Source organism: Canis lupus, chromosome 24 (assembly GCF_003254725.2).
Source record: "Canis lupus dingo isolate Sandy chromosome 24, ASM325472v2, whole genome shotgun sequence".
Classification (NCBI taxonomy): domain Eukaryota; kingdom Metazoa; phylum Chordata; class Mammalia; order Carnivora; family Canidae; genus Canis; species Canis lupus.
This window is the reverse complement of record NC_064266.1, coordinates 24,429,038-24,710,055: the sequence shown is the minus strand read 5'-3', so window position 1 is coordinate 24,710,055 and position 281,018 is coordinate 24,429,038. Positions and strand designations below refer to the sequence as shown.

Below are 281,018 nucleotides of genomic sequence, written 5' to 3'. Positions count from 1 at the left end.
CCCTGCTCTTGCTCTCCCTCTCTCAAATAAATAAAGCATTTAAAAATAATGATAATAATAGGGACGCCTGGGTGGCTCACGGTTGGGCGTCTGCCTTTGGCTCAGGTAGTCATCCCGGAGCCCCAGGATCGAGTCCCACATTGGGCTCCCTGCATGGAACCTGCTTCTCCCTCTGCCTGTGTCTCTGCCTCTCTGTCTCTCACGAATAAATAAATAATATCTTTAAAAAATAATAATGATAATAAAATAAAATCTTAAAAACTAATCATGAACACAGAGAGAAATATAATAATAAGTTAACATCTTGAGAAATGTTTATCAAGATTTTATGTCTGTTGGTTATCATCAAATCCATAGTCAGCAAACTAGGTATTCTGTTGCTAGATCCAAGAATGCCACGGAACTTGACAGACCTGTTTGAATCAACAAAAACATTGGAAAACATAGCAAAAAACATTGGAAATGACAAACCAATGGTCAGATATAGAGAAAAGTACATATAATATATAAATAATAAAAACAATAAAATTAACAGTATTTGTCAGCTACTGATTTATGTGCCTTCCCTGTATTAACTCATTTAACTTTTGCCTCAATTTTATTATGTGGATTCTATTATCCCACAGATACTTCACAGATAAGAAAACTGAGACTTAAAACAGGTTGAATAGTTCACTCTCTGTTACAAACATACAGTAGAGTGCTGGAGCCAGTTTCTATTGGCTTGCAAGAGCTGATAAATATTCAGTTGGTAGCTTAAAATAGGCCATAGTGGAAATATTTACACCATGGCAAACAGTACACATCAAGCTTTTGGGGGTTTTTTTTTGGTTGTTGTTGTATGTGTATGTGAGAGAGAGAAAGTTTGTCAGCACACCAGTGGTAGTCTTAGGCATTATTCTAGACCCTGGGGATATAATAATGAATAAACAAAAACCCCTGCCTTCATGGAATCTATAGTCTAATGGTAGGAGATGGGCAATGAACAAATAAGTAAAATATGTGATACTTCAGATGATGACAAATGCTATGGAGAAAAATAAAGCAGGAAAGAGGACTTAGTAGTTAGGGAGAGCCACCATTTTAAATAGGATGGTAAGAGAAGGCCTCACAGAGAAGGTAATATCTGATTGGTGACCTTAAGGAGATAGGAAGGAGGCAGAGCTGTATCTCTCTTGAGGAACAATGCCCTAGGCAAAACTTTCCAGCAAATGCTAAGGCTCTTAGAGGTATAAATGTAGATTGGGTATTCAAAGAACATCAAGGAGGGCAGTGGATTGGAACAGAAAGAGTAATGGGGAATCTGCAAGTGAATTTAGGCTTTTTTTTTTTTTTTTAAGATTTTAATTATTTGACAGATAATGAGAGAGCAGAAGCAAGGGAGAGGCAGAGGGAGAGGGAGAAGCAGATTCCCTGCTTAGCAGGGAGCCCTATGTGGGGCTCGACCCCAGGACCCTGGGATCATGACCTGAGCTGAAGGCAGATGCTTAACCAACTGAGCCACCCAGGCGCTCCAGGCTTTTTTCTTTTTTTTAAGATTTTATTTATTTATTTATTTATTTATTTATTTATTTGAGAGAGAGAGAGAGACAGACAGAGAGAACACAAGTAGAGAGAGAGGAACAAGCAGACTCTTCAGGGAGCAGGGAGCCTGAAATAGGGCTCAACCCCAGGACCCTGATCTCATGATCTGAGCTGAAGGCAAATACTTAACAAACTGAGTCATCCAAGTGCCCCTGGCATTTTATTTTTTTTTAAGATTTTATTTTATTATTTATTCATGAGAGACACAGAAAAAGGCAGAGACACAGGCAGAGGGAGAAGCAGGTTCCATGCAGGGAGCTTGATGCGGAACTCGATCCCGGGACTCCAGGGTCACACCCTGGGCTGAAGGCAGGTGCTAAACTGCTAAGCCACCCAAGGATCCCCATTTTTTTTAACCTAAATAAAAATTAAATCTTGGTATTCATAGCTGGATAAATCATAAACTAATAGCAAAAATGATAGCTCATGGTTTTGAGTGGTGCTAAGGTCTTCACATATATTATCTTACTTAATTGTCTTCATATTATTTTACTTAATCCTCAGAGCAGTGTGTCAGGCTGGGAAAAGTGAAACTTAAAGAGATTAAGTAAATTGCACAGAATTACAATATGTAGGAGAATGGATGAGAACCCATGTTTGTTCCTGCCTGTTCTATACCTACCCATTTCTATTAGAATTGGTAGGTGAATTTGTTAGATCCACAGAGTTAATTTGAGTGACAGGGTTTCAATGTAATTGTAGGGTTTCAATGTAATTGTAGGGCAATAGAAGGATGTTATTAGGCATGTGGGTGTGATTTGGCAAATGATTAGCAAAACAAAAACCTATAGACCTTAAGAAAGACATTAAAAATTAACTGAAGAAGGGGCACCTGGGTGGGTCATTAAATGTCTAACTCTTGATTTCAGCTCAGGTCAAGCTCTCAGGGTCCTGTGATCAACCCTCACATCAGGCTCAATGCTCAGTAGGGAGTTGGCTTGAGGATTCTCTCTCTCCCTCTGCCCTTCCTCCTACTCACGAGCTCATTCTAGCTCTCTCTCTCTCTCTTTTAAGATTGTATTTATTTATTTATTTATTTATTTATTTATTTATTTATTTAAGACACAGAGAGAGAGGCAGAGACACAGGCAAAGACAGAAGCAGGCTCCATGCAGGGAGCCCAACGCGGGACTCAATCCTGGGACTCCAGGACCACACCCTGGGCTGAAGGCGGTGCTAAACCGCTGAGCCAACCAGGCATCTCTCACTCTCTCTCAAATAAATAAATGAATCTTTCCAAAAAAAGAGAATTAATGAATCACTGAGGGTAATGGGGATATATACGTAGAAGGTAGCATTTGAACTGGATCTATAAGAGTAAATATCGGATCCTTACATATTAGTCAGGTTCATGTTAAAAGCTAGAAAACATGTTACTAAAGAGAGAGGATTTGGGGGTGCCTGGGTGGCTCAGCGGTTGAGCGTCTGCCTTAGGCTCGGGGTGTGATCCCGGAGGTCCAGGATCAAGTCCCACATCGGGCTCCCTGCATGGAGCCCGCTTCTCCTTTTGCCTATGTCTCTGCCTCTCTCTCTCTCTCTCTGTGTGTGTCTCTCATGAATAAATAAATAAAATCTTAGAAAAAAAAAAAAGAAAGAGGATTTAATATAATGGATTGTTAACTACATAACTGAAGAAAAGGAAAAATCTAACATCATGGTGGTAGTAACTATAGGAACAGCTACCACCACTAGGGCTGAGGAAACAAAGGGAAGAAGTTGGAATTATTAAAACACAAAACTTAGAAAAAGGGGGGGGGGGTGGAGGCAAACAGCTGAAATTTAGATGTCTGAAGAAGAGGTGCTACTTGGCAGGTGCCAGTGTCTCTCAGTTCAGAGGAAGAGCCCCGTGGGGTTGAAACTCAGACCTGTGAATAGGAAACAATGGACGATCAGTGTTGGTGTCTCTGAAGAAGGAACAATGAGACTGGTTCTGTATGTTTTGGGAAAACTGCATTCTGATTCAGCTGCTTGTAGTAGGAAGGCACTGCCACTGCTGGAATGGAGAAGCTTTGCTGGATGCCACAGATAGGAACAGGAAGCAAATGGGAAGGAGGCTTCCATCCTTCCTCCTGAGTCTTGCAGTGTTCTTCTAGTAGTCTCTCTCTCTCTCTCTCTCTCTCTCTCTTTTTTTAAGATTTATTCATGAGAGACACACAGAGGGAGGCAGAGACACGGGCAGGAGGAGAAGTAGGCTCCCTGCAGGGAGCCCAACATGGGACTCCATCTCAGGTCTCCAGGATCACGCCCTGGGCTGAAGGCAGCGCTAAAATGCTGAGCCACCCGGGCTGCCCTTTCTAGCAGTCTCTATTTGGAGACCTTAATAGAGAGCCAGTACTCAAAGGAGAAATATAAGATCCCAACCCCAAAATTGTAAAGCAGAGGGTGGATTTGGAGGTGCGAAAATACCTAGTAACTGACCCACTTCACCTGTCAGAAGGCTCTGCATGGTCTAGCTTTTCATAAGCTTCTTTGCTGTAGCCACATGACATTCTGGCAGATCCTTAAAGACAGCATACTTCCTCCTGTTACAAGGCCTTTTACATACTCTGTTCTTTGACTGGAAGGTTCTTCACCTATTAAACGCTCTTCTCACGCTAAATCTAGCTTTAAGATGTTTTCATAACCCCATAAACCTCTCTTAGCATTTATCACAGTTGCACATCTTTTTACAGATATGTCTTTTTTTTATTTTTTTTTAATTTTTATTTATTTATGATAGTCACAGAGAGAGAGAGAGAGAGGCAGAGACACAGGCAGAGGGAGAAGCAGGCTCCATGCACCGGGAGCCTGATGTGGGATTCGATCCCGGGTCCCCAGGATCGCGCCCTGGGCCAAAGGCAGGCGCCAAACCGCTGCGCCACCCAGGGATCCCCCAGATATGGTCTTTTGATCAATGCCTGCCTCCTCCAAATAGATTCTAAGTTCCAGGAAGGCAAGGGCCATGACTGGTTTTGTACTCCATTGTTTGTTTTCCTAGTGCCTAGTTTAGTGACTAACACACTGTAAAATTTCAGTATATAGGGATCCCTGGGTGGCTCAATGGTTTGGCGCCTGCCTTCGGCCCAGGGCATGATCCTGGAGACCTGGGATCGAGTCCTATATCAGGCTCCCTGCATGGAGCCTGCTTCTGCCTCTGCCTGTGTCTGTGTCTCTGCCTCTCTCTCTCTCTCTCTGTGTGTCTCTCATGCATAGATAAAAGTTAAAAAAATTTTTTTTTCAGTATATATTTGTTTAAGGAATTATTTCAATATCCTGAAACTGGAGAATGAAGCCATAATGTGCTAAGAGATGTATACAAGAAAGCAGAGATTTGGGGTCTTTTTATTTCCATTATCTCCCTCTAGCATCTTGTTCTAGATTCTAGAGGTCCATAGAAGATCCCTTCTTTTTTTTTTTCCCTTTTTACTGAGGTAAAATTCACATAACATAATATTAACCACTAACCATGCAATTGTGTCTAATACTTGGCATTTACTATATTCACAATGTTGTGCAACCATCATCACTAGCTAGTTCCCAGAATATTTTCATCATACCCAAAGGAAATCTCATACCCATTAAATAGTCATTCCCCGGGGCAGCCCTGGTGGCTCAGTGGTTTAGCGCCGCCTTCAGCCCAGGGCATGGTCTTGGAGACCCAGGATCAAGTCCCACCTCAGGCTCCCTACATGGAGCCTCCTTCTCCCTCTGCCTGTGTCTCTGGCTGTCTCTCTCTCTGTGTCTCTCATGAATAAATAAATAAAATCTTAAAAAAAAAAACTCATTCCCCATACTTCCTTCACCACACTCCCTGGTAACCACTGTCTGTTTTCCATCTCTATGGAATTACCCATTCTGAATGTTTCATATTACATATGTGAGTGACCCTTTGTGTCTGGTTTTTTTTTTTTTTTTTTTTTTGGTATTTAGCACAGTGTTTTTGAGGTTCATTTACTTTGTAGCACCTATTAGTATTTCACTTCTTTTTATGGCTGAATAATATTCCATTGTATAGGTATACAACCTATACATACATTCATTAGTTGATAAACATTTGAATTCTGCTCATTTTTTGACTATTATGAATAGTACTGCTATGAAAATTTGAGTACAACTATTTGTTTGAAAACATATATAGAGAAAACATATTTGTTTGAAAACGCCTGGGTGGCTCAGCAGTTGAGTGTCTACCTTTGGCTCAGGGTGTGATCCTGGAGTCATGGGATTGAGTCCCGCATCGGGCTTCCTGCATGGAGTCTGCTTCTCCCTCTGCCTCTTTCTCTGCCCACCTCTCTCCCGTGTCTCTTGTGAATAAATAAAATCTTTAAAAAATATATTTTTTCTTTTTTTTAGTCAGATCATGAATCACATGCTCTACCGACTGAGCCAGCCAGGTGCCCCTGAAAAAAAATATTTTAAAATATTTTATTTATTTATTCATGACAGACACAGAGAGAAAGGCAGAGACATAGGCAGAGGGAGAAGCAGGCTCCCTGCAGGGAGCCCGATGTGGGATTTGATCCCAGGTTCCTGGGATCACCCCCCAAGCCCAGGGCTCAACCACTGAGCTACCCAGGTGTCCCTGAAAACATATTTTCAATTCTCATAACTACACCTAGGAGTGGAATTACTGGATCATATGGTAATTCCATATTTAACTTTTTTTAGAAACTGCCAAACTGGGACACCTGGGTGTCTCAGTGGTTGAGTGTCTGCCTTGGGCTCAGGACATGATCCCAGGGTCCTGGGATCTAGTCCCACATCCAGCTCCCTGTGGGAAGCCTGCTTCTCGCTCTGCCTATGTCTCTGCCTTTCTCTCTGTGTCTCTCATGAATAAATAAAATCTTAAAAAGAAAAAACAAAAACAAAAACCCTACCAAACTGTTTTCCACGGGCCTTGTACCATTTTACATTCACACCAGCAAGGTCTGAGGGTTCTACTTTTTCCATGTTCTTCCTGACATCTCTTATCTCTTTTACAACCACTGCATACAAGTCATGTTCATGCTGCATATATTCCAACTCAGATGCTTCACTTATATAAGGAGATAGGACCTAGTTATTTAGAGATATTTAGACAAATAATGTTTCTTTGGGCCTCCTCCAGAAAATAATTGTTAAGAACCTATTTTTTCCAGCTCCAGAAAAGAATGAGCCTACTAAATACATCCTTTTTTTCTGGGCTATTCATTGTATAAGCCCATTCACTCATATCATGTAATCACATGCTCTCATTCAAAATCATTGTGGATTGTTGCTTTTGTTTTTCATCCAACATTTTCAAGGTGTATATCCATCTTGTGATGCCTTGTCAGCAGGATCTTCCTATTGCTAGATTTGCTTAAATCCCAAATCTTTTGCAATGTTAAGGTTTGACTGCATTTCTTTTTGCTTCCATTAACAGATTTTTTTTCCACTCGACCACCATTTATTGGACTTCAATCATGAGCCAGTTTCAGCCCTACAGCATTCTGCCTCTGGGCCCTGCAAAAGAGACATGGAAGGAGAGTAGGCAGTGACTGTAACATGAGACCCTGTTCTGCTCCAGGACCAATGTTAAATGTCCATAAATGTCTGCCAGTCAAATGAAAGGGTTATCCTTTTTTTTTTTTTTTTTTAATTTATTTATGATAGTCACACAGAGAGAGAGAGAGAGGCTGAGACACAGGCAGAGGGAGAAGCAGGCTCCATGCACCGGGAGCCTGACATGGGACTCGATCCCAGGTCTCCAGGATCGCACCCTGGGCCAAAGGCAGGCGCCAAACCGCTGCGCCACCCAGGGATCCCTGAAAGGGTTATCCTAATATTGAAACCATTTCCCAGAAAATAGTGAGGCTCATAGGGAAGTGACCTGGGCCCAAGGGCTGCTCTGGGGGAGGTGCTGGCCTGATGTAAGACCTTTTTTTTCCTCCCCGCCGGGTGACCTGCTCGCAGATTTTTTTTTTTAAAGGATTTTTATTATTTTGAAGTAATCTCTACACAAGCATGGGACTTGAACTTACAACCTTGAGATCAAGAGTCAAATGCTCCACCAACTAAGCCAGCCAGATGCCTCTGTTAGCAGATACTTTTTTTTTAAGATTTTATTTATTCAAAAAAACATTTTATTTATTCATTTTAGAGAGAGAAAAAAGAATGTGAGCAAGGGAAGGAGCAGAGGGAGGTGAGGGACGTGATCTCCAATAGACTTCACGCTGAGTGCAGAGCCTGATGTGGAGCTAAATCTCAGGACCCTGAAATCCATGACCTGAGCTGAAATCAAGAGTCAGCCGCTTAACCCACTGAGCCACTCTGGCGCCCCTGTTTTGTTTTAAAGATTTTATTTATTTATTTATGAGAGACACAGAGAGAGAGAGAGAGGAAGAGACACAGGTAGAGGGAGAAGCAGGCTCCATGCAGGGAGCCTGACTTGAGACTCGACCCCAGATCCCCAGGATCACACCCTGGGCCAAAGGCGGCGCTAAACCACCGAGCCACCTGTACTGCCCTATGTATTACTTTATTTGTATGCATTTGTCAAACTCATTTATTGGTACAGTTAGGATTTGTGAATTTTGCTATAAAATTTATCTCATTAAAAAAAACTATTAACCTCTAGTTAGGAATATGAAATGCTGAAGTGTTTGATAAATGTATTGATATCTGTAATTTATTTTGAAAAGCATTAAAGGGGCGCCAGTCTGGTTCAGTTGGTGGAGCAAGCAACACTTTATCTTGGGGTTGTGAGTTCAAGCCCCACATTCATATAGAGATTACTTTAAAATAATAAAGAATCTTTAAAAAAAAATCTGCTAGGGCGTCTGAGTGGCTCACTTGGTTAAGCATCTGCCTTTGGCTCAATTCATAATCTCAGGGTCCTGGGATTTAGCTCTACATTGGACTCCCTGCTCGGCAGGGAGTCTGCTTCTCCCTCTGCCCCTCCCCCTGGTTGTGCTCTCTCTTCTTTCTCAAATAAATAAAATATTTTTTAAAAAAAGGGGATCCCTGGGTGGCGCGGTGGTTTGGCGCCTGCCTTTGGCCCAGGTCCCCATCCTGGAGACTCGGGATCGAATCCCACATCGGGCTCCGGTGCATGGAGCCTGTTTCTCCTTCTGCCTGTGTCTCTGCCTCTCTCTCTCTCTCTGTGACTATCATAAATAAATAAAGAAAAAAAATATTAGAAAAGGAAAAAGAAAAAAGATCTGCTAACAGATCACACTAAGATGAGGGGAAGAAAATTTTTACATCAGGCCAGTAGCTCCCCCACAGTAACCCTTGGGCCCAGGTCATTTTGAGTTTTGTTTTTTTTTTTCTAAGGTTAATTTTATTTTTTGTAAAGATTTTATTTATTCATGACAAACACACACAGAGAGGCAGAGACATAGAGGGAGAAGCAGGCCCCTTGCAGGGAAATGAGGGACTCAATTCCCAGACCCAGGATCACACCCTGAGCCCAAGGCAGATGCTCAACCACTGAGCCACCCAGGCATCCCAGATTCATTTTATTATAAAGAGAGAGAGAGAGAGAACGAGCACAGGGTGGGCGGTACAGAGGGAGAGGGAGGGTTTTAAGCAGACTCTGCGCTGTGCAGGCTCGATCTCATGACCCTGAGATCAGAACCTGCACTAAAACCAATAGTCGGATGCTTAACCGACAGCGCCACCCAGACTCCCCCAATGAACAGTATCTTGAACATGATTTTTGTTTCTTCAGGTGTTTTCTAACTAAACTGGAAACTTTTCTTTTTTTTAAAGATTTTATTTATTTATTCACGAGAGACACACACACACACACACACACACACACACACACACACACAGAGAGAGAGAGAGAGAGAGAGAAGCAAGAGACACAGGCAGAGGGAGAAGCAGGCTCCATGCAGGGAGCCTGACGTGGGACTCCATCCCAGGTCTCCAGGATCACGCCCTGAGCCAAAAGCTCAACTGCTGAGCCACTCCAGGCATCCCCCAAGCAAAATTATTATGAGACTTGCAGCTCATGGTATCAGCCTGAAATAAATGGCTAGTGATGTATCCCTGAAAAATCTCCTCTTCTTTTAAGAAATAATCATTCTCAGATTGATGAAAATTCCTTTGGGATATGTCACTACAATGCTCCTGACATTATGGCCAGTAGACAGACAAGTATTTGAAACAAATGCCAAATTCAATCAGTAAATTGATTAGACAATCAAGTATTAAGGAGGAAAATGATAATTTCATACACCCAAATGTGGGTGGCAAAATTAATTCCATCTGTATGGAGAGGCTTGCATTTCTTGCTGTAATAATGACTTAGGGGAAAAAAAGGTTCATTGTGCCTGTCAGTGGCTCGAGAATATTGCTGGAAACTATCAGGCATACTATGCAACTGCAGTCTTTGGTCCAGGTCAAAAACTCTGGCCAAAAAGGAACCTTAGTCTTCTGAGTTAGTGTCTGCATGACTGCATTCTTTTTATTTTTATTTATTTTTTATTTTTTATTTTTCATGACTGCATTCTTTTGGAATGTCAATCACGAATTTTTGAGATAATAAATTCTTTCTCTTATGGGTGGCTTTTTATACAGAGATGTTTAAATTTAAATATAGATATATTGTCTTAAAACTTTTATATTCATTTTTTAAAAGATTTTATTTATTTTTAGAAAGAGAGAGAGAGCACACATGCAAGTGGGGTGGGAGGGACAGAGGGAGAGGGAAAGAATTTCAAACTCCCTGCTGAGCATGGAGCTGGATGTGGGGCTGGATCTCATTACCCCAAGATCATGAGCAGAGCAGAAATTGGACACTCAACTGACTGAGCCACCCAGGCACCCCTTAAAAACTTTAATATTAAGTTTAAGAGTCCTTTGTATATATTTATAACTAAACTGTAATGTTTAAGAGATTTTTGCATACTAACAATTCTAGTTAAATATTACTGAGTAATTGAGATTTGTGATGTTAGTTGGATTACAATCAGAAAATTTTAAGAAATTTTGGGACACCTGGGTGGCTCAGAGGTTGAACATCTACCTTGGGCTCAGGGCATGATGCCAGGGTCCCGAGATCGAGTCCCACATCGGGCTCCCTGCATGGAGACTGCTTCTCCCTTTGCTTATGTCTCTGGCTCTTTATCTCTGTGTCTCTCATGAATGAATAAATAAAATCTAAAAAAGAAAAAAATTTAAGGCTGACAGTATTTTTTTTTTTTAAGATTTTAAAAGGAGAAGCATGCTCCCTGCAAGGAGCCCAATGTGGGACTCAATCCTGGATTCCAGGATCACGCCCTGAGCCGAAGGCAGACGCCCAACCACTTGAGCTACTTAGGCATCCCGGCAGACTATATTTGTAATTTTCTTTTTTTTTTTAATATTTCATTTTTAGGGCATCTAGGTGACTCAGTCAGTTGAGCATCTGACTCTTTTTATTTTTAAAGATTTTATTTAATAAAATAAATATTACATCTCTGCATCCAATGTGGGGCTAAACTTACAACTCTAAGAATCACATGCTGAGGGGCATCTGGGTGGCCCAGTTGGTTAAGCGTCTGTGTTCACCTCGGGTCATGATCCTAGAGTCCCGAGATCAAGTTCCATGACCAGCTCCCTGCTCAGCGGTGAGCCTGCTTTTCCCTCTCTTCCTGCTTGTGCACTCTGTCTCTGTCCCTCTCTCTCTCGAATAAATCAAATCTTTAAAAACAAAAGAATTGGGCAGCCCAGGTGGCTTACCGGTTTAGAGCCGCCTTCTGCCCAGGGCGTGATCCTGGAGACCCTGAATCGAGTCCCACATCAGGCTCCCTGCATGGAGCCTGCTTCTCCCTCTGCCTGTGTCTCTGCCTCTCTCTCTCTCTCTCTCTCTCTCTGTGTCTCTCATGAATAAATAAATAAATTCTTTATTAAAAAATAAAAACAAAAAGAATTGCATGCTCTACTAACTGAGCCAGCCAGATACTCCTATATTTATAATTTTAATTTCTTGGATTTAGATGAATTATTTACCTATTTGGGATAGTTTTAAAGTGCTCAAAAATAACAGAACATGTTAAAATGACAAAAGGGGGTGCCTGGCTTTCTCAGTCAGTAGAGTGTGCAACTCTTGATCTTGGGGTCCTGAGTTGAAGTCCCACATTGGGTATAGAACTTATACCAAAAAAAAAAAAGAAAAGAAAAAAGATCCAGGGGTGCCTGGGTGGCTCAGTTGCTTAAGCATCTGCCTTTGGCTTGGGGCGAGTCCCTCATTAGGCTCCCTGCTCTGGGGGGAGCCTGCTTCTCTCTCCCTCTGCCTACCTCTGCCCACCTCTGCCCCTACTTGCTTGCTCACTCTCTGTCAAATAAATAAAATATTTAAAAAAAAGATCCAAGCATACTAAATTTAAGGAAATTTGTCTAACATAAATAGGACTAATTTTTTTGAGAGTGTAGTCTGTTCAACTTGAATTTAACTCAATGGATAAAATGAAGGTGATTTTAGAATTTTAGCTTCATAAATGAAATTTTAAAATTGAGTCTTTTTTTTTTTTTTTTTTTTTTTTTATTCCTGAGAGACACGGAGAGACAGGGACATAGGCAGAGGGAGAAGCAGGCTCCATCCAGAGAGACGGATGTGGGACTCCAGGATAATGCTCTGGGCTGAAGGCAGACATTCTACCGCTGAGCCACCCAGGTGTCCTTCAATATTTGCTTTTAAACATAAAAATACTTTTTAAATAAAGATTTTATTTGAGGGCGGTCCCGGTGGCGCGGTGGTTTAACGCCACCTGCAGCCTGGGGTGTGATCCTGGAGACCCGGAATCGAGTCCCACATCGGGCTTCCTGCGTGGAGCCTGCTTCTCCTTCTGCCTGTGTCTCTGCCTCTCTCTGTGTGTCTCTATGAATAAATAAACAAAATCTTAAAAATAAGATTTTATTTGATATTCATAAAAGATTTTATATATTTATTCATGAGAGACACACAGAGAGAGGCAGAGACATAGACAGAGGGAGAAGCAGGCTCCCCCGGAGCCCGATGAGGGATTCAATCCTGGGGCTAGGATCAAGCCCTGAGCCAAAGGCAGATGCCCAACTGGTGAGACACCCAGGAATCCCAAAAATACTTTGTTTTAGAGTCAAAGTTTTCCAGCTGGTGTTTCTTGGTTGTGCTCTAAATTTCCAGGTTCGGGGAACCTGGGTGGCTCAGTTGGTTATGCATCTGACTTTGGCTCAGGTCATGATTCCTGGGTCCTAGGATTGAGCCCCCCCATCTGGCTCCCCACTCAGTGAGGAGCCTGCTTCTCCCTCTCTCTGTCTCTCCTCTCGTGCTCTCTCTTGTTCTGCTCTCTCAAATAAACAAATAAGATCTTTTTAAAAAAAAATAAACTTCCAAGTTCACTCTGATCATCCTTGAGCAGAAAATAATTTAGGAAATACTCAATAATTGGGACACCCTGGCTTGACTCAGGGCATGATCCTGGAGTTCTGGGATTGAGTCTTGCATTGGGCTCCCTGCATGGGGCCTGCTTCTCCCTCTGCCTGTGTCTCTGCCTCTCTGTGTCTCTCATGAATAAATAAAATCTTAAAAAAAGAGAGAAATATTCAATAATCAAGTGATTGAAAGCTTAAAACTTTCCTATTCCCAAATAAGTCTAGAAGTTAAAGTCAAATTTTGTGTTGTCATATTCCCAAACTAAAAAATTAGTAAGGGGCCATCTTTATGCTTTGACATTTGCACAATTAACAAGTCACAATAATAGAACTAAAGGGGCAAAAAGAAGGCAAAAGTTAGCTTTGTTTTTTTGTTAGCTTGAGCAGTTCTGTGATTTTCAACACAAAAAAAATTTTTTTTGGAAGATTAATTTATTCATGAGAGACACTGAGAGAGAGAGAGGCAGAGACACAGGCAGAGGGAGAAGCAGGCTCCTCGCACGGAGCCCAATGTGGGACTGGATCCCGGGACTCCAGGATCACAACCCAATCGCTGAGCCACCCAGGCGTCCCTTATTACTTAAAAAATTTGAAAGAGGATCTGAATTTTCAGAGGAAGCAGTAAGGTAATATCACTATGCAACATCTATTAATCCTTTCAGAGGAACACCTGTGTGGAAAATTAACCAGAAATGTAAAGGCCCTTGATACATTTCCACTAAATAATTATTCAGCAATAACAAGTTACCTTTTCTGAGAATTAAATATTTGCCAGGTACTTTATGGACATTATCTCATTTAATCGTCACTATGCTTCTAGGAGGTCTTCATTCACTTATTGAGTGTCCACCTGGCTGGGCACCAAGCTAACTAAACACTGAGAATTCAACAGTGAGCATTATCAGCTTAGGTCAGTTTCACGAAGCTTAGCCTAGTAATTATGCTACCGCCTCCCTTCTTCATAAAAGGAAATGGAGGATAGGCTTTGAGAGATTAATTTACTTGTCCAAGGTCACAAGGTGTTGGAGCAGCTACAAGAGCCAAATTATCTCTCATGTCTATCTTTACCCTCAATCATTAAGCTCTTAATAGACTTAACTGTAAGATTTTTCCCCCCTTAAGTCCTCTTAACTTTTTCAAAAAAATTTTTTTTCAAATATTTTTATCATGGAGGAGAAAGCCTATAGTCAACAACCTCTCGGCTGCCTCTTCTTTTTCAGTGTTGACCAGAGAAATGTGATGTTTTTATACTGTCAGGTATCTGGGAAACTTGAAGGGCTAGAAGTCAAGTACCCGGGGAATGGGGGACATTTTTGAAGAAAACAATAGGAACCCTGACACAAGGCCGGAGTATCAAATCCGAGGCACAAAGCGGATCCATTGCCAAGGGAAGCACTTTGTTTCTTCACCTTCTCTTTGCCTTTCTCCACTATTTCCAAGGGTGTTTAGTCAGCCGAGCGTAGCCCACTGGCTCCAAAAGGCCGGAGAATCTAATTTTTATTCTACACCCATAGCCCCCTACAGTCTCCTCTTGGCTTCTTTCTTACACGCTTTTCACTTTTTCACCCTTGGAGGTTAATCTATAGAGGGCAGTTTTCGTTATATTCTGTCGCCATATGGACAAATTGCTTTATGGCGACCTTGACAGACACCAGGGTGGGAGGCCCGGGGGAGGGGAGCGGCGGTCAGCTCTGGGAGAGAAACCTTCAGATAGCTGCGAGGAGGCGCCACAAGGAGGAGGAAACCACCGAGCTCCACTCAGCGTTCAGTTTTTAGAAAGATTGACGGGAAGTGTACCAACTGTCTTTGCTCTAGCTTCTTGCGCGGTCTCGCGAGATACGGACGTCTATGTGGAGAGGGTGTCAAAGGCGCCGCTCTAAGTGGGGGATGGGAATATCTGTGGCGCAATCATTGCGCGAGATTGGGCCATGGTCGCTGGGGCCGTGCTTACGTCTCGCGATATTTTGGCTGCTCCGGTCTGGAACTAGGGACAGCTTCTCGCGAGAGCCCGTGCTGGGAGCTCTGTGAGGCCCCGTGTGTTTGTGTGTGTGTATGTGTGTTGGTGGATGTGAGTACGAGGAAGCAGCGGCCGCCATTTCACAGAGCTTGCCGAAGCTGTCGCAGGGGTGGATCCTGAGCTGCCGAAGCCGCCGTCCTGAACTTCCGCGCGGGCTCCTCTAATCCCATTGTTTCTTTTAGATTCGCTCGGGCCTATCCGCCCTCGGAGCCCGAAATTCGGGCTGGGCGGTACCGTGGCCTGGGCCTAGCGGCTTAACAGTAGCAACAGCGGCGGCAGCAGCAGCAGCAGCCCCCCTCTTCCCGAATACAAGCACCCCAGGGGCCCGAAAGCCCGCACAGGTAAGGAGATGTCGCGGGCCTGTGTATTGCCAGAGGTTTTCGGAGGCTTGGTTTTCGGCTGTTTTGAGGGACACTCAGGCGATCTATAACGATGGCGGTGGGGGGGGGGATCGGTTCCATTTAGGCGACCGCGCCCTTATATTCTTTTCGTGTGTATTTCAGGGTTCTTGGGTGGCAGGGACCCCAGAGAGGCGTCGGGCGGATGGCGACCGGTCCCTTCGAGGCCTGGCCGGCCGCGACCTCCCAACATGGCGCCAGCCGAACGCTACCATGGCACACAACCCCTCCCAACCGAGGGAGTTTCCCTTTGCCCCTAAAATGGCAGCGCGGGTTTTGCGCGGAAAGAGGCGCTCTCACTCGAGGCGCGCGGGTTCTGTTTTTGGAGTTAATTGTGGGCGCTTTTTTTTCTTTATCGTATATTTAATGCCTTGTATTCGGTTTTGGAGATAATTCAGATTTAGTTACCGAGCCTGGTAAAGTGCATCGTGCCACCTCAGTCATTCCAGGTCTTTTTGTAGGCTTTTCTTAAGTTTTGGAGTTTGTCGGATAAGAAGGAAATTGAGCAGAATTGGAAAACGTTTACTCACTGAATTATCTTTCTTATTTTCTAGGCGTTTAGAGAAAATGGCAGACGATATTGATATTGAAGCAATGCTTGAGGCTCCTTACAAGAAGGTGAGAAAAAACATGTCGGTGAGGTTTATATATTTCTTAATTTAGCATTATCACGAAACTACTGCTGAAATGTAAACTAACCTCCCCGGAGCCCTCTTGATTTATCTTGTCAGAGATGCATTACGTGTAACTTACAAAAGTAAATATATGCTATTGATGTAATAATATTGTGCAGTAGTTTCACTTCAGCGTGATGAATAAATGCCCATCTATCTCTCTTTGTAGACTTGCCTAACGATATCTCACCTCTACTCCCATGAATTCACCTTTGATTCCAGTGTGAACTGTCAATCATAAGGTAGTAATTGAGTGACTTATCGCTGTACCGTGGTCCCCTAGGTAAAATGACTCAACTAAGAATTACCAGCTCCAGTTTGGTATAGCAAAAAGGTGAATGTAGTGGTTTGGGAAACTAGCAGGGGTCCAAGAATAACCAAGCATAACCAGTCTGTGGCAAGCAAATCTTTTAAATAAGTTTTACAAGAAGAAATGGGTGAGATTTAAATTTTTTCTATATATATATATGTATATATATATATTGACTGGTGATAGTAAATATTGAAACAGGCAGGTATTGAACTGCTGCTCTGTTAAAAATTACTAAAATTCTTGGATCCCTGAATAGAAATTTTTTTAAAGGCAAAGGAGACAGTATCACAATTTAGAGTCACTTGATGACGGTTTTACTGTCCTCCGTATTGTTTTTTTTTTTTTTTTAATTAGTCCCTGCCATAATATTTCACACTAAAAGCTACAAAGGAATTATTTTGGCTAATAGTATAGTCTGACCCATTTCAGTATCACAGTATAAAAAGTAAAGTGTCTTTTCATTCTTTCACCAGTTGGTGGTGAAAATAGCAGTATGCATGCATTATCACTGGTGTCGCAAACTGTAAGCTTTGTAAGTTAGCACTTATACTTCTATAACTGATGTAATCAAACTTTAAAAATAAACATTGCGCTAAACCTTTTAAAATAATACATTTGTTTTGTTGGAGTGTATAGCACGACCATGTGGTACCAATTTGGATGAATTCTTTTTAGCTTTAAATAGTGTATGTAGTTTTGTAATGCTTAGACTCTTGAAGAACTACTTTCTGTTTTAATGTTAAGATTCTTGTGTCTTAGTTTAACATGGATGTAATTCCATGTAAACAGGTATGGAAGTAGGAAATGTTTAGGTTGGACTGGTGGATTATTAATTGACTTTCTTGGGTTCTTGGGAGTCAACATTACTAAAGCAGTGTGAATCCCTGTTTGCTTCAGGGCGAGATGTGTGACAGAGGTGGCATCAAGCTCTTACAGTCCCAACCCTCCAACGGAAATGGGCGAAGATCTCAGGAATGGCATCGGTCACAGGAAATCGATAGTGGCTGGCTGCTAGCATGGCCACTTGGGGCTTAGGCAGAAATAGAGCCATGGTACTGACCAAAGGGACCATAGCACATGGAATAAAACTCAAAACAGGACTTAATTCATGTTTTATAGAAGTTCTATTTAACCACTTCAACACTGTAAATCTGGATAACTTAATATCTAACTATATAAAAAAGTAAAATTTAACATGTTAATATGCATTTTTATTTTTGTATCTTGATGTCTTAATTGTAAGCAACAAAGTGGTTAAACACATACCCATCTAAATTTTTTTATAGCCTTCCGTGTTAAACTATAAATAAGTAATTAGTTTTAAAATTGTTTTGTATTTTCTTATTCCTGTTCCCTTTACCCTTTGACAACTTGAAATGTTACCACTTCGTCCTCATGATGTTCTTCTATCAACCCTGCTTAGGATGAGAACAAGTTGAGCAGTGCAAACGGCCATGAAGAACGTAGCAAAAAGTAAGTTATAAGAAGGGACCTGGGGTGGGGGGACCTTTATGTGATTGAGATCTTAAATTGTGTTCCTGTGGCGATAGCATCAAACTGAAAGTTCTCTTCAGAAGCTTTTCCTTGTCTCTCCTAGAAAAGTCGTTCTTTACCTTCTGAAGGGATGAGAAACTATTTGAGGATATGAAACTGGATTCTTTCTTAGATTTCAGGATATAGTTTCAGGGATTTTTTTGGACACCTTACCCTCCAAGCCTACTCACAACAATCTGGATAAGAGTTCCTGTATTAGAGTTTGTCTTTTGTCTTAAGTTTTTAAAGTTTGGCTTAATATTTTGGTGGTGTGTTATCAATAAAACTATCATACCCACTAAAGATCAGTTAGGAAGGGAAAAAAAGGTAACAAATGACTAACTCGTGGAAAGTATTGTTTGCTCTAAATAACTGAAGGGGTCAGAATTGTGAATTATGCTCATTGCTGTTTAAAGGCCCTTTTTGTAGTAATAGAGCACACTTAAGTACTTTTTAGGTGCCTCTTAAATGGTTTTTGATGTCTTCAGTTTTTTAAACTCTAATAGACTTAAACAGTGAAAATGGAGTTTTAAATTCTGCATATTTATGCAGTTTACTAGGTTAAATGAGTAACTCGTAACAGGAACTCAGTGTTAAATTTTAGTATAGAATACAGTATATAAGTCTCAATGACTGTATAAACCAGAACCACATTATAAGGTTGAATCCTATTTTTGGAGTATTCTTTCTGCTCTAAAAATTAATGATTCTTAACATCGTATGGTCATGTTAAAAGCATTAAATTGTTTTAGTAGCCTATTTTTGTGATGTCATTAAAATAATTTGTCACATACATGACCCTGTAGTACCTAACAAAGAATGGTAACATAGGCCCCTTATTTGATTTTTTTTTTTTTTTTGGCTCTTTTCCTAATGAGAAGAGCTCAATAAGTGCTTCGTAATACACTACCTCAACATCCTCACAGCAACTTTGTTAGGTTGATTGAATTTCACAAAATAGATGAGAAATTCTTAGATTGAATTATCTAGGCATTGTTATGCTGATTTTTAAAATTCTTATATTTAAAATGATCCAATTTGTAGAAAATGTCATACTTTTGGGGGGTACAAACTGGGGTAGAGGATCTGTTACAGTCCTCACTAATCACAAAAGATTGCAGGAATTAATCACATTGGGTTTAGTCTTGAATTATTACGGTTTGAGGCAGTCAACCAATTGCATGGTTTAACATCACCCGGTTTTAGACCTTTTACCAAAGTAAGTTTTCTGATTAATGGTTCTAATTGCCATTTCATAATGAAAACCTAGGAAGGAGTATCCAAATAAATTAAAATTATCCAATCTAGGTATTAGGCCTTTTGTGTGGGTAAAGACCTCACCCTAAGTGCCAAAAGGATGAGGACATGCACTTTGGGCACAGTTTTCTTTGTTCCACCATTCTCAGATGTCACTCCTTGCTACTAACTCAATCTCCAGTTTATACTTGTTTTCATCCTGCATCTAAGCTCATTAAGGCTGCCAAGCTTTTATAGGAAATTTAGCACTAAGCTCCCATGACTGATGCTTTGTGGTCTTTATCTAATGTAAAGAGTCTTAGGATACTGAATAGAAGAATGGATTAATTTTCTTTAATTAGCTATAGAATAGCCAATTTAAGGGAACATCCCAAATACCATTTAGTATCTTTTCAAATGTACAAGTTATTTCTGTCCTGCTTCTCATTCTCTGTTAAAGTTGCTTAAATAAATGGCTTTTTTGTTCAATCAGGAAATTGTTACCCATTTTTCTAAAGGGAATTAATCTTTCAAATTAGTTTTACGGTTATCTAGAAAGTTTTCATATTTAAGGTTAGATAAAATGTAAAACAAATACAGTGTTCTGCATGAATTCTCTTAAAGGAAAGTGCCATGTTGCATTTTTCATCCTTAAACTTCATTGTCTGAAAAGCAATCGAGTGTTGGGATATAGTTTTAAGGTAGTAAGAAAATGGATATTCTGAGAAATTGAGAGTTGACTAATTAATAAATGTTTTCTTTAAAAAATAGTTCGTATTCTCAATACATACACTCAGTTGTATTTTGGTAGTAATAAAAAGAACTACGTTTAATAATAACACAAATTGTTTATCAATTAGCCTACTTTCTGAAGAGCTATACCCCTAAGTATGGCAAGATCTCAAAGTATACCTTTTAAGTATTTGAGCTTGCCTTCATGGGAATATTATTTGTTAGTATAACCATTTTTGGAAAGTCTAAACCAGTGTCCATTCATTCAGTTAAGCTCTTTAGGAATTTCTCAAAAAAGGATAACAATAAAATGACACAGTTGAAATATATTGGCTACTGTGTGTGGATTATCTATAAATTTTGGAATAAATGACTTTTCTATTTTTTTTCTTATTTTCCAGAGTACTTTGCATTTAAATTTTAGATCTTCTTACATGGAAGAGGTCAAATCCAGTTATAGCAAAACACCTTTACAGCAGAGGCCATATAACCAAAAAGTCCAAAGGCCCAGCCCAGTGGACCATTTACTTCAATGATGTTCAGTACAAAATTCCACTGCCACTAAAGACTTTGGAAAGTCCCTTTTAAGTTGTAACAGGATTTGACTATTAGTGTGGATTTTGATAACCCTTCTTTAGTTAACTTAATGTTCTTTCAAGCTGCAATTTGTTATAGAGAAGTATATTGCTTTCTTAAATTTTTGTCTGGGCTTTTATGAAGAGGATCGTGCTTCTGAATGTCTTAGTATGTTGCTGTCTTTTTACCTGTCTGGGGTTGCCTTCAGATGTGGGTGGGGACTCATTTGAAAAAAGTTCTAGGAAGACCTTTAGTTGAAGTTAGCTCTCCAATTTTCCAGTCCTTTCCTTTGGCAGAATAAGTTTTGGGCCTAAAAAGAGGTAGATTGGGAGGTTGGCTGCCTCTCTGCTGTGGGCCAAAAATAAAGCAATACTTTGTCCTTTTTGTGGGGGATGGAGTTACTTTTTACTTTGTCCTCTGATTGATTATATGTAGGACTTTTGATTATAGCTATCTCACAGAATTCTTTAGGCTAAGACATAGTGTAAGGTGTTCCAGGCAACAAAGTTGGAATGTAATCTGTTGCCCTTCTGGGCATTGCTTTGATGACTTCTATATAAATAATGAGTGTAGCCTAATTTTCTGTCATGTGCTACCTAGCATATACATTTCTGACAGTCAGGTGGATTATCTTGAAATTTTAGACAAAGTTTCTGCCTCCTTGGAAAGCTCTACATCTCCTTGTGATTGGAGTGTGGGTTTCAAGATTCCAGAAGGTGGGTGTCTTCATTTTCTATTTTCAATGCACTCTAAGATGACCTGCTTACAGGTTCTCTGAGGCAGACTTCAATTGCTCTTGTGCTAACTTTGCTTTTGATAAGGACTAAACAGTTTAATTAAATTTTCCAAATGATGTAGAGTTGTCAAAATGTTTAAGTATCTTTTTAGCCACTACAAATTGACATTTTAGTGGAATAAGTTTATTTTGAAATGTCTTTCAATTTATATTGAAATATCTGAAGGCACCTCTAAAATTTGGGTGATGACACAGAGGTACAGATGGTAAGATTTAATAACAAAATGGATGGGTGGTATACTGTGAAAAAAACAAATGAACAGAAAGATATGACTGACTGGCTTTTTTACCTTTCAGAGTTTGAGATTTTATAAAGATTAATAAAGGTGGTGATCCTTGTTTTTGATTGCACCCCACAGGCTTGTATAAACTGGCATGCTCCATTTTCTGGTGTACTCCTTGTAACTTTAAATAGAAAGTATGTGAAAAGGTCACAAAAATCTAGGTGTGTCGGAATGCATTTTATTGCATTAGTTTTATTGTGTGCCCATGAAAACCAAAATATTGATGCTGGTATGACCCTTTGAGGTATAAAATACTCATTCTTTATATGTATAAATTGGGTCAAAATGGCTCACGAAGGGAAATTAGTGTTTTTAATAAAAATATTTATATATGGCCCACTTACTTAAATGTTAACATAGTCTATTGTAACTTTTATTACTGTGGCCAGTTATATATTGGTCAAAGATTTAAAAGTTCAGGTTTTGATCATCTACCTCCCAACAAATGATTTCCTTGTTAAAGCTGTAACTGACTCTCAGGAGAGATCATTATAGTTCCCGCTTTCAACTGATTGTCAACTGACTGCTGGCTGATTTTCAGTAGTAGAAGGCAAAGGTGGGGTGCTATTTACCTTACCTAGGAATTATTTTTCCATAGGTATGATTATGTATCATTGTATAATAGTAAAAATAGCAAAATAAATTTACAAAAAGATTAAAAGATTTCTGACCATAAAAGGAAGTATATTTTGGCAGTTTTTTAAACTGGCAAGATAATGGTAATTTTTTTCTTCTCAGGAGGAAAAAAAGCAAGAGCAGAAGTCGTAGTCATGAACGAAAAAGAAGCAAAAGTAAGGAACGGAAACGAAGTAGAGATAGAGAAAGGAAAAAGAGCAAAAGTCGCGAAAGGAAGCGAAGTAGGAGCAAAGAAAGGAGACGGAGCCGCTCAAGAAGTCGAGATCGCAGATTCAGAGGCCGCTACAGAAGTCCTTAGTATGTAACTATAATTATGATGATTTTGGTTTAAGAATCATTCTGAGTATCCAGAAAACAATTTAACCTGAGTAATTTGCCTTGTAAAATTTTGTTTTTCAATATTCCTAATTAAAAAGCATTAAATGAAGATATTGGCATTGAAAACACTAGCAAATTAGGAATACAGTGTGTGGACCAATACATAACTTTTGTTTTACTAGGCATACAGATTATTTTCTGTTATTCCATCTAAAATATTTTAACTGTATGCTGGTCCAAATTAAACCAAAGCATTAGAGTGCTTAAAAGATTTGATATGGGTGGTAGTGACAAATATTTGAAAGCTTAAAAGTATATGAGCTATTTCAAATATTTTTTACTGAACATAAATTTAAAATTCTAAAGCTCAAATAGATATGTTATAAATATGTATATTTAGTCAAATATTTAATTAATCTTGTCTGGCTGTTTTCAGCTGAAATGACAGACCCTTTGTGAATTTGATGTATGCTCCTTTATGATGATGAATTTTGGAGCTCATCACATTTATATTTAAGATTTTTAAAAATCATAAAACACTAAAATGAAACTATGGAAGTTTGAATGTAATTAACAAGTTGGAAACATATTTTACTTTAGTCATTTAAAAAACCATGTTTGGAAGGAATCTACCTACATCTCTTACAAAACAAGGATTGAATGTAGCAGTCCTTAGAGCTTTATGATATTCCCTCTTAATATGTTACTGTAAATAAACTGGGGGAGAGGTATTAAAATTAGCCTTGATAACTTGAATGGTTGAAGGTAAAATTCAAAAAGACATCTGGGTTAAGAGTTTTGACTCTTTCACGGGGACAAGTTAACACTCTAAGTTTTGATTTGTCACCTTTTAAAAAAAAGGTAACAACTGACAAGTGAACTTAATGAGTATTGAATTAACAAGAGAATGAAAATAAAGGACCTACAATACTATTCATGAAATGTTTGGGTATTATTTGAAGCCATTAAAGTTAGTAACACTTTGGGATTCTGATCCTGGCTCTTTAACCTTTGGGGGTGGGGATTGAACTTGTTTACTGAGTTCCTCGTAGCTCCTTATTTCACAAAGCTTTTAAGAGCTGAAAGAGGACCACAATATTTTAATTCTTACTGATTAATTCTGTTTTTTGTCTAATATGTTAAGATTTACCATACTTGTTCTTATGGAATTTAAATAGGAAAAGGATCACCTTAATAAATTCTGTATATTATTTTGTCTCTTGAGTGATGAATACTTGAAGGCATCCTATAATCCTGGTCTGACTTAAAAATGATTTAGTTCTTATGTGTGGTTTCATGTGATCTTTAATTTATTAATTGTGACTGTTAGTCTGAATTATGAAGGACCCATTTACCGTAAAATTTTATTTGGAGCTGCTTGGGTGTTGCAGGTATGAGTCCATGAAAAACGAGTCCAAACATTGATCACATACCACTTACTTTGATTTTGCTATCCTTATTAAAAAGGAGAGTAGGATGAGCACTAAGGGACATATGACCCGTCCCTTTAAGTTAATTTGGTCTTTAAAAATAAAGTCCCAAAACTATTGGGCCTTTTTCTTTTCTTTCCTTTTTTTCTTTTTCTTTTTCTTTCTTTTTCTTTTCCTCTTTCTTTTCCTTCCTCCCTCTCTCTCTCTCTCTTTCTTTCTTTCTTTTTTTTTCTTTTAAGATGTTACTTCTATATTCATGAGAGACACAGAGAGAGAGGCAGAGACATAAAGCAGAGGGAGAGCAGGCTCCATGCAGGGAGCCCAACACGGGACTCAATCCCTTGTCTCCAGGATCACACCTTGGGCCAAAGGCGCCCCTAAACCGCTGAGCCACCCGGGCTGCCCTGGGCCTTTTTTCAACTAAGAATAAAACTGGATCTTAGAATAATTTTATCATTTCTTTTGAAAACATTGATTTATTACATCAAGTTCACAAAACCTTTTGAAATATTAACTTTACATCTTTACTATGGAACGTTTTGGCAGAAAGAAGTGAAGTATGACATGAAAACTGCTTTCATGCAGTCTCTGAGATTTACTGTTAAATTGAAAAGTTCGAGTTTTAAGATAATAATTATAGTCCCCTTTTAAAAACTCAAACAAAAAAAAACCTCAAACAAAACGTATGTATGAATGTTGTGTATGTACGTACATATAAATACATATATTCTTGGGAACAAATCTGCAAAGATACACACCAAATTGTTAATTGTAGTTACTTCTGGTGTGAGGGAAGTTGAGGGTGATTTATTTTCACTTTTTTAAATCTCAGGAATGTATTCAAAAACGTGTAATTAAGAAAATATAGACTAAACATGAAAGAATTTTCAGAATCTTAATATTGAGGCTGTAACCTTTGGTCTCGGCACCTCTCAGTGGTCCAGGATGGATAACTATAAGAGCAGTTTGCCTGGGATAGAGTTAAGAAAAAAAAGTCTTTTATTTCCTCTTCATAATTGAGGTGGAAAAAAATCAGCCTAAACAATGTTAAACTTGCTGGAGAGCGCATGAACGCGATCTTAGCAAGACCCTAACCCTGTAACTAGTGTAATTTTGTGTTTCCTTTTTAGCTCCGGACCAAAATTTAACAGTGCCATCCGAGGAAAGATTGGGTTGCCTCATAGCATCAAATTAAGGTTTTTAAACATACTTCTGAATTGTTTAAATTGTTTTTCAAGGAACTAATGTGATGTACTTGTTTGGGTAATTTCTGAAACTTTTTAACTTTGCAGCAGACGACGCTCCCGAAGCAAAAGTCCATTCAGAAAAGACAAGAGCCCCGTGAGGTAGCTGTTGTCCCTATTTTTTTTTCTTTAGCACTTTGAGCTTTTGTAAAGCTTTTGCAACTTATGCTAATGTCAAATTTATTAACATTTGGTAATTTGAACTATGTTAAATTAATGTGGATATGTAAGTTTTCATTTTAGTATCCCATAACTAAGAATGGAGCAGTAATTATATTAATGTGTAGATATATTTGCTCTTAAATCCCTTTAAAATTTAATGATTATAGAAAACTTTAAATAGACTTGACTCCACCTACTTTAGAATTAATAAATTGTGAGTTACTAAAATAGCCTCATGAGGAATTGATTGTAACAAATCATGGATTATCATCTGGTTCTCTCTGCTGAGATAAATTTCCAAAGTCTTAACCAAATTGACTTGTTTCTAAGTAGCAATCTTATATTTTTGAGTGTTTGGGTTATTTTCCTCTTAAATAACCTTAAGACTTAACCTATCAAACCTACCATATATTTTGGTTCAGGGAAAACTAATATGTGGTAGCCTTGTTCATTACTGGTGTTCCTTTTGGCTTCCCTTAAAGGGTACCTTTTAATTTTAATTTAGAGTTTGTTATTTGATGTATTCTAATTCTAGGATTTGATGAAAACTAATGATTTTAAAGGCTCCTTTTTGTAACATTGAGCTTTTTTACTCTTAATATTTAATTTAACACTTAAAAGAAAATGCTCCATTCTCATTTTCTGGTTGTGGTCTTTGCTTTGTAACTGTTTTATAGTTTAAAATTACCTGCTTAAAATAACCTGATTCATGAAGGAAATGTCATAATTTTGTAGGTGGAATATTCTAAAAGTAACTTCTGAAAATGTCCAGAATGTATTATGCTTTTATGTTAAGGATTTACTTACAAACTTAACCTTAATGATGCTCTATAATAAATAATGTTAATAGAAACTAATATTTTTTCCTTGAAATTCATGAAATTAAGTTATATCTCATGTGCTCTTTACTTGGGCACTTGAGTTACCTATATACAATCAGAAGTGCCCTCAATCTTCAAGATTCTTTGTAAAAATGAATAAATTGAATCCCACTACTGGTATTTGTGTAGATAATACTTTTAATTTTTGTTTTGCGTATGGGTATTTTTGTGTTTTATAACCATCAAGAAACATTGCTTTTTGGGGAAAAAAAAAAAAAAGAAACATTGCTTTTTGGATACTAAATTTGTAGTCTTATAGGACTGAGTAAATGACCAGGTCACTATTCCATATATCTAAAATTGTTAAATAAAAGTTCAGAGGGAAAAATCAAAATAGTTCTCTCATCTCAGGTTTGTCATTTGTGATTGTCAAATTAAAATCACATCATGATTTTAGATTTTGCTTCAGAAAATCATCCTTTCTACTAATTTTGGAACATTTTGACATTGTAGCTAGTCAGTGGTTCTTTTTAGTGATTATTTTTAAACTCTCAGGCTTCTGATTGGTCTTTTATTATTCTGCAGAAATTACCATTTACAAGATTGAAATGCCAATGGACTTTTGTCCTGACACCATGTAAGATATTAGTAGAAGAAACATTTGCAACTATGATCTTGTTGAGGGAATTGAGTCACCAAATAATTTTATGAACATTTTATATAAATCTTAAGTGAAAAAAAAAAATCTTAAGTGAAGTAGTGGGAATAGTGACAAACTACTTCTGGTAAAGTTTATTCTGTTTATTGAAAATGAATATTATGAAGTTATTTTAAGAAAACAATTTATAAAATATTTTAATATTTATTCCTGTTAGGGAACCTATTGATAATCTAACTCCTGAGGAAAGAGATGCAAGGACAGTTTTTTGCATGCAGCTGGCAGCAAGAATTCGGCCAAGGGATTTGGAAGAGTTTTTCTCTACAGTAGGCAAGGTAAGGTTTTAGTCTGTTCAGGGAGATAGAGCAAATGAGAATTGGTGAACATTTATGACACTCAACTGCTTAGCCAGCTTCCCAAATTAGAGAACATTTAAACACTAAGTCTTTTGATACAGTAAAATTCAGTTAGGGAAGCTTTTGGGTGACATTTCTATTTTGACTCAGAAGTTATAATAATGTTGGAATTAATAACTTATTATCACATATTCATCAAAAGTAGAAGGGGACTGACAGGTTACTTAAAACATGGGCACCTGGCTGCTTCAGTCCAAAGAACATGAGACTCTTAATCTCAGGGTTGTGAGTTCCCGGCCCATGTTGGGCATAGGCATAACTTAAATAAAACCACGGTGTCAGTTAAAAAAAATTTTTTTTAATTGGTTTTACAGTAGATGTTGCATAAGGAGAATCTTGTTAAGTGTGTGTTTTCTTTTTAGGTTCGAGATGTGAGAATGATTTCTGATCGAAATTCAAGACGTTCCAAAGGAATTGCATATGTGGAGTTTGTGGATGTTAGCTCAGTGCCTCTAGCAATAGGATTAACTGGCCAACGTGTTTTAGGTGTGCCAATCATAGTACAAGCATCACAGGTAATTTTTTTCCTTTTTTAGGAATTTGATTAGTGTGATAGTCTAAGAAGCCTGCTGTTGCTTAGTATTACACCGTAGTACTTTAGTATGTAATCATTACTACCTTCATTTAGATCTTCTTAGAACAGCTTTTTTTTATTATTAATTTTATCTTTATTTCGATACCATATATTCTTAACAGCATCTTATATATATATATATTTTTTTTTTTTTTTTAAGATTTTATTTATTCACTCATGAAAGACACACACACAGAGGCGCAGAGACACAGGCAGAGGGAGAAGCAGGCTCCATGCAGGGAGCCTGATGCGGGACTGGATCCCAGGACTCCAGGATCATGCCCTGGGCTGAAGGCAGGTGCTAAACTGCTGAGCCACCCAGGGATCCCCCTGTTCTAATACAAGTTGTAAATCTGTTTCATGAAAAATACCTAAAAACTTGGTCTAGAATTTTAATGATTTGTGATGATTTATTGGATGGGGATAGAAGCATTTAAGAATTTGTTTACCCTTTAAAATAGAGTTATTTTTGACGTTTTAATCAATGTTTAATTACAAATGTCTTCACTATTTTATAATACACAGTAGTATAAGATTTTATAAATTTTTTTTTAAGATTTTATTTATTTATTCTTGAGAGAGTGTGTCAGAGACACAGGCAGAGGGAGAAGCAGGCTCCATGCAGGGAGCCTGACATGGGACTCGATCCTGGGTCTCCAGGATCATGCCCTGGGCCTAAGGCGGCGCTAAACCGCTGAGCCACCCGGGCTGCCCTATAAAATGTTATAATTAGTTCGAATAGCTATCCTGTTTAGCATTTCTTGAAGGTAAGATGTTTTGAACTGATTTTGAGAATGTTTTGTTTAGTTCCTCTTTGCTGGTACTTCATAGTAATCCAGTATTGCCTTTGAAATGAAATTAGTGTTACTAATGTTTATTTAAATGTGGAAAGGGATCCCTGGGTGGCGCAGCGGTTTGGCGCCTGCCTTTGGCCCAGGGCGCGATCCTGGAGACCCGGGATCGAATCCCACGTCGGGCTCCCGGTGCATGGAGCCTGCTTCTCCCTCTGCCTGTGTCTCTGCCTCTCTCTCTCTCTCTGTGTGACTATCATAAATAAATAAAAATTAAAAAAAAAAAAAAAAAATAAATGTGGAAAAATTGGAATGTATCTTTCTATGATATGAAAGTATTTTTAGGATTCTTTGTCAATACCTATTTTTATTAAGACAGTTATTGATACCTGTCATGCTTGATAGCTCAGGGTCTTTTTTTTAATGGAGAATATAAGATTTATTTATGTATGTATTAAAAGATTTTATTTATTCATGAGAGAAACAGAGAGAGAGGCAGAGACCTAGGCAGAGGGAGAAGCAGGCTCCATGCAGGGAGCCTGATGTGGGTGGGACTCCACAATCACATTCTGGGCTGAAGGCGGCGCTAAACCGCTGAGCCACCCTGGCTGCCCAAGAATATAGGATTTAAATATTCTTGCAATCCAAGATGAAATAGTCTGTTGATTGATACTGTGTAACTTCTAAACTGGTTATTTATCAAACTTAAATGATTTTATAAAGTTAAGTTCTAAATATTGGGTGTTTTTCACTTGAATGTGTATACACAGTAGGAAAGTAATTGTTAGGAAATGGGAAAGATTAGTTCCTTGATTCACTTCCTGTAATGGAGGACAAACTTAATGGTGTGTAGATTAGCCTGAAAAAGGCTGAGGATCCTCAAATTAAATGAATTTATGATTAATTTAATTTTAACACTTTTTTAAAAAAAGATTTTATTTTTTCATGGGGGGCACAAACACAGGTGGAAGGGAGAAGCAGGCTCCATGCAGGGAGCCTGACATGGGATTCCATCCCAGGCCTCCAGGATCACACTGTGGGTGGAAGGCGGAGCTAAACCTCTGAGCCACCTGGGCTGCCCACCACCTTTGGATATATACTGCTCAAAATGTTTCAGTTTGTTAACAAGAAGAGGAGCTTGTAGTAAAATATGAATTGATAAATACTATCTTTGAGAAAGACTTCCAATGGAAAAGATGACAGCTAAACTGAAAGCTTTGATTTGATTTTATATTGACATAAAAAAAGCCTTATGGCAGCAGCAATTGGTGTATTGTACTTTGAGTAACAGTGATTTTGAGGTGTTAATTTTAATGAATATCGAATAATTTATGAATTCCAAAAAAAACAGTATTACTTTCCACATTTACCATGATCTGATATCAGGATGCATCTCATTTAGACGGCATAGTGTACTTTTAGTATTGATTTCATTTTAAGACGGCATAGTGTACTTTTAGTATTGATTTCATTTTATGTAAGAAATGAGGTAATATGATTGTTTAATATATGACTTGTATATGCTCCTAAAACTTAAAAGTTGCTGCAAAATATGTATCTTATATTAAGTAAAATATTGAGGTTTATGGTTAGAAAATGGCATTTGAACCATATTCTTAATTCGGTGCCATTAATCACGGTCACATATAAGTGGAACCATACAAAAGCTTTTTTGTGTATGACTTACTAAAGAGTGTGGTTTCATCACTTTTCGCATCGCTTGTCATTAAGCAAACGGGAATGAGATTTACTATGATTAAAATGTTTTGGATTAGTGTGTGATGTCCATTTTGTCATCCAACTTATAGGCAGAAAAAAACAGAGCTGCAGCAATGGCAAACAATCTACAAAAGGGAAGTGCTGGACCTATGAGGCTTTATGTGGGCTCATTACACTTTAACATAACTGAAGATATGCTTCGGGGGATCTTTGAGCCTTTTGGGAGAGTAAGTCCCAGTATCTCCAATTATCCTTAATCGGTTCTTGATCCAAGTATAATTGCATAGTAAATAATAGTCACAAAATTAATGTATTCCTGAAATTAATACAACATGAAGAACTGTAGTATATGACTACTGTATTTTTTCATGCTATGAATGAACAGCTTTATTGAGGTACTGTGATGTACCCAAGTCATATAGTTCACAGTTGATTGCCTTTTAATGTGTTGACAGTTGTGCAGCGATCAACTACATTCAGTGTTGATTTTATTAAGATTTTTTAAAGATTTATTCATATATTTGAAAGAGAAGGGTGGGCGGGGTAGTGGGGAAAGGCAGAGGAGAGACTGTCTCAAGACTGAGCGTGGAGCCTGAGGCAGGGCTTGATACATCAACCCTGAGATAATGAGCTAAGCTAAAACTAAGAGTTAGACATAACTGACTGCCACCCAGGCACCCCTATTTTTTAAGACTTTTAAAAGTCATCTGTACACCCACTATGGAGCTTGAATCCACAACCCTGAGACCAAAAGTCGCCATGCTTTCCTGACATAGCCACCCAGACACCCCTGCTTAATTAATCCAACATCTTGGATAATTTAATGTGTCTAGTATTAATTAGAATTAATGTTTCGTATTTTTAATATAATGGAAAGGAAACAATTTTATTTCTTACACCTGATTTTAGTTTACAAAGGACATCTGGAATTTTAGTGGTTTGTTTTTGAGGCAAAAGACTAAGATTGTACTTTTTTTTTCCATGCTCCACAGTGCATAGCTTCTTGTTTGGGTAGTGTCTAGGCTTTCAGAGGTTTTTTGGAAATGAGGGTTTTTGATGGTCTGTTTTTGTTTTTTGGGGGAAGATACTTTAAACCATGTTTCAAAGAATAAAATGCTTTTGTTTCCATCTTTGCACTTAAAATTGTTTTTATTTTTAGATTGAAAGTATCCAACTCATGATGGATAGTGAAACAGGTCGATCTAAGGGATATGGATTTATTACGGTAAGCAATTATCATTAATACTATGACGTAAATGATTGTCTTTAAGGTTTTGTTTATTTAATTTTAACTATTTATTTATTCATGAGAGACATAGGCAGAGGGAGAGGGAGAAGTGGGCTCCATGCAGGAAGTCCAATGCTGGGACTCAATCCTGGGACTCCGGGATCATGCCCTCAACCAAAGGCAGACAGACGCTCAACTGATAAGCCACCCAGGCGTCCCTAACTTTAAGGTTTTAAATTTTTTTTTTTAATTTTTATTTATTTATGATAGTCACACACAGAGAGAGAGAGAGGCAGAGACATAGGCAGAGGGAGAAGCAGGCTCCATGCACCGGGAGCCCGATGTGGGATTCGATCCCGGGTCTCTAGGATCGCGCCCTGGGCCAAAGGCAGGCGCCAAACCGCTGCGCCACCCAGGGATCCCAGCTTTAAGGTTTTAGATCAAAGTACCACAGTAAAACTTTATTCGTTGTTCATAATGGGGAAGGGTGCATGGTTAATATTTTTAAATGGTTTAGAATAATTGTAGCCGTGTTTACCAAATGTTGCCGTTTCGCCAGTTTTCTGTTATCTTGTTTATAGTCCATTTGCATAGCTAAGTCTTCATGTAATTGAAGTTTATGACCCCATTATGAGTTCTTTAGTTTGTAATATTTTTATATGTTATTAAAAGTGTGTGTTGGTGTGGTGCACCTGGATGGCTCAGTTGGGTAAACATCTGACTATTAATTTCACCTCAGATCATGATTTCTGGGTCCTGAGATCCAGCCCTGCCTTGGGCTCTACACTGGGCATGGAGTCCGCTTAAGATTCTCCCTCTCCTGTTGCCCCTCTCCGTACTCATCATGCATGTTTTCTCATTTAGATAAATAAAATCTAAAAAAAAAAGTTTGTGATTGGCCATTGCAGCCCATTGATTGAAGAGAGTATTAGGTGGCAGCGGGAATAATTGCAAATTTAAGTGCCCCTTTTAAAGTAAACTCTCTTATGTTTTATTTACAGATGGAATTCAATTACATAATAGCAATTTTTCAAATGTTCGGTGTTAGAACTTTGGAAGGTTCTGAAAATTGTTATTGATGCTGTAAATGCGGATTGTCATTTTAGCTGCTGTCATAGAAAAAAGTTATATAGGTCCCAGTTTTTTGTTTGTTTTTTTTTAGGTCCTAGTTCTAATCAAGGACTTATAATTGTGTTATATTTAAATTGTGTGTGTGTGTGTTCTATCTAAATTTTAATAAAATTTGGGGCGCCTGGGTGACTCAGTAGGTTAGGCATCTGACTCAATTTCAGCTCAGGTCATGATTTCAGGGTTGTTAAGATCGAGACTTGCATCTGGATCTACACAGTGTCGAGCCTACTTCAGATTCTCTCTCTCCCCCCCATTCAAAAAAAAAAATCTTCTTTAGTGATAGAGGAAGTTTTATTTGTTTTCATTTATTTATTCATGAGAGACACAGGCAGAGGGATAAGCGGGCTCCTTGCAGAGAGCCCTATGTGAGACTTGATCCCCAGACATGGGATCATGTCCTGAGCTCAAGGCAGATGCTCAACCGCTGAGCCACGCAGGCATCCCATTAAAAATGTTTTTAACATCAACTATGCAAACTATTTACTACTATTTAGTAATCTGTGTAATGCTAGATTATGCACATTTACATTGTGCTGTTTGTTGGTTAATTTTTTTGTAAGGATCTGTTATTTTTCCTTCCCAAATAAAATGTTTTTAAACACATTGATGAAAAATACTAAGCTATGGAATTGCTAGGGATATATTTTTGTTTTCGTTAAATGAAAATAAGAGTGTGCAACTAAATTTCTGTTTGCATCCTGAATATTAAGAATTTTCACGGTTTGGGCACCTGAGTTACTCAGGGATCACCTTCTGAGCTGAAGGTAGATGTTCAACCACTGACCCACCCTGGCATCGTAGGAAAAAACATTTTTATGATTTTATTGGTAGTAAGATGACCCGGAATGTTGTATGAAAAGTAGTACCTGAGTGAACTTTTAATTTTTCTAAATAGTTCGTTTGTTCTTTCTCCTTCCTTCTGTCAGCACAGGCAGGGGACTGCCAGGGAAAGGAAGAAGCAGGCTACTTGCTGAGCTGAGAGCCTGACTTGGGGCTCCCTCCAGGACTGAGGTCATGACCAGGAGAGTGCCAGGGAAAGGGAGAAGCAGGCTCCTTGCTGAACTGAGAGCCTGACTTGGGGTTCCCTCCCAGGACCCTGAGGTCCTGACGTGAGTGAAGGCAGATGCTTAACTGAGCCACCCACATGCTCCCAAATAGTTGTTTGTTTATGGAAGGAAAACACCATTTTAGTTTATCCCAGGACATTTAAGAAGATGCATTTTTATTTTTGGAAAATTACACATTCTGTTACTAAGATTATTTCTGAAGATAGGCATTACTTGGTCATATCTTGCTTTTTAAATCCTCACATAGCTAAGCTGATTTGAATCAGCTTTTGTGATCTGATAATATAGCTTATATTACTTAAAAGCTAGAATAATGTCTACTTTGCATCCAATTGTGTAATTATTGATGAATATACTAGACCAAATAAGTAAGAATTGCTTTACCTTACATATATATGTGATTTAATATATGGGACTTTTTACTTTTACCCCTCATTCAATTATACAGTTTTCCGATTCAGAATGTGCCAAGAAGGCTTTGGAACAACTTAATGGATTTGAGTTAGCAGGAAGACCAATGAAAGTTGGTCATGTTACTGAACGTACAGATGCTTCCAGTGCTAGCTCATTTTTGGACAGTGATGAACTGGAAAGGACTGGAATTGATTTGGGAACAACTGGTCGTCTCCAATTAATGGCAAGGCTTGCAGAAGGTAAGTTTTTCTTAGTGTTGTGAATGATTTATTGTGGATATGGTAATGAGAAAGGTAGCCCATTTACATAAACTAATAAATGAAAAGGGTGTTTTTCTATTTTTGGAGTTGACCGCCTTATGTGGTTTATGCACCTTTATATGGAATTACTTGCTTTAAAGTTCTAATGGAATCTAATTTATGCCTTTTGAGTGCCACAGCATACATTATAAGATTCCTTTTGCTTTATCATAATAATTCCATTCTTAAACTTGAGAAACTTAGTTGCCACTATTATACTATGTTCTGCTTGTAAATACTTTTAGTGAAGTGACTTTGGTGTGGTAGTAAGGACCCAGAAAACTTAGTTTTTCTGCCCTTGACATAATACAAGTTACAAGATCTGTTTTTTTTTACACAGGTACAGGTTTGCAGATTCCACCAGCAGCACAGCAGGCTCTACAAATGAGTGGCTCTTTGGCATTTGGTGCTGTGGCAGGTAGGAATTGAATCTTTTCTAATTTGAAATCATTGTTTTTTCACTAATTCGAAAATTTGCCAAATTTTTGCATTTAAAAGGACTTACTGAGAATTCAATTCATCAAGTACTTCTTAGCTCGTAAATAGAATTATTCACTCATAATAGGCTGTCAGGGCATTTTTTTTGAACCCTACATACCAATTTTTAGTTTGAATTGCCTAAATTAGACCTTTTTAAGTACATCACTTTTAAAACCCCAACAAGTTTATATTAATTTCAAAAAATGTTTTGTTGTGATGTTTGAGTTCAGAAAACTATCAGGGGCCTTTAAGTCCAGTTTTATGTAAAATACTTAACACTATCGAGAATGTAGAGAAAACTGCTTTCCTCTAAATAGTACATGCTATTTTGAGTTTTTTAGTTAGGGTAATGGGCCCTCCTAAAGAGGGCAGGAAAATAGAGTACAGTTGTGTAACAAGGGGGGCTCAGTTTATGAACCTTTTTTTTTTTTTTCATTATGACTTAAGTACCTCAGATTTGCTTTTATAAACCTTGACACTAACCCAAATCTATGAGCCTAGGATAGCATTAATTTTAAAATATTGAAGACCTTGCTTTTATAACATCTAAGAAGAACCATTTGCATTTGGACTTTGGAAGACAGGAAATATAAATCTGAAGAAGTATGGCACTTTGTATTTTTAATCAGTCCATTGATTTTATCAACAAAATGAGACTTAAACTAAAAATATGTAAGTTTTAAGACCATAGTGCTACACTGAAACATATATAAATGTTCATGTGGTTGAGTCGTGATTTCCTTTTAAATCAAAAACTCATTAATGAAAGGGAGAGGATCCTTTTTTACTTTCACGTCATATTTCATTAGAGATAAGGGACTTTTCAGTGTTTTCCTTTTAGTGGACATCCACAAGTTTGTGACTAACTTTAGAAAATCTGCCTTTTGTGTTTCTTCTGTCAGATTCTATTATTTATTTTGAAATCTGATAGGTATTTATAAAGTTTCTGAGAAAACTGGGGTACCTGGGTAGCTCAGTAGGTTAAGCCTCCATCTCTTGATTTCAGCTCAGGTTATGATCTCAGGGTCATGAGATCCAGCCCCAGGTGGTCTGGCTCCACACTGGGCATGGAGTCTCTTTGATAATCCCTCTGCCCACCCCCCCCCACTCATATGCATGTGCGTGTGCTCTTTCGCTCGCTCTCTCTAAATAAATATATCTTTAAATTTTTTTTCTGATAAAACCATGCCCGTTTATCTTTATGGGGAAAAAGTCCTAACCATTAATGGATTTCTGTGTCTTGAGTCACGGGATAACTCCCCCCAGTATCCCTAAATTTTGACTGTGTAAATAATATTATACACCTACTTTCTTGAGTGAGCAAATAGCCATAGAATGCTGCTTACTATCATCAAAGCCATTAAAGGAACCCATCCCTTCCAGAAATGTAACCCAGTCTGTGGTTTTAAAATTACAATTTAATCTGAAAACTAAATCTTCCTATTGCTTCCCATTGTTCAGATCATTTTTTCAGTAATTTAGAAAATACTTGTTTACCATATTCTAGGTATTTCACTTAGAGGCTCTGAGTTATTTGCTGTTTTTAGAGATTTGATGTAGTAACATAGGATTCATTTCTAAACAGTCTTAGTTATATCCTGGGTGTGGTATCCTATATGTTGATTTGATGTTCTTCATAAACAATATCCTCACCTAATTGAAGATTTTTGAAAGTTAGTATTCTCAACTAATATTTCTGGATTCATGATGTATGGCTCACCTTCTTGGGCACACTTATTGTGCGGTTTATATTTAAGGTGGGCTGACCGTGATCAAATAAAACTCAAATTGGTTATAAATAGCTAGTTACCGATATTGTTATATTCACCCTTATTTATGTTTCTTGAGATGATTATAAAGTTTGATTCTGTCTTCTAACCCTTCCCGTAGATTGCTTTTGCAACCAAATTAATAATGGCTCGATTTTTAGGTAAATATTTCTAAATAACTCAGTATTTTTTTCCAGATAGTTAACATTAAATCCTCACACAATTTTTTTTTGAAATGCTATAAAGAATGTTAATGTGTCCAAAACCCTTACTCCTAAGTTCTTTAAGGCTGTTTTTTTTAAAACCAAGGGTAAGTCATCACTCTATCCACTAATTTATTTTAGAAGGTTAACAAGTGGTTTCTAAGATAGAATCCTTATCTTTATGAAACCCATGCTTTCTTTCCTAACTTCTCACAAATGACCTGTAAAGTCACTTTTTAAGTCTTGATAGGGGATTTACATATACTTGAAATAGCATGGATTATGGGTTTTTTTTAGCTTTTATTTATTTAACTAATCTCTACATCCAACGTGGGGCTTGAACTCCAGACCCTGAGATCAAGAGTGTCATGTTCTTCCGATTGAGGCAGCCAGGCATCCCATAGGATGGATTTTTGGTATCTTATACCTTTTTCCTTATTGTAGGGAAAGAATAGACAAATTGTGTTATCATTTAGTTTATTGACAGTGTCTCTATGGATATATCTTCACATTCCTTTAGTATATACTAATTATGTCTCTTCAACTCCCAGATAGCAGTTTTGAGCCCCTAGGACACAGGTATTTTTGTACCCCAGCATAATTTGGGGTACTGATCCCTTTTCCTTTTTGCCACCCTCCCCCCATTTTTTAAGTAATCTCTACAATCCAACGAGGAGCTTGAACTCACAACCCACATTGACTGTCTCAGTCCACTCACTGAGCATGCCAGGTGCCATTTTTGCCTAATTAAGAAACCTTGACGATGATAAACTGTTGCACTGGAAACACGTGTTAATGAAAATTAGGTTACTGGATCTAAACAATTTTTTTTTTTCATTTATTTATGATAGTCACACAGAGAGAGAGAGAGGCAGAGACATAGGCAGAGGGAGAAGCAGGCTCCATGCACCGGGAGCCTGACGTGGGACTCGATCCCGGGTCTCCAGGATCGCGCCCTGGGCCAAAGGCAGGCGCTAAACCGCTGCGCCACCCAGGGATCCCGATCTAAACAATTTTTAATTGTATTTTTATAGCTTGTAAACTTAAAGATAGCACAGTGGTATTTATTTAGCCTTGCTGCTTTCACTGCCAAGCAGCTTTCTGTTAACTTACCTTCTAGTGGAGAATTTAATGATTATATGGGGAAATATACTGGGAAAAATCCCCATTTTATTTATTTTTAATAGTTGTGTTAAATTTTTCTAGTATTATATAGATAATAGTAAACTTGGTTAAAATTTACTCCTACTTCATTAAATTTCCAAACTATGCCAAGAAACCATACCTTATTAAACTATTATCTTCTCGGCCAGAGTTGAATAGCCCAAGTACTTGGAATTGAATTCTCAAGATCAGGGTTTTCATGGATTTTCTGACCGGTGTGCTTCCCTTTCCCCATTTCCCATTATTCCCATGTGAAGAGTAGTATAGAGGAATCCATTGGAGATGTGGAAGAGTAACTAGGAGTAGGAAGACAGGCATAAGTTAAGTTTCCTAGGATAGGAGGAAAGAAAAAGGCCCCAAAGCCTTGTCAATGAGGAATGGGGAAGGAGGTTTGGCTGCCAGGTTTTACTATAAGTTTATTTTGATGAACCCTGCTATGTAGTCCTCTTTTATTAATGCTTTCCTGACATTTACCCTGTTAGTTGAGGCTCTTCATTGTTCCTGCACTGAGCTGTAGAATTCTCTTTTGTTATAGATTTGCAAACAAGACTTTCTCAACAGACTGAAGGTGAGTTGAGCTTTTTATTTGTCTTTGAAGTAGATGTCAATTTAGCAACACATAGTTGTTTTTTAATTATATCACTTAGTACATTCTGTATTTTTGGTTTTTGGAGAATGGCATAATATGGTAAATACATAGTTAACCTAATGTGTAATTTCAGTCAGCCTAATCCAAATCATTACAATTCCATGGATTAAAGAAAATGAAAATGTGCATGTGCATCTTTTTAAATTTGGCTTTAGTATGCTTAGAATTATTTTTAGCCTTGTATTAAGTCAAAATGGAATTTGTTGTTTTAGTATACAAATCTTTCAGGAGTCTGAACTTACAAGGTTAAGGACTCTAAATTCATGATTTGTATCAATAGTACCAAGCATGTGGCAATTATACAGAACTAAATTGCATGCATATTTCAAAGAGACTGAAAATGTATCTAAAGTAGGCTATTTTCTCTTGTTTTTTTATTGCCAAATCTCTGCCATTTGTTCTGATCACTTTGCTATTAATTCAGTATCCATCTTTCATGCGTTGTCCTTAAAGGTTATTTAGGAGAATGATTCTATATGAAAAGGTCTACCATGTTCCTTCATAGGAATTAAATGTAGGGGCACTGGGTCGCTCAGTGGTTGACCATCTGCCTTTGGCTCAGGTTGTGATCCCAGAATCTTGGGATCAAGTCCCACATCAGGCTCTCTACGGTGAACCTGTTTTTCCCTCTACCAGTGTGTCTACTTCTGTGTCTTTCATGAATAAATAAAATCTCTTTTTTAAAAAAGGGATTAAATATATATTTTATTTTTTTCCAGCAAGTGAGACAAGTACTCATCCTGCTTTTCCTCAACAGATTTATAAAAGTTGAACTAATAGATTTTTTTCTATTAGTTGTTTTTATGCTGAATTCATTGTGCTTTGCATTCATTTAGTTTGAGCTGGAACCTTCCTATCACATACTTTCTAAAACTTTTATCTTTTTTTTAGTCCTAATATAGTTCATTTGTGAAAATAAAGTACTCTCCAATTGTTTTGTAATGACCTAGGATTTATTTCCAAAAAAATGTCCATCGTTTATGATAGTGTACACAGTGGGGCCTCATTTTTACATTTATTGTAAGATAAACATGGTTACATCTTTCGCTTTTCTGAATAAAATATGATGTTACCCTTTTTTGGCATTTTTATTTTAATATAAGCTTCATGAAAAAATGTTTATTTGAAGTAATAAAGGAGCAGCCAAAAGCACTAGTAATTCTAACAAATCATCATTTTTATGACATATTTCATGCATAGCCCTAATTTTTACTCAGTAAAATAATTTCTGATATTTCCTCAGGTGATTGTTCATTTTAATTACCATAATTTCTAATGCGCTGTTTTATCCTTAGCTTTGTTTGTTATATATTGGAATGAAATTTGGTCAAATATAGTGATTACGGTGAGTTCTGTAACAGCTACTGGTAATGTTTTGTGAATCACATAAAAAGCAATGGTGCAGCTGTCTTGGACAGTGCTCTCACTTCAAATTGAAAACCAGTATGGGTTTTAAATATTCCTTCTGGATATTAGTGTCCAGTAGTTTTTAATTTTCATAGTGAATATTATAGATTTATGCTATTTTTGTTTTGTGCCAAGACAGACTTAGTCATTTAAAAAATTCATTTGATTTTGTAAGAGGGTTTATATTCCTGGCATATTAAATTTTAAATGGTTTGATGATTATCTGCATCTTGTTTGTTAAACAACCCTTTTATAATGTTTATTTTAAAGAAAATGTTTAACTGTATTCATGGGAAGAAACCTAAAAGGATTATATTTTGATCATCCCCTGCTTCTTGTGTATAAACTTGAGCAGTTAAATCAATCTTTTATTTTATCCTTTGCCTTTCTGGATTGATTTGTATTGATATTTGTCTAATTGAATGAGTTTTGATTACACCTGAAGTTTAATTTCCCGTCTAAAACTACAGATTCCAACTCATTCAAGAAAAGCTGTTTCAAATGTTAGGTTGCTTCAGTTTACTGGAAACTCAAGTTGGTTACACACTTTGATAGCATTAGTAAATAAGGTAAATTAGGGAAGTGACCGATCATCCTAGTTTCACAGATAGGGTTTAGTGGGGGTTTTTTATTTTGTTTTACTCAACAGGGCTAGTCTGATGCATTTTCCATGAAACTAATTTCTCTCTCTCTCTTTTTTTTTTTTTTTTTTTTTAGCTTCAGCTTTAGCTGCAGCTGCCTCTGTTCAGCCTCTTGCAACACAGTGTTTCCAACTTTCTAACATGTTTAACCCTCAAACGTAAGTAATAGACTTTGGTCAAGTTGAAAATGGTATATACCATTGGCACTTAAACAATGTGGAGATTAGGGGGGCAGACCCATGCCTGCACAGTCAAAACTCCGTATTGTAAATTTTGACTCCCCTGAAATCTTAACTGTTAAGAGCCTATTGTTGATCAAAGGCTCATAAATAGCATAAACAGTCGATAAACACAATCTTGTAAGTTTTACATGTCTTACGTAGCATATTCATACAATAATGTAAAGTACAGGGCAGCCCGGGTGGCTCAGTGGTTTAGCACCCCCTTCAGCCCAGGGCGTGATCCTGGAGACCCAGGATCGAATCCCATGTTGGGCTCCCTGCATGGAGCCTGCTTCTCCCTCTGCTGTCTCTCTCTTTTCTCTCATGAATAAATAAATAAAATCTTTAAAAAAAAATAATGTAAAGTACATTTATAGTACTATAGTGTTTTTTTATTTGAGAAAAATATAAGTATAAATGGACTTGTCCATTGAAACCCATGTGATTTAATGGTTTCAACTACTATGAAAATATTAATATTCAGCTTTTCTAAGTTAACATTTAGTATACTTCAATATATTTCACACTTCAAATAAGTTTTGATCATTTTAGGGTATTTAATGATAACTTTATTATTGCTAATTCCTTTTGGTATGTTGTGAGATTTGAAGTAAAGGGTAGACAGATTTTGTTTTCCAACGATATCTAAGAAGTTTTGTATCAGTATTACTTGTAGTTTACACACATTGTGTTATATTAATTTCTGGCTCTTAACAGTTCTTCCAACTATACCTTATTCTATGCTCACTATAGTTGTAGTTCCTATCTATCACCATACAAGGCTATTATGAACCATTGACTATATTCCCTATCCTGTACTTTTCATCCTGTTGATTTACTATTTCTGTACTAGTAGCCTGTGTTACTTCCCACTCCCCTTCGCCCATTTATCCATCCCTACACCCTCCTCTCTGGCAGTCACCATATTGTTCTCTATGGGTCTATTTCTTTTTGTTTTGTTTGTTCATATGTGTATTTGTGTTTATTTCTATTGTCAGTTTTATCGTCTACCACTTGTTGGCTTTGAAATTTTAATGTTATTTTAATCTTCTGTAGGAATAGAGCATCTTCTAAAATTTACTTCTTAGATTAATGGAAGTCAGGAATCAGGAATTTCTTTCCTGATACCTAGGCACAATGATTAGAATGCCATTTATCTTTCCGAACTCTTCTGGTTGGTTTAATCAATTATATTTATAATACATTCCAAGGAAAATGTAGATAACCTGTTCAGTTGATTTGATGAATTATATATGATCTGAAACATTGTCTTATACAGTGATGTTTTCTACAGTGGTTTGTAACATGCTGTTTGCATTGTTTATATTAATACATGGTTTACCATAGGGAGCCTTGGATTCTTGTGCACTTTTTATTTTAGCTTCGGCTGTGAAATGATGAACTGTTGGTATACATATGATTTGATATATATGAATAAATACTTTAAATATTAAAGAAATTAATAAGCTGGGGTGCCTGGATGGCTCAATTGGTCAATTAAAAATTCATAAACTTTCTTGGAAATAGTGCCTTATATCTTGCTTTTGATTTCCTTCAGTGTCCTACCCTGCTAATGTCAATGATTTTTTAATTAAGTAAAATAATTCATATTTAAAATATTTATTTGTAGTGAGAATATATATAACATTTTATAAGTTTCAATGGTATCTAATAAAGCTTAATACTTTTTACAGAGAAGAAGAAGTTGGATGGGATACAGAGATTAAGGATGATGTGATTGAAGAATGTAATAAACATGGAGGAGTTATTCATATTTATGTTGACAAAAATTCTGCTCAGGTATTTTATTTTTTTTCCCTGGAGCAAAAGAAGTTTAATCTGCCCTTTACCCACCTCACCTCAGGTGTTGTGACAGTATGTTACTAATCTTTTATGACTTAGCCCTCGTGCATACTTGGGGCATATTACTACTATCCTAGGAAGTTTTTGTTTTTTAATTCTGAAAGAAATTTTAACATACTAAATATACATCCTCCAAAATAAGGACACTCCTTTAATAAGTGAAGATAAAATCATGCCATGCTGTAGCAGTGTTGCTGGTTAGTGTTAAAAGCTTTCCATGAAAACCTGGCATCTTGATTGATGTTTTAGTTGCTTTGAAACCATAGACAAAAAAGGAATAGAAAAAGTTTTGGAAGGAGAAAATGATTTGATTGAAATTGAGGTATACATAATAGTTAATGAAACAAGTATTTGGTATAGAGCTCTTGAGTTTTTGTAGACAGTTTGTAAAAATTGTATATTTCCCTTAACTTTTGTTGTTGTATTTCAGGGCAACGTGTATGTGAAGTGCCCATCAATTGCAGCAGCCATTGCTGCTGTCAATGCATTGCATGGCAGGTGGTTTGCTGGTGAGTTTCATCTGTTTTTCTAAGTCGTTTTATGGAGGATGTAATTTTAGTGAACATAACTAAACCTTCCTATCTGTTTCTTTCAACAGGTAAAATGATAACAGCAGCATATGTACCTCTTCCAACTTACCACAACCTCTTCCCTGATTCTATGACAGCAACACAACTACTGGTTCCAAGTAGACGATGAAGGAAGATATAGTCCCTTATGTACATAGCTTTTTTTCTTTCTTGAGAATTCATCTTGAGTTATCTTTTATTTAGATAAAAATAAAGAGGCAAGGGTCTACTGTCATTTGTATACAATTCCTGTTACCTTGAAAAAATAAAAATGTTAACAGGAATGCAGTGTGCTCATTATCCCTAACTAGCAAATCCCACTGTATACAAAGCTGTTCTCTTGTTCTGCCTTTTAAATGTACATGTAGAAAATTACATTAAGGATCTATAGGAATAGTTCTAGGGGGGAACAAATGTGCTTAATGTAAAAAGGCAGACAGGGATGTAATTATGTTTTTAATGTTTCAGAAGCCTAACTTTTTACACAGCAGTTAGACATTTCACGTTTCACTAATGTTGATACTTGGCTAATGGTTTAGCAGAGGTTTCTGGAGTACACATTTAGTGTATGGAAATTCAAGACAGCTAAAGGGCTGTTGATTAAAATCTCATCTTGCTTCGTGATCAATTGGCAAGAAAAAGATTTCAAGATTACATTTCTGGATGGTATCTTTTCAATTAATGTATCTGTAAAAGTTTCTTTGTAAATATTATGTGTTCTGGTGTGTCTAAGATTCCAAACAAAATGATCCCTGCATTTCCTCAAGATGTTTAGTGGCAGTCTGGTAAGCAAAGCAGTCTGAGCAAGAAATAGGAAATGCAGAAATAGGTTTTGTCTGGTTGCATATAATCTTTGCTCTTTTTAAGCTCTGTGAGCTCTGAAATATATTTTTGGGTTACTTCAGTGTGTTTGACAAGACAGCTTGATATTTCTATCAAACAAAAATGACTTTCATATTGCAACAACCTTTGTAAGAACCACTCAAATAAAATTCTCTTAAAAAGGCCACAAGAAATCTTCATTTTTGAAATGTTTTAAAGTCATAGAAACTTGAAAATAGAATATTAGTTTCTTTGACTTTTAGTAGTTATTCAAGACTTGCTTCTTGGGGAAAATTCTTACTGTGCAGAGTCTGGGGAACCTTGCCCTCAAATTGTCTCTGTACATTCCTCCATTTCACCATACCTTAGCCCTGTACTTATTAGGGTAAGCTATCAAAAGCAAAGCTGCCTAGGCCTTAAACCTGGGTATTCTTAAGTCTATTCAGGGATCTCTGTGAAGAAATGTTTCACCTTTTAAATACCAAACAAAGCCTTTTAAGTTTGAACATTTAACTGATTTCCGAAATTTACTTAGCTGCATTTGTTGCTCAAATTAAGGAATTTGAGTCTTAATTGTATTTGGGCAATGAGCTATCACCATTCATATCCTGAACTCTACTTCAAGATTTTGCATCTACCTTGAACCTTTTGAGTAGGCAGTGTTGCTCCTAATGGAATGATTACCTTCTAGTATTCATTTCTTTACATGCTTTTTTTTTTTTCCTTTTTAAAGATTTTATTCAAGAGAGACACAGAGGTGGGCAGAGGGAGAAGCAGGCTCCATGCAGGGAGCCCGATGTAGGACTCAATCTTGGGACTCCAGGATCATGCCCTGAGCCAAAGACAGATGTTCAACCGCTGAGCCACCCAGGCATCCTCTTACCTGTTCCTTTCTTTCTACTGTTGATTTTTTAAGGCTCAAGTTTTTAAAATTTGACAGTACAAGCCAGGGACAGTGAGAAGCAGGCTCCAGCCAGGACTCCAGAATCATGTCCTGACCTGATGGTAGACACCTAACGTACTGAGCCACCCAGGTGCCCCCAAGACACAAGTTTTCTAGTTTTATTCAGATATTTGGTCAATTTGAAATTGGAGGCGTCACAATTATATACCAACACTTTTGAATGGATACTTAAAACTTCCCTTAATTGCTTCACTTACCAAATGTAAAGAAAAATTTCAAGATTCAAGTTAATTATTTTTCAAAACCAGGCAGCAGTATTCTTTGGAGCTGACTACATCTGTGTTTTTCCAAAATACCTCCTAGTACCTTCATGATTTTTTAAAAATTTTATTTGTTCATGAAAGTCACAGGCAAAGGGAGAAGCAGGCTCCATGCAGGGAGCCTGATGCAGGACTTGATACCAGGTCACCAGGATCACACCCTAGGCTGAAGGCAGACACCAAACTGCTTAGCCATCCAGGCATCCCCTAAATTTTTTTATTCTTGATTCATGTCTTACCCATGTTTTATCATTACTTTCCAGGGAGATGAACTAACAAAGGTAGACTTCCTTAATCTCCAATGTTAAAAAGTGGTGGCAAGAGAAAAGTAATTTCCCCACTGCCACAGAATGAGTTGTAAATGATTTTAAAGCAAGGATAGAAGTAATTTGAATAGTGTGACAAAATAGTTCAAATGAATTCTTAATCTTACAGATAATGCATTCTTGAGGCCACATGTCACATTGGGAAGTATTGCTGTAGTTCTTCTGTAGTGTCTTTAACACCTCCCCACCCCCCAAATAGACTCGTGTAGTTTATGTGCATTATAACATTACCATTTTCCTTGAGGGGCAATGCAGTTTAAAGTGCAATCTGTCGCAGGATGTATGGCTATAGTAGGGGCGTGCCACTTGGCCTTATTATAAGGAAACTACCTTATGAAGCCAATTAACAGAATTGTGCGTGTGTGTGTGTGTGGGGGGGGGCGTGTTCATTATACAAATGACATCCTCATGGATGGTGGGTTAGAAAATTATGAGGTTTACGCAGTTAAGGCTACATTGTGTTGGATGGTTTGGATTTTTTGCCAGTGGATGATATTTCTGCACAAAATCTGAACAAGTTTTGGATGAACAGAGTTTTGGAATTGAGACTTAACGTGGGTTAACACTAACTTTTGCAGTGCAACCTTGAAATGTAGGCTTAGTTAAGTTTTTTTTTTTTGTTTTTTTTTTTTTAAGATTTTATTTATTCATTCATGACAGACACACACGGGGAGAGAGGCAGAGACAGGCGGAGGGAGAAGCAGGTTCCATGCAGGGAGCCCAATGTGGGACTTGATCCCATATATCGATCACGCCCTGGGCTGAAGGCAGCCCTAAACCGCTGAGCCACCGGAGCTGCCCCTTAGTTAACCTTTAAAATGGTGAGAACATCAACCTTAAGGGGTTGAATAACGATAGTTTACTAGAATCTATGAAAAGTTCCAGGTATGGAAAATTTTCCTAATTTTGGATTAACAGAGGATTTGGAAACTGATACCAAATCTCATTGGCTTATTCAATGCTGTAAGCTGGGTATATATAGGTGCAAAGTGAGAAGAAATTCCTTTAACACAGACTACTCAAAGAATTTTGTTTTATTATAGTACATGAGCTGGACTGATGGGAAAGGGTAGGTGTATGGGCAACCACTGCCCAGATTAGCATCGGATGCCCATCCCGATGGCCATGAATGTGCCAAATGTGCCGCCACTCTGCATCATGGTTTTCCCGATGCCGCCCATCAGCTCCCGACCCCGCATTCCGATCCTAAGAGAGGAGGAAAGCAAGATGGGCCAACTGGGAACAAAAATATAAGAAATGGCATAACTGCCCTTTCCCAATTTTTCATGGTAAATCAAACACTTGAAGTCTGGCAAGACATTATCTCTTCCCAGATAAGGGGGGTAATGACTAGGAAATCAATGCATCAAGATTTCTAGGGGTATCAGAATATCCTATGACCTGCCTTCAGTTTGTGGGAGGCAACATAGAGGAGCTAGTTTTTCCCCTTTTACCTCCAGGATATATGGAACACACATGCGCCAATAAAGACATTTATCTTTCTGATGGTTTCCTGGTGTTAAAGCAACGATTCGTGGAGTCAGACCTGTGTTCATGCACCAGCTCTGCAATTAATGGGCTAAGTATAAAATGGGGACCATCACATTCACAGGATTGTTGTGAGAACACATGCAGCACTTAGAATAGTGATTCACACTTGGTCAGTGCTCAGTAAATGATAATTTACAATGTGGAAAAACGGGAATTAACTCTACTACATGTGAAAATGACATTAGGGTGTTGAGTTTATCTGCTGCGTATCTACATCCTGTTTCCAGTAAGTAAAATTGCTCAACAACTGTTTCACTATGTGCAAGTGGAAATAAAAACAGCAGCGACAGTAGTAACCATTTATTGAGCACTTAATATGTGCCACATTCTGTGGTATGTGGGCTCTGATTTAATCCTCACAACTCTATGAGGCAGATGTTACCTTACTGACCTCATTCTCCACTTAAGGAAACCCAGACTCCAACGTGCTTTAAGGTTACAGAATGAGTGAAGAGTCAGATTTTCTGACTTTCAGTTTGAATCAGAACTCATATTCTCAAGCGCCGAGGCTTCCAACCTTCCTTCCAGACTGAAGGTGGGTAGGGAATCAGTCTCGTTAAAGGATAGCGAGGAAATTGAAACGAAGTAGGCTCTATCCAGGCTGCCCGCCAAGTGGCGCCGGGCAGGAAGGGCCGGTAGTCCCGCCCAGAGATCACCGCCCACCCCCCTCACCTGAGACAGGAAAAGGTGCCGAAGAGCGCCCCGGCCGCCATGCCCACTGCACAACCCATCACAAAGCCCATCTTCACGCGGTCAAAGCAGCTCGGTTGGGACTGTCCGTAGGGCCCCACGGCCACCGGCATCTGCGGGGTTCGAAGGTTAGGGGAGTATGGGCCTAGCCGCCAGCCCGGGCGGGGGCCGGAGGAGGCGGGGTGGGGGGCGAATCTAAGGGTTCGGGGAAGTCCAGGGAGGAAAATAAGCGCGTAGCCCAACTCCATCACCCTCTTAGCGTTCGGGTCCCCGCGCCGCGGTGCCCCCCACCTCACCTCGTTCGCGGCTTCGGTCGCTCAGTTCTACGTCTCACCCGGAACGCGAGGCGGAGCGCGCCCGCGGCCCGAGCAATTGCTTCCGGGACGCGGAGCACAACTTCCGGGAGCACGTAGCTGAGGACTGCGGCCGCTTCGGGCGGGGGGCTCTGCCTGCGGGACCATGCTGCTGCGAACCGCTTGGAGGCGGGCGGCCGCGGCTGTGCCGGTAGCTCCGGGGTCCAGGTCCGAGGCGCCCACTCGGGGGCTGCGCCTGCGCGGTACGCTCCGGGTCCTGCTCGCCGCCGCCTCCCGGCAGGCGCGGACCTTCTCCCTTCGCGTGGCGGTGCACCTCAATATTACAGAGCCTCCCTCTTCCGCGCGCGCAACCCAGACCCTCTGACCCTGCCTTCCTGCTGCACCCCTCAAACTTCCTCACGCCCACCCTCAGAACGGTTGACTTTGCCTTCAGATCCTGCCCCACAGGCCTTCGGAGCCTTGCAAGTTCCGTCGGCCTTCAGACCTCTCGGCCAACTTTAAGAGATGCTGGTCGTCCAGCCAGTAATCTTGGAGGGAGATCTTACCTACCCTGTTTCCACAGTCCTGAATGGCTGCCCTTTCCTATCCCTCCCTGCTCCCAACGAAGCAATTCGAATATTGTCCCTACATCCCCCTCCAAGAACATGGTCTCTCTCCCTAACCTCCTTTTACAGTTTGCTTAAGTTCTCTGATCTGATGTTTTGTTTGCTTTTCCGTTGAGATTCAACCCCTGCGTCCTTTCAGCTCATCTCACTCCCATCCAGCTTTCACCTCCTGCTGTCTTGGATACCCTGTGTCCATAGGTTCTCTCACGCTTGGCCCTTCCATACCTTTTTTTTTTTTTTGTCAGTTGTAGACCATGCTCCCCAGTCTGCTGTTCCCTCAGATACAGCCACTGCTCCACCGGCAGAGTCAGTGCTGCGACCTCTGTATATGGATGTGCAAGCGACAACTCCTCTGGTAAGGATGGAGGGGCAGATTTCCCCAAAGCTGTTTATAACAATTACAATGCAGAAGTGATAATGCACCAAAATGACTGGATCCTGCAGAAGTGAGAGTCATCGTGAAGTGTGTGTTGGGAAAAGCAATGGGCCAGGAGTCAGGAGGTTTAAATTATAATAAACTAGAAGCAGTTCTACTTACTAGCTATTGACCTTGATCAAATCACTTCGGTGTAGGCACTATAGTAGGAATAAAAGCATAGGCTCTGGAATTAGCTGGATTGCTATTTACTAACTATGTGAATTTGGGCAAGTATTAAAAGGGTTAAAAAGGTGTAAAGGAGCCCTTTATACAGAACCTGGCACATGATAAGCACTTCAATATTAATGGAAGATTTCATCAACATGTGGACTCTTGTCACTCCTGGCCCTTGTAGATCGCATCACCTGGCAGGATGTAGAAACGGCTGTCGGGACCAGGCAATGTTTGTAGATTACCTGAGGAGATGGTAGGATGATAATCTGGTAGAACGATGGGTCGAGAGTGGGAGTATATTGGGCTGCTATTTGTTTAGTACCTGAGGGAATGGAAGAATGTTTAAGGCACAATCTAGGCGGTGTCTGAAGGGTTGGGAGTGTGTGGAGGCAGTTTGGGCAGGTCTGAGGGGATGGAGTGGGGCCTGAGTGATCTGTGGACTCAAGGAGACTGATTTATTCTTTTGTGCTCAGGACCCTCGGGTACTTGATGCCATGCTCCCTTACCTAGTCAACTACTATGGAAACCCACACTCCCGGACACATGCTTATGGCTGGGAGAGTGAGGCAGCCATGGAACATGCTCGCCAGGTTAGTACAGAAGGATAGGAGGTTCTGATGACAGGTTCGGTGGACTATGGGAGGCATTTCATTCATAGCTCTGGGTGGAGGTGGACATGATTTGAGGCTCTTTCAGGAAGAGATTAGAGATCAGGCCTTGGAGTCCCTCTGAAGGCATTTTATTGGTTGTTACATTTCCTAACTAAATGACCTTTGGAATGTTACCTAGTTTTTATGAATATCAATTTCCACACATTGAAAATGGAGATTGTAATAGTTCCTACTCCTTAAGATCATTTTGTGGATTCAATGAGATATTGCTGATGATGTGTTTTATTAACACAATGCTTATACATACCAAGAGCTCAATTAGGGCTTTTTATTTTAAGTTGCTCCCCCCCCACACACAAGTAGATTCCACACCCAGCATGGAGCCCAATGCAGAGCTTGAACTTATGACCCTGAGATCAAGACCTGAGCTGAAATCAGGACTCAGATGCTTAACCCACTGAGCCACCAGGCACCCCTCAATAAGTGCTTTTTTTTTTTTTTAATTTATTTATTCATGATAGTCACACAGAGAGAGAGAGAGAGAGAGAGAGAGGCAGAGACACAGGCAGAGGGAGAAGCAGGCTCCATGCACCGGGAGCCCGATGTGGGATTCGATCCCAGGTCTCCAGGATCACGCCCTGGGCCAAAGGCAGGCGCTAAACCGCTGCGCCACCCAGGGATCCCCAATAAGTGCTTTTTAAAAAGCCAATATTGTGGGGTGCCTGGGTGGCTCAGTCAGTTGATCATCTGATTCTTTTTTTTTTTTAAGATTTTATTTATTTATTCATGAGAGACACAGAGAAAAAGAGAGAGGCAGAGACACAGGCAGAGGGAAAAGCATGCTCCATGCAGGGAGCTAATGTGGGACTCGATCCCAGGTCTCTAGGATCAGGCCCTGGGCTGAAGGCAGCACTAAACCGCTGAGCCACCCAGGCTGGCCCTGAGCATCTGATTCTTTTTTTTTTTTTTTTTTTTAAGATTTTATTTATTTATTTGAGAGAGAGAGAGCACAAGCATAGGGAGAGGTGGAGGGAGAGGGAGAAGCAGACTCTGCTGAGCAGGGAGCCAGACATGGGGCTCGATCCCAGAACCCCGGGATCACGACCTGAGCCAAAGGCAGCCGCTTAACCAACTGAGCTACTCAGACGCCCCCTGAGCATCTGATTCTTGATTTTGGCTTGTCATGATCTCAGGGTCATAAGATGGAGCTCCATGTTGGGCTCCACACTTAGCCGCACTCACCAAGATGTCTGCTTAAGAGTCTCTCTCCTTCTTCCTCCTCCCCCCTGCTCGTGTCCATGCATTCACACATGATCACTCTCTCTCAAATAAATAAATAGATCATAAATAATAAATAAATAAATAGCCAGTATTGGGGCACCTGACTGGCTCAGTCAGTGGAGCATTTGACTCTTGTTCTCAGGAGTGTTTGAGCCCTGTGCTGCGTATGGATATTAAAAATAAAATCTTAAAATAAAAATAAAGATAATAAAATAAAAATAAAATCTTTGAGGAGCCTTCGTGGTTCAGTCAGTTAAGCTCCTGCCTTCTGCTCAGGTCATGATCCCAGGGTCCTGCTCAGTGGGGAGTCTGCTTCTCCCTTTCCCTCTGCCCCTCCCCACCTTTTTAAAAAAAGATTTTATTTATTTATTCATGAGAGACACAGAGAGAGAGGCAGAGACACAGGCAAAGGGAGAGGCAGTCTCTATGCAAGGAGCCCGATGTGGGACTTGATCCTGGGACTCCAGTATCACGCCCTGAGCCAAAGGCAGAGGCTCAACTGCTGAGCTACCCAGGCATCCCTTTTTTTTTTTTTTTAAGATCTTCCCCTCTCCTTGCTTGTGCTCTCACTTTCTCTCAAATAAATAAATAAAATCTTTAAGAAAGAAAAAAAAATCTTTAAATAAATAACCATTATTATTATTATTATTATTATTATTATTATTATTATTATTTTGTATCAGGCAGGAAAAGAGCCTCGGATCTGGAATGGAACTGAATCTAAATATTGTCTGACCCTAGTGGGCACAGAACTTTTTGGGCTGTTGATAGGATGCAGTGGAGCTTTTATTTTATTTTATTTTATTTTATTTTATTATTTATTTTATTTTTTATTTTACTTTACCTTATTATTTTATTTATTTTATTTTGAGAGACACAGAGAGAGAGAGAGAGAGAGAGAGGCAGAGACACAGGCAGAGGGAGAAGCAGGCTCCATGCAGGGAGCCGGGATCACGCCCTGAGCCAGAGGTGGCGCTAAACCGCTGAGCCACCCAGGGATCACCTGGAGCTTTTCTTGAACCAGAGCTCTGTCCTAGCTATGTCTGCAGTTGCATTGCTGTCTGCAGAACTGATATTATTTATCTCTGTTTCTTGGTTTGCAGCAAGTAGCATCTCTGATTGGGGCTGATCCTCGTGAGATCATTTTCACTAGTGGCGCTACTGAATCTAACAACATAGCAATTAAGGTAAGAAAATGAGAAGGCATATCTGGGCTTTCCTTTTTTTTTTTTTTTTTATATCTGGGCTTTCCTGACTTGAGAGTTGGCCTTCCATCATTTGGGTTCCTGTATATATTTCCCCGCTACCCACTCTGACCCTATTGTGAAAAAAGACATAAGCAAACATAGGCTCTTTCTGATTTATTGCTTCCTTCAACCCTCTGAGATCTACTCCATCTTAAGTCTTTGTTCCTGTTGAACTAAGTTCAGTGAGGTAGTTGGACATGAAGAAGGTGGCTCTTTGACCATTAACTACTGGTATTTTGGACAGCAGCTACTTTAGGGAGTGGATAATGGTGACTCAGCCCTTTTCCCCATACTTTTTAAATAATTTCTACACCCAGTGTGGGGCTCCAGCTCACAACCCTGAGATCAAGAGTCACACATTACCAGCTGAGCGAGCCAGGTGTCCCTTCCGCATCCTTTTGATCTAGTCATAGTGAAGTCCAGAATCCACTTGCAATTAGACATGCTTCTCTTCTAGTTACCACCTTCACCCTTCTATATGTGATTTCAGGGCTGCCTTCCTCTCAGCCTTCTCTTTTCTTTCTGATGAGATCTATTTGCTACAAGTTTCTCCTGTTTCTTTCTTTTTTTAAGATTTATTTATTTTAAAAAATCAGTTATTTATTTTAGGGGTGGCTCCTATCTTTAGGTGCATAGAGCCCAGCATGGAGCTCGATCCCATGACTCTGAGATCATGATTGGAGCTGAAACCAAGAGTCTATAAAGTTAGCCAATTGTGCCGCCCAGGCATCCCTTTAAAAATTTTTTTTTAATTTGTTAAAGATTTTGTGTATATATATATATATATATATATATATATATATATATACACGCACATTTATTTATTTGAGAGAGAGAGAGAGAGAACATGCATGTGTGAGGGACAGTGAAGAGGGGCAGAAGGAGAGGGAGGAAAAAAAAAAAAAGAAGGAGAGGGAGAGTGACTGAAGCACGCTCCATGCCCAGCGTGAAACCCAATGTGGAGCTCAATCTCCCAACCCTAAAATCATGACCTGAGCCGAAATCAGGAGTTGGATGTTTGTTTGTTTTTATTTTTAAAGATTTTATTTATTTATTCATGATAGTCACAGAGAGAGAGAGAGAGAGAGAGGCAGAGACACAGGCAGAGGGAGAAGCAGGCTCCATGCAGGGAGCCCGATGTGGGATCTGATCCCAGGTCTCCAGGATCACACCCCGGGCCAAAGGCAGGCGCTAAACCGCTGCGCCACCCAGGGATCCCTGGATGCTTTTTTTTTTTTTAAAAAAGAGAGATTTTATTTATTCATTCATGAGAGACACACACACACACACAGAGAGGCAGAGACATAGGCAGAGGGAAAAGCAGACTCCACACAGGGAGCCCTATGCGGGACTCAATCCCGGGACCCCAGGATCATGCCCTGGGCCAAAGGCAGGCACTAAACTGTTGAGCCACCCAGGGATCCCTAGAGTTGGATGCTTAACTGAGGGGCACCCGGTCCTCAGTCACTTAAGTGACTGTTTCTTGATTTCCGTTCAGGACATGATCTCACAATCCTGGGATCAAACCCTGTATTGGCTCCCCACTCAGCAGGGAGTCAACTTGAGGATTCTCTCCTCTATCTGCCTCTGCCTCCCCCCCTACTCACTTAGGTACTCTCACTCTCTCTCAAATAAATTAATAAATCTTAAAAAAAAGAGTTGGATGCTTAATCAACTAAGCCACCCAGGAGCCCCAGGATTTTATATTTTCAAGTATGTCTACACCCAACATGATGCTTGAATTTATAATCCCAAGACCAAAAGTTGCGTGCTCTATGACTGAGCCAACCAGGTGCCCCTCCTGTTTGTTTAGATGTTCCTATTTTGAAGTACTGATTGCTGTGCTTCTGCATGCATTCACTGCATTGTGGTGTCTCTCCCTATCAGATGGAAGCCTCCAGGGCAGCCAAACTGCTGAGCCACCCAGGGATCCCAAGACATCTTTCTTTTTTTTTTTTTTTTTTTTAAATTTTTATTTATTTATGATAGTCACAGAGAGAGAAGGAGAGAGAGGCAGAGACAGGCAGAGGGAGAAGCAGGCTCCATGCACCGGGAGCCCGACGTGGGATTCGATCCCGGGTCTCCAGGATCACGCCCTGGGCCAAAGGCAGGCGCCAAACCGCTGCGCCACCCAGGGATCCCCCAAGACATCTTTCTAAATGATTTTCTTTCTTTCTTTTCTTTTTTCTAAATGATTTTCTGAAGAGATTGTAGCATAATTACTGCTATCAGCAGGGAATGAGTGTTTGAGTTTCACTTATATACTGACAGCTTTGGGTATTGTTGTCACCGTATTTGCATGTTTTATTCTTAAGTGGAAATAAAGAGAAAAGCTTTTTCCTGGGATGCAAGGATAGGCATGTTCCCTATTTTCTACCTGTAGCATCATAAAATATGTTTTTTTATATTAAAATCTCTTGGCACAGAGCCTCAAAAATCTTTGGGGTTTCCTGAATGATAGAAATGTCTTTTGTTACATAATAATCCTGTTTATACAACATAACAATTGTTTGTTTCATAACAATCCTTTCTGGACCATACCTGAGTTATGGTAGTGAAGTGACTCATGTGGGCTCTTAGTTGCAAGGGACTGGCTGGCCTTTCCAGAAGAACAAAGCATGTGATTAGGGGGTTGGAACTTTCAGCCATACTTCCCTCAGGGCAGGAGAGGGGAACTAGAGATTGAGTTCAGTCCTGTGGCCAGTGATTTAATCAGTCATGCCTTGATAATGAAACCCCCATAAAAACTCTGGACAATAAGGCTCAGAGGATCTTCCAAGTTGACGAACTCATGGATGTACTGGGCGGGTGGCATGCCTGGATTCACAAAGACAGGGCATGGAAACTTTGTGCCCATCCCCTCCTCAGGCCTTGCCGTATGCACCTCTTCCATTTGGCTATTCCTGAATTATATCCTTTATAATAAAACTGTAAGAGTGTGGTGCTTTCAGCAAGTTCTGAGAGTCATTCTGGTGAATTACTGAACCTTAGGGTGCTGTGGGAAGTCCTAAATTTGTAGCCAGTGGGGCAAAAGTACTGAAGTCTGGCTTGTCCCACCTGGGCCTTGTGGCTGACATCTGAAGTAGGTTTAGGCTTTTGGGACTGAGCCCCTTAATCTGCAGGATTTCTACTAATTCAGGGTAGTTAGTGTCAGAATTAAGTTGAATTGTAGGACACATACTTGGTGTCACAGAATTTTTTTTTTTTTAACATTTTTATTTTTTCATGAGAGACACAGAGAGAGAGAGAAGCAGAGACACAGGCAGAGGGAGAAACAGGCTCCATGCAGGGAGCCTGACATGGTACTCGATCCCAGGTCTCCAGGCTCACGCCCTGGGCTGAAGGCGGCGCTAAACCGCTGAGCCACCTGCGCTGCCCGGTGTTACAGAATTGATGTTGGAGCATACAACTCTTTCCCACTTTTTCTTTCAAGGATTGCAGTCCTTGCTGTCTCTCTGAGTATCCCTTCTTTCCTTCCACCACCACCAATTTCTAGGGAGTGGCCAGGTTCTATAGGTCACGGAAAAAGCACTTGATCACCACTCAGACAGAGCACAAATGTGTCTTGGACTCCTGCCGTTCGCTGGAAGCTGAGGGCTTTCAGGTCACATACCTCCCGGTGAAGAAAAGTGGCATCATCGACCTGAAGGTAGGAGTGGCTACTGACAGGAGGGGGCAAAATAGGAGGAGCTTGGCTTCAGCCAGTAAATCTGTTATCAGCCTCAGCCGGAGCTTGAAGGACTAGATCTAATGATGAGGGGAAGGTTGGGGAAATAGGCCTGGGAGAGAAACTGAGCATATGTTCCCCTTCAGTGTGTGGACTATTTTCTTTTTCTCTGGAGGAGTTGTTTCTCAGCTTTGTCAGTGCTTCCTGGTTTGTCTGAGGGCCATTGGCTGTGTGTGTGTAGGATGCCAGGGACTCAACACTCACCATGGCAAAGCTCTAGCCTCTTCTTCCCTTGTACTGATGTTTCTCCTCTCTCTAAAGAGGAGGCATAGTTTTTGTGAAGAATATTTCCCTTTATAGCCCATATCCTTATATGTACATTTTCGGTAGTGATTTCATGCATCTTGTCCATCAGATTTTGGATACCAACATCCCTAGTCAAATCCTAAGATGCAGTTTGTGGGAAGAGCCCTGTCATATACCAGTAGGGAGAGTTTTACTTCATTTCCAAGTTGGATGCCTTTTATTTTTTTCTTGCCCAATTGCCTGGCAAGGACTTCTAGTACAAAGTTGAATAGAAGTGATGAGAGCAGACATCCTCATTTTGTTCCTGATACTGGAAGAAAGCTTTCCTCCTTAAGTGTGATGTTAACTGTGGATTTTTCATAGTTGTTCTTGCATAAATGTCCTTTATTAGATTGAGAAAGTTCTCCAAGTCTGATTTCTTTTGGGGGGGGGGGTATTATGAAAGCATTTTGGTTTAGTAGTTGGTTTTTTGTGTTTATTGAGGTAGTCATGTGGTTTTGTCCTCTTTATATGGTGTATACATTCACTGATAGGTTACTGGATTTGGTTTGCTAGTATTTTGTTAAGGATTTTTGTATCTCTAGTCATTAGAGATCCTGATCTGCAGTTTCCTTGTGATATCTTTTTTTGGTTTTGATATCAGGGTAATACTGATCTCAGAACAGACATGGTGGTTGTCACCTAGTGTTTTAGTTCTGTTGACCACTGTGGCCCTTCGTAAAACTCTCCACTTCAGCCACAGAGCCTTGATATCTCCCTGATTGGGCCTGACCAATCCTGCTGTGGGTCTCTTCTCACATAGCCCCTCACCTCTGATTTCTTCTCCTCTTTGCACTTTCCTTAATTCTCTCCCTCTTTTACCCACTTAGCTCAAGTTCAGCTCTGTGCTGAAATCTTCTTAGCTGCCCCAACCCCTATTTTTTTTTAAGATTTTATTTATTTATTCATGAGATACAGAATGAGAGGCAGAAACATAGGCAGAGGGAGAAGCAGGCTCCATGCAGGGAGCCCAATATGGGACCTTATCCCAGCACTCCAGGATCACGCCTTGAGCTGAAGGCAGGTGCCCAACTGCTGAACCACCCAGGCATCCCTGCCCCAACCCCTATTAATATCTTTTTTTCTCTAAATTCCTTAAATTCCTTAATGGCTTTTTACTACTATCCTCTGTCGTATGTTTGTCTATCTCTCCACCAGGTTAAGTCTCCTGAATACTAGGAGCATGTATTTTTCTGGCTTTTATTTCTCATAATGCTTAACGTGTGCTATTCTTTCACCTCATAGTATGTATTATGCCATAGTGTGTGGCACCACGGATAGCAGGATGAACAAGACAAGTTTAGTTCCTGCCTCCTGAGAGGTTACATTCTAGTAAAGGGGACAGTTAACATATAGGCAAACATGTAAATGAAGTAGTTACAAATTAGGATAAATACTGTGAAAGAAGCAAACAAGAAGCAAGGGAAACATGGCAGTGAGCACCTTTATAAACCAGTGTCCAGGAAAGCAAGATGTTGGGAGGCTGATTAATAATTCCTTTAAGAGAAATATTTTAGTCAGACGAGATCCCTGCCTCAGTATTGTCACCAATAACCTTGATTTTTGCTACTTTGTTGTTTGCAGCTTACTCTGACAACCTTACATAGGAAAGATTCTCCTCTTTTTTTAATTAAACTTTTAAATAATTGTCAATTCACATGTGATTGTGAGAAATCATACAGAGAGATCTCACGTATCTTTTATCCAGGTTTTCCCATGATAACATCTTGCAGAAGTATATCACAGCCAGGGTATTGATGTTGACACAGTCTGCCGGTCTTGTTTTCGTTGCCCCAGTTTTACTTGAACTCACTTGTCACATAGAGGTTTGTGTAATTACCACCACCATCACATTACTTTCATCACCACAGTGATGCTTCCTGTTGTTCTTTTAAAACCACTAATTTGATCTCCATTTCTTTAATTTTTTATTTCAATAATGTTATATAAATGGAATGATAAAGTGTGTAACGTTTTGGGACTGGTTTTTCTCCTTAGCATAAGTCTTTGGCAACTCATTTAGGTTGTTACATGTCTCAGTAGTTTGTTCTTTCTGTTGCTGAGTCATAGTCCATGTGTGGGAAGTACCAGAGTTTAACCATTCACCTGATGAGCGACCTCTGGGTTGTTTCTAGGTTTTGGCTGTTGTGGTGAAAGCTGCTATGAAAATTTATGTGTATGTTTTTTGTGTGAATCTGTTTTCATTTCCCTGAGATAAATGCACAACAGTACAATTACTGGATCGCAAGGTAATTTTATGTTTAGTTTGGTAAGAAACAAAAAGTGGCAAACTGTTTTCCAGCATAGCTATGCCATTTTACGTTATGACCAATGGTAATAACCAAGTGAGTAAGTGATGCAATTTCTCCGAATCCTTGCCAGCATTTTATGTTGGCGCTATTTTTGTTTTAACCATTCTGATAAGTGGGTAGTGAAAGGCCCCTTTCCAAGACTAAGCTTGCCTATATTCTGAGTTAGGGAGGACTTTGTTGGTACTTTATGTCTCCTTGCTCCTGATACTCTTAGGAACTAGAGTCTGCCATCCAGCCAGATACCAGCCTGGTGTCAGTCATGACTGTGAACAACGAAATTGGAGTGAAGCAGCCCATTGCAGAAATAGGTGAGTATCATGGGTGGACCCTGATGTATGCCTACCACTGGGATCCATCTGAGGAACAAGAATGGTCTGGGAGGGAGGTCAAGGGAAAGGGAATTTCAGAGCATGAGTCCTTCCTTGTTCAAAGACCTATTGTGTATGGTATAGCAGTATTTGAATCCTGGTCTAGTATTCTTTCTGTTCCTTTCTATTTAACTGCAGTTGCTGCCAAAAACAAAACACCATTCTTTTTTCTCTTCCCCTTTAACTTTTGTCACTTTAGTATATCTCTTTATTATGCTCACTTAGAGCCAGAGACTCACCCTGTAACTCCTAAGGCACATTAGCAAATAGATCTGCTAATCTTTGCTTCCTTTACAAAGGATATAAAAGTTAATCTGATACATTGAAAGGCCTGTGTCAAGGAGGTAAGACGAGTCTTAGGCATCAGGATATCAGGGATGTTTTGATTTGGTGATTTGTACTTGCCCTTATTTTCTCTAGCTGAGAATGACAGAGAGAGTGGGAGAGAGAGATGGAAAGAGAGACTAAAAAAAAAAAAAAAAAAAAAAAAAAGGAAAGAGAGACTAAGAGAAAGAGAGTGAGAAGTTATTTACTATATGGCTAGAGGGTAATGACAGATGCAGTTTTGCCTTAGAACTCATGGTATGAAAAAAAAAAAAGAACTCATGGTATGTTGTGGGATCACTGCCAGGTGACTTCCCAACATTGTGATATGATTCTTCCCCTCTGTTGTTTCCTCAGGGCAGATTTGCAGTTCCAGAAAGGTATATTTCCATACCGATGCAGCCCAGGCTGTTGGAAAAATCCCACTTGACGTCAATGACATGAAAATTGATCTCATGAGCATCAGTGGTCATAAAATCTATGGTCCCAAAGGTACCAGCCCCTCCTAGAGTTCTTTCTCCCAGACCTCCCAGTAAACTCCTTGACATATGTTCCTTGTAGTTATTTGGGACTGCCGTTGCTCTCAGATGAAGTTGTACATTCATAGTGTCTTGCAGAATGCAGGTGTCCTTTAGCAATAACCAAGAATACACTTGCCTATTTGTAGACTCTTTCAGTTAACTGTATATATCAGTCCATTGTTCCATTGCCTCTTTAGAAAATCCTTAGAAAGCAAGTAGAGGTTTATTTGGTTGAGGACCAAAGGGTTTTGTCATATCAAATTTAGCGAGATAAGTCCATCTATCCTGTCTGCCCCACTATAATATTCAGAGCAATGTTCTTTGAGTCCTTCATTCCCTGTGTCTTTCTGTAACACAGGGGAAGATTGGACTTTTATATCTTTTGGCGTTTATTCCTAGATTTAATGTGTTCCTATTAGTCTCTCAAGGATATTTGTTTGTTCCCTATGGTCCTGTTGGCCCAAGAATGTTTCTAGCCAGAATTCTGTCTTTTCTCTCCAGTCTTTTATCTTTTATGGAAGTAGCTATAAAATTTCTCTGTCTCTGAGGTGAGGAGGGCCTGTGGGGGTTGGTAATGTTGGTACACTTTCTGTGTTTGTAGTGTATGTCATTGGGCTATACATTCTGAGAAAAAAACTGATAGCTCTTGGAAATATGTAAAATGTCTTCTTCTCAAGGTTCCCAGAGGTTATAGAGTGTTTCTATGAGTTATTATTATAAAAACCACAGTAGGCCTCCTATCTTTAATGTTGCCTTTATTGGCTTTTATTGTGGGTAAATGTATTTTGATAAAACCAATTGAGCAGAAGCTCTGATCAACACTTATTTTTTTTATTTTTATTTTTTTTTAAAGATTTTATTTATTTACTCATGAGAGACACACACAGAGAGAGAGAGACAGAGATGGGCAGAGGGAGAGGCAGGCTCCATGCAGGGAGCCTGACATGGGACTCGATCCCAGGTCTCCAGGATCAGGAGGCCCTGAGCTGAAGGCAGCGCTAAACCACTGAGCCACCTGGGCTGCCCTCTGATCAACATTTATTTATTTATTTATTTATTTTAACATTTAAATGTATATAGGTATCTCACTATCCAGACTCCTACTTTCTGAAATCAGGATCCCAGTGGATTTAGATAACATGGTGTCCTTCACTGTCCAGACATGGGGTCAGAGCATGTGCTCTCTAAACTTGGGAACTGCAGAGATTCACATAGTGAGGATACTTGAATTTGATAAGGAAATAAAATATTTCTTAATTAAGTGTAGTTTGTTACATAAATTATTTCAAAACTGAGATCCTTTGTAATAAATCTCTGTCTAAGCAGTTGTTCTATGTGAAAAAAGATGAACTTCACCAAGTGGCCACTCTATTTAAAATCTTTGACAGCTTTGTGAATATCTTTGCAGATTCATGCTCATATTTTGGCATGAAATTCCTGTAAGTGGGTTTGCCAAGCCTTAAGTTATATACATTTATTGAAAATATTTTATTTATTTATTTGAAAGAAAGAGAGAGAGCGTGCATATAAGCAGAGGAAGGAGCAGGGGGAGAGGGAGATAATCTCCAACAGACTCCTTGCTGAGTACAGAGCCTCACACAGGGCTTGATCCCACAACTGCTAGACCATGACCCAAGCTGAAACCAGACACTCATTTGACTTAGCCACCCAGGTAGGTGCCCCTTAAGTTATATATGTATTTTTTAAAATATTTTATTTATTTGAGAGAGAGAGAGCGAAAGACGAAGACAGCACAAGCAGGGAGAGGGGCAAACGGAGAGGGAGACACAGACTCTCCGCTGAGTAGGGAGCCTGATTCGGGACTTGATCTTAGGACCCTGGGATCATGACCTGAACCAAAGGCAGACATGTAACCATCTGAGCCACCCAGGCGCCCAGGTTATATACATTTTTAAGCTTTGATATACTGTGGGAGATTATGCTGATTTTTAATTACAATCTGATCTTTCTTTGCTTTTTCCCCAAAGGTTTTTTGTTTTTGTTTTTGTTTTTTTTTAAGATTTTATTTTTATGTAATCTCTACACTCAACATATGGCTCAAACTTACAACCCTGAGGTCAACGGCCTGTGTTCCACTGACTGAACACATCCACTTTTGTATTTAAAATTTTTTTTTCCCCCAAATTTAAAAGCTACAAAAAAGTACAAGGCCAGAAAGTCTCTCACCTCTATCTACCATTCATGTAGTTCTCTGGGAAGGCTATTTTTTGAATATTTTTCTAGAATTATTCTATGCATTTGCAAGTGCATATCCCCTCTTTCCCCCTCTGTTTTTACTCAAAAAATAGCATAGTATACTCGTTGTTCTGCATCTTCCTTTTTATATCTAATAATGTATTTTTTAAAGATTTTTTTATGTATTTATTCATAAGAGAAACAGAGAAGCAGAGACATAGGCAAAGGGAGAAACAGACTCCATGCAGGGAGCTTGATGTAGGAATCAATCCCAGGACTCTGGGATCATTCCCTGAGCCAAAGGCAGATGCTTAACCGCTGAGCCACCCAGGTGTCCTGTGTATTTTTTTTAAGTAAATACAAACTTTATTCAGATTTCATCAGTTTTCTAAAAATGTATCTTGGAGATTTTACAGTCGCAGTACAGAAGGAGCTTCCTCTCTTTTTTTTTTTTTTTAATTTTTATTTATTTATGATAGTCACACAGAGAGAGAGAGAGAGAGAGAGGCAGAGACACAGGCAGAGGGAAAAGCAGGCTCCAGGCATCGGGAGCCCGATGTGGGATTCGATCCCAGGTCTCCAGGATCGCGCCCTGGGCCAAAGGCAGGCGCCATACCGCTGCGCCACCCAGGGATCCCCTTCCTCTCTCTTTTATACACCACCTTTGTATTTCATTGTGTGGACTGTATCATAATTTATTTGCCCAGTCCCCTGATGATGAATATCTGACTTCTTTCTGGTATTTTGCTCTTATGAATAATGATACATTGCATGATGCCATTTCAGACATCCATAGGGAGCTACTTTAAACCATTTGGTCATTACTCCTTCTAGTACTTACCTTCCTAATGTTAAATAATTTTTATAAATATTATGATTTTACTGCTGTTTCTCCTTTTCCTCCATTTCTTTTTATTTTGAAATTTTCAAGCTTACCAAAAAGTTGAAAGATTATTTTGACCCCATCCAAAAGTGATAATTTGTTCCATCTGCATTTTTCATCTTTTCTCTATTGTAACAAATTTTGTTTCCCAGGGGTTGGTGCCATCTACATTCGCCGCCGGCCCCGTGTACGTGTGGAGGCCCTGCAGAGTGGAGGGGGGCAGGAGCGGGGTATGCGGTCTGGGACAGTGCCCACGCCCTTGGTGGTTGGGCTGGGGGCCGCATGTGAGGTGGCACAGCAAGAGATGGAGGTATGGGGAGAGCAGTTTCCTTCCTCAACTTCTTCCCCAGTGCTAGGTCTACTATTAGAGGTTTCTTTTTTTTTTTTTTTTTAATATTTTATTTATTTATTCATGAGAGACACAGAGAGAGAGAGAGGCAGAGACACAGGCAGAGGGAGAAGCAGTTCCCATGTGGGGAGCCTAATGTGGGACTCGATCCCAGGACTCCAGGATCACGACCTGAGCCAAAGGCAGATGCTCAACCACTGAGCCATCCGGGCATCCCCTATTAGAGGTTTCTTTTTTTTTTTTTTTAAGATTTTATTTATTTATTCATGAGAGACGCAGAGAGAGAGGGAGGGAGGGAGGGAGGGAGAGAGAGGCAGAGAAACAGGCAGAGGGAGAAGCAGTCTCCATGCAGGGAGCCTGACATGGGACTCGATCCTGGGTCTCCAGGATCAGGCCCTGTACCAAAGGCAACGCTAAACCACTGAGCCACCGGGGCTGCCCTATTAGAAGTTTCTTAGCACAAATGAATGAATCAGACCTTTGCTGGAAGAGGAGGTTTAGGAAACCCATCCTTGTCCCAGTGCTTCTGGCATCTTATTCTGAGGGAGATATAATGGGCTTCAAAATCTAGGTCCATTCAGTAGGTATTGGTTCATTTATTTCCAGCGTATTGGAACCATGTGTCCAGTTATTGAGCACCTTTGCATGCCAGGTGCTGTGCTTAGTGCTGGGGATACAGTGGTCTCCCCACTGTAATACAGGATGATAAGTGGGTCTGATGCACAGTCACTTCTGGACACAGGAATAGGGATCCTCATCTTGTATGTTTCTGAGCTGTTAATGGTCACTATGCTTAGTCCTCCCTTACCTGCTCCTCAGTACGACCATAAGCGGATCTCAAAGTTAGCAGATCGGCTGACACAAAAGATAATGAAGAGCCTTCCAGATGTGGTGATGAATGGGGACCCTGAGCACCATTACCCAGGTATGGACATGCCTTTTCTATCCCCATTCTGGAGGAGTCTGAGACTTTGAAACTTCTTTCATAGTGATTCTCTTTGCAGGCTGTATCAACCTCTCTTTTGCATATGTGGAAGGGGAGAGTCTGCTGATGGCTCTCAAGGATGTCGCCTTATCCTCAGGGAGGTGAGTTGAACTGCATAGACAGGAACTGTGGCAGGACTCATTAGCCTGGCCTCTTAAGTGGCATAACATTATTAAGCTTCCTAAGTGTGGAAGTGACAGAAGAGCTCTTGGCTAAGTATAAAGGTCATTTTGTAAGTATTGAGTTTTTAGCTGGCTTGGCTCTGGCTGAAGTTTGCCACCTTAAGAGGGCTTCCTGGGTAGAATTTTGTGCCTTTTATGGCCTTAAGAGATGCATGCATGCATCTGTTCTAGTGTTATACTAGCAGTTCTGTTGCAGACCCCCAGAATTAAAGGATGCTCCAAAGGCCACCAAGGGTTTAGCTGCCATCTAGGCTGGTACTGATGGTGTATTCAATCATAGGGGAGTGAGCACTTGGTTCTCCACTGCTTCTGGTTGTCAGACTCAGCTCATGTGGTATAGTGTTCCGTCATGCTTTGGTAGTGTCCTTGCTCAAGGACGATATCCTCCATAAGGACCAGAGGAGCTAGGTTCATATTCCAGAAAATGTAGACAGCTCTGGACTCTTTAGCTCTACCAAATTAGAATATCTCTTTTATTTCCATGTAATGACTTCAGGGACCTGAGGATGGGAGGAAGACCAGGGGTTTGTGGCTAAAAGCAGATGTTGATGATGAACTGAGCAAGGATCCTTGTGTTTCTCTTCAGTGCCTGCACCTCTGCATCCCTGGAGCCCTCTTATGTCCTTCGAGCAATTGGCACTGATGAGGATTTAGCTCATTCTTCTATCAGGTCAGTCAGTTGAACTACAACGTTTATGAAAAGCATCCTCTTTGGTATTATTCATCTCCTCTTCAGACTTGTTTTCCTTATCCCTTTTTGATTTTTCTTGGAAGTTTCTAGAGCAGCAGTTCTCAGACTTCATTGAATATCACTTGGGAAGTTTGTGAAGATTTCTGAGTCCCACACTCAGAAATTCTGATTGACTAGGACTGGAGGAGGAATAAGAAACTTCTCTGGTGATTCTAATGTGGCTGATCCACAGACCCGTGTCCTGAGAAACTCTAGCCATGTTCTTTCTGTGACTTTTGTAGAGTAGATCCTTGTTGAGTATTTGCTGAATGAATTTACCTTGGTGCTAGAGTTCAAATGCAGAGCTCTTCTCTTGTGCCTTTTTTCAGGTTTGGCATTGGCCGTTTCACTACAGAGGAGGAAGTGGACTACACAGTGGAGAAGTGCATTCACCATGTGAAGCGTCTTCGAGAAATGAGGTATGCACTATGCACCAGACACCCTTTGGAAGAAATTGTAGTGCTGGCTCCTCTCTTGTCCTCAGGCTTTATGTTTATACTGCCTAAAACCAGCTTTTGAGAATACTGGATTTTAGGATTTAGAAATTCCACAAAGTTGGGGCCCCTGGTTGTCTCAGTCAGTAGAGCATGTGATTCTTGATCTTGAGATTGTGAGTTCAAGCCCCACATAGGGCATAGAACTTACTTTAAAAAAAAAAAAAAAAAAGTTCCACAAAGCAAGATAGTGGATCTTCTTGGCTACTTGTTTTCAGAATATGACAAAGTATTATTTTATTCTTTTTTTTTAATTTTTATTTATTTATTATAGTCACACAGAGAGAGAGAGAGGCAGAGACACAGGCAGAGGGAGAAGCAGGCTCCATGTACCGGGAGCCCGACGTGGGACTTGATCCCGGGTCTCCAGGATCGTGCCCTGGGCCAAAGGCAGGCGCTAAACCACTGCGCCACCCAGGGATCCCTTATTTTATTTTTTAATTTTATTTATTTATTCATGAGAAACAGAGAGAGAGAGAGAGAGAGAGAGAGGCAGAGGGAGAAGCAGGCTCCATGCAGGGAGCCCGACGTGGGACTCGATCCCAGGACTCCAGGATCATGCCCTGGGCTGAAGGCAGGTGCTAAACTGTTGAGCCACCTGGGCTGCCCGACAAAGTGTTTTTAAAAACTAAATAACTATATAAAATCAGACGTTTTTCATTATGATAGTATTAATATCAATACAAAGTTAGTGATTTGTAGACTACATAGAAAAAAACTCCCTTTAAGATAGGAATTCTTTTTTTTTTCCAACTTATTATTTATTTATTTATTTATTTATTCATGAGAGAGAGAGAGAGAGAGGCAGAGACACAGGCAGAGGGAGAAGCAGGCTCCATGCAGGGAGCCCAATGTGGGACTCGATCCCGGGTCTCCAGGATCACGCCCGGGGCTAAAGGCGGCACTAAACCGCTGAGCCACCCAGGCTGCCCTTAGATAGGAATTCTTGAGATGCCTGGGTAGCTCAGTGGTTGAGCAGCTGCCTTTGGCTCAGGCCATGATCCTCGGGTCCTGGGATTGAGTCTCATAGCGGGCTCCCTATGAGGAGCATGCTCCTCCCTCTGCCTGTGTCTCTGCCTCTCTCTGTGTGTGTCTCTCATGAATAAATAAATAAAATCTTTAAAAAATTTTAAAAAATAGAAATTTCTTCTTAAAAAAAAGTTTCATAGTTTTCTTTAAATTCTCAAAAGTTTGGGGTGCCTCGGTGGCTAAGTCAGTTAAACATCTGCTTCAGCTCAGGACATGATCCCAGGGTTCTGGGATCAAGCCTCGAACTGGGTTCCCTGCTCAATGAAGAGTGTGCTTCTCCCTCTTGCTCTTTTGTTCCCCTTGCTTGTGCTCTCTCGTGCCCTCTCTGTCAGATAAATAAAATCTTAAAACCTAAAATAAAAACACAAATTCTCAAAATGTTAAGAACTACTACTCAGAGTATTCTTTGTAAAGATGCTTTATAAGCAAGGTCAAGAGATGCTTTGTCAGCCAGCTGCCACCAGGGCTTCCCTTAGTAGCCATAGAGCTCCACTTCTTCCTAGGGACATTGAAGCCTCTGAATTTTTTCAGAGTCTGGCTCCATTCTGGTTAAATTCAACTTTCAGGATTCTCTTGGTCTAGTTATTGAGAGTGAGGAAATTTAAGTATATACCCTTATTCCCTTTATGAACTTTCTTAGGTCTCTCTGGGCTCTGGACTTTCCCTCCCAGAGTCTAGTTGTATTGCTGAAATATCTACAGCTTGCTTAGTTTTCTAAGGCTCAAGATTCCTCTGGCTTCAGCATCTTCAACCTGTTTCTTCTGACCTTTACAAACTGAATTCAGCATGGTCTTACTAGCCCCTGGCTAAAGCTTTAGTTTGTGAGTCTATGACAGTAAGTGACTTCTAAAGAGAAAGGATAAGAAGGAGATCGCTAACTTTAAGGAGCCACGTTAAAGGTCATACATAGAAAGGCATGCTGGGAATGCATGGCATAAAGGAGAGGGATAAGCCAAGAAAAGAGTGAAATTGGGTAGAAGAAAATTAACTGGGAACTCCAAACCGGAATCCTACAGTCATAACACCTTGAAGTAATATCTGGTCTGGGAATATTATGCAAGGCATTCAAGCTGAAGGGAATTAGAGCTTAGCCGAGATTTATCAGCAGCAGTTCTGTGTAAGATGAAATGCTCAGATCTAAGATGCAAGAGATACTTTTGAATTGGAACCAGGGATGTTGGAAGCACAGTCCAACTCTGGGGTGATGAAGCTGGTAGGAATTGGTTAAGCATGCTACATATCTTGGTAATTTAGGGCTAAGCTCTAGCCCTGAGAAGTAGAGAAAAACCTAGAAAGAAGTGTTGAAAAGTTGTCTATTTGGGTGGGGATGAGTAGAGAGGCAGAAACTTGATGCTTATATAGGTTCCAGGGGTCTTGGTTCCACTAAGGAAACTGTTTCCATAGTATCTCATGAATGGGATGAGAGCTTCTTGAACATGACCGCAACCTGATGCCACTGACTTGGCCCCACTGGAGCTGAACCTGTGGTACTCAGTTATTGTTTTTTGGCAGCTATGGAGAGGCTGGAGCTGACAAGAATTTAAAGAGAGCTGGGAAGGACTTGTTAACCACTATGTTGGGGTTTGTCAGGGCAAGAAAGTGGAGAGACAAGAACGGATAGAGTTAAGTCAGGGCTCAGGGGTCAGAGACCAATGTCAGCTGTTTCCTATCTAAGCCCTTACTCACCCAATGTCTCTTTTCTTTGGCAGCCCTCTCTGGGAGATGGTGCAGGATGGCATTGACCTCAAAAGCATCAAGTGGACCCAACACTAGAGGAGTGGGCCTCTGACTTTGTGCTGTCCTGGCTTCTCCTACTTCACCAGCTCATGCACATCTGGGTATCTTATTATACCCAGTGGATGCTTCATATCAGACCAGAATTGGTGTAGTCCAGTTGACTTCAGCATCAACTACTATCAGCCCAAGACAGAAATATAAGAAAACTATCTTTCCTCTAGCCTCAGCTCCTTTGGTGGGGGAACACTCATGTTTCTCTCCAGGAGTACTTCTTTGGTCTTATGGTGAATGGATGTTCTTGGTGGGGAGAGCCAGAGGAACTGGAAGATGGTTCTTTGTTCAGAGACCTCAGTTCTCTATGTGGACATTTGAATTGTTGCTTACTACTGCACAGCAAGAATGACTCCTTCAGGAGCAAGCATAATCAACTGCTATTTAATTTCTTTTTTGGCTCCAAAGCCCACCTCTTCGTGTTCATTGTAGACTGACAGCAAGTTTCTTAGAAGCCTTGTCTCCTGTTCTTGTCCCTTTATATTTTTTTTTGACCTAATGGAGCTAGAAATATCTATATAACCCCACCCATTATTCTAATAATTTATGTTTCTTTTTAAAAAATATTAATTTGCAGATAAGAGAAATAAAATCACCTTCCTTTATTTAATTTGTGACTTTATGAAAGTCTCAGGGAGAATTCCAACCTGTACTTGGAAATCAGGAGCAAACTACCACCCCACTTGATTCCAGTAGATGACTCAGTCTGCTTGCATATCCCTTCATTTGACAACTATTTGAGTACCTTTCAGGAACCTAATATTATTCTGGGTATTATGAATATATTGACTAATGGGACCAAAAGGACTCTGTCCTCAATGAGCTTTCATTCTAGTAGAGAGATGGAAAATAAGAAGTAAACAAAGCTATTATAGATTGTGATGAGTGCTACAGAAGAAATACAATGATAAGAGGAAATATTAGAAACTACTATGCTAGATATACTAGGAAAGCTTTTTAAAGCAGGTGTTATGTAAGCAAGAACACGATTTCCAGTCAGGGAAAGAGCTAGAGATGAATGAGGAATGAAAAGGAGCTGGAAGAGTAAAAGGCCTGATATGTTTGAGAAACCAACAGGATAATGTAGCTAGAGTAGTTTCTCCATTTGTGAGTCTGACACTGTAAGTGGATAGTTACCAGAAATTTTAAAAAGCAAGAGAAAAAATAAATTGGAGTACATCACACATTTTTGAGTATTTTATTTTGTTTTTTTGTTTGTTTTTTTGTTTTGTTAAATTTTTTAAAAAGATTTTATCTGAGAGAGAGATCATGAGCACGGGGGAAGGGCAGAGGGAAAAGCAGACTCCTGGCTGAGCAGGGAGCCCGATGCTGGATTCAATCCTAGGACCCTGGGATCATGACCTGAGTTGAAGGCAGACACTTAACCGACTGAGTCACCCAGGTGCCTCTTATTTATTTATTTTTAAGTAATCTACACCCATGTGGGGCTCCAGCCTACAACCCTGAGATCAAGGGGCACATGTTCCACCAACTTAAGGGCCATGTACCCCTTAAGTATTTTATTTTGATTATATATTTGAATGTGTATACTTGGTTGCAAATGATGGTCAAAAAAGTATGAGAGCTACTAGCTCAAAGTATGGTAAATGTATATGGATAGGAGGTAAATGTATATATATGGGGAGGAGGTTTTTAAACAAATTTTTTATTTTGAATTACTATGTATTTTTAAAAACTTTATTTGAAAGAGACTGAGAACAAGAGACATCACAGAAGGAGAGAGAAAGGGAGAAACAGACTCGCTGCTGAGTGTAATGTCTCATGCAGGGCTCAATCCCAGGACCCTGAGATCATGACTTGAGCCGAAGGCAGATGCTTAACCTACTGAGCCACCCAGGTGCCCCTTGAGTAATATTAGATTTATTTATTTATTTTTAAAAGATTGTATTTATTTATTCATGAGAGACAGAGGGAGAGAGAGAGAGAGGCAGAGACACAGGCAGAGGGAAAAGCAGGCTCCATGCAGGGAGCCCGACGTGGGACTCGATCCCGGGTCTTCAGGATCAGGCCCTAGGCTGAAGGCGGCGCTAAACCACTGAGCCGCCCGGGCTGCCCTAATATTAGAGTTAGAGAAAGTTTCAAAGACAGTACAGAATTAGATGCCCATCACCCAGTTTCCTCTAATTCTAACATCTAATATAAAACTTTTGTGTCAAAACTAAGAGATTAACATCTATATGTTACTATTAACTCCAGATTTTATTCAAATTTCACCAGTTTTCTCATTAATGCCCTTTTTTTTTTTTAAGATTTTATTTATTTATTCATGAGACAGAGAGAGAGAGAGAAGGCACAGACACAGGCAGAGGGAGAAGCAGGCTCTGTGCAGGGAGCCTGACGTGGGACTCGATCCCGGGTCTCCAGGATCAGGCCCTGGACCCAAGGTGGTGCTAAACCGCTGAGCCACCCGGGCTGCCCTAATGACCATTTTCTATTCCAGGAGTGAATCCAGGAAACAACCTGGATTGTTGTTGTTTCCAGTTGCATTTAGTAGGTTTTGTTTCAAAACACTATAGTATACCGACAAAGAGTATATGTAACAAAGTGTAGGTTTGGTTTAAAAGTGTGGCCTGGTTTTCCAATTTTCTGTTTTTGGCATACTGCATTAGTACTAGGCAAGTCTGCCCCTCGAATCTTCCCAAAAACTTGTTGGAGTTGTGGGAGCTTAGTCCCTGATTTTCTTGCGCAATTGACCCCTCACTTCCTGATTTGAAAGATTAGTTCAGAGACGCCTGCGTAGCTCAGTGGTTGAGCGTCTGCCTTCCACTCAGGCAGTGATCTAGAGTCCCAAGATGAGTCCCACATTGGGCTCCCTGCAGGGAGCCTGCTTCTCCCTCTGCCTATATCTCTGTCTCTTTCTCTGTGTCTCCTCTGAATAAATAAACAAAATCTTTAAAACAAAATTAGCTCAATTTTCATGACAGTCATTATGTTGTTGAAAACCAGGCTCTGTGCTCCAGAGCTGAAATATAGCACAAGGATAGAGTTTGGGGGTAAAGAGGAAAGATAGTTTTATGATTTCCAGGCAAAGGAGGCTGCAGCAGGCTAATGCCTTCAAAACTGCCTACCCAAAAAAAAAAAAAAAAAAAAAAAAAAAAACTGCCTACCCATAATTGGTAAAAGGCTGAGGGGTTTTATAGAAAAAAATACAGGGTCTGGGCAGTTGGTTGGGAATCTGGAAGTACTGCCAGCCCTATTGGTTATGTCTTCAAGGGAGTCTCATGATTAGCACTGGCAATGGCTATCGGAGTCTCATTCTTTTTTTTTTTTTTTTTTTTTTAAGATTTATTTATTTATTTATGAGAGATACAGAGAGAGAGAAAAAGGCAGAGACACAGGCTGAGAGAAAAGCAGGCTCCATGCAGGGAGCCTGATGTGGGACTCCATCCTGGATCTCCCAAGATCACGCCCTGGGCCGAATGCAGGCACCAACCTGGTGAGCCACCCAGGTATCCCCAGAGTCTCATTCTTAGGTATACTTTGAGGTAAGCAAGATGTCAACATTGATGCAGAGCTCCTGAAACAAAGGTTTCTATAGAAAAACAAGGGAAGGAAAAGGAGAAGCTTTTTTTTTTTTAAATATTTTTTTAAATTTTATTTATTTATGATAGTCACACAGAGAGAGAGAGAGAGAGGCAGAGACATAAGCAGGCTCCTTGCACCGGGAGCCCGACGTGGGACTCGATCCCGGGTCTCCAGGATCGCGCCCTGGGCCAAAGGCAGGCGCCAAACCACTGCGCCACCCAGGGATCCAAGGAGAAGCTTTAAGAATAAGGAAGAGGGGTAATTTGTTAAGTCTTGCTGAAACATTAGTGTGTCTATCTTAATCTCTATCCATCTTCATGTGTGTGTTTTTTTTTTTTTTTTTTTTTTTTAAGGATTTTATTTATTTATTCCTAAGAGAGACAGAGGCACAGGGAGAAGCAGTCTCCATACTGGGACTCCAGGATCACACCCAGAGCCAAAGGCAGACACTCAACCAACTGAGCTACCCAGGCCTCCCTCTATGGCGGTTTCAATGACAATAATAGGGTTGAGGCAGCAGGAGTAGAGTCTGGGAGGCTGGGACCAGAGCAAGCACAAGAATTATTTTTTCTGTAATAAAATAAAACTAAGTGCAGCCGTGGAGGGGTTAATGAGAACTGGGTAAGGCTCCTTGGACTGAAATTTTTGTATTTATTTATTTTGTTTAAGATTTTATTTATTCATGAGACACAGAGAGAGAGAGGCAGAGACACAGGTAGAGAAGCAGGCTCCCTTTGGGGAGCCTGATGCGAGACTCCATCCCAGGACCCGGGGATCATGACCTGAGCCAAAGGCAGATGTTCAACTACTGAGCCACCCAGGTGCCCCTGGACTGAAATTTTTTTTTTTTTTTGGACTGAAATTTTTAAATTCTGTCAGGGCATCATCAACAGAACCAGGCACTACTTTGTGGTCCATTTCATCCTCGAAACAATTATGCGAAGGAGGCACTATTTCTTGCGTTTCGCTGAGGATCGAGAAAGAAGTAATTTGCACAAAGGCCCGCACTGAGGGGCAAAGCGAGACTCTTACCCAAACCACCGCTCATCAATCACTCCCCTTAGGCGGAGTTAGTGCGCAAACGCCACACGCAAAAGACTGAAAAGTTCCTCTCGCCACAAATACCTGCAACTTCCGGGAAATTGCCCAAGAACCTCAGCGCGCTTGCGCCGCTCCGCCCCGCACGTCACCGTTCCGTCCCTCCCCTTCTGGAACGCGGAGCTGCTGAGCGGGCTGTCGGCCATTTTGTGAAGCGGCGAAAGAGGTGGTGGCTGCTGTGGGCTCCGGGAAGCCGTTCGGGCTGGGGCTGTCGGCCGCGGGGCGGAGGCACTCGCGCGGGGGGTAACTCGGGTCTGGGTTCGGGTGCCGCGCAGCTCTCCCCGGTAAGACTCCCGCAGCCCGGAACGGGCGGGGCTGTGCGGGGCTCGAGCCGCCCCTTGGTGGCCCGGGGCGGGGCCTTCGGAGGCCTCCGAGCCCGCCGCTGCGAGCGCCCCACACAAAAGGGTCGCGGCATGGCTGCGGGGGGCCTGGGAAGCCGCTTGCGCCTTTGAATCCTGAGAGGATGCAGGAAGGACGCAAGAGAGGATGAGGATGAGCCTGCATACCGAAGTGGGGACGGGGCCCTAGGGAGGACGCCCCGTGGTCTGAGAGGGAGGAGGCCACACACAGCTGGGTGGCCCAGCGGCCTGCGAACTAACGGGGGTTGCAGTGAAAACACATGTTTATCCCGAATGAGCAAGATTCTCTGTGCCTCCCTAAAGGGACAGAGATTGTAACTACATCTCTGTGCCCCGTAGTGAGGAGATAAACGTAGTGAGGACACTCCCTCCATCCCAAGTGGAAAGGAGGCTCCTGTGGCCTAACAGGAAAAGGGGACTGGAGTCTGGATACACCTGTGGGGAGGAAGCTGCAGTCGGTACACTCCTGTGAGCCTAGGAAGGAAGGAAGTCAGAACCGGCCGCCCTCTCGGCCGAAGGTGGTGAGGGTTGTAGGGAAACGCTTCCAAGGCTCAGCGCGGGGCGGGGCTTACCCTCTAGAGTGTCGGCGACTTGAGAAGCCGGCCTCTGTAGCGAGAAAGTGGGGGGTGAGTACGCCTCCCAGGCTTCTGAGAATTTCGGAAGCCAGGCCCTTGATCCCCAAGCAGGGAAGAAGCTGCAAAGAGCACCACCTTTGCCTATCCCTTAGGAGAGAGCCTCCAGCACTGAGAGAGGAGCGGACCCAACGAGGTGGAGGGTGGGTGCTTTTTGATGTGTGAGTGAGTTTCTCTAGTGGAGGCTGGAGGTGTTAGTTGGCAGCCACGTGAAATAAGTGGGTGGGGCTTTGAGAATCTACAGGTTTGCGTAGGGGATGGACACCAGTGCAGGCTTAGCTGCCAGATTGTAAATGCATGCACGGACTTCTTGTGTGCCTGTAATGTGAACTTTACAGTGAAAAATCTGAGCGGCTCTGGTGAAGGTAACTGGGTTATTTATTTAGCGTAAGAGTGCTGGGAGCTCTGTATCCTGAGTTGCAGGCTCTAACGTGGGAGCGGTTTCTGGACCCTGAAACCTCCCTTGACTCCAGGATTTCCAGAGATGACCTAATATAATTTGTGGTAGTTGTCAGGAACCATTGAGGATTTCTCAAGAATAGTGTAATTCCAGTCAGTATAATCTGAGGAAAAATGTAATTGCAACTGAAGGATCGTTGAAGGAGGGACTTGTGACTGGAGTATTCTTAGGGCTGCTTGCTTGAATGGTTTAAAATCTTGTCGTTTTTGTGAAATGCAGTATTAGTGAGGTGAGATGAATTACATTGGAGTTTGTTCTTTAGTTTATATGGTTAATGTATTTCAGATCATTTGCAGTTGAAAAATGTCCTAAGAGTCTGGTCATAATGGGCTGATCTTGTTTGTTTTGTTTTATAGAAATGTAATACAAGACTGGTTGTACTCGTTTTTGAAATTTGGTGATTTTGACTGAATGGACTTTTGGATTTAGTGGGAAGTAATTATGTTCAGGCATTTTCCAGGAATATTAAAAAGTTGGGAAGAACTGTTACAGGTGGTTAAAATAATTTTATGGCAATTTTTTAAGAAAATGAAATGTTTGGCCTGTTGATATAAAGGTTGAGGATGTACTCAGTATTGCTGGAAAACTTTGTAATGAAACAGGGAATGCATTTTATATCATCTTTATATGCTTGATTAAATATTTATTTTGTTTAAGGATTGTAATGCATAACTTGTATTTTTCTTACGTTCGTATCTGTTAGGTGGAAAATGAAGCTTTAGAAACCACTTTGGTAGTTACTTGGAACTTACTGTTATGTGCTCATGTCAGCATACTTCTGGCTTCTTTCACTTTCTTGTGATATGCCAAATGTTTTGATGATTGCATATTGAGAGTTTGGGGGTTGTTGGTACAATTTTTAGATGTGAAACGATTTGTGGACCTGTGTATTCCAGGTGCTGGAATCCAGTGACAATGTACATACTGTTTTTATTCCATTTGGTAGAGAGCCACGCTTTTTTTTCAGTTTAGATGAATATTTTCTTCTGTAGAGGTTGTAGAAAGAACTTCTAAGTGTCAGTAATTGCACAAAATATGCTCTTAGATATCTCTCCCTAAAATCTAAGGACTGTCGACTATTTCTATATCTCCTGTCCCCGCCACAAGTACTTAATAAATGTTCGTGGTATAAATGAATGTTGTTGAATATTTTAGGTCAACTAAGCAGAAAAATAACTTCACCTACTTTATAGTTTATCAGATTTTACTACCACCACTCAGATACCTTTTGGTTTGCAATGAGTTTTATTTCATTAAGTTTCAAGCCACTTTTTAAGTCTTAAGACCAAAAGTGAGGGCGAATGTGGTTGGCTAGGTTAGAAGTAATATTGTTGCTTTTAAGTTTAAATCAAGATAATGAACATATTTGTTGGCATTTGGGGGGAGAGCTGAAAAATAATATTAGAGTCTTTTTGGCAGGGGGAGTCTATATCTTATTTGGAAATGTCTTGATTTGCCACTTTTGAGGACTGGAGGTTAATGGGAAAGTTAAGTAACGAGCTATCTAAAAGATTCATGTCCCTCAGTGTCAGAAGAATTGTTTCATTAAGAATGATCCCAGGGGGAAAAAAAAAAGAATGATCCCAGGGGGGGAAAATGATCCCAGAATCTGAAATGTGATCCATTTGGGGATGGGAACAAAATCAAGTGGATGAAGCTGTGTTTTTTTTCCATAATGCCTGCCATAATGTGATTATGCGGCTTTATAGCATTGTGCCCATTATGATTGGTTCTCTGTTGCTCATCTCTGAGGTGAACATTTGAGGGGTGCTGCTTTTCTTATTTTTTGAATCTAAAGAATTTAGCTCTGCTGTACTCTGGTTTTTGTTGATTAAAGACTGATAACTGAACAAAGTTAAAATTCACTTTTTGATGTTTATCACCAGATGAAGAGTGGAAACGGTTAAGTTCAACTGGTTTGTGCTTTGGCTTTCTGACTATACGAGGATTCTTGTCAGACATTTTACTCTGAAATTCCAAGTGATTGAAATGATTAGTAAATAAAATGTGTTGTGTCATAATAATATGCTAAATTTTCATCGCAGATATTTGTAATTTGTGCATGTATCTTGTATTTCTAAAGCTGACGCAAAGCCACTATGTTAGGACTAATTCCTAACAAAGTGGAAAAGTATACTAGAGCAATCTTCTTGTTTTAGATCTGGTATGTATCAGTGAATTTAATGGCAAATCAGGCCCATTTTCTCCTTCATACCTTTATGCTTTACATATAAGTAAAGCCTGTATTTTTTTTTAAGATTTTATTTATTTATTCATGAAAGACACACACACAAAGAGGCAGAGACACAGGCAGAGGGAGAAGCAGGCTCCACGCAGGGAGCCTGATGCGAGACTCTATCCCCCCTCTCCAGGATCACACCCTGGGCCGAAGGCAGGGGCCAAACCGCTGAGTCACCCAGGGATTCCCTAAAACCTGTATTTTAGATGTTTTGTTGCATAAAATTGTTTCAGTCTTATCCTTCTAAAATTCACCAAGTCTTAAGGTGGTTGTAGTGGATTTTTCATTTTGGGATCCTACGTTCCATTGCTCGCTGACATTTAGAACACAGGAATAAGTCGGTTCCTGGAAAACATTGGTGCTTCTATAAAATTATTGTGCTCTTTACAAAGTGAAGTGTTGAGAACAAAAGTACTTCAGTTCTTGGTTTCTATTTACTTTGTCTGTTTGAAGGAAGAAGTGTAACGCCAAGAGTTGTAAAGTTCTAGCTTCTAGCCTGAACTTTCTGGGTACTTTTCTTTGGTATGGGTTGATGTGGGCTTTCCCCTTTGCTTAAATAGAAAAGTTTCACAAATTTATTTCCAGATTGATTTCGTACTTTAGATTGAACAGCATAAAATTTGAATGAGGCATTTGCTGAAATCAGCTGGGCCTTTCAACTTGTGGAATGAGACTTTTCCTTCTTGTTATAGTAATTTCTGGCAACCCTTTAGAAATTTTTGATAGTAGGTCTAGTGTGTTCCCTTTGGGCATAACTGGCTGACTCTGAACTTGTTCCTATCCAAATGGACATATGGAACCTTCTTGGGTCTGGAAGGGAGGAGGCTGAGGAACTTGTTTCCCTTACCTTCAGGGCACATGTTTGGGCCCCATACCAGACGTTTTGAATTGGAATCTCCAGTGGAGGATCATCTATTAATCATAAATGCTTAATTAGAAAATTACTCTGGTTCTGTTAGAGTCAAACTTGCACATTTAGAAATTAATATTGCAAAAATTCATGGTCTTCCTCATTGAGCATAGCCTTTACCTAAAGCAGGCTTTATTGTGTTTTATGTTTCCCTTTGTGACCTGTTAGACAAACTTCTAAAATTACCTAGAAGTTTTTAAGAGTTTTAAAACTCTTTAGACCTAATTAGAACTGATTTGTACATTGTATAAAAGTTTTAATACAGTGCTCTGGGCTTTTTAAAGCATTGTTTGTGACATATGTGCATAGCTTTTGTGGCAAAACAATCTCTGCAGTAATTTGAGTAGTTGTCTAGAAGATGTTTAGCTTGTCCTTTAGAAAAAGTTGAGATTAACACAAATTTTTTTGATATGTTAGTGATGAATATTAAGCTCACAGGTGGTATCTCGAACTTGAAAGATAGTTAAAAATGAGCATTTTTAAAATAGTGTTCTGTTGGTAATCTTCATACTTACCAGTGACGATTTTCTTCTCTTTCTCTGAATTAAAAAAATTATCTTTTTAATGTAGTTGTCTAATCATTTGATCTTCTATATTGCTTGTGAATTGTTCACAACCTCACCGGTTTGGAAAAAATTTCAGTAAGAGATAGTGATTCGTTTTTACTTTGGGAACTATTCTTAATATGCCAGACATTTTTAGGTTTTTTTTTTTTTTTTTTTTTTTTTAACAAGTTTCTTGGAACAGTTTTGGTGTTAGAAGAAAAAGCACTTTTCCTTAAGATTTTGAACCCCAGTGGTTTTAAATAGGAATTAATTGCTGTAGCCTGAAATTTCGCTTCATTTATGTTTCTTGGTGCTTGATGCTATTTGGTACAAAGGGAGATATTTTGGAAGAGCAATTGCAAGAATTTCCATAAGTACTCTTGAATTGATGATTTTATCATGTCTTGGAACTGTTTATGTGTGAACTTGTGCTTTTTCATCAAACGTTTGGTGGGACCTGAGGAAATAGGTTGTAGTTGGACTTGTATAATGGAATTTTCTGGACTGGTTTAATCATCAAATGATAAAAGTAATTACCAGTGTGAATCTGAGCTTTATGACTGTTTTAGTGTTTAATTGATTCATTCTTGGACTAATTTATGGCACATTCTTGATGTATGTAAATATATAATGTTTTGAGAGATACTCACATTTGAAAGCAATACCAAGTAACATGAGTGGGATTTTGCTTGGTACATGTGTATCTTTCTTTCTTTCTTTCTTTCTTTTTTTTTTTTAATAAGCATTCTAATGAAGTATTCTGGTGGTTTCAGACTCGCCTTCATAATGTACAGTTCAGTGTGGCCTGTGCGTGTTGTTTTGTGTTTCCTGCATTGATTTTTGCCTCCGTTTATTCTCTATTGCAGTCTAAAAGTTGGTTTTAATTGGTTGCCCACAGGATTGCCTTGGCCTCTACTTCTTGTTAAGAAAATACATCTCTTGTTTTATCAGGTAAGAGATTTTGAATAGAGGGTTTGTTTTTATACAAAATAAAATGAGATAGCTTATTTAGTAACATGAAAATATGTGTAGTAACTGAATTGTGGGGTATTTTCTTTTTTCTTTTTTTTTTTTAAGTCTTATCTGAGGGATGGGGGTGGGGTGGACTGGGTACCTTGAACAGTTGTCGCTTTCTTCAGGGTTCAGTTTTATATAGATCCATTTCTCCTGCTGATTCCTTATTATTAGGCAATATGCTGTTTTTTTTTTTCCCCCTCAGTGTAGCATTCCAGACTAATTGCAAATATAGGTGCTTGTTATTGGTATGGTTTTTAAATATTCCTTAGAGGTATAGCTGTAGACAACGGGTCATATGTTTTAGAGTACCTATTTTGACTTGAGATGAAACTTTAGTGATTGGAATCTAACCTTCTTGTTAAGTAACAAAGGTAGGCTGAAGATAGTTGAAATGATTTACCTGTCAAACAGGCACTTAGTAGCAGAATAGCAGATCTTATTTCATATTTTTTCAGAACCTAAAACCATTTTCTCTTTAGATGGCTTTATGAATAACTCTTGTGCTCTTTGGTTTAATCCTCAACCCTTTTCTAGCTGGTAATCTGGGCAGATTTTTCAGTATCATGTTTTCGAACGTACCTTGTGCAGACTTTCACTAAATCTCTTCTCTTAGCAGCAGATTGTTTTTGAAGAGTTACTGTGTTTGTCACTTTAGCCCTGTGTTTAATTTTTGTGTTCTTGGGACTGTATCAAATTCCCATTTTGCTGTCCAAGTGCAAACTAACATCTCTCAAGTCATTTAGGGTGCTTGGATTAGTTACCCATGATGTTTCCCCCATGTAGTGATTAAATAAGCATTTTTTGAAGTTGAACAGGAATGCTATCTTAATTTTGCATGAAGCCAATATGCTACAGATAGTAAGGAATGAGAATTGATTTAATGACTTGAAATCTGGATAAGCTTCTGTATAGACTGCTAAATAGTAATAAAAATAAGGAGAAAAGAGTTTGTTGGTGTGATTTATTTGTTTAGTAATTAATTTTTCTTGTTGACTTGCAAACCAAAAATGAAAGGCTTCTCTCCTCCCCCAAATTTCTGGTGTTTTATAATGGTCTCACAAAAAGCATTTTCTGTTTGCCAGTCTATCTTTCTGGCTTAGATTTGAAAGTGGCTTTTATTTTTGTGTATGTGTGTGAGAGAATTGTCAAAGCCAAACAATATATCTCTGCTTTGTGTACAGCGGTCATAATAGTTGAGATAAATTACAGATTTTGTTGTATCAAATTAGTATTCACACAATATTTGACACTGAAAAACTGCTTTCATGGAGTTAATGGGATTCTTAGAGCTCGCAGCAGGAAGCTTTGCTCTTTTAATGTTCCTGTTTGAGAAGTGATAAAACCAAAATTCAACTCATTTATAATTTTCCTGAGGTCACAGAGCTAGTTTATATTTAAAAGTTGATTTTTAAGATGGCTTGGAAAACACTGTGTTGAACATATTAATTTCAAATTAATATTTTTTTCCAGTGCCAATAATTTGTTCTGTATAACTTTACAAAGCACTGCCCTTGCATTTACTCTTGGAAGCCATAAGAACTGAAATACTGGAATTTTATTTAAATCTTGGAGAAACTTTTCTCCAAAAGAAAAACTCAGAATAGATTGTTTTTTAAGGAGATCAGTGAGCTCCCAGAAATTCCACAGGAATTCTGTTGAGTAGAAACTATATAGCAGTCACTGAACAAAGTTCATACCCTAGTTCTTTTTAAAACAAAAGCAAAACCAAAAAATATTCTTTTTTTGTTAACAGCTTTCTGTGGGGGAAGAATGAGACATTTTTGGGGGGGGGGGTGTGTTTTAATGGTGAGTTTGGAAATGAGTCATTGGATCTGAGTTTTCATTAAAACAGCTATGATGAATGGCACTGTAACTGATTCTACTTTTTGGAGTGATGAATATAGATAACTAAGGTTTTGGCTATTCAGTATTTCTTTTGGATTCTTAGTATGTATTAACCTTGTTTGTAATAAGTAATTGCATATATAGTTTAAATTAATAGAGCTGTAATGCAGATTGAAGAGTTTTAGGTTGAAATAATGGAATCCATTCTCATTTGAGACTTGAATCTACTTTAGTGTTAAGTATTTGTAATTCATTAGTATTCCAGTTTTCTGTTTCTGTTTTGCATTTTGAGATTGAGTCATATAAAATGACACTGATAATTCTTCAAAGTTGTCAAATTTATAAGGAAAATGCTAAGCCACTTTTAAATATTAACTTTGATAGATTCTTTGCATGTTTTTCCCCTGCAGATTATTCAACTTTGTGGCCTGATTTGACTTGCACATTTCTTTTAAATCTTACTGAATAATTAGTGGTCTGAATGATGTAATTGGTGACTCTACTTTCTTACGGTGGTTTTTTTCCCTGAAACTTTTGAGTCATGGGACTGAACTTCTAATTGTTTACAGAATTAATGCCTTTTGGAAGTTGAAATTGTCTAGGTTTTACATTGTAAATGGCACATAATGTTCAGTTTTTAGAATATTCAAATTAAAAAAAAACCCTGCATTGCTTGGGATAGTTTGAGGGAATATTTGAGGGCCTAATTAGGTAGCTGGTCATTCTTGTAGTTAAAAACTTGGTATGATAAACAGGAGTCTGACCTGGCCGTTGCCTTTTCTCATCTGCAGGTGTGTGTGGTTTCAGCGCAGCATGGCTGTGGTCATCCGTTTGCAAGGTCTCCCAATTGTGGCGGGGACCATGGACATTCGCCACTTCTTCTCTGGATTGACCATTCCTGATGGGGGCGTGCATATTGTAGGGGGTGAACTGGGTGAGGCTTTCATCGTTTTTGCCACTGATGAAGATGCAAGGCTTGGTATGATGCGCACAGGTGGTACAATTAAAGGGTCAAAAGTAACACTTTTGCTGAGTAGTAAAACGGAAATGCAGAATATGATTGAACTGAGTCGTAGGCGCTTTGAAACTGCCAACTTAGATATACCACCAGCAAATGCTAGTAGATCAGGACCGCCACCTAGCTCAGGAATGAGTGGCAGAGTAAATTTGCCTACAACAGTACCTAACTTTAATAATCCTTCACCCAGTGTAGTTACTGCTGCCACATCTGTTCATGAAAGCAACAAAAACATTCAGACATTTTCCACAGCCAGCATAGGAACGGCTCCTCCAAATATGGGGGCTTCTTTTGGGAGCCCAACGTTTAGCTCAACCATTCCGAGCACAGCGTCTCCAATGAACACAGTCCCGCCACCACCAATTCCTCCGATCCCAGCGATGCCATCTTTGCCACCAATGCCGTCCATTCCCCCAATACCAGTTCCTCCTCCAGTACCTACATTGCCTCCTGTGCCTCCTGTGCCCCCAATTCCCCCAGTCCCTTCTGTGCCACCCATGACCCCACTGCCACCCATGTCTGGCATGCCACCCTTGAACCCGCCACCTGTGGCACCTCTGCCTGCTGGAATGAATGGTTCTGGAGCACCTATGAATCTGAACAATAACCTGAACCCTGTGTTTCTGGGTCCGTTGAATCCTGTTAACCCTATCCAGATGAATTCTCAAAGCAGTGTGAAACCACTTCCCATCAACCCTGATGATCTGTATGTCAGTGTGCATGGAATGCCCTTTTCTGCAATGGAAAATGATGTCAGAGATTTTTTCCATGGGCTCCGTGTTGATGCAGTGCATTTGTTGAAAGATCATGTAGGTCGAAATAATGGGAACGGATTGGTTAAGTTTCTCTCCCCTCAAGATACATTTGAAGCTTTGAAACGAAACAGAATGCTGATGATTCAACGCTATGTGGAAGTTAGTCCTGCCACAGAAAGACAGTGGGTAGCTGCTGGAGGCCATATCACTTTTAAGCAAAGTATAGGACCTTCTGGACAAACCCATCCCCCTCCTCAGACACTTCCCAGGTCAAAATCGCCCAGTGGGCAGAAAAGGTCAAGGTCAAGATCACCACACGAGGCTGGTTTTTGTGTTTACTTGAAAGGGCTACCATTTGAAGCAGAAAACAAACATGTCATTGATTTTTTTAAAAAGTTGGATATTGTGGAAGATAGTATTTATATTGCTTATGGACCCAATGGGAAAGCAACTGGTGAAGGCTTTGTAGAGTTCAGGAATGAGGCTGACTATAAGGCTGCTCTGTGTCGTCATAAACAATACATGGGCAATCGCTTTATTCAAGTGCATCCAATTACTAAGAAAGGTATGCTAGAAAAGATAGATATGATTCGTAAAAGACTGCAGAACTTCAGCTATGACCAGAGAGAAATGATGTTAAATCCGGAGGGGGATGTCAGCTCTGCCAAAGTCTGTGCTCACATAACAAATATTCCATTCAGCATTACCAAGATGGATGTTCTTCAGTTCCTAGAAGGAATCCCAGTGGATGAAAATGCTGTACATGTTCTTGTTGATAACAATGGGCAAGGTCTAGGACAGGCATTGGTTCAGTTTAAAAATGAAGATGATGCACGTAAGTCTGAACGCTTACACCGTAAAAAACTTAATGGGAGAGAAGCTTTTGTTCATGTAGTTACTCTAGAAGATATGAGAGAGATTGAGAAAAATCCCCCTGCCCAAGGAAAAAAAGGGTTAAAGATACCTGTGCCAGGTAATCCTGCAGTTCCAGGAATGCCCAGTGTGGGAATGCCCAGTGCGGGAATGCCCGGTGCGGGAATGCCCGGTGCCGGAATGCCCGGTCCCGGAATGCCTGGTGCCGGAATGCCCGGTGCCGGAATGCCTGGTGCAGGAGGTGAAGAGCATGCCTTCCTGACTGTAGGATCTAAGGAGGCCAACAATGGGCCTCCATTTAACTTTCCTGGTAATTTTGGTGGGTCAAATGCCTTTGGGCCACCACTCCCTCCTCCAGGATTAGGAGGCGCCTTTGGTGATGCTAGGCCTGGTATGCCTTCAGTTGGAAATAGTGGTTTGCCTGGTCTAGGACTGGATGTTCCAGGTTTTGGAAGTGGACCAAATAATTTAAGTGGGCCAGGATTTGGAGGAGGCCCTCAGAATTTTGGAAATGGCCCTGGTAGTTTAGGTGGCCCCCCGGGCTTTGGAAGTGGCCCTCCTGGTCTTGGAAGTGCCCCTGGGCATTTGAGTGGGCCACCAGCCTTTGGGCCTGGCCCTGGTCCTGGCCCTGGCCCAATTCACATTGGTGGACCCCCTGGCTTTGGATCTAGTTCTGGAAAACCAGGACCTACAGTAATTAAAGTGCAGAATATGCCCTTTACTGTGTCTATTGATGAGATTTTAGATTTCTTTTATGGCTATCAAGTGATCCCCGGCTCAGTGTGTTTAAAATACAATGAAAAAGGTATGCCCACAGGCGAAGCCATGGTGGCCTTCGAATCTCGGGATGAAGCCACAGCTGCTGTCATTGACTTAAATGACAGACCTATAGGCTCAAGGAAAGTAAAACTTGTCTTAGGGTAGCTGTTCACATCAATTCTTTAGAGGGTAGATCTTCATAGTGCTGTGATTAATGCATCCAGATTGTTTTCCTAGTATTTCCAGGTTAGAACCTGTGGATTGTTTCAATTGCATATAGATTGGTTTCTATAACATAGAGTATTGGTTGACTGTTTACAGAAGACTCACTACCAGGATAAATATTGCTGTATGTTACAGTAAAGCTGTCTGGAGAGAACACAAAAATGATTTTGGCATACCATTAGAGAAACCATTTGTAAAACACAAATGACCGCATAAAGCTTATCAAGGAGTCTAGATTGGTTTCGTTTTATACCATATGGGATGAAGAAAATAGAAATGTCAATAGAGCTCATTAAGGGTGCTCTTGCCAGCTGCTGAAAAATAGAAGTTGGCTACTCTTGGAATTTGGTTTAAAGCTGGACAGATTTGCTTTGTTATAGGGTCAAAGCTTTGTCTAAAAGTCCTCATTTTCTTTTAAAATTGAATAAAATCTCTGTATACAGATCACTGTATGTACCTTTATTGCTTCTTGAGGGTTCTTGCTGTATAGACAGTCCTGCTTCTGAAGTTGCTGCTTTTTTGTTTGCCTAATTGACTCATTTGTAAATGAGCAGAATTGTTTTGTTGTTGTTGTTTTAATATAAAACTCCACACTTGGTTTGTGCTATAACCTTGAACTTTGATTTCTAATGTCACACTTCAAACTGTGTGAAATAAGAACTTTTGCCACAAAAATAAAATACGGAGTCCTCTACCTACCAGAGCCTTTTTGGTTTAACCGCCATGTTTTAGTTTAGTCAGTTTAAAAATTGTTCATGTTGTTTGGATGGCATCAAAAACCAGAAACCACTTTTAATAATCATTGTTTAAGATGCTAGATTTGAAGTCCTGTACAATGATGGACTGATGTTCTGGCAATTTCCTTCTGTCCCAAATTTACGTGAAATTTTGGCCTGTAACTAAACAAAAGGTCCATTTATAAGAAAGAGCATTATTATATCTAGGTTTTTTTAAAAACTGAAGTTGAAATTGTTAGCTCTGTTAGCAGTAGTGTTAGAGAATAAAAGATTAATAAGCCGTTCCATAGATGTGCATTTAATCCTGTTACTTGGAGGCTTTTTGGTCTAGTTGTTCGATCAGGAGCCTGTTCATAAAAATTCTTCATATAGAGTACAAGTGCAGCTGCCAGAGGGGAGAGAATTGAGACTCCTTGCCCTTTCATACTCTTCTTTGGCATTCAGGACACTAAGGCAGGAGGACCACATGGGTTCTGGTTGGTAAGTGTCCTTGTCATGAAAACATTTGCCTTACAACATCCTGCTCACTGCTACAAAAGGCTCTACTTATGGTTACTTTCCTTCTTCGTTAAAATGCTCTAAAGATATGTCACATTATATTATAAACATATGGAATGGGAGATTGATGAGATATCATGAAAAACAATTTTTGTCTTTTACACGGGCCTCTGTCTTGGTTTGAAACATCCCCAACATTTCCTGCAAATCCATGTACTTACAAAGGGGTCAGCCTTTTAAAAGAAGTATTTCCTATTAAAAAAAAATAGTGCCTTTTTGGTGTTGCAAGTCAGTGGAACACTGAAATACAGCGTCTCGCGTATTAGAGTTAAGAGTGGCAGCAGTTTCATTTGCGTGATAAGATTTAGAAAGCCTTTTCATCACTACAATCTTAGAGGATTGACAGTACAGGATTTTTTGTTTAGGGAAAGGATTGTTTAGACTTTCAAAGAAGACATGGCTGTGTTGTGGGTCTTTTGACAATTCATGAATACAAATTTGCTTTGACAGATCACTAAGATACTGCCTCTTCAACTAAAAAAGCAATATGATGTTTATATATGCTATTCAATTTAAGTTTTCTGTTAAGTAATCATTTCTCATTCCAAAGATCAAGTGCAGAAAACTTCAGCGCTGCTTGGGAGTCTTATTTCAACTGCAGATTATTTTCCCCATTGGAGAGCTGACTATTTTCATTTTAGAAAAATGGGTTGTTTGAAGATGGAAAGCCTTTTATCTTTTTTCACAGTTTATTTTGGTTATATGTTCGTACAATCTTATTAAATATTTCATATACTTTATTGCAACTACTTTGTTATTTCTACATCTTAGATAAATGCTGAAAAGGAAAACTTGATTTCATTGTTCATCAAATTAAATAAAGTAAGAAAATAGTGGTTTGTGTAGAAATTGGAGAGAACTATGTTTATATTTGGTTGAGTCACAACAGTGCTTCTCGTTGTGAAATGTAATTAAATGCTTTGCCCTCTGGAACTTGATTTTTGTGTATCTGAGACTTATTAATATAGTGCTAACTTCTAAGCATACTGTTCATCTTGTTCTGGGCATTGGAGTTTGAGTTTTAAAAAAATTACTTGAAAATATATTCTGTGAAATCACTCATACCTCTCTTCCTGCGAATTTTCTCAGAAGAACTAGGTTTGGGGTGAAAATGAATTTATTTTCTCATTTGCTTTGTATGGTATGAAGGATTTGTAAAGCTTCGCTCAAAGTTGTGTGCATTTGTAAACACAATCATGATATTTTCAATTTTATGTGTAAATTTTGTCTTTTGGTGACTGACATGAATGGAGGAGAATCTTTTCCATTAGGTTTAATTCCTCCCACCCTCTTGCTGGGGTGTTTCTGGTATTTTTTTTTTTTTTTAAGTTTAAAGGATTAGAGAAATCTACGAAATGTATTTTATAAATAAGCAAATTTGTAAACTTTTTCTGAACTTCAGTGAAACATTTAGTTTACAAGCAAAATTTGGAGGTGTATTCTGTGTTTAATACTGTAGTTTGGATGTACAATTATTAGTGGCTTTTAAAAAAATGCAACATTGTTAAGTGAAATGTAGTTCTAGCTTTGTGCTCCGAGTTGTCAAAGCATCAACCGAGTTGTCAAAGCATCAACCGTGAAGATTTCTTTAGGGAACTTTTTATTCAGAATTTCAGAGAGTGTAATTAGGTCAGTTTTAACCCACCGGATGAAAATCTAGGGCTGTGTATGGACATAAGCAAACATACCTTGGATAAAATAAGGATCCATGAAAGCCTTAATCAAACTCAAAGTCCTTTTTATTGGATTCTGTCATTGTGTACAGGTGTGGGTCAAGTCTTTAAAAATAATTCCACTCATCAATTTCAAGAACACTTAAAAATAAGTAAAGAAACTGTAAAATTGCTGCTAGTTAAATCTGTAAGGAGTTTCTGGCAGTGATCACTTTTAAAACTTCCCACTCTTTGAAAATTACCACGTTTAAATAGTTTTACTGGCAATTCTACTGTAGTCCCAAGTTTTAAAACCAAACACAATAAGATAATTCATTGCCAGTATGGCCATACAACATTGCCAGCAAATACTGCCTTGGCATCATTCAGCAGAGGTTTTGTCTATAAAGATGAAGTCTTGAATACTGTTCAATAAACTTGTCACAAAATAAAAGGCTGATGCTTTTAATGCTTTACACAAGAGTACTCTATTCAGCTATACCATCAGGTTTTTTGTTGGTTTTGTTTTTTAAACTCCTTATAAATGTTTTGTGCCTTTGGAAAGGTGAATTTGGCGATCTTGGAGGTAACCATTGTTGCTTATGTCTGCTAATGCTGAAGTGTGGAAAGAAGATACCTGGAACGGCAGGGAGGAAACTTGATTCTAGGTCAAATCTGTGGTATCCACCTTTTCAGACTTTTATCTTGTGTGCTTCGCTAGCAATCCACTTCGTTATGTGGACTCAGAAAGAACCAGAAACCAGGTGCTCCTTTTTACAGAAGGTGTCTTGAAGGGGGCCGTGAGTTGTCTTTTTTTAAAAACTGACTAAGAAACGGGAAAAGAAATCTTCAGAATACATTGTCAATTGCACATACTTCTAAAGCTTTCCTTATTTGTTTACTGATTCTTGCATTAGTATGTGAGGTATTTTGAGGTGGGGAAGAGGGGACAGGAATCAAAAATATTGCTGCTTTCTGACACTGATGCTCTGGTTTTGTCCCTTCCACATTTGTTCAACTGCTAAAAAAAAAAAAAAAAAAACGAATGGAAAGTTTCCATGAACTCTGGAGTCCTTTAAAAAAAAAAATCTCGATTGGAGTTGCAGAGAAATTAGTGGGCTATTCTTTTTAACCAAAGCTCGTGAAAAACACAACTTTTACCTTTATTATGAAAGAGTTTTTAGCCTGTATTTGAGTTCAATACCCAGGTTGTTTTAGAGGGGGTTAGATTTAACATACTTAATTCCAGGTGGTTGCTGAACTCTTCTGAAATGAAGGTTTTAACTAAGTAAGCATTTGAAAAATCACAGAGTGAAATCAGCTGCCTACAGATATCCAGAATGGCCTTTACCATTTTAAAAGGATAGACTGTATGCTAATAATATGTTTCATTTTCTTGCTCAGGAGAAAACTCTTACTTTAATTGATTGTTGTCTGCTTTCCAGTGTTTTACAACAAGAAATGGTTTATCAGTTCTGTGCATTGCCACCATTCTCCTTGCCCCCCAAAAGTAGAGCTTTTATGCAGTATGGTAGAGGCCAAACTTATGATTATCCTTTTTTTTTTTTTTTTTTAATTTATTTATGATAGTCACAGAGAGAGAGAGAGAGAGAGGCAGAGACATAGGCAGAGGAAGAAGCAGGCTCCATGCACCGGGAGCCGGATGTGGGATTCGATCCTGGGTCTCCAGGATCACGCCCCGGGCAAAAGGCAGGCGCTAAACCGCTGCGCCATCCAGGGATCCCTGATTATCCTTTTTAATTAAAAATTTTGCTTGATTTCAGTTTCATCTTTTTAGTATAAAATCTGATAGATTACATTGACTTAATCTAAATGTTCTGGAAAGAGTGTGTTCTGGTGGTGGCACAGTTCTCTGATGCTGTAGTGACTTTTCTGGAAAAACCCTTCTGTTCAACAGTATGAGCAAGTTTATCTCTTAATGGTGCCTGTTCATGTCAATGTTACTCTTTATTGCGCTGTTCCTGGATTTTTTCTTGTTGCCTCATGCTACTTTGTGCCAGAGGATCTCACAAGCATCTTAGAATATGACTACTTTTCTGGATCAACATAACTAACAACAAGCAACTAAGGTGGCACTACTTTTCTACGTATTGCTCTACTACTGAAGAATCCAGAAGGGGCAAAAAAGCTACTTGATGAAAGCATTTTAGCCCAAGGGCAGAGGGGCAGCACTCTAAAAATCTGGGGGCAGGAAATAGTGCTGGGAAAATCTCATTAACCATTATCTTTTAATTCTGAGAGGCCCATTTACCTTCCTCTAGTGAAAATGTTGATAGTTAAGTCCTAGAGACTAAGGAAACACCAGTTGAGGGTTAAATGAATTGGCATCCCAACTATACCAGACATCTGGATTCTGATTTTGGTAGCTAATATTTCAAATCCTTTTTCCTGGTCAGTCAGTGGCTTGCTATTTCATATTGAGAAAAGGAGGAGGTGACGATTGGGGGAAAATAGAGCCATGACCAGCAAGAGAACATAATTCAATATGAACAGAATCAGATGTTGAAGAAGCATAACACACTCTAAGGAGTGAGCTGTGCTATATATATTCAAACAGGCTGCCCCTTACTTAGTGTTTCATTCCCTCTCCATTCTGATGCTGCCAGTTTACCTGTTTATAGTAGTAAGTCTGGTGGTAACCAGGGCTTGTGAGTTTCTCACTGCTATCTATGTGGCCTAGCCTCCAAACTTGGAGTGGGGAATGTGAATTCACTCACAGCTTTTGATTAGTGAATAAGATTTGTCACTTAAGCTTTTGTGTAACATGCTGGATATAACCACCACATTGTGCTACCATAAGTCACCTGTTAGTCCTTGCAGAGTGGGGAAGGCTTAAGGGTAAAGAAATTCAGCTACTTACAGAATCTTAAATCATATTAACTGGTGCTCTTGCTGATTTCATTTTTCTTTTGTTCCACTTGGATGTGAGTTAATACCGTCCTCCACTATACTCCCCCACATATTGTGTTGCTGTACAGAGATGGCCACATCCTTTATATATAACTTCCTTCTGTGGCGTGGGCCTATGGGACCAGCAGAGCTCTTCTGCTATTAATCTGGCTAAAGTGGAAAGACTAATGGAGCTCTTACTTTCTGAAGTAGATAACTGCCAATTATCTTTGCTTCTATGACCACTGAATTGACAGGTTGGAATTGGAAATGTCTGTTGCCTCCAAGCTTTTAAAACAGTTTCACGTAGATAATCAGCTTAGCCATAGCAGTAATGGCTAACTAAATTTTTTGAACAATATTCATAAACCCAGCACTTCCATGCTGTGGTAGAAAAGGAATCAAAATAAGATGCCTCTTCTTAAAGACCTAAGGTTTTAAATTGTACAAGTAAGTGCTTGGTTGTACTTGTGGATGTACAAGGTACACTCATGTCCTACAGGAACTGAATGGATAAGGGTTTCCCGGCCAGTTGCTAAATTGTCAGACTGAAACAAGTATAATGGAAGCCTTGTGTGTAAGCTGAGGGAAGGAATGATCTCTAACAGGTTTTTGGTAACACAATATGTTAACTTAGTAAAATGAAATGTTTAATAGTGTGAGGGAACAAAGTGGCACTACCTAAAATGGTGTTTGTCCTGGAAGCTCTTAAAGTTGTACCATAATAGTGTAGCCTGAGTGGCGTGACTGAGCTGATGAATGGTCAGTAAGATGGCAAGTGAGGGTTGTACTAGGGGTGTCCTGACCTACCAGAGGAATAGAACCTTTTTATTTTTTTAATGACCTTTTGACTAGCTACCGTATACTACTACTAATAAACGGCCTAATAAGACATTGATAAATACTCCAGAATTAAGTGAACTTCCCCATCAATTTCACCACTTACACAGTCCACTATCTGAAATTCATTATTTTCTAGTCTTGCTTTGATTTGATAGAGTTTTAGTTTTTCTGTATAAAACATCCACCTCTTTTCTCATTCTTCTAGGACAGCACTATTCCAGTAGAATTTTTTCCAGTGGAAGTATTCTCCTCTGTATTCACATTAATTAGCCACTGTAGCTGCTGTTTTTTAAAATATTTATTTTGAGAGAGAGCACATGAGCTGGGGCAGCAGCAGAGAGAATCTCAAGCAGACTCCACACTGAGTGAGACTAGGACTTGGAGCTAAATCTCATGACCCTGAGTTCATGACCTGAGCCAAAGGCAAGAGTCAGATCCTTAACTGATAGCCACCCAGGCACCCCGCCACTGTAGCTGCTATTAAATTTAAAAAGCCACATGTGGCTAGTGGCTCCTGTATTGAACTGCACAATTCTAGATTCACAGAGCAACGGAAAATTTCCTCTTCCCCATCGGATCTTTGGAGATCCCCATGTTAGGCAACACTGACCAGTAGAAATAAGAGTCACTTTATCTAGTAGCTATGAGAAAAGTAAAAAGAAATAAGTGAAATTAGCAATATATTTTAGCCCAGTATGTCTGAAATATTAACTATTTCAGTATACACTGTATAAAATTATTGAGAGATTTTTTGGTACTGTTTTAAATGTATATTTTACATCACATTGTGATTTGAAGTAAGCATATTTCAAGTGCTCAATATCCACTTGTACAGATTTAGAATATAAGGAAAGTTACCCTCTATCATTTGTTTTTTCACTGTACTGCCTCTTTCAGCTGTTTCTAATGAGTATTTGAATTTTGTTGCATTCCTCCTAACCTTTCCCCTTCTTGTTATGTTAGCAGCTTTTTTTTAAAGCAATTAACTTGCTATAGTTACCTCTTTCACTGGCTAACTGGGTGTTAGATATTGTAAAATTACTAATCCACCAGAATCCAGCAGAACTAGAATCTTCCCCACCCCCTGCCAACCCCTGCCCTTCACCCCATCTACAGTCACAAGTGGACAGGTCAGCGTGTGTCTGTAATGCAATTTCCTTATGTTCAAACCCTCTTTTATTTCTCAACTTCCCTAACAAACAAGTTCTGAAGAACGACCCATCTTAAGACCTTCCTTATATCCCAAGTGCATCTATTCCAGTAAGAGGGACTCCGACTATGAACAGTAGGTAGATTTCTTGTCCCAAGGCTCTGGTCTGCTGCTTTTCACTTGGCTCCTTTATGCCATAGATCACATTTCACACTGGAATGTGTGATATGCTCTTGTTGATATCCTTGCCCTGGAGATGCTCAGGAAGGTGATCAGTACTGTTGTCTTCTACACTCTGCAGGTAATAGGCAGGGGTCTTGTTAAAATAAGTTAGATTAAAGGAATATAGATTCCAGCAGGGCAGACTGTGGGCAGAATAGACTGTCTAGTAGTTATTCTCTGAAAATTTTGATGTAAATCACAATTTCCTGAGCTAAGTTCTACTTTGTTTGCAGTGTGTTTATTCTTTTGAATAAACTTAAATTCTAGTCCTATACATGTGAAGTCCATCAGTTCCTCTATTTCTGCCCTGACAGACAAATAGGGGCAACATGTGGTAGATGCAGAATTATTTCCATCTAGTATAAAGCTAGTTGGTGTAGGCCATGGAAAGAGGCCACATGAGCCTCACTGCTCATGTGGAGTGGCCAGGTGCATTTCAGATTGGACTGGATTACAAAATCTGAGCTGCTGCTAAAGTGGATGGAACAAATCATATTCTCAGAGTTGTAGTTCATTAGTTAGTATATGACCCAGGACTAGTCATTTCCTTTCTCTGGTCTCAGTGTTTTACACAATGAGATTAAAATAGATCTCATTATGCCCGATTTTAAGCTTCTGTGATTCTGTAAACCCAGACAATTGATTCTTTATGGAAGTTTATAGGTAATTGGAACCTTAAACTACAGAAAAGCCAGTGGAACTCAAAATTTTGGTCTAGTTACTGCTCTGATGCTTTTTCTGAGTGTGATGACAGTCTCACACTGAAGTTTGAGAATTTCATTAGGAGAGAAAAGTAGGGTCTTCATTTCTGCCAGTTGGGTCCTCTAGAGCAGATAGACCTGACATTTTTCTTGGTTGTCTCATAAACCAACAAGTAGAAAATGGTACCACAAAAAGATCCATTTATGATTACTGAGAAGAGCATTTAACACATTATTGAGCAATTACTCTGTTAGTGTCAGGCAGGGGGTACTTTGCATGGTTGGCCTTATTTCATCCTCATGATAACTCTGTAAAGTTGACACTATTATTTTCCCCATCTTAGAAGTGGGGAAGTCCAGGGGAAGAGAAGCAAAGACTTGCTTAAAGTCTCATTAATAGTAAGGGTAAGCAGAGATTATTCAATCATAGGCTGCCTGCATGATTCTAGAGGCAGAGCACCTTCAACCATTGCCTCTCTCGGACTTTTGGGAGAAAATGGGGGAGGCCACTGGCAGCACTCTTCTTTTGGGTCTGGGGCCTGCTGGGGAAGGGATTCTGGTATTGTTCCAATATGCCAGTGTTTATTTCGAAGTAGGCAGGTGGAGGCTTCGTGTAAACACATTCAGAGTCCTAGGGTAGAGAAAAACTCCCACTCCAGTATGGTCCTACCATGCTTGAAGGCCATGTGTTCTTCCTCAGTTTGCTGCTTTCCCCAAATCCAATTGGTTCCTAAGCTAGATTTCTCTTTGAAGACTTGGACACAGGTTGTATTTGTTCAACTTTGAGTAAGTCTTTTGAGGATGTTGTAGTTTGACTTCCAGACATTTTTTACCTTCATTGAATACAGCAGGATGGGAAACTGACCATTTATGTACCGTACTTTCCTACTTCACACTTTTTGTGTGACATTCACATTTTAAGCTTTAGAGTATTCCCAAATACAGTGGTAGCCAGACTCTTAGATGGATCTAAACCAAATTATTCTTTAAAATTATAGTTTTAAACAATTTTTGTAGCCTGTAGTCATGTGTATGAATAAATAAGTAAGTACAGCTTTATAGTAAGGATTTATATATTTGGTTCAGTTCGTGACCTATGAGGACTGTGTTGTTTGGGACTGCTAACTTAAATTTGGGGAGTCTCTGAGTTATAGAGGGAGAAACAGGGGTAAAGAAAGACTGACAACCTTATCCATGTCCTTGAGGAGGCAGAGAAGGAAAGAAATAGTGGTGATTGGCATAGTTCATCTTTTCAATCTGAAGGGAAAACGAGTATTTCGTGGGTGGTGTTCTGCCCATTGGAAGCCTGTGGAAAATTTCCTAATTGGTTTTCAAGACTTGATCGAGCATCTGAGCTGCTCCAGCGTGTCAAGGTAGGCAACAGGAGTGTGAGCATGGCTTTGGTTCGTTGAAGGAGTGATCCTGCCACCCAGACATTTTGGTGCTCTATTCTTCAAGGCCTGGAAATGGGATTGAAGGCTGGTTCCGGTTCCTTTCTTTGTTACGCTTTTGGGAAGGGAAGTGGGTAGTGTAATACCTAAGCATGAAAGACCACTGAGTTTCAGCTCCAGTGGCACTGAATTGGATCCAGGAGAAGAGATCTTTTCTTGGATTTATGAAGAGCAGAGTTCGACTCTAAGACAGGGGAGGGGATGCCATAGAAAATGGACAGGTTACTCTCTTGGCAAAGTGGGGTTCCCTGTCAACAAAGGTAAACCGGGTAGTTGTGGAAGGGGAACTATAATTTTTAGAATTTGCCCAATTTGTGGTTTAAAACTTTACCAAATTCATTTACAAAATTACTTAATATTTAACAGTTGTCTCTTGCAAACCATACAAGCCTGCTCCAGCACACTGTTGCAAGGCTCCCTCAAGGTGCTTTGCATTGCTATCATGTGGTTTAGGTCTATGCTGTGTGAAATATAAGAGATGCTGAAGCAGTGTTTGTTCGAAAGATGTTATTTTACAGACAGACGAGCTGGAAACTGACAATACAGTTTGGTTTGGATTGAGTACAGTAGTCCAGAGAGAGAAATTGTTGAGTGGTGGAGATACTGGGAAAAAGAGAGCATATGAGATTTAGGCTTGAAGGATAATAATAGGTAACACTTATTGGTAATAATAGTTCCAGACTGTGAAGCACCTTGCATACATTATATAAATCTTCCCAAAAAGGTAATATCCTCCACTTTACTCTGAGGCTTAGTAATCTGCCTGTTACATAGGTAGGACATCATTCTGGTGGGAGTGTATAGTAGTATCTCATTGTGGTTAGGGAGAGAAGTAAGGCCAGTATTTGGAGCCTGGTCACTTTACTGCAAAACCCATACTCTTGCTCACTACATCACGTTGCTGTTGGAGATAAGAAGGAGAGTTCTTCAGGGAAGAAGGTTATGACTATAGTACAAAGTTCTAGTCAAAGTAGGAGTCAGAATATTTGAGTTTTGGTCTTCATTTTGTTTAGCCATGTATGTGGCCTTAGCTAAATCACATTTTACCTCTCCACTTTGAATTGAAGGACTTGGATTTAGATGAACACCTAGTTCCTTTTTATTTCTGACAATGGAAAAAAAAAAAAGAGTTTACAAGGGAGAGCAGAAGGGAACAAGACTTCAGGTGGTAGAAATCAAAGGCAGAAAACATTGGTGCTATATACTTAGTTGTTTCTGTTTGCAATTCCTCACTAGCACCAGATGGAAAGGTTGGGGTGTTGGAGTACATAGAAATAACAAGCTAGTCTTGTGGTGAGTGTTCCTAAAAAGTTCATTTCTCCCTTGATGGCTTCAGCAGCAGGCTAGGACTAGATCTGGGTCATTTCTGAGGATCCTTGGATTATCAGTCCTTTCCTAGCATTAATTCAACAAACACTTAACAAAGCACCTGCTATGTGTGAGTCACTAGGATAGGAGCAAGACAGATCTGATCCCTTCTCTTGTTGGATTTATAGTTACTAGAAGTAATAGATAAGTAAGTAAACAGGTTACATATTTTGATAGGTTTATGAGAAGCTGGGTTTAATGTTAGGTTGGAGTTAGGGAAGGTCTCTGACTTTGTTGAACTGAGAATGGAAATGAGATCAGTTAGGAGACTGTTGTAGACATCAGGCAAGATATGCTGGTTCAGAAGAGAGTGCACAAAGACCTGGCAAATATTAGCTGGACCTCTCTTAAAAATATAAATGAGCAAATTTCTGAGACTTTTATTTACTCACTTAAATGTGTTATTTAATATGCTTTTGTAAAATTCAAATCCTATAGAGGAAACTGAAAGTTCCAGGAGATTAATTATACTGGCACTAGATGAAAAGTAAATGAGTCTGGCATAAGGTTGTAGCTGTTCAAAGGATATAGTATAGGAAAGTGGCACAAACTAGAAATTTTAATTATTATTATTTTTTTTAAGATTTTATTTATTCATTAGAGACACACAGAGGGAGAGGCAGAGACACAGGCAGAAGGAGAAGTAGGCTCCATACAGGAAGCCCGACGTGGGACTCGATCCTGCGTCTCTAGGATCACGCCCCGGGCTGAAGGCGGCGCTAAACCACTGAGCCACTGGGGCTGCCCTATGTTAAGATTTCTAAACAGAGGTAGGCTTAGAGAGAGTTTATTATTTTTTTTCTAAGATTTTATTTATTCATGAGAGACACAGAGAGGCAGAGACATAGGCAGAGGGAGAAGCAGGCTTCATGCATGGAGCCTGATGTGGGACTCGATCCTGGGACTTCAGGATCACGCCCTGAGCTAAAGGCAGACGCTCAACCACTGAGCCACCCAGGCGTCCCTAGAGATAGATTTTAAAGGAGATCCACGGGATTTGGGAGTGAGTAATAATCCCAGGGATTAGATAATTTAAAGGGTATATGACTCAAAGGATAGAAAAGTGTACATTTTAAAGCTTTGTACAGAATGCTCATTCCAATGAGAACCAAGAGATTGGGAAAAGACAACTGGTAGCACAAGAAGCTCTGGTCTCTTAGAAATGGAATCCAGTCCCATGTGCACATGTAGGCAGGCCCCCAACATTCTGGTTGAGGTTTTAGTCTGGTCAGAGAAGAACCTGAAAAAGGATAGAATGGGATCAGTCCTGGGGAAAGGGTGGACATGGTAATAGATTAGGAAGGAATATTCTAATCTACAGAAATCGAGGCCTAGCACTAGAAGAAGCACCTGGCCTACTGCCAATGTGTCTGCCCCAGATCAAAAACCTATCTGGGATCTTTGAGAAGTCATGGAGTGAGCAAAAAGGCAGCAGCTCCAGTTGTTGCCTGTAACCTCACCACCACAGATAATTACTGGTAATACTTTTGTAATTCTCAATGAAGTATCGGGGATAAACCTGGAGTTCTCCACTGTGAGTCCACATAGTTTTCCCCCAGCATTTTATTGTGAAAACTTTGAGCATACAGAAAAGTTGAATAATTATATAAGAAATATCCATATATCTACCATTTAGATTCTACAATTTAAATGTTCCTGTATTTGTTTTACCACATATCTGTTAAACATAACATTTTATTCTTTTGGTGCATTTCAAAGAAATTGCAAACATCACACTTCACCATAAATATTTCAATATGTCTTGCATTCATTATTTCTTATAAAGTTTTGAGGAGGGTGTGGTAATGTTTACATACAATAAGATTGTTTACACCTTAAGTGTACCATTAGATGAAAAATACATTTGTGACTTACATTCCTATCGAGATAAGGAACTTTTCTATTCCGCTTTGAGTCTGCTGCTTCTCAGTTGATACCTGCCTCTCCCCTGGGGGACATGGGAGTATTCTGAATTTTTTTCACTACAGATTAGTTTTGCCTGTCTTAAAACTTTATAAGTGGAATCTATGTATTTTATGTTTCAGATTCATCCATGTTGTAGATACTAATAGTTTGTTTCTTTTTGTTACCAAGTAGTTTTCTATTACATGTATAACTATGGTTTATTCATTCTCATAATGATGGACACTTGAGCTGTTACAAATTTTTGGCTATTATGAATAAAGCTGCTATGAACATTCTTATATAAATCTTTTTGTGGACATAATGTTTTCTTTTGGATGAAAATCTAGGAGTAGAATTGCTCTTGGACTAGATGTGTGTTTGGTTTTCTATTTGTGTGTGTGTGTGTGTGTGTGTGTATGTGTGTGTGTGTTTGGTTTTCTAATAAGCTGCTAGGCCATCTCCAAAGTGGTATATTTAATGCTTTCACTAACAATGTATGAGATTTCCATTTCCTTGCCAACATTTGACGTCCATTTTTCTACTTCTGACGATTGTGGTGGATCTGGAATAGTGTGGTTTTAATTTGCATTTCCATGATGTCTACTCTTCCTTTGCATATTTCCAATTCATATATTTTCTTTTATATCTGATCAAATTTTTTGCCCAATTTTAAATTGTCACTTAATATTGAGTCCAGGAGTCTTGCATTTCAATTTTTTTTAAAGATTTTATTTATTTATTCATAGAGACACACAGAGAGAGAGAGAGATGCAGAGACACAGGCAGAGGGAGAAGCAGGCTCCATGCAGGGAGCCCGATGTGGAACTCGATCCAGGGTCTCCAGGATCACCCCATGGGTTGCAGGCGGCGCTAAACCGCTGCGCCACCGGGGCTGCCCTTGCATTTCAATTTTAAAGCTCAGTTGTACAAAATCAGGATAGAGAAGATTTACTTCTGGACATATTTTAAATGGAAAGGCCTGGAAGTTTGAGTTGAGCAAAAAAGCACATGTTCCATTTATTCAGCAATAGTTGTAGGTACTGACTATATATTAAGCACTGGTATTAGGGATACAGAAATAATACCCAGCCCTAGTTCCGAAGAGCCCATAGATCATGAAGGTAGACAAAAGCCAAAATTTTGATATGGTAGTTTCAGTGTTAAATCACTAATATTTAATTTACTGAGTACCTACTATAGGGTACGTACCATTGTAGGTACTGGAGATAGATTAGGCAAACCAGACATGGTTCCTACTCTAATACAGCTATTTTCTTCGGTATCTATGGATGAAGATAGCACAAAAGCTCTGATACAGGGAATGAGATTGATGTGTGTATGTGGGTCAGAAATGAAACCTGGCTGCAACATACTTGTGTGGCTAGATTGATTAGTTAGATAACTATCAGGTCTTGCTGAGAAGTCTTGTAGACTGTGGTAAAGAACTTTGGACTTTGAGTCTTTTGGGATGCCATTCCAGAGTTTTAAGCAGAGAAATGGTATGGTCTAGTTTCTGTTTTGCTAATAAACACAGAAGTATCTTGTGTGTATTTGCAGGAAAATGATTGGGAAACCATGTAATCTTTCAGAGGAGAGAGAATAAATTTTACTTGAAGAATGTGGGTCAGGCTTCATAAAGGAATAATGTCATAGCAGAACTTTGGATGACAAGGCATTTGTTAGGAAAGTCTGAAGTATCAGCATGTGTGTGGGTGTAACCAGAAATAGCTTTGGATGACTAGTTGGTTGGGTGGTGGGATAGCAGGAGGAAGAGCAAACTGGGAAGGGCTTTGAAGGTTGAATTAGGGTTGCGGGGTTACCATATTACACAACTACCGAATTCTGTGTAGATGTGCTCTCTGGGGTTGTGCCATGAGGTAGTCTTGCTAGGGGAGTTTGGCTCTGAACCTAAGAGCCATGGGCAGCTTTGCAGGGCTTCTAGTTAAGGTAGAGACTCTGGAAGCTGACACAAGAAAGACTAGCTGAGGCAGTGCTAATGAGAAGCCAGAGAAGAAGCAAGAAACTGTGACCCTGAAGTTGGGTAGGGGTTGTTGAACTGGAGATAGGCTTTGGGCTTTGCATAGTCAAGAGGACTTGAGTTGTGGATTGGGGAAAAAAGCTAACAAAGTCCTTTAAAAAATACAAAATAAACTATAAAATATTTAAACAATGCAGAAGTATATTGAGATTATAAAATCCTCACCTTCATTCTGCTTCCATTAGGTGTACCTTTGCATTTTTTGGTGTACCTTCTGTTTTCCGTGTATTTATTTTGTGTATGTATTCAAATCCAGTGTATATATACATACAGTTGAAGTTTCAGGTGGAGTCATACTTTTCTTACCATTCTTTGCAACTTTATTTTTTCCATATAATACCAATGTAATATAGTTCTCCCTTGAATTTTACCTACTGCTCAGCATTCCATTGTTTTAATGTAACATAGTTTACATAGTACACAATAGATCTTCAAGCAGCCTCAGGGGTTTTACTATTCTCAGCAGTAGTGATATGAGCATTCTTTATTCTGTGGAAACACTGCCTCAGAGAACATATGAAGTGAGAAGCATGGAGTCAAAATGTGACTTGTAGAAGTTGTGGTCCCACTCCTTTGGGAGTATGTGTTCTTCTCTGATCTGTTCTTAGGGAACTTCCAAAGAGGGATGATCAGACTGGTCAGAGTCTACAAGACACATTCTAGGAGCAACATTAAAAAAAAAAAAAAAAAAAAAAAAAAAACACTGGAGCTGTTTTTCTGGATTTTGGCTGGGGATTTCACCGTTTCCAGCTGTCAGATGGGTTCTCAGAGGGAGCTGGAATAGGGCTTTCCTTGTAGAAGTTTAAACTGGGGAGAAATAGGACAAATATGTAGAAATGAGAATTCAACAGACGTGAGTTAGTTTCAGTGGGACTTTATGGAGCAAGATTGTCTAAATGGATTAGAGTGGTGGGTTTTCCATCATCGGATGCTTTCAAGCAGAGACTGAGGTACTATGAACAGGCAGTATGTATGTCAAAGTGTAAGAGTCATTCCAGCATTGGTTGATAATAGCACTCCAGGTGGAGACCATGAGGCACCAAGACCATGAGGAACAGCGCTAACTGTGGGCTAGGTTGGGGGAAGGATTGAGGGTCCGTTTAGGGGAAGCTAAGGCTGGGGTATAGTGCTGGGAAACCTGGAGTGGCTGAGTTAAGCTGGGTGAGAGATCTGATGTCATCTGTACATTTGCTACAGACGTTCTGCAGGTGTATGGGTCATCAGAGACACGGATAATAAGGAGTCAGGATAATTGTTATGGGGACTGTAGGAAGAGGGGTTACAAGAGAATCATGGTGATCCATGCAAGAAGATAGTATTTCAGCCAAGGAAATGGGTGCATTGAAATTGGTGTTCCTTGATTGCCAATCACTTTGGAGATGGTGGGCTGGGAGCTAAGGCTGGAGATGGCCTTTTGGATTTCATTCAGCAAATATTTATTATCTAGGTGCTTGGGATAGAGCGATGAACAGAGCAGACAAATATCCCTTCCCTCCCGTTTACATTCCCTATATAGTGGGGAACAGAGATTATATATTAGAGAATGATAAGTGCTAACGAGAAAAGGCAAGAAAGGAGTATGTGATGTTAGTAGAGTTGAAATATTAAGTACTTAGAAAAGGAGAGCCTTTTTCTTAATAATAGAGAAGATGATTTTTGAATAAAGACCTAGAAGGGAGTGAGGACACAGCAAGCCATGTGAATAATACGAGGGAAGAAACAAGTTTATTTGAGCAATGGCAGGCAAGCAGACCGGTGTGTTCAGAATGGAGTGAGCAAGAGAGGTGTTATTAGGAAATCAAGTTAGAGAGATCTAGATCTTTCAAGACTTTGGAGACCATGGTAGAGTTTGGATTTTTTCTAATTGGAAATCATTAGAGGGTTTGGCAGAGATGTAACATAACCTGACTTAACATTTTAACAGGATCGCCCTGTTTGTTGTATTGGAAATAGTCTGTTGGTGTGAGGATGGGATGGAGGTAGGGATGGTATAGGATAAGGGAGACCAGTTAAAGAGGCTAATGTGATAAACCCAGTGAGAAATGATGATGGCTTGGACTGGGTAGTAGCAGTGAGGCTAGTGAGGAGCTGGCAATGAGGAACTGATTACCTGCTAGGAGAATTATTAGGGGGTATCCTTTTTTTTTTTTTTTTTTTTTTTTTTTTTTTTTTTTTTTTTTTTTTTTTTTTTTTTTTTAAAGATTTTTATTTATTTATGATAGTCACACACAGAGAGAGTGAGAGAGGCAGAGACACAGGCAGAGGGAGAAGCAGGCTCCATACACCGGGAGCCTGACGTGGGATTCGATCCCGGGTCTCCAGGATCGCGCCCTGAGCCAAAGGCAGGCGCTAAACCGCTGCGCCACCCAGGGATCCCTAGGGGGTATCCTAATACCACCTCAGGATGCAATGCCTGAGAGTTAGTGAGAAATCATTGGAGGAAGAAACTTTTTGGGGAGTTGTATCTGGATCATGGTTGTGTTGGTATTGAAACTTTGATTAGGATCTGATTTGGAGCCAGTAAAGGGTTAGAGTGGGATTCATTGGAGATGAGGGTTGGATTCTGGATCTAGAGAACATAGGGAATTTAGGGTGAGGTCCAATTTGGGCTCAGAGTTGTTGATGAAGGCCAGTATACTTTTTCTGCATCTTCCCATCATACCAGGGTTGGTTGTACTCACCGTGTCCTGTCCCATTGAGCTCACCCTAAGGGAATTAGAGGAGTATGGAGACTCTAAGGGCCTTCTCTTCCTTAGGTGTCCTAGAGCTGGATACAGGTTCAGCCCTGCCTGGGTGAAGCCTGCTGGCCTTCCCAAGCTGGGACCTATAGTCAGGGAAGGGTGGAGAAGGTTCCTCAGTGCTTGACTCAGGTCCTTTTTTCCCAGATGGCCCACTGCGTGACCTTGGTTCAGCTATCCATTTCCTGTGACCACCTCATTGACAAGGACATCGCCTCCAAGTCTGACCCACTCTGCGTCCTTTTACAGGATGTGGGAGGGGGCAGCTGGGCTGAGGTGAGAATGGAGATAAAGTTGTGGAGGAAGGCTAGGACTCTTTTGGGGGTGGAGAGTGTGTGACTGTGATGCTGTTGGCCTCTGCCCACAGCTTGGCCGAACTGAGCGAGTACGGAACTGCTCAAGCCCTGAATTCTCTAAGACTCTGCAGCTTGAGTACCACTTTGAAACAGTCCAGAAGCTCCGATTTGGCATCTATGACATAGACAACAAGACACCTGAGCTGGGGGATGATGACTTCCTAGGAGGGGCTGAGTGTTCCCTAGGACAGGTATGTAGGGTTTGGGATAAAAATCCTTTAGACACATGTTCAGTAAGAGTCCTAACAGCCCAGACTGTCTGGAATGTGGAGGTGGGGGGTCAAGCAAGACAACCCTGCCTGAGATTTTGCTCCCCCACCCACCCCTGCTCTGCCCCAGATTGTGTCCAGCCACATAATAACTCTACCCTTGATGCTGAAGCCTGGAAAACCTGCTGGGCGGGGGACCATCACGGTAAGGAACAACCTGTGGGGGAGCGGGGTTTACATCAATGAGGAATTCATGAGGTGATACAGTCTCATGACTCCCCTTCTTAGGTATCTGCTCAAGAGATGAAGGATAGTCATGTAGTGACCATGGAGGTGGAGGCCAGAAATCTAGATAAGAAGGTGTGTCTGGAAGGAAGCCCTGGAGGTTTAAGAATTGGGACAAGGATGGTGTGTTGGGGGGTAAGGGTGGGGACTAGCAAAATGGTTGTCCCTCCTTGAGTCATACTGTGGTCTCTGTGGCATTGACAGGACTTCCTGGGGAAATCGGATCCATTCTTGGAGTTCTTCCGTCAGGGTGATGGGAAATGGCACCTGGCCTACAGATCTGAGGTGTGAGACCCTTGGGACTGGGTGGAGTGGGGTAGGAGAGACTTTCCTGGGGCTTGTGATTACCAAGGTTTGGAACAGGGAGAAAGACTGCATATGGATAAAGAAGGATGACAGCTCCCCATATGTCAGCCCAGAGCTCACTAGAAGCCTTGCGCTCCACCTTTAGGTAATCAAGAACAACTTGAACCCTACATGGAAGCGCTTCTCTGTTCCCCTTCAGCATTTCTGTGGGGGAGACCCCAGCACACCCATCCAGGTGAGGAGTTTGCTTTCTCAATGGACAGAGCAGGGGCAGAGAGCCTGGGGAGGGATTTATTCTCACCTGCCCCCCCACCTCACCTCTGGTCTCTGTATACACATACACACACCCTCCCCCTCCACCCACCCACAGGTGCGATGCTCCGATTATGACAGTGATGGTTCACACGATCTCATTGGTACCTTCTACACCAGCTTGGCCCAACTGCAAGCAGTTCCGGTGAGTGCCAGCCCTGCTCAGGGGTGTTGAGGTGGGCCTAAAGGACTGCAGCCCCAGGGAGAGAGGGAGGGAAGGCAGGCCAGTCCTGGCTGATAGCCTGGGAGTTTCCTACTCTAGTTTTTCTTTTCTCACCAGGTTGAGTTTGAATGCATCCACCCTGAGAAACAGCAGAAAAAGAAAAGCTACAAGAACTCTGGGACTGTTCGTGTCAAGATTTGCCAGGTGAGGCAATAATCCATGTGACCCAGGCTCTGACCCCTGTGTTCCATGGCCCCAACCCCTTCATCTCAGCCATGATCCTGGTTTCATCTGCAGGTAGAAACACAATATTCATTCCTGGACTATGTGATGGGAGGCTGTCAAATCAACTTCACTGTAAGTTGCTTTATCGGGGGCAAGAGAACAGATCTGGGTCACAAAGTGGCCTTCAGCTCCGCTCCTCCTCTCCTCCTAGGTAGGCATGGACTTCACGGGCTCCAATGGAGACCCTTCCTCCCCGGACTCCCTGCACTACCTGAGCCCATCAGGGGTCAATGAATACCTGACAGCACTGTGGAGTGTGGGCAGCGTGATCCAGGACTATGACTCGTGAGTAACTTGTTCTCTTGCCCATCACCCTCCCCACAGTTGCTTCAGCCTCTGGGCTCACAGTCCCCTGTCTCCCAACTCCCTGTCTTCCCATAGGGACAAGCTGTTCCCAGCATTTGGATTTGGGGCCCAGGTACCTCCTGATTGGCAGGTGAGCACTCTTTTTGCCTCTCTAACTCCTTTCACTGTCAGGGTCCTGATTTGGGGGCTTGTGGTTGACTTGCTGTCACCCAGCTTTATGTGGAGATGCAGGGATGTATCCCTACAGGCATGCATACAAAAAGTGTTCAGAACTACATAGCTCCTCTATAATGCTTGGTATATACTGTACTGTCCTTTTTCTTTGCACATAGATGGTCATGGGGAAGAACTTCATTTTCATTCTTGCCCTTAGGTCTCCCATGAATTTGCCTTGAACTTCAACCCCAGTAACCCCTACTGCACAGGTGAGTTCCTCCAGCCTCCACCACAAGGCAGATGTCTGTACCTGGAAGGCCAAATCTATGCAGACAAGGGAGTGTGGGGTGGGGGTAATGACTAATGGAGCAGATATCTGATTCTGTTGTCCAGAGGAGTGGATTTTAGAGCTGGATCTCTGGACTCAAATCTAGATCTCAAATCTTTATCTTGCATCTTTCTAAAACCACATGACTTGGGACCCATGTACTTTGGCTTCATAAAAACAATAAATATTGTAGGATATTGAATATATAAGGAGAGGATACATATAAACGTTGAAGCATGAGCCTGGCATATACTAAGCACCCTCTAAGAAATGGTAGCTGTTGCCTGGAAGCTCACTGGTACCTGTCTAGGCATTAGTGGAAGCCTTGGTGCAGCTCTTTTCAGCGTGATTTTTGCCCAAGCTCTTTTGTCTAGAGTAGGCCAAACCTCTTGACTTCCTAGTACCCCCATGTAGGCAACAAACCAAAGGGGAAAATTTGACCTGACCTGGGTTTTTGACACGAGTTCAGACTTAGAGAAAAGTTACAAGAGTAGTTATAGGGGGTTTAGATCAGTAGAGCTCAGCAATCAGGGCCTGGGTCACAACGGCTATTCACCTTCACCCAGATTCCCCAAACATTTTACCACATTTGCTTTGTTATTCTCTCTTTGTCACTCAGATTTTCTGTGTCTTCCTCTCCTTCCCTGCCCCCCCCATGCATATAGATATGGTTGTATATCTGTATCTGTGTACATGTATATGTGTGTGTGTATACAGATTTTTTTTCCTGAAATGTTTGAGAATTATGAGTAAGCCGTGCCCCAAGTTTGCCTCTGTGGCCTCATCAACTTTGCACCCTTCATCCCTTAAATACTTCAGTGTATGTTTCCTAAAATCAAAGACATTTTCTTATGTAACTACAGTACAATTTTCAAAATCAGGAAATTAACATCAATACTATTATCCAATCTAGAATTTATTCAAGTTTTGCCAGTTGTCTTTTACAGTAAAAAAAAATCTCAGATCACACAGTGCATTCATTTATTTTGTCTCCCAGAGTTCTTCATGTCTTTCATGATACTGTTTTTTTTTTGTTTGTTTGTTTGTTTTTAAGATTACAGGCTAGATAATTTGTAGAATGTCCTTCAGTTTGGATTTACCTGATTTTTCTTTATAATTAGATTCAGATAATGCACTTTTGGTGGGCATATTACAGAAGCGATGCTATGTGTTCCCTCAGTACACTATGTCAGGAGGCCCTGATGTTGATTTATCCTATTACCAGTGATGTTAACTTTGATCACTTGGCTAAAGTAGAGTCATAGAGTCTACCAGGTTTTTCCATTATTTGTAATTAACGAGTACCTTTTGGGAATATACTTTGAGGCTATGTAAATATCCAGTTACTCATCAACTAGTACTCTATAGTTTTAGCACCCGTTGATGATCTTTGTCTGAATCATTTATCTCTGATTGTCAAATGAATTTGTAATTCCTCCTCCTTACATTAAGGAAGAGCTTCCTCTTCTTTCCCATTAATTATTTAATATCTAGGGACTCTTATTAAATGGATTAAAATTCATTATTTTATTAAGTGGGTTATATAATCTGATGCTCAACTGTCTTAGATTTGTTTAGGGAGCCCCCTTAATCAGTTTTAACTCAAGTTGTGATTTAGGCCAAATGCTCTTCTTCTCTTTGGTCTTAATTCTCCCATTTATAGGATAAGGTTAAGTACCTTGGGTTATAGGAGTGATTGGATGAAATACACCCACATTTCCAAATTTCCTCAGCCATGATGGGATTATGTCAGGCCTGGCTCAACCCTGAGAGGCCCAGTATTTTACATTGTTTTTTGCCTGCCTTTTCTAGGCATCCAGGGCATTGTAGATGCTTACCGCCAAGCCCTGCCCCAAGTTCGCCTCTATGGCCCCACCAACTTCGCACCCATTATCAACCACGTGGCCAGGTTGGCAACCCAGGCTGCATATCAGAGGACGGCCTCGGTGAGGATCATGGGAGGTAGTGGTGGTAGTGGTCTTGGTCAAGGGCTCCCTTCAGGAATATATAACAAGAGGCTTCTTGTCAGTATGGGAACGTGTGGCTAGGGTGTTTAGAGGTCTGCCTTAGTTTATGATTGGACTTATCCTCAGCAATACTTCGTGCTGTTGCTGCTGACTGATGGTGCTGTGACAGATGTGGAGGCTACACGTGAGGCTGTGGTGCGTGCCTCCCACCTGCCCATGTCAGTGATCATCGTGGGTGTGGGTGGTGCTGACTTCGAGGCCATGGAGCAACTAGATGCTGACGGTGGACCCCTGCGGACACGCTCTGGGGAGGCAGCTGCCCGTGACATAGTGCAGTTTGTGCCCTACCGCCGCTTCCAAAATGTGAGTGGGGGTAAGCTTGGGAACAGATCAGATCTGGGAGTTTATCCCTCCACCTCTTTCTGAGTGAGGATACTCTCAACCATTCATCTAAGCCAGGGCAGCAGGGTTGGGTGTTGGTATTTGTATCCTTTCTTGGGTATGAAATGTAGACTTTGGGAAGCTGTTATGGGTCGCCACTGACCTTGCCCTTCTTCTCCTGGCAGGCCCCTCGGGAGACACTGGCACAAACTGTGCTTGCAGAAGTACCCACACAGCTGGTCTCCTACTTCAAGGCCCAAGGTTGGGCCCCATTCAAGCCACTTCCACCCCCAGCAAAGAGTCCTGCACAGGCCCCTCAGGTCTAGGTTCCATTAGAGGATAGGCTATGGCTAGTCCTCAGCCTTGTGTCCCCAAGGTTTCCGTAAGCGTGAGCCCCTTAAGCACACATTCCCCAGTGCTGCACTTTACATTTTATACTTTTATATTTGCTCCTGCTGTTGTTGCTCTTGATTCCCTCCTGCTTGCTCTGGAGTCATTCATTTAATAAAGATCAATGAAGACCATTGCTTTGCCACCACTCTCTGCTTTTGAGTAGGAATTTGCAATTTGCCATGTTTATTTTTTCTGAGCCTCGGTTTATCCCCCTTAGAGGTTGTAGAGTGAAGGATACCTCTGACATCATAGCCCCAGTCAAATAGGATATTCCTGGCCAGAAGTCTAGAGATACTTTTATTTTTTTAAATAAAAAGATTGAATGTGAGCCAAATACTCAGCCTGACCTGCCATAGGGCAGAGCTGAGCTGGAAATACAGACAAGGTGGAACATGCTGGGGAGGGATGAGTTTTAAGGGCTATGCTAGACTTCCTGGAGGAGGGAGCAGTGATGGTTCTAATCGTAAAGATAGGCTACAAGCCTGAATCCTTTTAGCAGCTAATTTTTTTCTTACTAGAAAATTAATATGTATATTCATTATAAAAGAAAAAATACAAAAGAAATATCATCATCCAAACTCCTATGTGCTAGGGACACCTGGGTGGCTCAGCGGTTGAGCATCTATTTGCCTTTGACTTAGGATGTGATCCCAGGGTTCCAGGATCGAGTCCCGCATCGGGCTTCCTGCATGGAACCTGCTTCTCCCTCTGCCTATGTCTCTGCCTCTCTCTCTGTGTCTCTCATGAATAAATAAGATCTTAAAAAAAAAAAAAAAAAAAACCATGTACCAAAAAAATATTTGGTGCATAGTTTTTAGTCCATCATGCAAATTTATAATCTTTACATATTTATTTTATAAAAATGGGATCATATTGTATAAAATAGATAACAGAGCAGGTGAGGGTTCTTGTCTTTCCTAGGTCTGACTTTTATTCTAAGTAGGATATTATATTATATATACTCATTATACCTTGTTTTTATTATATTTTGGGTGTCTTACCCATTAGAACTTATTGGTGACCTTATTCTTTTTAATGCATATATAGTTTGTGTATGAATGTCCTATAGCTTATTAGCCAGTCTCTTACTGAGATTTGAGTCCCTTTCAATTTTCAGTTTTGTTCTATCACAAAGTGCTGTAATGAATATCCTTGTACCTTTATCTGTGCATTTACCACGATATTTTTAAAGGATTTGTTTCTAGAAGTAGAAATGCTAGACCAAAGGATATAAATATTTAGCATTTTAATAGATACTGTAAATTGCCCTCCATAACAACAGGGTTTTTTTAATCCTTTTTCTATTAATTTGACAGGCAAAAACTTTTCACTTTTAGTTTGAATATATTTAATTTTGAAGGCTAGGTATCATAGTCTATGTGCTTATTTGTGAGAAATATTTCTTCTGAATAGCTCTTGATAGGTTTTTGTTGGTGTTTTAACCTTTGTTCTTATACATGTTAAAAATATTTCTCCAGAGTACCATGGTGCCTTTTCATTTATAGTATCTTACCAATCTAGCTTGCTTTTTTTTTTTTTTTTTTTTTTTTTTTAAGATTTATTTATTTATTCATTCAGAGAGAGTGAAGAGAGAGGCAGAGACACAGGCAGAGGGAGAAGCAGGCTCCATGCAGGAAGCCCGATGTGGGACTCGATCCTGGGTCTCCAGGATCACACCCTGGGCTGCAGGCGGCGCTAAACCGCTGCGCCACTGGGGCTGCCCTCTAGCTTGCTTTTTAAGAAATTATCCATATATCATTTATTACTTCCCATGACATTAAACATTCCCTTAAATAGTACCATTTCTTTTGGTCACATTATTTTTGTATCATAATTTATCTTTTTTTTCATAATTTATCTTTTTAGATACTATTTCTGCTTTTCTCTTTATAAGCAACAGTGTAATGAATATCCTTAAAAGTATTATCTTTGATTACATTGATGTATCCTTTGAGTTAATTCTTAGAAATGGAATTACTGTGATTAAAGAATATAAAAAGTCTTAAGTCTTTTGGTTCATATTGTGAAATTGCCCTCCAGAAAAGCTATATTAGTTCATATTTTTGACCTTAGGCTTTGAGAGCACTCAGTAATTTAAATCATAAAAGTAATATCCTGAAATTTTAAATAAATGGGTATGTATTTCACCCTCACACATACTCCTGCATTTCACTTCTAGAGGTGTAACCACTGTTCATAATCATTTATATATATATATTCTTCCAATGCAAGAACACACTGGGAAGGATTCCTAATAGCCAAAATGGCACATGTTCCTTTGCTCAGGCTGGTCCCCATTTTCTATTCTCTGCTTGGGTAGAACTTCTTAATCTTTTGATATACCTGTCTCCATCTTTTATTCTTTCAGTTCTACTTTGACTCTTACAAGTAAAGAATTATTATTAGATCAATAAAGGAACTCTTCCCTGGAGCATCCTCCCTCCCCTGTCAGGCTCCCTGAAGGCAGGGACTAATGAACACCAGACCACATATGCTGGGCCTAGAAGTAAAGACAGCCTGAGATGGGGTTACCAGACCTGGATCAACTTGGACTCTGATGCTCCCTAGAGGTTCTCAAGTCTCCTCAGTTTTTGAGTATTTCCCTAAAGAAAAAGGGTAGTTAACCTCTCCACTTTCACCTAGCAGAAGTTGTAGAGACTGTCCCAGAGGTTGTGGGTAGGAATTGAACTGCACAAATAACAGCTTCAGGCTGACTGGCAGCTCTGAGTTAAAGAGGGTGGCCTTGGGCAGCCTGAATGGCTCAGCGGTTTAGCACCACCTTCAGCCCAGGGCCTGATCCTGGAGACCCAGGATTGAGTCCCATGTCGGGCTCCCTGCGTGGGGCCTGCTTCTCCCTCTGCCTGTGTCTCTGCCTCTCTCTCTCTCGAATAAATAAATCTTTGAGAAAAAAAAAAAAAGAGGGTGGCCTCTACAGGAAGATAGGTTTGGGTTCCTCTGTGGCACTGTTTTTCATTAGCTCTGTGACCTTGAGCGTTTCCTGACCTGAGCGGTTTTCCCCTCTGTGATTATAAGGATCAGATAATGTGTAGAATGTCCAGAACACCATTTTTTGTACATGGTAAACACTCCATTAACGTGAGCTGCTATCATATTGATCTGAACTTCTCAAAATTAAGAGGGTGCACTGGAAAGTAGACCCCCACACACACCATACTTATATGCCAAAGGCAGACAGAGGCCTCCCCCCGCCCCCAGCACGGATCCAGCTTCTTTCAGCACAGACCTGCACTCTACTCCAACAATCAGCATGTTTAATGGGGTTCCCCTGTGGCATTGTCCCCTGCCCCCTCCGAAGTTCGCATGCCATGGGCTCGGACCCGATACAAGCATGTGAAACGGGGGTGGCCCCAGTTGCTTAGAATCTGGATCTTCACCTTGGGAAAGGCAGCTGGGGGATCATTCTAGGGAGACAAATGGATCATGCCAAGGCCTGCTGTCCCAAGGGCTGCCTTTCTCCCCAGTCTTCCTTTGCTGTCCCATTCTTTTGGCACCCTCACCCCCAGAGACACACACCTGTAGATGGAAAGTCTGAATCTCCGATTTCTCCACATTGAAGGTGAATTTCCCCAAGAAAACTTCAGTCTCGTCATCAACCTGGAGGCCCTGGTGGGTGAAGAGTGAGTGGAGGAACAGTGAGGCAGAGGTGGAAGAGGGAGAAAGCAACTTTAATGAGGACCTACTATGGTGTGGAGTCATTATATGCACACTCTCATTTATTTTTTGGTGTTAGGATAGTGTAGTGTGGAATGTAGGCTCCAAGAAACCAGGTTGCAAAGTTTCGTCTGGCCAGTTGTTAGCTGTGTGACCTTGACAAATAATGCTTTTCTGAGCATTACTTTCCTCATCAGTGAGGGGGGAAATGATAGCGCTTCATAGGTTGTTGACCCATTGCAAGGAGATGATCCGTTTAAAGTACTTAGCACAGAATAAGTGTTCAATAAAGCCATACCTACTGTTTGAATATGGTTGTAATTATAACTTGTAGGCCTGAGAAGCAATTGGTAGTATCTCCACTTCATAGATGAGCAAGCAAAGACTGACCCCAATTTTCATGACTGCCTGGTACTTAAATCCCCCACCTCCTTAGCCTCAGCCCCACTCACGTAGACTGCGAAGTCGCGGGGGGCGCTTTTGGCTCCTCCGGTGTGTGCCACACTGGGTGGTGGGTGCTGCAGGGTGATGTCGCTTAGTTGCACACGACCCGGTAGCCGGATCACCACCTGGCCCTGGTCGCCCTCAAAAGCCCAGCAATTCCCCGGGAATACATCTGGCTGCAGGTGAGCAGGTAGATCTTAGGAACCCACAGACAGCCACTATGGCCCTTCCCCAGTGTGGGCATTGGTTCAGGTAAGCCCTGACCTCAACTCAACCCCTTCATCGGCCCCACCCAGTCCAAACCCAGGTCTGTCCCACCAGATTCTGTTGACTGCCCCAGTCCCTAGCACCCCCAGGCCCCGCCTCCAGCCGGGCCCATCCCCTGCCAAGGAGGGCCCCACCTAGTGCCACGCCCTCAGTTCCTCCTTTAGGGATCTGTTGGGTCCTTTCCCCAGCATTCCGCCCCCGGTCTGGTTCTGGGATCCAGGTTCCAGGCCCACCTCCAGGATAACGGTTGGCGGCCGTGCGTAATTCCAGAAGCTGAAGCGATTCCAGAAATAGGCAGTGTTCGCATCCTCATAATCGTGTGATGTCTTCTCAAGGTCGATGGAGGCCCCTGGAGCAGGGAGAAGCAATCATTCAGGGGCTCTCAGGCCTGACCAACAGCTGGGGCTGGGTCTCTGAAGTCGGTCTTTTTTGGGCTGGTCATGTGCATAGGTCTGTGTCAACGTCTCCGTCTCTTCCCGTTTATCTGGGTCTTACCCACAGAACTCAGCGCATAGTCGGGTTTCCTCACAAAGTCTTCATTCAACCTTTGGAATACAAGCTTGGCCACTCTCTGAAAAGAGGGAGGGTGGGTCCTGGAAGGACGAGCTTGCAGGCAGGTTTATAGGGGGGCAGAATTCTGGGACTAGGTTCTCTAGGTTGGACTTAGTGGGCCCTGGGAGACATTCCGAAGTCGGGGCTCTGGGGCGAGGTTTACCGCTCTGGACCCAAGGAACCAGCCTCCACCAGGGGCTTCCAAGGCGGACCTTGGACTGAGCAGTGGGCGGGCCCACGGGGTGGCACTTTGAAAAGACAGGAGGCTGCAGGGCTCACCTCGCTGTTGGCTGCGCGAACGCTGGACACTTCCTTGTGCAGTTTATCCAACTCGGCCTGGAGCTGCTGCAGTTGCTGCCCCTGGGAGCGTACGCGCTCATGGTACTCGCTGCAGGCGGGAGGTTGGCACTGTGTGGCTAGCTCCCTGTCCCCCCTGGGCACTTCTCGTAAGCACCCCCCACAGAAGCGCCTTTGAGCTCCCTAATTCCCCACCCCAGGTGCCCTCTTTCACCTTAGAGTCAGCATCTCTTTAGGTTCCTGTTGGAAGAAGGGAGGGACCAAATACAACTGCTCAGCTCCCACTCACTTCCTTCTCCCCCATCAGCCTGGGAGCAGCCTGACTTTTGAGGGCCTTCTTTTTGAGGACTGCTGCCCCTTCCCTGACCTGCCAGGACCTCTCAGAGACCCCCAACCACCTCTGGGCACAATCCCTGAGATCTGTTTATATCCCTTCCTTAGGATTAGAGCCTCCAGTCTGTCCCCCTCCCACCCAGGGGACCCCCACAACCTCCAGTTCATACAGTCGCCCTGACTCACATTCTCCAAAGGAGGGATCAGGTACAGCAGCCCCCACCAGAGTGCTGGGGAAAGAGGGGTGGTGTCAGGGGAAGCCAAGGGAGAGGGTTTCCCTGGCATAAAAGGGCAGTGAGGAGAGAAAAGGCTGGAGGGGGCTGCTATGCCTGAGAGGGGCTAGTGGGCTCTGAAGGGGACTGAGCAGCTGAAGGCGCTGAGTGGGCTGAGGGATATAGGAGAAAATGTGCCAGGTTCGGCTCCAGAGCATCCAGGGCTGGGGCCCCAGGGGATTCGCCACCCTCTCACCTGCCAGAAAGAGGCTCAGCAGTGACACAGCCGTGAGCAGGAAGCGGATGGAACAAACCTCCCTGAAGAACGGAGGGAGACTGAGGCCGCGGACCTTAATGAACCCCACAGCCCCACGCCGGGGTCCTAGACCCAACTCCCGCGAACATGACTCAGCCAGGTGTGAGTCGGGCTCGAGCCTCTGCGGGTCCGGCCCTGCTCCCCGCCCCATACCCTCCCTCTGACCTGTACACGACGATCAGCACGTCTCCAACCAGGGACAGCAACACGCTCAGCACCTGCAACAGCAGGCCTGGGGAGAGGAGAGGACGTTTAGAGGTGGCAGAGACGAAGAAGAGAGCGTGGGGTTCGAGGTGCAGGAGGGGCTTGGGAAAAGAGGAGTGGGCTAAGAGAATGAGTTGGGGCTCAGGGAAGGGGCTGGAGACTGACATGGGCCCGGCTCAGAACGAAAACGGTCTCTCAGAAATGAGAACTGGAATTCAGAGAGGGGCGCCAGAGGGTCAGAGGGGTTCCGGCTGGCCTGGCCCATACTCAAGAAGCTCTTGGACACGCGCGGTGGAGGCATCTCCTGCCTCAGATCCAGGGTCGAGAGAAGGTCGAGCTGCTCCTCAGAGACTACGGGAGGGCCAGCCGGTTCTGCGGGAGCCCAAGGGCGCCATTGGGGCCTTGCGCAGTGCAGGTCCACTCTTTCCCCGGGACCCGGCCGCAGGTTCCCCAGCCCAGAAGCGGAGCAGCCGCCGCAGGCACTGGTCCCACCGCATCCCCACCCTAGCTCTCTCTCAGCACTCTGAGGCCCACCCCTCAGGGATGCTCGGTCAAGGCGTTAGTCCCCTCGCCAAACCGAGACCCCGCCTTCAGGCAAATGTTGGTGCGGCCATAGTTCTCTGGAAGCCACTTAGGCTAAGAGCAAGGCCGCGCCTCCTCAGGGGCGCCCAATCACAGGATTTCCCCGCCCCTTCCCAGGACCGTCCATCACACCGAGGTCCCGCCCCTTAGGGAATCGTATTTGGTGCCTCCCCTCTTTGCCCTGCAGGCCCCGCCCCCCGGGAGGAGCCCAGGTTCTGTCCCGATTCCGTGCCAAGCACCGCCCCCTTGGGCCCCGCCCCCTCCCTCAGCTCTCCCGGGTTGGACCCCGCCCGCACCCGAGGCCCCGCCCCTCACGGTTGCCGCGCCACAGGCGGTCGGCCCATTGTGGCTCCGAGGCGCAGGCTTCTGCCGAGAGCTTCCAGCCCATGTGGTTCCTCCGGACACTCCTGCGCTCAAGGCGGGCTCACCGCAGCTCGAGCCCCGGGCTCTTCTGCCCTCGGGCTCCCCGGGCCCCGGTCCAGCTGACCGGGGCCCGCTGCTGTCCCCCGAGGTGACGCTCACTGAGCTGTTGCTGTTGTCGCTGTAGAAGTTGGGCGTGTGCTTGTGAGGGGACGTGGCCGAGCCCGGGCGGGGGCTCCGCCGCATCCCGACCCCGGGGCGCCCTCTCTCGGACGCCAAAGTCGCCGCCGCAGCCGCCAAGGCCCTCGGCTCTCGCTCAGCGGGTGTGCGCCGCCGGGACCCCACGGACCCTGCGTGCAGCCGGCGGGGCCCCAGTCCGGATTCAACCCTCTCCCCTGTGGCTGAGCCCGGCTGCTGACGTCATAAAGGAGCCTTTGGTCTCTACGGAACGCCCTGAGGGTGCGTCACAGAGCTAGTGGTGACGTCCCTGGGAGCCATGGCAGTCTCTCATTCTTTCCCATGTTAAAGCAAGCGATGACATCGCACCGCTTCCCAGAAGGCCCCGTCTACGCGCTCGTCGTAAAAGAATATCTATCCCCCTTCCTGCTTAGCTTTTCTCCTCAGCTCATATCACCAACGTGCTGTATATTTGACTTACATATTTCTTCATTACCTGTCACACCCGCCAGAACTTTATGAAGGCAGAGATTTTTGTCTTGCTCACTAGGGTATCCTCCAGGACCTAGATAGGCCTAATGAATGAATGTTAAGAAGGGGCAGGGGGTCGGTCACCTGGGGCAGTTCTAAATAGTTTCTTTTCCTCGAAAACCCTTCAGGACCCTCCTCTTGTCCTAGTCCTCAGGCCAGAGAATTCAGACCTTGGGATCTGTGGTTCCCTCCCCAAGACCCATATTCACCAAGGGTCTGTGGGGTGAGAATTCAGTACCCATCAACAACCATACCCACACTCCCACCAACCATCTGAGGTACTGAAAATGGAATGAGGAATTGCAGAGGGTCACAGCCAAGTCTGGGAACCTCTGGTCTCCCAGACTCCTGCTGTGTAACAGAACAGAAATTCAGGTTCCCAGGCACATTTTGAGATTCTACTTCAGCATTTCCTGAGTGGGTGCAGGAATGTGCATTTTTAACAACCAGGTGTGTGATCCTGATTAAGGACCACACTTTGAAAGGCAGTGCAGTGGGCTTTTGGGTGGCTCAGTGGTTGAGCGTCTGCCTTTGGCTTAGGGTGTGATCCCAGGGTCCTGGGATCAAGTTCTGCATCTAGCTTCCTGCAGGGAGCTTGCTTCTCCCTCTGCCTATGTTTCTCATGAATACATAAATAAATCTTAAAAAACAAAAAAGAATATTAGGTAGAACTGACAGTTTTCAGAGGGGTTAAGGGGAAGTGAGAACTAAAAAAAAAAAAAAAAAAAAAAAGGGGGAAGTGAGAACTTGCCAGGCTGTGTTCCTGCCCAGAAAGGGGAAGTGCCCACATTAGTTTCTGGAGGGGTGGCATCAATACTCTTGCTTGACTAGATGCCACAGAATTCAGAGGTGAAGGGAAGGAAAGACTAAGACACTGCAAGCTAAGAATTCTGGTCCCCCACTCTGCCTTTTTTTTTTTTTTTTGAGATTTTATTTATTTATATGAGATAGACAGTATGAGTGGGATGGGGAGGAGTAGAGGGAGAAGCAGACTCCCCACTGAGCAGGGAGACTGATGTAGGGCCCAATCCCAGGCCCCCAGGATCATGACCTGAGCTGAAGGCAGAGACTCAACAGACTGAGAGATCCAGGCATTCCCTGCCCTTCTTTGGATCTCATTGCCCCTATCTGTCAACTGGAAGATGAAGCCCTCCCCCAACATCTGGGGCCTTGAGGTCTAACCTAGACCTTACTTAAAAATAGAACAACCCGGGATCCCTGGGTGGCGCAGCGGTTTGGCGCCTGCCTTTGGCCCGGGGCACGATCCTGGAGACCCGGGATCGAGTCCCACGTCGGGCTCCCGGTGCATGGAGCCTGCTTCTCCCTCTGCCTGTGTCTCTGCCTCTCTCTCTCTGTGACTATCAAAAAAAAAAAAAAAAAAAAAAATAGAACAACCCATGGGCAGGCCTGGTGGCCCAGCAGTTTAGCTCTGCCTTCAGCCCAGGGCGTGATCCTGGAGACCTGGGACCAAGTCCCACGTCGGGCTCCCTGCATGGAGCCTGCTTCTCCCTCTGCCTGTGTCTCTGCCTCTCTCTCTCTCTCTCTCTCTCTATCTCTCTCTCTCTCTCTCTCTGCCTCTCAGGAATAAATACATAAAATATTTTTAAAAAAATACAACAACCCGAGTCGCCTGGGTGGCTCAGCGGTTGAGCATCTGCCTTCAGCTCAGGGTGTGATCCTGGTCTGAGGATCGAGTCCCACATTGGGCTCCCTGCATGGAACCTGCTTCTCCCTCTGCCTATGTCTCGTCTCTACCTCTAAGTCTCTGTCTCTCATTAATAAATAAATAAAATCTTAAAAAAAAAAGAACAACCCATGCCTGATAATCTGATGTTTTGTAGACCTCAAAGCTTGTTTGAACAGCTAACAGGAAACAGGTAGAACAGGGCTTTCCAACCCCTCTGTTGAATCAGAGAAGCTGAAGCACAAGGAGAGACTATGTCTGGCTCGAGGCCACACAGCAAGACCCAGATCCTCTGAAGGTCTAATCTTATCTCTGCTGCTGCCTGATACATTCCTTGTACACAGCCCAAAATGACACATCATAGGTTCTGGAACACACCCTGCATTCCTTCTCACTGCCTTGATGTCTTCTCTGTTTAACTCCTGTCCTCAAAACCCATTTTATTTAATTAATTTATTTTTTAAGTAAACTCCATACCCAATGTGGGCCTTGAACTCATGACCCTGAGATCAAGAGTCACATGCTCTACTGATGGAGCCAGGCAGGCATCCCCTCAAATCCCATCTTAAACACTCCCTCCTCAGGGGAAGTACCTCTGGCCTCCCTCCTCTTGAGTTCCTGAGTCCTGACCCTTTCCTGCTCTGATGGGAATTGCAGTCTTTCTACACTTTGGTGTTGGAGTCCATGAAGCTACTGGAAGACAGAGAACATGTCTGATTTACCTCTGTGGCTGCATCTCATCCCCTACATGGTGGCATAGCACAAGTCTTACATATAAGAAGTGTCATTAAACAGAGTGATTAAAAAAAACAAAAAAAAACAGAGTGATTAAATGGATGGCCAGGATATGCACTCAACACATAGTTACAATCACACAGGGGTTTAAACTATGGTGTACATTCCTTCATTCAGTAAAAGTACTGCACATCTGTTTAAGGGTTACTAACCTAAGCGAGGAGCTCTATGTCCAGAAAAAATGCACAATTGCTCAATATTTTATAGATGATTTCAAGAATTTTCAGACTACCTGGATCTTATCTATGGTCCCACTAGTAGGACCCCATGTCCCCAGGTTAAGGCCCTCTGGCTCCTGGTTAAGTAAGAAGTGTTCTGAAGGGCAGCCGGGTGGCTCAGCGGTTTAGCGCCACCTTCAGCCCAGGGCCTAATCCTGGAGACGGGGGATTGAGTCCCACATCGGGTTTCCTGCATGGAGCCTGCTACTCCCTCTGCTTCTCTCTCTCTCTCTCTCTCTCATGAATAAATAAATAAAATCTTTTAAAAAAAGTGTTCTGAACACTTGCTACATTCCAGTTAGGGACATACATTCAACCACTCATTAATTCAAAGGTGTTGAGTATCTACAGCATTAATGCCAGGGACTAGGGTATTCATTTATTAATCCATCAATTTATTTAGTCATATTTTGGAGGGTCTACCATGTGCCAGACCCTCAGCTGGGCATCGAGGACAGAGAGATGAATAAGGAGCACCATGAGACTTGTACCTCAAGGCCTCACTGGCTAATGGGGACAGACTAGGGTTCTGACTCTCCCCTTGACTCCACTCCACCTTAACCCAGCTCCCACTTCACAAGGATGCATGCAAGATGGAGGCTAAAGCTGGTGCAGGCAGGGAGGATTGAGCTGACCACAGGGACCTTACCCCTCTTTCTCAGTCCTTTGGCTCCCTCTCCACCCATGACCCCCAGGCTGGTCTGTGTTTGACTAAAGGGCAGGAATTGCTCAACCTGTTGGGTGAGTCCAGTTGAGTCAGAGGTGATTCCCGTGAGCGGGCAGGTGGGCAGGCGGGCAGCCGGGCAGAGGGAGAGCCAGTGGCCCTGGGACAATGGCTCTGACCGTGTGTGTGAGGCGACTGACAGGGCTGCCAGGCACCCATGACCGACAAGTGATGCTCAACTTTCGTGGTGAGGCTTGAAAGGGTGCTCTAAACATTTTTGGAGTTGGGGGGTTGCTCTCATTTCTCCATTCTCTAGGCCCCCAGTCCAGAGCCTAGGCATCTCTCCAGCCCGTCTCCTTCCTCCCCCAGATGAATTCTCTGCCTCTTTCCCTATTCATCTTCTACCTCTCTTTAACAGTGAACCCAGGGGGACTGGACCCTGGGCCATGTATGCGTGTGTGTGTGTGTGTGTGTGTGTGTGTGTGTTTTGTGGGGAGGGCCTGATAAATGAGTAGTTTCAATTCCTTTTTTTTTTTTTCCTAAAGATTTTATTTATTTATTTATTTGACAAAGAGCGTCAGAAAGCACAAGTGGGGGAAGGATGGCAGAGGGAGAGGGAGAAGCATGCTTCCCTCTGAGAAGGGAGCACAATGTGGGGCTCGATCCCAGGACCTTGGGATTATGACCTGAGCTGAAGGCAGATGCTTAACCCACTGAGCCACCCAGACACCCCTTGACTAGTTTCCATTCTGAGCAGGCTTCACCCAGAAAACAAGGAGAATTCACTGTGGTCGAGAAGCAGATATTGATGAGGTGAGTGGGGTTGGGTCCTGGATGGGGAGAAGCTGATCTGTGCCGCATCTAAGTCCCTCTTTAGATGAGTTGGGGGACATATTTCTGGGTTGGGAAACTGTATTCTCAGGAAGGAAGGTCAATCTCAGGCTTGAGAAGCTGGACCCAGTCAGAATCAAGACTGGGGGGGATTAGTTCTTGACTGGTAGTTACCCTCAGATCAGAGTCAACTCTATGTTGGAGGAGAAGCTGGTTCCAGGTTTGGGACAATATTCATAGAGTTAGCTCCACGTTTGGAGGATTGGATCCTGTCTCAGGGCTAGGATGGACTCTGGACTGGGGGGTCAGGGTCAACCCAGCATTGTGTATCACAAGATTCTTCCTACCCCCAGCTGTTCCGTTGGCCACACTATGGGGCTCCACTAGTTGGGGAGTGTCTGTCTGTGCAGGTGGTTAACTGCAGCCGTGTTTTCAGCTCCAGGTAAGTAGCCTGGGGAGCCAAGGATGCAGATGGGACTGGGTGTGGCAGGGAGCCATTCCCCTGGGTCATTCTTCTGCTCCCTGCCACGCCTGCAGGTCTCTGGGGACCCTGGTGATCTCCCTGCAGCAGCTACAGAGTACTGGGCATTTGGTGCTACGGGAGGCCCTAGTGGATGAAAATCTGCGACTGTCCCCAGTGAGTCTCACCAGTTCTCAGCCTGCCACTCCCAAGCCTGAAAGTCCCTCTAGATAGAGAGTTCCATTTTTCAGAAGGAAAAACCCAGATCCAGACAGGAGTGATAACAAGGCCCCCCAACTAGGGCTCCTTTCATTGTAGCCCCTGCTGAAGTTTTACATGGGCCAAGAGCCAGGCTCAGCCCTGAGGACCAGGGGTGTGGCAGTGGGGGAAGATAAAGAGTTCTGTTCTGCTCCCTGGTCCGGTAGGAGACTCAGTTCTCATGAGAGGCAAAGATGAACCTGGCTGGATTTTCCTGGTATTTCATGAAGGGTCATATAACCTGGTGGGAATGGACCTGGGTTCAAATCTCAGATCTACCATTTCCCAGCTGAGAACTTGGACAAGTGATTTAGCTTCACTAAGCTACTTCCTCATTTACATTATGTGGAGTCATAGGAAATATTGAACTTTTCAGTCTGTTGTTTGTTAGCTCTAATTATAAACTGTGCCAGGTGACGAGTGGTGAGCACAACCAGATAAGGATTTGCCCACTTAGAGTTCCATATCTAAAGAAAGAGGCAAACATTAAACAAATTTTCTCATGAATAAATGCAAAATTGTCACTGATGGGTGTTACAAAAGGGGGCTGGAGGGGATCCCTGGATGGCTCAGCGGTTTGGTGCCTGCCTTCGGTCCAGGGCGTGGTCCTGGAGTCCCAGGATCAAGTCCCATGTTGGGCTCCCTGCATGAAACCTCTCCCTCTGCCTGTGTCTCTGTCTCTCTCTGTGTGTCTCTCATGCATAAATAAAATCTTTAAAAAGGGGGAGGGGGCTGGAAAAGTGTATAACAAAAGGATGCAACCTATTTGGTGGTCCTTGAGGAAGTAGTGGTTGAACTTGGAATGGAAGAATGATGGGAGTTAACTAAGTGGGAAGGGAGAATGTTCCAGGCAGAAGAACTGGCATATGCAAAATCCCAGCACTCTGAGAGAGCATAACTGAGATACAGAGCAGGAGTAGACCCCATATAAAACAGGACTAGAAAGGTCAGCAGGGGCCAGACCATGCATAGCTGTGAAGGCCACAGTAATGAATTTCCAAGAGCAATGAGAAAATCCTGGAGTCGTGTTTGGCCCCTTCAGGTGGTAACTTGCACATGCTAAGTTCTTAATGGGTTGTAATTAGTCAATATTATTAATGACCAGAGAGGTATCACCAAGTCCTCACAGATGCAGGCCAGGAGGGTCTCTGTGTATAGATGGAGTAAAAGGCTTTGTCTTTGGATTTCTCTTAGCCCCAGGCAGTTTGAGGGCACACTGTGTGTCTGGTTTCAGATCCAGGTGGAGCTTGACCTGAAGTATCAGCCCCCAGAGGGTGCAACTGGAGCCTGGGCAGAGGAGGATTTTGGAACATCCATCCAGGACAGGTAACCCCCACTCCCACCTCCTGCAATCTAAGCAAAGCCTGATTGTCCCAACCTCAGCAGAAGAGAGAAGTGGAACCTAATTCTTCTCTGGATATCTGCTGGATATGGGGACCCTTGGACCCATGCTGCCCAGTATGGGCAGCTCTGTAGTCATGCATGGCCCCTCATTCCTTTCATTTATCCTCCTTCCTGCTCAGAACTGATCATTCCCAATGTGGGCTTCCAGGAGCTGGAGTAAGTATGTGGGGATGATCTGGGGTTACCAAGTCAGTCTTAGATTAAGAGTCAGTGAAATAGGGTCTGTTCCAGGGCCCGGGGTCAGTATTCAATCAATTCTAGGGTGAGAAGTCAGTCTTAGAATCAGGAGTCAGTTCTGGAATTTTGGATTAGTCTTGGCAATAGTGGGATCAGCCTGAAGGTCAGAGGTCTGTCCTAGGACCAGGAAAGTCAAGGGTGTCCAGGATGGGTGATAGGTCCCTTGAAAGCCTTTCCTGGGATCCCTGGGTGGCGCAGTGGTTTAGCGCCTGCCTTTGGCCCAGGGCGTGATCCTGGAGACCCGGGATCGAATCCCACGTCAGGCTCCCGGTGCATGGAGCCTGCTTCTCCCTCTGCCTGTGTCTCTGCCTCTCTCTCTCTCTCTGTGTGACTATCATAAATAAATTTAAAAAAATTAAAAAAAAGAAAAGAAAAAAAGAAAAGAAAGCCTTTCCTATCAGGCCCGGGGAGGCCCGGCTGGAGCGGCGGGCAGTAGCATTGGGCCACAGGCTAGCTCGAGGCCTAGCTCAGCAGGATGACGAAGACGAGCTGGAGCTGGAGCTGGAGCTGGAGGACGAGCCTGATGTGGAGCTCTCCGGTGTCGTATTCAGCCACCTCAAGAGGTAATTTGTACCCACTGCACTCCTGCTCCCACACCCACCAGAGTGTCAGCCTCACACTCTTATACATGTAGGCCCATGCTCATCCACACTCAAAAGCACACAATCCTAAAGTATGGGTGAGGAGTGGCTATCCTGGGGTGAAGGGTCACTTACTCCTAGACATACACACTGCCACAGTCACACTGGTCCACCTAGAGCTTCTGGAGCCCCCTTAGGGGGTGAAAGCTTGATGAGGGTAAGGAATTTTGTCCCTTTCATTCCCTGCGGTGTCCCAGGACCTAAAATAGGTCTGGCACATAGTAGGAGTTCAACAGATCTCTGTTGAATAAATGAATGGTTTCACGACTCCAAGAATGAGTCAGATTCGGGTGGTATAGTTGAGATGGATGCAAGACAGACTGAAAGGACTCAGAATCCAGAAGTTCACAGAGAGAGGAGATCTAATCCCTAGCACCCAGAAAGAGTGTGTAGCTGGTCGGGGAGAGGAAGTGAGGTAGGAGCTGACCATGTCTTTCCCAGCAGCCGTGCTGGGGGCCTGACTCAAGGGGATACATTCCAGATGTCCAGAGCTCAGGACTTCCAGGTACCGCTCTCCCTCTAGGCCCTAACCCTTGATGAATACCACCTACTCTCCACACACGTGGGTTTCCCCCCCAACTTTGGCAGAGAAGGCTTCCTTTTTTCTTGCTTCTGTGCCCTTAGGTGGGGGTAACAGTGCTGGAGGCCCAGAAGCTGGTAGGAGTCAATATTAACCCGTACGTGGCAGTGCGCATTGGGGAACAGCGTCGAGTGACTGCCACACAGCGTGGGACTAATTGCCCTTTCTACAACGAGGTGTGTGCGACCCGGGAAGAGTGGGACCCGGGATTTACCTCGTCTGCAGAGGGGGCGTGGCCAACGTGCAAGTGAGCCAGTGGCTGAGGCCTGGAGGGGCTGGGGAGGGCAAGGGTGTAAAGAAGCTTCAGGAGGGGAAGGAGGGCGTTCCCTTTGCAAGAGGCAGGGGCCAGCTGGCGTGAACTCTTCACATATACTTTATTTCACCTCTGGTTATCCTACCTCAACCTAGTACTTCTTGTTCGAATTTCACGAGACCCGGCTTCACCTCCAAGACTTGCTCCTGGAGATTACGGTGAGGCGAGGCGGGTAGGGATGAGAGGTGTCTGCCGGAGAAAGGAGGATGCCGAAGCTCCAGAACTAACCCCACCTTCCCCCAGGCTTTCCATTCGCAGACCCTCCCCTTTATGGCCTCCCGGATAGGCACCTTCAGGATGGACTTGGGCATTATCTTCGACCAGCCAGGTACCGAACCCTCCTCTCCTTTAGACTCCTCTGCACTGACAGGGGAAACTGACCCTCTAGGCCCTGATCCCTAGATACTAACTCTGGAGACCAGCCTCTTCCGAAGCCTCCCTACCGAGTTGGGCCTGAGGCCTGGTCAGCGCAGTCCCCCCACCGCCCCGGACGGCTCGCGGGTCTCCCCTGACCTGTGGCTCGCCCCTCCCTCCCCAGATGGCCACTTCTACCAGAAATGGGCTCCGCTGCACGATCCCCGGGACACCCGCGCCGGGACCAAAGGCTTCGTCAAGGTCACTTTGTCTGTGCGGGCACGCGGGGACCTGCCCCCTCCGCTGCCAGCCCCGGGCCCGGGGCACAGTTTGGACATGGAGAGGTGAGCTGGGGTCGGGCGGGGCGCAGAGAGCAGGACCCGGGGAAGCCTCCCGGACGCGACAGGGGGAGCGGCCGAGACAGCCGCGTCCCCGGCCTCAGTGCGCGGCTCCCCTAGGAACCTGCTCCTGCCGCGCGGGGTGCCGGCTCACAGACCGTGGGCGCGGCTGCGCGTGCGCGTGTTCCGCGCGGAGGGGCTGCAGGCGCTGCGCCCCGGGCTGCTGGGGAGTCTGGCCCGCGCCCTGCAGAACCAGCGCGTCCTCATGGACCCCTACGTGCGCGTGTCTTTCCTGGGGCAGCAGGTAAGTCCCTCCCGTCCCCGCTTTGCCGAGGCTCAGGCCCTGGGCCCGCGCTGACCCCGACCCCTCTCCGCCGGCCTCGGCTGCGGCTCTCAGGGCGAGACGTCCGTGCGCGGCCAGACCGCGGCGCCCGAGTGGAACGAGCAGCTGAGTTTCGTGGAGCTCTTCCCGCCGCTGACGCGCGGCCTCCGTCTGCAGCTGAGGGACGACGCACCGCTCGTCGATGTGGCCGTCGCCACGCACGTGCTGGACCTGAGGCAGATCTCACACCCGGGCCGCGCGGGTGAGCCCACCTGGCCGGGGCTTGCTGCCTCCGCGCTCCCCGCCCGCCCTGGGCCCCGCCCTCGGCGACCGCGACTCCGTCCTGCCCTCCCCGCTCGGTTCAGACCGTTCAGGCCGCCCTACCCTGCGCTCCAGCCGGCCCCTCCCTTCGGAGCCTAGACTACGCACCCCGCTCTCGGGTTGCCTCTGTCCACGAAATCCCCAGGACAGCCGCAAGTCAGTAACCACGCCAGCTGTGCCCTCCCTGCGCAATCACGACCCGAAACAAGCCCAGTCACATCGACGGTTCACCCCGACCCTCCAGGGATCACTGTAGCTCCGCCCCAGGCGTGACTCCACCCCCAGGGCTCTGGCTCCGGCCCTCTATAGAGCCTAAGCGCCGTGGGTCCCCAGCGCCTTGGGGAGCAGGACCGGTTTAGAAGTGGCTCTCGCGTCTTGGTCCGTGACCGTGGTCCGCAGCTGTCCCTCTCAGAGCTGCCAAGGCCCAAGCCGATTCCCCGCCCCCTTGGATTTGCAGGAGATAAGGGTGTGCTGCCTAGACTGACCTGGTACCCATCTGCCCCCACGCTCCCCTCTAAAACGCTGTTCTTGACCCCCACAGCGGGGTTTAACCCCACCTTCGGCCCGGCATGGTTGCCTCTCTATGGATCTCCCCCCAGTGGGGGGCTTCGGGATGGTCTTCAAAGTCTCAATGAAGGCTTTGGCCAAGGCAATTGGTTCCGTGGCCGCCTCCTGGTGGCTGTGTCTATGGAAGTGTCGGACGGGAGAGCAGAACCGGAGCCTCCTCAGGCCCCACAGGGGCCGAGATTGTCCCGGCTCATGAGAAAGAAGAAGAAAGCCAGGCGGGACCAGACCCCAATGGGGATCCCACAGCACCTGGATGCCAGCTCCAGTGGTGATGGTCCTGAGATTCCTAGTGCCATGGAGGTGGAGGTGGAGGAGTTGCTGCCTCTGCCAGAGGTGGGGGCTGGGGTTTAGCAAAGCAATAGGGTCACTCTCAGCTCTGGGGTGTTAACTGGCTCATAGGCATTTAACACAGGAGGTGGAGTCTGAATTTTGGGGTGTGGATAAAGAATGCAGTGTGTGTGTATACATGTGCTTTTGTGAATATACATATGTGTAGGGAGGGGGCTGACCAATCAGAATTGGGATACTTGTAGTGACATATATAGGCCTTGGTTGCCGCCTCTTTCAGTGGGCCTTGTGGCCAAGCAAAGTAGGGTTGCAATCTGGGTCGGTGGGGGCTGACTGCAGCCTGACCCTCCTTCCTCAGAATGCCCTGGCACCCTTGCAAGATTTCCTGCTTTTCGGTGTGCTTTTTGAGGCCACCATGATTGACCCTGCCTTGGCCTCCCAGCCTATCAGCTTCGAGATCTCCATTGGTATGTGGCCCAGCTGAATCCCTGAGGGTCATGGGTTTGAGGGTGGTGACTCTTATTCCAGACTCAGGCCCCTGAAAGGGACAGTTGACCCTCAGTAAGGGGTGGGTTCTGAATTTTATTGAGGCTTGAAGGAAGGGTCAGACCCTCAGCCTGGTGGCCCCTGACCCTTGCTGCTCTTGTAGGTTGTGCTGGCCGCCGGGAGGAGCAATTGGGCAGAGGGGCCAGGGCCAGGGAGGGTGCGGAGGGCGTGGCAGGGGAAGAACAGCCTCTGCTGGAGACAGACACAGGAGATGGACCAGGGGATGAGGAGGAGCTAGGGACCCCTGCTCAGCGGCCTGAGCCCATGGATGGCAATGGGTGAGTGCTCCTGGTGGCTGGAAGGAGGGCATTGGGAGATCCCCAGCACCCCAAGACTGCCCCTCGCAACCTCTGTTTTTCTCTGACCGGCACAGGCCATATTTCTGCTTGCCCCTGCGTCACCGCAAGCCATGTGTGCATGTGTGGAGCCGCTGGGAGGATCACACCTGGCGCCTGCAGAGCACTAACTGTGTGCGAAAAGTGGCTGAGAGGCTGGTGAGAGCGAGGCGGGTGCCCACAGGGAGAGGCCAGGACGTAGGGGTGTTGGGAAGACTGTAGCCTTTGAAGAGAGCTCTGGAGCAAGGCTAATAAGTAGAGCTCCTGGGAGCCAGAGAGCACAGCTCTGGGTGAACTGAGGCCAGAAATTGTGGGAAGACAGGGCTTTAGAAGTGTTATACCCAGGAAGGGGTCAGATGAAAGACATGAATAGAGCTACTGGGGGTCCAGCGCCACAGGTGTGGAGCCAGTAGAGAGCTAGGAAAAAGGAACCACGAAATGGGTGAAACTAAAGATGCCCTGGGCCCAGAGGTGTGGCCCTGAATGGATGAGGCTCTGGGTGAGGGTGTCATCTAAAAGAGGTGGGAGTCTGGGACCCTTGTGACCTGACCCTCAGGCCCTGTTGCACAGGACCAGGGGCTGCAGGAGGTTGAGACTCTGCAGTGCAGGCCCGGGCCTGGCACCTGCACACGGCTCAAGCAGGCACTGGAAGAGCTGGTGGCAGGGAGCAGGTGAGCTGGGAGCCTTTGCCTCACTGCTACAGGTCATCACGGGAAACTCCAGGGTGAGGGAGGCTCACAGTGGCTGTTTGGAGCCAAGGGTGACTGAAGCTTGTTTGCTCAGCACTTTTACAGAAGAATGAGGAGGAGATGATTGTATCAAGGGAGCTTGATGGAAATTATTGGAGGTTAGGCCACTCCCCTCCAGTAAGCTGCCTTTCTTGCTCTCCTAGAGACTGAAACTCCCTTACCCACCCTCCCCTCAAATCTCCCTTGCTCCTTTCTGCCAGATTTGTTCCAGATACTGACTTTCCCTCCTACTTCATGGAGAAAATAGAAACCTTGCCTTCCTCCATCCAATCTATCACCCTACCAGGTTCTGTATCCATCTGCTCAACTTCCCTCCTGCTACAGTGGAGGGAGGGTTCTGGTCCCATAGCCATGGCTGTGATCTTGATTTCATCTCTCACCAACTGGAGGAATTAGCTCTGCAGTTGTCTACTTTCTGTCCTGCAGCATCAACTGGTCCCTAGTTACCAGGTCATTATTGTAACCATATATACTTGTTCTAGTGACTCCCATCTTCAACCTTCACTGCCTTGAATTCTATAACCTGCTCCAGGTACTTCAGTGTTTTCCTGATCCTATTCTCAAAAGATTTATCAATCCATTTATTCAATAAATATTTATGGCACATACCATGCCAGATACTGCTTTAAGTGCAGAAATAACAGTGAAAAAATCATTCTTGCCCACAAAAAAGTCCTGAAATTTATATTCTGGTGAGAGATAGAGTGGGAGTTGGATGGAAACAGATAGGAAACATGTAAACATCAAGGAAGAAATATAAGAATTATAAGGATAATATTAGGGAGAAAATAATCTAGGAAATATTAGAGAGAGGTGTTGTAATTTTAGAAAGGGTGGCAAGGAGAGGCCACTATGAAGTTGACATGAAGAAGCTCAAGGAGCAAGCTGCATCTGTAAGGGCATTCCAGGCAAAAGGGACAGCATGTGCAAAGGCACTGTGGTGAAACATGCCTGGTGTGTTTGAGGAGGGGAAGGGAACCAGTGTAACTGCAGCAGAATGAGCAAAGTAGATGAGTCTGCAGGGTATGGGGGAGGGGGGAAGATGATGGTGGGGAAAGGCATGTGGAAGCCTCATTGGCCATTGTAATGACCTTGGCTTCTTCTCTGATTTAGATGAAGAGCCTCTGAAGGTTTTGAAAAGAGAAGGAATATGCTCTAACTTATCCTTTTTTTTTTTTTTAACTTATCCTTAAAAAGGGATCGGTGGTGGAAGGATGATATAAGAGAAGAAACAAAGAGATTACTAAAGAGGGCTTGTAATAATCCAGGGGACCAATTATGATTAATTGAATCTAGGGTGGTCACAGTGGACATAGACATGAATGGATTCAAGAGCAATTTGGACTTTGGAGGTGACACCTTAGGACTTGTGAATGGAAAGAACAGGGGATGAGGAAAATGTTTGAAGAAGAGTCATGAATGACTCTCAAGATTTGGCTTGCACAACTGTGTAGATGATGTTATTTACTGAGCAATGGAAAACAAGAAAGGGAGAAGGTCTGATGGGAGCTAAGGGAATATAAGAAACTCATTTTGGGGTATGTTAACTTTGAGGTTTCTGTTAGACTTACAAGTGGACATGTCTGCAAGGTAGTTAGCTATAGGAGTTGAGTTCTGGGGAGACTTCTAGACTGGAAATGAAAAATTTTGAACTGTCAATACGTAGATGAAACTGGATAACATTATCTAGGAAGCAGAGAAAAGAGAAATCTGAGGACCTGGAGATGTCCAGCATGCAGAGGTAGGGTGAGAGGAGGACTCAGACAAGAGCCTGCTTGTAAGTGGTCACTTTTCTGCTCTCATCTTTCAACCTCTCAATGTCAGTAGATACAGTTGATCCCACTGTCCTCTTCAAAGGCTCTGCTCTTGGCTTCCATGCCCCTGGTTTTCCTTCAGCTTCCCTTGCCATTCCTCCTCTTTTGCTGGCTCCCTCTCTCTTCTTGACTTGTACATATTGCAGATGTTCTTATGATTATGTCCTAGGGCTTCACTGTAAAGCTCTTTTCTCTGCCTATGTTCTCTACGTCTCCGAAAGAGTAACCACCTTTTTTTTTTTTTAGAGTAACCACCTTTAATCCAATTTCATTCCTTACTTGATTTTCTATACAATGCAATTAAATTGTTTCTATTTTCACTTTACTAAAATTATTTTATTATTGAAATTATTCTTTGGCAGGGAAATTTTTTTTTAATTTTTATTTATTTATGATAGTCACAGAGAGAGAGAGAGAGAGAGAGGCAGAGACATAGGCAGAGGGAGAAGCAGGCTCCATGCACCGGGAGCCTGATGTGGGATTCGATCCTGGGTCTCCAGGATCGCGCCCTGGGCCAAAGGCAGGCGCCAAACCGCTGCGCCACCCAGGGATCCCTTGGCAGGGAAATTTCAATGAAAGATTTATCTGTGTCACATTTCACTATTTTTTAGCTTTGGCCAGTGTGTTTTTCTTTGTGTGGCTATTATTTCTATCAGATCCAATTTCCCCGAATCAAATCCTGTGGATCTAAACTTCATCAAGAAGATTTTTTTTAAAGGTTTTATTTAAAATAAAATAAAATAAAATAAAATAAAGGTTTTATTTATTTATCCATGAGAGACAGAGAGAGAGGCAGAGACATAGGCAGAGGGAGAATCAGGCTCCCTGTAGGGAGCCCAATGTGGGACTCGATCCCAGGACCCTGGGATCATGACCTGAGCCAAAGGCAGACACTCAACCACTGAGCCACCCAGATGCCCCTATCAAGGTTTGATTCAGTTTTAATTTATGTTAATAAATTAAATAAATAAATTTGCCTGCTGGGGCAAAAATAATATTTTGACCAATAGAAGTCTTGGAGCAAAGAGTATTAGTAAGCTAAAAGCGTAAGCCCTGGGAGCAGTGTTGGGTGAAAAATCATTGGAGTCATTTATTTTACATATTTTTGAAAATTTCCATAATAAAGACTTAAGAAATCATTGCAGGTCATAAAGGGCCCAAATATTATGTCTCAAAAATCATTTGGGGCACCTGGGTGGCTCAGTTTGTTAAGTGTCTACCTTTGGCTCAGGTCATGATCTCGGGGTCCTGGGATCGAGCTGCAAGTCAGTCTCCCTGCTCAGTGGGAAGTCTGCTTCTCCCTCTCCCTCTGACCCTCCCCTCTATTGTGTTTTCTCTTCCTTTTTTTTTTTTTTGTGTGTGTGTGTGTGTGTTTTCTCTTCCTCTCTCAAATAAATAAAGGAAATCTTTTTAAAAAATCATTTTACATTACCTAGCAAATATTTTTTCAGCATCCATTGGGTGCCAGGGCCTGAGAGTACAGTGGTAATCAGAATGATGTCCCTGCCCTAGGGACTTTCTATTACTTTTTATTTGGAGAGACTGATAAAGCAGAATATGAGGATAGAGAAAGTGGCAAGGGCTCATTAGAAGGGATGACTAGAGTAGGTCTGAGAGGAGGTAACACTTGAGGAGAGGCCTGAATGAAGAAGGTAAGTGAACCATGCAAAGATGGAGCAGCCAAACATTGTAGCAAAGGGAGCAGCTAATGCAAAGGCCTTTAGGTGGTGATGGGTTGAGTGTATTCATGGAGGAGCAGAATGGCCAGTGTAACTTATTGGGTTGTACATTAGGGGAGAGTAATATTTGATGAGGACATGGAGATTAAGGGAGCCTGATTATGCAGGGCCTTTAAAATTTTTTTATCTATCTATCTATCTATCTATCATCTATCTATCTATCATCATCATCATCTATTTATTCATTGAGAGAGAGAGCAAGAGGGGGAGCAACAGAGGGAAAGGGAGAAGCAGGCTCCCTGCTGAGCAGAGAGCCTGACAAAGTGGGATGACCCAAGCTGAAGGCAGATGCACAGCTGACTGAGCCACCCAGGTGCCCCTGTTTAGGGCCTTTTTAAGAATTCTGTTGTTTACTCTGAGATGAGAAACCTCTGGAAAGGAGTAAAATAGTCTGGAAAAGTGTTGAAAGCACCACTCTGGTTGCTGTATTAAGAATATTTGGAGCAGGAGGGGGAAAAGAGTAACATAGCGAGAGCAGCTGGGAGGTTGTTGCAGGAGTCCTAGGTGAGAAATGATGGTGACTTGGACTGGGCCGGTGCTGGGAGACAAGAAACGTGGCCTGATGCTGAACATATTTTGAAGGTAGAGCCTAAATTATATGCCAATGGATTGATGTGGAATGCGAGTGAAAGAGAAAGCAGTGAAGGGTTTCACTGAGGTTTTGAAGTAAAGCAGGTTTTTGGAGGGATGGGGTGAGGGTGAGGTTAATTGGAAATTGTACACTTTGAGCTACTGCTAGTCAATTTTGGGACTGTCAGACACAGCCCTTCTTTTTTTTTTTTTTTTTTTTTTTTTAATTTTTTTATTTATTTATGATAGTCACAGAGAGAGAAAGAGAGAGAGGCAGAGACATAGGCAGAGGGAGAAGCAGGCTCCATGCACCGGAAGCCCGATGTGGGATTCGATCCCGGGTCTCCAGGATCGCGCCCTGGGCCAAAGGCAGGCGCCAAACCGCTGCGCCACCCAGGGATCCCAGACACAGCCCTTCTGAGCCTTTAGTGTGCACTGGAATCCCCCAGGGTATAAGCACACAGGTTCTAGGGCAGGTCTAGGGTGGGGCTGATGCTGTATTTCTAACTTGGTGGTACTAATGCTATTAGTCCTGGGCCACCTTTGAGTAGCCAGGCAGTAGATAGTTACATGTTAGTGCATCCTGGGACTTCAAGGTGAGGCTGGCCTCTGAATTTGGGAGTGGTCCACATACAGAAGTCATAGTTGGCTTAGGAAAGGTGCCTCTTTGAGAACATGACAGAGAAGGGCTGTGAGGAAGTCTGAGTGTGGGAGGTCTGCTCTGAGGGAGGTGGCCCCTAAGGGTCAGTGTTCCTTCCTTTGACTCCCACCTGACATACCTGCCCTTGCTCTCCGTAGACAGTTTTGCCACATTGCCGAGCGCAGGACAATGACCCGGCCCAATGCCCTGGATCGATGTCGAGGGAAACTGCTGGTGCATAGCCTGGTATGGTCCAGGGAAGGGGGACCAGGGACACTTAGCTGGGGCCCTCCACTTATGTTTTCTTCCTGCCCTTCTAGAACCTGTTGGCAAAGCAAGGACTGCGGCTTCTACGGGGTATTAGACAGGGCAATGTGCAAAAGAAGGTGGCACTGGCCAAGAAGCTCTTGGCAAAACTGTGCTTTCTGGCCCAGGAGGTAACACCTGCCCACCCATTTCCCTACCCTGAATGTCCTGATAGTGATGGCTGCATAACAATGATTGATGTAGAATAATGTACAACTGAACTATACCCTTAAGAATGGTTGCAATGGTAAATTTTATGCTATCTATATTTTACCACAATTTTAAAAAACAGGAAAAAAAAGTCAGATTGGACTTTGAGGTTGCCTGTGAGGTATCCAGGGGAGAAATGTCTAGGAGGCAGGTGGCCACATGGATCTGGGGTTTACGGGTACGTGTCAGGGCTAAGATCGGGATTTTGTCCATCTGTCCAGGGGGAGTTGTGGAAGCAGGTGGTCTCAGCTCTATCCGTGACCCAGTTCTCTGTCCACAGCCCCAGCCACCCCTCCCGGATGTGCTAGTCTGGATGCTCAGTGGGCAGCGCCGTGTGGCCTGGGCCCGGATCCCTGCCCAGGATGTGCTGTTCTCTGTGGTTGAAGAGGAACGGGGCCGGGACTGTGGGAAGATCCAGAGTCTGCTGCTCACGGTGAGGGGGTGTGGGTTGCTGGAGACTGGAGTGGAATGAGGCTCTGAGGGCGGGGGTGAGGGGCACACGGTGGAGGCCTGTGGTTTCCAACAGGGGGCTCCCAAACTCTTTTTTTAATGAAAAAAACTTTAAATATTTTTATTTAAAATTTTTTTTCAACTAGAATTTTTTTAAGTTAAAAACAGGTTTTAATTTTTACATTTTAAAATTATTTTTAAAGTATCATTTAAAAAAGTACACCTGGACTCTTTTCAGCTATCTCAAAAGCCAAAAGACATCATGCCTTTACCTAGACCCACTTTGATGTGAGATAAACACCAAGTTTTGTCACCTCTGGGCCTTCACTGGCCCCTTTGCTGACTAGGCTCTGACAGACCAGCAGGTGGTAAAGATACGGAGTGACTAGTCAGTTCCTTATAAGTACAGCTGATTTGGGGGCAAAATGTTTCTGATTGAAGTGTCCCTGAAATAGACACCAAAGGGGTCCCTAGTGCTGAGAAGCTGTGACTGATGGGGTAAGGGACTGGGAATCTAAATGTGTTGGGGCTGAGGGGGCAGAGGAGGTAAGTGTGGGGTGTGGGACACAGCTTGGGGGTGTGGGAATTTGTATAGGAAATGACAGTGTTGGGGCAGAAGGGCTAAGGAATGGGAGTGTTCAGGGTAATGTGGTACTAGATGGAGGGCATGAAGTGAGTATAAGGGTAGGATACAGGGAGTGTTCTTTGGATTTGGCACCAGGGAATGGTCTATTAATACAGAGTTTGGGCATGCCTGGGGGAGCAGGGGCTGGTCTAGCTGGGGTAATAAGAGGCAGACCCTCACAGGCCACCTCCCTGCAACAGGCACCCGGGGCAGCTCCTGGTGAGGTCTGTGCCAAGCTGGAGCTCTTCCTGTGGCTAGGGCTGGGTAAACAAGCCAAGGCCTGCACCTCAGAGCTCCCGCTGGACCTGCTGCCCGAGCCCTCAGTGGGACTGCCCCACCACCTGTACCGGGATGGTGAGTATAGGGCCCAGCTCAATATTTGCCAAAGGTGTGGGGCTAGATGCTCAGCTGGGGCTGGGGGGAGGGGTCTGGAGTCAGGAAGTCCAGTGGTCCCCTGAGCAAACATCTTTTTCATCTCCCCACCCCAGACTTTAGCTACTTCCAGCTTCGAGCTCACCTGTACCAGGCCCGAGGGGTGTTGGCAGCTGATGACAGTGGGCTTTCGGACCCCTTTGCTCGAGTCCTTATTGCTACCCAGTGCCAGACCACACAGGTGAGGGCTGAACTGGAATGTGGGTCAAGGTGGGGGGCTCCAGGAGACAAGAACGGGGTGAAGGCTGAGCTTTTTTCTCTCAGGCCCTAAGTCTCTCTTCCTGCCCTGGGTTTTCAGGATAGGATACTGGTTTGGACTGCCCCAGTTTATTAGAGAGTGGTAACTGGAGGGCCCTTCAGGATAAGAAATTGTTTTCTGGGGTTGACTGTAGGGCTAGCCCCAAGGGTGGCCGATTACAGTTAAGGGAACCAGGCTAGGAGGGCAGGCTCCAACCCCACTCTGAAGGGCACTCTCATCTTTTGTGATAAACAGCTATTTAAATTATTACTTTAGGGCAAGAATGCTCACCAGGGATGTATGTTTGGAGATTCTTTTGATGCCTGCCTTTGACTCCATCTCTGCATGGCCCTCTAGGTCCTGGAGCAGACGCTGAGCCCTCTGTGGGATGAGCTCTTGGTGTTTGATCAGTTGATCATAGACGGGAGAAGGGAGCATCTGCAGGAGGAGCCTCCACTAGTGATTGTCAATGTCTTTGACCACAATAAGTTTGTGAGTGTGGCCTGGGAAACCTGTTTCCACCTCTCAGCGTCCCCGCTCCTCATCTTGATACACCCCTCCCCTGGCTCTTGGGCATCTTCCACTTTTGTCTTCACTGCCTTGTTCTCCACAGGGCCCCCCTGTGTTCTTGGGCAGGGCGCTGGCCACCCCAAGGGTAAAGCTGATGGAGGACCCTTACCAATGCCCTGAGCTACAGTTCTTCCCCCTGAGGAAGGGGCCCCGGGCAGCTGGAGAGCTCATTGCCACCTTTGAACTCATTGAACTGGACTACAGTGGTCGGCTCGAGGTCAGAGTACCCTAGTTTAGCTGGCACGGCTGTGGACTCCTTGTTCTGTCCTGTCCCCTCCCCTTCCTTCCTTCCTTCCTTCCTTCCTTCCTTCCTTCCTTCCTTCCTTCCTTCCTTCCTTCCTTCCTTCCTTCCTTTTAGAGAGATAGTGAGAAAGAGAGCACAAGCAGTGGAGAGAGGGAAAAGCAGGCTCTCCACTGAGCAGAGATCATGATCAAAGTCAGCAACTTAACTGACATTGCCACCCAGGTAAGAGAATATGGAATATAGGCATGTCCTGGGATTACCCCTCCAAGTACTTTGCCTTCAGAGAATGCAGGCTACAATTCTGTCCTGGGGTCCTCATTGGACTTCCTGATTCAGGGAACATTAGAAGTAGACACACTGTAGGTTTATCTTGCCAAGCTTCCAACCCAGAGACCCGAGGCTGCAGGGGATCTTCATGCCTCAGACACCCACCCTCCCTTCCTGTACTTAACTGTTTTCTGGGATGCTCCCTTTCTGCCCCTCCAGCCTTGCCAGTTCCTCTGGATTGATATTTCACTGGCAGCTGTCAATGTCCCCTCCCTGAGACCAAATTTCCTTCCTTTGGCCTGATTCCCCTTGACCTCTGATCTCTTGCCTCCTGCAGCCTTCTGTGCCCAGTGATGTAGAGCCCCAGGACCTGACACCACTGGATAAGCACCTTTCTGGACGCCTGTCCCTGCCACCTAATGTGCGTCCGGTGCTCAGGGAGTTCCGTGTTGAGGTAGGTAGGGCACACTCCCATCCTCCCATCCCTGCCACACACATGTCTGGGTGCCCTCTGTCGGGTGCAGGCCCCTGAATTTCTCACTTCCTGACTCCAGGTGCTGTTCTGGGGTCTGAGGGGCCTTGGCCGTGTGCATCTGTTCGAGGTAGAGCAGCCCCAGGTTGTGCTGGAGGTGGCTGGACAGCGTGTGGAGTCAGAAGTCCTGGCCAGTTACCGTGAGAACCCCAATTTCACTGAGCTCTTCAGGCATCTGACAGTGGTGAGGACACAGGCTGGGAGCAAGAAAGGCTAGACTAAGAAATGAAAGGGCAGTGGGATGGTGAATTCCCACCCAGTTATCTTAGATTAGTCAAGGGATCAGCAAACTTTCTATAAAAAGCCAGTTAGTAAATATTTTAGGTTTTGTGGGCCATGCAGTCTTAGTAAGCAATTACTCACCTCTGCCAAAGTAGCATGAAAACAGACATAGACAGCAAGTAAATGAATAAATATGACTCTGTTCCAGTAAAACTTTATTTACAAAAACAGGCAGTGGGCCAGATTTAGTTTGGCCAAATCAGTTTGCTGATTTCTGAATTAATCCATGAACTGGTGGTGTGCTCTTGGTTCTGTTGAATGAGTGGGTTAGGTAAGTGTCATGAAGTGTAGGTCAGAAGGAATCTGTCTAGTCTCTGAGACCCCAGGGGCTAAGAAGAAAATGCATTCTTTGTGTATTTTATAATTCCTGTAGTATGGACTTTGGACTCAAATTCTAGCAATGCCACTTAGGAGCTTATCAGTTCACTTGTTTTAGTTGAACTTTAGTGTTTTTTTTTTGTTTGTTTGTTTGTTTGTTTCTTTGTTTAAAAGGAGTAGCAGGTACAAAAGAAAAAAGATTGAAGGCAATACACTAAATGCCTCCTTGCAGGAATGCTATGAGAAACCAGTGAGGGAAAGGATCTTGTTGAAAGGGATTGTAAACTGAAGAGTGCTGTGCCTGTGTGAGGGGTACTGGGACAAAGTGTAATGGTTCCAGACTAAAAGGGGGTAAAACCCTGTAAGAACAAACAAACAAAAAACGAAAACAACCAAAACCTTCACACTTTCTTGACTGTTCCACATGCAGGAGTATTCAGTTTGAAAACTTCATTGTGCTGGGACACCTGGGTGGCTCAGCGGTTGGGCATCTGGGTTCACAACTTGGGCTGCTAAATAGAATCACCTGGGAGACATTGAAGGCAAAGTCTGGGCCTTACCCTTAATTAAATTTTGATTTTTTATTTATTTGGGGTGGGTCTCCAGCATTTATGTTTTTAATACGTCCCCAGGGGGATCCCTGGGTGGCTCAGCGGTTTGGTGCCTGCCTTTGGCCCAGGGCGCGATCCTGGAGTCCTGGGATCGAGTCCTGCATCAGGCTCCCAGCATGGAGCCTGCTTCTCCCTCCTCCTGTGTCTCTGTCTCTCTCTCTCTCTGTCTATGTCAATCATAAATAAATAAACAAATCTTAAAAAAAATACCTCCCCAGATAATTCTAAGGTATGGCTAGCATTGAGAAATACTGCCTAAAGACTCCAGTATATTTCTTGGAGGAAAATAGTTCCCCAACACCGCCATTCTAAGTAGCTGTGTCATAGAGGAGGTTAAGAATGTCAAATCTGGGCACCCGGGATGGCTCAGCAGTTTAGCACCACCTTCAGCACAGGGCGTGATCCTGGAGTTCCAGGATGGAGTCCCACTGAGGACTCCCTGCATGGAGACTGCTTCTCCCTCTGCCTATGTCTCTGCCTCTGTGTGTGTGTGTGTGTATCTCTTATGAATAAATAAAATCTTAAAAAAAGGAAAAGAAAAGACTTCATTGTGCTATAAGATGGTGAAGCTGAAAGCAGTTTGCTCACTGAACTTCTAGGGAGTGTTTCCTTTCACTTCCCATTTCATAGTGCAAAGTGAGGAAAACATGTCCCTCTCTCCATTGTGCATTGTTTTTGAGTAGAGTGCTCTATGGATGTAGAGATTAGATTAGATAAAGCTAGGTTAATAATGTTATGTTAACCTTCTTAAAAAAAGCCTTGTTGGTGATTTTCTGATGAGTTGTTCCACCATTGTTGTCCACCAATAGCATTGGTGTTGTCCACCAATAGTATTCATATGCTACTGAAATCTCCAACTATTATTAATTGTTTTTTCCCCTTTAATTGTGTCAGAGTTTACTTCTTATATTTTGAGGTTCTGTTATTAGGTGCATATATGTTCACAATTGTTATAGCTTCCTATGAATTGATCTGTTCATCATTATAAAATGTCCTTCTTTGCTTCTAGTAAAATTTTGTCTTAAAGTCTTTTAAGACTTTTTGCCTGATAGGATAGCCACTCCAGCTCTCTATAGTTACCGTTTGCATGACATATCTTTCCCCATTCTTTTCCTTTCAACCTATGTTATGAGTCTTCTAAAGAATGTTTCTTAGATATCACTTAGATATCATGTAGTTGCATCTTTTCATTTTTTATTAAGATTCATTTATATGAGAGATGGAGAGAAAGTGTGAGGGGTAAGAGGCAGAGGGAGAGGGGAGAGAGAGAGAATCTCAAGCAGACTCAGTGCTGAGCATGGAGCCTGACATGGGGCTTGATCCTGTGTTCCTGAGATCATGACCTGAGCCAAAATCAAGAGTCAGACCCTTAGCTGGCTGAGCCACCCAGGTGCCCCAGCAGATGTTTCTTTAAAAAAAAATAATAATAATCCAAGGTCCCTGGGTGGCTCAGTCAGTTAAATGTCTACCTTCAACTCAGATCATGATCCTGGGGTCCTGGGATTGAGCCCTGTGATGGGCGCCCTGCTCAGCAGGAAGTCTGCTTCTCTCCCTTTCCCTCTGCCCCTCCCCCCTAACTCGTGCTCTCTCTCAAATAAATAAAATCTTTTTAAAAACCCAGTTGACAATCTCTGCCTTTTTTTTTTAAAGATCTTATTTATTTATTTATTTATTTATTTATTTATTTATTTATTTATTTGAGATAGTGTGTGTGCAGGCACACCCAAGGGGAGGGTAGAAGGAGGGAATCTCAAGCAGACTCCATACTGAGCACAGAGCCCCTCGTGGGGCTCCACACAGGGCTGGATCTCAAAACCCTGAGATCATGATCTGAGCCAAAACCAAGAGTCAAACACTTAACTGACTGAGTCACCAGGCGCCCCAATAATCTCTTCTCTACCTTTTGATTGAAGTGTTTAATAAAGTTGATGTGAAATGCTGGGGTCTGGGAGCAGACCCCAGTCAAGAGAGAATTCTTGAGCTGTCTTTGGTACAAAAAGGGTAGTTTTATTATTATTGTTGTTATTATTTTTAAGGTTTTATTTATTTATTCACAAGAGACACAGAGAGAGAGGCAAGACATAGGCAGAGGGAAAAGAAGCTCCACGCAGGGAGCCCAATGTGGGACTCGATCCTGGGACTCCAGGATCACGCCCTGAGCTGAAGGCAGACACCCAACCGCTGAGCCACTCAGGCATCCCAAGGTTTTATTAAAGCACAGGTATAGGACCTGTGGACAGAAAGAGCTGCACTGGGGTCATGAGGAGTGGCCCATTATATACTTTCAAATTGGAAGGGGGTTAGGGATAGTGTAAGTCTCTAAAAAATTTAGAAGCAAAGTTTCCAGCATCTTGAGGGGCTACCTATTGTTAGGAAAGGGTCATTTATTACCATCTAACAAAGCCTTAGTCATCAGGCCCTTCAGGTGTACTACCAGTGGGCCATATGCTTGGGGGATGATGATTGCTAACATATATCTTGGGAGGTAGAGATAAAGGAAGTTTCCAAAGCGATTTTTATATGTTAAAGAAGACTTACAGGATCCTGGAGGTCAAGTTAATATTAAGGTAAGGTTGCTTTTTGCCTTTAGCAAAGTATTAACATTTAGGCAGTTGAGTTCCTGGAGGAAAGTCATCCTGCCTGTGTTAAGTACTTGTTAATGGGCTGCAAAGGAAATTTACTTTTTCCCTATATTTCTACATTCTTTAGCCTTTGTTTTCACATCAAAGTCACATTTATTATTTTATTGATGTGGTTGGATTTACATCTGCCATTTTGCTGTTTGTTTTCTATGTAGCTCATATATTTTTTGTTCCTCCTTTACCACCTTCTTTTGTATTACATAGCTATTTATTAGCATACTACTTTAATTCCTTTGTTGATTTTCACTTAGTAGTTGCCCTAGAGATTGCAGTATGCATACTGATTTTTCACAATCTACTTCAGATGAACACTACTCCATGACAGTGCCATTCTTTCCTTCCTCCTCTGTGCAATAATTGTCACATACATATAAAATAAACCCAACAATTCAATATTTTAGTTATTTCTCCTCCCCCTTAGGATCCACTGATAGATCTAGAATTTCTGTATTAAAAGACCTACACATTTTTATGGCTGAGTCTATATTAACAAACTGAACATCCATCCTTTATATAAGAACAACAATCACCACCACGTATTTCTGATAGTGCTTTGTAGGCTCCAAAGTTGTTTTGTATCTGTTATGTCATTTGATATTTACAGCAGTCTTTTGAGTCCAGGAGTGTGTCCCCTTTTGCCAGGAAAACAGGCTTGGTGACTTCCCAGACGTGACAAAATGAGACTCTGGCAGAGCTGAACTGAGAAAGCAGATTTAACTGCACTGTTTTCTCTCTGGCTCTGTGGCTGCCTCTCCTTCCTCCCCAGGCCTGCAGAGACTGAGTTCCTCTCTCCCCACCCCCAGGACCTGCCAGAGCAGCCTTACCTGCAGCCCCCACTCAGCATCCTGGTAATTGAGCGCCGGGCCTTTGGCCGTACAGTGTTTGTCGGGTCCCACATTGTCTCCCACATGCTGCGATTCATACTCCGGGGTCATGAGGATCCCCCCGAGAAAGAAGGGGAAGAGGAGGAAACAGGGAACCTAGTGCTTAAGGGACCACAAGGTAAGGGGCCTTCCCTTTAGGGACCACCTGACAGAAGCCCCTCTGGTTCCTGGTGGAGATGGCTACAGGGGACCCTTCTGTGGGGCATGGAATCTGACTCATACTCACCTGATCTCCTCCTGGTGTCATTTCCCCTCTTCCAGGACAGAAGACTCCGGATCCCTTCTTGGCTGAAGTGGGGATGCCCAGACGGCTCCTGAAGGTGATGGGATATCAAAGATGGATGGAGAAGGGCAGGCGAGGCTTAGGGTGGTGCTGGGTTAGGGGCACTGAGTTCTCTCTCCCTCAGGCTCCTCTGAAGAAGCTCCCCCTGGGAAGCCTCCTAAACCAAGGCCCTGAACTGGAGGAGGATATCCCAGATCCTGAAGAGCTTGACTGGTGGTCCAAGTACTATGCATCGCTGCAGGAGCTCCAGGGGCAGGTGGGGGCAGAGGCGGGTTCCAGGCTGCAGCTGGAACTAGAGGAGGATAAATGGGAAGAAAAAGGATCTCATGAAATGTGGAGCCCTAAAGTTTTTCAGAGCTCTTCATTAGACATTTTTTCTCATCTTCATAACAGTTTTGGAAGCTGAAAATTACTAACTCTACTATCTACAGCTGTGCTGTCAGAAATATGTGAGCCACCCACTTTTGAGGTAGCCCAAAGTCCAAGGAGAGAGGTGAAATTGATCTTAGTAATACATTTTGTTTAATCTAATATATCTAAAATATCATACCAACAAGGAACCATTATAAAAAATAATAATGAGATATTTGACATTCTTATTTTATACTGAGTCTTTATTTTATTTTTTTTAAGATTTTATTTATTTATTCATGAGAGACAGAGAGAGAGAGAGGCAGAGACACAGGCAGAGGGAGAGGCAGGCTCCCTGCAGGGAGCCTGATGTGGGACTCGATCATAGGTCTCCAGGATCACACCCTGGGCTGAAGGCAGCGATAAACCACTGAGCCACTGGGGCTGCCCTATACTGAGTCTTTAAAATCTGGTGTGTAGGGATCCCTGGGTGGCGCAGCGGTTTGGCGTCTGCCTTTGGCCCAGGGCGCGATCCTGGAGACCCAGGATTGAATCCCACGTCTGGCTCCCGGTGCATGGAGCCTGCTTCTCCCTCTGCCTGTGTCTCTGCCTCTCTCTCTCTCTCTCTGTGTGACTATCATGAATAAACAAAAATTAAAATCTGGTGTGTATTTTACACTTACAGCACATCTCAATTCAAGTGCTCACTAGACACATGTAGCTGGGGGTTACTGTCTTGGGCAGCAGAGGACTAGACAAACTGAAACTTTGAAAATGCAAGTGGTTCACACAGTTGGACCTTGAACTAAGGTTTCTCAACTCCCTATCCTGGAAAAGGGGCAGATTAAAGAGGTGAAGGGAGTGGATGAATCTCTCACTTGCCCTTTGATTTCAGACCAACTTGGAGGAGGATGAAATGGATGATTCTGGAGAGTCAGGTAGGAGATTTCGCTTTCGTGCTCCTGCTCTTTCTCCCTCCTTCCTCTGACACCAGTATTTCTAAGTGTGGCATTTCTGCTATTCCCAGATGGAGTCAACCTCATTTCTGGGGATGGGGAGGCCCAAGACCAGGGTCAGGGTGAGGCTGAAGTCAAAGGAGTCAAAGGCTCCGTGTCCCAGAAGAAAGCACTCGCCACTTTGAAGGTGAGTGGGTGGTTGTGAGAGGCCACTGTGCTAGGATTTGAACATTGGCCTGTCACCGAGGCCCTTGCCTTTCAGATCTACAACGGCACCCTGGAGGAAGAGTTTAACTACTTTGAAGACTGGTTGAATGTGTTTCCCCTGTACCGAGGGCAAGGCGGCCAGGATGGAGATGGAGAGAAAGAAGGGTCTGGGCACCTTGTAGGCAAGTTCAAGGTATGTTTGGAGAAAGAAGGGTGGCCAAGGAGTACAGGTAGGGATGCAGAAGGAAGACTGTCTTTCCAGGGACTTTTTTTTTTTTTTGTCTTCCCACCAATCCAGGGCTCCTTCCTTATTTACCCTGAATCAGAGGCAGTGTCATTCTCTGAGCCCAAGATCTCCCGGGGTGTCCCACAGAACCGGCCCATCAAGCTCCTGGTCAGAGTATATGTGGTAAAAGTAAGTACCCATCACCCCAGCATGCCCCCAGCTCCAGCAAAGGTAATGTAAATAAAAGATACTAACTGAAGGATTTGGAAGGAACCTCCGGGAACAGAGTTCACCTTCTTCATTTTTCAGTTGGGGAATCTTAGGCACAAGTTAAGAGACTCCCCAGGGTTGCAGAGCTTGTTTGTGGCACCACCTGGATGTAGAACTTATGTCTTCTGGCTCCTTTGCATGGTTCCACACCATTAGTTTGTAGAATGGGGAGCATAACTCCAAGGAGAGCGCAGCTCTGAATCTCAAGGTTCACAATGGCTTGTTATCAGATACCTTCATACAGATCCTTGTCTTGCAGTAGTTTTCAGACAGCACTCAGCAGGGCCCTGAAGTTTCCTGAAAGGCATCTCAGGGAATGAGAGGAGTGAGTGGGTAGCTCTGCCCCCTTCGATCCCAGCACCAGAATAGATCCCGTGCTTTTATCTGGTTTAAATATAAGGATTCTAAGACAGAATTTAAAGAAATGTTCCATGGCACATCCTAGTGCATAATTCGATAGTAGGAGTCATCTTGATCTTCTGCTTCTAGCAGTGTCGCAGACTAGATGGTCTGAAATAACCTCCTGAGGTAATATATTAGAACTGCTTGATAAACAATCTTAAATGGATGCTAAACTTATGAGAATGGGAATTCCCAATGGGCATAGGATGAAGACGCAGCAGGAATCCCAGTCTCTGAAGTGCAGGTTGTCTTGAGAGGTTTGTCCATACCTATCAATACATACCTCCATGTAAGAAAGAAGAAAATACAAGAAAATACATGTTTGCTCCTTTGTGTACAAGAAATACAGGAAAGAGGAACTGAACTAAGGATACTGGTTACCTAAAGAGCGTGAATGGCAAAAGGTTGGAAACAAAGGGAGAACAGGATTGGACTGGCATTCCCATAGTATAGTGTCTACCAGAAGCCAAGCCTGGACACTGAGCCCTGGGATCTAATAACCTATCTAAGATGGGAGCCACAACCAAGACCCCTGCATGAAGCAGCACCCAGGAAGGGCTTTGCTTTTAGTGACAGGTGGGCTGGAGAAGTTGACACACTAGGAGAAGAGCCTGTTAGGTAAACGATCTGTTTCAGCTTCTGCTCCAACTGGGGGAAATAGAAAACAATGTCTTCCCCAAGAATTTATAATTAGAGTTTTGCTCTCACATTGGTTTAAGACTTAAATTTATATTATCTGCGCAGTCCAGAAAACTCAAAGATGAGGAACTGGCTCAAAATGGTCCCAAGATTTCCCCAGCTTCATAGATTTAGATGACCAGGTTTGGGCTCACAACCCCAAATTAAAAAAATAATAATAAGAAGAAAACTATCAGGAAACATTGTCAGAAAAATAAAAAAAAGGAAACATTGTCAGAAAAACAACACAAAGGAGAATGAAACTTGTAAGGGCTTGCTTGGGATGTTAGAATTTTCAAGTATTAGCAATGGAAACCAACTACCTAACATATTTTACAAGCAGAAAACAAAAGGCTTTCAAAAGTGACTGGGAAGTTTTGAAATAGTAAAATTGAATTCTGAAGATGGAAGGCCATTAAACATAAAATTTGATTAAATGTCCATATGGGGCAGCCCCGGTGGCGCAGCGGTTTGGCGCCGCCTGCAGCCTGGGGTATGATCCTGGAGACCTGGGATGGAGTCCCACGTCGGGCTCCCTGCATGGAGCCTGCTTCTCCCTCTGCCTGTGTCTCTGCCTCTCTCTCTCTGTGTCTATGAATAAATAAATAAAATCTTTAAAAAAAATAAATGTCCATATGTAGCAGAACAGTTGAATAAACTGTGGCATGTCCACACAAGAGAGTACTATGCAGCTGGAACAAAGAATGAGGAAGACTACAAATGGAGTGATTTCCAGGACAGTATAAAGCGGAGAAAGCAAAGTACAAGAGTCCCTATAGTGTGCTACTCTCCATGTAAGAAAGAAGAAAATACATGTTTGCTCCTTTGTGTACCAGAAATACAGGAAAGAGGAACTGAACTAAGGATACTGGTTACCTAAAGAGTGTGAATGGCAAAGGGGTGGAAACAAAGGGAGAATGGGATCGGGCTAGCATTCCCATAGTGTAGTATCTACCAGAAGCCAAGCACGAGGCTAAGAGCTGCTACCCTGGAATTAACAAGCCAATTCTAAAATATCTATGGAATGGGATGCCTGGCTAGCTCATCCAGTAGAGCATATGACTCGATCTCGGGATCATGAGTTGGAGCCCCACTTTGAGCAGAGAGATTACTAAAAAATATTGTTAATAAAATAACTATAAAAGGACAAATGCCCAAAATTGCCAACACAATTTTGAAGAACAATGTAGGAAGACAATTATTATAAAGCTCTAGTAATTAAGACAGTGTGGTTTTGGCATAGGGATTGATAAATAGGCTAATGGGTCAGGGTAGAGATTTAACAAAACATACCCAGACATGGATGGAAGCTTATACCAGAGTTGGCAGTGCTGATCAGTGGGAGGAAAATGGGACTACTCTATGACTGCTCCCATGAAAGCTGATTATCCATGTGGAAAAAAAGAAAACTAGACTCCTAATATACAGCATCCACAAAAAATCCAGTTAAATATTTGATTATGGAAAGCAAAACTGTAAGGAAATGTCAAAATATTTTTGTGATCTTGGGTGGCAGGAGATTTTCTTAATACATAAATGAATACGAAATGTAAATTAGGAAGCACATGATATATGTGACTACATTCGGATTCACTTCTGAGCATCCATAAACACTTTCAAATAAGTGATGGGACCAGCTACAGGCTGGGGGCAAGGTGTCTACTTGCTGCATAATCAATAAAGGGTTAGTGTCTACAATACATAAATAACTTCCACAAACCCATAAGATGCAGAAAAACAATTTGGGAAAGAACATGAAAAGGCAATTGATTGAAGAAGAAACCCCAAGGCCAATATGCATTAAAAAAAAAAATCCTAGGGCAGCCCCGGTGGCGCAGCGGTTTAGTGCCGCCTGCAGCCTGGGGTGTGATCCTGGAGACTCGTCGGGCTTCCTGCATGGAGCCTGCTTCTCTCTCTGCCTGTGTCTCTGCCAGGGCCACACAGGGAAGTCTGAAGGAGAACGCAAGGGCCAAAGCCTCTATTGTGGTTTCTGCAGAAAAAGTAAGACAAGACAGGGTAAGCAGGCTTAGGATTGGTTTGTGTGAATAATTCCAGCATGCTTTTTGGTACAGGGACTGTCTCTCTGTCTCTAGTCTGGCACCTGGCTCTGAGATGATTAGGGCAGAGGAACGTTCCTAGAATGAAGGGCCAAATGAGGAGATGGTTCAGAGCATGGGCTCTGGATTGGTTGGTTTCCTTATGAAAGGTGTCCTGGGCAGTGAGTTGTCATACACAAGGTGAATAAACACATGCAATGATGCTCAATATGCCTAGTCATCAGGGAAATGCAAATTAAAACCACATTGAGCTACAACTTTGCACACACTAGAATGGCTAAAATTAAAAAGATTGACAGTACCAAGTGTTGACAAAGATGTGGAGCAACTGGAATGCTCATACACTGCAGATAGGAGTGTGAAAAACACTAAAAATATATTACTGTATATAAATAATACTTCAAACATTTATGTATGTTATACATTTACTAAATTGTGTAGTTATCAAAACAGAAAAGTTTAATACATAAAGTTAAAAAACATGCAAAATGGTGCTATGCATTGCTTAGGGATATGTGTACATGTAGTAAAAGTATATTTACTTTTTCTGTGTGTGTGAATCCTAAACCTCAAGTAAAGAGTTCTGGCTACTTCAGGGATGAAAAAAGAATTAAATCAGGTAAGGGGATTCCATTTGTTGGTAGTGTTTTATTTCTTAAGCTGGGCACATGCTCATTGTATTACTTTTTTATATTAAAATATCTTTATCATTGTAAAAAGTAAAAAATACAGAAAGTTATGATTTGAATATTAAAGAAAGGGAGAATGGGATCGGGGCAACCTGATGGGATCATCGGGATCCCAACCCCCAAGAAAGGGGGTTGAATGGGATCAACCCCCTTTCTTTAAAAAAAGAAAGATCTTATGGGGCACCAGGATGGGTCAGTCAGTTAAGCATCTGACTTAAGCTCAGGTCATGATCTCAGGGTCCTGGGATCGAGCCCCAAATCAGGCTCCCTGCTCAGTGGGGAGCCTGCTTATCCCTCTGCCTGCTGCTCTGCCTGCTTGTGCTCTCTCTCTCTAAAATAAATAATTAAATTTTTTTAAAAATTATTTATTTGACAGAGAGAGGGAGAGAGAGAACACAAGTGTAGGGAGGAATGGAGGGAGAGGGAGAAGCAGACTCTTCGTTGAGCAGGGAGCTTGACTCAGGACTCGATTCCAGGACCCAGGGATCATGACCTGAGCCGAAGGCAGATGCCTGACTGAGCCACCCAGATGCCTCCCTATGCATCTTTTTACATATTATCTGTTTCATTATATTTTTCATTATAGCATTTGTATGTCTTAAACATTTCATAATATACTTAAAAGAAAATAAAAGTCATCTTGTCCAACCCCTCAGTTAATTCCTCATGGTGGGAGATCTCTGTGGTAACTCACTGCTTTCACTTAATCCGTGATTTGGTCCCGCGAGGGTAACCCTGGGTTAGGACAGTGACACTTCTCTCAGCCCCACCCCATACTGTCCCCCTAGGCTACCAACCTGGCTCCTGCGGACCCCAACGGCAAGGCAGACCCTTACGTGGTGGTGAGTGCTGGCCGGGAGCGGCAGGACACCAAGGAGCGCTACATCCCCAAGCAACTGAACCCCATCTTTGGAGAGTGAGGCTGGGCCCTGGGCTTGGGAATGGGAGCACCTTTACCATCTGACTCTGTGGCCCCAGGGCTCCCACTCAGGCATCTGGTGTGGTGATGGTGAGGGAGTGGACAGAGGCTGCTCCAGGCTGCCCTGGAGCCCCTGTCCCCACAAGACCATCTCCTAGGGCATGGAGATGACCTCAGCCATTCTCTCTCCCGGCCAGGGTCCTGGAGCTCAGCATCTCTCTCCCTGCTGAGCCAGAGCTGACCGTGGCTGTGTTTGATCATGACCTTGTGGGTTCTGACGACCTCATCGGAGAGACCCACATTGACCTGGAAAACCGATTCTATAGCCACCACAGGGCGAACTGTGGGCTGGCTTCCCAGTATGACGTGTGAGTCCTACAGGCCCTCAGGAGCCATTCTGAGTCTGACCAAAGACATTCAAGTTTACCTTCCCATTGGTATGTGCAGATCCTTTGGTTTCATAGAAGGGGACCTCCCCATGACCAAGACCTTATAGCATAGTAGTCAAGACCTGGGCTTGGGATTTGGCATCTTATAAGTCACTTGATCTCTCTAAGCCTCAGTTTCCTCAGCTGCAAAATGGAGGTAATATCACTGCCTCCCCCATTGGAACATGTGGCACACATCTTTGATTTTCATGGTTGCCATAAGCGAGGATTAATCTGCCTTGCATCGGAGTTAAACCTGGATCACGTGTCCTCAAGGGTCCCATCCCTGCCCCACCTGAGGCATTTTTCCCTTTCTGTGCACAGGGATGGGTACAATGCCTGGCGTGATGCATTCCGGCCTTCACAGATTCTGGCAGGGCTGTGCCAACGCTGTGGCCTCCCCGGCCCTGAATACAGAGCCGGGGCTGTCAAGGTGGGCAGCAAAGTCTTTCTGACACCGCCTGAGACTCTACCCCCAGGTACCAGCCCCCCTCTGCAGGACAACCCACAGGGAGCAAACTGGCTAAGCAAGGTACAGGGGGCTCCTGGTGCCCGCTCTAGTGTGTCCCCAAAAGAGCCTGCCTCCTTCCACCAGCAGAGGAGGTGAGTTTGGCTAAGGATGAGGTCCTTGGATGGTGGGGAGAAAATGGTCTTTGTTGGTGAGCACGATCCTCAAAGAGTTGAAGTAGATCCCTCAGAGGCTAATCAAGCTTCTAGGACATAGGGTGGCCCATGAGGGTGGGTCCCATATGACAAAATGTGGCTGTAGAACTGAGCTCCTGCCTCACAAATGGCTGGTGGTATGTCTCTAAACAGAGTCTGTGCAAAGCCATGGCCCCTTCAATCCCACTGTCCCTCGACTGCTGGCTTTTCACTGGCAAAGGTTGTCAGAGAAACATCTCCCCACGTTCTGTGCCTTGTGGACTTGCCCTTCCAGCCCATGGGCTTTGTCCAAAACAGTAGCTGCCTCGGCTTTGCACTTCTGTTGTGGGGTGAGGGAGGAAGGCAGGAGAGTTGGGAAATGTGCAGAACCCAAGCTCGTACCCCTCTTGTTTCAGGTAGGGGGGCCCCCAAGGTGACAAGTGACGTCCCCGAGGAGGCACAGGCATTGCTGGTGCTGCGGCACTGGCAAGAGATGCCAGAGCTTGGGATCCAGCTGGTGCCTGAGCACGTGGAAACTCGGCCCCTCTACCATCCCCGCAGCCCAGGGCTGCTGCAGGTGAGGGAGGGCTCAGCACCCAACCCCAGAACCCCAGGACTCCCACCTGCTCCTGGACCCTGGGCCCTCAGGGTGCCCCTCCCCCAAGACCTCTACCTACCTGGTTACTACCCTGCCACTTCTGATTCTGGATTCCATACCTCCACCTGTGATTTTGTTCCTGCTGGATCCCCACCCCTGGGCCACCAAGGCTCAGACCTGGAGACCCAATCTGACCTCAACCCCAGGTCCCTAGGATCTGGACCTTGGGAACACCAGATCTTACTTTTGATCTCAACCTCCCACTCAGGGCCTTATCCTTAACCTAACCTCAGCACTGGAACCCCCGCTTCAGACTCTACCTTCACCCTCATCCCCCAGGACCTGCCTGACTATGCTATTCTGGCCCCAGCTCTGCCCCCTAGACCCCCCGCCACCGCCAAGTCACCGCCTCTGGCCACAGGGCTATCACAGGTGTGTCCCAGTAGGACCCTTCAGCCTGGTCCTATATTCCCAGGGATCCCTCCACATGTGGATTGACATCTTCCCCCGCCATGTGCCTACCCCACCCCCAGTTGACATCAAGCCTCGGCAGCCAATCAGGTGAGTTCTGACCCTCCTCCCCAGACGGGGGGGCGGGGTGGGGGGGTGGCTCCAGTGAAGCAGGCAGAGGCTGCTGCCTCAGGCTTTTCAGTTAGGTGAGCCATTAAATTCGCTTTCTTCTCATAAACCCTTGTGAGTAGAGTGTCTGGCACTTACAACCAAAAGAGTTTAAATACCAGCAAATGCCCTTCGGACTTGAGCTAGTCTGAGTGGAGTTCCGTGGAGGGTTATGCACCTCAGATGTCAGCAGTCTGTCACTTTCTATCTCTGGGCTCTGCTTTCCTTGGTGTTACTCTCAGGGACGTTTGCAGTCTGGGGACCAGGGGGCTGCTAACAGTGGCAGGCTTCCACCTTACCAACTCGACTACTTGAGCAGAAAAATAAACACTTCTTCACCAGTAAGAGCAAAAGTCTCGGGACCCTCATTGGATCAGCTTGCATCAAACGCTGAGCCTTAACCAATCCTTGTGGCCAGGGCGCTGTAATACGCTGATGGGTAGTCCTGGGTGATGTCCTAGGTGATATACCCGCCTCTACCTGGCTCCAGAGGAATCTCCCAGATTGACAGCGTGGGGGTGAGGGTGGAGGGCTCAGCAACAGAGAATCGTGGTGCTGTCAACAAATGGAGGGAAATGGATGCTGGGCAAGAGAAAACAACAGCTAGCCAGGAAAACCTGTGACAGCCAAGGACAGGGCTACTGGGGTAGGATCAGGAAAGCTGGAGCCCGTCCTGCCCCTCAGGGACTGCACACTCTTATTTCCACTTTGTCTCTCTCCCTCTCCCATTTGTTGCTGCAGACTGGCTTCCTCTGTTCTGTACCCTACAACTTCAGTCTGCATGGCATCCTGGCTTGTGGTGGCTCCAACCAACTTTGTATCTGATGTTACCCAACCTTTCAGGATCCTGATTCCAAATTTATGGGAGAAACTTGTTGGCCCACTTTTGGTCAGTAGACCATTCCTGGTGCCTTCTGGTTGGTGGGGGTGATCAGTGATGCCAGAGCTGTCCCTTTACATACCCAGCCGCCCTGATCACCCAGCTGGGCACATAGAGGCACTTGGTGAATTTCAAGGCCATGGCCTAGGTCCTTCCTGCAGCCCCTCTCAGGACCCTCTCAAGAGTCTGAATACTCTCTTCCAATACATTCCCCAGCTATGAGCTCAGAGTCATCATCTGGAACACAGAGGATGTCGTTTTGGATGATGTGAACCCACTCACTGGAGAGATGTCCAGCGACATCTATGTGAGGAGGTGAGCCTGTTGGCCGGGCCAGCAAACGGCTGTGTCTTAAGGTGCAATTGCAGTCAGGGGCTCGGGCTTTGGGCCAAGCCAGAGCCTTGTCCTCTAGGCCCACGCTGGTGCCAGGTGGGAAAGGGCCCAGCCCAGTGGTCGGGGGGCTAGATGGGTGAGAGCTGGGTTCTGGGTTTGGCTCCCGTGCCGAGGCCCACCCCTCCGCCTGCACCTCTCCCCTGGCTGCAGCTGGGTGAAGGGGCTGGAGCATGATAAGCAGGAGACAGACGTTCACTTCAACTCTCTGACTGGGGAGGGAAATTTCAACTGGCGCTTTGTGTTCCGCTTCGACTACTTGCCCACGGAGCGGGAGGTGAGCGTTCAGCGCCGGCCTGGACCCTTCGCCCTGGAGGAGGCCGAGTTCCGGCAGCCAGCTGTGCTGGTCCTGCAGGTCTGGGACTATGACCGCATCTCTGCCAACGACTTCCTTGGTACTGCCTCACCTCCCTCCTACCCCGCCCGGCCCGTTTCTGCCCTCATTGCCCCTCTCCCCCTGGCCTTTGGTTTCCTGCTCTGGCCCAGCCCTGAATCCTGGGTTTCAGACCCTGCATCACTAATCTTTGCTCTCTGGCCTCATTCCTGAACTTATCCCTGAGTACAATGACGCCCATTCCCATCCAGAGTCCCCAACTCAAGCTTCTGATGTGATCCAAGCTCAGGTCACTTTGGATGATGATACACGGTCCCATCCTTGGCCCTGCTCCGCCAGGGTGTGATAACCTGCCCACGTGCGGGCTGTGCCGTGTGTGGCCCGCAGCTATGGCCTGACCGCCATAGGCTGGCTTCTCATGCCCCAGCACAGTCCTGATGTGCTGCCATCCCGCGAACCCCCCACCCTCCCAGGGCCCAGACACACACTGATCTCTTGCCTAACCGGGAGAGCTCTGGACTTGCAGGATCCCTGGAGCTGCAGCTGCCAGACATGGTGCGGGGGGCCCGGGGCCCTGAGCTCTGCTCTGTGCGGCTGGCCCGTGATGGGGCCAGGCCCAGGTGCAACCTCTTTCGCTGCCGCCGCCTGCGGGGCTGGTGGCCTGTAGTGAAGCTGCGGGAGCCCGAGCAGCACGAGGAGCGGGAGCAGCGGGAGGCTCAGGCTGGCAAGAGGAGGCAGAGGAAGAGGAGGGGCCGGCCAGAAGACTTGGCGTTCACAGACCCTGGAGGCAACGTCCACATCCTCACGGTGGGGGCAGGGCAGGTGCAGGGCAAGCGGTGCTGGGGGCTGGGCCTGAGCCCACCTGAGAGCTGGGCCTCTGTTCCCCCTTTCTCTAGGGGAAGGTGGAGGCAGAGTTTGAGCTGCTGACCGTGGAGGAAGCTGAGAAGCGGCCAGTGGGGAAGGGGCGGAAGGAGCCCGAGCCCTTGGAGAAGCCCAAGTGAGGGGGCAGCGCGGAGGCCGGTAGAGCCTGAGAGGGAGGTGGGGCAGATGGGGGGCTTCCTCGTCATTCTGACACCACCTCTTCCCCCACAGCCGCCCTAAAACCTCCTTCAACTGGTTTGTGAACCCCCTGAAGACCTTCATCTTCTTCATCTGGCGCCGGTACTGGCGCATCCTGGTGCTGCTGCTGCTCCTGGCCCTGGTCGCGGTCTTCCTCCTCCTCGTCCTCTACACCATGCCTGGCCAGATCAGCCAGGTCATCTTCCGCCCTCTCCACCAGCCCTGACCCTAACTGATCCTGGACGCTCTTCCTGTGACTGCAGCCCCTCAAATCCCGCTTCCGGGGGCAGGGGGTCCTTCTCGCCAATACGAGCAGAGTTAAGTGCTTTCTTTGAATAAATTTGACCGTGCCTCCCCTCTGATGCCTGAACTCGGCTCTACGTGGTAATACAGGGGGCAGAAAACAGAGCTGTCCCTGGATGACCCGGGCTGAGGAGTCATCTAGAGATGGGAGGCTGCCACTTGGAAGAATGGGACCTGGCAGGGAGTTTAGGGCCGCGGAGTCCTGGCCACCAAGCTGTCATGCCCTCTGAGCAGCCCACCTGTTGCTCCCACTCCTGACAACGGCTGGGTCCCTTTCACTTAACTTGCTTATGGCTTCTACCATCCTGTGACAGCTAAGCACTTTCCATACTTCATTAGCTTGTTTATTCATCAACTCTGACAGCAGCCCTGTCAGCACACTTCTGGGTGCAAGTGATAGAAATCCCAACCCAAAATGGCTTAAGCAGAAAGGGATTTGGGGGGCTTGCAATTCCCAGGGTTTAACTGGCGACTTGTCATGGGATTCAAGCAATGTCCCTAGGACTGGTTCTCTGCCTCTGGGCTCAGCTCTGCTGTCCTCTGGGGGCCAGCTCATTTGTAGACAATCCGCCCCCTCAGGACTGTAGTATAGCGGCACCAACCTCATGTCTTCCCACATTCATATCCAGAAGCAAACTTTCCCAGTCCTGACACAGTCTGGCGTGCCCTGGCTCACTGTGGCCAGGGGGATGCGCTATGCTGACTGGGGGCCTCCCTGGAGCTTAGGGTGGGAAATCAAACCTCCTTCCCAATACAGAAGGTGAGAAGATAGGGAGGTGCCCAGGGGAAATTCGGGATACTGTTCACAAGTAGGAATGGTTTCCAGCTGACCAAAAAAACAAGACTCACTACAGCGGCAATACGATTTGCAATTTCTAGATGAGACCTGGCCAAGGCCACACAGCTCGTGAGTGATCACATCAGAGCCGGATCTCAGGCCGGTCTGCCTCTAGAGATGTTGCTCTCATCATCCCACTTTGCTTCCTGTCTTCTCTATTCCTGCTTCCAGTATCTTACCCAGACACTCCCTGAGAAAGGACTGAATGAACTGACCAGCTGGCAACATCCTTGCTTCCCTGGGCTGCAGCATGGTCGGGGTCTTGGGCCTGGTTCTGCACACGTATTCGGGGCTGTAAAGGGAAACCCTGAGGAGACCCAGAGCTGGGGGTCTGATGCCAGCCCGGCTCCACAGTGGCCATTGCTCCCATCTCTCCAAGTTTTTAGTTCTGCCTCCACCTAGGAGACTCAACCCAACCTGGCTGGACCCCTCTCAGTAGACTGAGCCCAGGGTAGCAGGGAGAAGCCCCGGCTTTAGCCCTCACTGAAGAGGTGACAAGCCCCAGCCTGCACCCAGGGCCCTAGTACCACTGGGGTCAGCCACTCATGATCCTGAGGGCCATAGTGGCTCCAGGAAGCTCATACGGGAAAGGTCCATCTCAGCCCTGGAGCTGGACCCAAAAGGCCCAAAGACCAGTGCAGAGGAGGGACTGAGGACAGGGCTGTGGGGTAGACATCCGTCAGGTTTGAATAAAGCCCTATTAGCCAGGGGATGTCTATGTGGGGCTCCCAGAGAGCATCTGGCCTGATCTGTCAGTCCTGACTGCTTTCAGTAAGTGGCTGAATGAGGGGTTGTTTCTAGGCTCTGGTCAGATACAAGAAGCACACGGAGACCAGTGAGTACTATCACAATTAATAGATTTATCAACCTGGGCTCAGAACGACGGAGTGGGGGTGCGTGGGGACGAGGCTGGGAAATGACCAAAGGGCCAAAGAGAAACAGGAGAAGGCAACAACAGAGGGGGAAGGAGACAACTACGTTGTCTTCCCGAGATCAATTTTCTTCTGGATGGCTCGAGCTGAGTGGTAGATGAGCGAATCGATGAGTCCAGCCACTGGGGAGAGAGATAGAGGCTGGCACTCACCCAACACGTGGCTGGACCCCAGAGCCTCCTCACCTAACCAGCTAGGCCAGCATCTCCCCTTGGCTGCTGAGGTGCCCCTCCTTCCCCTCTGCCACAACTCCAGCAGGAAGCCCAGGCTTTATCTTCTCTGCCACACCCCAGCCCCAGCCCCAGCCAGCCTAGAGCTTCTGACCTGTGAACATGCCCCCGACGATGGCGCACACGCCCGTCAGGAAGTGTGTGAAGGACCTGGTGGAGGGACAGGGTGGGTGCCAGGGGCGGGTGTTAACAGGTACCCCTCCTCCCTGAAGCCCCAGGCCCCTCTCCGTCACCCCTGCCCTCACCTGTGCTTCTCTGTCAGCTTCACCATCATGGGTGACAGCTCATAGAGCACAAAGACTCCAGGAAGCCCCTGGTCACCCATCAGCCCATTGGCGACCTTCTCATGTCTGGTCACAGAGAACTGATTTGTCCTCAGCACCTGGGACAGGAAGGGAGTCAGGGCCAGGGCTGAGTCTGTGACCTGGCTCCCAAGTCCCCCAGCCCTATGCCTGTTCCTGCCCCTCATGTGTGGTGCCTGCACTGTGTGGGAGGGAAAACAAGGCCCCGGTTGCTAGTGAACACCTCAAGGCTTAGGGACCCCCCAGACACTCTCTCAGCCAGCCTCACCATCTCAGCTTCTCCTTGGTCACCAGCTCTTTACAGTTTACCAATCCCAGCTACATGCAGAGGGTTCTCTCAGCAGGGGTTCAGGGATGGGAAGCAACTCTCCAAGACCGCACACCACGAACTCCTGGCAAGGCCAGGCTTGACTTCCCGTCTGCCAAGATGCTGCTCCACCGGCCACAGTAGAAAGGGAAGGAGGGGACCCAGGAAGGGTGAGCTCCCAGCCCAGGCAGACCATGTGGACAGTGAGCACCAGAGGCATGGATGGAGGCAATCTGGGCAAGTAGAAAGCACAAGTGCTCTCAAGCCTCCCGGGGCCTGCACTCTGGCTGTGGGGGTCCCATCACCTACTGCCCCTGCACGTCAGCTTGTCATCCATCAGCTGGGGAGAAGAGCAGCACCCCACTTCCCAGGTTGACAGGACTCAAGTGTTTGGCACCAGGAGGGATTTGGATACCCAAGCTCCTGCAGACTCACCTCTCCATCTACCTTCATGTACACCGTGGGCACCACCTTCACAAAGTACTGGAACATCATGGAGGCTGCAGGGAGAAGAGAGCACTGGGCATGAGTGCTGGACAGGGCTTTGGCAGCTGGGGGCCACCTTCCAGGCTGGTACCTTGGGGTGCGGTGACGTTGGTACGGTCCAGGGGGTTCACAATGCCTGGGTAGTCCTCCCCAAATGACAGGTGCCGGATATAGTGGGTCATGTTGATCTGCAAGCAACACCGACACGTGAGCCTCAAGCGCTCAAGGCCCCAACAGCCCTCACCCCATCGGAAGTTCTGTAGTGCAGCACCAGACAGGGGTACCTGGCTCTGGGGAGGGGGTGTGGGGAGATGGGGGAAGGAAGAAGAGGTCCTGCCTGGGAGATGTGACCAACACAGGCACCCCCACGCCCCACCGGGAACTCCTTTCTCCCAGAGTTCACAGCCTCTGGGCCTCCACAGTTTGAGGCTCCGGCTGCATCCAAACACAAGGCACATAAAGACTGGGCACGGACTCCGTATGGCAGGGGCCCACTTTGCCTGGGAGTCTCAGGCCAGGGAAGCCCCGCCTAGAAGCGCCCCAGATTTCCCAGCTCCGACTCCTGTCCTGCTCCAAACTTTATCAACCTCAGTCCTTAGAGGGATCTTTAAAAACCTGCAAATCTGATTATATCATGATCCTGGTTAAAGGGCCAACATCTGGAAGCCAACAGCTTCCATTGCTCTCAGGAGGAAGACCGACTACTGCTTGACCAGAGTCCCCGCCAACCTCTCCAGCCTCACCCCCCACACCAGCCTGGGTGGGGTCTGAGAGGTGCTCCACTCTCTCCTGACTTTGCCAGGGGGTCTCTGCCCAGGACGCTCCTGTCCCCCATCCCCCACCTCTGGCCTGTGCAGATCTCAGTTCCTGACCCTCAGACCGATCCTCTTATAGAATACGGGATCTTTTTATCTGTGCCCCCTTCCCCAGTCATCCCCGTGGACACATGAAGCAGCAACCACTCCCACCCCATCCGCCTGCACGGCTTCTGGCTGGTACGTACGTTGTCGAGGCCGAAGCTCTGCAAATCATGGACTAGGAGAGAAGGGAGAATGTGTCACCGGGTGGAGCAGGACTGGCTTCCTGCCTCCCTCAGTGTCCTCGCTCGGGCCTCCTCACCCCTCCCTGAGTATGACTGCCCAGCTCCTCTTCGGCCCTTCATCCCCCCAGCCTGGCCCTGCTGAAGGGCAGCCCGTCAGGCCTGTCTTGGGCCTGTGTGCGAGTCCATGCCCTCCTCGGGCCTTAAGAACACAGACCCCGGGATCCCTGGGTGGCGCAGCGGTTTGGCGCCTGCCTTTGGCCCAGGGCGCGATCCTGGAGACCCGGGATCGAATCCCACGTCAGGCTCCCGGTGCATGGAGCCTGCTTCTCCCTCTGCCTGTGTCTCTGCCTCTCTCTCTCTCTCTCTCTGTGACTATCATAAATAAAATTAAAAAAAAAAAAAAAAAAAAAAAAAAAAAAAAAAAAAAAAAGAACACAGACCCCATTTCCTTCCCAACATATACAGGGAGCCCTCTACGGGCATCTCCCAGGTTTCCACTCTCGCCCAGTCCCTGCTTGTACCTCAGGAGCCAAACCCTGCTGACTCTGGTCTCTCACTAAACACAGCTGATGGCCAATCACTGACAAGGCGAAGTGGGCCCTCAGAATGCTGTCCAAGCACTTTCCCTGGCCCCTTGGCCCCTACCCTCAGAGCCCTCAAAGGAAATGCCATGGGTACCCTGTACCGTCTATTCTAGAACAAGTGCTTCCTGTCCTCTGGTCCTGATCATTTCTGCTTCAAGGAACCCTACCTGAAAAGTAAGACCCCAATCCCAGGCCCGTCCAAACCTCCCCCCATCCTGGGAGGGTAGGGTGCCCCAGAAGCCGGGGCTTGGCCTCCCTGGCGGGGCAGGGCCACTTACTCTCCACAGCATGTACTGCAGCATGAGGTAGGGAAGGAGAGAGAGGGGAGGAAGAGAAAAAAGATTGAGAGCTTCACAATGAGAACTATGGAGTAAGAGACATGGTAGAAAGGAAGCCTGGAGTATTCCTGCCTCGGCAGCAGGGTGTGGAACCAGCCAACAAGCCTCCTCCTGGTCCCATCCCCAGGAGAACTCTTCCCTAGCCAGTGAATGCAGGGGCTCTTGAGGGCAGAAGTATGGTGGCCTGAGAAGAATAAAAGACTTAGAGCCAATAAGCCACTTTCCTAGCTGTGTTACCTTGGGCAAGCCACTTGCCCTCTCTGGGCTTCAGCGATCTCTACAAAGGGCTGTCCTGAGGACCAGGTAGGATCTAAGACGGAAAAGTACTTGGTGAACTTTATAATTCCTGCCTCCTCCTCCAAGCAACAAGGATGTCAGGATCTAGCTTCCAAACCTTCAATCTAGCCAGATTATCTGGCCTCAGGCAATCAGAGCTTTGTCTTTTAAACATCCTCCCAGGACACAGACCACCCCTTGCCCTGGGCTCCCTGACTCTGTCAGCAGCCCAGGTGGGGGAGCGGAGAGGCTGCTGGGGCCTGCCAGCCCACTGCCTCCTCCCGAGTGCCTCCAGGCCCCATGCCAACAGCTCCACAGTGACCATCTTCCCACAGTCCCTGTGAGACCACCCTTCTCGACCCCCTCCAGGCCCACCTCCCATCCCTGACCCACACTCTGCCTCACCCCACACACTGCCTTCCACACCAGCAGGGCTCTCCTATTACTCCTGCTCACTACAGCCCCTGGGCAGCTCAGGACTGCCGCTCATCTCTCACCCCTAGACTGCTGTCACACTGGCTCTGCAGGTCCCCTAACACCATCCCGACTCTCAGCCCTCCCATGGGCCCCACATCTCACATGAAAACCCCTATATTTTCAACCTCTACTCCTTACACTCACCTTGTCACCCCAACTGCAGCCTGGCCCTCTTCTCAGGGAAAGATCCTTTTCCCGGCAGCCTCCTCAGGGGTGACAAATTCTTCCCCACACTTACCCTCCTCCATGGCCTGAAGCGAGGCCTTGCTCCTTAATATCACTTCCAGATCACTGTCCCTCGAGCTGCCCCCCAAATCTCCAGCTTTGCAGCTCGTGGCAAACTATACCAACTCTCCTTTCTCATTTTCATCACTTAAAGAGATCCACACAGAAGCACTTCTCCTTGGTGGCTCTACCCTCTGGCCACAACTTTCTCCTCACAACCCCATCACCCTTCCCCACAATCTCCTCATCACCAGGCATCCTGCCTGTCCCAACTTCATTTGCCTTTCCTCCTGTCACCAGGTTTGGGCTTTCTACGCTTTTACAGCACTCCATTTTGTCTTCTTTTTCCTTCTCAAGGGTTTCACTCCAGCGACTGTCCCTCCCACTTGGAGCATGACTCTGGCTTTCTACGTAGTAGACTACTTCCATAGCATTTAATCTACGGTGACCTCACACATCTCCCTCAAGCCCAACATTTCCATCCAGCTCCAGCCCACTCTCCTCCTTTTGGAGCGAACTCCACAGAAGAAAGGTGCTTACTCACCCACTCCAACTCCACAACCTGTCCCTCCTGAGCCACATAGCAGGTGCTCCCTATCACTCCATGAAAACTGCTGCCAAGGTCACAATGACCACTGTCCTGTCACACACCGAGTGGGCAACTCTTACTTGTCGTCCAGAAGCATCTGATCTGGGTTTGGAAACACCTCCATCTGAGGGCTTTCAGGACACCACCTCTTGGCTGGCATTCTCATCTGACCAGCGCTCCTACGGGTCTCAGCGGCTGCTCCCTCCCCATGCCCGCCTGCATCCTCTGACCTGGAGGCACACTGCTCAGTCCTTGGAGCTCTTCCTCTCCACCTACCCTCACCTCCAGGGCAACCTCATCCAGACAAGAGAGCAGCCTACCTCTGCAGTCAGGTCCCCTCATGTAGCACATCCTCAGAGCCCTAGGATGGCTCCGCGTCTCATGGAGGCTAAAAGTTCTTGGCCCTGGGGTGCCCTTCAGAGCACAGGGATGTGGCCCTGTTAGCTGGCTCACCTCATCACTGAGCACCAGCACCAGCTTGCTGTGCACCACCGCCCCCCCTTCTTTCTGTGCCTCCAACTTGCCAAGCCAGTTCCCAGCTCAGAGATTTGGATACATGACAGCACACTCCTACCATCCCCTAGAGCCCCTCGCCTCCGTCCTCTTTACCCTGCCTTCCTTTGGTTCATAGTACTTAATAGCACCTGAGAGTCCATATATTTCACACACTTGTTTTCAGTCTGTTTCTTTACTAGAATGTTGAGGACCAGGACTGTTTTGTTCAGAGCTGTATTGTTAGCACCCAGGCTACAAGGGGGCACACAGTGACTGCTAAATATCTAGCGAATATACAAATGAATGAAAATAAATTCCATTAGCTCATCCCTGTGGACAACCGTGTGAGGGAGGTACTAGTATCTTCAGCCCCATTTTATAGGAGAAGAAACCGAGTAGGGCTCAATGGCCCCCAAATCTGATATAACTCTCAGGAAGTGGGTGAACCTGCACTCCAATCCAGCTCTGCTGACCCCAAGGCCTTCCACACAGCTCACCTGATATTGGGGGCTACCTTTGGAACAAACGCCCTCCACAGCTGGGCTTATGCTGCCCTTCAGCTCGTGCTGTCCTTCATTGACACCAGCACCCCAGGACAGAAGGACTTGCCTGTCCATTTTATAAAGTAGGAAACAAGCTCAAAAAGGTTAAGAAACTTGCTCAAAGTTTCACACAGCCGGTATGGTCTGAAACTGAACCCAGGCAGTCTGGTTCCTCAGCCTGTGCTCTTATAACTGCTGCCCCGAGCTGAGGGTCTCCTTCAGGCCAAAGACACACAACCTGGGCAGGTGAAGCAGCGCTCAAACTTGCCTGGGCTCCCAGGGTTTGAGGCTTACTCACCGTGCACGTGAGACTGCTGGAAGCTCTTCCCGGGAGCAAAGTGGAAGTTTCCAGCCACCTGTAGGGGACATTCCTGCTCATTCTCCAGCCGTCTCCTCCCTTCCCTCTCTCTCCTGAGGGCCTGAGTGGGCCCTGGGCTCACAGTGGAACAGGCCGATCCATAGTTCGGCTGGCCCTCTTCCGCCATAGTCCCTCCTGTACCTTGTTGACTTCTAAGAAGCCATATACTTGGCAGCCTTCATTCTTCTGCTCCTGCATCTTCTGGCTGAAGCCTTCTCGCCGGCACTGCTCAATAGTGTCAGGGTTCTTGAAGGCCCAGCCCCGACGGCGATAGGCCTCCCGCACATCCTCACAGGTGTTACAGCACCTGTGGAAGGGTGGGGGGCAGTGGGGGGTGGGGAGTGAGAGCGTCACAGAAGCACAGACACAGAGTTGGTACCTTGGGACATAGAGTGGTTCTGTCCGCTAGTGAAGAAGCCTCTACCAACTGCGTCCCTGACCACCAAATGTTCTCAAACTCTGTGCCCTTGGAGGGAGCAGGACTCTTAAAAATACACATTCCCGTTCCGTTTGTCATGATGAAAAGTTTTAGGACATAGCACGTGATGGTTCCACAACAGTTAAATGTAGTTAATGCCACTGAATTGTACAAGTGAAAATAGTCAAAATGGTAAGTCTTAGAAGTCACATATACTTTACCACAATGCAAAAAAATATTAAATACATATTCCCAGGCCCTACCCTAGACCTGCCTCTCAGGGACCAGGGCCCGAGGAACATAACAGCAGTGGCCATATATCAAGGGCTGAATTACCTGGGCTGGGCCTTCAAGCTCAGGGCTTTACATACACTACACGGCTCATCCTGATGTGACTGTCATGGGTGTTATCATCATCCCCCTTCACGAGAGAGGTTAATTATGTGGCTTTGCCCAAGGACACAAGGGTGGAACCCAGGCATCTGGACTCTAGAGACCACCTGTGAACCAGAGTGGGGACTTCAGCCTCATTCCCTGCTGTGGCCTCATGCAGGGCCTGGCCACAGAGCCCCAGCTATTTGCACGAGGATCAGTGACTGAGGTGCGCACCCCATCCCTGTTAAGCACTTGGTCCAACTTCTTCCCCAGCTGTAGTCTGACACAGGCTGAGGATGGTTGACACACAGCACCCCCAACCCGGCCCCCCAGGGTCTGGCTCACTTGATGTCTTCTGTCTCAGCACCGTAGCAGCTCTCACAGCGATCAGGGTTCAAGGAGTCAGGGTCAAACACCTTTACCTCGACTTTCCCGAGCTCTAAGGGGAGGGCAGAGGTAGGGGCATCAGCTCGGAGCAGAAAGAGTGAAATCCGCACCCCTGATCCCTGCACAGGCCCTTTGGCCTGTGGCTTGGGAATAATAAAAGCCATAGTAATAGCTAATATTGGGGCATCTAGGTGGCTCAGTTGGTTAAGCAACTGCTTTTGGCTCCTGGGATTAAGCCCTGTGTCAGGCTTCCTGCTCAGAGGGGAGTCTGTTTCTCCCTCTCCCTTGCTCCTCCCCCTCACTTCGCTTTCAAAAAAATAAAATCTTGGGATCCCTGGGTGGCGCAGTGGTTTGGCGCCTGCCTTTGGCCCAGGGCATGATCCTGGAGACCCGGGATCGAATCCCACATCGGGCTCCCGGTGCATGGAGCCTGCTTCTCCCTCTGCCTGTGTCTCTGCCTCTCTCTCTCTGTGACTATCATAAATAAATAAAAATTAAAAAAAAAAAAAATTAAAAAAAAAAAAAATAAAATAAAATCTTAAAAAAAAATAGCTAATATTTATATGGTGCACACTATGTGTCATTCACTAAGCACTTCCACACATATATTATTTCCTTAAATAAGTACTAGTCATGAAACAGTAACAGCAAATGCTAAATGTTAGCTGACTATAGGTTGCTGTGCACAGAATGTCTCCTTTCACCCAGACGCAGACCCTATGAAGCTGGGGATTATCATCTGCATTATACTTGCAAAGGTACAGAGGCTCAGAGACAAGAAGTGGCTTTGTGACACAATAAGTGGCAGATTTCAGACCCAGTTCCGAAGCGTATGCCTTTAGCTACCTCTTGGTGGTGCTCCTCAGACCTCTCCACACCAACCCCCTGCCAGTAACTACATCCTCACTGCAGATTTCAATATTCAATACCCTGACCTCCTGACTTCCAACCGTCATTGTATCTTGTCATCTCATTATCATCCCCCTTCATTTCCACACACACACAGCTAGACCTTGTTATTTCCAATGACTGCAAACCTTCTACAATTCAATTTCAAGGATCCCAATCTCCAACTACTTACCCTTATTTTCCCAGCTCACTATCTCCAGTACCCAGAAACCAATTCTTTGACAACAGTGACACTATCACACCCGCATGCCCTCAATTCCCTCCTTATTTAAATTCCATGGTCCAAATGGGGAATGGACTATCTCTCTTCAATAGATGCTGCTAGGAAAACTGGATATTCATATGCAAAAAATGAAAACGGACCCCTATCTTACACAACTCACAAAAATTAACTTGAAATGATTAAAGACTTAAATGTAAGACTTGATACTGTAAAACTCCTAAAAGAAAATAAGGAAAAGAGCTCCTTGACATTGGTCTTGGCAATAATTTTTTGGTTATGACACCAAAAGTACAGATAACAAAAGCAAAAATAAACAAATGGAACTACATCAAAATGAAAAGGTTCTGCACATCAAAAGAAACAGTTAACAAAATGACAAGGCAACCAATGGAATACAAGAAAATATTCACAAATGATATATCTGATAAGGGGTTAACATCCAAAATATATAAGGAACTCCTACAGCTCAATAGCAAAACAAACAAACATGCAAGCAACCTAATTTAAAACGGGCAAAGGACCTGAATAGTCATTTTTCAAAAGAACATATACAAATGGCCAACAGATGAATGGAAAGGAGCTCTACATCATTAATCATCAGAGAAATGCAAATCAAAACCATAAGATACCACCCCGTTAGAATGGCTATTATAATAAATAAATAGGGCAGCCCCGGTGGCGCAGCGGTTTAGCGCCGCCTGCAGCCCAGGGTGTGATCCTGGAGACCCTGGATCGAGTCCCACGTCAGGCTCTCTGCATGGAGCCTGCTTCTCCCTCTGCCTGTGTCTTTGCCTCTCTCTCTCTCTGTGTCTCTATGAATACATAAATAAAATATTTTTAAAAATATATTAAAAATAATAATAATAATTAATTAATTAATTAATTAATTAATTTATAAAAAAAAAACAAGAAGTAAGGGACGCCTGGGTGGCTCAGTATTGAACGTCTGCCTTCGGCTCAGGGCGTGATCCCAGGATCCAGGATCCAGTCCCACACTGGGCTCCCTGCAGGGAGCCTGCTTCTCCCTCTGCGTGTCTCTCATGAATAAATAAATAAATCTTCAAAAATAAATTTTTTTAACTTAAAAAAAAAAAAGAAATAATTAGTATTAGGGTGCCTGGCTGGCTCATTCAGTAGAAAATGTGATTCTTGATCTTGGGATTGTAAATTTGAGCCCCACATTAGGTATGGAGCCTACTTAAAAAAAAAACAAAAAACAAAAGATATAACTAGTATTGACAAAGATGTGGAGAAATGGGAACCCTTGTGCACTGTTGGTAGGAATGTAAATTGGTGCAGCCACTATGGAAAACAGTACAGAAGTTCCTTGAAAAATTAAAAAGAGAACTACCATATGTTCTAGCAATCTCACTTCTGGGTATGTATCTCCCACCCCCCCCCCCCCAAAAAAAATCCTATCTCACATAGGTATCTGCAGTCCCATGTTCTTTGCAGCATTATTTACAACACCCAAGACATGGAAACAATCTAAGTGTCCATCAGCAGATGAACAGATAAAGAAAATGTGTATACACACATAATGGAGTATCATTCAGCCATTAAAAAGAAGGAAATCCTGTTATTTGCAACAACATGGATAAACCTTGAGGACATACGCTAAGTGAAATAAAACAGAAAAAGACAACTTTATGCTGTCACTTATACGTGGATTCTAAAAAAGCCTAATTCATAGAAACCGAGAATAGAATGGTAGTTGCCAGGGGCTGGGAGGTAGGGGCTGGGATATGTTGGTCAAAGTGTACAAACTTCCAGTTATAAGATGAAATAAATTCTAGGATGCAATGTACAGGATGGTGACTATAGTTAACGATACTTTATTGTATACTTGAAAGTTGCTAAGAGAATAAATCTTAAATGTTCTCACCACACACAAAAAAAAGGTTAACTATGTGAAGTGATGGATGCGTCGGCTAACCATATTGTGGTAATCATTTCATAATATATATGTAATCGGATCATCACATGGTACACTTTAAATTTACAGTGTTACGTTTTTTTCTTTTTTTAAGTAGGCTCCAATGGGGCCTGAACCCATGACCCTGAGATCAAGACCTGAGCTGAGATCAAGAGTAGGACACTTAACCAACTGAGCCAGCCAGGTGCCCTCACAATGTTATATTTCAATTATATCTTGACAAAGCTGGATAATAAATTCCATGGTCCACTACTCTAATTCTTCTCTTGCACATAACCAGAACCCATCTGTTCCTCTCTCTGTGTTGTACAACCCTAGCAAAACCCAAGCCCTAGTTAAATTCAATTCTGTGCCTACTTGCCTGTGCCTCCCTTAAGACTGCCTGGCAATCTTACTTGATTTCGCTAATCAGCTCACTTGCCCATTCTCTGGGATGACTAATTTGTATCTTTTCCTCTCATCTTAGGCTTCCAAAATCCCTTTCCCTTTCTTCATTCTTAGCTAATGATCTTGCTCTCAATTTCCATGAAGAACAGAGAAGCAAGAGAACCCATTTCATCTCCCCACCAAATCCACTATGCCACCTGCATTCTCTGCCACCCCCCACACTTTCTCTGCTCTCTCTTATGGCAAAACTCCTGAAAGCGTTGTTTTTCCTCAATGTCTCTATTTCCTTTTCTGTTCTTTGATCAGATTTTCATCCTTAACAGTATCAAAACTATTCTTTTTAAAGTCTCCACTGGCCTCCATGTTGCCAATCACAATGGTCAACTCTTACTCCTTTTACTGGACTATCAGTGGTTTTTGACAGTTGCTTACCCTCTCTTCTCGAAACTCTTCCTCCACTTGGCTTTTGCAACATCTCTTGGTTCTCTTCTACCTTAATGGCTCTTAATCTTCCTTCCTGGATCCTCATTTCCTGACTTCTAAATATTGGAGGAGCTCAGGGTACAGTCTCTAGACCTCTCCTCTACTTACATTTACTCCCTATGTTTTCTCTTTTAGTCCAATGGCTTTAAATACCATCTGCATGCTGATAACTCCTATATTTATTTCTCCAGCCTTTCTCTAACGTCTAGACTGGTATATCTAACTGCCTCCTTAACATCATAAGGGTATAAAATGGGCATCCCTAACTTAATATGCCTCAAACATGAAATCTACCCCCAAATTCTCGTCCTTCCCTGTGGGACCAGTTCCCAAGAAGTCCCCAGTGACCACCACCTCCTGGTATTCACATCCTTATGTAGCCCTACCTCCCATAATGAATAGGGCTGATCTGTGTAACCATTTGTGTATTGCAGAAATGATGGTGTCCAAAGGTGTTCTAAGGTCACAAAAGAAGCTGTGATTTCTACTTTGTGCTCTCCCAGATCACATACAAAAGTAGAAGCCAGATGCCATGTTGTGAGGACATGCAAGTAGCTCTTCCTAGAGGTGCATGTGGTGAAGGCACTGAGGCATCTTGCCAATAGCCTTATGCATGAGCTCCCTTAGAAGCAGATCCTCCAGCCTTAGTCAAGCCTGCAAGATGACTGTAGCTCCAACAGCTTGATTGCAATCTCATGAGAGACCCTAAGCCAGAACCATCCAACCATATCACTTTTGAATTCCTAATCCACAGAAACTGAAAAAACAAATGTTTGTCCTATTAAGCCACTAATTTTGAGGGTAATTTGTTACACAGTAGCAGATATATAATACAACAAATTGTCTTTTTCTTCTCTGGTCATGCAAGTCAATCATTTGTTCAGGCCAAAAACCTTGGAATCAACCTTGACTCTGCTCTCTTATGCACAATATCCAATCCTACAGCAAATTTTCTGGTTTTACTGGTGTTCAAAATATATCTGTGAATAAACAACTGATAAAGCTCACAAAACAGCAATCCCTAAGGTATGAGAAATCATAGCTTTGAAGAGGGTTTTGCTATGGTGGGAAGCTGAGTTAATATAGGTGTTGTGCGGCCACCTAGAAGCAGGAAAGGAACCTAGGGTAAAGAGCCACTCTATACCAGGCATCATACATATATGACTTCATTTGATCTGGTAATTCAATGTGGTGGGTAGTATGGTTTATCACCACTTTACAGCTGAGGCCATAGACTGTAAGAGACAAAATTACATCTGAATTCAGGCAATCTAACTCAAGAATGTAAATTTAACCTGAAGGCATCCTGCATTCCAAAGGGGAAGAGCATTGAGGACTGAATTCAGCTAACGGATGGGGAAGCAAACACCCAGAGAAATGTGGGTCCATCTAGATGAGTTCTGCCAAGGCAAGAGCACATAAGACCCAACCTCAACCTTCTGTTACTCAACTGTGATGGGTAGGGACTGGAGACTGCTGAAGATGATAGCCAACTAGAGTACTCTACTCAATATACAGAGGCCAGAAGCTTGGATTTCAGGCCACTCTGATTCTTAATAACTGGGGTACCCTAAGCAAGCCACTTGACTTTCTGGGTCTTAGCCGCTTCATTTGTCAGTTGGTCGGCCACATCCCAGAAGGAAGGGCTTGGACATGACCAGCTCCGAGATCTAAGATCTGGCCTCCTCCCCACAGTTACCATGACGCTCGGCCTCTGAGCTCACGGGGATGCCATCCTTATCTAGCCGTTGCTTAAACAGGTTGTGTTCCACATCCAGCTGCTGTTCCCCAGCCACATCCATGGCATCGATGCTCAGATCTGGAAGCAGGAAGTCAGGGTAAGGTACTGGGAACCTTGGGGCAAGGGGGGAATCTGGGTTTTGGAGGGTAAGGGGATGCTGGGACTGTCTTGGGGCACCAATGGATTAGGGGAAGGAGGTTGTCCAGGGGTCGGGTCCAGAACCCAAGCTGGAGCTGTGCAGCTGGAAGCCCACCTGAGGACTTGCAACTCCCACCCCTGGTGGGTACTCACAGGCACAGGGCATGTGCGGAAAAAACACGTCGATGTTGATTTTCAGTTTATCTCCCCGTGACTTGTCCACGTAGAGTTCAGGATGCACCTGGAGCAGCACTACTTCAGTACAACTTGGCCCCATGCTTCTCCTTCCCTACTCTCCTCCCTAAAATGCCAAGCCCCGCCCACGCACTAGCCCCGCCCCTTACCTCAGTGGTGAGGTAATACTGCAGCTCGGACAGAAACAGTAGCAGCATGAGAAGGCCACTGACAATGGTCACTGCAGGGAAGGGAGCGAGGGTCAGAAGGGCCTCTGCTCACTCTCTCGAGCCCCCCATAGGCCGAACTGGGGCCGGGAGTCCCGGCCAGCCTCTCGGACACCTCTGTCCCCGCGACCCCGGCCCCGCCGCGGCCTACCCGTGGCGCCCCCGCAGGTCTTGACCCGGAAGTCCTCCAGAGTCTTGGGGTAGGCATCGAACTGCTTGAGCTTCCCCAGCGCCTCCATGGGGACCAGCCGGAAAGGGGACGCCAGCCGGCCCGCCCCTGCAGCCTCCTGCTTCCGGCCCGGAGCTGGAGCCACGCCCCCCGTCCGCACGCAGGCGCAGCAACGCGCACGCTTGGCCCCACCCCTCGCTCGCCGTCGGCCCGGAGCCGCCCCGCCCACCAGTGTTGGGGGCTGCGGCGTCTAAACCCCGCGGTGGGTTCTGGTCCTGTGGTCGCGGCAGCCCTGTCCAGTGGACCCGGTGCCCGGAGGCGAGTCTGCGGGGCAGAAATAGTAGTAGCAGCATTCGCTTGCCTTGACCTGGGAGCTGCGCCAAGAGTTTCACATCAGACTCTTGGAACAACTTGGAACCTCCCAGAACAGCGCCTTTCAAAGTGTCCCCAGCCAGAAACCTCATCATCACCTGGGCACCTGCTTATAATGCGTTATTATTGGGCCGCACCACAGACCTGCTGAATCACACTCTAGGAGTGGCTCCCAGGTGATTCCCTGCAGTTTGGGAATCAGTGCTGTAGAAAGTAGGTGTGACTTTTATCTCCATTTTCTGAAAGAGAAACTGCCCTGTAGAAGCAAGAAGTAAGTTTCCCTAGATCACAGCCAGTTAATGGCAGGCCCTGATTCCGGCCATTTCTTCTGGACCTCAAAATACCCCGGGTGCCAGGGCCTGTTGGGTTGATTGTACTCGAACAGCCTCTCAGTGGTTCTGGCTCATGAAGCTGCTTGGCTCAGATCATTTCAGTGATGTAAGACCAGAACTTTGATAAAAGGTGGCACAGGGGACTGTGATAGTCTGTAGGAGAAAGGGACTTGCTGGGTTAGGGAAGGCTTCCAGGAAGAGGAGGAGGGACCCCTGTGGGTGCCCTGTGGCTCTGACTCAGGAGAAGCTGAGCAATGTCTAGAGTCCTCCTTCTGCCCTCAGGCTGCAGTTTGCTAGGGAAGTGCAGAAAGAAAACAAGCTCCTGTTAGCTGGAAACTGACAATATGCCTAGGGCTGTAATCCTTTCTACCCTCAGAACAACCCTGGAGGGTAGGTGCTATTTCAAACCTCACTCTTAGATGAGGAAGCCATGGAGTGAACTGACTTTGCTTGCCTAAGATTAATAGGTTCCAAGCCTGGTTTTTCTAGCTCCAGAGCCTGGGTCTTTCTGCGCATTAGCTACCGCCACCAAGTGTGAGTGACGTGCATTCTCGGGTGAAGTCCCAGAGACGTGAGCAGAAATCGTCCCCTGCTCTCTGGCCTGTGCCTATTTTGTGCTCTTCCTAACCCTCTCTACTCAGTGGGGCTCCAGGTAAATGATGCTCATTCACTCCTTCAACACATATTTATTGAGCTCTTCCTGTTTCCCAGCTCTTCCCTGGGTTATGGGAATACAATGGTGAATAAGACAGACTGGGCTCATGCCTACTCTCAAGGAACTTTCAGTGTGGGTTAGAAAGAGGTATACAAGAAGTATATACATTCGACTTAAAAATGGTTAAGATGGTAAAATTTATGTTATGTGTATTTTACAACATAAACAATTGGAAAAAATAAAAAGCAAGGGCACCTGAGTGGCTCAGTTGGTTAAGCATCTAACTCTTGATCTCAGCTCAGGTCTTGATCTCAGGGTTGTGTGTTCAAGCCCTGTGTTGGGCTCCCCACAGGGCATGTAATTTACTAGAAAGAAAGAAAAAACTGAAAAGCAGAATGTGCCTTGTACTGTTAAGCAAATAATCAGGGAACTGTAACAATGACAACTGGGACAAGGGACTTTCTGTTTTAGGAATTCCAGAATTAAAAAAAAAAAAAAAAAGGAATTCCAGAATTAGATGGTCCTTCCCTTTCCAGACTTCTTTTAGGTGGCCATGACAGGAGACCAAGACGCTGAATAGTTAGAGATTGCACTCTTCATAATGTCAGGCTTTATACTCCCGCTTCAACCTTCTCCATCAAGGTGGGATCCATCAACCTTTGGAGCAGGTGGGGCCTGCACAAGACGGCTTCACTGTGCACGTGGGGCAGCCAGCAGAGGGGGTCACTGGCCCCGGTTGCTGCAGCCTACAAAGCCCAACGGGAGAAGAGGAAGATTTCAGTCTCTTTCGTTGGTTTCTTCTGCCCTGTCATAGTCTTCTTTCACCTTATTTTCACACTGATGAATGAACTTTTCCTAATTGTTAAAGAAATAAATGCATTTGGGGCACCTGGGTGGCTCAGTGGTTAAGTGTCTGCCTTCTGCTCACATTGTGATCCTGGGGTTCTGGGATGGAGTCCTGCATCCAGCTCCCCGTGGGGAGGCTGCATCTCCCTCTGCCTGTGTCTCTGCCTCTCTGTGTGTCTCTCATGAATAAATAAGTAAGTAAGTAAGTAAGTAAATAAATAAATAAATAAATAAATAAAATCTTAAAAAAAAAAAGGAAAGAAATGCATTTGCAGATGTTACATATTCTCCTTTCCCAGTGCAGATGGACCATTTTTCTCTTGGGAGAAATATGGAGACCTCAGTGTATCTGGATTAAACACAATAGTCACAGTGTAGAAATCCCACTGCTTCCCCTGAGAAGGAAGACTCAGAACACAGCTGTGTCAGTGGGGCTCAGAGTCCAATTAGGAGAGCTTACAGACTTTAATAATATTGAGGTCAGAGAGTGGACCTCAAGATGAGTGACATTTAAAATGAGACTTGAGGGCAGCCGGGGTGGCTCAGTGGGTTAGCGCCGACTTCAGTCCAGGTGTGATCCTGGAGACCCGGGATCGAGTCCCACGTCAGGCTCCCTGCGTGGAGCCTGCTTCTCCCTCTGCCTGTGTCTCTGCTCTCATGAATAAATAAATAAGATCTTTAAAAAAATAAATAAAATGAGACTTGAAGAAAAGGAAGGAACAGAGAGATGAAGTACTAAGCGGGAGGGAGTAATGTGTTCTAGGAAGAGGAATTACAAGTGCAAAGTTCCTGGGACAAGATAGAACTTAAAGTTCTAGAAACAAAGAAAAAGCAGAATGCCTGGAAGATGTGAGAAGTGAGGATTTTGGATTTTATTCTGCATGCAATGGGATGCCATTTTAAGCGTTTAAGCAGGAAATCAACTTAAGGTCATGCCAGTTGCTAGGTGAAGAATGGATGAGGGATGGATAGAACAGAAGTAGATATACCAGTTAGGATGCTACTGCAGGCTGTGGAAGGAAATATAAGTTTCCTCTTTAGAAAATATAAGCAGGGATCCCTGGGTGGCGCAGCGGTTTGGCGCCTGCCTTTGGCCCGGGGCGCGATCCTGGAGACCTGGGATCGAATCCCACATCGGGCTCCCTGCGGGGAGCCTGCTTCTCCCTCTCCCTCTGCCTGTGTCTCTGCCTCTCTGTCTCTCTCTGTGTGACTATCATGAATAAATTAAAAAAAATAAAAATAAAATAAATAAATAAAAAGAAAATATAAGCAAAAATATAATTAGAATATGAGCTTCCATTTTAATAAAGGAATCTTTTATTTCTGTAAAATACTTTTCTGGCTAGCTCTGTTGAGCTAAGACAGTGGTTCTTTGGGATGCTTGGGTGGCTCAGTGGTTGAGCATCTGCCTTTGGCTCAGGGCATGATCCCAGATTCCCAGGATGGAGTCTCACGTTGGGCTCCTTGCATGGAGCCTGCTTCTCCTCCCTCGTCCTGTGTCTCTGCTGCTCTTTCTGTGTCTCTCATAAATAAATTAAAAAATCTTAAAAAAGAAATTAAGGCAGTGGTTCTTAAAGTCTGGTCCTCTGAACCAAAAGCATTGCTACCACCTGAAAACTTGTTAGAAATGCAAATTCTCAGGCATACCCCAGAAAAACTAATTCAGAACCTCTGGGGATGAGGCTCAGCAGTTTGTGTTTTTATTAAGCTTTCCAGGTGATTCTGAGGCATGCTCTTGTTTAAAAAGCACTGGGCTAAGAAAATATGAAGCAAATACTTTTAATGTGTACTGTGGTGCAACCCGCATAAGGAAGGATCTTCTTTCAGTATTTGTAAAACATTATTTAATTACATGAATCATGAAATAATGACTAGTAAGCAAGCTAATTATAAAGGTTGTAGTTCTAATAAAATAATATGTAGACTTAATCCTGGAAACCTTCCGGCTGAGAAACATCTTGAAATGCTAAAAAACAATTATCTCTTGGAACAGATAGCTGACTCATGAAAAAGTAAGAGAAATCCCCAGGGGCTAGAAGTGAAAGAGTTGAAAAAAGCAGTAAGCTTGTGAGCTGACTTTGTGACTCTGGGATAGGATGAGGAGAGGTGGCTAATGGACCTGGGGTGTCAGTAATCTACAAGTTTGGGGTTTCTTTCTTCCTTCTCTCATTCTTAGCATATAATAATTCATAGTAACATAGATATTTACAGCTCACAAATCACTTTCATATAAAAGATCTTATAGCCTGGAAAGTAATGTGTTGGTAGCTATAATGTGGTAAGTGCTACATTAATTTAGCAAGGCTTTGGAAGGCAGTGACTTTTTTTATTGGAATCAAATAGATGGGAGGAGAATGGTTTCATAAAGTATTTTTTAGTCAGTGTGGCCTGAACTCCCCATGACCATATTGTATTGTCTTATAATCATTGTCAAAAAATAATGGGCGATGTCTTTTTTTGGGTATTGGCTATTAATGCCTATATAGGTAAAGGAGATGATACCTCCAGGCCTCAATAAAAAGGTGGCTTCTTGGAACGCCTGGGTGGCTCAGCGGTTGAGCATCTGCCTTCCACTCAGGGCATGATCTCGGGTCCGGGGATTGAGTCCCACATTGGGCTCCCTTCAAGGAGTCTGCTTCTCCCTCTATCTGTGTCTCTGCCTTGCTCTCTGTATCTCTCGTGAATAAATAAATAAAATCTTTTTAAAAAATGGCTTCTTAACAGAGCTAGGCCCATAGAAAAAGGGTAGGCCAGAAAAAAACAAAACGAAGTATACACTTGTGCAGGAAGAGAAAGAGAATGCTTGAGAGTATCTCAACTTGTGTCTTTGATAAAAACAAATCATTGCTGGGACATAGTAATCACAGGCCTGTCTTCATAAAAGTTTGGAGTTTGGATTTATATTCTTTGCTTAGTCTAGAAGCTCCAAAGTGGAGAAATTAAGTAACAATCGAGGGTGCCTGGCAGAAGCACACATGAAACTTCTCTGAGGAAACACAACTCAACCTAAGGCACATAGCATTCTCAAGGAGAAAACTCTGCTCCGGATGAGTACCTGATCTAATCTCCCAAAATGCATGAGGACAATTCCTCATGAACAAGAGTCAATAGACACCATCATCAGCATCATACTTCTGTGAACTTGAGATAATGGATTTTTCAGATAAAAACTATGTTTTTCTTTAAGATTTTATTTATTTGGGAGATAAAGAGAATGAGCATGTGAGCCTGAGCAGGAAAAGGGGCAGAGGGAAAGGGGGAAGCCAACCTTGCATTGAGCGTGGAGCCCAATGCAGGGCCCATCCCAGGACCCTGAAATCATGATCCCAGCCCAAGTTAGATGCTTAATGAACTGAGCCACTCGGGTGCCCTGATAAAAACTATGTTTGTAATGATTAACAACATTTAAGAAACAATGAAGATGTAAAAATGATACCACACCAAGAAGAGTTGAAAATAAATTGAAATTTGGGTGCTTCAGTAGCTCTGTTGTTTGAGTGTCTGACTCGTGATTTCAGCTCAGGTCATGATCTCAGGATTGTGAGATTGAGCCCCACATCAGGTTCCATGTTGGATGTGGATCCTACTTAAGATTCTCTTTCTCCCTCTGTTCCTCTCTCACTTCTCTAAAAAAAGAAGGAGGAAGGAAGGAAGAAAGGAAGGAAGGAAGGAAGGAAGGAAGGAAGGAAGGAAGGAAGGAAGGAAGAAAGAAAAAGGAAGAAAGAAAGAAAGAAAGAAAGAAAGAAAGAAAGAAAGAAAGAAAGAAAGAGAAAGATTAAAAATTTTAAAAATTTCTAGAAATGAAAAATATAGTAATTTAATTTAAAAAATCAGGGGGAGGGTTAAACAGCCAATTAGACACAGTCAAAGAGAGGAATATTGAACTTGAAAGAGCTAAATATAATATAGAGAAATAAAATCATAACTATAAAAGAGAGATTCAGAATGAAGAAATTAATATCTCACTAATAAGAGTTCCAGTAGGAGAAAGTAGCAAGAAGGAAGGAGAGGCAATATTTGAAAGGTATGGATAAGAATTAGCCAGAATTAATGATAGGCATGAGTTCTAATATTTGGCAAGCTTGAATCTATTCAAATAGAGTAAATAAGCATATGTCTACATCTAAACATCAGAATACCAAAAACAGAGGAAGTGTTAAGATCTGGGGAAAAAAATGGATACTGACTTCACGAAAGTATCATATTATTCACTCTAGTGTGGTTAATTTTATTATTCAATCTAGTATCCTTGACACATTTTTTTAAAGATTTTATTTATTTATTTGAGAAACAGAGAGAGGCAGAGACACAGGCAGAGGGAGAAGCAGGCTCCATGCCAGGAACCCGACCCTGGGTCCCCAGGATCACACCCCGGGCCGAAGGCAGCGCTAAACCGCTGAGCCATCTGGGGGGCCCTCCTTGACATATTTTATAATAATAGAAGAGAAAAATTAACAAGGACTCAAGAACATATTGGTTAAGGGATGGGGCCTCCAAAATAACTGAGGAGCTCAGTAAATCCTCTCCTTAAAAAGGAATGATAAGACTATGTAAAATTGTCATAGACAGTCACTTCAGGACTCTAGAAATTGACCAAAAGGCATACATCATATTGAGAAGCATTCATTCAAGAAAAACTACCAAACCTTCATGTCATTTTACCCAGGGGCTTGTCCAATCTTCCTCACTCAGTTCTGTGGTGAGTCCTAATGGGGCAGGGAACTTTGTGAGGAGTAGGAACTTTGTCCTTAGAAGGAGCCGATTGGATTTGGAGCAGAGCTTAGAAAACACTTGCCCATGGACATTGTTGAAAACAATAGCAATCTAGTGGCAAACAATCAAGGCAAGCCAACACTGCAGCTAGGCTGAAGTTATGATACTAGTGGGGACAAGCAATAAAATGGCACGCCTGCCAGACATTTAGCAGAGAGATCTGGGAACAAGATAGCCACAGTGAGCCTTGATAAGCTTTCACACAGCCCTGGTGGTCTGAAAGGCTGCACACTTGCACGAGACTTTACACATGCTCACGAGAGCTTAGAGAGCATCCTAGCTATCTAGTCATCCCTGACTGAATGTGAGGCCCAAGCAGGCAGAAAGTAAAAGGCGGGTAAATCTGTAAACTGCTTGAATTTTCAGCATGTTTCCAAAACCACAGAGAGCTCCATTGGTATAGACTAGAAGTGTTATTGGCTCAAGATGCTTAATTAAGTGTAACCTAGATAAATAAAATGTGGCATATCCACACAATGGAATATTAGTTGTCCAAACAAAACAAAACAAAAGAAACTAACTCCTGGTACCTGCTATAATATAAACCTCAAAAACATTATGCTAGAAAAAGAAGTCAGATACAAGAAACTACAAAATGTATGATCCCATTTATATGAGATGATCAAACAAGGCAAATCTTTTTCTCTTTTTAAAAAAACATTTAATTTATTCATGAGAGACACACACACACACAGAGAGAGAGAGAGAGAGAGAGAGAGAGAGAGAGAGGCAGAGACACAGGCAGAAGCAGGCTCCATGCAGGGAGCCCAAGGTGGGACTCAATCCTGGGTCTCCAGGATCACATCCTGGGCCAAAGGCAGCACTAAACCACTGAGCCACCGGGGCTGCCCAAACAAGGCAAATCTATAGAGGAAGTAGGTTTGAGTTGCTTGGAATGAGGAGAGAGATTGATGGTAAATGTGAATGAGGGGTCTCTGATGGGAACATTCGAAACTGGTTTGTGGTGATGCTTACATAACTACAAATTTACTAAAAAAAATCATTGAATTTAAAATGTGTGATTTTTTTTGACATGCAAATTGTGCCTCAACAAAGTTGTCAAAAAGAAAAGCAAGGCTAATATTTTAAGATGTTTTAATTTTTAAAAACTCCTACCTTACCAGAGGCTGGAGAAGATGAAAATAGGACTTGATTGCTTACCGGGAATGGAGCTGCCTCTTGTGGGGATGAATATGTTCCGGAACTAGATGGAGATGGTAGCTGCATAGTACTGCACAATGTACTGTCACTGAATTCTACACTTTAAAATGGTTGGAAAGGTAATTTCTGAGTGTTTTACAATAATAAAAAACAATAATACAATAATACAATAATAAATAAAATAATAAAATATATCACTTGATATGAAGGAAACTGCAATAAAGCTTACTATACATTTTTTTCTAGAGGATTTTTAAAACCTTTTTATTTTGAGGGGTGCCTGGGTGGCACAGTCTGTTGAGCATCCCACGCTTGGTTCTGACTCAGATCATGGCCTCAGGATTGTGAGGTTGAGCCCGAGTCAAGCTTTGGGCTCTGCACTCAGTGAAGAGTCTGCTTGAGATTCTTTTCTCTCTCTCCTTGTACTTCTCCCCGTTCTCTGTCTCTGTCTCTCCAAAATACGTAAATAAATCTTTAAAAAACAAAACACAACACAACTTTTTGTTTTTAAATAACTATAGGCACATAAGAAATTGCAAAAATAGTAAGGAGAGGTCCTATGTACCCGGTTTCCCCTAATGGTAGCATCTTATATAGTAGCAACAGGACATTGTCCAAACCAGGAAATTGGCATTGGCACAGCACAATTAATTAAAGTATAGACCTTACTCAGTTTTTTTTTGTGAATTGTTTTAAAAGCTATAAAATACCCAGCTGGGGTGCCTGGGTGGCTCAGTAGTTGAGTGTCTGCCTTTGGCTCAGGTCATGATCCTGGGGTCCAGGGATCAAGTCCTGCATCAGGTCCCTGCATGGAGCCTGCTTCTCCCTCTGCCCATGTCTCTGCCTCTCTCTGCGTGTCTCTCATGAATAAATAATAAAATCTTAACAAAAAAGGGGGGGTGGTGGTAGTGGAAATGAAGAAGGTGGTATGGAGACAGAAACAAATGGATGGAAAATGGTTTTGGAAATCACAAGAGAAGGAGAAATCCAGGAGAGCCCATAGGTTTCTGGCTCGAGCCACTTGGTGACAGGTGGGACATTTACCGAGATGGAGAAGTCTTGGGAAGGAATTGGCTTACAGGGAAAATCCTGAGTTAGGAGAGGTCTCTGAGACATCTAAGGGTAAGTCCATAAGGCTGTTGGGTATGAGGTCTGGAGAATAGAAGAGAGATCTGAGCCTAGTTACATGTTTGGAGAGAGGGGCATCACACAGACACTAATTAGTCTCTCAGTTCCCTCTCATCTCTGCTCATGTATCCCACAAATATTTATTAAATGATTCTCAGTCTTAGGGATGCAGAGCTAAAAAAGACAGTCAAGTTCCATCTCTGCCCTCATGCAGACTGCTGGTATATCGCAGACAGGACTGGGTAGCGGCTCTGCCCAGGCAGGCTACAGAAGGGAGGTCACAATGTATACTTTATGATGAGATCTGTGGTATGATTGGTGGCATGGGGGACCACACTGAGAGCTAATCCTTCCTCCTGATGGAGGATACGGGACCCACCATATGTTATCTCTCTGCACTTGCACTTTCCATCCCAGGGCCAGCTAGGTCCTCTCTGGAGGTGAGCAAATGGGCAGGGAGGCAGGAGGTATGATGTGGTGGGTTGGGGGGCCATAGGGGCCAAAGGGACAGAGAGAGCCTAGGGCCTCAGTTTCTCCTCCTTCTCAATCCCAGGTAGAGAAGTCAGTCTGCTGTCTGCCCCAGGACATGAAGCACTTGTGGCAGATTTTTGTCCTGTGGGTCTTCTGGGTACTCATCATGTGGCTGATGGCACCCTGCCTGGATCCCAAACCTGAATCGCCACCCCAGGGAAAACTGATGGCCTTGGTACCACGGCATTGCAACTGCCCTTGGCTCAAATTCAGGAGAAGTGGCTGCCCATCCGAGACACTAAACGCCTCCCTCTGCTACCACAGAGTTGGAGAACGGAACCGATTTGCTACCTGCTATGAGAAGGCCCTGGAGCACCTGATGGGGGCAACAGAATCCATGACCCCTGATACTGTACTCTGTTGGTTGGTCAGTGGCCAACCCTGGCCCCAGTCCCACCCCTGGTCCTTCCAAGGCCCAGCCCATGTCCCACTTTCTCACCCAGCCCCTGCCCTCGGCCCTGGTTTAGCGCACCTCTCCTCCTCATGGCCTCAAACCCTGACCACCAGTATAAGGGTCTCACCCTACAGGTCTGCTTTCTTTCCACTAGAGCCGATACCCAGCTCCCAGCCCCCAGTCTTCTTTCTGCTGTTTCCAGGGCATGAACTCAGCAAGTGGCCTTGGCAAAATGTGGGAAAAGCTGTTCAAGGTGATTCCCAGGCCCTCAGCGAGCCATTTCCATATCTACTGTGGGACTTGTGCTTTGATGGGGCACTCACAGACCCTGTGGGGCCCTGGCCTTACCAGCAACGTCCACCAACCCACTGCAGCCTTCGGGTGGGTGCCAGGAGAGGGCAGGGCCTGGGAAGGGCGTGGCTGCCCTCAGAGCTCTGCCAGTTTCTGCCCTCCTTCCCAGGATGAACGAGGGCTGTGTCCAGGGCTTCGAGACAGTGGGGAACCAAGCCACGGGACACTTCATCCATCCCGGGAACGCCAGCAACCAGGGCTCCTGGAGAAAGCTGCTGCTGCTGCTGCTGCAATTTCCTGGTCTGGTGTGGACTTCAGATGCTCCGCTTGAGGAGGTGATGGTCCGGGAACCCAGATATTCTTAGCACCGGAGTGAGGGGCAGTCACTGCAGGGAGGACAGAGAGGCTCCTGGCAGAACCTTCCCAGGTTCTCAGTCTGCCAAGACTCCCCCACCTCCCAATTCTCTTAGATTTTGGAGGGTGGTCCAGTGCCCTCGTGAAATGGAAGACCACAAAGACCAAGTAAGGGGACGGGAGGGAGGAAGATGCGGCTGTGGACTGCCGTGCGAAGGGGCCCAGGTCAGCCCCCTCCTGTCTTCCCCACCTCCTGGTGATCAGCCTTACCTTCCTCAGGTATAACCAGGGCAACTGGCTGAATGATCAGGGTCAGTATGCTTCTGTGGGGCTCGTGGCTCTCTTCTGTACACCTGTGACCAGGTTAGGAAAGGTTCTTGTCCATTTCTCACACAAGATTTCTCTCCTTCAGGCCTTCAACACAGAGTCTAAAAATTTCAAGACCCTGCATCATCTCCCAGGCTCACACACTGGGCTTCTTGGTGTCCCCCAAAACATACCAGCTACCTTCTGCTTTCTCACACACTGCTGCTTCTGCCTGGAATGCCTTTCCCTTGTTTCCCTGGGGAGTCCTCTTTTCCTCCAATATGATGAGGAGCAGCTAGTTGATGCTCTCCTTGCCGGGCTCTGGGATCACACTGTGTGTTCAGTGTGTGTCTTCCCTGGGGAAGGTGAGCTCTGTTCTCCTCCCAGCTCCAGGAGGCAGGCTGTCACACTTGATGCTGAGTGAGGGCAGTGGGGACAAAGGCACGAATCAGCCTGCTGACACATTATATTCCTCTCTCATTCACCAGGATGCCTGCTTCAGATTTGGATCAGAAAAGCAAGAAGAGGGATGCCAAGACTGGGAGGGTGTTAATTGGACTAAGAGCACCAAGGAGATTCTATGTGCAGCACGGAAGCAGGAATGGAAGTCAGCTACGGTGTGGCGGGTGAACTCACTGTCCACACCCGACACCGACCAGAGTCCCCACAAGTCCTAGTCCTTTGAGCGTCAAGGCAGGTTCTTGGGACAGTGGTGTTGGCGGCAGCAGCAGGACCATGAGGACTTTCAGGGGTCAAAAGCAAGAGGAAATTTTATGGAGACCAGTCAGTCTAGTGCTGAATAAAATTTTCGTCGGATCTGTTGCCTACAAGGACAGGGTAAGGAGACGAAGAGCCAAACTTGATTTCCAGATCTCAGGGGCAGTATTTATGTTACTTTCTCTGCTTGACCCTGGATCATGCAGGTGGTGTAGATTTAGACCCAATCTCACACAAAATGCAAGGCCAGACAGAGTTCTTGGGGGAAGCTCTTTTCCCATCTGAGGAAAGAGTTGTATAAGCCTTTGTATTTCATCCTGTACTGGGGGTGGATTTTTTTCTAGCTTAGCTTTTCACCAAAGGTTCAGCTCCTTGAGGTTCCTAGTGTTTTACAGTGACCTCTGTTCCTCCTCTGCCTCCCCTGGGCTCAAAGTCCTCAGCCCCCATAGGCATTAAACTCCTAAGTTCCTGGACAAGCACTCAGGCAGCTAGAGCACTCCTTGTGCTGTTTTTCAGGGGACTTCCTGTTTTATTTGGGCCTCTGCTCTGTGTTTAAAATAATTCTTGCTAAAAAAAAAAAAAAAAAAAAAATTCTTGCTAAAATAATATATGCACTTGTAAATTTTTCAATTAACTCAGGAAGGATACACAAGACATTAGGGATGGTAGTTGCTGCTGGTAGTTGCCAGATATAAACTGTCTCTGGAAAATAAGTGGGGGAAAAGATGGGGATGGATTTTCTTTTCTTTCTTTACTTTTCTAATGATTTTGGATTTTCTTTTAATTCACTTTTTGTACCTTTTGGACTATGTGTCATGGACCCATAATACACATTAAAAAATAAATACAACTAAAAAAATTTACTATTTTTAAAAATATTTATTTATTTATTCATGAAAGAGAGAGAGAGAGGCAGAGACACAGGCAGAGGGAGAAGCAGGCTCCATGCAGGGAGCCCGACATGGGACTTGGTCCCGGGTCTCCAGAATCATGCCCTGGGCTGAAGGCAGCGCTAAACCACTGGGCCACGGGGGCTGCCCAACTGAAACAAAAATTAACACTAAAAGGGCAACAGGGTAGCTCAGCTGGTTGAGCATCCAACTCTTGATTTCAGCTCAGGTCATGATCTCAGGGTCGTGAGATTGAGCCCCATGTTGTGTGTATGGGGGGGGGGGTCCCCACTCAGCAGGGAGTCTGCTTCTCTCCTTCTCACCCTGCCCCTACTCTCTAAAAATAAATAAGTAAGTAAGTAAATAAATAATAAAATCTTTTTGAAAATTTAGTTACTATATTTTGACCAGGGGTTCTGGATTTTTGTAGCAGGAGAGTTTTCAGGTTATCTTTTCATTTACTATTTTGCTAGAACTGGAGCCCAAACTAAGTCTTCATAGCTCTCCTGCAGTGAGTATGAGTGAGCTGGGTGAGTATGTGGTAAGTTTGATGATTCCTCAGAAAGTTAAACAAATAATTACCATAGGAGCCAGCAGTTCTACTTTTAGGAAAATACCCAAGAGAAATGAAAACATATGTCCACACAGAAACTGGTACACAAATATTTAGCAGCATTATTCACAATAGCAAAAAGGCGGAAACAACCCAAATGTCTAGTGGTGAATGAATGGGTAAACAAATTGTGGTACGTCCATACACTGTGATATTATTCAGCTATCAAAAGGAGCAAAGTATTAATACATGCTACAGGAGCACCTGGGTGTCTCAGTCAGTTAGGCATATGCCTCAGCTCAGGTCATGATCTCAGGGTCCTGGGATCAAGCCCCCAGTCGGGTTCCCTGTTCAGCAAGGAGTCTGCTTGTCCCTCTCCCTCTGCCTCCCCGACTGGTACTCTCTTTCAAATAAATAAATAAATAAATAAATAAATAAATAAATAAATAAATAAATATTTTTTTTTAGAGTGGTTATTTTTTTAATAAGATTTATTTATTCATTCAGAGAGAGCGAAGAGAGAGGCAGAGACACAGGCAGAGGGAGAAGCAGGCTCCCCGCAGGAAGCCCGACGTGGGACTCGATCCCGCGTCTCCAGGATCACACCCCGGGCTGCAGGCGGCGCTAAACCGCTGTGCCACCTGGGCTGCCCTTTAAAAAAAATAATACACGCTACATCTTAGAAGAACTACAAAAACATTATGCTAAGTGAAAGAAGCCAGACACAAAAGATCACATATTGTATGATTCCTTTTATATGATATATATGGGATAGGAAAAGCCACAGAAAAAGAAAGCAGATTAATGGTTACCAGGGGTTGGGGACAGGAGGCAACAGCGAGTGATGATTTAATGGGAACATGGTGTTTTTAAGGGAAGTTGAAAAAAATCTTTTTTTAAATTTAATTTATTAATGAGAGAGAGAGAGAGAGCACGCAGCAGAGACATAGGCAGAGGGAGAAGCAGGCTCCACGCTGGGAGCCTGACACGGGACTCGATCTCGGGTCTCCAGGATCCCGCCCTGGGCTGAAGGCAGCGCTGAACCTCTGAGCCACCCGGGCTGCCCTGAGCCACCTGGGCTGCCCAAAAAAAAGTCTTGAAAATAGAGCTGGTGGCTGGCTACAGAACATTGTGAGTACATTAAATGCCACTGAATTGCATACCTGAATAGTTCATTGTGTTATGTGTGTTCTGTGAATTTCACTTCGATAAAAAAAGCAGTTGCATAAAAATGCATATCACGTGATTACATCTAATGTTAAAAAATATACACAATTAAATAATATACTGCTTAGATACACAATGATGTAGTAAAAATAAAATGCCAAGGGAATGATAAATACAAATTTCTCCGTACTGTTAACATCTGGCAGGGAAGAAGGAGCATCAAGGTCTTCAGTGATTAAGATAGGTGCATGGGGGACACCTGGAGAACCTGGGTGGCTCAGTCAGTTAAGCAGAAAGCTCTTGATTTTGGCTCAAGTCATGATCTCAGTCATGAGATGGAGCTCCACGTCAGGGCTCTGCACTCGGTGGGGTGCAGAGATTCTCCTCTCCCTCTCTCCCTGCCCCTCCCCACCTCAAATAGATAAATCAGTCTTAAAAAAAACAACAACAACAACAACAACAACAAAAAAAACAACAGGTACATGGATATTTGTTTTCTTTTATATTCTTTTATATGTATTTAATATTTTAATACAATTTAAAGACATAATAAGGAAGGAAAACCTGTCACATGCTGTAACATGGACGAGCCTTGAGGACATTAGGCTAAGTGAAAGAAACCAGACACAAAAGACAATTAATACATGATTCCTCTCTCATAGGAACAGAAAGTATAATGGTAGTTTCCAGAGGCTGAGATGGAGGGGAAGGGGAAGTTATTGTTCAATAAGAGTTTCAATTTGGCAAGGTGAAAAGTTCTGGAGATCTCTTTCAAAATGTAAATATACTTAACTGCCCACTTAAAAATGGTTTATTTTTTTTTAATTTTTTAAAATTTATTTATGATAGTCACACAGAGAGAGAGAGAGAGAGAGGCAGAGACACAGGCAGAGGGAGAAGCAGGCTCCATGCACTGAGAGCCCGACTTGGGATTCCATCCCGGGTCTCCAGGATCATGCCCTGGGCCAAAGGCAGGCGCCAAACCGCTGCGCCACCCAGGGATCCCTTAAAAATGGTTTAGATGGTAAATTTTATGTTGTTTACTTTTTACCACAACCAAAAATTTATAGTAATTAGAATTTAATTTTAGACACGTGGAAGAACTGTTGACAAGTTCAGGTATGCATGAACTCACTAAAAAAGTTGCAAAAATTTTTTAAAAAGTTGCATGCTAGGGTAATAGTGTTCTAGCTATAATTGTAATCATTTGTCAAAGGCAACAAGTAAATATAAAACAAGTGGAACTATATCAAACTAAAAATCTTCTTCTGCCCGGCAAAGGAAACCATCAACAAAATGAAAAGGTATACTACAGGAGACAATATTTGCAAATCCTATATCTGATAAGGGATTAATTAACATTCAAAATATATAAAGAACTCCTACAACTCAATAGCAAAAAAAAAAAAAAAAAAAAAAAAAAAAGGAAAGAAAGAACAATCTAATTGAAAAATGGGCAGAGGGCAGCCCGGGTGGCTCAGCGGTTTAGCACTGCCTTCAGCCCAGGGCGTGATCCTGGAGACCCGGGATCGAGTCCCACATGGGGCTCCCTGCATGGAGTCTGCTTCTCCCTCTGCCTGTGTCTCTGCCCCTCTCTCTGTGTGTGTGTCTCTCATGAATAAATAAATAAAATTATAAAAAGAAAAGAAAAATGGGCAGAGAAACTGAATAGATGAGTTTTTAAAATTATTTAGGTATTTATTTATTAAATATTTTATTTATTTGAGAGAGAGAAAGAGCACAGGCAGAGAGCCCCACATGAGGCTTGATCCCAGGACCCTGGGATCATGACCTAAGGCGAAGGCAGATGCCTAACCAACTGAGCCACCCAGGTGCCCCAAGATTTTATTTATTTGAGAGTGAGAGAAAGCAGGTGTACAGGAGGAGGGGAAGAGAAGAGGGACAAGCAGACTCCCCACTGAGTGAGGAGCCTGATACGGGCCTTTATCCCAGGACCCAAGATCATGACCTGAGCCAAAGTCAGACACTTAATTGACTGAGCCACCCAGGCACCCTGAATAGACAGTTTTCCAAAGAAGATCTGCAAAAAAAAAATGGTCAACAGGGGCACCTTGGTGGCTCAGTCAGTTAAGCTTTTGCTTTTGGCTCCAGTTATAATCCCAGGGTCCCAGGATTGAGCCCTGCATCAGGATCCTTGCTCAACGAGGAGTCTGCTTCTTCCTCCCTCTCTCTGTCCCACACCCCCACCCCCACAGCTTGTGCTTTCTCTCTAGCTTTGCTCTCTGTCAAATAAATAAATAAAATCTGTAAACAAAACAAAAACAAAAAATGGTCAACACGTACATAAAAATGCTCAACATCACTCAACATCAGGAAAATGCAAATCAGAACCACAGTGAGATATCCCCTCACACCTGTCAGAATGGCCATCACCGACATGGTACTATAATACCAAATATTGTATAGTTGAAAAGTGCTAAGAGAATAGATTTTAAAAGTCTTCATCACAAGGGACGCCTGGGTGGCTCAAGCATCTGCTCCTGATTCCAGGGTCCTAGGGTCTAGTCCCCCCCCATCAGGCTCCTCACAGGGAGCCTGCTTCTCCCTCTGCCTATGTCTCTGCCTCTCTCTCTGTGTCTCTCATGAATAAATAAATATATTTTTAAAAATCTTCATCATGAGAAAAAAATTGTAACCATTTGAGATGATAGATGTTAATAAAATTTATTGTGGTAATTATTTCACAATATAGACATATATTACATCATTTTGCTGTGTACCTTAAGCCAACACAACATTATATGACAATTTTATCAATGAAACTGGGAAAAAGATGAAATAGAAAAAATTTCACCAAGACAAAAACAGAATATCTTCATATACAAAGTAATTTAAATCTTACAGACAAGCACAGCAATTTTAAAAAGCAGCCTAATATTTTTGAAGAAAAATCAGACTATTTTAGAATAATATTAGAATATAATATAATTATTCTAATTATATTAAAAGACTGAAAAAACAACCATTAGAATGGTTAATTTGGGGGCAGCCCCGGTGGCCCAGCAGTTTAGCTCCACCTTCAGCCCAGGGCATGATCCTGGAGACCCGGGGTCGAGACCCGCATCAGGCTCCCTGCATGGAGACTGCTTCTCCCTCTGCCTATGTCTCTGCCTCTCTCTCCCTCTCTCTCTCTCTCTCTGTCTATCATGAATAAATAAATAAAATCTTTTTTAATAAAGAAAATCTTTAAAAAATGGTTAATTTTGCAGAAAAATGTAACAATATCCTCTGTGTCAAAAGCTTAAAGTTGATGAAATTCAATTGGAAGTTAAACTTCCAATTTTAAATACTGAGAAATACTGAGAAATCACGAGCTAGCAAGTTTGATCTGGTATTTTGAACAAGAAATGATGCTGAGAATAGACTTACAACAAGGTGAGTGTGAAAGCAGAGATAGACAGCAGAAGTGGACTTGATGTTAAGCAAACCCATCTGTTATTCCTGAGAAACCACAAGACCACATTTTCCGGTTGTCTTGTACTTAGTTATGGCAATGTAATTTATTTCTGTTGGGTGTGTGTGTACATGTATCTCATGTGCTACTTCTATGCCTGGTCTAAATAATCTCCCATTTGCCACTTTCTTTTCCTTTTTAAATTTTTAAATATTTTATTTATTTATTCATGAGAGACACAGAGAGGCAAAGACATAGGCAGAGGGAGAAGCAGGCTCCCTATGGGGAGCCTGATGCTGGACTCAATCCTAGGACCCCAGGATCACAACCGGAGCCAAAGGCAGATGATCAACCACTGAGCCACCCAGACGTCCCTCTCTTTCTCTTTTCCTAACACCCAGCTGTGTGTGGCGACCCATGAAAATCTTGGAATCCTTTGTTGAAGATGATAGAGACTTGATGTGTATCTTACTGAGTGCCTGAGTACTTGTGGGGCAGAGGTATTACCCTATTCCTATCTATTTTGAATTTATATGAACAAGAAATAAATTTCCATTTAGTTAAAAAAATAGTAGCCATTTGTAACTAGCCCTATATGACAGAAAAGTACTCTTGTCATAATACTTACTATTAATAAAAAGAGGAGAGAAAAAATTAGAAGCAGAAGGAATGCCATTAAGGACACTTTATGATGAGAGGGGAAAAATGCCTCTTTCTACTGGGGACAAACCCAAGATAGGTGGAATCAGGGTTCTGCCTCCCATTTATGAACCCCAAATGGATCCACCAGTTCCCCTTCCTGCCCATGGAAGCTAGTACACGGGCATGTGCCCTTTGTGGGCTCAATCAGATGGTTCTCTCATGAATTTGAAACTTGATGTCATGATGCAAAAGTGCAGAATCAGAGATTACTTTCTCCGTAGTCTGAACTGGGCAGAGTGTCGGTATCCATTACACATTGTTTCATAGGAAACTTCCCTTAAAATGTACTGACTCAAACAGCAATTAGTATTTATTGCAATTCTACGGATCGGTAGGATAGTTTTTCTAATGATCTTACCTGAGGTCGCTTATGCAGCTGCTGATAGCTTGTGGCTTGAGGCTGCATTGTCTCTGATGACTTCACTTTGGTGTCTGCGTCTCACCTGGGGTGGCTGGGGTCACTAGGCAGCTGGGCGTCTCTCTCCACACAATCTTTGATCCTGGGCTTCTTGGTGGAAGTCTTACTGGAGAGTGGAAGCTGCAAGGTGTGTTAAGGTGGAAGCTATGAAGTCACACGGTGTCTGTGCAGCATTGTATTGGTCAGATGAAGTTGTAACATGACCTCAGATTCAAGAAGTAGGGAAATGGACTCCTCATCCTGCTGGAAGGAGCTAAAAATAATTTGTAGTCATATTGAAACTACCGTCGTCCCACAGGGTCAAGGATCTGGTTGCAGTGGCAACAGTGGTGACATTCCAGGCCGGCCATTCCTGGGGTAGTCTTTGGCTACATCTTACCTCCCTTGGTGATAGCCTCAGACTGGCTCTGCAGTTTTCACATCTATTCTGTAAACTGCTAAATATTTAACCAGTGAGTTATTTTTGTGCTTACATTTAGCAATTTGTTTCTGTTTCTGAGACCAAGGATTCCAATTACCTCAGTCCACAAGGATCAAGCATCATACTTTTGTCAACAGCACCAAAGGCTGGAAGATGATAGAAAAATGTCAAAAAAAATGTCATCAAGGTTTGGTTCTATTTTTGCAACCTAGATCCTCTACCCCCAGCCAAACTATCAATCAAGCCCAAGGACAGTGTGGTCGTTCTCTTCTCTGGGGCTGTCATAACAAATGACTAGGTAGTTTAAAACAATGGAAACTTACTCTCTCATAGCTCTGGAGGCTAAAGTCCAAAATTCATGTTGGTTCCTCTGGGGACCCTTTCTTTCTTTCTTTCTTTCTTTCTTTCTTTCTTTCTTTCTTTCTTTCTTTCTTTCTTTCTTTCTTCTTCTTCTTTCTTTCTTTCTTTCTTTCTTTCTTTCTTCTTTCTTTCTTTCTTTCTTCTTTCTTTCTTTCTTTCTTTCTTTCTTTCTTTCTTTCTTTCTTCTTTCTTCTCTTTCTTTCTTTCTTTCTTTCTTTCTTTCTTTCTTCTTCTTTCTTCTTTATTTATTTATTTGACAGAGAGAGGGAAAGAGAGAGAGAGAAGGAGTGCACAAGCAGGGGAAATGGCAGGCAGAGTGAGAGGGAGAAGCTGGGTCCCTGCTGATATGGGGCTTGATCCCAGAACCGTGGATCCCAGAACCCTCGGATCGTGACTGGAGCAGAAGGCAGATGCTTAACTGACTTAGCCACCCAGGTGCCCCACCTTCTGGAGGTTCTGAGGGAGAATCAGTTCCATGCCTCTCTCTGAGCTTCTGTTAGTTGCTAGTACATTCTGTCTCTTTATATTTTTTGGCTTGCAGACACACAATTCTAATCTCTGCCTTCATCTTCATATAGACTGCTCCCTGTGTCTTCTGTTCCTAAATTTCCTTCATTTTAGGATACCAGTCATTAGATTAAGGGCCATCTTAATCCAGTACAAACTTTTAAAAACTTGGTTACTTTTGCAAAAACCAAAATAAGGTCACTTTGATAGGTACCAGGGCCCAGGACTTGAACATATTTTTTCTGAGGTCACAATTCTATCCACCATAAGCAGAAAAATAGCTTTTCTAGACTTGCGAAGATTCAGAATGTTTATCTCCTGTATGTCCTTTCTTAGGAAATTACAATAAACAATAAAAGGAAAGTAGTCCTACTTCACTACCAGATTCTATAGGAAACAATATCTGTCTACTCACTGTAATGTGAACATGATCATAGATCTTTGACTTTTTGAATCAGTCTCTAGTTCTCCACCATCAAATGTGATCGATGAGCATGTGACATTAGCTAGTGCAAGTAAGGAATCAAAATTCATCAATCTAAATTTAAAAATGAACACAATTCAGTTATTGGAAAGTCTTTAAGTATACTTGTTATAACTTGGATATGTAAATCTACTTTATAGATAATAACATTTTATTAAATGTATAGATCATGTCTTTCTGATGAAAACTGAGTGTCCAAATTGAGATAGACTGTGAGTGTAAAATACAATTCGGATTTAGAAGACTTCATTCCAAGCACGAAGAATGCAAAATAAATCAATAATATTTTTATATTCACATATTTCTTGTGGTTAGTGCCGCTAGAGGCAAAGCACATGAAACTTAATGACATCACAGCTTACACAACAGAATGTAAATTTTTTTTTTATTTTAAGGGTATTTTTTTGTATATTTTTTTATTGGAGTTCGATTTGCCAACATATAGTATAACACCCAGTGCTCATACCGTCAAGTGCCCCCCTCAGTGCCCATCACCCAGTCACCCCAACCCCTTGCCCACCTCCCCTTTGACTACCCCTTGTTCGTTTCCCAGAGTTAGGTGTCTCTCATGGTCTGTCACCCTCTCGGATATTTCCCACTCATTTTCTCTCCTTTCCCCTTTAATCCTTCTCACTATTCTTTATATTCCCTGAATGAATGAAACCATATAATGTTTGTCCTTCTCCGATTGACTTCACTCAGCATAATACCCTCCAGTTCCATCCACGTTGAAGCAAGTGGTGGGTATTCGTCGTTTCTAATGGCTGAGTAATATTCCATTGTATATATAGACCACATCTTCTTTATCCACAGAATATAAATGTTATCCTTGATGGTATAAAAGTTCAAAATACCAAGGTCGGGAAGTGTAAAAGGAAAATGATTGACAAGTAGAAGTGTATGGCCCAATATTCTCATCTCAGAAGGGCTTCAAGAAATCTTGTCTTGCAGTGACAGAATGAAGAATAGATGTTAGGGCCCATTCTATAAAGTTACAATGTGACCCAAGAGGTTATTACTAAGCATGATGATATGATCATATGTAGCAAGTAGTCTACATGTAGTATCATGATCTAGTGGTATGAGCACATTATTTAGAGCTATGGAAGCAAGTGCTGAAGAACAGAAGGGGAGATATGAGGGCAGGGACAGTTGCTTTATGTTAAAAGCCTTCTTGGAGGCACCTGCATGGCTCAGTAGGTTAGGCGTTGGATTCTTATCAGCTCAGGTCTTGATCTCAGGGTCGTGAGTTTAAGCCCTATGCTGGGCTCCAGGCTGGTGGAGGTCACTTAAAAAAATTTTTTTTAAAAGATTTTATTTATTTATACATGAGCCACACAGTGAGAGGGGAGGGGTGCAGAGACACAAGCAGGCTCCCTGCAGGGAGCCTGATGTGGGACTCAAACCCAGGACTGCAGGATCAGGCCCTGGGCCGAAGGTGGCGCCAAACTGCTGAGCCACCCAGGCTGCCCCTAAAATTTTTTTTTAAATTAAAAAAAAAAAAAAAGTCTTTCTGTACAATGTGATTTTTTTTGAAAAAATAATTTGTGTGTATTTACCAATTCTCAAAAAGAAAATAAATTCAATGTTTGAGAGGTCTTAAGAGTTGAAGAGACCTGATATTCACTTTCATGAATTCGTCAAGATGAGAAATTTTCTCTGACCTAGGAGGTTGAGTGGCCCTTCCTCTTGCTTCTCTCTCTCCTGCTCATCTACATCAGACCTAGCACACACCTGCTCCCTCCTCACCTTCTTGTTTCCTTGGCACTTCAGCTTCCCCCCCATCAGCTGGGCTCTGGGCTAAATGCTAAAGTGAAGAAGGGGGACCTGCTGACATGCCTACACAGTGGAGGTCACAATGTGGTGGCTGTGATGAGGTCCTTGTTATAACTAGACTGGCATGAAAGACTTCACTGGGTATCAGTCTCCTTTGGGAGACCACAGGACACGTGTCACCTCTCCCATCCTCTCAGCCTCCAGCCCAGACCTTGGCAGAGTTCCTTTTAGGAGTTAGCAAGTGGCTGAGGAGGCAAGAGGTGAGGTGTTGGGGGCATCTGGCTCAGTCAGTGGAGCATGTGACTCTTCATCTTGGGGCTGAAAGTTTAAGCTCCATATTGGGTGAAGAGATTACTTATAATATAAAATCCTAAGGGGTCCTTGGGTGGCTCAGTTGGTTAACTGTCTGCCTCTGCCCCAGGTCATGATCTCAGGGTCCTGGGATGGAGTGGGGAGTCGGGAGTCTGCTTCTTCCTTTCCCTCTGCCAATCCCTTGGCTCATGCTCTCTCTCTTTTTTACTATTTTATTTATTCATTCATCACACACACACACACACACACACACACACACACACACGCAGAGAGAATGAGAGAGAGGCAGAGACATAGGCAGAGGGAGAAGCAGACTCCATGCAGGGAGCCCGACGTGGGACTCGATCCTGGGATCCAGGATCACACCCTAGGCCGAAGGCAGGCGCTAAACTGCTGAGTCAGCCAGGGATCCCCTCTCTCTTTCAATCTCTCTCTCTCTCTCAAATAAATAAACAAAAATCTTAAAGAAAATAATATCTCTTAAAAAAAAACCTTTAAAAATAAATTGATCAATCAAACTAAAAAAAAAAAAAAAAAAGAGGTGAGGTATTGGGAAGAGGTGTGGTGTGAAGGGTTAGGGAGGGATAAGAGCCTCCAGGACAGGGGATACTGAGGATGTCTGTTGGCCCCAGCCTCTTCTCCTTCCTATTACCAGGTGCCAGAGCCAATCTACTATCTGCTGGGGGATGATTGCCAGGGCCAGAGATGAGGGCTCAATACTTGAAGTGGGGTCTGGTAGCTGCCTGTATAGTTACGTTATGGCTGATGATGATGAACTTCCTGGACCAGGAGTTCAAACAGAATGACTTCCCTAAAAAGACAAGAATACAATTATGCCACTGCCCCAGGAACTCTTTCAGAAAGTGTAGGTGTTCGTTTGAGATCCGCAAGTGCTCTGCCTGCCTCCGCGTACGTGGAACGTCTGTCTGGTTTGATGAACGCTTCGAAACGGCTATTGAGCCTGTGCAGAGACCAGAAGATCCCATATCCTCTGATGCTCTGATATTGTGGTTGGTCGGTGCACAGTCTTGGTCTCTGTCCAGTCCCTACTCCCAACCCCATGCCCTGCCCATCTCTCCGTTCATGGCCCCACACTCTAACCTTCTTCCAAAGGTAGTGAGAGTAGGATGAGTCCCTAAGTTCCTCCCTCCCTCCTATGCTTTTTTTTTTTTTTTTTAAAGAGATTGAGAGAGAGAGAGAGAGAGAAAGCTTGAGGATGAGGGTGAGTGGGAGCAGGGAGGGTGAGTGGGGAGGGTGAGATCAGCAGACTTCATACCAATCCCAGAGCCCGACGTGGCACTCGATCTCATGACCCTGAACCATGACCCTAGCCAAAATCAAGAGTTGTTTGCCTAACCGACTGAGCACACAGGTACCCTACAACCTGTGCTTTTTGAAACTTCAGGGTGTCCAATCAAAGAGGGAGTTTGAGACTCAGAAGCCAATAGAAGAGCCTCCTGGGCAACCACTGGGCTACGTGGAGTCCAGTTGTCGGACCTGTGCAGTGGTTGGAAACTCAAGGTGCCTACGGGGCTCTGGCCATGGATTCAGGATTAACCAAAATGACATGGTCCTCAGGTGGGTGCAGAGTAGGAGGTGGAGACCAAGATGGTCAGGCCAGATCCTCCTCCCCCAAATGTCTACCCTGCTCTCCTTTCCAGGATGAACCAGGCCCCCGTCCAAGGATTTGAGATGGATGTGGGGAACACAACCACCATGCGCATAATGTACCCCGATATGGCTAGCACGCAGAATCCTGGCACCAAATTGCTGCTGCTTCCTCTGAATTCATCTGGTCTAAAGTGGTTTATGGAAGTACTACAGGAACAGAGCTTCAGAAAGCCCATAAACCCTGGGTATGACAGTGAGGGAAGCCATTGTTGGGGGTGATAGTGGGGACTCCAGAGAGATCCTTGCTGAATATTGGGGAATCCCCAAGGCTTACCTAAGCTGCTGTGTTAAATGACTCTGAAACTCCCCCATCCCAAACCCTTTTTAGATTTCAGATAGTCCAGTTTCCTGGTGGAAGTAACACGAGCAAAGACGAGGTAAGGGACCCAGGAGGGAAAAGGGGAAGGAGTCATGTGATGTGGCTGTGGGCAGCCCCAGGATGGACTACTTTCTTTCATATTTCCCAGGTCTTGGTGATCAGCCTCACCTTTCTTCAGTACATCCAGGATCATTGGCTGCGAAAACGTCATCGTTTTCCATCCTTGGGGTTTGTGGGTCTGTTATATGCCCTGCACACTTGTGACCAGGTAAGACATCTTCTGCAACTCAGATTTTCATCCCCCTGCCAACAATGTTCATTTTCTCAGGGACTTCAGATTGAGTCTAAAGTTTTTTGCCTGGCTTACAAGATCCTCCTTGATACCACTCCCTTCCTCTTCTCTCTCTAAACTCACACACTGGGCTTCTTAGGGTTCTCCAAACATACCAGCTACCTCCTGCTTTCTCATACACTGCTGCTTCTGACTGGAATGCCCTTCTCTTATCTCCCTGGGGAGTCCTCTCTCTACCCCTAATATGATGATGAGCAGCTAGTTGATGCTCTCCTTGCCAGGCTCTGGGATCACACTGTGTGTTCAGAGTGTGTCCTCCCTGGAGGTGAGCTCTGTTCTCCTCCCAGCTCTAAGAGGAAACCTGTCACACTAGATGTTAAATGAGTGCTGAAGGGGGCTTTGGCAGACATGGAGGCAGGACAGGATCCAACCTGCGACCCTGTGGCTCTCTCCTGTCTTATCCTATTTCCCAGGTATCCTTATTTGGTTTTGGGACAGATCAGCTCATGAGGTGGTCCCATTACTGGGATGATAAATATCGGTTCGAGAGTAACATGCACAGTTTCAAAGAAGAGCAGAAGCTCATCCTCCAGCTGCAATGTGAGGGGAAGATTGTTATCTACAGCTGACATGTTTCTGTCCTGTTCAGCCCACTGGAGGCCCCAGGAGGCTGACAGGTAGTCAAGGGGACCACAGAGTGTCAGAGAGGGACTGGGGCTTCAAGTGGACCCTGGATATAGATCAGTCTGCTGCTAAATAAAACTACAGCTTATTTCTCCCATGGGATTCCTGGTGGTATTAAAGGGTTGCATTCTATTCCACTTTCTTACCAGCACACATATCACCATATAACATATATATACATCACCAAAAAATAATCAAATGAAAAAGGGGAACAAACTGTAAAGTTGAGAATAAATCAAATGGATCTAACCATATATCAAATTAATAACATAAGCACCAGGGATCCCTGGGTGGCGCAGCGGTTTGGCGCCTGCCTTTGGCCAGGGGCGCGATCCTGGAGACCCGGGATCGAATCCCACATCAGGCTCCCTGCATGGAGCCTGCTTCTCCCTCTGCCTGTGTCTCTGCCTCTCTGTCTCTCTCTGTGACTATCATGAATAAATAAATAAAATCTTAAAAAAAAATAAAAATAACATAAGCACCAGAGAAAAGAATTATTTCAAGTTCCTTTGGAACTCAGTACACTCTGTATCCTTTGCAGGATATATTCTGTAGGCAAAAAGAACTACAAAGAAATTTTAAACTTCACTCAGTAGATTTATTATAATATCGGTATTATTTTTGAACCTAGACAATCATTATCATGGAATAAAGTAAAATAAGTAATTATATTAACATTATTAGGAACCAAATACAAAGTCAGACATGCATAGTCAAAACTCTGTGACATTTGGACGCCTGGTGGCTCAATGATTGAGCATCTGCCTTCGGCTCAGGGTGTGATCTTGGGATCCAGAATCGAGTCCCACATCGGGCTCCCTGCATGGAGCCTGCTTCTCCCTCTGCCTGTGTCTCTGCCTCTCTCTCACTCTCTCTGTCTCTCATTAATAAATAAATTAAAAATCTTAAAAAAAAAACTCTGTGACATTAAGTTCAAACTGGAAATATCATTATAAACTCCATTTTTATTTTTTTGTTGTCCCAAAATATACATCACATTTACCATTTTAACCACTTTAAGTGTGCAGTTCAGTGGCATTAAGTACACACACTGTTGTGCAAGCAACACCACCGTGAACTCACAATTTTCCAAATACATTTTCTGCTCTGTCATCTGAACAATCTAAAAAACCCCTAACATACTGGTAGCAATGATCAGTCCTGGAACTCAGATTTGGTTTTCAATACCTCTTTCCCATGAAAAGATTCCAGGTCTGACAGGAAAAGTACACAGGAAATCTAGGCCTCAAAGTTGGGAAGATTTGAACATCAAAAAAAGCAATTGTCATGATGGAATCACAGGGAATATATAAAAAGTCCTGAGTCCATCATGATATTCAGAAATAAAAACAATTCATTGGAGAAGACTATTACATCAACTGGGGAGGGGGAGGCTTTTTTTTTTTTTTATAAACAATTTCAAGGTATCCAAATAGCCTCAGTTAATGAGGGTGCTTGGTTGCTGGGTGCACAAAACAAATATCCACTACATTCTACCTCCCTGGCTGCCCAAAAAGTACACACAAACTAACAAAATGCAAATATCCCTCATATGGCCAAGAGCACATGTACCTGACTCCCCAAGAGCAATGGGGTCTACAGAGTGTCTAGCTTGGAGCCAGAGTCCAAAAACCCCAAAGGTGTGAACAGTACAGCTGCCTACCGTCATGTTTTCCAAATCCTGAACCCACTAGGACATCCTATCAACATATTATTTAGAGAAATAAAAGTTACCTGCTACAAAAATAGAGTCTTAAAAAATTGGTTGCTCCTGGAGAGAGGTTAGAAAAGAACTGGAGGGCAAACTGCTCCTTCTTTTTTACTTAATTTTGTAATCATGTGCAGGCACTACTTTCATTTTATATAAATGAAACAAAAATCTACAAAACAAAACAAAAAGTTTGGTTGGGTAGAAATTTACTTTTAACCACATCCCAAAGTTTTCCTGTAGACTCTTTTCTCAAGAGGGGCCAGAAGGCTCTTTCTTTCCCCTTTCTGCCTCATGCCTACCAACCCTGTGCTGGCAATAGATGGCTCCCATCTCAGAGAGATGCTCCACACCAGCCTTGGCACATATTCTTCCCATTTTATTCCTATCCCCATTATACTTGATTTCCAAGCCCTTCCTTGTCTGTTGGACCCTGGGCTGAATGCCAAGGCGAAGGCAGTTATCCACAAAGCCTCCATGCAGGAACTCACAATGTGACTTGTGGTGGGGTCCCTGATTCTGGGCTGGCATGAAGAAACCCACTGGGTATCAACCCCTTCTCCTCCAGGGAGGCCACAGGATACACCAAGTATTGCCTCTCCCCTCCCTCCTCTCAGCTTCCAGCGGTGCACCCTGTAGAGCTTAGCAGGCGACTATGGAGTCGTGAAGGAGGCTGCCAGGCTGGCGTGGTGCTGGTGAAGTCTGTGACCACAACTTCCTACTTTTCCCAGTGTTTGGTGTCTGAGTCAGCCTGCCATTTGCCCTCTGCATGGGACAGTGAAGCCTTATGGTGGATTTTAGGCTTGTGGGCCGCCTTGATGCTCACCTGTGGCTGATGCTTGTTCTCTTGTCAGGAAGGTCTAACTTGAACGGGCTAGCTCCAAGGACCTGCAATTGTTCTTGGGACCACAGGCACACCCCCTGGAGCCTAGAAATCTGTGCATACACCCAATCAGCTTGAAAACACTTTGAAAGGGCTCTCCAGCCCTCTCTTCTACCAAGATGTTCTGTGACACTTTCTCATCCAGTGGCCAGTGAGCCTCTTCTGGACATTGCAAGTGTTTGTCTATGTCCAGGCTCTATCTTCCCTGGAGAAGAGGTCTTCTTTTCAGTGTTCGTTGTAAAGCTTCATGACACACAGGTTTAGTATTTGCCAAGTGAATGAAAAGCTGGATTAGGGGCAGGGACAGCAATCAACTCATTTTCTCCACAAGGTTACTATATTTGGAGTTGGGCAGACAAGAGGTGGGCCCCATATAGGGAAAGGAGTTACATCCACCCCAGCACGATTTGTTGAGCCACAACGCTATGGCAGAAGGCAAGGTAATCATATAGCTAGAATGTGGGACTAATTTTGGACAGCAACAAGCCTTAGACTTTTGGATCTGCCAGGTGGGGCTGGAATACTCAGATCTAGGAGAGATTATGACAGGATACCAAGATATGAGGTACAAGAGTGATGTATGGATTATCAGGCACTGGATAAAAGCCTTCCCCGATTCCATCACCTCAACAACTGGCAATAATTAAGGAAGAATCAAAATCGAATATGAATTCTCATCCCCTCCCTGCCTCCACACAGAAGCCCCTGTGCTGAGAACAGAGCAGCCACTCTGTTGGGGACACAATGCACAGCCTCTAGTGGAGAACTGTAACTCTCCTCTGACCCCTGACCCATTCCTCTTTTTACCTGCAAGCCCTCCCACCAGTGTCATGCTTCAGGCCTCAAGAAGGCATATAAAGAGCCAGTGGGATTGGTTAACAAAGGACCAAGAAAGAGGTCACAATGTCCACACTGTGACAGGCTACTGATATAAACCAATTAGTTGGGACCCATGGCACCAGGGAGCACAGCCCTACCTTGTCTGGAAGAGTCTCCCTTCTCAGCCTCACCTCCACTGGGGTCTAGGCAAACCCTGGTCCCAGCAGGTGTAGGCGGAAGAAATTCCAGGGCCCCAAGTTGAGACCCCATGTTCTTCTTGCTCCCTTGGCTACTTCCTAAGTGTAGCAAGCAGAGCTGAGCTTGTACTCCTTCCCCATGGTGCTGGAGGATCACACAGGGGATGTTACTGCTTGTAGCATGCTGATAGACCCTCCTTCTTCATGCTCCCTGACTTTGCCTCCTGCCCCTGCTTCTTCCTGTCCCCCACCTCTGCACCCTGACTCCACTTTTCAGGATCTAGTGTTAGCACAGGGCTCAGCTGCTCCCTTCCCCTGCCCTGAGGAGCGAACAGGTGGTTAGCAGGTCAGGAGATAGGAGGTGAGGTATTGCGGGGTGGGGGTGGGGGTACATAACACAGGAATGTGTCATGTGTCCTAAGACCAAACAATTAAACAACCAGCTGGCTGAAAAGGGACCTGTTTTATGTGCTGAGAGGAGGCCTGCATGCAGTCTTTGGCTGGGGGTTGCCTTGTTGCTTTTGTGGGTGACGTATCCCCACTTCCACAGGAACATCTGGAAGTTCTGCTGCTGGCCCAGAGCCCCAGAGGCTCTGAGGTTGCTCACCATGGTGCCACATCTGCATAGCCTGCTTTCACCAGCAGGCTGTCTGCCTGATTTGACCAGTGCTTCCAGATGGGCCCCGAAGCTCCTTATGAAGTTGGAGACCATCTCCAGAGTTCCTGGGCTCTGAGCTACACCACCTCCCTGACTCCTTTCTCTGCTCCAATAGCCTCCTTTGTGTTAGAACATGGGGGTCAAGCAGTAAGTGGTCTGTGCTCTTCTCTGTAGGCCCTGATGCTAGGAGACCAAATCCAGTGCCAGCCAGCCAAGGAGGAACTATTTCAGCTGACCCCAGGCCACAGCAAAACCCTGAGACCATGCCGGTCCTGTGCTATATACAGTGAGGAACTTAGGTAATGTGAAATCGTGTTGTGGCATGGGACATCCACTGAGGAGCACCACACCGTGCTCTGGTGGGGGCAGGAGGGTGAGGGTGGTGAGCAGTGCCAGCCTATGAGCCCCAGTGCCTTCCTGACTTCCTTTCCTATCTCTGCAGAATAAATCAGGTCTCATTTTCAGGGAACAAGGGCAACAAACAGAACTTACTTGTACATAGTGCACCTGAGAATACCCATGACCTGGTAAGAATATCCACGTGCTGCTGGCGTTGCTGAAGCCTCCATATGCAGTATGGACTGTGGTGGTCTTGAGCCAAGGTGGAAAAGGGCATCTTTTATCAGGTGGTGTGGCTGGTAGAGGCCCCAGGCCTGGAGCAGACAGCCCTTAGCTTTTTGGTGTTGTTACCTTGCCGTCACTCTGCTGCGATTGCACGCTCCCCAAACCCCTCACTAATGTACAACCAGTTTTTCCTTCTCGACCTCATGCTAGGCAGCTTTTCTGCCTTCAAGCTGCTGCTAATTCCAAGCAGGGAAGCAGATGAATCAAGGTGATTCGGTTGTGCTCTGATGATTGTTGCTCTAACACACAAAGTAGGGAGACTGGTTGAGAGAATGGGGTGCCGCACCCACCAGACCCAGGCACTCCCTAGGAACAAGAACATTGCCCAGACCCTGGCTAAGCTCTACTACTCTCACGACTTTCTGGCCTGCACCAGCCTCTAGCAAACAGACAAGGAGAAGGTTGAAGAGAAGGGAAAGATTTTGTGAAAGGAACCCTCTGCGCTCAGCTCTAACCTTTCCCCTCAGGGTTCTGGTGATTAACTTTACTGTCCTCAAGTACATCCACGAGACCTAGCTGGTCAGGGACATTTCCTAACCACTGATTTGCTGTGGCATGAGATGAGGAAAAGGAAAGGAAACTCTGGCCTGATGCTCTTAGGCAAGGCTCAGTCCTGCCTGGAAGATCCACACTCTCCTCTAAGCTAGAGAATCAGAGGATGGGACAGAATATAATGAGCCAAGTCCTGTTTGTCTTTGAGAACTCCCAGCACAGAAAAGGCCAGGTGAGGCTTCTGAGTCACAGGGAACCTCACTAGGGTCTAGCATCTCTCGGGCCCCAGGCCTAGTTCTGGGGGCTTCTAAACTGTGATGTTTTACTAAGCATCTGTTGCTGAGTCCCAAGCCATGAGTTTTTGGAATAAAGCTTCCGCAGTGGTGAACAGCCCCCTGTCTGCTCTGTGTGATGTGATGAAATACAAGGGGCCTGGGCCCTGAGTAAGTAGGTTTGCGGGAGTCGGGTGCTATTCTTAAACCCCTACATTCTTAACTAGGCCTTAGCTCCATCCTCAGGCTTAGGAAAAGGAATTCCAGGTTACACCTGAAGGGCCAGAGGAAGGCCAAGCCCAGCTTCTTTAAAGAAAATTGTTCTTCTAGGCTTCGAGAAAGTTGCCAACAATAAGTTTTAAGGTGGCGAATGGGGTTCAGTCCAGGGTGCCTCCACCAGGGTCAGTCCCTAAGTGACAAATTCTGCCATTGGCCATCCTCTCTACTGGCTTGACACACAGTTGGACTACAGGGGACCAGAGCTGGTCGCAGCTGGTATGCCCAGGAAGGGACGCCAAGGGCATTCACCCAGAGCAGAAGGGGACTGAGGCCAGATGGAGTGTTTGAACTCCAGAAACTGACTAGCCTAAGGTCAACTCAATGTTTTCGAAGCCCCAGAAGTTATTTTAAGTCAAGAACATATGATGGTTCCTCATTATCCATGAGTTCAAATCTATATTCCAGGGCCCTCTATAAATTTCCCTCCCTACGCATCCAACCTGAGCCCCAGCATGCTTTGCCACAGGCTGACTGATCTTCCCAGCATGCTTAGCAACCCCGCCCAACTCCTCCATCCTTCAAGGGCCAGCTCATGCCTTCCTTCCTCAGTCTCCAGAATTTCTACACACTTCTAGTCAGCACACAGAGCTGTCTGTGTGACTCATTGATAAGTGTTCTTGTCAACTGGACTCCAGCTCCCCGTGGATAGCGGCTTTGTCTTGTTGCATCGGTCATAAGCCTTCTCTGTCAGAATGCAGGCAGATGACAAATTCATGCTACCTGACAGGAATCTTTAGCAAATTCTTCCTTCACAGATGCCCTGATGTGCTACTGTTGCCCAGTGACACGAGTGAAGCCAGCAGCAGAGAACAAATGTGGAGACATGGGGTTTATTGTTGGAGGGGAGGAGAAAGATTAGGTGAGGTGCTGGGGTAATACATTCTAGACAAGAGGCAGTAGATGCCCCTGGGCCAGAGCAAAACTCCTGCCAGTGACTCTCGGTAACAGGTGGGTGTGGCTTGCCTCATTCCTACGTGAGTCAGGGCCTTCCCCAGCCTTGTGGGTTTCCTTTCCTCTCTCTGGGCCATGACAGCCATTCATCTGTTCATGTATCCCCAGGTTGGCCCGGATCCTGCCCTGGCTGTGGCTGCTACCTAGAGATGGCCTGGATAGTGCTGGGGCTGGGGCACAGCAAAGCTGGCCCTGGGGATGTCAGACTTTGAGTCAGGGACTCGTCCAGCTTGCGGGTCTCGGCCTCCAGGACAGTGGCTTCAGGGGCCTGGGCCACGGCCAGCAGTGAGTGGGAGAGGCTGTGGTGCAGGCCCGCTAGCTCACGGCTAGTCTGCACCGAGCGAGCAATGTAGTCCTGCCTCTGCTTCCGCTCCAAGGCCAGCTGGCCCCGCAGCATGGCCACCTGGGGGGCAGAAAACCAAGAGGGAAAGGGTAAGTGCCCCAAAGCTGCCCCATGCCCTCCTGCTCTGCTCCCCGGGCTCTTGTGAGGGAGTACCTGAATCAACTACCACACACAAATCTCATGATCAGCACTATGGTATTTGGGGCAAGGGTCCTTGGGAATCATGGGAATTCCAGTGATTCTCAACCTTGGCTGCATAGGAGACTCGAATAGGGACCTTAAGAACAAGAGCAACGGGATCTCTGGGTGGCGCAGCGGTTTGGCGCCTGCCTTTGGCCCAGGGCGCGATCCTGGAGACCTGGGATCGAGTCCCACATCGGGCTCCCGGTGCATGGAGCCTGCTTCTCCCTCTGCCTGTGTCTCTGCCTGTCTCTCTCTCTCTCTCTCTCTCTCTGTGACTATCATAAATAAATAAATTTAAAAAATTTTTTTTAAAAAAAGAACAAGAGCAACAACAAAATACTCATGTACATCATTGATGGATCATTTATGTAATAAAATGCGAGGATTTTAACTGTATATTTTGGTGAGTTTGATAATGTTCATACCCATGTATAACCACTATCCCAATCAAGATACAGAATATTTTAAGCCCTGCAGAAAGCTCTACAGTGCCCCTTTGGAAGCTTTTGATAAATACTCTGACTTAATTAGATTGTGGTGAGGCCTGGGCATCAGTATTTTTTCAAAGCTCCTCAGGTGATTCTAATGTGTAGCCGAGGTTGAGAATCACTGATTAATTCTTGTTTCTCTGGGCAGCCTGGGTGGGTCAACAGCTTGGTGCCGCCTACGGCCCAGGGCGTGGTACCGGAGACCTGGGATCAAGTCCCGTGTCAGGCTCCCTGCGTGGAGCCTGCTTCTCCTGCCTGTGTCTCTGCCTCTCCTTCTCTGTGTCTCTCATGAATAAATAAATAAAATCTTTAAAAATAATAACAATCCTTCTCTGATGAGTACATGGAGACTACCAGGAGGTGGTTACTGGGAGCTCAGGGGAGATCTAGGACTAGGGTGAGGCAAGAGACTCCTGGAGTGTACAATTTAGGGAGGGACTCCAGGTCGATAATGAGCATCCCCTTAAATTCTCCACCCTACATGCTTCCCTTGCCTCCCCCTAGTCTGGGCCCCAACTTGGGACTGCTTCCTATGAATTCAAATTAATGGCTAAGTGTAGCTGTACAGTCAGGCTCTGCCAGTAGTGCTATTAATTTCTGAAACAGACTCAGAAATAAAAATTCCATAGTTCTTATTACTCCTGGGCTTTGGAAGACAGGGCAAACCTTATAATAAAATGCCAGGATTTTAAGTGAGGCCTAAGGGGCAAGAAGGCACTTGATCCTAGCTTCCTTGTATGCGGTGGCTTCAACTGAGCTATGAGGTATGGATCTTGGTGCTGGTGCCAGGCTACTGTGCCTGGTATGCTGGTGACAGCCCTGCTTGCATGGGTGTATTTGAGGGCGGAGGAGACCAGGATGCTCATGTTTGCTTTTGTTTGTCCTCCTAGAATCTTCTGTCTGCCCCCCAGCCCTCTTCCTTCTCCTTTCCCTTCCTAAGTAGGAAGCTGGTGGTCTGGGGTCTGGAGCACGCTTTCTTCCCCACTCCTACCCTAAACAGCTGGGATGCTGAGTTGGGACTGGGTTCTTCTTGCCTCCCATACAGACTGAAGTTCTCTGAGGAACTATCTCCCATCTCTCTGCTGGAAGGGCCACAAGGGGTCAAGCACACAGCAATTAACCAAAGCCTTGTCCCCGGATTTCAAGGGAGGGGAAAGGGGGCTTAGAAAGCTGATCCTTCCAGAACATACCTCTTTCTGCAGTTCAGCCATCTGCTTGTCATCTGAGGAGCCCTTCTGTCCTCCCCTTCCATCCTATGGAGGACAAATGTCATTCCCTATCGGAATAGGCCCTCCCGCCCTGGGGGTTCTGTAGGCATTTTCAGGCAGCTCATCCCAATCTCGGGGGCCAAGGCAGGTGCTGTGGGCCAGATGTGCCTGGATCCACACTGGACTCCATGGGGCACCATGGCCCTTGGGCAAGGAAGTCCACAAGGGGCCAAGCCAGTCTAATGGATGATGCCCATGGAGACATGATGCTGAATATCCAACAGGCTCAGATGGCATTGGCTTGAGTCACCTTTTCATTTACAGAAGTATACCTCGCCTCTGCTTTGTGCCAGCCCTGGGTTGTGAGCTAGGGATGCAGAAATGAAGTAAGGCGAGGTGCCTGCCCTTGGGAAGCTTTCATAAAGGAATGGGAACAAACAGCTGGGAGATGCTCAGCCACCAGAAGAAGTCTCTCCCAATCAGGCTGCAGCACTGTTTATTGATGGGCATAACTCTGCTAAAAGAGTGCTGGTCTGGGGAGTCTTCCCCCAATTCCTTACCCCAAAAAGCGAGTCTAGTCCCAGGAAATACCATGGACTCTAATCATAAATTCAGTACTACCAGGGAGGAGAGCCAAGAGGCCCACAAAGCTGCTATCAAGCTCCTGGGCACATCAGGGTCTGGCAAGCACCACTTGAAACCCATATACAGGGATTCTGACCAGAAGCCCGAGGAGCCCCACTCCTGGGTGAGCCTGAGGCCCTGGTCTGGCAGCAGGTAGGTTACACGCCAGGGAAGCCTTCCTGAGTTCCTGAGAAGGTAGGGCTGCAAGCTGTGACTCCATCCCTACTGAGGATAGACTGCTTTCCTGGGTCAGGAACAGACTGAGCTGCCTTGGGTGGGTAGAAGTCAGCCAGGAGGGGCTCTCCAGGTCAGCTAGCATCATGGCTGTCTCCCCCCAGAGGGTAGCCTGGGCTATGTACTGCAGGGGACTGTTTCTGGGGGCCAGGTTTGGGCTTTCTGGAGGCCGCAGTCAATAAGAAGAGGCACACCTGCTGTGTGGGGGACGAAGCCGCAGCTTCCTTAACCTCCAGGCCGCCTGTCCGTGACACGCGCATGGACTCCCTCTTCAGCTTCCTGCGCTCTCGTTCCACCTGCAAGATTCAGCTGAGAAGTCAGGGCTTGGCTTGGCTCTGGGGCTGGAGCAGGACTGCCTGTTTGAGAGGAGGCTGGTGTGGCTGTGGGTGTAGGTGTGAGCAGGCGACAGCAATCATGAGAAGCTAAACTCCCAGCATGAGGAGAACATGGGCCAGGGCAGCCTGAGAGCAGAAATGTGCTGCTGGGCCAGAAGAGGTAGGGCCAGCCACTCAGGCCTTCAGAGCAGGCTTAGTGAAGGCTTTCTGTAGTATTCTAGACTCTGCAGGCCATTAAATCTCTGTCACAACTATTCAATTCCTCTATTGTAGTGTTCCCATGAAAATTTCTTTTCAGTAACAGGCAGCAGGGCTGAATGTGGCCCTGGGGCTACAGCTTACAGCTCTGCTCTGCGGGCTACACAGGAGGTAGAGACGCCTGCCCACTGGACTCCAGTTGAGGGAGCTAAGGACAAGAGAAATGGATTACCTGCTCCAAGGTGGCCCGCAGCTGGACATTGTGGTGCTGCAGCCTGCTCCGGTCAATCTCCAGCTGTGCCACTGCTTGCTGGAGGTACTCCAGCCTTTGTCCCCAGAGCTGCCTCTCCTCCAGCCCAAGACTAGGCTCAGCTTCGACTTCTGACACCTGCAGGACAGACCTGTTACTCTCACCTGGGCAGCCCCTTAGGCAGATGGGGATCAGATAGAGGGCAAAGGGATCAATCTGGCAGAGCTGAGCTTCAGGGACCCAATTCCCAAAGGAGGGGAAGAAGCCCCTGGAAAGGAGCTTCCCCCTGGCCATCTGTTCCCACCAGGCCCCCAGCTCACCTCTTCCAGCTGTCCACCTACCTCTTCTCTGGGCCTCTGTTCTGCTCTGCTGGTTGAACTAGAGCTCAGGAGCTGCTCCTTCTCCAGAGCCTGTCTGGTGAGCTCCAACTCATCCTGGGACATCAAGGTGTGGAGCAAATCACCCCCTGACAACGTCATATCGAGACCTTCTCTGCCTTCCATCCTCATAAAAACCGATTACTTTTCTCATAGATTATAGTCTTATTGTTCCTGGAGCCTCTTCTGAACTATTCTAGTGAAGAATCTTTATTTTACAGGTGGATAAAGCAAAGAAGCAGAGAGGGGTCTATTCAAAGATGCACAGTTGGCTAGGGCTAAAACCTGGCTCGTCTGAGATCTCCCATAAGCTAAGCAATAGCTTGGAGCACTGAGACATGGACTCTGGGATCACACACAGTTGGGCATTATGGCACCACTTATGGGCTCTGTGACTTGGTATGAGTGCTCTCCAAAACCCAACTTGCTCATTTGTGTGAAAAAAAAAGAAAGAAAAGAAAAAGAAAAAGAAAAAGAAAAAGAAAAGCTCTATGAAGCGTAGATCAAGACCCTGAGGTTAAATCCCTATTGATAAGTGGGGACCCCAGCACTAGATATTTTCTAGGTGCCGTATGTCTCCTAAGTATTAATGGTCAAGAAGACAGATAGGAAGTGCGTGTGCACAGGTGGAAGTTGTCTGAGAGACGGGAAGATCTCAGCAATAAACGGGCTGCATTCTAGAGTCAGACTCCCTAGATCTAATTCTGTCATCAACTGGCCATATGACCTTGGACAAGTTACCTGGCCTCTCTGAACTACAAACTGAAGATAATAATTCCTACTTCTCAGGGCTGTTGTGGAAGGAAGCAAGAATAAAAACGCATGGCATGGAAAATGCTTAAGATAAAAAATGACAGCATTGCGATGGAGGGCTGCATCTGAAAGATGTTCTTGAGTGTTTGAGGGGTGAGGAGTGCAGGGGGACTCTGACCCGGCCTACAGTACTGCTCAGTAATCCTCCTGCTCAGTGATATACCTTACTTTCTCTGTGCCTTTAAGAATGAGCCTAGAAATAGGAAAGGAATTTACTTATTGAATGCTTCCTTCCTATGCATTTTATATGTATTATCTCATTTTATACTCAAGATGACCCTTGGGGCTAGTACTGTCATTCCCTATTTTATTGAAGAGAAAAACAAGAGTCAGAGAAGTAAAGGCACTTATCTAGGGTCACATAGCCCATAAGCTGTAGGACTGTGTTACAAACTCAGGAACTTGACTCCAAAGTTCACAATGGATCCCCTTCTCTGCATATCGCTCCCAGAAGGTAAGTCCCTGCATGACTGTGTCTGAGATGACGAAGGGGGGACACCTGGGTTGAGCGTTTGCCTGAGGCTCAGGGCATGATCCCGGAGTCCCAGGATCGAGTCCCACATCGGGCTTCCTGCATGGAGCCTGCTTCTCCCTCTGCCTCTGTCTCTGTGGCTTCATGAATAAATAAAATCTTAAAAAAAAAAAAATGAGATAACAAAGGGGGTTCTCTGGGGCTCAGCCCTGGTCAAGGCCCCACAATGTAGAGTCAATTTCCTGGGAAAACTGGACTGGGTTCCTCTTGGCAAAAGAGACAATGGCTCTCTATGACCAATAGCCAACTTCACTTTCCTGACTGCCTACTCCGTGCAGGCCTTATGCTCAGTGCTGGGGTGCCCAGGGGACTAAGACATGGCCCCTGACCTTGAGGTTGAATGCTACACCTTAAGGCCCACTTCCCTTCTCACTCAATATTCCACCTAGAGGAGTACACTTATCCCTAACTGGTGTGGACCCCAAGTCTCTATCCCTAGCATCATCCTTCAACTTCAGGTCACTTTACAGTCCTGCCCACTGGACGTCATCCCCTGTACATCCCACAGGCACCTCACCTTGCTGCCTTCCATAGCATTTCTGAAACCTGCCTTTGAGCAGAAACCTGAGGGTTTGGTTTTCTTCTGCCCTTTTTTTACTTCCCCATCTCTTAGCCAGTCAACTGCCAGAAGTCCTGTGAGCTTCTATACCCACCCTGTGTCACCATCCACCCCTACTGTCTTAGGTGACCATCTGTCCCGGGACTTCAATGACTGCCTCCTTGTTGTTCTCCAGATCTACTGTTGCTTCACACAGTAGCCTGAGTGACTTTCTGGACTAAACATTGGATTGTGTCACCCTCCTCCACTGTCCCAAATGCTTCATCCAGGTCCCACTGGTCAGCCAGGTCCTTGACACAACTTAGAAGCCCTCAACGATGATGGCACCCTGCTGCCTTGTCTTCTGTTGCTAACTGCCCCTCTGTGTCCCAGGCAGCCCGAAGTCCCTATGCAGACATTACACATTCTCCTTCCTTTTTCCTCTTCCCCAGTAAGCTCCTCCCCCACCTGTGCTTGGCTAATTCCTTACTGTTCCCTTCTCATCTAATTTTAAAGCCTGCTTTTATTGGGAAGCCTTTCAGGATTTTCCACTAGGAACGGCTGGCTGAGTGCCCTCTGCATGCTCAAGAGCACACTGATCTTCCCTAATGAGGATCTAATTAGAATCTGACAGTGCATTCTAATTGTTTATCTGCTTGATTAGAAGCTCTACGAGGGCAGGAACCGTGGCTGTCTTACTTTCTCCATATCCCCCCAGACTAGCACACTACCCTGGATTCCACTTATCTCCGCTCTCTCACACCCTGAGGTGCCATAAGCCCAGGGTGGTGGGCAGCGCCTGAGCTCAGCCAAACTGGGCTCTGCACCCTCCCTGCTGTTATGATTCACGGGGTGACTCACCTGCAGCCTCTGCTGTTCCAAGTCCCGCTCCAGAACAGAGGCCTGTAGGAACATGGCTGCCTCCTGCAAACTGCTGACGCTAGCCTTGCTCTGGGCCAGGGACAGTGCCAAGTCCTGGGCCTTCTCCCTCCACTCAATCTCCCTGGCCTCAGTTAGCCTCAGTGCTGTCTGCAGTCGCTCCAGCTCCTGCTGCAGCCTGGGCCCTAAGGTGGCAAAGTCTGTAGAGGGCTCTGGGGGCGCTGTGTGGCTGTGCAGTGAGTCCTCCAGATTCTTCCTTTGCTGGGCCTCCCTCAGCCCCAGGATCTCCTCTTCCTTTTGGGCTAGAGTCAGCTGCAACTCCCTTAGGCTTTCTCGAAGGCCTCTCATCTCTTCCTCTTTCTCCTGCTCCGGACCTGGCTTCCCTTGGATGGCATCTTTTCGGGCCCTCCGGGCCAGAGACTGCTCTAGCAGCTGCCCCTGTCTCTTCTGATGGCTCAATTCTTCATCTCTCTGGGCAAGTGCCCGCTGGAGCTGCTGCACGGCCTCCTGGTGCCGGAGGTCCCGGTCCTGGATCTCGTCCTCTCGCCTCCTCAGAGCCTCCTCCAGCTGCCGGGCTTGTGCCTGGCAAGAGTCCAGGGCAGCCTGCAAAGTGGCGGTGCTGGTCTCCAGGCTGCGGCTCAACTCTGCTTGACCCAGCAGCCGCTGCTCTTTCTCCTGCACGGCAGCCTGGGCCTTGCTCAGGGCCTCCTGCAGAGCTTGGGCCCAGTCCCGGGCTGTCTCCTCCCGAAGCTGGGAGGCCCGGCCATCGGCTCGCAGGGCCTCCAGCGCCAGGTCCCGTTCCTTGAGTGCAGTCTCTGCCTGCAGGAGGCTGGCCCGCAGGCCCCCGACCTCCGCCTCATGCTCCTGTGCCCGCTCGGCACCCTGTTGCTGGAGGGCCAGCAAAGCCTCCTCCTGCTCCCGAGACTCAGCCCTTAGGTCACCCACCACCTCCTCCAGGGCCTGCACACGCCGTCCCTCCACGGCCAGCTCCTCCTGGAGCCTTCGCACATGCTCCTTGTGGTCCTCAAGCTCTCCCTGGCGCTCTTTCAGCGCCGTGTGGGCCTGCTCCAGAGCCCTCTGCAGGGTGCTTGCCTCTTCCTTCCTAGTCTCCTCCTGCCCCAGGGCCTGCTGCTGTTGGTGCTGCAGGGCCTCGAGCTCCTGGTCCCTCTGGGCCAGGGCTCTCTGGGCCTCTTCCAGGTGACCCTGAAGTGACCGCTCTTTCAGCTCCCCCTGTTCTGCGGCTTCCTGCAGATGCCGCTGCAGGACCACTATCTCCTGCTCTCGCTGAGTCAGGAGGAGGCCAGTCTCCCCTGCCTTCCTGTGTAGGCCCTGGAGCTGCTGCTCCAGCTGATCCTTATACTCCTTCAGTTCCTGGATGCGTTCCTGCTGGCATTCTACCTCCCTCTCCTTGTCACGCAGGATCAGCTTCAGGTGCTCCAGGCTCCCGCGCTGGGCTTTACTCTGGCCCTTCCCTTCCTCTGCCCGCTCCTGCATCGGTGGCCTCTGGGAAGCCAGCTCCCGGCCTCGCTCTCTCAAGGACAGCTTGATCTGTCCCAGGTCCTCCTGCAGGATCTTGGTCTGCAGCGTCCTCTGGTCTTCTAGGACCCGAATCCTTTCCCTCTGGAGCACCACGTCCTGGTCCCTCCTCTCTAGGTCCTGAGCCAGACGCTCCTTCTGCCTCTGCAGCTCCTCGATCTGTTCTTGCTGGGACTTCAGCTCCTGGTCCTTGTCCTGGAGCTCTTTCGCCAGAAGGGTGCTATGGCTCTCCAGCTTGTCGATCTGACTGCTCTGGGCCTGCAGCTCCTGGCTCTTTTCTTCCAGGTCCAGCGTGAGGTGGGTCAGAGCTACTCTCTGCATTTCCCTCTGGCCCTCCAGCTCCTCGATTGCCTTCTGTTGGCACTCCATCTTGTGATGGTTTTCCTCTCGTTCCAGAGCCAGGCATTCCAGAGTAACCAGCTGCTTCTTCAGGTCCTGAATCTCTCCTTTCTGGGACTCTATCATTTGGGCCTTCTTCTCAAGTTCGAGAAGCTGATGCTCCAAGATGTTCCTCTGGGTCTCTCGATCCTTCTCGAGCTCTTGGATTTGCTCCCTCTGTGCAACCAGCCTCTGCTCTTGTTCCTGCATGGCCAGAGGCAGATCTTCTAAAAGGGACCTGCACTTCTCCAGCTCCTGGATCTGTTCTTGTTGCACATCTACCTCTTCGCTCTTCTTCTTCAGGTCCAGAGACAGAGCTTCCAAAGTAGCCTTTTGCATCTCCCGTTGTTTCTCCAGTTCCTGAATACTTCCCCGCAAAGCCTCCACCTCCCCTTCTCTTTCGGATAGAGTCTGAACCAGGATAGCTAAATTCTCCTGCAGAGCCTTCCCTTGGGCCACCTTCAGCTCGCCCTGCTCCTGCAGAGCCTGGGCCCGCTCACGCTCGGTCTCTGCTTCCTCACTCTTGAGTTTCAGGGCTGAGCGAGCAGTTCTCAAGTCCTCCTCCAGAGCCCTGGTGGCACCAGCCTGAGCCCTGGCTTCTGCCACAGATGCCTGCAAACGTTCCACCTGGGCTGTCAGGCTCTCCTTGGCTGCCTGCAGTAGCTTTCGCTCATTCTGGGAAACAAGATGCAAAAATCGCCTTAGGCTACGCTTCCTTGATACTGTCACCCCAGCTCAGGCCCTCCGTTTCCTTACTCTGTGGCACAGCCCCGTCAAGGAGTAACAAAAAGAACTGGTGCATTCCAGGTAAGCTGATACCATAAGAAATCATCCCCACAACATTCCAGGGCTCTGTTAGGCCCAGAGAAGAAAGCCTGATACAAACGAGCCATCCCAGATTCTGGTCTTTCGGGACAAGGGACAAAAATTTCTACCTCAGTTCAGAAAAACTCACCGGGGCCTTCCTAACGGGCCTCAGGGACAGGGAGACAGCCAGGGAAATAGACCTTTGCTGAAGGACGTTGGACATGACATATGGATGGGTTATGACCATAAGCCGAGGTGGTCTGGAGCCTGGCCCGAGGGTTCCTCCTGAAGAAATCCCCTCCCCCAGATCAGGGCCACCTCACCTGGGCCTCTAGTCCCTGCAGCTCTGCTTGCTGTAGACGACTCTGTAATGATGCCACAGTTCCATGCAGTTCAGTCAGCTCAGATTCCAGGGAGATCTGTTTTCCTTCCCACTTGGATTTCTCTTTGGGAAGAGAGAAGGTGGTAGAGCAGGGCCCAGAGTTAAGAGTAGAGGAAAAGAGGGATATAGAGGCAGAAGGATGGTGAGGAACAGAATCAAAGGGGAAGAAGGCTAAGAAGGAGAGAATTACATCATTTCGCAGACCTGTCACCCATCTGCCAGCTGTTCCTAGTTGTCTAGGCTCCTTGCAGCATCCGCGCTCGCATCTGTGTCTGCTGCCCAGTGCCAGCACTTGCCTGACTATCCTCCCAACACTGCCTCACCCTGATCACGTAGAGATCGCCAACCCTGAGTTCCAGGCAGGGGTGAACTAGAGGACATTGGAGGTCCTTTCTAGTTTCCAGTTCTATGATTTGCAGAGGTTCCTAGGGACTGGTGTTACTCTATTGGCTGCCCCCTCATTTCTGAAAAATGCACCAGAACCCAGCTCTCAGGGAGCCCTCTGGGATATTTTCAAGGCCCAGACTCCCTCCCCAAGCTGTCCTCTTCTCTTCTACAATGGAGCCTTGGCCCCCAAGACCCTCCCTCTCTTTTTTTTTCCAAGTAGTCACCACCCATACACTTGGCTGCGGTAGGGGGACATTCTCCTTAGATCCTCACCCTTTGCTATCTCCCAAACAAGCCCATAATCCTTGGGCTGTCAAAGGTTAATAATTTTGACGACATAGTTGGAAATGACAAAAGTTACCGTGGATAAATGACAAAAGACAGAATTTTATAACCTTCTCACATTCCTGGCCCTAGGTAGCTAGTTTTTAAATCTGTGGACAGAGAAAGTAGGAGCCTAGCCAGGAACTTCCCTCACTTCAGCTACTCTGTCCTCCTCTGTCTCCCTCCTTCCAGAATGGCCCTCGAAACAGAAAAATAGTCATCACCCCTTTGGAAAGGTCTCTAAGTAGCTTCTCACAGTTGTGAGCGAGCAGTAAAGAGCAGCTGCCCCTTCTGGACTTCGGCATCTCCTCTGTCTTCCCTCCAAACCTCCCTGCCTGCCTTGAGCTTCTCACCTTCCTGGTTCTGGGAGAGTTGTCTCTGCAAATCCTGCAATTCTGTGCAGACCTGACTCTTCTCGGCCTCTGTATCAGTGAGACGCTGTTCCAGCTTCAGGGCCTGTTCCCGCAGATCATCCTGGGAAAGGTAGGGTGAGGTTAAGCTCCTCATCTTCCACAAAACTACCCCAGCTCCGGACCCAAGCACCCCCCTCCTCCCCTTCAGCTTCTGTGGGGTCTGCCCTGTGGATCTATTCCTAGGTGGCTCTCTGGAGTGATGACAGGCTCTGCTCCAACTGACTGGAGCCTAGAATCCCTGTCTGACCCTGCTGAGCTCAGGGTCAGTTCTCCCCCCAAATTCCAACTTCAAAGCTCAGCTCAAAGGTCACTTCTTCCTTCCCTGTGACCCTCCCCAAGTAAGAATGAATTGTCCCTTCCTCCTATTATCACTATTTACATCTGTTATTGATCCGATTAATTCTATCAGTTCTGCTTATTTTAGAATTCAGTTTCCTTCCTCAGCCTTCTCGAGGGTGGAAACCTGGTCTTTCTCCTTCCCATACCATCAGCTCATAAGGCTGGCATATAGGTGGCATTCAATTTTTATTGAATGATTGGTTCACTGAGAGGTGGAATTTACGGGACATTTAGTTCAATCTATAAATGGCAACCTCAAATCTTAGTGGTCCCCAGTTTTGTCGGGTTTTTCTTGGAGGTACTGGCACCAAGCATAAATAAATCAGAGCTAAAGGGAAAATGATACATAACAATATCCCTCATTTCTCCAGGCTTTTCTAGTTCAGAGCCTACTCAGATCCCTCCCTCCCTACCCTCCTCACAACCCCAAGGCAGGCATGGTTTGCCTCAGTTGGCTAGTGAAACCCAGGCCCAGGAAACCAAATGCCATGCTCATCCTTGCCCAGGTAGAGAGTGTTGGGGTGGAACTCATCCCAACTTCATTTTGGGAATAAAACAGCTCAAACTGCTTCATGAGTCCTCTGCCAGGGAGTGAAGAGTTCAAGGAAGGAGAGCATAGCATCATACCCGGGCCTGCTGAGTCTTCCATAGGTCTTGGTGAAGTTTCTGGAGGGCAGATGCCACTGCCTCAGCTGACAGAGCTGTCAGGAGGGGCCCTCTCTTAAGGAGGATCCCAGTTCCATTCTGGTCTGAAAAAAATGAGAAAACACATCCTCACTTGGCTTCACTATGAAAGAAACAGCCAAACCTCCCCAGATCTGGCCATGGCCTTCCTACGGATCCCTCCTGTCCCCAAAGAACGCCTTCGAGCAGTTCATTCGTCGTGAACTTTCTGTGTTCCTATGTGCCAGGAGCTATGGTGGGCACTAGATAATGCTAGTTATCATTTGTTAGGCATTTAGTAAATGCCAGGAACTGTGTGACCTATTTTACTTATGTAATCGTATTAACCCCTTAGAAAAATCCTGAGATGGGGGTGCCTGGGTGGTGTAGTTGGTTAAGCTCAGGTCATGGTCTCAGGGTTGTGAGATCGAGCCCCATGTCAGGCTCTGAGCTCTGTGGGGAGTCTGTTTAAGACTCTCTCTCCCTCTTCCTCTGCCCCTCCCCTGCTTGCACATGAGTGAGCTCACATTTGTGTGCACAAGCTCTCTTTCTCTCTCTCTCAAAAAAAAAAAAAAAAAAAAAATCAAGCTTAGAGAGGATAGGTGACTTGCCCAAGTACACATCTAGCAAATGGCAGAGCAGGGGTTTAGACTCTGATTGAATTCCAGAGTCTGTGGCCTTAGCCTTGATGCAATACTGCCTAAGGAACCAGAGGCCCCTTCTTTCTCCCCCCAAGGGAAACAGGCCTGGCTTTGGCCAAAGGACTGAGTCCTTGGGTTGCCGGCTTACCTGGCTCGGGGCCCCAGAGGGAAGCAGAGTCTCCCCCGCCACGCAGCTCAGGCCTGCTCTCACAAGCAAACCCCAAGGCCTGCTGCAGGACAGAACAGAGGCTGGCCAGCTGGGCCTGGGCCTGGTGCCCCGGCTGCTGCTCTGCCACCAGAGCTGCCAACTGGTTCTCTGTGCTGCGCAGTCGCAGCTGGACTTGGGCTGCCTTGGCTTCCAGGGCCCGCAAAGAAGCTCGCAGCCGCTGCTCTGTTACTTGAGATGTCTCCAGCTCCTCCAGCAGTTGTGCTTCCTGAGCCAGAAAGTCAGCCTCCTTTTCCTTCACCTCCTGCTTCAGTAATTCCACCTGCCAGGAAGGAAGTGTCATCACTCTAAGCAGGAGTGGACACCTTCTCATCAGACCCTCCCCAGCCTATGCTCACCTTGATCAGGGCCTTGATCAGCTCTCCAGCAGAAAGGAAGGCTCTGGAATGAGTGTTACTCTCAATCTGACCTGTTTGTCCACCAACTGACTCCTGACACATGGGCCTAGGTGATGCAAATGGGCTGTGGCCCTAGTTCCCCTGGTAGCAATGCCAACTCCCTGCTACAATCAGAACTCTGCCTGAAACCCTGACACTCAGCCCAAAGAAGACTAGTCACAATAATGATGGCTACTATTTATAAAATGCCTACTGTGTTCTGACACCACACATTTCTATAGTGGCTAAGAGTTATTCTTGTCTGATGGATGAAGAAACGAATGTCCATGTAACCTAGAAGCAGGATTGCTGGGAGCAAATCCAGCACTGTCTAATGACTGGACCTGGTCTTTCATTGCTCTGGTCTACTTTCTATCTCTGACCGGCTTAGTTTTTCCCTCTGTGTCCAAGGTCTGGGGTTATGAGCAGACTGAATCCTGAAATTTTCTTGCTGCTGTCTCCCAGATCTGTTTAATGACCTGTTCCACTGCTGTGTCTTGCCAAGCTGACCAAGCACACTTAGATGTACCCATGCTTGGACTAGGCCTATGTGAGCTCCACCCCTTTGGGCACCAGGTTCTGTTCTCAACTCTGGGTCAGGTTCTCAAGCCCCCAGCCTGCCCAGTTCTGACTTGCACCTCCTGCCAGGGCTGCTGAGGTCCCAGCACACCTTGTACAATGGAACAAGAGAACCGTCCTCTTATGAGATGATCCTGAACAACAGCCTTCCGCACTCTAGGAGGAGGCCTCCACCAAGGAATGGCGCCCCGGGCAGCATGGGAAGTACCTGGGTGCTGAGCTCCTTCTGCCCTTCCTGGGACTCCTGCATGTCCTGGCGCAGGGAGCTCAGCTCCTGTTGTCGAACAGAGTCAGCTTCTTGTAAAACAAGGAGTCTCTGCTCCTTTTCCATCAGCGACTGAATCAGGCTACAGAGAGGCCAGAGGGTTAAGGTCATTTTCTTAGGGAATGAATAACTCCTTTCACATCTGACTATGCTAAATGCAGCATTAATACTTAAAAGAGTAATCGTGAGAGAACAATTACAGCATAACAATAAAAGCTTGAATCTGTTGAGCACTGAGTGCTCCTAGGTACTTCATGGACCTGATATCACCTTTTAGCTTCAGTTTCTTCTTCTCTGGCAAATTCCAGAAATACCTGTGTAATACCACAAATTCAACATATCCATTTCTTCCCATCCCCTCTGCACCCCCCTCTCCCCAGCCACCCTCTACCCTGCTCCCTAGCTCAGCGAATGGCACCTTTATCCACCTAATGCTCTAATTTGGTGGCCCTGACCACATCAGAGAGTTCTCCCTTCATCCCACTTATGTCCAATCGGTGATGACATATAATGAACTCCAACACCCTCAATGTCCCTTGAGCTCCTTCCCTCCTCCCCTTCCCCACTACCCCTACCCTTGTGCATCCTTAGTATTTCTCCAGCAAACAACAGCATCCACCTCCTAACCCTGTCTAGCTCCCTGTGATTGTTTCAACAAGAGGATCTGTCCCTCTTCAAACTTCTACGTCACTGAGGAGACACGCCGCACTTCACCTGGATGGCCGTATCTCACTCCTGAGGTTTCCTGCCATCACTCTCTTCTGATACATCATAAACGGGACCATGTCAATTTCTCTGCTTAAAACCCTCCTTTGGTTTCCTACTAAACCCAAAATAAATGACACACTCCTGGTCGTGGCCCACAAATCCCAAACGATGCAGACTTGCCCAGGTCATGTACCCTGTCCTCGTTCACCAGGCTCTGGTCATATAGTGCTTCTGGTATCCCCAAAGATCTTCAGTATAGATCTGCCTCCAGGCCGCTGAGATTTCTAACCTACCACAGAACTTTCCCTCACCCCTTTGCATGGCTGTTTTCAGCTTATCTTCAGTGATCGGTTTAAAGGCAACCTCCCCTCCCCTTTAAGGGGAGGAAGGCTTTCCCTAAAACCTTAATCTAAAGTACATCCTCACCTTTACCTCTACTTCAGCATCCTGTTTCTTCCCTTCACACCATGTAAGTAACCAGCAATGACTTATCTGGGTGATTACTTAATCACGTCTTCCCCACAAAACCATATATTCTATTGAGGCAGGAGCCATGCTGTCTTGTTTATCACTAATGTGTCTTCTCAAAGTATACTACCTGAAGTAAAAGCTTTGAAGACAGGGACCATATCCTCTCTACATGGCTACCTGTACAGTCCAGGGCTAGAGACATGAGATGCCAGGTTGCCTGAGCAAAGGCCTGTCCATCTCACAGTGACCATAGTGGCTGGACAGGCAAAAGCTACTCCGTGGACTATCAAGCCTACCTGGCTTTCTCTCTCTCCAGCTCCTTCTGAATTCGGCTATACTCCTGGGCCTCCCTCAGCTTCTCCTGAACCTCCTGCTCCACCAGCCTCCGGGAGTCATCTCTGGAAACCAGCTGAGACTTCAACTCTTCTACCTGGAAAGATAATGGCATGAGGATCAAGGGCACGGGGCCAGCAAGAAGACGCTTCTCACATAGGGCTCCAGGGTCCTTCGAGGCCACAGTCACTGGCCCATTTCCAATGCTCGGGGGGCTTCTGCCAATGCTTACATACTATTCTGACCACCCCTCCCCCAGTACCATTCAGCCTCACCGCTGTCTCCCAGCCTCACATCTGCTGTGTAAAGGCAGGCACAAATCAAAATCTTGGCTGAATAGAATCACCCAAAGGCCAAGTGATAAGTGGTAGGCAAGTGTGTAGTGATTATATTTTTTTATTTTATTTTTATTTTTTTTTAAATTTTTTTTTTTTTAACTTTTATTTATTTATGATAGTCACAGAGAGAGAGAGAGAGGCAGAGACACAGGCAGAGGGAGAAGCAGGCTCCATGCACCGGGAGCCCGACGTGGGATTCGATCCCGGGTCTCCAGGATCGCGCCCTGGGCCAAAGGCAGGCGCCAAACCGCTGCGCCACCCAGGGATCCCGATTATATTTTTTTAAAATAAACAATGAGAACACCAACTGATAAACGATTCTGAAAAGGAAAAGCAATCAGAGTAGGAAAAGCAACATGATATTTTAAAATATCTGATCTCTGGGGGAGGGTGGGAAGAACAACCGCCTGAGAAAATCTAAGTTCTGTGGTTGCCACAGGGAGAGAGGACTATCTCAGGGCTCCAAGGGCACAGGTTCAGTTGTAAGCACCCTTCTGTTTTCCATTCCTTCCCAAGCAGAAGGAGGGGAAGAGCCAGGCTATGCTGGGGAAGGGCTACAGGACCGGGAGAGAGAAGGAGGCACCCGCTTCTGCAGGTCCATCTTCGCCTGCAGCAGGGCCCCGCACTCTTCTTGGACAGCAACAAGGTCATCTCTGTTCTGCTGGGCTGCCTGCTCCAGCTCCCCCCGAGCCTCCCGGAGCTGGGTCTGCAGGATCTGAGTGGTCTCCTGCAAAAGGAGAAGACCACAATGAACAGAAGAAAGCTCCCACTGGGGCCCATGTCTTACAATCTATGTCATATAGATACTGGTTTTTCAATTGGGTTGGCAAAAGCGGAGGCAGGACCCAGCAATCCACGCTCTTTTTACCATGCCACCTCAACCCTTACCTCCTGCTCCCTTTCCTCCCTCACAAAGCGTGCTGGCTCACCCTGGCTTTCTCTGTCAGCACCCCTGAGTTGGTAGCAGTCCCTCACCCGGACCGCTGCTGCAGGCTCCTATTGCGTATCCCTACAACCACTTCATGTCACCACCACTTGTGCACATGCATGTGCACGAGCGCGCGCACACACACACATACCCCTCCACAAAGCAGCTAAAGTATTTTTTAAAGTACCATCCAACAGTTTCCCACTGCCCTTAGAACAAATTCCAAGCTCCTAGCATGGCTGACCAAGAGCTCCTGGGCTCCTGTCTATCTCTCCACTTGCCCCTGACCCTATCATGCTGGAGTCACATGGCTTCCTTTCTGTCCTGGCACTCCTCAAGCCCCTGTCTCTCACTGCCTTTATGATGGCTATTTCCCTTGCTGAAACTATTCTTCAAATAGCTGGCTTTTTTTTTAAAAGGCTTTACCGAGGGGTGCCTGGACAGCTCAGGTCATGATCTCAGGGTCCTGGGATCTAGCAGGGTCCCAGCTGAGCAGGGAGCCTGCTTCTCCCTCTCTCTCTGCACCCCCTGCTCGAGCTCTCTCCCTAAAATACATAAATTCTTAAAAAAATAAATAAATAAAACGGCTTTATTGAGATATAGTTCACATATATAATTCACCCATTTAGGCATATAATGGTTGAACCATATCGATGGTTTTTAGAATATTCAGAGTTGGACAAAGGGCACCACATTTTAGAATACTGTTATCACCCAAGAAAACAAGCCTGTACCCTCCCTATTCCCATCTTCTCTCCCAACTACTCATCTGCTGCCTCTGTAGATTTGCCTATTTGGGACATTTCCTACATATGGAACCATGTGCTATGTGGCCTCTTGTGACTGGCTTCTTACACTCAGCATAATGCTTTCAGGGTCTGTCCCTACTGTTGCCTAGGGCTGGCCTCTTTTCAACCTTCATGCTTCAGCTCAAATGCCACTTTCTCGGTGAGCCCTACCCCTTTTGAACCACCTTTTTCAAAGTGGCTTCTGGTGAATCCCTCTCAATTACTTCACCCTAACCATTTCCCTTACAGCATTTATTAGGACCCACGATTATCTCATTTATCTCTATCTGCTCATTTTCCTCTGCTCTGCCACTAGAACTCGAGCTCTTTGAGGACAGGGACTATGTATGTCATGCCACCTGCTGTGACAGCACCATGCCCAGGACCTGGTACAAAGAAGCACCACAGAACTGGTCCATGCCAAAGGAGCATGTCGATGCCACCTTTCTTCCCCACCCAGATCCACTCTCCATACCTGCTCCTTTAACTTCTGGACCTTCATGTCCTGCCTCAGCCGCTCTAGTTGTTGGCTGGCATCTGCCAGCTCCTTCTGGGTCTGCAGCAGGGTCTCCAGGAGGGACACTCTCTCCTTCTCTGTTTCGAGCTGCATCTGCAGAGGGGCAGGAGGCCAAGGGCTTGCTACATCAGGGGTCACCATGCTCATCTGCTGGGCCAGAAACACATCCCGGCTGCTCTGGGTCTCATCCAGCAAATGGGGTGGGGGCTGAGGGCCAAAGAAGGTCTGGACCTGCTTGTCAGGAACCAGGAAGTACAAAGATTGTCACTGGTTTGCAAGCTGACAGGATGTGGTGAACATCGGCCCTCCCTCAGGAAGTGTGATACACTGTTGGTCCTGCAGCTAACAGCACTGGTCACCCTGCTCACGAGCAGCAAAGTGAACAGGTACTTCTCGTCTGGAAGCCCCCTGCGGCAGCACTCTTGGGAGTGGAAAAGGAAGTAGTCAGAAGGAGGGGGATCACAGCTCCAATCTCCCCAGCTTCCCACCTGGCAGAGGGCACTCTCTGCCTCCGCCCGTTCTTCTTCCCTCTGTGTCCGGATGGCCTCGGCTTCTGCCTGCTGTTCCCTCAGCCTCGTTTCCAGCTCCATTTTCTCCTTCTCTAGGCTCTCCAGGGCCTTATCCAGTTCCTGCTGGTGCCAAGAGCGCTCCTTCTCCTGGTCATGTGAGGGAAGCAGGGTTAGAACCCAGTGGGTGAGGAGAAGAGGCAGGGGGAGGGCTGGAGTGGAGGTCCGCCCTCCCCAGCTGAGCGTCTTTGGTATCTCTCCCTCTGCTGGTTTCCCCCTCGATAAAGTGAGGTTGCTAACTCCTGCCTTATCTATCTTATTAAATTTTAGGAGAATCAAATGAGATTTAAAAAACCCAAGTGATACAATACATGAAAACGTGTTTTCTAAAGTGCAACTGTCCCTAATATAACTTATAAATATCTGTTATTTTAAACCAACCACACCATAGTTGATGGTTATAACCATGAACTGAGGAGACAGATTAGTTCTCTGTTGCCCACTCTCCCCTGTTCAGGGTGGTGGATAAGCCTCCTGAAAAGTCAGGTTGAGCCTTGTTAGGATGTCTCCTGCTATACAAGAGCTTTAGAACAGGGCATCCTGGTCCTTCCAGAGGTCCACCAGTGACCAAAGTCTTACCTGATCCCCTAGACTAACCCAGGATCCTCTCCTAGTTCCCAAGATAGTAGTGAAGGGCTCTCGAACCCAGCTGCCTGGGTTATGGTTTACGTATTTTAAGATTTTATGTATTTATTTGATAGACAGAGAACACAAGTAGGCAGAGAGATAGGAAGAGGGAGAGGGAGAAGCAGACTCCCCAGTGAGCAGGAAGCCTTGATGTGGGGCTTGATCCCAGGACTCAGGGATCATGACTTGAGCCTAGGGTAGATGCTCAACTGTGTGAGACCTCCAGGTGCCTCCGGATTATGGTCACTACTGTTGAGTGACTTTAGTTAATGTCAATCACATTTCTGTGCTTCAGTTTCCTCATCTATAAATACAGGGAGAGCAATTCAGGTTGCTCTGAGGATTGAGATAAGTCAGTAGAGCACCTTAAGTACATGGAAAGCACTCCATATTTAACACCTGTTGACATGATTCATCACGTTAGCAGTTCCTGGAACCTTTCCTTTAAAATGTGTCCAAGCTCAAGTTATACATTCATTTCATGGGAATGCTCCTTGGGTTTCACCCCTTCCCAACATCATCTCGTGCAGTACCCCCCCTCCCCCCCCCCCCCCCCCCCCCCCCCGGCCACACTGGCCTCCTTTCAGGACCTCGGGCACACTACACACCCTCATACCTTAAGGCCTTTGCTCCTGCTCTCCATCTCCCTGGAATGCCCTTGCCTGCCCCCGACACCACTGTTTATCACAGCCTAAATAATGTTTGCTCAGAGAGGCCTTCCCAGACCACACACTCGCAACAGGTCTCCTTGTTGTTCCTCTTGTAACACCCAGTTCTTTGTCTACTTAGATCTTATGTCATCACTTACTTATTTGCATATTAACTTGTTTAATACTTGTCTTCCCTTTGAGGCCTTAAGCTCCATAAGGAGAACCACATCTACTTTGCTTCCACTGTATCCTCAGGTCCCACCACTGTGCCAGCACATAACGAATACTCCACAATGCATGAATGAATCACGTTTCAGCTACTGCACTGTTAAGATGCCTAAGAACAGCAATTTACAATGCCACAATTATAGAACAACTATGAATATCAAATCTTACCCTCTGATTCAAAAAGCCAGCTGTAAAAATATGGGAAAGATGGATTTTAATAGTAGTAAGTGTTAAAAAAAACAAACACAAAACTGACCTATTTGCTCAATTTGAGTTAGAAGTGTGTATGGCTACTGGAAGAGCCAATTCTGTGATGTCCAGGAAGTAATAGTCTAGGGTTGCCAGCTAGGCTGTGGATCAGAATATTCTGCACACTGGGTCATGAGTAATGGGTAACATGTCTAGAGGAGAGCAACCGTGTTGGTAAGGGATTTCAAGCAAACCTAACACTGATTTGTTTCACATGAATAGATTTTGGCTCAACATAAGGAATAATTTTCCAATAACTAGATCTATAAAAATAAATGAGCAGCCACTGGCAGAATACAACTGAAGCTAAGCAACCATTGACCACAACACGAATGGTTAAAAGATGCTTAATCCCTGCTCTACTGTTTATTAGCAATGTGACCCTGAGTGACTTCTTGAAGTTTCAATTTCCTTACCAGTCATAGGTAGGCTATTTGAAATAATATAAGTAGCATTTAGCATGGCACTTGGCATGGGCAAGTGGTTAATAAGTGCCCACTATCACTAGAATTAAAGTGGGTCCAGGCACCAGGTGGAAGAATGTGAAGACTATAGCCTCTAAAAGTTTTTCCAACTGCTAGGATTCCAGGAGAAGCAAGTCACAGTTAAAATTAACAGATTCCTGGGGTGGCCTGGCTGGCTCAGTCAATATAGCGTTTGACTCTTGACTTCAGGGTCGTGAGTTCAAGCTCGACATTGGGCATAGAGCTTACTTAAAAAACAATAAATAAATAAAACAAATAGACTCTCAAAAGTCAAGAGAGTAGTCAACCTTTTTTAATTAGTAGGGAGATCATAAGTCAGACAATCAGAATTCAGGGGGATTATCTGAATGAGGAAAAGAAAAGATGGAAGAGGCCCTCCCGTGACTCAGGTATGGCCATGAGATAGTCAATCCTTTCAGAGAAGCCTAGGTTTTGTCAAGTGGTAACTCATCATTCAGAAATTTTATTGCATCTTTCACTTGTAGGGTTTTCCTTAGGGGGTACACCTGATTCTTGCTGGGCAAAGTGCCTTCTGGACACAATTCGACAAATAATTCAGTTACCTACTTTAGGCACATAATTCCCAAAACCAGCAAACGTCTGTCATCTTGCCAGCAAGTCTGCCTTGTAATAAGAGTCAAATCACAAATACACACAAAGCACAAGTCAACTTCCATTTCCAGAAACCTGACAAATACGATCTCTAACCCCCTCCACCCATGAAATGGCAAAACATCTTGGATAAAATATTAAATCTATGGGTTTTTTTTTCCTAGATTTTATTTATTTATTCATGAGAGACACAGAGAGGGAGAGAGGCAGAGGGAGAAGCAGGCTCCATGCAGGGAGCCCAATGTGGGACTCAATCCCAAGATCATGGGATCACAACCCCAGCCAAAGGCAGATGCTCAACCGCTGAGCCACCCAGGCATCCCTTAAATCTAATGTTTTAATGTGTAAGTGAGCCAGCCGTAATTTCATAGGAGTCAAAAATCAAAGCAAGACTTGGGATCCAAAGAGGTAAATGAGCACAGAACTGGCTTTCCACTGGAGGCATTTGCTATACCTAATAACCTTGAAATTCATTTTAATGTTATGCGGAGAAAAGAAAACAGAAGACAAGGGTAGGGAGTCAATAGAAGATTCCCATATAAAGCTGGACCTCCAAAGTGCTAACCGGGAGTCAACAAAATATGGCATGTGGGCCAAATCTGTCCATCCTCCTGCTGCTATATGGCCTGTGACCTAATAATGGTTTTTACATTTTTATTATTTATTTATTTATTTATTTATAAAGATTTTATTTATTTATTCATGAGAGACACACAGAGAGAGAGGCAGAGATATAGGCAGAGGGAGAAGCAGGCCCTATGCAGGGAACCTGATGCAGGCCTCGATCCCAGGACCCCAGGATCATGCCCTGGGCCGAAGGCAGGTGCTAAACCACTGAGCTACCCAGGCATCCTGGTTTTTACATTTTTAATGGTTGAAAAGAAATTAAAAAAAAAATTTGTAACATGTGAAAATTAGATGAAGTTCAAATTTCAGTGCTACACTTATGAACACAGAATGTTCATTTGTTTACATATTATCTATGGCCGCTTTTGTACTACAACAACAGAGGTGAGTAATTATGACAGAAACCATAAGGTCCACAAAGCTTAGTATGTGGTGGCCCTTTACCAAAAGCCCTGGGCTAGAGTGCCCTCAATAGAAAGATAAACCTGGGGCGGGGGGAGAAAAGAGGAGAGAAATGGGGAAGAAAAAAGGAGAGAAAGGAAGAGAGAAAACAAAACAAAAAAATCCCACAGAAGGAAACAGCAAGAATATCTAGCCAAGAAGGGGTCCAAGGCATTCCTCTGCTCCCTTTACAGCCTGGGGCCAGTTTAACAACCCTATGTCCCAGAACCCATGCTTAATTCTCTGTACATACCAAAACAACACTAACAGCTAACACAAATAGAGTTTACTATATGTCCGGAATTGTTCTCGGTGTTCTCCATATATTACTCACTTAACAGCTAGAAACTGGATTTTGCACCTTGGTGGCCAGGTTAGTTCTGTTCAGATTTCACCTTTATAAGCAGCAATATTTGGCCCAAGAGCCAGCAGGTGGAAAACTCACTGAAGGGAGGCCATGTGTGCCTCTCCTGTCCCCAGCCACATCCATGACGTACCCATTTCTCTTGGAGCCGGTTCACCTCCTCCTCGTGGGCTGACTTCTGCTGCTGCAGGGCAGTCTGCCCCTCTTGCTCGGCCTGGGCCAGCCGTCTGGCTGCTGTCTCCCGCTCTTGTTCTGCCCGGTTCCGCTCACTGTCCAGTTCCAGCTTCAGGCACCTCACTTCCCCTAAGGTGCCAGTGACAGGTGATCTCTCACCAAGCATCTGCCCTCTTTCTTTCACCCCTCTCCCCAGACCTCATGAGCAACTTCCATCACGGAGGCCCTGGGCCTGGCTGGAGAAGGACGTCTGATAACTTCCCACTGCCTTCCTAGTTTTCAAAATCTCCAAGGAATGAAGTGACCCCCACCCCAGTTGGGGGTCTCACCTTGAAATGCTTCCTTGGCTCGAATGACAGTTTGAATCTGGACCATCCCCAAAGAATGAAGTGCCCCCCACCCCAGTTGGGGTCTCACCTTGAATTACTTCCTTGGCTCGAATGACAGTTTGAATCTGGACCTCTAGCTGTCCCTTCGTGACCTCTACCAGAGAATTTTGTTGTTGGGCCTCAAACAGAGTGCTCTCCAGTTGCTCCTTGGCTGAGCTGTCAGGTTCAGGAATCAGGAAGAGTTCTTATCCATCAAGTCCCTTAACCTTCCTTAAGAGGACTTGGGTTTGACATACTGACTACCCGGAGAAATTAGGGGGCAATTATAAATTCCTAATTCATTTGGGACCCATATACTTTGGGCAGGGAACTTAGTTTGGCTACCCCTTGCTTTGCAAAGCTCTCTCTGCCCTTGGCTGAACTGGGTCTGAGCCCTACCTGAGGCCCAGTAGTTGTTCAGCGAGGTCCTGCCGGTCTCGCTCCACGGCCTGCAGCCGCACCTCTAGGGCTGCTCTCTCCCGTACTAGGGCCTCCTTCTCCTGGACTTCTCGAGCAAGCACTTCTTCCTGTCGCTTTGTCTCCTGACGCAGCTGATCCAGCTGAGCTAAGGCTGCCTCCTGCTGATGACGTGCCTGAGAGGAAGAAATCTATAACAGACAGAGGCTGCTATCGCCAGGTTGGGGCCACAGGCCCTTCAGAGATTCTGGGCCCAGCTCTGTGAGTCCTGAGCGTTGCCCACTCATACAAATACTACTTCCTGCATCAACCCATAGAACTCCCAACCCAGGAAGGATGGCTCTCCTTTGTGCAAGACCCTGTGTTAGGGCTGCAAGAAACTATCTCTAAGGAGCTTTTAGTTTTAAGCAGTAAGATAGACATAACATCAGGAAGAAAGCGATCAGCCTCTGAGAAAGGGACTCTGGGAAGGAAGATTATGTATCATTTTTAGGGCAGTGGGAAGTTTGGTAGAGGAGAAAGAGGCCCGTTGAGCTGAGTCTTTGGTTCAGAAAAATTTACTAAGTCGCTCTATGTGTTAAACATTGTACTAACAGATAAAGGAATAGGGGGCCCAGGGGGCGCACAGTTGGTTAAGCATCTGACTCTTGGTTTCGCCTCAGGTCCTGATCTCAGGGTTGTAAGATCAAGCCTTACGTTGGCTCCATATTCAGCGTGGAGTCTGTTTAAGTGTCTCTCTCCCTCTCCCTATCCCCCTTCTCAACGCGCTTGTGTGTTCTCTCTCTCTCTCAAATAAATACATAAATCTAAAAAAAAAGAAAGAAAGAAAGAAAGAAAGAAAGAAAGAAAGAAAGAAAGAAAGAAAGAATAAAAACAAGTAAGACACAGCCCTGCCTTCAAGACCTTTTGGTCTAGTGGTGGAGACTATAAATGGATAATCACAATACAGTGTGAGTTGTGTGTGGTGTGGCAGTTGGAATATGCAGGAGGTGCTGTCAGAGCAACCAGAAGAGGCATCTAATTCAAAGTGGAGGGTGTGAAGTAGTAGGGAACCTGAAGGATTCTTACAGAAATTCTCTTGAAAAACTGGAAGATGTACCCCAAACTAGTAACACTGGTCATTTTTAGGAAGTTAAGACCTCTTCACCTTCTGAATCATTTCTGTAGAATTTTCATTTTTTATGATGAATACACATGATACCTTAATGTGATGGTATTAGTTTTATCTTCTTACCTCGCTAAGTTTCTCTTGAATTTCTTCCTTCTCATCTTGGATGGCCCTGAGATCTGCCTGCAGGTCAGCCCCCCTCTCCTCTGCCTTCTGCAGCTGTGCCTCCAGGTGAGTGTTCTTTTCCTGTAGGGCTTCCCTGCTCCTCTCGGCCTCTGCCAGGCCCAACTGCAAAGCGTTTCTTGCCTGCTCTGTTGCTTCCATTCTGTGGCACACAGATTGGTTCTCTTGTTCTAACTACTGGACAAAATGGGAAAGGCATCAAAGGCAAATGGTTACAGTTTTTAGATCAAGTGCTAAGACAGAAATCCCAGTGAGATGTGAATCTATTCTCCAATGAGGAACACAGGAGGGCTTTTATGAGAGGGGGCTACACATTCATTTGCTCTGGTGCTGTATTTCAGGTACTAGATGGGTTGATGCTGGGGATGGCAATTAAAAAGGCAAAACTCTACTCTCATAGAATTCAGAATAAAGGAAATCCAGGACATTTCTAGGGCTTAAGGTAATGGGTGGTGAAGAAACATGTTAAATTTGCAACCTATAGAGAAGATTCTTTGAGATGTAGGCTCTTTGGCAGATTCTTTTCTGGTGATTACTGCTATCCCATGCAATGGAATTAAACACCTAGTCTTCCTTCCAGAGGACATGGGTCTCCTTCCTGGCCCTGGTGATTTTACCCTACAGCCCAAAGGTGGTTCTGCTATAGGAGTGAAAGGGGACTATTTTCAATGGCTAAACCCAGGCCTTATAGTCTTAGCTGTCCTCTGCACCACCAATGTTCCTTTGGCTCATTTCAGGACAGGAGCTGATCCGTCTTGCACTGATCCATTACAAACTCTCCCCTGTCAAGGGCATCAGCTTTATCAGTCACTGGCTTGCCTTCTATCAGGGCCCAGAACTACCCTGTGGGTCAGAGAAATCTTTGCTCACCTGGAGAAGCTGCTGGTTCAGTCCAACCTTATCCAAGGCCAAAGCCTCATTTAAGGCGCTGAGCTTGATGGTTGCAGCCCGAAGATCAGCAACCTCGGCCTTCAGGCTGTTTTCAGAACTTGACAGCTCTGCAACTGACTGTTCTGCCTAAAAACAAAGAGAGTTAAAGGGCTTCCTTGTACCAGCTTTCCTGCCACAGTGAGAAGCTCACATCCCTGCCACCTGCTGCTGTCCTGGTACAGAGATCAGGTAACGCTCCGTTCCTTCCCTTATATTCTAAACAAGTTTTCCCTTCATTCATTCATTCAATCAATCATTCAAACATCAAGAAGAAAGGAGCTCGCAGTATAGAGGGCCAGACAGACACCGAGATGTACAAACAACCATAATTACGATAGCTTCATAAACAATGTAGGCACAAAGTGCTCTGGAAACTCATTCAGTTTTGGGGAGTCAGAAGTGCTTGGGAGAAGAACTGGTAATGAAGGTAGGTATTGAGAGGTGAAGAATAGTACGTGGTTAGAGGGAGAGGAAAGAAGCAATCTAGGCAAAGGGAAGAGTACACGAAAAGCAGTGGAGTCATGAAAAAGCAGGTGAAGATGAGGCTATAATTAGTGCTGTGTGGCAGGAGTCAAGGTGGATAGGGAGTTAGGACAGGATATGGAGACAGGAGGAGCTAGAAATAGTTTGGGGCACATGCAGAGGGGCTTTGAATGTGTCACCAAGCAGTTGCAAAGTAACTGAATGGGTTACAGGAGGGAGACCAACGTAACTGGATTTATACCTTTGAAAACCATTCTAAGGTCAACATAGAGAATACATTGGAAGGGACAGAACCCAAAAGCAGAGGCTAGTAAGGGACGCAGGGAATATGGAAGGTCATGGCTTAAAGGATGAAGAACGAGGCAGGCTGCATGTCCTTTGCCTACAAACACAACTTTCTAAGCCATACACCCCACTTAGCAAACAAGGAATGGAGGCCCACGCACCCTGGCCAGCGCCGCAGTCACTTCTGTTTGCTCTTGCCTCAGCAGCTCCCCTTCCAGGTGACAAGACTCCAGGGCTTCCCGAAGAATGATCAATTCACTGAGTGATTCTGACTGTTTGGCTTCCAGACTTGCTAGTGTCTCCTGACTAAGATGGAAAGGAGAGGAGGCTGGGGTCAATCTCAGGGAGTGGCCACACCCCAAAAGGTAATAGGAGTCAAATTACCTTTGCTATGCAAAAGAAGGAAGAAGGTCTCTAAATTGTTAAGACCTCCATGACATGTAAAGCGAAAAAAGCAAAATATTTGGGAGAAATAAGAATATGCATAGGGGTGCCTGGCCAGCTCAGGCAGTAGAGCATGCAACTCTTAATCTCAGGGTCATGAGTTCAAACCCAATGTTGGGTGTGGAGCGTACTTAAAAAAATAAAATAAAACTTAGTTAAAAAAAGATTACATGTATATATTTGCATAAAGCAGCTGGAAAGATAAACAAGAAAGCAATTTAAGTGGTTGGCTACAGAAGGAAGGGAAATAAGGTGGATGAAGCAGAGAGGAGGATCTCTGTTTGTCTATTTTTTTTTTTAAGAGAAAAAGGGAGAAGAAGGGCAGAGGGGGAGGAAGAGAGAGTCTTAAGCAGGCTCCACGCCCAGCAAGGAGCTTAACACAGGGGTCGATCTCACGACCTTGAGATCATGACCTGAGCCAAAATCAAGAATCAGGAGCTTTAACCAAATGAGCCACCCAGGTGCCCCTGTGTTTGTCTTTTTAAATAGTTTTGACTTTCAGATCATAATAAATATTGATAAATGTATTACTGAATCACACTAATTAAATTTAAAAACATAACTATCGGGATGCCTGGGTGGCTCAGTGGTTGAACGCCTGCCTTTGGTCCAGGGTGTGATCCTGGAGTCCTGGGATCGAGTCCCACTTCGGGCTCCCTGCATGGAGCCTGCTTCTCCCTCTGTCTAAGTCTCTGTCTCTCTCTCTGCCTCTCTGTGCCTCTCATGAATAAATAAATAAAATCTTTACAAAAAAAAAAAAACACAACGTTACAATCTTTGTGGATTGTTTATTCTTCTAAAGGTATAGGAGAGACCATTCTTTCATTCTTTGTAGGAGTCATGATTCTTATAGCAGTCCTTCAAGATTCTATTATTTGTGCCTACTGGCTGCAAGGAACTAGAGCACAGGAGAGGAGGGGGATATATGGAGGTGAAGAATACAGTCCCTGATACCAGTTACTGAAGACCCACCATCTGCCAGGCTCTGTGCACAAAATGGTGCTCTATTCTTCCCAGTGATCCTTCAAGGTAAATACTATCATCCCTATTTTACAAATAAAGTAATCTGCTCAAATGGTGGAGCCATAATTTTAACCAAACTTTTGCCAGCTTGAAAGTCCTTGCTTTTTTTATGATATTACATAGAAGAATTTACAAATTTGCTACGTCTCTTGATTCTAGAATTCCCTTTCTTAGCCAGTTCATTTCCCATTATTACCTGGGGTAAATCCTACCCTTCAGCCAGCCTGGCCTACTCCGAACATGCCATGAACCTGCATCCTTTTCTTTGCTAATCTGTCCCTTTTGCCCCTCTCCCACTCTCTACCAATCAAAATATGTCAAGGCCCAGCTCAAAGGCCTCTCCTCTGTGAGGCTTTCAATTATTAACTGTCACTCCCAGGCTTCCAAAGGACCCAGCCTGAAGCTCTGTTTCATTCATACTTCATTTGGCCTCATGCCACAGTTCATTGTTTACTTGAACATTAGACTGCAAACTGCTGGCGATCAGGGCCTGTGTCTTATTTGTTTCTGTGCCCCTGCAGTGTCTCAGCCCCTAGGGGTACCCAGAAAAGCCTGGGTGAACTTTCTGTATTTATCCTTCTGCAAAAGAAGGAGCAGTAAGCTAATGTGAACCCACCACAGGCCAAGCTTCAATTTTGACTCTACTTTCTAAGAGATGGGAGTGGATGAAAGAGGGTGTAGAAATGATGGGAAAATCAAGCCCCAGGCAGGAGGGGACCAGTCACACTTACAGGCGCTCCCTTTCACGGACAGCCAGGTGCAGCTCCTCCTGCTGCTCCTCCTTCTCACCCTGAACAGAATCCCCCTGCAACTGAAGCTCCATGTTTGTCCTTCGCAGCCGCCATGCCTCCTGCTCCAGCACCTCCAACTGCTGCTGCAGCTCCTCCCTGGTCTTCTGCAGGAGCTCTCGCTCCCTGAAACGAGACGAGAGATGAGCAAAAACCTTGGAACCTCAAATCCTTCCTGGTAGCAGATATAGGATCAAAGGAAAGAGATGTCCGTTTCTTTTTAAAGATCTCATCTCCCCTTTTGAGCGGGAACCTGTTTGTTTGTTTTATCATCACAAAGATCCAAAACTGAGTAAGCAGGAATAAGCAGAACACAAGACGGCCCTGAACAGCCCTGGGTGGCAGGGAGGGCAGGGTTAGGCAACCAGAAATGTCCAGGAGTGAGTAAATGGCTGGATGAGGACTGAGCCGGGAGGGATGAACAGCCCCCTGCTCACTTGCTGAGAGACTCCACCTCTCCCTGTAGGTCCGAGGTCTGCCCTGCCAGAGTGTCGCGTTCCCCGGTGAGCTTCTGCAGACGCTGTCTTAAGGCCTCACCCTCCTCCTCCCACTGATTATGCTGCTGCCGCAAAGAGCTCATAGCTTCCTGACAGGCCGAAAGCTGCTGCCTTAGGTCCTGGGGAGGGAGGGTGACAAAAGGGAGATGGTGAGCAAGAGGGCAGAGCAAAGGCAGGGTGGCAGAAGCCTGAGAGTGAGGTTAGGCCAGGGGCCGAGGCCTGGTACAAGGGTAAGCTGAGAATAGAGATGCGGCCAGTCGAGGAGACAGAGGATCAGAGATTACTGGGCTTCTGTGGTTCCTAGAGTCTCAGAGTCCATCATCTTTAGACGTGCATTGGGGGGCCGTCACGGAAATGGCTAAGTCTGGCTGGGACCCTTAGAGTCAGGCAACGCTTACTCACGGTCTCCCAGGGCTCCAGTTGCCTATCTTTGCATAGTGCTATATGAAGATAGCATGCAAAGTGAGGTGTACTATTGGGCACAGAGAATGTACCCATTAGCCACAAGTATGACTTGGCAGACACCGAGAGATTCTAATGGGCACCTTGGGAGTACTGACCAAACACCTCATGACTGGTTGACATAGTGGAAGGGACAGTCCAGGCAAGGAGGTTACCTGGGGCACACATCAGTTCAGACACCCACACCCGTGTCTGAGGAGGAATGGTGGTTTCTCACCTGCACAGCCTGGCGTCTTTGAGTCACCACTGAACGCACCAGAGTAAGGGCCTTGTCTGGGTCCTGGGAATCAAACTGGGATGAGAGGCCACTAGGGTCCAATTCTAAGGAGCTGTCTCGACAGCCTTGGGTCATACTGTCCCCTTCTTCCACCATGACCTGAAACCCAACACAGCAGAGTCACCACCCTATTGACGAAGGCCTAGAATCCACATAGAAGACTGACACTACATCCTGGACAAACCTGACGTCTTCTTTCTCAGGTCCTCTCCCTTGCACATAAGAGGAGGGTATCTAAGAGCAAAAAGGATTGGTTCCTGGGGCACCAGGGTGGCTCAATGGTTGAGTGTCTGCCTTCGGCTCAGATCATGATCCTAGAGTCCTGGGATGGAGTCCTGCATCAGTCTCCCCATGGGGGAGCCTGCTTCTCCCCCTGCCTATGTCTCTGCCTCTCTCTGTGTGTCTCTCATGAGTAAATAAAATCTTAAAAAAAAAAAAAAAAGTATTGGTTCCTCCAACTCCTCACCTTCTGTCACCCAAACCTAGGACTAGCAACAAGGCTAGAGCATTCTGAGGTAATAATAAACGAAGAAATGAAGAAAGAAGAAGATATTGATGTAACAAAGACCAGAGCCCCTGTCCTGAGAAGTACAGCTGGCGATAAGAAGGAGGGCCTGCCTGTTCCAGCAGGCAGTGCTAGCATGTGAATGCTTAGCTACCCCTTAAGGTACCAGTCTTCAGATACACTCAGAGAACTCATTCCTCAAAGACCCTAAGCCCAAACATCTCAGAGAGTGGAAATCTAGGCATGACTAAGAAACACGGAGGCCTAGGGAGGAGTGAGCCATAACCCGGTTCCCACAAACAGAAGGCTTACCAGTACCTGGGTTATATCCCTGATCACCTGCTGTAAAGACAGCTTCTCCTCTTGGGCATTCTTACTGAGAGATGCCTCATGTTCCATTAATTCTGCATGATTTGTCTCCTGAACAGGGAACAAGACAGAGCTGTGAGCAAAACTCTCAGAAGTATCTACCATTTAAGCCCCCAAATCAACCAGAACCTCATTCTGGCTCTGTGGTCAACCCTACTTTTTTCCTTGACCACATATGACTGCTACTGTTGTCCCAGGACTCTGAGAACAGTGTGATGTGGTGATTAAGAGTTCAGAATAAGTGAATCAGAGCTCTAAATTAGACTGCCTCAATTAGAGTTCTCACTCAATCACTTCCTAGTTTGGTAGCCATAGGCAACTGTTTCTTTGAGCTTCTTTTCTCTTTAAAATAGGAATAAGGGGATCCCTGGGTGGCGCAGCGGTTTGGCGCCTGCCTTTGGCCCAGGGTGCGATCCTGGAGACCCGGGATCGAATCCCACGTCGGGCTCCCGGTGCATGGAGCCTGCTTCTCCCTCTGCCTGTGTCTCTGCCTCTCTCTCTCTCTCTGTGACTATCATGAATAAATAAATAAAATATTTAAAAAAAAAAAAAAAAAAAAAAAAAAAAAAATAAAATAGGAATAATTGGGATCCCTGGGTGGCGCAGCGGTTTAGTGCCTGTCTTTGGCCCAGGGCACGATCCTGGAGACCCGGGATCGAGTCCCACGTTGGGCTCCCCGTGCATGGAGCCTGCTTCTCCCTCTGCCTGTGTCTCTGCCTCTCTCTCTCTCTCTATCATAAATTTAAAAACAAAACAAAACAAAAAAAAAAAACACTGTTTAAAAAAATAAATAAATAAAATAAAATAGGAATAATTAACAGCAACTACTTCACAGGTTTGTGTTGAGGCTTAAGTGAAAAGGATGCATGTAAATCACTCAACATAGTGCCTGGCACAAAGAAAATGCTCAATACATGTCAGCTATCACAAAAGAAAGAATGGGAGCTGTCTCTGAACAGCAAATTAATGCTTGAGACCTAAGGCTAGTCCAGAGAAACCCCTAGCCCCAGAGCTAGCAATGAATCTGAAGAAGACTCAAGATTTCCTCAGTTCCTTCTGATCCTATTGTTAGTGAAGGCCTGAAGACACAGACCTGCAACTATGTTTTCTTGGGCCTCTACAAAACTTGAGCCAACATTTATAAATTAATTGAGAGATTCTGAGAGGTTTTATGAATTGAGAAATTCTGACCTTCTGGCTTTTCTCAAAAAGTTAACAGATGGGCCATATCAGGCCCCATTGCTACATGGCAGTAATATCCTGAAGCTGAACACCTCCTCCATGTGAGACACATACTCTTCACCCTCCTGCAGTCCCTACTATACCTCATCGTTTCCTTAATATTGAGATCAAGTGTCCCCTTCTGTCCTCAAAACTAACTATGATAATGCTGGACAACCAGAATCCTTACAACTGAACCCACTTCACTCTTTGGCATTATCTGGGCACTGCGGACATCTGAATTTGCACATTTCTGACCAAAAGGAACCAAAAAAGGCATAAATGACTCTGAATCCCTGCCGATCCCAGCTCAGATAAGACTAGAGGTTTGTACACAGATCATCATTCAGGATCTGCCTAAAAACAGAGATTCTTAGCAATGAAAAGAAATGTAGAATCAAGCCAGAGGTTCTATCTAGTATAACCTTAGAGAGTCCCTTTGATAGTATCTCTGGCAGATGAGAAGCCGAGAAGCCCGTGACACAAACCTCAATCTTCCATAGAACAGACTGGTCAACTACTGAGCAGCTCTTGGTTTTTAATCTCTCACATGTCCCCATCTTTTGCCACTGTGCCTTGTAGTGTATGTTCCACTCTCTCTGATGAGGACCCACTGCATGCATACATCATTGTAATTTCCCCAGGAATATAGTAGGCATGGTACACAGTACTACCAATGAGTGAATAAATTGAATGAGTTAATTACTTTTTCAGATTCAGCCAAAATTTATTTATTTTTTGTTTGTTTGTTTGTTTGTTTGTTATTATTAAGGAATATTTAACTGGTCTCCTGCATCATCTGTCTATAGAGGACAAGGAACATATAGGCCCACTCCTAAGTCCTTTCCAGAACAAAAGGTCATGTACCAGGATCTCCACTGTCTCTCTCAGGGCCCCTAACATCTTCTCATACTCTTCATTTTGCTTCCGAGCCTGGATCAGCAGAGCAGAGAGCTCCGTCACCCTGAAGAGAAGAGCACAGCACTGTTACCCAGGAGACTCACCATGGTGGACAGAGCTAATACGCAGCATACCCCAGCCCCAATGGACACTCCCTCTAAAGCCCCCCGAAGCCACCTGGGCACCCCCAGCCCCTGCATTCCCTGGATGCCACACGATGCTATAGCCTTGAACGGGGGGAGGGGGAGGGGAGAGTCAAAAACCACTCAGACACATGCAGGGATTTACCACATCTCAAGACTGGAACACGTGTTTGGGGGCGCGAGAGCTGAGGGAAAGCCCTGGCCCAGGCCCTTCCAGGCCTCGCTTGATCTTGAAGTCAAGCACCCTGAAGCCAATAAGAACATCAGAATTGCCACATGGGACAGTCCCAAGGTCCCTCCAGCCCAAGGGTCTTTCATAAGGAAATCGGAGGGGCAGTTTGGGGGAGATTTTAGTCAACCTCTGTGATACTAACCTCAAGGTTGAGGGAAATCATACAACTCTGTCACTTAATGCTATATCTTGGAGTTTATTACCTGGGATTATATGTGTAGTTAAACAAATATTTCTTTTTCTAAGATTTTCTTTTTTTAGGTAATCTCTACCCCTGGCACGGGGCTCAAACACATGGACCCCGAGATCCAGAGCTGCATGCTCTACCAACTGAGCCAGCCAAGTGCCCCTAAATAAATATTTCTTAAGGGATCCCTGGGTGGCGCAGCGGTTTAGCGCCTGCCTTTGGCCCAGGGCACGATCCTGGAGACCCGGGATCGAATCCCACGAAGGGCTCCCGGTGCATGGAGCCTGCTTCTCCCTCTGCCTGTGTCTCTGCCTCTCTCTCTCTCTCTGTGACTATCATAAATAAATAAAAATTTAAAAAAAATATTTCTTAAATGAATGTTATCCAGGAGTAAATATTCTTTTTTTTCCAAAGTCTTTTTTTTTTAATTTTTTCTTAATTTTTATTTATTTATGATAGTCACACAGAGAGAGAGAGAGAGAGAGAGGCAGAGACACAGGCAGAGGGAGAAGCAGGCTCCATGCACCGGGAGCCCGATGTGGGATTCGATCCCGGGTCTCCAGGATCGCGCCCTGGGCCAAAGACAGGCGCTAAACCGCTGCGCCACCCAGGGATCCCTTTTTTTTCAAAGTCTTAATAATTTTATTCTGTACCACCTCTAGGAGCCTTCATTAATTGGATGGCCATTCACTTAATGATTGTGTCTTTTGGGATCCCTGGGTGGCGCAGCGGTTTAGCGCCTGTCTTTGGCCCAGGGCACGATCCTGGAGACCCGGGATCGAATCCCACGTCGGGCTCCCGGTGCATGGAGCCTGCTTCTTCCTCTGCCTGTGTCTCTGCCTCTCTCTCTCTCTCTCTCTCTCTGTGACTATCATAAATAAATAAAAATTAAAAAAAATGATTGTGTCTTTCAACAAACATTCACTGAATGTTACTCTACTGCAAATGAAGTACAAAGCACTGGAGACATAGACTCACTAAGACATAGTCTCTGTCCTTGCCTTTCCAGGACCCAGGCAACCAAAACCAAAACAAACTGCTATTTACATACACCGTCAATAGGTGGTGACACAAACCTAGCCATGGGGTATAAGCCCAAACCTGTCCAGAAATTCAACGGGGCTCTTAGCTTCTGTCCCTGCCCTTTTTACTATTATTTTTTTAAAAATTAATTTAAAAAATAAATAAATAAATAAATTTTAGGGACGCCTGGGTGGCTCAGCGGTTTGGCGCCTGCCTTTGGCCCAGGGCGTGATCCTGGAGTCCCAGGATCCAGTCCCATGTCGGGTTCCCTGAGTGGGGCCTGTTTCTCCCTCTGCCTGTGTCTCTGCTTCTCTCTCTCTCTCTGTCTCTCAAGAATAAATAAATAAAATATTTAAAAAATAAAAATAAAAAATAAATTTTATCATAATCTAAAAAAATAGGAGAACCTAACAACAACAACAAAAGCTAAATAATCAGAAACAGTGAGAGCAATGCTGTAACAAGCAGGTCAAAAGACTACACCTGGGCATAGAAATTTAACAGGCTATTGAGGTCAGAGAAGGCTTCTCAGAACCATGCCTTAATGGATAAGGTGGAGGCAGAAGGGAGGCAAGCATTCCAGGCTAAGGTCAGTATGTACCAAGGCAGAGAGGCATAGAATAGCTTGGCTGTTCTGGGAATGGGAGTAGTTTGGTGTTGAGAGACAACAGTCACAGCTAGCTCTATAAATCAACAGGAGAGAAACTGAACTGCAGAGGGCGGTGACACAGCCCCCCCGTGGCACTGGGTTCCAGACTGGACCCCCTCTGGCACCTCTCCTTCCTCTCTGGTGGGAGAACGCTCTTCATGCCCCCTACCCCCTGCCAGCTCTATTTCCCTAAGGGAGTCAACACCCTCAGCAACCCCTTCCCAGGACCCCAACCCATCTCACTGATCCTGCAGCTCAGCCTTCTCCAGATCGCCCCGACTCTTCAGCTGTATTAGCTCCTGGCTCCTTTCATGCGCTTCCTTCTCCAGCTCCTGGGTCTTGGTCAGTAGTAGCAGCAGCTGGGTTGGCTCACTCCCATCCCGTCTCCCAGATCCATCCGACTCTCGAGACTGGGTGCCCACAGTCAAGCGCAGACAACATGTCAACAGGGACCCTGAAAGCTTCACATGTTCAGCCTTGAGCTCCGTCAGATCTCTGAGTACAAGCAAGGAAAGAGCAGACTCCAGTAGGGATGGGTGAAGGGAGCTTGGAGATCAGGCCCAGTGAACTCTGAGGAGCAGGTCTGGGGAAAATCCTTTGAATCCAATAATATCATCGCTCCCCACTCACTCTTCCATCCTCTCTACTCCCCACCCCCATTCCCAGCTTCTACAGCAGCCCATGGTCATTAAATCTAGAATCGGTAGGGGCAAACCTCCCTTCCTATCCCCACACTTACCTGTCAGTAGCTGACTTCATCTCCAGGAAGTGGCGTCGGAAGGTCACCACCTCCCGCCACAGACCAAGAAGGCGACCGTGCTCCCCTTTCAGGTAGCCCTTGAAGAACTGTGTATTCAGAAACCCTGGTCATATCAAAGGGCAGAGGACCACCTTTTGCCAGCATAGGAGTCTTGGATTCCTCCTGACAACCCGGGGGAGGGAAGAAGGGGCTTATGATGGCATATGACCTTCCTCTGAGCTGATCAGAAAAAGATAAACAGTAGCTGCCACTGCCATTATCACCAAAGACTCACAATGAGGACTAAGTGACATACCATGTAAATCACCAAGCATGGCACCTGGCACACAGCAAAGGCTCAGGAAATATTAGTTTCCTTTAGCTGGGATCTGAAAATCCACCCAGGTCTGTGTCTGGTCTTTCTTCCCCATTTGGTTTCAACAGCTATCTCCTTAGCATCTAGACATGCAGACCTCCAGAAGAGGGAAGTCAGCGAGCTTTCAGATCCTCCTAAAACCGAAGCTAGCCACACATGCAGGGACAGAGCTGCTCTGAGTGTCATACCACTTGCCAGCAAAACCTCAACTAGGCAGGTAAGGACAGAAGTCAGGCGAGAGCTGAAGCAGGGCAAAGCTGCCCAAAGCTGCCTGCCTGCGTGGGGAGGAGGGTCAGGGACTTTAGCAACAGCTCAGCCTCTGTGCAGGTCCTGAAGTTAACCCTTCCCAGCACCGACGAGGGCGGTGCCCAGCATGCAAGCCTCCTGTCCAGGAGTAAATATTCTTTTTTTACTGTTCCTCCCACCTCCTGCTCCATCTGCCACTGGCTCTCCTTCCTCCTGAGCTCATCCCGGGCTCGGCTCCAGTCCACTGTCAGGTTTTCCACATCTTCCCGAAGTGCTTTATTCACCATGTCAGCTTTTTCCATGTGCAGCCGAAGCTGGGTGTTCACCTCTGCTAGACTCTCACACCTGCACTGGGGAGGGGCGGGAGCAAGTGCAAAATAAAGGCTTGATCCAACCTTGGACCTCGTGGAGTAAGATGACACACACTGGAATTTTCCATCACCAGGAACTGGAGGGCTAAGGCTGAGGTCTGTGGTTTTAGCCACGTTAGCACTCAGGGCAGGGGTTTGCCCTCAGCCTTCTCAACCCACAGGCCACCACCATCACCCTGGCAGATAACTTGGGGTTCATCACCTCTGTTGTTCCTCCTCCAAACGGACCAGCAACTGTTCCAGGTCTGGCTCCTCCATGCTTTCCCATCTCTGAGGAGTCGGTCCCTTAGTCAGACAGAAACAGGCTTATTGACCTCCAAAGGGAACACCATTCAGACCAATTCCCTGATGCCCCCTTCTGCAGCCACCTGCTTTCTTTTCACGCCTCCTCTCTTGTGTCAGCAAATATGCTCTTTTCTCAATCACTACAGCCTGAAGGTAAATCCATGGCATCCCCTCCTCCCAGAGTGAACCTGTGACATCTGCTCAAACATGGCATTTGGTAGTGAAAAGAGCTTTCAGCCCAAGAAGCATGAGATACAGCTTTCATTAATGGCCTTGACTTCTACTACACTACATTTTTTACCTCAGGAAGTTTTTCAGCTTCTCTGAGCCACAAAGTCTTCACTACAAAATGAAGGAAACACCATTCCTCTAGAAAAGTTGCCTTGTGGATTGAGTGACATCATTATCTGACAATGTCTAATGGTGCCTGGCCTACATAGAATGGTGCTCACTAAGTTTTGGTTCTTTCCTTCCTGAGAGAACTTTTCTGAGGGTAATGTGAGAAGGTGGCGAGAGGGAGCTGGAACAAAGGCAATGGTTTTTTCAAAGTCAGCTCTACCCAGCCAGTGGCACAAGTAAATCCCTCTGCCACAAACAAGTTTAGGCCTGCAAATATCGGCATCTAAGACAGATAAACACTGACACCTTCTGGAGGAAAAATGCATTTTTCCCTCTGATACCATATCCTTTCCAGTCTGATTAAATCTCCTGAAGCTGCATTTTGTCTTTAGAGAGCCAAGGGTTGGCGTCTGACAGGCCTGGAATAGCCAGTCCAACGAAAGTATCTGTGTGATAAAGCTCTCAGGGGCTGAAGACAGACTTCCACCGAACACCGCCTTATCAGACCACAACCTCCCTCAGTCAGCAAACAGGGCTGTCCTTACAGGTATATTCAATGAGGGCACAGGGGGAACACAGAACAGCCTCACTCACCCCAGTGGCTTCCAGTTGCTTCTCCAGCTCTTGGCACCAGGTCCGGTACTGCAACACCTGAGGCAAACAGAGCAGGATGTGGTGATGGTCATGGCTGGTATAAAAAGCCCAAACGAAAGGTCATGGAGGATTTGGGGCAAATCTGCTGTGAACAGGGTCTAGGTGGTAATAGTGGGGTAAGTCCATACATCTTATAATTTCTACTTGGTCAGTTAAACATACTCTCTGTGCCTATTGGCTTTGGAACCAGAAAACACAGGGCCAGGTCCTAGCTCTAGCCTAGGAGAACACAGACAACTAATTTAGCCCTTGTGACCATCATCTTTAAAAACGACAGGATATACATCTCATGGAGTAGTTGTGAGCATCACAGGAGAGGCTGTTTAGGGACATTCCCACCACATGGTTCTATCTCCTAGAACCCTTATCCCACATTACACTCAGCATTCATTTGGCAGTGTTCTCTTTGCCTTCCTGCAAGGGTAGCTGCCTCACCTTGGCCTGCAGCTTCCTCACGAGGGTTGCTTGCCTCTGCTGGGCCTCCTGGGAGTTCTTCAGCTTCCGCCAGGAGGCTGCTTGGTTCTCTGCCATCTGCTGCTGTAGTGCTAGTACTTGCTCCTCCAGCACCAACTGCAGTGACTGGGGCTTCATATTGTTCAACCCAGGGCCTCGCGTCTCCATGGGAGCACCAAACAGGTAAGCTCACAATCCCTTATCTGGCCAGAGGCTGTTCACTCCTAGTAAAGTCTCTAATCATTGCTGTGCCACGTGGAGTGCCTCTTGAGCTGGGGACGAAAGCACACAGAGGAGTTGAAAAGAATGTCTAGGTGATTCAAATTTACTCACCAAATATGGGATCCCTGGGTGGCGCAGCGGTTTGGCGCCTGCCTTTGGCCCAGGGCGCGATCCTGGAGACCCGGGATCGAATCCCACATCGGGCTCCCGGTGCATGGAGCCTGCTTCTCCCTCTGCCTGTGTCTCTGCCTCTCTCTCTTTCTCTCTGTGTGACTATCATAAATAAATAAAAATTAAAAACAAAAAAAAAAAAAAAAAAAAAAAACAAATTTACTCACCAAATAGTAGGTCTGGCAAAGCTGGGTTGGACAAAGTAAGTGGGTTCCTTTATTACAGGACCCATCAGAGCCTTTAAAATACTAACATGGGGGCAGCCCTGGTGGCTCAGCAGTTTAGTGCCGCCTTCAGCCCAGGGTGTGATCCTGGAGACCCGGGATCGAGTCCCGCGTCGGGCTCCCTGCATGGAGCCTGCTTCTCCCTCTGCCTGTGTCTCTGCCTCTCTCTCTTTCTCTCTGTGTGACTATCATAAATAAATAAAAATTAAAAACAAAAAAAAAAAACAAAAAAAAAAACAAATTTACTCACCAAATAGTAGGTCTGGCAAAGCTGGGTTGGACAAAGTAAGTGGGTTCCTTTATTACAGGACCCATCAGAGCCTTTAAAATACTAACATGGGGGCAGCCCTGGTGGCTCAGCGGTTTAGTGCCGCCTTCAGCCCAGGGTGTGATCCTGGAGACCCGGGATCGAGTCCCGCGTCGGGCTCCCTGCATGGAGCCTGCTTCTCCCTCTGCCTGTGTCTCTGCCTCTCTCTCTCCTCTCCGTGCTTCTCATGAATGAATAAATAAAATATTTTTAAATAAATACATAAATACATAAATACATAAATAAATAAATAAATAAATAAATAAATAAATAAATAAATAAAATACTAACATGGACCCTAACCTCTAAGTGGCGTGAGAGCTAAGTATCACTTCCAAATCTATTGGGAACCATTAGACAAGCTCACAGGACCAATGTTTCCTTCTGGGACTCTGCACTAGATCAAGAGCTCCTGGTTTACCACTGCATCCCTAGTGCCTGGCAGAGAGCCTAATAAACATCTATGGGATAAATCCCTGAAGGTATTTCTAGTCTAGCAGAGGAGAAGGACACAATCACAACACAATGTGGCATATGTAATCGTAACAGAAGCAGTATAGAACAGTAAGAGAAAATAGTGGAAGGGCATTAAACCTAACCTGCTGGTCTGTGAACTGTGCAAATCATCATCATCATAATTAATCCTTGTCATAATTAATCCTGTCATAATTAATCCTTGACCTGTCTACATGTCAGTCACAGTTAACTGCTTTACCTGTACTATGTTATTTTGTCATCACAAGAATCTTGAAACCTTCCAATGCCTTTCTATCACATTTCAGTGTAGGTAATACTACAACTGTTTGTACGTGGATGAAGCAGCGGAGGCTTACAAAGGTTACACCTCAGTTAAGAAATTAGAAAGGTTAAACAAAAGTTGTCCAAATTCATACAATTGGCATTTGGTTGATTAGGGATTTGAATACAAGCAAGTTTGACTCTCTGAAAAAGAAATGGAGTAGCAGGCATTTCAGGCAGGAGATCCATTAAGAGAGAGGGGGTGGGGGATGAGCAATCAGCTTCAGCAGGATAGTAAACCTCCTCACCCAGCAGAAGCTGGGCCAAATCAGGGCAACCTGTCACCCACAGGGGCAGAGGGGAGATGGGGAGAGCAGGGACGCCAGCTTAACCAGAGACCTTGAGAGATCCCCAGGAGAGGGGAAAGCACAGTGGTCAGGAAGTTTGGAATGCCAGTTCAAGCTCTGCCTCTAATGGGTTCTGTGATCTCAGACATACCACTTCTCTTTCAGCCCCTTATCTAAATATGAGGGCTACCAGCCATGTGACCTCTGAGTTTCTGAGGCCTCTAAAACACACAATAACCTGGGAGGAGGTGGGTAGGTTAGAGTTCTCATTTAATTAACCCTGAGGCATAACCCCAAAAGGGTTAAGGAATATTTGTTTTTCCAATTACCTATCAAGAAAATAGAATATTAGATTATTAGATTATTATTAGATATTATTAGATTATTAGAATATTAGAGATGCCCTCTTGGTCCAGCCAGCAGCCCATCTGAAGAAAGCGGTATATAGAGCAAATGCAAATCTAACATTTCCATATACAGTGGGAGTTTCAAGGCCCCAAATCCCTTTAATGCACTAAACTGTTGATTTCCTACATCCTGGCTCAAATGCCACCCCCTATCATGTCATCCCAGATATACCCAGGAAGAGTTAATCACTTTTCTAGCTATGTATATGACATTATTACACATAAGAAATTTATATATATTTAACTGTATATATAATATATAGAGTCTAAATTACATTTGACTAAATTACATTTTATCATTATTATTTATCTATCTTCTCTACTAATCTGTAAATTCCTCAAAAGCAAAAGCTATCTAATTCATTTTGGTCATTAGTAGGTTGAAGAAATCCATGTAGGCCTCTACTCCAGGCAAGTCTAAATCCTTGGCAGAGGTTACAAGTGTGGCCTGCTGGTTCTTTTCAACCATTATGTGGCCTATATCAAGCTTTTAAGAATTCAAAGTAGGTACAAACATTTACCAGTGGGAGAATGCATGTAAAAATAAAATCTTATTTCTGAGGGTGCCTGGGTTGATGGAGCGTTCATCTGACTCAGGTTTCAGCAGAGGTCATGATCTAGGAGTCATGGGATTGAGCCCTGTGTCTGTCTCTGCACTCAGCAAGGACTCTGCTTCAGATTCTCTCCTTCTACCCTCCCACTCATGCTCAAGTGCTCTCTCTCTCTCAAATAAATAAATATATAAATCTTTAAAAAACAATTCTTATTTCTGGCTCTTTTGGAGAATCCGAGTATCTAGCAAACTGTGACCTGTATTCCTACAAGGCAACAACCAGCTGCAGTTACATGTGTCTTCCCCCTTAGACAGGACATATTCTCGTTAGTTTACCAGTCTCTACCCCCAACACACCATCCCCCAGCCCCAGCCTATTCTCTCCCTCACGCTGATAGCAGATTTTAGTTGTCATTGATCGTTGAACTTGTGCTATTGCTTTTCTTATAGGAGTTACAGAAGAAAACTCAGTTTACTAATTTACATTACCTCCTGGACAACAGAAGACAGCTGAGTTTGTAGAGCTTGAAGTAGACCATAAGGAAAATGCATCAAGTAAGAAGAGTAGAATGGCACCAACACCGCAGGCTGCCTCTTCCTAGCCTCTAACCTGAATGAGCAGTCTTCCCTCACACTCCAAAGATCTTCTTTTTCTGCTCTTCCTTTCCACCAGGGCTGTGTCAACCAGCTCACTGTGTCTCTGTTAAATGATGGCTCAGTCTCTCTCTGCTAGTAGGAGGCACAAACTTGCTGGGAAACCACTCTTGCTGCCAACACTGCCAGCAACAAGAGCAGCTCTGAGTTGCTTCAAGGTTCAAGGGACTTGATGGGCCTTTTCTCTAATCCTATTAGGGCTGCTCTGGGCTGGGCTGGGCTTTTGCATGTGCTGGGAGTCTGAGAGGCCTCTCCTCCTCCTTTGAATTCCTCCTCCCTCCTCCCCTCACCCCCTTGATATTTGGTTGAACCATAGAAAGTTGTCAATATTTGCCCATTTTTTAACCTACAAAAATGATAATGTCATATAGTTCAGCCTATATCTCTACAGGTAGCTCTGCCACAGTCCCCAGAATTCTCTTACTAAACCATCTCTTAGGATGAGGCTAAGGCTGCTCTTAACACATAGGGGTACTTCGGTGGCTCAATCAGTTAACTGTCCGACTCTTGGTTTTAGCTCAGGTCATGATCTCATGGGTCGTGAGATCAAACCCCAAGTCCTACTCCAGACTCCAAGGGGAGTCTGCTTCCTTTCTCTCTCTCCCTCTCCCTCTCCCCCTACTCACATGTGCTTTCTCTCTAAAATAAATAAATCTTTTTTTAAAAAAAGAAGGCTGCTGTTAACATGTATACATTATTTGGGAAGGTGATAGTAATACTTCAGTAAATAAGTGGAATTATATCAGAATTACATAATTATTTTACTTCAACTGATAACTCAAAAATTTTAGAGCTATTTAAAAATTTAGTTGAGGGATGCCTGGGTGGCTCAGCGGTTGAGCATCTGCCTTCGGTTCAGGGCATGATCCTGGGGTCCCAGGATCGAGTTCTGCATCGGGCTCCCCGTATGGAGTCTGCTTCTCCCTCTGCATATGTCTCTGCCTATCTGTCTCTGTGTGTCTTTCATGAATAAATAAAAAATTTTAAATGTACTTTAAAAAATAATAATAAATCAAAGTTTAAAAAAATAAAAATTTAGTCCAATCCTTCCATTTTACAGATAAGGAAACTGAGGACTCCAGAAATGCAGTAACTTTATTTTTTTTATGTTTTGTTTATATGCCCCATTTACCTCAAAAAATGATTTGGAACTGTAGCAAATGTACCATATGAACATAAGATGTTACTAATAGGGGAAATGGGGTACAGGGCATATGGGAACTCTTTGTATTACGCAATTTTTCTATAAACCTAAAATTGTTCTAAAAAAATTTATCTTAAAAATGATTTGAGGGGCACCTGGGTGGCTCACCAGTTGAGCATCTGCCTTCAGTTCAGGGTGTGATCCTGTGGTCCTGGGATGGAGTCCCACATCAGGTTCCCCACAGGGAGCCTACTTCTTGCTCTGCCTAGGTCTCTGTCTCTCTCTGTGTCTCTCAAGAATAAATAAATAAAAATATATTTTTTAATGATTTGGGGGATCCCTGGGTGGCTCAGCAGTTTAGCGCCTGCCTTTGGCCCAGGGTGTCATCCTGGAGTCCCGGGATCGAATCCCACGTCGGGCTCCTGGCATGGAGCCTGCTTCTCCCTCTGCCTGTGTCTCTGTTTCTCTCTCTCTCTGTATCTCTCATGAATAAATAAATAAAATCTTTTTTAAAAAAATTTGAAGTGTTTTAGGATTAAAACAAAAAAAATCCCCATAAAACTTAAATTCATTAGGGAGTGGAGGCACCTGGGTGGCTCAGCAGTTGAGCGTCTGCCTTTGGCTCAGATGGTGATCTCAGGATCCTGGGATCAAGTCCCATATCAGGCTCCTCTCAAGGAGCTTGCTTCTCCTGCCTATGTCTCTGCCTCTCTGTATCTGTTATAAATAAATAAATAAATAAATAAATAAATAAATAAATAAATAAATAAATAAAATTTTTTTTTCTAGAGAGGGAATGAACAGAGAAAAATTACATCAGGGATCTTTCTGAAATTGAGATTTAGTTCTGAGCTTTCTCAAGATGCAGTTCAGCACTGTTTTATTAACACTGTCAGATCTACCAGAGAACAAACTAGCAGAGTACCAAAAGACAGGCAGGTTTCAGTATCCCCCCAGACAAAGAAAAGGTCAGTAGTTGGCAAATGGTAACAGACTGGATCTCATTCACGTGAGATAATGGATGTCAGTGTGCTTTGCAAACTGCAAAGCACTGAATAGACAGGAAAAGGAAAAAGAGTCACTTCTTTTATGCATTCATCTTTTATGAATTAAATTATCCCATAAACACTCATGAATTGGAACTCCGTTCCTGGCAGTCGGTCACAGACAGGAACAAGACTGACCTCCTTTTGCTAGGAACCAGACCAGAAGGGTAGTAACCTCTGAACTGAGGGAAAGTAACAGAGAGTGATATACATTATGTTTAGTCCCCCTCACCCCAAATTCCAAAAGGGGTATTTAAATAAAGTTTAATATAGAAATGACACCACCTAGACTCGGAGGTATATATACTTCAAGGACTAGGATGGGGACTAGTATCATTAAATAGAATTTGTCACTTAAAGCAAAAAAGAAAAAATGCTTGAAAGGCACAACATTTTACTTCCTGAGCAAAGAAACTACATATATTTGTCTGCAGAAACAATTTCTGTTTCTTATTCCACACACAAAAATGTTGCATGTTTTCTGCCTCCAGTATGCCATGGCACCCGTGAAAAACCTTGTGGCAAGGGGGTGGTTAAGAAAAAAGAGGTGAGTTCTGAGGTTTACCCTTTACTTGCACCCACCCTGTAAAAGATGGAATCATGCAGGCTCCAATTTTGAGCACTTTCTTCAAGAGAGAATCAAAGTGAATGGAAAAGCTGGGAATCTCAGTGGAGGTGTGGTAACCAAGAGCAAGATTACTGTAATTTCTAAGGGGACTTTTTCCAAAAGGTATTTGAAATATCCCACCAAAAAATATTTGAAGGAGAATAATCTACATGATTGGTTGCGTTACTTCCAGATTAACCAGGAGGAGGGAGAGGAGGAAGATGAGGATTAAAACTCATTTATCTGGAATATTTTGTATGAGTTCCTGAATAAAACTTGGGAACAACAACAAAAAAATTAGTATGCAGCCCCTTCCGTAAATTTGCCAAGCGAGGTCTTTCTCTTTTCTCCTCCCACCTCTCCAGCCTCTCCTTTTAGTCTCCTTTTCTGGTTTTTCATCTTCTCCATAAGGTTGGAGGCCCTAGGGCTCAGGCTTCAGACCTCGCCTCCATCTACATTCATTTCCTGGGCAACCTCATCCAGTTTCATGACTTACAATGGCACCATGACTCCCCATGGTGCCTCCCCAGCCCACACTTCCCTCTGGAAAGTCACACTCCTAGAGTAAACCAGACACCTATTTATCTTATCCACATGGGTGTCTAACAGGCATCTCAAAGTTAACCTGTCCAAAAGTGAACTTCTGCTCCTCCAATCTTCCCCATTTCAGTAAATGGCAATTCCATCCTTCTGGCTGCTCAAGCCCAAAGCCTGGGGTCTTATGTACTCCATTCTCTCACACGCTGTAACCAATCTACTGGCAAATCCTGTTGGCTCTTCCAGATTGTATCACTTTTCAATCCCTCACCACCACCATCCTGAGGCAAGCCACTCTCTCTTGCCCGGAGTGGTGGCTTTAAGGTATGCCCACGAATTCTTTGTTATTCCTTCAAGAGGCGGAGCCTAATTCTCTCTCCCGGAGTAGGAACTGGAATAAAGTTAATGAAGCTGAATAAAGTAGAAATGACTTCCAAGAAAAGGTCATAAAAGACACCACAGCCTCTCTCTCTCTTTTCACTCCCTCTACCACGTCCTAAGGACATTCAGGCAGCCCTGTGAAAAGGCCTAGCAGTAAGGAAACATCTTGGGAGCAAAGCAGCCATCAACTTGACTGCCATCTCCTGAGAGATCCTAAGCCAGAAACACTTGGCTAAGTTCCTCCTGGCCTTCTTTTTTTAAGGTTGACTTATTTATGTTGAAAAACAAAGAGTGAGCATAAGCGGGAAGGGAAGAGGGGGTAGGAGAGAGAATCCCAAACGTGGAGCCCGACATGGGACTAGATCCCACAACCTTGAGGTCACAACCTGAGCTGAAATCAAGAATCAGATGTTTAACCTGACTGTGCCTCACTCCTAGATTTTTTTTTTTTAAGATTTTATTTTTTATTTATTCAGAGAGGGAAAGACAGAGACACAGACAGAGGGAGACGCAGGCTCCATGCAGGGAGCCGGATGTGGGACTCCATCCCGGGTATCCAGGATCACACCCCAGGCTGCAGGTGGCGCTAAACCGCGCGCCACCGGGGCTGCCCTAGATTTTTTTTTTTTTTGAAGATTTTATTTTTGAAGATTTATTTGAGAGAGAGAGCACAAGCAGCAGGGACAGGCAGAAGGAGAGGGAGAAGCAGACTCCCCACTGAGCAGTGAGCCTGATGCAGGACTCCATCCCAGGACCCTGGGATTGTGACCTGAGGCGAAAGCAGACGCTTAAGGGACTGAGCCACCCAGGTGCCACTCACCCTGCTCCTAGATTTCTAATCCACAACTGTATGAGATAATAATTGCTATTTCAAGCTGCTAAATTTGGGGATGATTTTTTTCCCCAGCAATAGAGAATACATTTAGATTACTGCAAAAGCTCCCTAGACAGCTGAGATGCTTCCACCCTTGCTTCTAAAATTTGTTCCTTCTCAACAGAGTAATCAGAGTGATCCTTTTAAAACAGTGACAGATTATGCAACTCAGAACCCTCCAATGGCTACTCAGAGTAAAAACCAAAATCATCCTCATGGCCTACAGGCTCCTAATTATTTGATCCTAGCCTCCAATCATTTTAATTCCATTTCCTACTCCTCTCCAGTCACACAGCCTTCCTTGCTGCTTGTGCTTGGGAACGCACCAAACTACCCACTCTTTTCTGGGCCTCTTCTTCCAGTTAGTTATCTTGATTCGCTTGCTCCCTTACCACCTTCAGGTCTCTGTTCAACCATCACCTTCTCAGTTAAAGTTGCTCCCTAACCACTCAATATAAAGTACCATGACCCCTCCCACACACTGGTGTTATCTGTCCCTATCTGATTATTATGTGTAATATACTTATAAGAATACTTGCAAGAATAGTTTTATTGACTGCTATATCCCCAGCTCCTAAAACAGTGCCTGGCATATAGCAGCTACTCATTAAATATTTGACTGAATGAAAGAATATAAGGCATTAGGTAATATGATCCACATCACCAATGGTCTTACAAAATGCTGAAAGCTCTATAACCTCCTAAAAGGTAAAAAACAGATCATGTAGCTTATATAGCACTTTACTCCCAAAACAATTATTTGCAATCTTCACAAAAAAACCTTTGAGATCATTGTCTTAATTTTGCAGACAAGAAAACAGACTCAAAAAATGGAAGAGACATAAATGATTTATAGCTGAGCAAACATGTAACCCTAATCTGCTTCCAAACTCTACGGTTAATCTATTACATTAAAGTGCCTCTTAAATCATGAAGTACAAAAAAAATCACATCTCTGTGAGAGGTACTTCCTAAAGGCTGTGAAGTGATGAGGTCTAGGTCTGCAGCTCTGGCAGCAAAGGAGCAAAGAAAGGTAGAGTGTGCCTGAACAAACAGGGCTGGCAGTAGGTTCTAGCGCCGGTTTTGTCAGGAACTCTATATGTAATTTGGGAACAACAATTCTCCTTTCCAAGCCTTCTCAATCAAATGCACATCATAAGCGTGTGGTTAAAGTAAAAAACAATCCAATAGACATTTATCAAACCCAAAGGCAGTTTGTGAAATTATCACATGCTCTGGGAACAGACATCCTAGAATTCGCTGCCCAGCTCCACTCATTAGTTGTGGAACTCTAGGCAAAATGATCTTGTAATGCCTGTTTCTTCATGCATAAAATGTGAAGACGTAACAACCCGCTTCATGAAATTACTGTGAGGATTAAGCGGGCCTTCCCATGTAATGCATTTAGTAGCACTTGACGCTTCGTGACTGTTTAGGATATATTATTATTTATCATCATGTGCCGGACCCCGGAATAATATAGAGACGAAAAAGGCATCACGGCCCAACTGCACGGCTGTACAAGAGCCACAGGAAAAATCACTCGGTGCAACGGGTTAAAGAACCGAGCAGTGGGAGGAACGGCGCTTGCAGAAAGCGGTCGGGAAAGATTTCCAAGGAAGCGACATTTGAAGAACCAGAGTTCCCGAGCTCCCGAGCGGGGCGGCGGGTGGGACTGCGCTTTAGGACAGATCACGTGCCAAGCCCCAAGGGCAGAGGGAGCCGCAAAATTCTGGGAGCGAGACGCGCAGCAGAGCACAGCGCCTTTTCCTGATACTCCCGGACTCGGCAGCCCTGGGGTACGAGGGTCGGGAGGCTCCCTTTCTCCGCGGATTGGAGCCCAGCGTGGTGGCCGCGGCTGGACGCGGGGGCAAGCGGCGGGAATCCGAGGATGGGTCCCAGACCGCCTCTGGGCCTCGGGTTCCTCCCGGGAAACGGGAGGCCGCTGCTCCAACGGGATTCCCTAAGGCGCCCTGGGCGGGCGGGCCTCTGGGCCTTGGACCGTTAACCCGGGCACCTCCCGCCTGCCCCTGAGGCCCCACCTCACCACGCTCGACTCCCGCGATTTCCAGCGTGATCCTCGGCGCGGGAGTGGGAGACGCAGCCACTAAGGCCCGGCCGGGGGCGGGGGGCGGGGGGCGGGGGCCCAGCGCCCGCCCGCGGCCCAGGCCCCGCCCCCAGGCTCCCGCCCCGGCGGCGGCCCCGCCCCCCGAGCAGGGAGCCCTGCGGCGGATAGCGCCGCTTGAGGGGGGCCTGCCGCCATGTTGAGTACTGGCAGCCGACTTACTGGAGTGGCCCGGAAGGAACAGTGGGATTACACTAAGACATGTAAGATTCCCTGGCCAGAAACGAGGACAGCCAGGGTTGCTGGATTCGAGCAAGGGAAGTCTTGGTAACAGAAAGATCTTGCCCTCAACCATCATCCTCTGGGCTTCGAGACTACACTGCGCATGTGTGTGGGGCCTTGTTCTTCGTGCGCCTGCTCGCTGCTCCACCCACAAATCCGAATACAATTAGCAACTGCGTGAGCGGTGGGGGAACCTGCTTCTGGGTCTGGAGGAAATCTACCCGTCGACCAGTTCTAGGGTTTTCCAGCGTTCAGACCTCCAACCTCCGAGCAGCCTCAGGCCACACAACACTCCTAGCATACTTAGTGTCGTTTGGACACACGGCACTGTTTCTCACTTACGTCTTGCACCGAGTGGTCCCTGCCCGAGTGTCTTACATCCTTCCAGAGAACTGCAGTTTGTCTAATTTTCTATGTAAGCCTGACTTCCAGACGACTCTGGGACACCTGGGTGGCTCAGCGGTTTAGTGCCCGCCTTCGGCCCAGGGCGTGATCCTGGAGTCCCAGGATCGAGTCCCGCAGCTCCCTGCACGGAGCCTGCTTCTCCCTCTGCCTGTGTCTGCCTCTCTGTATATCTCATGAATAAATAAATAAAATCTTAAAAAAAAAAAAAAAAAAGGACTCTCTCTTACCTCTATGACCCAGGTGTTATTTCATAGCCTTTTGATAATCTTAAACTATCAATCAAAACATTTTCTTGGAGTTGTAAATTTCATTTATCTGTCTCTTTACCACTCAGTGGTTCTAAATTTTTAGTTGGGATTAAAAAAAAAAAAAAAAAAAAAACCCTGGGAATTTCTTAGAAGTGTAAAGTCTTGGATTCTACTCCTAGAGAGTGGGTAAAACCAAGGGTGGAGTCCTGGAATTGGCATTTTAGCAAGTACCTTACGTGCATTGGAACATACTTGAAAAGCTTTGCATAAGACTGTGTATGTCTACGACCTAGAACAATGCCTGGTACAAGATAGGTGCTCAGTAAGTACTGAGTGAATAGAGGAGTGGTTGGATGGACAGTAGGAGTGAAACAATCTGCAGCCAAAGAATATGAGAAGCAAATACTTTGATAAGAGCTATACTGTATCTTTTCTCCTATAAGAACAAAAAAGTTCTTTTTTAAAAAAAAAATTATTCACTTATTCACGAGACACACACAACACAGAGAGAGGCAGAGACATGTGCAGAGGGAGAAGCAGGCTCCATGCAGGAAGCCCGACATGGGACCCGAACCGGGGTCTCCAGGATCGCATCCTGGGCTGAAGGTGGCGCTAAACTGCTGAGCCAGCAGGGCTGCCCAAACAAAAAAGTTCTTAACAGTTACTTTGAGAAAAAGAGAAAGTGGGGGGAACGGGAGAAGGGAGAAGTCCCCAATTCAGAAAAGCAAACTAGGGAGAGAAAAAGAAACATCACAGACATGGAACAGAGAAAAAGATGCAAACCTGGAATCCAACCCAGAGAAATACTCCTGCAACAGGTACTGTCACCTGTGCAAGAATGTTCACTACAACAGGATTTGGAATGGAGAGAAAGAAAGAAACAACCTCTTTGCCTCCGGGCCTTTGCATATACTATGCCTTCCATCTAGACTGGTTTTCCCCCCATCTCTAAGCTTAACTGATATCTTCCCCTCCTTCAGGCCTCAGCTTAAATGATACTTCCTCAGCTAGGTCTTCCCTGACTATGCTATTTAAAATAATACCCTATTATTTTCTATCACAATACTCTTGTTTCTTTCACAGCATTTTCCACTTATTATAATTTTTTGTTTACTTATTTCTTCCCATATAAAGTTTAAGCTTCCTAAGGACAGGAGAAAAAAAAACAACAACATAAGGACAGGAGACTATATCTAACTTATTCCCAGCATTTAGCACAAAGCCTGATAGGTGGTGGGTGTTAAGCATCCATTGAATGTATAAATCAAGTCAGCCTCAGTGTTACAAAGGTTAATAGTATAAAATCCATCACCAAACTACATACTATGTTTTAAGACCGTGAGGCGTGAACATAGGTTTCAGACTACCAATAAAGGGTAAATGGAGTAGAAGGGGATTAAAACCAAACTAAACTTTGATCTTTGCAAAGAGGAATTTGTTTATTCATTCCCTTGTTTGTTTATTCATTCACATTTTGTTTATTATTCACATTTGTTTATTTAGCATTTGCTGAGCATCTAATATGTATTAGTGTTGAATAATAATACAACATATGAACAGAAAGTTGGCAATTGTATTAAAACACAAAGTAGTACAACTGAGTATTTTGTCTGGGCCAGAGCAGAAAGTAGAGTTAACTGATGTGTGGTTGGTAACATCCCCCCTAGAGGTTTTCCAGGCTTTAAGAATACTTCAGCCTTTGAATGTTCCTCAAAGTGCCAGGAATTTTGAGACAAGCAAACAAGGAATCATACACATCACTTGAATTGCTTGAGGCCCTAGTGCTCTCTGAGAAAAGACTTAATCGATCTGGCCATATTCAGTCTGTCTAATGAACCAGAGTGGAGAGAGGTCCTCAAAGGAGGCTGCATTGGTGGGAAAGATGATGGATCAGTGGAAAGAAAACCAACGTCGGTCCCCTCTAGGTGAACTAGGCTTCTTTCTTTATACTCCAAATTCTATCTCTGGAACATGCTTTATATTCTAACCCTCTTCCAGCACCAAAATATGGATCCTGCACCCCAGCCTTGCTCATTGTTTATAGATACTCTCCCTACTCCATGCCAAGAGACTGCCTGGACTGACTGACTTTCTTTCTTTTTAAATTTACATATGTGAAATTTCAAAGTGAGGTGTAAAAACCGTATGTATTTTTTTCTAATGGCCTAAAATCTATTTTAAAGTTCTTAAATCCCTTATCTATGGGGTCAAGAGAGTGGAGGATAGAGAATTTGTGTGGAACTATTTCTGGCTATGAGTCTGCACCCTTCTTGGAGAATATTTAGCTGCTCAGGCCAGGTGATTTGGGAGAGGGAACTTCCAGGGGCATTTGAGGTGCCAAATTCGTCCCCATTGCTGTTGGAGAACACAGTGACTGGATCTACCTCCTACCCGGGAAATCTAGCAACAAGAGACAAGCCTGATAACTGCTTTGGTGGCAGACCCAGGAGAGTGCTGCTATATTGCTGCTCTCCCAGAATTTGTCAGGGAATGTTTTGTTTGTTTATTTTAGGGGAGGCAGCAGGAGAGAAAGAGAGGATCTTAAGCAGACTCCACTCCCAGCATGAAGCCGACTCCAGGCTCCATCTCACAACCCTGAGATCATGACCTGAGCTGAAATCAAGAGTTGGACACTTAACCATCCAAGCCACCCAGGCACCCCATGAAATGTTTTCTGAAGGCCAGATGTGGGCTAAGTGAGAGAAAGCTTGCATAGGCCCATCCTGGGTCCTGTTCAGTAGGGCCTCCTGGAGGGGAAAAGAGACCCCAGAAATAAGAAGACAAATGACTACTGGCAACAGAGATACCTTTGTTAAGAGAAATTCAGGACAGAGGCCCAGCAGGGAACCCCTGAAGAGCCTGTAAAAGCACCCCATGAAGCTTTGATGATGGATAGGAACAGCTATAAACATTGGCCAGACCCAAAAAGCATAAAGGCAGATGCATTATTAGTTCAAAGAAGACTTTTCCCACTCCTTTCCCCGTCTTCCTCTCCATGTCAACACCTCACCTCAAGTGGCTGAAGTAAGATGAGGATGACAGAGAGGAAGAAATTGAGGCAATGTCCCAACTATTCCACTCTTTCTCATTACTAGTTACCCACCTGGGGCAGAGCTAGAGGCGTAAAAAGAATATAGTATTTTGCAGTAGATTATGAACAACTTGCTGCTGTCCATCTGAGTCCATTCGTTCCTCATTAATAAATATTGATTGAGCACCTAACTTTGTGCCAAATTCTGAGCTAGACACTGGAAGGGACCCAAAGAACAATCAAACATGGACCCTGCCTAGAGCTTCAGTTCACAGATCCACATGGGAAGGAGGAGAATACACACATGTTTCTTACATACAGTGTAGTAAATTTTATAAAGGAGTGGTTGGCTCTATAGTGATGTTATAACCTGATTGTAAAAGGTAAATCTGCTGAGCAGAGAAAGGCAGGAAGGACATTCCAAACAGTGCACACAGCATAGTGGTTACAAGAGCATAGGATGTTTGCAGAATGTGGAGGATTTCCTCTGGGCATTCCTCTTGCTGATTCTGCCACTTGGTTGGATTGTATAAATTTTCTTAGATTGGATAATTAGATAATAATACAGAGCCTTTCACCTGCTGGATATTTTCTCCCTGGTCTTGACCCTGCCTCAGGAGGCAGGTCTCATTCTAGTCCTAGCCCCTTCTTACTGACAAAGTCTAGCTCTAAGTAACTAACTCACCCAAGCTTGACATTTCTTTCTTTACAAAAAAATTTTTTTATTCATTTCATGAGAGACAGAGACACAGAGAGAAGCACACTCCATGCAGGGAGCCCAATATGGGACTCAATCCTGGGTCTCCAGGTTCAGGCCCTGGACTGAAGGCAGCACTAAACCACTGAGCCACCCGGGCTGCCCAAGCTTGACATTTCTTAAAGTAGGTGGCATCTTTTCACTACCCTTCAGGAATTGGGCAATAAAGGATGTTTGGTGACAGCTCCCACAGAGGTCCTCTCTTTCTTTCTTTTGTTTTAATATTTTATTTATTTATTCACAAGAGACACAGAGAGAGAGATAGAGGCAGAGACACAGGCAGAGGGAGAAGCAGGCTCCATGCAGGGAGCCCAACATGAGACTCGATCCCGGGTCTCCAGGATCATGCCCTGGACCGAAGGCAGCACTAAACCTCTGAGCCACCAGGGCTGCCCAGGTCCTCTCTTTCTTAAAAAAAAAAAAAAAAAAAAAGAGTCCTTAATTATATTTTAACCTGAGACTTTATCTGCTGCTTCATGTGTCACAGCAACTAAGCTCTAAGATTCCAGACAGGAATCAAGTGGAAGAACATAGTGCAAAATGCATTGAAATTGAAGGCAGATGCACTCACCTGAGTTTGAACTTCTGGCTCTGCCTCGTGTCCTGGAGCAACCAATCTCCACTCCCTGAGCCTCAAATATCTCAGCTACAAAATGGGGATAATATTACTTATCTATTAGAATTTTATGTGCAAAGTAGGAGATGAAATTAGATGGAGGGAGGAGTAGAAGTCTAGCAAGAATCTGAGCTTTCTGAGTTCAAGAGTGACAATAAGGTTCCTAGGTCCCAAATATTAACAATGGTTACCGCCAGGGAGAGACACTGGGGAGAAGTGCAAGGGGACTTTCTCTTTTAGTTAAAAAGCTTTGCTAATGTTTTTGTTTCGTTTCGTTTTGTTTTTACGATGAGCATGACTTAATTTGTAATTGGAATATATTCAGTATGGGTATCATACTTCAGTAAAACGTTTTTAAAAATACCTCATATTGCATAGAAAATTATCCATGAGACTGATAAGAGTGGTTGCTTTCCAGGAAAGACTAGAAGAAATGGGTCTTTCTGTGTATTCTTTTGTGCTGTTTGAATTTTTTTCATCATAAATTTGTATTATTTATTTAATATGTATAGTTTTTAAAAGGGTTTTTTTTTTTAGATTTTATTTATTTATTTGAGAGAGAGAGCATGAGTGGGGAGAGAGACAGAGGAACAGAGGCAGAAAGGCAGAGAGAAGAAAACTCCCCACTGGGCAGGGAGCCGGACCCCAGGGCTCTATTCCAGGACCCTGGGATCATGACCTGAGCTGAAGGCAGACACTTAACCAACTGAGCCACCCATGTGCCCCTAAATTACTTTTAAAACAAAAACATTAAAAAAATTTTAAATAAAGAATAAAAGTGAAAAACATATGGTTACTCTGTTCATACCTCATGTCTCATACAGACAGAAACACACAGACACCTGCACAGTTTCCAGATTATAGCCACTGGAATGGATTGACCTAGGACAGAAAGCCCTCTCCCTGACAAGGTGCAGTTCCCGAGGAGCTCAGCTGGGGGAGCCATGGAGAGCTCACTAGGAGAGAGCCTTTAGGATTGACCGTTCCTGGGAAATTTAAACAACACAAGCCAGAAGAATGTTTGAGGGGAAGGATTAGGTGGCTCTGATCTTGCGGAGTTGTCTGGGCTCCCTTGATGGGAAAGGCCCAGGACCCACAGATCAGAAGAAACAGAAGGAGAATCAGGGACTCTGGGCCTTCCTCCCTGCCAACTCCTAACATGTAGGGTGATAGCAGGAAAGATCAACCTTCCTTCTTGTAGGAAGAGCACTAGATTCTGAGTCATGTGTCTGGATTGAGTCTTGCCTCTGTCATTTCTAACTATGTGATGTTGTGTCAGTCGTTTCATTTTTCTGAAACTCAATTTCCTCGTTTGTGAACAAGGGTAGCATATTAACAACTGAACCCTTTTCTTTTTTTTTTTTTTTTTTTTTTTTTTTAATTTTTATTTATTTATGATAGTCACAGAGAGAGAGAGAGGGAGGCAGAGACACAGGCAGAGGGAGAAGCAGGCTCCATGCACCGGGAGCCTGATGTGGGATTCGATCCTGGGTCTCCAGGATCGCGCCCTGGGCCAAAGGCAGGCGCCAAACCGCTGCGCCACCCAGGGATCCCCCCTTTTCTTTTTTAACTATAATTTATGGAGCACCTATTGTATGCTGGTCATACAATGAAACATATGTAAATACAATTTACAGATGTAAATACAATTTAGTTCTTAAAAGAAGATATTTTTATCCTAATTTTATAGGTAAAGAAATAGGTTCAGCAGTGACTTTTTAAGGGTAATCTCTGTGCCCAGTTTGGGGCTCAAACTCACAACCCTGAGATCAAGAGTTGTATACTCTACCTACTGAACCACCCAAGTGCCCTTGGAAGTGACTTTTAAAAAAAATATAGATAGGTAACATTATGTACTGCTTACTATGCATGAGACAGTGTTCTAAGAACTTACAACAACAATTGATAACAATTCCATGAGGTAGGCATATTCTTTTTCTTCTCACTTTATATAGGAGGAAACTGAGGCACAGAGAGATTAAATTAGCCTAAGATTACACAGCTGGTGAATTTGAGAATCAGGAATTAAAGGTAGGTAGCCCAGCTCTTAATCATGTTACAAATCAGACTTTCTTTCTTAGAACTCTCCGTTGGGTTTCCCACCACATCAACCATAAAATCCAACTTCCTTTCTCTGCCTTGCAAGGCCATAGTCAAAGCGGTCCTGGCATGATCTGACCTCATCTCCTCTGACTCCCCCGCCCCCCTTGCTCACTCTGCTTCAGCCATACCAACTTCTCTTGGTTCATAGATATGCAGAGCACTTTCCTGACTCAAGGCTTTTGCATCTGCTATTCCTTCCGCCTGGAATGATCATCCTCCAGACCTTTGGGTGGCTCATTCCCTCACTACCTCCAGATCTCTGCTCAAATTTCACTCCCTCAAAGAGACATTCCTATCTAAAACAAACATTCCTTTGACCCTTCTGAAGTGACCTTTCTGAACTTCTACTTAATTTTTCTTCACCGCATTTAGAATTCTCTGAAGTTATGCATTGGTTTGCTTGTTTTTCCATCTCTTCCACCAGAATTTTGGTTTCAGCAGACTTGGTTGTCTTGTCCACTGCTAGATATTGAGTGCTTAGGTGCAGAGCCTGTCAACACGGTAGGCACCCAATATATAGTTGCTGAATAATTAAGTACATAAATGAATGAATATCCACAGTCACCCAATTGGTTAGAGGCACAGGCAGGACACAAGCTGAGTTGTCTGATCCTGGAGGCTAGACTCTCAGCCACTGTCCTGTGTGCTGGACTGGCTCTGAGAGATCCCAGGAGGCTCAGATAGCATCATGAATGTGAAACCACTTTGAAAATTGCTAAGTGCCTGAAAAAAAGCAAAGGATGATTATTATTATTACTCAATTCACTATTTGCTCATCTGTGAAATGGGGATAATAATACTCTGGCCCACCAACTTTAAGAGGATGTTTTGTGGAGTACCAAAGAGATAATGGATGGGGAAACATATAAAACTTAAAGGTTCTTCATGGCAAAAGGTACTATAAGGATTATTTCCATGCCGGTGGCTTCCAAGGCTTCTATCCTCTACCTCAAGTTTGACATTAATATTGCTGACAGGAGTGGGGGAAGTTGGGGGACCTGGGAGGCCTAGGGACTGTGCGTCCCAGTAATTAAATAGGTTGGGACTGAAGCGTTGCCAGCAGCAGCATCTGGTTGCAATTACCAGAAGGGACTGAAGTGATTAGTCACCTTTATAGTGAGAGCCAGGTCCGTCCCCTGGGCTCTTCCCTGGAGAGGGCCTTCTTAGCTAGCTCAGAGTCCCCTTTCCCTGCTCCCATGCCATTTCTGGAGTTCCCTGATCCCCCAAAAATAGCCTCTGTGCCCCTACTCTGAGACTCCTCTGTGTCCCCGAAGTCCCAGTCCTTTGGATGAGACCTTGACTGAAAGCCAAGAATACCAGAATCAGGGACGCCTGGGTGGCTCAGCGGTTGAGCACATCTGCCTTCAGCTCAGGGCATGATCCTGGAATTTGGGATCAAGTCCCATATTGGGCTCCCTGCATGGAGCCTGCTTCTCCCTCTGCTGATGTCTCTGCCTCTCTCTGTGTCTCTCATGAATAGATAAATAAAATAAAAATCTTTTTTAAAATAATAAAATAAAATATCTAAATTCTCTCTCTCTAAAAAAAAAAAAAAAAAAAAAAAGGAATACCAGCATCACCTCCACCACCCTTTTACTTCTTGTATTTCTAAAGGCCAAGTTAGAATTCTTAGGCATAAACTGTGTCAAAGCAGGAATTAAGCTTAAAAAGTGACCTTTCTGAACTTCTGTCTCTTCATCTGCAAAATGGGGATATCAGGAGCACTTTCATCATATGATTATTGTGAAGATCAATAGGGTAAAAATACAGTGGACTGCGAAAACTGGAGTTTAGTTTATTTGACTACCTGCTCAATAAATAGTAGCTATTATGAATATTTGTCAGGTGAGAGGTTACTCACCTTTTATGATTCAGTTAATTGAATCCCTACAAACACCCTATGATGTAAGTACTTCTTGTGATCCTTGTTCCAAGTTTCAGAGAGGTGTAGAGGCTTCCAAAAATCACACAATGCACTAAAGCATCTAGCAGAACCAGGATTCCAAACCAGTCTGCTCGTCTCCAGGGGTCTTCACTCTTTATCAAACCACGTGCAGGGACATCTTCGTTGTTTGATTCATTCATCCCTTCATTTGCTCACTAAATCAAGCTTACAAAGTGCCAGATAAGTGCCGAGACAGAATCCTTCCCTGTAGGGAACTCAGAGTCCAGCAGGGAAGTCATGTTACGTCTATAAGTAACTATATCTTGAAGTTGAAAATTATGGCTTTTGTATATAAGTGTCTCTTAGAGGTTTACTCATCCATATCTCTACACACACTGAGAATCTGCTAGATGCTGGACCCTGTGCCCAGTGCTGGGAATAAGTGAAAGATGAATATGTACCGATTAGTCATAATCTGATGGAGGATATAGAAATCTAAATCAATTATCACAGTCATAGCGATTAAATTATGATTTTAAAAAATGGGAAAAAGTACATACACAGAGTAGAAGAAATGAACTGTATTTGAGAAAGGGGACAGAGGCAGAACTTGGTAAACTCTAAGCTGCCCAAGTGGGAAGGAGCACAGAAAATGTGTGATGTCAATTTAGGAGTGTATATTTTGGGCAGCCCGGGTGGCTCAGCGGTTTAGGGCCGCCTTCAGCTTGGGGGGGGGGGGGTGATCCTGGAGTCCCTGGATCAAGTCCCACATCAGGCTCCCTGCATGGAGCCTACTTCTCCCTTTGCCTCTCTCTCTGTCTCTGTCTCTGTCTCTCATGAATAAATAAATAAAATCTTAAAAAAAAAGTACATGTTTTCTAGTGGATGAGAGAAGCCTTCGTGGAGGAGAGGGCACATGAGCTGTTGCTTTTTCTTTTCTTTTAAGATTTTATTTATTTATTTGACACAGAGAGAGAAAGAGTACAAACAGAGGAGCAGCAAGGAGAGGGAGTGGGAGAAGCAGATCCCCTGCTGAGCACGGAGGCCTATGTGGGGCTCCATCCCAGGACCCCGGGATCATGACCTGAGCCAAAGGCAGAAACTTAACCAACTGAGCCACCCGGGGCCCCTTGAGCTGGCACTTTTCAATAAGTAGGTTTTAGAGAGGGAGAGCTTTAGAACAGAGAGATCTTGGAGGCTTAGAAGCCAATTATGGTAGTAAGTGGTGAGGAAGATCGAGATAGTGAGGGACTGAGAGGAAGGAAGAGTGTCAGAGACAACTGCTTCAGTGTGGACAAGTCAAAGGGAGGCCAAGTGTTGTGAATCTGGGCAACTGGGAGGGATAGTAATGAATTCAGCTCTTCCTTAAAGCTGCCCCAAAGAGTGCCTGATGGTGCCTTGGTCCTTTGAGATGGAGAGATGGAACTCTACGGGGTATTCTGACCCAGGAGCACCACATGAAGTTTGAAATGGCCAAGTTATGCTGCTGTGTTCTGAAGATCAGCAAGGATTTGGGAGCATCACCATGAAAGGGTTGGCCAGTTACCTCGACACCCCAACCTGGTTTCATCTTTCATTCATCAAACCCTTACTGAGCTTCTACTCTGTGCCAAGTAATGCGGGAAACCCATCTGGTGACCTTAAAATGAGAACAGATCTCCATTAGGCAGGCCCAAAGAATCTCAGACTAAGAAGGAAGCTTTCCTGATTGCTATCCCTACACTGCCTCTTACAGCGTGACAAGTGTTATAGCGACAGATACAAGAAGGGGTAGTTGGCTCTGTCTGGGATCAGGGAAGGCTTCCCAGAGGAGGTGAATTTTCAGCTGAAGCTCTCAGGATGAGGGCTCCTTCCAGCTGTGAGAGTTGATATTTCAGGTGAAGGGGATAGCTTTCCCTCATGAGTCCGGCTGAAATTCAGACTTCCAGAGCTACCAGAAAAACATCATGTGGGAAATCATTTTCCCAGCCTCCTGCAGGGGCCGCTGCTGCCCCAGGCTGAAGCTGCCACCTCTGGACTCAGCCAGTCCTTTCCCACAAAACTCAGGAGTCTGTCTCTGCTGGGGTGGTAGGGAGGTACACCCTGGACCTGCTTCCATTGAAAGAGTGGGCTTAGGGGTGGCAGTGCCCCCTGAAGCCTGAACAAATCATCTGAGCTCGGTCAATGGGACTTAGGGGGAGGGATGTAGTGGGTACAGATATTTTTCTGTCTCTGGGTCACCACAAGTTTATTAAAATAAAAGCCACCGTGGGTAAATGCTGCCATCTGTGCCGCCACCCCCCAACAACAAATCAGGCCCCAGACTAGACGCAGGGGTTGAAACTGCTTTAAAACACCCCAAGGACTTAACTGAAAACCCACACTCCCCAGGCTTCTGGGGCTTAAGATCTTGAGCTCATTCCTCAGTATCTCTCCTCAGGAAGGTGGGGTGGGCTGGCCCTTGAGGTGGAGGTGAAGACTCCTGAGTCTGCTCCACGGACTGAGAGGGCCCCCTAAGCCTAGAGCCCTGCTGCGAGGCTCTGTGCCAAGAGCCCCCGTGAGCCGTGGCCTCGAAAGGGCAGCGGTGATTTTTTTCACATAAATATATCGCACTTAAATGAGTTTAGACAGCATGACATCAGAGAGTAATTAAATTGGTTTGGGTTGGAATTCCGTTTCCAATTCCTGAGTTCAGGTTTGTAAAAGATTTTTCTGAGCACCTGCAGGCGTGTGTGTGTGTATGTGTGTGTGCGCGTGTGTGAAGTATTTTCACTGGAAAGGATTCAAAACTTAAAAAAAAAAAAAAAAAAAAAAAACTGGAGCACACAGGCAGCATTACGCCATTCTTCCTTCTTGGAAAAATCCCTCAGCCTTATACAAGCCTCCTTGAAGCCCTCAGTCAGTTGTGCAGGAGAAAGGGGGCGGTCGGCTTTCTCCTTTCAAGAACGAGTTATTTTCAGCTGCTGACTGGAGACGGTGCACGTCTGGATACGAGAGCATTTCCACTATGGGACTGGATACAAACACACACCCGGCAGACTTAAAGAGTCTCAGACTGAGGAGAAAGCCTTTCCTTCTGCCGCTCCCGCTGCTGCCGCTGCTTTTGGGGGTCCACTCCGTTCATGGTTTTTCCTGCCAAACCAGAGGCACCTTCGCTGCTGCCGCCCTTCTCTTTGGTGTCATTCAGCGGCTGGCCAGAGGATGAGACTCCCCAAACTCCTCACTTTTTTGCTTTGGCACCTGGCTTGGCTGGACCTGGAATTCATCTGCACTGTGTTGGGTGCCCCTGACTTGGGCCAGAGACCCCAGGGGGCCAGGCCGGGATTGGCCAAAGCGGAAGCCAAGGAGAGGCCCCCTCTGGCCCGGAGCGTCTTTAGACCAGGGGGTCACAGCTATGGTGGGGGGGCCGCCAATGCCAGGGCCAAGGGGGGCACCGGGCAGACGGGAGGCCTGACACAGCCCAAGAAGGATGAACCTAAAAAGCTGCCCCCCAGACCGGGCAGCCCTGAACCCAAGCCAGGACACCCTACCCAGACCAGGCAGGCGGCACCGCGGACGGTGACCCCCAAAGGACAGCTTCCTGGGGGTAAGGCACCTCCAAAGGCAGGATCTGTCCCCGGCCCCTTCCTGCTGAAGAAGGCCAGGGAGACTGGGCCCCCTCCAGAGCCCAAGGAGCCGTTCCGCCCGCCCCCCATCACGCCCCACGAGTACATGCTCTCGCTGTACAGGACGCTGTCCGATGCTGACAGAAAGGGAGGCAACAGCAGCGTGAAGTTGGAGGCTGGCCTGGCCAACACCATCACCAGCTTTATTGACAAAGGGCAAGGTGAGGGGGTGGGGCGGCAGGGGCGCGGCTCCGAGGGAGGGGCACCTGCATGTGTGGAGGGGCCTTCCAGAGCCCTGATGCCGCTGCACGGCTGCACCAGCGGGAGACAGTGTGTGCATCGGCCCAGGGTGGTATCTGGGACGTACCTCCCACATCCCGGCTCCCAGGCTCCCAGGCTGCCGGCCATTGCAGAGCCAACTCCTGCAAGGTGCAGAAGGGGTAGCCGAAGCCCAGACAGGAGACGGGGCCTGCCAGTTGGCGGCAGATTTGGGGACCACACTTTTAAGTCTCTTACCAGGCCATGCTGTGTTCCTAGGTGGGTTGGCAAGACTTTCCAGGCTCTGGAGGTTTGGAGGTTTTCTAAGATGTCAGAGAAATTAATCTCTAGAGAGCTGTGGTTCTGCAAATTTGCCTTCAGGCTACAGGGGGCAGAGGAGGCAGGATAGGTGAAGACACTAAATGGGGCATCTTGGAATCATGGTGGAGTGCGGGGTGGGTTGCGGGGTGGGGGTGTGGCAGACTTAGGGTCTAATTCACAGTGTGACCTTGAGAGAGTCCCTTTCCCTTTGGGGTCTTGGTTTCCCTATTTGCACAACTATAGGGGGGTTGGATTGGGTAATTTCTGAGAGTCCTTCAAATATGAATGCTTTATGTTCTATCCTAAATGCAGATCATTTTTTTCATCAACCTGGGAGGATATCTGTTCCCCTCTCTTCTCTCTATGCTCACCTAGTGTTACTGTTCTGGCTTTCCCCTCTCTGCTTTGCTGTGTGATCTCAGTAAGTCCCTTGCCCTCTCAGGGCCTCAGTTTCTCTGTAAGTGTGAAGAGGGAGATGGATACTTATTGCTAGGATTGCTTGTAGGTCTTATGCTCTGGTTCTGGGAGTCTTGGGATTTTGGCTGGCAGGGTGGGGGAGGGGTCAGAGATGGGGAGAGGCTCCTCATTAGAGCTAGCCTGTGGGGGAATGACAGGGTGGGAGGAAGCAGAAGGCAGCAGGTCTGGCTGGGTTGGGGGAGGTGGCCTGGCTGCCTGCCCAGCCAGGGAAAGCTGTGACCCCTTGGGGGCTCATAAAATAAGTCCTTGTGCCCCCCAGCTCTAAGGGAGCTTGCAGAGGGGGAGATGGGGAGTTTAAAGGCCTAATTAGTCACCTTCTAGAGCAATGTATGAATGCTTCCCAATGGCAAATTGGTATTTAGGAAGGAGGGCATGCTGATTCGGACACACTACAGAGTTTCTCACACACATACAGCCTTATATTTATGCATACATGCTGAATCACACACACATGTACACACGTGAACACACACCTTCTTACATGTATACACAGAATCATCTTACATATACACACATATACGTACATATCCTTCAAATATTCACACAAGTGCAATCATACACACGTCACTCACTATACTTAACCTTTCATATTCACATGTAAGCCCAATCATACATACACACATGCACACACACGCACAAACTGTCATTCACACACACACTTATACACCCAGCAGGGTAAGCCCTGTACACAACAAACTCATTAGACGAGGAAGCCAGGGAAATTGAATTATAGCTTTACCTTGAACTATCTGTGTTAACTTACACAAGTCACTTCCCCTCTCCATGCCTCACTTGTAAAACGAGAACACCAAGATCTTCCTTGAGGTATAGTGGGAGCAGCTCAGGACTGGGTATAAAAAGCTCTAGACTAGAGTTTCAACTCTGCTTTTTTTCCTAGCTGGGTGATCTTGGGCAAGTCACCAAACTTCTCTGAGCCTCAGGTTGCTCCTCCGGAAAAATAGAGCTAATTATAATACCCACCCCACCTATCTCTCCAAGGAGATATCATATAAGATAACAGATGGGGAGGGATAGCTAGAGGCAGTTTTAAGGCTGATGCATCTCTGACATGCATTGTCATTGTCAAAACACCTGGAATTGTTCAAATCACCACACCACATCTACGGATAAACAACTCTACTTGGTCTGCTGTTTAGGAAGGCTCCCCTATGTTGAAAAAGGCTCTCAGTGGTTTGGGTCTTGGCCTCTGTCAGAGTAGGGGAGAGGTTAAAGAAAGCTGTCTCCAGAGGGGAGAGAGCTATGGCCCTCCCCTGAGGGGACTGGCTGTCTTGGTGAGGTTGCAGGGAATGACTTCTGGGTGTTTTCTCTAGATGACCGAGGTCCTGTGGTCAGAAAGCAGAGGTACGTGTTTGACATTAGTGCCCTGGAGAAGGATGGGCTGCTAGGGGCCGAGCTGCGGATCTTGCGGAAGAAGCCCTCGGACACGGCCAAGCCAGTGGCCCCCAGCATCGGGCGGGCTGCCCAGCTGAAGCTGTCCAGCTGCCCCAGCGGCCGGCAGCCGGCAGCCCTGCTGGATGTGCGCTCCGTGCCAGGCCTGGACGGATCTGGCTGGGAGGTGTTCGACATCTGGAAGCTCTTCCGAAACTTTAAGAACTCGGCCCAGCTGTGCCTGGAGCTGGAGGCCTGGGAACGGGGCCGGGCCGTGGACCTCCGTGGCCTGGGTTTTGACCGGGCTGCCAGGCAGGTCCACGAGAAGGCCCTGTTCCTGGTATTTGGCCGCACCAAGAAACGGGACCTGTTCTTTAATGAGATTAAGGCCCGATCAGGTCAAGATGATAAGACTGTGTATGAGTACCTGTTCAGCCAGCGGCGAAAAAGGCGGGCCCCACTGGCCACGCGCCAGGGCAAACGGCCCAGCAAGAACCCCAAGGCCCGCTGCAGTCGGAAGGCACTGCATGTCAACTTCAAAGACATGGGTTGGGATGACTGGATCATTGCACCCCTTGAATACGAGGCCTTCCACTGTGAGGGGCTATGTGAGTTCCCCTTGCGCTCCCACCTGGAGCCCACAAACCACGCAGTCATCCAGACCCTGATGAACTCCATGGACCCTGAGTCCACACCACCAACCTGCTGTGTGCCCACACGACTGAGTCCCATCAGCATCCTCTTCATTGACTCCGCCAACAACGTGGTCTATAAGCAATATGAGGACATGGTTGTGGAGTCTTGTGGCTGCAGGTAGCAGCACTGGCCCTCCATCTTCCTGGGGGGCACATCCCAGGATGCCGGTCACAAGAGCCCTACCCTACACTCCCAGGAGCAAAGAGGTTGGGAAGCAGCAGCCAAAAGCACCTACACAGCCTGTGTGGAAGGAGGGGTTCCAACAGCCTTGCTCTTAATTTCTGAGTGGGACTGGGTTTGAGGTTCCTTTCTATCCACAAGTCCCCTTGTCTGAGGATTTCTGCCCTTCTGCTGCCCTGATCCAGGAAGACAGACTTGAATGGGACTAAGACCCAGGAGACCTTGCTTTCCAAAGAGACTCAGCCCTCAACCTCTCCTTACCTGGGGCTTTCTTGGCTTCTGGACTCTCCGGGGAGGGCTCCTCTTGGAAGAGCCACAGGTGCCACCCTCTCCTTGAATCACCGTTGTGCCTGGCAATTTCCTGCCCCTGGGCAGATGTGATGCTGATTGGGCGGGGGTGGGCAAGAGGGGGTGAGGGCTTGGGCTGGGGTAAGGAGTATGAGGCTGTTAGACTGTTAGATTAAAATGTACATTGATGAGATAAAAAGCAAAACTGTTACTAAAACTGTGGCAAATTTCTTGTTTACTCCAGGAGACCCAGTGACCCCTCAAAGAATGAGGGACCCAGGGAAGGGAGGTGGGTTGCCTGCAGGAAAACGGGACAGAGAGTACAGGCTGAGCAGGGCCAACGTTACCTCTAACCCCATTCCCTTCCTTCCAAAGGCCTGTTGGTCTGGAGCTACATCTGCTCTTCTGGGGCCTGGCAACAGACTTAGGTTTTCTTCTTGACATTCCTGAGTCAAACTGTTGCCTCCAAAATGGATCCCTACATGGGAGGGAAATTGGGGATTTCATTTCCTCTAAAATCATTCCCACTTCATCTACCTATCTGTGCCCCACCTCCCTGCCTACTCACAGAGTCAAATGGCCACCATTTAGAGGGCTCTCTACCTTTTAGTGGGGAACCTGGGCTGGCAGGGATCTGCTCCTCTCCTGTTGGGGCATCTTCCTTTTGCCACTGATCAGTGTTCCTTGTGTGATCTTGTCTGTGGCCCTGTTACCCTTCAGTTTGGCACCTTTACCACTCCTCTCCCAGCTCATCCATCACCTCCTAACCATCACCCCGGCTCCAGAAACAGAGTATAAGTCCCTCCTCTTTACATTATATATTATACAAATACGTAACTATATATTAGATAAGTAACTTCCCCACTAACCTTAGACAGACAAATGCCAGACATATCCTGACAATGTTTCCTGCTTGGGGTTTGGCCCAGAGTAAATGCCCACTTCCCTTTATCCACTAGACTCCTTAGCGGGGGCATGAGGCATGAATGCTCGGGAGGGGAACGAAGCCCTCTGGTAGAGAAATGTGGGCACCTAAGTTTTTGTTCTAAGGACTCAGGATGAAGAGAGGGAGGACCAGGAGAAGGCAGTCTAGGCCTCTGCTTCCCACCCAGGGGGCCTCAACATTTTCCCCACCTCTCTCCAGCTGGGTCTCTGATTCCCAGGGCTCCTAGCCAAAGCTGTTTCAACAGTAGGGATTCCTGCCCAGCTATGGGCAGATCTTGTGTCCCTTCCCTCTCGGCCTGAAACCTGGGTTGTCAGAATCTGAAACAAGAACCCAGTGCAGGGGGCAGCCTACCTTTGAGCTGCCTCCCTGGCTTGGAGGCCATTACCTGTCCCTAGGGGCCAGTCTGCACCTGGAGCCTAGCCCTCCCTGGCCAGGCTTCGTTGTGTTTGGCTGGTGGCAGCCCTGCGAGCTCTGGCAGTAAACAAAGGAGCTGCCACAGCAGACAGAGTTCTGGTGTGAGTGAGGAGAGTGAGCCTGGAGGCAGTGCTGGGGAAGCCAACCAGTGGCCTGCGGACACAGGGAGAGCAGTGTAGAAGCAGGGTGGCTGGAAACTCAAAGGTAGAGAGGCAGAGGATGAAGGGGTTACAGGTGGGGCTGGCTTCTACACCCACTGATTTTCTGGGCTATGTGTCCTTACTTTCTTGGAAAGTCTGACAGACTGGAGTGGCACCCTGCCTGAGCCCTGTCAGAGGGCTTCCTGTCATCTCAGCCCCTGTGCTCTTCCTGCTGAAGGCCTGGGCACCAAATTGACTGTTGTGGTCTGGCTTGGTACCTAGGAGCTTTGTCTCCTACCTCAACCTGCCCTAGAACTTGCTTTCACAAAAGAGCCACTCAGACTGTGTGCCCTCCCCCTTTCCTCCCCAGACTATAGGGATCCAATCAGGTCCCTGTGGGAAACAGCTCTTCTATCCTAACCATTCAGATCAGCTGCCTCCTTGGACAACGATCTCTACCAGGCATCCATCTCCAGTCTCAATCAGAATAAGCTGTAGACTTGTACAGGATACTTGAATGCAACAGGGCAGGAAACTTGTATCATTCTTTGAGATTCACAAACAGGCTCCCAGCTGAGGTTCACAAACACGCTCACCACTCTAAAGTACTCAAAAGGCAGCCCAGTTTCGAATTTCAGATCTGTCATTTAGAGTTACTTGGGCAAGTAACTTAATTCCATGAACCTTGGTTTCCTCATTTGTAGGGGCGGGGCTGGAGGAGGGGGAAGGAGGGGGGAGGTGTAGACTATATGCCTATTTCATAGGGCTAACTGTGAGGATATGAAAGACACTCAACACAATGGCCAGCATAGTGGTGGCACTCAATAAATATTAGTGGTTATCATTATTGTGTCTCCAACAGCCCTGTGAGGCAGGTAGGGTAAGGACTTCTACTCCTAATTTTATAGATGAGGAAGCTGACACCCAAAGAGGTAATGCAGGCCGCCTGCAAGTCATAGTATACTTTTTTTTTTTTAAGATTTTTAAAAATTTATTCATGAGAGACATAGAGAGAGGCAGAGACAAGGCAGGGGGAGAAGCAGGCTCCATGTAGGGAGCCGGACATGGGACTTGATGCCGAGTCTCTGGGATCACACCCTGGGCTGAAAGCAGATGCTAAACCACTGAGCCACCCAGGCTGCCCAAGTCTTAGTATTCTTTGTACCATTCTTGCTACTCCTCTGGACCTCCAATTCCACTGACTCTGGTCCTGGCAAGTAGTTAAATTACCTTCCTAGGGCTTCCCTTCCTGTTCCTAAGTTTCTCCCTAGGGACACACAATATGTTAGTTTCTGGGGAGAAATAGCTAAGCATACAGGTTAGGCCAGGGAAGATGAGAGGCCCATAGGGGTGGAAAGAGGTGAGATTCCTAGTGCTGTGACATCATCTTTTAGCCCCTTCCACATCCCTATGTCCCAGGACCATATGTAGGAGAATCTGCTTTTCTAAAGTCTGGACACACAACTTGGGGAAACCTCTCAGACTTCACTCTGACTTCACAACTAGTTCTTTTGATCTGTGTCACATGTAAGGAAGCAGAGTAAGGAAGGATTAGTCATACATGCTTGGGAGTCAGGCAGATCTGGATTCCAGTTCTGGTTTTACCACTTTCCAACTGAAACTCTCTAAGCTTTGGTTTCCTTGTCTATGAAAGAGGGATAAGAGTATCAAACTTAATGGACCTGGGATTTTGGAGAGGGGATATTTATTCATTCCATCAACCTTTGATCCATCCATTCATTCATTAATCAATAAATATTTATTGAGGCTTTGGTATGGTCCAGATGCTATGCTGAGTGTTGAGATAATAATAACAATCACAACTGTAAATGTTTATCAAGGGTTTATTATGTGTCAGGTACTGTGCTTAGCACTTTACCTGACTTCTCTTATCTTGCAATGACCGACCACATCCTCAAGTTCCATGCATGAATGAAGGAGAAGATAAAGATCCCAAAGGAAAAAAAAAAAAAAAAAAGATCCCAAAGGATGCTAGGATGATAATATAATAGGCTGAATCAAAAGAGATGAAATAGGATCCCTGGGTGGCGCAGCGGTTTGGCGCCTGACTTTGGCCCAGGGCGCGATCCTGGAGACCCGAGATTGAATCCCACGTCCGGCTCCCGGTGCATGGAGCCTGCTTCTCCCTCTGCCTGTGTCTCTGCCCCTCCCTTTCTCAATCTGTGTGACTATCATAAATAAAAATTAAAAATTAAAAAAAAGAGAGATGAAATAAAATGGAGGGGAGTCCAATTATCCATTAGAATGCATGAAACCCACCATATAAATATGATTTCAGGAATCCCTGGGTGGCTCAGCGGTTCAGCACCTGCCTTCAGCCCAGGGCACGATCCTGGAGTCCCGGGATCGAGTCCCATGTCGGGCTCCCTGCACGGAGCCTGTTTCTCCCTCTGCCTGTGTCTCTGCCTCTCTCCCTCTCTGTGTCTCTCATGAATAAATAAATAAAATATTTTTTAAAATATGATTTCACAACTTCAGATGAGAGAGAGTATTACAGGTAGCTGTGAACTGAATTGAATCAATTGAATATAATGTGGGTGCTTAAATGCAAATATGAAGTATGGACTTCATTAATAGACATGTAGTGTACAAACCCAAGGAAGTTGTGGTTCTGGTCTGTTAGGCAGAACTTGGGAAATGTTGGGATGGACAGAGTAAGGGAGAAGCAAAGTCAAGGGTGATGATTCTGGACTTTTTTGCTCAGGCAACTGGGTGGACCATGTGCCATTCAAGAACAATGAAGGAGAACACAGGAGGAACAGATTTTGAGAGGAAGATGATAAGGTCAGATTTGGACACGTCAGGTTTGAAGAACCCTTAAGAGATTAGCTTTAAATAGGAAAAGCAGCAATTCTTTCATGAAATGAAGAGAAGAAAGGACATACACGGAGCACCTGGATGGCTCAGTGGTTGAGCGTTTGTCTTTAGCTCAGGTCATGATCCCAGGGTCCTGGGATCGAGTCCCGCATCAGGCTCTCCACAGGGTACCTGCTTCTCCCTCTGCCTCTGCCTCTCTCTCTGTATCTCTAATGCATAAATAAGACAAAATATTTAATAAAAAATTAAAAAAAAGAAAGGACACACACATACAATAAAAGTAGGTTTGAATGGTGGGAAGTCAAGTCTCATTCTGATGGCTTCTAATTTCTATTTTCTCTGTGAGGTAGGAGATGAGGCCATCTGTCCAGAGACAGTAGGAAGGGGTCAGAGTCAAAATTTGAGGAATGTAGAAAAAGTTCCTGTTATGGGTTTAATTGTGTCCCTCAGAAAGACGTTTAAGCCCTAACCCTCATACTTGTGAATATGACCGTATTTAGCAAAAGTGTCTTCATAGATATAATCAAGTTAAGATGAGGTCATTAAGCTGGGCCCTAATGCAATATGATTGGAGTCCTTACAAAAGATGAGATAGAGAGACAGGCAGACAGGGAGAAGATCATGTAGTGACAGAAGAAGAGATTGGAGTTATGCCATTGTAAACCAAGAAACACTAAGGATTGCTGACAACTGCCAGAGCTAGGAAAAAGTAAGAAAAGATCCTCCCCTGGAGGCTTCAGATAGTGTATGGTCCTGCCAACACCTTGATTTTGGACTTATAGCCTCCAGAACTGTGAAACAATACATTTCCACTGTTTTAAACCACCCGGTTTGTGTGTTGTTGTTGTTATTGTTGTAGTGGTGGTGGTAGCCCTAGGAAATTAATACAGTTATACATAGCAGTCCTAAAGAAGCAAGCTAAGTTGAGCATAGTAGAGGTGGGTAACCATATTTTGTGGTACTAATAGGCCCCTTGCATGATTTCCCCCCAAAGTACTCAATAATCTGGATGCAGGCACGGAATACACATACAATTACAGGGTTGGAGTCTTTCTAGATGGACAGGATAGAAAGACATTTGAACAAGGGAGTTTAATATTGGTAAGAGAACAATTGAAGTGATAGACCATGGGGTCTGAGCTAGATAGGAGAAATACAGAGAGGAGAGCATTGGCAGACTATAAAGAGAAGAGATAAAAAGCATGAAAGTCTAAGTGGGATAGAATGACAGGTGTATTAGAAGTAATAAATTAAATTGAAAGCTGAGAGAATAAGATTGTAACAACACAGAATGGCATAAATTAAAAATTTCAGAATTAAAATAATTCCAGTAATACAGTCCAGGAAATGGCCATGGGAGTGAATGGCTGAACACTTCACTATAATCATGCAATATGTAGCCTCTTGGGATTGATTTCTTTCACTTAAACATGTTTTCTAGGGTCATCCATATTGTAGCACTTATTCGTAGTTCATTCCTGTTTATTGCTGAATATCAATTCATTTTCTAAATATATCACATTTTATTTATCCATTCATCAGTTAATGAACTTTTAGGTTGTTTTCACCTTTTTTTTTTTTTTAAGATTTTGTTTATTTATTCAGAGAGACACAGAGAGAGAGAAAGAGAGAGAGAGAGGCAGAGACACAGGCAGAGGGAGAAGCAGGCTCCGTGCAGAGAGCCCGATGCGGGACTCGATCCAGGGTCTCCAGGATCATGCCCTGGGCTGCAGGCAGCGCTAAACCGCTGCGCCACTGGGGCTGCCCTGTTTTTACCTTTTATATGCTATTATGAATAATGCAATGATGAACATTCATATACAAGTTTTTGTGTGGCCATATGTTTTATTTTATTTTATTTTTTTAAATTTTTATTTATTTATGATAGTCACAGAGAGAGAGAGAGAGAAAGAGAGAGGCAGAGACACAGGCAGAGGGAGAAGCAGGCTCCATGCACCGGGAGCTCGACGTGGGATTTGATCCCGGGATTCCAGGATCGCGCCCTGGGCCAAAGGCAGGCACTAAACCGCTGTGCCACCCAGGGATCCCTGGCCATATGTTTTAATTTTGACCTAGGAATGGAATTAAGCATCATATGGTAATTCTGTTTTCATTCTGAGCGACAGCCAGACTCTTTTCCAGAACAGCTGTACCACTTTACATTTCCATCACTAATGTATGAGGGATCAAGTTTTTCCACATTGTTGCTAGCACTTTGTATTGTATGTCTGCTTGATTATAGTTGTCTAGTGAATGTGTGAAGTGATATCTCATTGCGTGTGTGTGTGTGTGTGTGTGTTTCTAGTTCCCTAATGACTATTGATGTTGATCATCTTTTCATTAGCTTATTGGCCATTTGTAGATCTTCTTTGGAGAAATTTCTATTCAAGTCCTTTGTCCATTTTTAATTGGGTGGTTTTTAAAAATTGAGTTATAGAGTTCTTTATATATTCTGGGCACAAGTCTCTTGTCTGATATCTGATTTGCAAATATTTTCTCCCATTCTGTATCTTTTTACTTTTCTGATGGTATTTTTTGCAACATAAAAGTTTAAAAAATTTTTAAATATTTTATTTATTTATTTGATGGAAAGAGAGGGAGAGCACAAGCAGGGGAACAGGAGAGGGAGAAGCAGGCTGCCCTCTGAGCAGGGAGCCCAATGTGGGGCTTAATCCCAGGACCCTGGGATCATGACCTGAGCCGAAGGCAGATGCTTAACCAACTGAGCCACCTAGCTGCCCCAAAACTTAAATTTTTATGTAGTCCAGTTTATTTTTTCTTTTGTTATCTGTGATTTGATGTTGTACTAAGAAGTTTTTACCTAACACAAGGTCATGAAAATTTACTCCTATGTTTTTTTCCTAAGAGTTTTATAGTTTAGCTTTTTACATTTAGGTCTCTGATAAATTTTGAATTAATTTTCCATATGGTGTGAGGTAGGAGTCCAACTTCATTCTTTTGCACTGTTTTTTAAAAAAAAATTGTGAAAAAAATTGTGAATATGTATTATACCTACTCCTCCCAACCCCAACTGTACTATCCTGGAGAGCAGGGATCAAGTTCTAGTTCTTTGTGTTTTCCATAAAATCAATGAGCAAAATTTTGGGGGGGAACAGGATTTTGAGTGACAAGAATGTTTTTATTTTATTTAGATTTATTTATTTATTTGAGAGAGAGAGCATGAGCAAGTGGGAGAGGGGCAGAGGGAGAGAATCCTCAAGCACAGCCCCTCCTGAGGGCAGAGCCTGACAAGGGGCTCAGTCTCATGACCCATTAGATCATGACCTGAGCCAAAACCAAGAGTTGGACTCTCAACCAACTGAACCACCAAGTGCTCTTATTTTATTTATTTATTTGTTTATTTATTAAAGATCTATGTATTTATCATTTGAGAGAGAGAGGGAGAGATCGAGAGCAGGAGAGGGAGGAGCTGAGAGAGAGGGAGAAAGAGAATCTCAACCTAACTCCCCACTGAGTGAAGAGTGGGAGGCAAGGCTCAAATCCAGGATCCTGAGATTATGACCTGAGCCAAAATCAAGAGTTGGTCGTTTAACTGATTGAGCCATCCAGGTGCCCCTATTTTATTTTATTTTATTTTTAAAGATTTTATTTCTACTAATCTCTACACCCAACATGGGGTTTGAACTCAAACCCTGAAATTAAGAGTCACATTCTCCAGCCACTGACGCAGCTAGGTGCCCCTATTTCAATTTCAAAGGTAAATATATGGATAAAGTACAAACTTCAAATAAGACAAAAGGGTAGAGTGAAAAGTATGTCTACCCTTCATACCTAACCTGCTGAGCCTGCTGAGCCACCCAGGCATCCTTTTCCAGTGATTTTTTACACCTATACTGGCCAACAAAGTCCTCTCAGAATCTGGCCTCGAGGGCTACCTTATCAACTTCATCCCCTACTGACCTCATCTCCTATTCTATCTTATTCATTTGGCTCTGTAATAACCTCTTTGTACTTCCTTGGAAGCACCAAGCATTGTCCCATATTGAGGCCTTTGCACTTGTTGCTTCCTCTGCCTGGCATGCTCTTTTCTGAGATATTTACATGGATCACTCTCTCATTTCATTAACATTTCTTTCTTTTTTTTATTTCTTTTTTTTATTTATTCATGAGAGACAGAGAGAGAGAGACAGAGACAGAGACACAGGCAGAGGGAGAAGGAAAAGCAGGGACGGGGATCCCTGGGTGGCTCAGCGGTTTAGCGCCTGCCTTTGGCCCAGGGCACGATCCTGGAGTCCCGGGATCGAGTCCCACGTCGGGCTCCCGGCATGGAGCCTGCTTCTCCCCCTTCCTGTGTCTCTGCCTCTCTCTCTCTCTCTCTCTCTCTGTCTATCATAAATAAATAACTAAATAAATATTAAAAAAAAAAAGAAAAGAAAAGCAGGGACCCCGATGTGGGACTCGATCCTGGGTCTCCAGGATCATGCCCTGGGCTGAAGGCAGCGCTAAACTGCTGAGCCACCCAGGCTGCCCAACATTTCTTTTTTTTAAAGATATTTATTTTTTTTAAAAGATTATTTATTTATTTGACAGAGAGAGAGAGAGCGAGAGCACAAGCAGGTGGAGTGGCAGGCAGAGGGAGAGGGAGAAGCACTGAAACACTGAATAGAAAGCCCGATTCGGGGCCCATCCCAGGATCCTGGGATCATGACCTGAGCCGAAGGCAGCTGCTGAACCGACTGGGCCACCTAGACACCATCATTAACATTTCTGATCAAATGTAGTGATGTCCTGCTTGATCAGCCCATCTAAGATAGCACCTTGCTCTATTACTTTTTATTCTTGTCCTGCTTAGCATTTACCAATGCCTGACATTAGATTATGTATATTTATTTGCCTATTGTTTCTTTCCTTTCATTGGACTATAAACTCCATGAGGGTAGGAACTTTAATTCTCTGCTGTATTGTCAGCATCTAGATCTGAGCCTGGATCATGGTAAATACTCAGCAAGTATATTTCTTTAATGAATGATTGAATTTCAATGTGGAATCTCTAAAGGGAAGCAAGGGAATCTTGAGGGGTAGAGGCAGTGTGGAGAAATGTTAGAGAGACAGAGACAGAGACAGGGAGAAGGGAGAGGGAGAGAAAATCTTAAGCGGACTCCTCACTGAGTGAAGAGCCCAACTAGGGCTCCATGTCATATCCCTGAGATGATGACCTGAGCCGAAACCAAGAGTTGGATGCTTAATTGACTGAACCAGCCAGACTTCCCTGATCACAGCTTTTTTTTTTTTTTTTTTATTCATTCATGAGAGACACATAGAGAGGCAGAGATGTAGGCAGAGGGAGAAATAGGCTCCCTGCAGGGAGCCTGATATGGGACTCGATTCCAGGACCCTGGGATCATGCCCTGAGCCAAGGGCAGATGCTCAACCACTGAGCCACCCAGATGCCCCTGATCACAACTTTTTATCCTTTAAAAGTCACTGAATTTTTCTCATTACATTTTTCTTTTACTCACTTGTCCCCTCTTCTTTCCTAACAGCTTCTTCCTGTCTTTTAATCCTTCACCATATGGGGACACCTTGGTGGCTCAATGGTTGGGCATCTGCCTTGGGCTCAGGGCATGATCCCTGAATGCTTGGATTGAGTCCTGCATCTGGGTTCCTGCAGGGAGCCTGCTTCTCCCTCTGCCTATGTCTCTGCCTCTCTCTCTCTGTGTCTTCATGAATAAATAAATAAAATCTTAAAAAAAAAAAAAAAAAGAAATCCTTCACTATACAGATTTCCTGGCCTATCACTTGAACCTTTTTCTTGACAACAGCATCACTTTCTTTGCGCTGATGACCTGGAAAAACCTTAATCCTTTCTTGAATCCAACTATCAGCTCTCTCTTCTGCTAATCCCAGGTTGGCAAATGATTTTGAAGAAAAAAAGAGGTAGATTGGAGCTATTAAAACTTTCCTCATGAATGTACAAGAATATTGATGGAAACACTGGTCATAGAAACAATAACAACAAAAAGGAAACAAATGTCTGTCAACTGTATCATATGATAGAACAGCTATTAAAAGGACATGAATAAAAAAATAATAAAAAAAGGACATGAATAAGATCGATACAGAGCAATATACATAAAATAAAAAAACAACTCTTGAGTGAAAAAAAAAGGAAGCAGCAAAATATAGGACAAATGCAAAAATGAACTATTGGGATTTCATCAAGATAAAAACTCTTGTACAGCAAAGGAAACAGTCGACAATACCAAAAGAAAACCAACAGAATGGGAGAAGATATTTGCAAATGTCTTACCAGATAAAAGGCTAGTATCCAAAGTCTATAAAGAACTTATCAAACAAACTCAACACTCAAAGAACAAATAATCCAATCAAGAAATGGGCAGAAGACATGAACAGACATTTCTCCAGAGAAGACATACAAAGGGCCAACAGACACATGAAAAAATGTTCAACATTACTCAGCATTGGGGAAATACAATCAAAACTACAATAAGATACCACCTCACAGGGCAGCCCCGGTGGCGCAGTGGTTTGGCGCCGCCTACAGCCTGGGGTGTGATCCTTGAGACCTGGAATCCAGTCCCACGTCTGGGCTTCCTGTAGGGAGCCTGTTTCTCCCTCTGCCTGTGTCTCTGCCTCTTTCTCTCTCTGTGTCTCTATGAATAAATAAACAAAATCTTAAAAAAAAAAAAAAGATACTACCTCACATTGGTCAGAATGGCTAAAATTAACCACTCAGGAAATGACAGATGTTGGCGAGGACGTGGAGAAAGGGGAACCCTCTTACACTGTTGGGGGGAATGCAAGCTGGGGCAGCCACTCTGGAAAACAGTATGGATGTTCCTCAAAAAATTGAAAATAGAGCTATCCTATGACCCAGCAGTTACACTACTGGGGATTTACTCCAAAGATACAAATGTAGTGATCCGAAGGGGCACCTGTACCCCAATGTTTATAGCAGCAACGTCCACAATACCAAACTATGGAAAGAGCCCAAGATGCCCATCGACAGATGAATGGGTAAAGAGTATGTGGTGTGTATATATATACAATGGAATACTACTCAGCCATCAAAAAAAAAAAGAAATCTTGCCATTTGCAACAACATGGATGAAACTAGAGGGATTATACTAAGCAAAATAACAATCAGAGAAAGACAATTTTCATATGATCTCATTCATATGTGAAATTTAAGAAACAAAACAGAGGATCATAGGAGGAGTGAGAAAAAATTAAACCAGACAAAATCAGAGAGGGAGACAAACCATAAGAGACTCTTAATCATAGGAAACAAACTGAGAGTCATTGGAGGGGAGGGAGGAGGGATGAGGTACCTGGGTGATGGACATTAAGGAGGGCACGTGATGTAATGAGCACTGGGTACTATATAAAATTGATGAATCACTGACCTCTACCTCTGAAACTAATAATACATTATATGCTAATTAACTTAATTTAAATTAAAAAATTAAAAAGATAAAATTTCTTTCAGTGAGCAAAAAAGAATGTTGTCCAAAAAAGAATGACAAATAAGTAAAAAAAAAAAAAGAGAGAGAGAAAGAAAACCCAACCAACCAACCAACCAGAATGCTATATTTTCTGAGGGAATATGTATATGTATGTGAAAGCACTGCAAAATATCTGGAAGGAAGTTCAAAATTTTTTTTTTAATTTTTATTTATTGATGATAGTCACACACACACACACACAGAGAGAGAGAGAGAGAGAGGCAGAGACACAGGCAGAGGGAGAAGCAGGCTCCATGCACCAGGAGCCCGATGTGGGACTTAATCCTGGGTCTCCAGGATCGCGCCCGGGCCAAAGGCAGGTGCCAAACCACTGCGCCACCCAGGGATCCCAGGAAGTTCAATTTTAAGAGAGTGGAAGGAGTTGGGATGCAAGGTTCTGGT

At 44.7% G+C, this 281,018-nt stretch overlaps 11 protein-coding genes, 2 long non-coding RNA genes and 1 pseudogene across 82 annotated transcripts; 8 read left to right on the top strand and 6 right to left on the bottom strand.

The window, feature by feature from the left end:
• Positions 1–6,559: 6,559 nt before the first annotated feature.
• Positions 6,560–14,918, bottom strand: LOC112673881 (uncharacterized). Its single transcript, XR_003145094.3, has 2 exons — positions 13,673–14,918; positions 6,560–7,047 (listed from the first exon to the last, which is right to left on the bottom strand). It is a non-coding gene; the product is annotated as an uncharacterized LOC112673881 (long non-coding RNA).
• A 22-nt stretch (positions 14,919–14,940) lies between these two features.
• Positions 14,941–44,373, top strand: RBM39 (RNA binding motif protein 39). 9 transcript variants are annotated; one of them, XM_049100467.1, is made up of 18 exons: positions 14,991–15,282; positions 15,894–15,957; positions 17,750–17,799; positions 21,048–21,123; positions 22,225–22,416; positions 24,998–25,063; positions 25,160–25,213; positions 26,970–27,087; positions 27,531–27,683; positions 30,342–30,479; positions 31,412–31,477; positions 34,127–34,331; positions 34,732–34,809; positions 38,525–38,575; positions 40,781–40,862; positions 42,620–42,725; positions 43,219–43,297; positions 43,387–44,373. In XM_049100467.1, the coding sequence occupies exons 3-18, from the start codon at positions 17,781–17,783 to the stop codon at positions 43,485–43,487; spliced, it is 1,584 nt and encodes a 527-aa protein (XP_048956424.1). In that variant the 5' UTR covers positions 14,991–15,282; positions 15,894–15,957; positions 17,750–17,780; the 3' UTR covers positions 43,488–44,373. The 9 variants fall into 9 exon arrangements, with proteins under 9 accessions (XP_025325688.1, XP_025325687.1, XP_025325690.1 ...); XM_049100468.1 differs by lacking the exon at positions 14,991–15,282 and adding an exon at positions 16,183–16,255 and having other exon boundaries at positions 15,888–15,957; XM_035705952.2 differs by lacking the exons at positions 14,991–15,282; positions 21,048–21,123 and adding exons at positions 16,183–16,255; positions 17,224–17,378 and having other exon boundaries at positions 15,888–15,957; positions 22,222–22,416.
• Positions 44,374–46,745: 2,372 nt separating this feature from the next.
• On the bottom strand, positions 46,746–48,409 carry ROMO1 (reactive oxygen species modulator 1). Its single transcript, XM_025469901.3, has 3 exons — positions 48,267–48,409; positions 47,953–48,083; positions 46,746–46,935 (listed from the first exon to the last, which is right to left on the bottom strand). The coding sequence occupies exons 2-3, from the start codon at positions 48,081–48,083 to the stop codon at positions 46,827–46,829; spliced, it is 240 nt and encodes a 79-aa protein (XP_025325686.1). The 5' UTR covers positions 48,267–48,409; the 3' UTR covers positions 46,746–46,826.
• On the top strand, positions 48,390–69,398 carry NFS1 (NFS1 cysteine desulfurase). Of its 2 annotated transcripts, XM_025469899.3 has the most exons (13): positions 48,390–48,526; positions 49,135–49,244; positions 49,955–50,071; positions 52,477–52,560; positions 56,117–56,269; positions 59,159–59,252; positions 59,994–60,128; positions 63,389–63,546; positions 64,405–64,510; positions 64,590–64,671; positions 65,339–65,422; positions 65,812–65,901; positions 68,715–69,398. In XM_025469899.3, exons 1-13 carry the CDS (start codon positions 48,430–48,432, stop codon positions 68,776–68,778), a joined length of 1,374 nt encoding a protein of 457 aa, XP_025325684.1. In that variant the 5' UTR covers positions 48,390–48,429; the 3' UTR covers positions 68,779–69,398. The 2 variants fall into 2 exon arrangements, with proteins under 2 accessions (XP_025325684.1, XP_025325685.1); XM_025469900.3 differs by lacking the exon at positions 56,117–56,269.
• Positions 69,399–72,994: 3,596 nt separating this feature from the next.
• On the top strand, positions 72,995–108,925 carry LOC112673874 (RNA-binding protein 12). 19 transcript variants are annotated; one of them, XM_049100618.1, is made up of 18 exons: positions 73,563–73,721; positions 79,449–79,533; positions 82,236–85,002; positions 103,495–103,623; positions 103,715–103,894; positions 104,043–104,117; positions 104,201–104,272; positions 104,402–104,482; positions 104,649–104,738; positions 104,874–104,960; positions 105,096–105,182; positions 105,276–105,335; positions 105,415–105,548; positions 105,645–105,699; positions 105,943–105,994; positions 107,866–107,999; positions 108,147–108,383; positions 108,587–108,925. In XM_049100618.1, the coding sequence occupies exons 3-18, from the start codon at positions 82,258–82,260 to the stop codon at positions 108,725–108,727; spliced, it is 4,359 nt and encodes a 1,452-aa protein (XP_048956575.1). In that variant the 5' UTR covers positions 73,563–73,721; positions 79,449–79,533; positions 82,236–82,257; the 3' UTR covers positions 108,728–108,925. The 19 variants fall into 19 exon arrangements, with proteins under 19 accessions (XP_025325660.1, XP_025325657.1, XP_025325649.1 ...); XM_049100616.1 differs by having other exon boundaries at positions 73,568–73,721; positions 79,481–79,533; positions 82,236–82,378; XM_025469868.2 differs by lacking the exon at positions 82,236–85,002 and having other exon boundaries at positions 73,565–73,721.
• Positions 97,265–116,445, bottom strand: SPAG4 (sperm associated antigen 4). 22 transcript variants are annotated; one of them, XR_003145091.3, is made up of 13 exons: positions 115,970–116,428; positions 115,257–115,463; positions 115,053–115,119; positions 114,828–114,889; positions 114,546–114,589; positions 114,241–114,266; positions 114,009–114,117; positions 113,673–113,748; positions 113,411–113,526; positions 112,919–113,086; positions 112,329–112,418; positions 103,291–103,433; positions 99,279–101,416 (listed from the first exon to the last, which is right to left on the bottom strand). XR_003145091.3 is itself a non-coding variant. In XM_025469885.3 (12 exons), exons 1-12 carry the CDS (start codon positions 116,277–116,279, stop codon positions 97,895–97,897), a joined length of 1,287 nt encoding a protein of 428 aa, XP_025325670.1. In that variant the 5' UTR covers positions 116,280–116,428; the 3' UTR covers positions 97,273–97,894. The 22 variants fall into 22 exon arrangements, 20 of the variants coding, with proteins under 20 accessions (XP_025325668.1, XP_025325672.1, XP_025325670.1 ...); XM_025469885.3 differs by lacking the exons at positions 99,279–101,416; positions 103,291–103,433 and adding an exon at positions 97,273–97,906; XR_003145092.3 differs by lacking the exon at positions 112,919–113,086 and having other exon boundaries at positions 115,970–116,436.
• A 3,825-nt stretch (positions 116,446–120,270) lies between these two features.
• Positions 120,271–154,369, top strand: LOC112673872 (fer-1-like protein 4). The gene is made up of 46 exons (XM_049100782.1): positions 120,271–120,349; positions 120,860–120,915; positions 121,287–121,375; positions 121,471–121,570; positions 122,886–122,977; positions 123,111–123,115; positions 123,175–123,211; positions 123,694–123,855; positions 124,378–124,438; positions 124,558–124,689; positions 124,922–124,984; positions 125,070–125,154; positions 125,365–125,524; positions 125,639–125,822; positions 125,916–126,102; positions 126,703–127,061; positions 127,375–127,483; positions 127,666–127,840; positions 127,936–128,056; positions 128,468–128,568; positions 133,568–133,655; positions 133,730–133,846; positions 134,206–134,358; positions 135,201–135,354; positions 135,489–135,613; positions 136,028–136,162; positions 136,284–136,457; positions 137,089–137,205; positions 137,306–137,467; positions 141,940–142,138; positions 142,282–142,340; positions 142,428–142,559; positions 143,550–143,592; positions 143,682–143,797; positions 143,873–144,010; positions 144,116–144,232; positions 148,928–149,055; positions 149,256–149,426; positions 149,811–149,965; positions 150,545–150,705; positions 151,202–151,287; positions 152,441–152,539; positions 152,768–153,009; positions 153,475–153,755; positions 153,845–153,945; positions 154,041–154,369. The coding sequence occupies exons 1-46, from the start codon at positions 120,271–120,273 to the stop codon at positions 154,231–154,233; spliced, it is 6,003 nt and encodes a 2,000-aa protein (XP_048956739.1). The 3' UTR covers positions 154,234–154,369.
• Positions 154,370–155,988: 1,619 nt separating this feature from the next.
• Positions 155,989–170,068, bottom strand: ERGIC3 (ERGIC and golgi 3). 2 transcript variants are annotated; one of them, XM_025469853.3, is made up of 14 exons: positions 169,881–170,053; positions 169,673–169,743; positions 169,482–169,569; positions 169,149–169,268; positions 163,470–163,563; positions 162,473–162,638; positions 162,272–162,329; positions 159,310–159,324; positions 158,409–158,440; positions 157,497–157,593; positions 157,355–157,419; positions 156,556–156,692; positions 156,405–156,460; positions 155,989–156,202 (listed from the first exon to the last, which is right to left on the bottom strand). In XM_025469853.3, exons 1-14 carry the CDS (start codon positions 169,966–169,968, stop codon positions 156,123–156,125), a joined length of 1,167 nt encoding a protein of 388 aa, XP_025325638.1. In that variant the 5' UTR covers positions 169,969–170,053; the 3' UTR covers positions 155,989–156,122. The 2 variants fall into 2 exon arrangements, with proteins under 2 accessions (XP_025325638.1, XP_025325639.1); XM_025469854.3 differs by lacking the exon at positions 159,310–159,324 and having other exon boundaries at positions 169,881–170,068.
• Positions 170,069–170,082: 14 nt separating this feature from the next.
• On the top strand, positions 170,083–183,593 carry C24H20orf173 (chromosome 24 C20orf173 homolog). 7 transcript variants are annotated; one of them, XM_025469859.3, is made up of 7 exons: positions 170,083–170,483; positions 171,092–171,254; positions 178,001–178,156; positions 179,719–180,063; positions 180,245–180,471; positions 180,551–180,716; positions 181,530–182,607. In XM_025469859.3, the coding sequence occupies exons 3-7, from the start codon at positions 178,145–178,147 to the stop codon at positions 181,716–181,718; spliced, it is 939 nt and encodes a 312-aa protein (XP_025325644.1). In that variant the 5' UTR covers positions 170,083–170,483; positions 171,092–171,254; positions 178,001–178,144; the 3' UTR covers positions 181,719–182,607. The 7 variants fall into 7 exon arrangements, 6 of the variants coding, with proteins under 6 accessions (XP_025325644.1, XP_025325645.1, XP_025325643.1 ...); XM_025469860.3 differs by lacking the exon at positions 171,092–171,254 and having other exon boundaries at positions 170,083–170,446; XM_025469858.3 differs by lacking the exon at positions 171,092–171,254.
• Positions 175,925–189,725, bottom strand: LOC112673873 (uncharacterized). Its single transcript, XR_007405433.1, has 4 exons — positions 188,844–189,725; positions 181,006–181,163; positions 180,439–180,767; positions 175,925–178,509 (listed from the first exon to the last, which is right to left on the bottom strand). It is a non-coding gene; the product is annotated as an uncharacterized LOC112673873 (long non-coding RNA).
• Positions 189,726–192,556: 2,831 nt separating this feature from the next.
• Positions 192,557–195,826, top strand: LOC112673386 (CMP-N-acetylneuraminate-beta-galactosamide-alpha-2,3-sialyltransferase 2-like). 2 transcript variants are annotated; one of them, XM_025469036.2, is made up of 7 exons: positions 192,580–192,711; positions 193,419–193,777; positions 194,169–194,341; positions 194,425–194,619; positions 194,763–194,811; positions 194,902–195,021; positions 195,519–195,826. In XM_025469036.2, the coding sequence occupies exons 2-7, from the start codon at positions 193,469–193,471 to the stop codon at positions 195,672–195,674; spliced, it is 1,002 nt and encodes a 333-aa protein (XP_025324821.1). In that variant the 5' UTR covers positions 192,580–192,711; positions 193,419–193,468; the 3' UTR covers positions 195,675–195,826. The 2 variants fall into 2 exon arrangements, with proteins under 2 accessions (XP_025324822.1, XP_025324821.1); XM_025469037.1 differs by lacking the exon at positions 193,419–193,777 and having other exon boundaries at positions 192,557–192,711.
• Positions 195,827–202,475: 6,649 nt separating this feature from the next.
• CEP250 (centrosomal protein 250) lies at positions 202,476–253,166 on the bottom strand. Of its 13 annotated transcripts, none has more exons than XM_025469842.3 (33): positions 252,494–253,166; positions 241,977–242,266; positions 241,482–241,538; positions 240,466–240,548; positions 240,072–240,237; positions 239,271–239,377; positions 238,775–239,026; positions 236,265–236,361; positions 234,120–234,227; positions 233,243–233,401; positions 232,504–232,682; positions 232,010–232,192; positions 229,973–230,117; positions 228,984–229,130; positions 228,057–228,287; positions 226,805–227,013; positions 226,455–226,582; positions 225,997–226,166; positions 221,503–221,670; positions 220,973–221,107; positions 219,365–219,508; positions 218,407–218,540; positions 216,875–217,013; positions 215,633–215,972; positions 214,808–214,929; positions 213,782–213,902; positions 212,659–212,780; positions 209,597–212,203; positions 206,817–206,909; positions 206,458–206,613; positions 205,887–205,988; positions 204,817–204,879; positions 202,476–203,015 (listed from the first exon to the last, which is right to left on the bottom strand). In XM_025469842.3, the coding sequence occupies exons 2-33, from the start codon at positions 242,160–242,162 to the stop codon at positions 202,752–202,754; spliced, it is 7,317 nt and encodes a 2,438-aa protein (XP_025325627.1). In that variant the 5' UTR covers positions 242,163–242,266; positions 252,494–253,166; the 3' UTR covers positions 202,476–202,751. The 13 variants fall into 13 exon arrangements, with proteins under 13 accessions (XP_025325627.1, XP_025325626.1, XP_025325625.1 ...); XM_025469841.3 differs by lacking the exon at positions 252,494–253,166 and adding an exon at positions 252,254–252,357; XM_025469840.3 differs by lacking the exon at positions 252,494–253,166 and adding an exon at positions 252,249–252,348.
• On the top strand, positions 248,305–248,646 carry LOC112673869 (60S ribosomal protein L22-like; annotated as a pseudogene).
• Positions 253,167–259,520: 6,354 nt separating the features above from the next.
• GDF5 (growth differentiation factor 5) lies at positions 259,521–268,894 on the top strand. 2 transcript variants are annotated; one of them, XR_007405604.1, is made up of 2 exons: positions 259,521–259,641; positions 267,570–267,701. XR_007405604.1 is itself a non-coding variant. In XM_025469839.3 (2 exons), exons 1-2 carry the CDS (start codon positions 264,779–264,781, stop codon positions 268,442–268,444), a joined length of 1,500 nt encoding a protein of 499 aa, XP_025325624.1. In that variant the 5' UTR covers positions 264,395–264,778; the 3' UTR covers positions 268,445–268,894. The 2 variants fall into 2 exon arrangements, 1 of the variants encoding a protein (XP_025325624.1); XM_025469839.3 differs by lacking the exon at positions 259,521–259,641 and adding an exon at positions 264,395–265,403 and having other exon boundaries at positions 267,570–268,894.
• The last annotated feature ends 12,124 nt before the right edge of the window (positions 268,895–281,018 follow it).

Excerpts from the sequence above, each read along its gene's own strand:
- GDF5 (XM_025469839.3), top strand. The coding sequence starts at position 264,779 with ATGAGACTCCCCAAACTCCTCACTTTTTTGCTTTGGCACCTGGCTTGG. Across the intron at positions 265,404-267,569 it reads CTTTATTGACAAAGGGCAAG|ATGACCGAGGTCCTGTGGTC; the intron begins GTGAGGGGGTGG and ends TGTTTTCTCTAG.
- LOC112673872 (XM_049100782.1), top strand. The coding sequence starts at position 120,271 with ATGGCTCTGACCGTGTGTGTGAGGCGACTGACAGGGCTGCCAGGCACC. Across the intron at positions 144,011-144,115 it reads ACCTTGTAGGCAAGTTCAAG|GGCTCCTTCCTTATTTACCC; the intron begins GTATGTTTGGAG and ends CCACCAATCCAG. Across the intron at positions 149,966-150,544 it reads GCCTGAGACTCTACCCCCAG|GTAGGGGGGCCCCCAAGGTG; the intron begins GTACCAGCCCCC and ends CTCTTGTTTCAG.
- RBM39 (XM_025469902.3), top strand. The coding sequence starts at position 15,907 with ATGGCAGACGATATTGATATTGAAGCAATGCTTGAGGCTCCTTACAAG. Across the intron at positions 34,332-34,731 it reads AATGGCAAGGCTTGCAGAAG|GTACAGGTTTGCAGATTCCA; the intron begins GTAAGTTTTTCT and ends TTTTTTACACAG. Across the intron at positions 40,863-42,619 it reads AACATGTTTAACCCTCAAAC|AGAAGAAGAAGTTGGATGGG; the intron begins GTAAGTAATAGA and ends TACTTTTTACAG.
- ERGIC3 (XM_025469853.3), bottom strand. The coding sequence starts at position 169,968 with ATGGAGGCGCTGGGGAAGCTCAAGCAGTTCGATGCCTACCCCAAGACT. Across the intron at positions 169,269-169,481 it reads TCCGCACATGCCCTGTGCCT|ATCTGAGCATCGATGCCATG; the intron begins GTGAGTACCCAC and ends TCCTGCTTCCAG. Across the intron at positions 156,203-156,404 it reads CGTCGGGGGCATGTTCACAG|TGGCTGGACTCATCGATTCG; the intron begins GTCAGAAGCTCT and ends CTCTCTCCCCAG.
- ROMO1 (XM_025469901.3), bottom strand. The coding sequence starts at position 48,083 with ATGCCGGTGGCCGTGGGGCCCTACGGACAGTCCCAACCGAGCTGCTTT. Across the intron at positions 46,936-47,952 it reads GGCACCTTTTCCTGTCTCAG|GATCGGAATGCGGGGTCGGG; the intron begins GTGAGGGGGGTG and ends CTCCTCTCTTAG.
- LOC112673386 (XM_025469036.2), top strand. The coding sequence starts at position 193,469 with ATGAGGGCTCAATACTTGAAGTGGGGTCTGGTAGCTGCCTGTATAGTT. Across the intron at positions 194,620-194,762 it reads AGAAAGCCCATAAACCCTGG|ATTTCAGATAGTCCAGTTTC; the intron begins GTATGACAGTGA and ends AACCCTTTTTAG. Across the intron at positions 194,812-194,901 it reads GTAACACGAGCAAAGACGAG|GTCTTGGTGATCAGCCTCAC; the intron begins GTAAGGGACCCA and ends CATATTTCCCAG.
- NFS1 (XM_025469899.3), top strand. The coding sequence starts at position 48,430 with ATGCTGCTGCGAACCGCTTGGAGGCGGGCGGCCGCGGCTGTGCCGGTA. Across the intron at positions 56,270-59,158 it reads GTGGCATCATCGACCTGAAG|GAACTAGAGTCTGCCATCCA; the intron begins GTAGGAGTGGCT and ends TGATACTCTTAG. Across the intron at positions 59,253-59,993 it reads GCAGCCCATTGCAGAAATAG|GGCAGATTTGCAGTTCCAGA; the intron begins GTGAGTATCATG and ends TTGTTTCCTCAG.
- LOC112673874 (XM_049100618.1), top strand. The coding sequence starts at position 82,258 with ATGGCTGTGGTCATCCGTTTGCAAGGTCTCCCAATTGTGGCGGGGACC. Across the intron at positions 104,483-104,648 it reads ACCTGGCCTACAGATCTGAG|GTAATCAAGAACAACTTGAA; the intron begins GTGTGAGACCCT and ends CTCCACCTTTAG. Across the intron at positions 105,995-107,865 it reads CAGTAACCCCTACTGCACAG|GCATCCAGGGCATTGTAGAT; the intron begins GTGAGTTCCTCC and ends TGCCTTTTCTAG.
- CEP250 (XM_025469842.3), bottom strand. The coding sequence starts at position 242,162 with ATGGAGACGCGAGGCCCTGGGTTGAACAATATGAAGCCCCAGTCACTG. Across the intron at positions 234,228-236,264 it reads GAGAGACAGTGGAGATCCTG|GAGACAAATCATGCAGAATT; the intron begins GTACATGACCTT and ends TTCCCTGTTCAG. Across the intron at positions 221,671-225,996 it reads ACCGGCTCCAAGAGAAATGG|GAGAAGGAGCGCTCTTGGCA; the intron begins GTACGTCATGGA and ends TCACATGACCAG.
- C24H20orf173 (XM_025469855.3), top strand. The coding sequence starts at position 179,525 with ATGGAGGATACGGGACCCACCATATGTTATCTCTCTGCACTTGCACTT. Across the intron at positions 179,606-179,718 it reads CAGCTAGGTCCTCTCTGGAG|GTAGAGAAGTCAGTCTGCTG; the intron begins GTGAGCAAATGG and ends TCTCAATCCCAG. Across the intron at positions 180,717-181,529 it reads CAGATGCTCCGCTTGAGGAG|GATGCCTGCTTCAGATTTGG; the intron begins GTGATGGTCCGG and ends CTCATTCACCAG.
- SPAG4 (XM_025469879.3), bottom strand. The coding sequence starts at position 116,279 with ATGCGGCGGAGCCCCCGCCCGGGCTCGGCCACGTCCCCTCACAAGCAC. Across the intron at positions 115,464-115,969 it reads CGTGAGGGGCGGGGCCTCGG|AACCGGCTGGCCCTCCCGTA; the intron begins GTGCGGGCGGGG and ends GGGCTCCCGCAG. Across the intron at positions 114,890-115,052 it reads GTGCTGATCGTCGTGTACAG|GGAGGTTTGTTCCATCCGCT; the intron begins GTCAGAGGGAGG and ends TCCGTTCTTCAG.